The 288,358-nt window shown below is 40.7% G+C and overlaps 2 protein-coding genes across 3 annotated transcripts; one reads left to right on the top strand and one right to left on the bottom strand.

The window, feature by feature from the left end:
• Positions 1–16,596: 16,596 nt before the first annotated feature.
• l(1)G0004 (lethal (1) G0004) lies at positions 16,597–68,822 on the bottom strand. 2 transcript variants are annotated; one of them, XM_053774017.1, is made up of 7 exons: positions 68,690–68,822; positions 61,078–61,227; positions 33,220–33,311; positions 32,166–32,271; positions 23,219–23,363; positions 17,843–18,034; positions 16,597–17,729 (listed from the first exon to the last, which is right to left on the bottom strand). In XM_053774017.1, exons 2-7 carry the CDS (start codon positions 61,201–61,203, stop codon positions 17,662–17,664), a joined length of 729 nt encoding a protein of 242 aa, XP_053629992.1. In that variant the 5' UTR covers positions 61,204–61,227; positions 68,690–68,822; the 3' UTR covers positions 16,597–17,661. The 2 variants fall into 2 exon arrangements, with proteins under 2 accessions (XP_053629992.1, XP_053630003.1); XM_053774028.2 differs by having other exon boundaries at positions 61,078–61,223; positions 68,690–68,787.
• Positions 68,823–79,587: 10,765 nt separating this feature from the next.
• On the top strand, positions 79,588–203,102 carry mEFG1 (mitochondrial translation elongation factor G 1). The gene is made up of 15 exons (XM_070098816.1): positions 79,588–79,690; positions 88,984–89,136; positions 93,664–93,796; positions 98,066–98,270; positions 98,871–98,987; positions 105,203–105,321; positions 111,846–112,038; positions 121,376–121,544; positions 127,076–127,222; positions 139,613–139,807; positions 151,976–152,128; positions 156,959–157,076; positions 169,252–169,371; positions 191,823–191,983; positions 202,640–203,102. Exons 1-15 carry the CDS (start codon positions 79,598–79,600, stop codon positions 202,820–202,822), a joined length of 2,259 nt encoding a protein of 752 aa, XP_069954917.1. The 5' UTR covers positions 79,588–79,597; the 3' UTR covers positions 202,823–203,102.
• The last annotated feature ends 85,256 nt before the right edge of the window (positions 203,103–288,358 follow it).

Here is a 288,358-nt window from a genome sequence, read left to right on the forward strand (position 1 = left end):
AGTTTTATACCAAAGCGTTTCCTCTTGCTCGGTATATACTTCTTGAATGACAGTCTACCTTTGAACAAAATCAAAGACTCGTCAATTACAAGATTCTTGAATGGATAAAAGTATATCCTGAACTTTTGTTTGAGATACATGAAAACATTTCTAATCTTGTATAACCTGTCACTTCTGTCAGGCCTGGTTTTGTCAGAGAAGTGCAACATACGTAAGAGTAAGATAAACCTGTTCACTGGTATGATTTCACTGAAGACCGGGGTAGAAATTAGCCGATCTGTGGACCAGTATGCTTTTATATTATGCTTATAGACGTGAGGCATAAGCATTATTGTTGCAAAAAGCAAATACATTTCTGCAACAGTCGTCTCTTTCCACCTGTGTAGTCTTGACTGTGGTGATAAGATCGTATTTGCCATGGTGTACTCAAAATACTTATTACTTTCCCTGACAATAATTTCTATCAATGGCTGGTCAAAGAATAATTCAAAGAATTCCAGTTCATTGGCCGTGGTTCCAAGGGGACAAGTAGGTAGAATTCCACTTCGAGAATCATCAAAGTGGTGAGGCTTGGGAACAAAATTGGGATTTTGCTGCCAATCCCACATACGGTTTGCTGGTGGATACTGGACATCATAGGCTGGTTGTGCGGGTGGTTGTGGTTGTGGTGGGCTGGTGGCTGGCGCTCCGCTTTGTCCTTGAACTGACGAGTCAGCATGGGTCCCAGCGTGGCCTGGTGAGTCACGCATGGCGGTGCCACTACCATCACCACTAACACCATCCACTGATGCCTGTGGTCTATCCATGCCAAGTGTAGCCACATCATCCTCACTATCACTACCTAAAACTGGTGTTGGGCCACGGGATGTACTCCATCCCCTGGGCACAGCATAGGGTACACTACCCGAGCGCATGCGGCGGCGAACATACCGACGCGTCACTGGTGAATATGATTCCTCACTATCACTACTCGATTGATCGTCGAGCGCAATAAAATCACAGTCCACGTCACTATCATCATCATTACTGAAGTCAGAGGCCTGGCCACGCGAAAATATTAGTTTTCTCTTGCGATGAGGAAGAACCGACCGTGAGTCACGAGTGCCCACACCAGAGGTAGAAGGTTGAGGATCGTCAGGGTTTTCTGCACTATTATCGATATCCTGGTCATTCTTTTCGGTCACTAACTGATCAAAGCCGTAGAATTCGTCTTCATTTCCACTTCCATCAGTGTCAGAACTATCAGATAGGAAGAGGAGAGTCCCAATTTTCCGGGGAGTGAGAGCTGACTTGCGACGAGGCATGGTGAACAAGGGTAACTGAGCCGGCGTTCCCACAATGCTATGCGGGCGCCTAGATTTTTTGTTTATGGCACACACCCACCACGCAGACCCATTCTCTCACATGTAGGCCTATGAGCGTTTTCGCGCTAAATTTGACGGCGCTAGAATTTTGGCGTAGATCTACGGTTTGGACACTCAACGTAAAGCCGTTGATCTACGGGACGGACCCTGAAAGGATTAAGAATGTGTCCGGCTTCCCAGAATACGGTGCAGCGGCTTTTGGATCGCCCACCTCTCTCAGGTCGGGCTGCCCGCGGTACTACTACTAAACATTCCAGACCACATACTGACAACGGTTCTTTGATGTCTACCCAGAAATGACCTACGCAACACCCACTTCCTTTGCGCACCGTGTTTAAAAGTACACAGTGGACTAAATTCTTTTCTCTACAACCAACATCTCCAACTGATTATCTTTCTGACAACAGCATTGGTAAAGCTCTCTTCTGATATGTTGGCCAAAATATATCCTTTTGTGCTCTTCGAAGCAGTTCGCAAATTACAGTTCAGATTTCAAAACGAGCTCATGATCCTTCCCATATTACTCCATAGATAACATTCCAGTCACAGTTCATAAGCACGCTACTCTCAGTTCTTGCAGTGGTACAGTGGTTTTACCGTGTACCATTATACAAAACGATTTTCTGTCTTGCAGAGATGATATTTTAGAGCAATTAGCATTTCAGGACCTTCCTATTCTCAAGGTGGATATATACATCCTGCCCACTCACGGGCGAAGTAGCTTTCCCAGTAACATCACCCACTTAATTTTCGACTGCCGTGAGCTCCCATCCTCCATTTATATTGTGAGCCATTGCCTAGAGGTCCGTAAAGTAGTCCCTATTCCCCATCAGTGTCGAAATTGCTGGCACTTCGGACACCCCACTAAATACTGCAGATCTGCGGCGGAGTTCCTGGTCTGCGGTGCCACAGATCATGCTGATACATCTTGCAGTCTTTCCCCCCCTCTTGTCTCAACTGCAGTGAATTTCATCCTTCTTTTTCCCGCCGTTGTCAAATCTATTGAACGAGAAATCCGTCGTCTTAAGGAAAGTGAAGGCCTTAAACTATGGCTCTCTCTCAGCTCCGCCTTCTGGGGAATCTTCCTCGTATCCCTTATTCGCAGGTAGCTAGGAGGCCTCCAACCTTGGAGGTCCCCCCACCTACCAGCTACTCCAGTGTAGTGTCTTCCAGAGTCGCCCTCATCTCTAATTCATTTACGGTTTTACTTTCTGAAACCCCCACCTCCTTTTCTATTCCCACCTCTACTTCTCGCTCACTAGTTTTTCAGTCTTCACGCCTATCCTCTGCGAAGTTAAACCTGTCTCATAAGCCCAGGTCTCTTCACAGTCCTCTGGTGCTTAAAATTCCCCAACAGTTTTCCTTTTCGGCCTCAGTGCCTGGTCCTCACCCCCTTTCTAACTCTCACGTGAAGGTGGAGGTTCATCCCCCCCCTTGTGTAGTCCCCTCTTCTGTTACCCCCCCCTTTTGTAGTCCCCTCTTCTGTTACCCCCCCCCCAGTCTTCTTCCTCAGTTACCTCCCAACCTTCTTATCTCCTGTTCCACTGCAGAACTCTTCTACCCCTGCAAGCACATCTCTCCAGGTTCATGCTCCCCTTCCCTCTCAGACCTCCCAATCTCTACTTGCTCTACCTCACCTGCCTCTGAAATCATGGTATCGGCATCTTCCTTATCCGCTGAGACACTTGACACTATCTCCAACTACATTGCAGAGACTAAACCCTTGATGTACACTGATACGCCTCCTCCTACCCCTTCTTTCTCATGGCCCTCGCAACAATCTTTTTCCTTCACAGCATTCTGATTCCTCCTTGCTTATATGCTTACTGTTGCCCCCACACGTTGACTTCACTGGCCCTAATAGCCCATAGATTTTATTGCTTCTTCTTGTTGGCATACCTGTCTTCGTAAATAATGTCTTATTTACAGTGGAATATTCATGGCCTCAGGGGTAATCAGGGAGAGCTCCAAGTGTTGCTCTCCCAGTTTTCCCCAATGTATGTTGGGTTACAAGAGCCCAAAATTCGTTCAGCTGTTGTTCGTCCCGTTTCGGGCTGTGCACTGTTATTCTTCTGATCCCTTTCCTGATGAATCATTTAATGAGAGTGCATTTTCTGTGCTAGTTGGTATAGTATCAAAAAGTTTTTGTTCATTCTCTGCTGCATTATACTGCAGCTCGTATTTATTTGCACAGATGGTATACAGTTTGCTCTCTCTATCTTTCCCCCTCCCGTGCATTCTGTATCTCGGATATTGCGTTTTTGATCTCTTCTCTACCGCCGCCCATCTTGTTAGGTGATTTTAATGCTCACCATCATCATCGTGGTGATCAGTTGGAGAGATTTCTTGCTTCTCATCCTCTTAATGTTTTAAATACAGGTGCTCCTACCCATTTTGACTCTCGCACTCAGTCTCTCTCTTGCATTGATCTTTCTATGTTCCTCGTCAATTGCACTTGATAACACTTGGTCTGTTCTTCCGGATTTACACGACAGTGATCGCTCTCCTGTTCTTCTTTCTTCTACTATGTATTCCCAGCTGCCTCGTAGCCCTCGTTGGCAATTTGCACAAGCAGAATGGTACGTATACTCTCATCTTACCACATTTAGTGAGGACCCCCTTTCATCCTCTATTGATGACTGGTACACCAGTTTTTGACCTTAGTTTTGACTGTGGCATCACGTTCTATTCCTCAAACCTCAGGCAGGCATTCTCAGACACGTGTGCCTTGGTGGTCTCCTGCGTGCCCATGCAGTGCGTTTGAAACATGCTGCGTGGGGCAGTTATCGATATAATCAGACCTCAGAGCGTCTTTTCGATTTTAACCCTTTGAGGGTTTCGGACGTACTAGTACGGCTTACGACCCAGGGTTTTTGACATACTAGTATGCCTAAATTCTAGCGCCCTCAAATCTAGTGGGAGAAAGCTGGTAGGCCTCCATATGAAAGAATGGGTCTATGTGGTCAGTGTGCACGGTATAAAAAAAAAATCCTGCAGCACACAGTGCATAATGAGAAAAAAAACTTTGACCGTTTTTTTGGAATAAAACAGCAACTTTGCGCTGTATTTTCGTATGGTATTTATTGTTGTATTCTAGTTTTCTTGGTCTCATTTTATAGAATGGAAGGCATATCATAGAAATTGAGATGATTTTGACTGGTTTTACAATGAAAAGTACCTTGAAATTGAGCTCAAAGTAGCAGAAATGTTCGATTTTTACCAAAGTTCAAAAGTAAACAAATCATGCCAAGCGTCCAATACACGTCAACTGGTGAGTCTAATATTCTTTTGCAAGTGCGCCAATATGATTCATACCATTTTTTACACTAATGCAGTAGTCTGCATAACAGTAAATCTTCTATTTTTTGTGAGAATAAAAATTCAAAGTGGAAAGCAAAAGAATGTAAGAGGGGCCTTGAGACGTGACTAATGAACAGAGGAAATGTCATTTTAGTGCCAGGAATGTATTTCTTGTTTGTTCTGGACCCTATTCGGAAATTGGCATCTTTTGAAATATGTGTGAAATTGGCAAAATTGCTAAATTCTGACCACTGAACTGGATAGTTGAAATTGGTAAATGGGTGGTTTCGTGCACTCATTCAATAGAAAAAATGGAGTTTTAGCGAAATATTAATATTTTTTGTCGACTAGTACAGTGGAACTGGCAGAAAATGGGGATCAAAGTGGGCAAAATCGCCGATCCGTAAACATCGCCGAGACTGCTAACTTCGCGAGAGCATAATTCCGTAAGTTTTCCATCAAATTTTATATTTTTGGTGTCATTATGATCGGGAAAAGATTCTCTATCTTTTCACAAGAAAAAATTATTTTTTTTTTTTAAATTTGGCTGACCCTGAGAACGAGTCTTGGAGAGGGCCTGTTGACCCTCAAAGGGTTAAGCAGGCAAGGGCAGTTGCTCGCCAAGTCATACACAAAGCTAAATGCACTTGTTGGCAAGACTACATGTCTACCATTACCTCGTCTTTCCCTGTGTGTGTGGTTTGGAAGAAGGTACAGAAGTTGTGTGGCAAGTACACTCCGGACCCAGCTCCCATTTTATGGGCTGCTGGTGTCAGTACTGCAGAACCTCTTGAAGTTGCCACAGAAATCAGGAACTATCTGGTCCATGTCTCCCAAGGACTTCACCTTTGTCCCTCATTTCTTGCAACTAAGTCTACTGAGGAGCAATTGCCCTTGGATTTCTCCTCTAATGGAATGGAACTGTGTAATGTACCTTTCACTCTCCTAGAGCTAGAGTCCACGATTTCCGTTTGCCAGCCGTCAGCAGTTGGACCTGATGATATTCATATCAGTATGCTATAACACCTGCATTCTACGGCCCTTCCAATCCTTTATTTGGGCACAAGTGGTTCTTCCTCAACAATGGAAATCTGCCATCGTACTACCATTTCGCAAACCAGGCACCTTGGGGCTTGATACCTCTCGCTATCGTCCTATCGCCCTGACCAGTGTAGTCTGCAAGGTGATGGAACGATTGGCAAATAAGATGTCTGATATGGTTCTTGGAGACTCGCAATATTCTTTCCCCTTGCCAATATGGCTTTCGCAAGGGTTGCTCTACTCTGGACCCCTGCTCCACTTAGATATGTATGTACAAAATGCCTTTGCTAACAAACACACTATCCTAGCAGTCTTTTTTGATCTTGAGAAGGTATATGACACACTTGGAGGTATAACATTTTTGCCCAAGCCCACTCCTTAGGCCTCCGCAGTAATCTACCAACCTTCCTTGCTGTTTTCCTATCTGATAGACATTTTTGGGTCCGTGTTGGCACCTCGCTTTCCTCAGACTTTGTACAAGCCGAGGGAGTCCCACAAGGTTGTGTCCTTAACACTACTTTTTTTCTCTTAGCTATAAATGACCTACCTTCCGTCCTTCCATCGCATATTTGGTCATCACTTTATGTGGATGACTTCGCTATGGCTTTCTCAGGTGCTGACTGTCACCTGATAGCAGCCTCCCTTCAGGATATGACTGAGTGAGTTTCCCATTGGACCGCTTCTCATGGCTTTAAATTTTCTAGTATGAAAACCCGTTTCATTACCTTCACTAGATGTCCTCTTATCCCAGATACAGTGGACCCCCGCATAACGATGGCATCGCATAGCGATTTTTCCGCATAACGATTACTTTTATCGCAAAATTTTTGCCCCGCATACCGATTAAAAACCCGCATACCGATTTTCGTCCGAGACGCGTCCAATGTGCCCTCACATGTGCCGGCCGTCCCATTGTTTACCAGCCAGCCTCCGCGGTAACATCCAAGCATACACTCGGAATATTTCGTATTATTACAGTGTTTTCGGTGGTGTTTCTGGAAAATAAGTGACCATGGGCCCCAAGAAAGCTTCTAGTGCCAACCCTGTGGTAAAAAGGGTGAGAATTAGTATGGAAATTAAGAAAGATTTTGAAGGGTTTGGGGCTAACCCTGAGAAGCCTATGCCAGTTGTGGAATCCATTGTGCCTACTTCAAAGATTAAGGAAATGTGTGCAGAGTGGTTTGAACTGCAAACCTTTATAGATGAAAATCACCCTGACACAGCTGTTGCAAGCCGTGCTTGTGACTATTTCAATGACAATGTTATGGCCCATTTTAGGAAAGTCTTGAAGAAACGGGAGGTACAGAGCTCTATGGACAGATTTGTTGTGCGACAGAGGTCCAGTGACTCTCAAGCTGGTCCTAGTGGCATTAAAAGAAGAAGGGAAGTAACCCCAGAAAAGGACTTGCTACCTGAAGTCCTAATGGAAGGGGATTCCCCTTCTAAACAGTAAGAAGATAATGCTCTCCCCTCCTCCCATCCCATCAATCATCACCAGATCTTCAATAAAAGTAAGTGTCATGTAATTGTGCATGCCTTTTTCAGTTTGTGTGTATTAAAATTAACATTTCATGTGGTAAAAAAAATTTTTTTTCATACTTTTGGGCGTCTTGCACGGATTAATTTTATTTCCATTATTTCTTATGGGGAAAATTAATTCGCATAACGATTATTTCGCATAACGATGAGCCCTCTTGCACGGATTAAAATCGTTAACCGGGGGTCCACTGTATTCCGTTGTATTTACACAACTCGCATATTCCAGGACATGATATGGTCAAATTTCTTGGCTTTCTCTTCGATCACCAGTTGACATGGAAAATTCACATTTCTTCTTTGAAGGCAACTTGCCATGGTCGGCTGAATCTCCTGAAAATTCTCGTGCATTGTTCATGGGAAGCAGATCACCAAACTCTCCTCTGTTTGCATTCCACTCTAGTCTTGTCCAAACTGGATTATGGAGACCAAGTCTATTCTGCAGCTTCTTCTACCACTCTCTCCTTCTGCAGCTTCTCCTACCACTCTAAGTTAGATCCCCTTCATCATCAAGGCCTACGTTTATGCCTTGGTGCCTTTCATTTGTCCCCAGTTGAAAGCCTCTATGCTGAGGTGAATGTTCCTTCCTTAGCTGATCGTCATGATGCTCATTGCCTTCGTTACTTTGTCCGCTCTCGTGATCTTCATGTTCCGTTTATGTATACAGTGGACCCTCGACCAACGGCTTTAATCCGTTCCAGAGAGCTAGCCTTTAGCTGAATTAGCTGTTAGTCAAATTAATTTTCCCCATAAGAAATAATGGAAATCCAATTAATCCATTCCAGTCAAAAGTATTAAAAAAAAAAAAAATTCTACATGAAATATACATTTCCCTAGAAAACAATAAGACATGCCCAATACATGTACATACATAAATACTAAAATGACTCTTGCCTTTATTTAAGAGTATTGAGTGATGAGACACTGTTTTTGTTGAACACACTGGGATTTTCATAGTGATATATAAGTAAAGGCTTCACTTTGCAATCCCCACTAGCATTACAACAAAACATGAGAATTAGCCTGTCTTTCATAGGCTTGTGTTCTGGGAGTGCATTTTCCTCCTGAGTAATGTAGGTCCTGTTTGGCATTTTCTTCCAGAACAGACCTGTTTCGTCACAAACACTGGTTGGGGTTGGAATTTTTCAGCTTCGTCATGCCTTATCACACTGTGTATGCCACTGCGATTCTTAAATCTCTCAAACCAGCCTTTGCTGGCCTTAAATTCACCAATATGAACACTAGTTTCCAGGCATTTTTCCCTGTTCACCTGGGTGTTAGTCGATTGGTGTGGGTTGCATCCTGGGGGACAAGATTAAGGACCCCAATGGAAATAAGTTACAGTCCACGATGATGCACTGACTTTCTTGGGTTATCCTGGGTGGCTAACCCTCTAGGGCAGTGGTTCCCAAACTGGGGGTAAATTACCCCCTGGGGGTAATTTAACCATTTTTGGGGGGTAATGGAGGGGTGACAGAAAAAAAGTTATGAATTCTGAAAATCAAGAAAACAATGCGGTACCCAGTATGAGCATTATTGTTAACTTTGTCTTAGTATATAAAGTTGTAAAGTAAACCTATTATAAGTAAGTAATAAAGTTAAACCAAATAACAATAAACATCGAAAACTAATATACAGTATTAGAAAAGAAGAAATATATAGCTAAGTGTGTGGAAACCCAAAAGTATTTTGACAAGTATGCTTCAGGACAAAAGTCACTCCGTAGCCCAGATCGACCTGTCCAGTACGCGTCACTCACTTCCTGAGGCTGACTCTATTTCACACTGTCAGTTTATCTGTGAGTATCAGCCGAGGTAGACATAAGCTGGTATGTATGTTAGTATTTACCCACTGTTACTGTGAATTTGTAGCTATTATTAATTTTATATATAATGTATGTGTGGTTCTTACGTTTTCAATGGTTTTGCTAGGATTAGCAGAGTATGCGAGGCTGTATACGTTCACGTTTAGCCATATATATCAATAATAACAACATTTTGTGAAAGGGGTAACATGCTTTATGTGGCATGTTAAATTGGGTAACAAGCTGAAAAAGTTTGGGAACCACTGCTCTAGGGTTAATTGTTTCTTGGTATTCTCGATCAGCCACACCAACAATAGTCTCTCCACATCTTCAAGTAGTACTGCTGACGGTGGTGCAGCAACAGCTGACCGTGGTATGATAGTAGTATTTCTCACCCTTTTTACCACAGGGTTAGTACTAAAATCTTTCTTGGGGCCCATGGTGGCTTGTTTAGCAGTTACAAGCACTAAAAACACTGGAATAATACAAAATATAGCACAGGTACACATGGAATCGACCGCAATGGCTTGTAAACATTGGCATGCTGAGTCTTGAAGTGGCTGGGCCCGCTCAGGCCATGCTCCAGCCGCAGGGACACATTCGGGACGAAAGCCATTAGATGAGTTTTTGCTGTTGGTAGAGCCATTTTTTTTTTACGCCAAAGAGCGCTGTTAGACGAAATTGCCATTAGTTGATGCTGCCTTTGGTCGGGGGTCCACTGTAGGTTGGTCTCAGACATTAGTAAAAGCACATTATTTGTTCGACACCCCTGCTTACCCCGACCGTTTTCTCTTCGTCTTCACTCCACTTACCTCCCTTGTATGTTCATTTAGCGTCTTCCTTCTCCCTTCCCTCTTGGGAGATTCTGACAGTTCATGTCTGTTCTTCCCTACTGCCCTGTGCCAAAGCTCTCCTACCTACAACTGCTTCTCGCTCTCTGTTTCTTGATCACTTCCGATCACATGCTCACGCCATTGCTGTTTATACGGATGGTTCCAAATCTTCTGATGGTGTTGGGTTTGCAGCAGTGTTCCCTAACGATGTTGTCCAAGGACATTTGTTAGACTCTGCTAGTATTTATACTGCTGAGTTGTATGCCATCCTCATTGCACTTCTCGGTATTGCATATATGTCACCTTCGATGTTTGTGATCATTTCAGATTCCCTTAGTGCCTTACAAGCTATTAAACAATTGGTTTCCCCTCATCCATTAGTCCTTCATATTCAACTATGGTTGCGCCGTGTGGCTAGCAGCAAGAAAGACGTAGTTTTCTGTTGTGTCCCTGGACACGATGTACAGGGCAATGAACAAGCGGATGCCACTGCACGGTCAACGGTATACGAGCTTCTGGTTTCCTATAGAGGTACAGTGGTCCCTCGCTTTTCGTAATTAATCCGTTCCTGGAGGAGCTACTATAAACAAAATTTACGATTTGCAAATCCATTTTCCCATAAGAAATAATGTAAATACAATTAATCCGTTCCTGGCACCCAGGAGTATTAAAACAAAAAACTTTTTACATGAAATATACATGTAGTACATAAGCAATACAATGGGAAATGATGAATGAAACATTAACAGCATAACACTTACCTTCATTGGAGATTCTTCTTAGTGTATGGGAGACTGGAGGAGGAGAGAGATTGGATTGTTTACAGTTTGGAAGGGGAATCCCCTTCCAGCAACACCTCAGGTACCAATTGCTTCTCTGGGGTTGCTTCTCTTCTCTGTTTCTTAATGCCACTAGGACCACCTTGAGAGTCACTCTAGTCCTGTCTCGCAAAGTAACTGTGGAGAGAGCTCTGTTTCTGGCGTCTCTTTAACACTTCCCTAAAATGGCCCAAGACTTTGTCACTGTACATATTTCTCACCTTCTTTGTCACAGGCTTGGCACTAGGAGCTTTCTTTGGAGCCATGGTAGCTTATTTAGTACTTGCAAGCACGAAAATGAGTGGAATATTATGAAATATTTCGTAGGAGCACTTGAGGGGACCTTCACTCACTGGTAAACAATGCCAGACTGGCTGGGTAGGGAGGCCGCCCCGGCTCGCACCGTGCGTACGCGTCCCGGACGAACTACTATTCGCGAGTCAACCTATTAAAAGCGAGTCCATGTTTATGCGAAAATACCCCTATGATTGGCGAAATTTACGATTGCCGAGAACTACGAAAAGCGAGGGACTACTGTATTCTGTTCAGGGATTATTTTTCAGTTATGTCTGCCCGTCTTCGCGACTGTTGGCAACAACGGTGGTCAGGCATGCACCATAAGAAATTGTATTCTATTAAACTGCTTTTAGGTTTGTGGCCATCTTCTTACCGCCGTTGCCGTACTTGGGAGACTGCATTCTCCCAGCTTTGCATTGGCCATACTCGCCTTACCCATGGGTACCTCATGGAACAGCACCCTCTTCCTCTCTGTGAAGTTTGTCGAGTCCCTATTTTGGTTCTTCACTTTCTTGTCAATTCCCCGGTTTACCAGCAAGCTCACAGGATTTACCTCCAACGACACCGCCGCCCTACCATTTTTACTTTATCTTCCCTTCTTGCAGACGGCCCTGCCTTTGACTTACAATCAATTTTTTACTTTTTGTCATCAACTGCCTTACTGTACCAACTTTGACACATAGCCCTTAGCGTCTCTCTCAGCCTTTTTCTCCCCTCACCTCCGATCCCCTCTCCACCTAGCTGTTTATAGCCTCAACACAATTTTCTGCCCTGCAGCGCTGTATGACCCTTGTCGGTTTAGTGCTTTCTTTGATTATTATAATCTAAAAGCCCTTGTGGCTTAGCGCTTCTTTTTGATTATAATAATAATAATAATAATTATAATCTAAATCAGATGAGCACATGTTACAGGTACTAGTCAGTACTGGAACAAGTCACCTCTTCCAACCTATACTGTACACAATTTTCTAGGGCCACTTGACTAACAGATCCATGTAGCTCACTGGTTAGTGTTTCTAAATTTCAAGGCCCTGGGTTCAATTCCCTGACATATTTGGACAAGTTTATTTACATACCTGCCCACCAAACCACAAAAACAGATACTTATGTGTTAACAGATTTGTTACTTATCTAAACTGCCTCAAGAAACAAGAAAGATCTCATTTCGCCTGCATGACGAGACATCGATAAACAACCTAAAACTAGCTCTAGGTGCCATTGATTGGCAGAGAGCTAAATGACAGTAATAATATCGATAAAGATATCAACATTTTTTTACATAAAACCCTAAACCTCTACAACAAATATTGCCCAGTCAAAACGAAACAGATCACAGAAGAGGCTAAACAGCCCATGGGTAACTAGAGGTATCCTCAAATCTATTAATAAAAAACACCAAATTGAAAAGCAGTTCAGATTAGGCTTAATTACTAAAAGATACACATCAATACTAACAAAACTAATACGTAAATCAAAGCAAATGTATTATGAAAATAGCTTTAGTGAAATGAAAGGTGACATGAAAAGTACCTGGCAAACCCTCTCCAAAATTTTGGGCTCAACAAAACTGACTGGAAATAGAGAGATACACTTAACTAAACCAGATGAACCTTGCATGCAACCTACACACACAGCCAACAAATTTAATGTCTTCTTCTCTACTGTAGGATCAAAGCTAGCGAGCCAAATTCCTAGCTCAAATAGCCATCCGAGCAAGTAACTCGCTGGCAACTACCCAAACACACTATTCCTAGCTCCAACTAATCCCACTGAAGTCTCACTCATCATTAAATCATTAAAAAACAAATCAGATGATCTAGATAACTTGCCACCATTCACAAATAAAAAAAGCTGCACCAGAACTGTCGCCCATCATTGCAACAATGTTTAACAAATCTATAGCTTCCTCAACCTTCCCATCCATACTCAAGACAGCAAGGGTCACCCCAATCCACAAAGGTGGAGATCCAACTGATTTGAACAATTACAGACCCATATCAAACTTGCCCTTACTATCCAAGCTATTTGAAAAAATAATACACAAGCGACTTTACTCCTACCTTACATTCAACAACATAATTAACCCATGCCAGTTTCAATTTAGACCAAAAAAAAAACACGAATGATGCTATTATACAAATGCTTGACCTAATATACACAGCTCTCGATAAGAATGAGTATGTTGTGCAAGAATGGTATATAATACCGACAAGATGAAATTAAGACACATGTGCAACATCTGGGTACCGTTATTGTAGACGTTTCGCCATCCAGTGGCTTTATCAATACAAATTCTAAGACATAGCTTGAAGACAGTAGGACTATATACAGAAGATGAGGTAATCAGTCCCTCAACCTAAGAGTAGGTGCGAAGAACACCTACTTTGTATTGATAAAGCCACTGGATGGTGAAACGTCTACAATAAAGATACCCAGATGTTGCACATGTGTCTTAATTTCAAGAATGAATATCCCCTGGGGCTCTTTGTCGACCTAAGAAAAGCGTTTGACACAGTTGACCACAATCTCTTGCACCTCAAACTGAATCATTATGGCATAAGAGGACATTCTCTTGACTACCTAAAATCCTATCTTAATGACAGACATCAGTATGTACATGCAAATGGAGTCAACTCCGCTATCTAACCTGTAGATGTAGTGTCCTACGCCCACTCCTCTTTCTCATCTACATCAATGATCTCCCCAATGCATCCTAACTCCTTACACCAGTTCTATTTGCAGATGACACTACATATGTCTACTCCCATTCAGACCCAGTTGTGCTTGAAAACACTGTAAACAATGAACTGCTAAAGATATATGCTTGGATGATGACCAACAAACTCACACTTAACATAGAAAAAACTTACTTCATGCTGTTTGGCAACAGAGCCTCAAATATTCAACTCAACATACTGTTAAATGGTTCCCCTATATCAAGACACATGGAGGGCAAATTTCTAGGTCTTCTCCTTGACTGTAATCTTAAATTTCAGTCCCATACCCATCACATAGTCAAGAAAATTTCCAAATCAGTAGGAATCCTTTCCAAGATATGCTATTATGTACCACAAACGACTCTCCTTACCTTGTACCACTCTCTAATATATCCTTGCCTCACCTATGGTATCTGTGCCTGGGGCTCTATCACAGCCAACCACCTTAGACCCTTAATAATCCAACAAAAAGCTGCTGTGCAGGTGATAACCAGCTCCTGTGCTAGACAGCACACCCCAGCACTTTTCAAAAGACTCAACTTGCTAAATATACAAGACATACGCTCTTATTATTGTGCCTACTACATATACAGAACTTTAAACTCCACTGTAAAGCCCCCTCTAAAACTACTCCTCGACAGTTACAACAGAATGCAAAGTCACAATACAAGGCATAAGGCCCTTTTCAACATCCCTCGAGTAAAGCTCTCACTATGCAAGAACGCTATGCACATAAAAGGCCCAAAGATCTGGAACTCGCTACCGGAACAAGTCAAGGATCCCCAGACAACTTATAAATTTAGGACTCGGCTAAAAAATCATCTTATCGCACAATATTAACCAAATCAACCAAACATCTACTGGCTAGTTTTATCATGTGACCTCCTGCCTTTTAATTCTGCCATTCCATAAAATATTACCACCTGCACCATTCCTTGTAAATTAGATTTTGTACTAAGTATACATAAGATTAAGTCCAAACAAGATTGTGAAACAGCTAACCACTATTCTATGTTTAGTTTTAAGTAATAATTACTATGTACTATTATCTTATCTAGTTTTAATTAGTTACTATGAATTAGGATTAGTTTGCCCGAAATGCCTCGGCATGATAGTGGCTATCTTTGTACTTAGCAAATCAAAATTGTAATTACACATTGTAACCTTGACAAAGAAATAAACTTATTATTATTATTTATTATTATTATTACATACAGGAAAAAATGTGTTGAACCATAGAACTGAGTGGAAAAAGGTGGGTGATGCACTGAGGCATCTGTGGAGACAAAGAATGTTATTCATGGATGCAAAAAGGGGAATGTATGAAAGTAGTGGTACAACACTTGTATGAGTGTGAAGGATAGGTTGTGAATGTTGCAAAAAGGAGACTGGAAGCAGTGAGATGTCATTCATATCTGAGGCCAATGTGTGGTGTAAATATTATGCAGAGAATTCGTATCTTGACAATTAGGAGGTGCAGGGTTACTAAAAGTATTATCCAGAGGGCTGTGGAGGGATGACTTGGAGGGTGTATAACTCTGTATGGAGGGAAGGCAGAGTAGAGGTTGCTCTAGGAAAGGTTGGAGGGACGGGGTAAAGGCTTTTCATGCGAGGGGCTTAGACTTCCAGCAAGCGTACATGAGCATGTTAGATAGGAACGAGTGGAGGTAAATGGTTTTTTGGGACCTGACGAGCTTTTGGAGTGTGAGCAAGGTAACATTTTCTGAAGGAATTAAGGAAAACCAGTTATCTGAATTCAAGTCCTGGAGATGGGAAGTACAATGCCTACACTCTGAAGGGTGGGGATATTTGCAGTTTGGATGGGCATCTGAACTGTACTGTCTGTGCTCTGGCAAGACAGTGATGGAATGAACGAGGTGAAAGTGTTTATTGGGTTACCCGACATCAGTGGGAGATGGCCAGTGTGTTCGACAGGAGTGAATAGAGACGAACAGTTTTTGGGACTGAGCTGTTATAGTGAGAGCAGGGAATATTTTGTGAAGGGATTCAGGGAAACTGGTTAGCCAGACTCGAGTCCTGGAAGTGGGAAGTACAATGCCTGCACTTTAAAGGAGGGGTTTGGGATATTGGCTGTTTGGAGTGACATCTTAAACTGTTGTATCGGAGCACCTCTGCAAAGACAAGTGATTATATATGAATGATGGTGAAAGTTTTTTCTTTTCTTTTTGGGTCACCTTGCCTCAAAGGGAAATGGCCAACATGTTAAATAAAAAAAAAAAATTATCTATGATGCCTTGATTCCTTTATGAATTCAAAACACCTGTAAAAATTTCAATAAATTCAACATTCAATTTTGGTTATAAAGGTATCTCAGATTTCATTCAAAGTTGCAGCAAATACACTAAAAAGAGGGTGTATAAATCTGGGGTGGTAGGTAGTAGCAGAGATCATCCTAGGAACAGCTGGATGGAAGAGATGAAAGAGGCCTCGTGTTTCACTGGCTTAACCATCAAGTAGGCTTTTGTGAGCATATTAGGCAAGTGCTGTATGGCCCTTGTGAGTTTAGCACTTAGTTATGATTTTAATGTTAGATAAGTGTGGCTGGAGTGCACATGAGGTAACTTTTATGAAAAGATTTAGGGAAAACCAGTTAGCTGGATTTTAAGTCTTGGGGGTGGAAAGGGTAATGCTTGCACTCTGAAGGAAGGATGGGGATGCTGGAGGTGAAGGGTATCTGAATTGTGATAGTGGCACACTTCTGGAAAGGGCAACTGAATGAACAATGGTGACTTGAGTTTTCTTCTTTGAGACATCTTCCCATGGTGGAAAACAGCTGGTGAGATTAAAAAATATAGCTACATAGTAACTGCCAGATGATTTGAGTAATCAATGAACATGAAAGTTGGAGGGCACATAAAGAATGGATAAGAATTAACAAATTTGTATATTATATACATAAAGACGTACCAAAAAATAGTTACAAGTGTCAGAAAACCAAAAGTTCATAAATGCCAAAATATATATTTGTCAGACTTTTCATTAATTTAGTGCATCAATGCTCATGATCCAAGGAATTGGAGTTATCCTCCCTCCTTCAATCAAATGTAATTCATGCATTCCAGAGGCACTATGTGTTCTTTATGGGTCGAGTTCTTATTCCATGAATAAAATACAGTATTAATAAAATATGTTAAACAATAAAAAAAATGTTACAGGTTTCCCTTGCTTAATGCAGTATCACTTTATGTGAATTTGCTTTCGTGAGGTGATCCCATTTCTACCAGCAATTTGCTGCATGGAATATAAATTTGCTCGTGTTCTCATCCACACCTAGCACTATTTGATTTTTAACTATATCATTATTTCTCAACTGGCTTATACTGACAAAAGAAAGCATCATAAAGGCTTACTGGCCAGCAATATTCAAGTCCTACTCTTCCCATCCATTCCCACTAATTGCACAACTCTTGATAAACTATTTGCTTCCTAAATAAGAAAAAAAAGGAGCATTGCATTAAGCTTACTATTTGGAAACAAAATGCTTTCCATAAGAATAAAGAACCACGGTGGTAGACCAGCAGGTCCTACTCTCAGTTAATCATACACAACTCGATTATTAAACACAAACAAAGGAGCACTATAATCAGCTCATATTACATAGCGTACAAAGGCTTATGTAGGTCCTACTTTCGCCCAACCATTTCCTCCCCACATTCCTTTTCTTTTATTTTTCTACCCAAATATATAACTGGATAAATACAGAATTTGAATGTCTCAGAACACATTTGTGTTTTACATGTCGAACTGGGTTTGCTTTATGTGATTTCAGTTTATGCGCCAGGAGCCTGGAACTAGTCTATCACAAAGTGAGGGACACCTGTATATACAATTAAACCCTGAAGTGTACATCTTTATGAATTAATTTTCTATAGATGATCTATAAAATAGTCATTCTGAAGATTACAGAACACTTAACATCAAAAAACAAAATTAAAATCTATCTCTAACTTTTTCTGCAAATGCCTTGAGGTTGCCATAGACTTTTGACGGAGGACTCCCTGGAAATACAAAGTTTCATTAAATTGTTTACAAGTGATGTAGATATAGTAATTAGAGACATATGTCACATTGTTTTTGGTTTGCAAAACAGAAAATATTACAAAATCCTTACCAAGAATCAAATTACAAATTGCCCTTCTAGCAATCTGAATATTCTGGTATGAACCCAATATATGAACACGAGAATCGGCCAATACAATACGAGTCCGCGTAGCATTTTCTATGGTGAAGCGAGTCTTGCCACCTTTACCAGCCACTCTACCAATTGCTCTTGAGAGGTGGTCACCTTGGAGAGTTTGCTTCACTGTAGATTTACAATACAAAAAATCAATGTCAATAATATATTTCAGCAATTTTAACTGCCTACTTGTTTGGGCCTGAACTGTAAATCGCAAAGTGGAGCCAACATTATGATTAAGGAAACATCTGACACTGTATTCTGATATAATTGCCACATTTCTTATACAGGTCCGCCATCACAAATCCGGCAATTGGTTATTCGGTTCCTTCAGTTATTCGGCACTAATTTTGGCTAGCATAATTTCAAATTTCCAGGGTCACCACACCAACCTGCTGGTACTGTTTGGTGGCACTACTTGCTGCATAAGTCATTCCAATTTCTTTTTCTCCATTTATTGTTTTAACATGCTTACTGTTAGCCCTAGCCATGGTTCCAATGAATAAAAGAAATGCTTCTCATTATGTAAAGCACCTACACAGTACATTACCCAATAAAGATAAGGTGGCTTTGAAGCCACTGTCGGATGCCATGAGCTCAGTCTCATGAAGCAGGAGAATATGCTTTATTATTACGCTAATATTAACACTACAGCTTATTTGCCTATCACAATTGATCTAATATGACATAATAAAGAATATAAATAACATAAAACATGTTAAATACTGCAGAATAAATAATATTTGGCATAACACCGAGCAGTTCGACGGAGGTATGAAGAGGATATGGTATACAAGTACCATTCTCCTATCCCTGTCTTGGGGTCTTATATTAGAGAAAACGGAGTATAGCACAGGGCTAACTGTGATATACACTCGTACTGCACCATAAACCTAAAACAAAAAAAGTTATTTTCTCTATATAGATTATCACACATAGCAGCATATGTGTAGAGAACCTAGGATAACCCAAAAATGTCAACATGGCTTATTTTTAGTACCTGGCTTGGGTTAGCCATATATGATTTTTGGTAAATATTTGATTCCCAGCCAGGGTAGAAACATTAGGCATGTTTCTTTACACCTGTTGTCTATGTTTACCCATCAGTAAATGGGTACCTGGGTGTTAGCCGACTAGTGTGGGTGTTATCCTGGGACACTGATCCAATTTTCTTGAAATACTCTGCATAACAAGCGGCTTTCTATAAACACCTACCATCCGACTTACGACCTGCTCAACTTACGACCACTCAACTTACGACCGTGTTTTTTATGCCAAATTTCCAGGAAATAAACAACTATTTGTTTTGTCGACAGTGTTTATCCTAAACCTTACAGTATAAAATACAGTACTAACAACATAAAAAGTAAAGTAAAACATGAAATACCAAAATAAAACAATAAAATAAAGTCGTTACAAAAATGTTTTGTTGATATTCAGTAGTAAAGTTCGACTTACGACCATTTCGACTTACAACCGGTTTCTCAGAACCGAACTCGGTCATAAGTCGGATGGTAGGTAGTAGTATGTCACTGATGTTAGGCCTGTATACCTTGTACATGTACGTGTAGTAAATAAAGATATTATTATTATTATTATATTATTTTCTCAGTTGTTTGTTGGGTTACCTTATTCAAACTTGGGCAATGTATGATGGAAAGATACTTCTTAATGTACACCAAAAATGAAAGAAATCAGACCATAAATAGCGGAGTTCACTTCTCAACCATTAGCGGCCGCTTAGCGGTATACAGTGGACCCTCGACTAACGCTATTAATCCGTTCCTGAGAGCTCATCGTTAGTCAAGTTAATTTTCCCCATAAGAAATAATGGAAATCAAATTAATCCGTGTAGGACACCCCAAAATATGAAAAAAAAATTGTTTTTACCACGTGAAATATTAATTTTAATACACACAAACTAAAGAAGACATGCACAGTTACATGACACTTACCTTTATTGAAGATCTGGTGATGATTGATGGGATGGGAGGAGGGGAGAGTGTTGATGGTCTTAGTGTTTAGAAGGGGAATCCCCTTCCATTAGGACTTGAGGTGGCAAGTCCTTTTCTGGGGTTATTTCCCTTCCCTTTAAATCTCTCAAACCAACCTTTGCTGGCCTTAAATTCACTCACATCACCACTAGTTGCTGGCATTTTTTTAATTAAATCGTCATGCAACTATCTAGCCTTTTCACATATGATCGCTTGAGAGATGCTATCTCCTGATATCTGTTTTTCGTTTATCCACACCAATAACAGTCTCTCAACATCTTCGAGTACTTGCGATCTCAGTTTCGAAAACATAGTTGCACCTTTGGCAAGAACAGCTTCCTTGATTGCCATTTTCTTGGCCACAATAGTAGCGATGGTTGATTGGGGTTTTGTGTACAACCTGGCCAGCTCGGAGACACGCACTCCACTTTCATACTTAGCAATGATCTCTTTCTTCATATCCATAGTAATTCTCACCCTTTTTGCTGTAGGGTTGGCACTAGAAGCTTTCTTGGGGCCCATGGTGACTTATTTTGCAGGTTTTTTTTTTTTTCAATAAGTCGGCCGTCTCCCACCGAGACAGGGTGACCCAAAAAAGAAAGAAAATCCCCAAAAAGAAAATACTTTCATCATCATTCAACACTTTCACCACACTCACACATTATCACTGTTTTTGCAGAGGTGCTCAGAATACAACAGTTTAGAAGCATACACATATAAAGATACACAACATATCCCTCCAAACTGCCAATATCCCAAACCCCTCCTTTACAGTGCAGGCATTGTACTTCCCATTTCCAGGACTCAAGTCCGACTATATGAAAATAACCGGTTTCCCTGAATCCCTTCACTAAATATTACCCTGCTCACACTCCAACAGATCGTCAGGTCCCAAGTACCATTCGTCTCCATTCACTCCTATCTAACATGCACATGCACGCTTGCTGGAAGTCACTAAAAAAGGCTGTGATAATATGAAATGTTCCGATTGTATGCTTGGAAGCGACCGCGGTGGCTGGCTGGCTTGTAAACACTGGCCAGAAGTGGACGCGTCTCAGACGGAACGAATAGTGTTGGTCGAGTTTTTTAGCGCTAGTCGAGGCAAAAATTTTGCGTTAAAATGTATCTCTAGTCGGATTTATCGTTAATCGATGCCATCGTTGGTAGAGGGTCCACTGTATTTTTGTATGTTTTTTATAGTTATATTCTCATTTATTCGGTCTCATTTGACAGAATGAAAGATATATTACAGAAATAGATATGATTTTGATTGCTTTCATGACGAAAAGTACCTTGAAATTGCGCTCACAGTAGCAAAAATGTTCTATTCTTTAGCGAAGCTCAAGAGTAAACAAATGACGTCACCGTCCAATACCTGTCTGCCTGACAGTCCAAATTCCAATACGGAGTCGAGAATGGGTTGATATTATTTATACAATTATTAAAATAATGCAGCAGTCTGCATAACAGTAAATCTTCTATTTTTTTGTGAATAAAAATTCCAATTGGTAAGAAAGAGTAATATAAGAGGGGCCTGTAGTCGTGGCTAATGAACAGAGAAAATGTTATTTTAGTGCCAGGAATGTCTGCATTGTTTATTCTGGATCCTATTTTGAAATTGGCATCTGTTGAAATTTGTGTGAAATCGGCCAAATTGCCAATTTCTGACCACTTTATTGGGTAGTTGAAATAAGTGAATGGGCGGTTTCTTGTACTCAGTTGACAGACTAGAAGTAAATAAGTTTATTCAGGTATACACAAATACAGTTACATAGATTATCATACACAGCAGCGCATGTATAGAGAACCTGGGATAACCCAGAAAAGCCAGACAAAGTGACTTATTTCCAGTACCTGGCTTGGGCTTGCCATATATGATTTTTGGTAAATATTTTTTTTTTCCCGGTTGTTTGTTGGGCTATCTCATTGAAACTTGGGCAATGTATGATGGAAAGGTGCTTCTTAACGTACAACAAAAATAAAAAAGATGGACGATGAATAAGGGAGTTCATTTCTCAGCCATTAGCCGCCTCTTTGCAGTATATTTTCGTATGGTTTTTATGGTTGTATTCTCATTTTTTTTTTTCTAGGTAGTAGGTTGGTAGACAGCAACCACTCAGGGAGGTACTACTGTCCTGCCAAGTGAGTGTAAAATGAAAGCCTGTAATTGTTTTACATGATGGTAGGATTCCTGGTGTCCTTTTTTGTCTCATAAACATGCAAGATTTCAGGTACATCTTGCTACTTGTACTTACACTTAGGTTGCACTACACATACATGTACAAGCATATATATACACACCCCTCTGGGTTTTCTTCTATTTTCTTTCTAGTTCTTGTTCTTGTTTATTTCCTCTTATCTCCATGGAGGAAGTGAAACAGAATTCTTCCTCCATAAGCCATGTGTGTTGTAAGAGGCGACTAAAATGCCGGGAGCAAGGGGCTAGTAACCCCTTCTCCCATATAAATTACTGAATTTAAAAAGAGAAACTTTCGTTTTTCTTTTTGGGCCACCCTGCCTTGGTGGGATACGGCTGGTTTGTTGAAAAAAAAAAAACACAAAAAAAATTCTCATTTTTTTGGACTCATTTGATAGAATGGAAGATATATTACAGAAATAGACATGATTTTGATTGCTTTCATGATGAAAAGTGCCTTGAAATTGAGCTCAAAGTAGCGGAAATGTTCGATTTTTGCCGATGTTCAATGAACTTTGTGTAAGTCAAGCTGGTTAATTTTATTAAGTGTATTTTAACCTAACCCCTCTGTAATCCGGCAAACTCAGTAATCCGGCACACTACAGGTTCCAATGATGCCGGATTTGTGATGGAGGACCTGTATTGTATTTCAACATAAGGAACATTTTAAACACAAAAACTAAATATAACACAACAACAATTTTGAGAACATTCTCAATTTTCAGAGGGCATGTAAAAATAAAATACCAAAGACATACAGCCTCTCCTCAATGATGGAATTCCGTTCCGAAGACCATGTTGGTAAACGAATTTGTCGCTAAGCAAGGAGCATACTATAATGGTAGTGAGTTTGTGTCAACCATCTTTGATATTTTTTAATGTCACCTCTGCACCATTTAAAATATTTTTATTATATTTTTACAAGTTTATACAGTAGTGTACTGTATATTGTAATAAACAGAATAGAGGAAATCAGCTCTAGTATACACTATTTAGGTATGCATACTGATCAGAGAGCCCGTCATAAGTCCAAGTCGTCAGTAAATGAGTACGTCGCTGAGTGAGGAGAGGCTGTATTTTGCTGCAACCATTTAACAGTATGTATCTACTTGTACTTACCATCTTTAATATCAAAAGTCTCAAGATAGAGATCGTCAAGTCGTATGAGAGCTAGAGCATCGTCAACATCAAAGCCATAAACAAATGCCTGAATAAAGTCAGCTGCCTTCTGGATGCTGTTTGGATCATCAGTCTCATTACCAGTCTGTTGGCATTAGAATAAGTTTTTATTAGAAGGAAGATTATTTACAATTTTTTTTTTTTAACAAGTCAGCTGTCTCCCACCGAAGCAGGGTGACCCAAAAAGAAAGAAAATTCCCAAAAAGAAAATACTTTCACCATCATTCAACACTTTCACCTCACTCACACATAATCACTGTTTTTGCAAAGGTGCTCAGAATACAACAGTGTAGAAGCATACACGTATAAAGATACACAACATATTCCTCCAAACTGCCAATATCCCAAACCCCTCCCTTGAAGTGCAGGCACTGTACTTCCCATTTCCAGGACTCAAGTCTGCCTATACAAAAAATTTTATTCAGTACTATTTATTCTTAGGTAGTTATTGCAAGTACATGTTTCAAGTGAACTCTGGTGATCTAATTAGTGAATGGCACATCAATACAACAATGACTGTGGCTTACAGTATTTTGATGAAAATTCAAACTACAAAGTACAGTGGACCCCTGGTTTTCGGCCGTAATCCATTCCAGAAGGTCGGCCGATAACCAAAATGGCCGATAACTGAATTAATATTTCCCATTAGAATTAATGGAAATACAGTGGTCCCTCGTTTTTCATAGTTTATCTGTTCCTGGAGTTGCTACTATTATCGAAATAACAAGATATAATGTAACTACAATTAATCCGCTCCTGACACCCAGAAGTATTAAAACAAAAAATTTTTTTTACATGAAATATAGATGTAGTACATAAACAATACAATGGGAAATGATGAATGAAACATTAACAGCATAACACTTACCTTTATTGGAGATTCTTCTTAGTGTATGGGAGACTGGAGGAGGAGAGAGATTGGATTGTTTACAGTTTGGAAGGGGAATCCCCTTCCAGCAACACCTCAGGTACCAATTGCTTTTCTGGGGTTGCTTCTCTTCTCTGTTTCTTAACGCCACTAGGACCACCTTGAGAGTCACTAGAGTCCTGTCTCGCAAAATAACTGTGGAGAGAGCTCTGTTTCTGGCGTCTCTTTAACACTTCCCTAAAATGGCCCAAGACTTTGTCACTGTACATGTTGCCAACATGGCTTGCAACAACCTTGCCAGGGTGATGTTTCTCCATAAAACTTTCCATCTTACCCCACATAGCAAAAATCTCTTTAATTTCTGAAGAAGGCACCTTCTTCCATCTCTCTTCCTCCTCCTCTGCAGCAAGATTCTGAGCTGTGATCTGTTGCTGTTCCTGCTGAAGCTCTTGCAGCTCCTCAGTGGTCAGCTCTTCGTTGTGGTCTTCCACCAACTCTTCCACATCCTCCAAACTCACATCCAACCCCATGGAACTCCCCAGTGCCACAATTGATTTAACAACAGATATAGGCTCATCAGGGTCAATCCCAAACCCTTCAAAATCCCTCTTGTCGACACAATCTGGCCACAATTTTCTCAAAGCAGAGTTTAAAGTCCTGGTAGTCACTCCCTCCCAAGCCATACCTATAAGGGATGCTGAAGTGTTTTCTCCAAAATTCCCTTAGGGTCAAGTGAGTGTCTGTGGTCACAGTCAAGCACCTGTGAAACATTGCTTCAATGATGTTTTTCTTAAATTCAATCGTATTTCTCACCTTCTTTACCACAGGCTTGGCACTAGGAGCTTTCTTTGGAGCCATGGTAGCTTATTTAGTACTTGCAAGCACTAAAATGAGTGGAATATTATGAAATATTTCGTAGGAGCACGTGAGGGGACCTTCGCTCACTGGTAAACAATGCCAGACTGGCTGGGTAGGAAGGCCGCCCCGGCTCACACCGTGCGTACGCGTCCCGGACGAACTACTATTTGCGAGTCAACCTATGATTAGTGAGCCCATGTTTATACGAAAATATCCCTATGATTTCCAAAATCTATGATTCCCGAGAACTACGAAAAGCAAGGGACCACTGTACAATTAATCCGTTCCAAACAAAAAAATTCACACAAAAAAAATTATTTTTTTTTAACAATTATGTAAGTATTACATACCTTTATTGAAGGCTAATGCTGGCTTCTGGAAGACAGGGAGGAGTTAGTGCTTGGAAGGAGAATCCCTCTCCATAAATATTTTAGATAGCAAAGCCTTCTCTGGGATTACAGTGGACCCCCGCTTAACGATCACCTCCCAATGCGACCAATTATGTAAGTGTATTTATGTAAGTGCGTTTGTACGTGTATGTTTGGGGGTCTGAAATGGACTAATCTACTTCACAATATTCCTTATGGGAACAAATTCGGTCAGTACTGGCACCTGAACATACTTCTGGAATGAAAAAATATCGTTAACCGGGGGTCCACTGTACTTCCCTTCTGTCCTTTACTGCCACTAGGACCAGCTTGAGAGTCACTAGACCCCTGTCTCACAAAATAACTGTACAGAGTGCTCTGTTTCTGGCATCTCTTTAAGATTTCCCTGAAGTGGGACAGGGTTTTGTCATTAAACATGTTGCAGATATGGCTTGTTTCAGCTTCGTCAGGGTGGTGTGTTTCTCTACAAAAGCTTGCACCCTAGTCCACATTGCACACCTCTGAAGAAGGCACCTCCTTCACTCCCTCTTCCCCCTCCTCTGAAGCAAGTTCCTCAGCTGCAGTCTGTTGCTGCTTGAGATGAAGCTCTTGCAGCTCTTCAGTGGTTAGCTCTTCCCTGTGGTCCTCCACCAACTCTTCCACATCCTCGCCACTCACCTCCAACCCCAAGGACTTCCCCAGTGCCACAATAGAGTCCACAGGGTCAGCAGGGTCAGGGTCAGCCTCAAACCCTTCAAAATCTCTCAGTTTTCTCCTAGCAGAGTTCAAATTCCTGGAAGTCATTCCCTCCCAAGCCTTACCTATAAGGCTTATGCAATGGAGGATAGTGAAGTGATTCCTCCAGAACTGTCTTAGGGTCAAGTGAGTGTCTGAGGTCACTTCAAAGCACTTTTGAAACACTGCTTTTGTGTAGTTTTTTGAAGTTAGAAATGGCCTGCTGGTCCATGGGCTGGAGGAGAGGAATGATGTTAGGAGGCAAGAACTTCACTGTGATGAAACTGAAGTCCCTAAACACTTGGTCTTGCAACTCTGGAGGATGTGCAGGAGCATTGTCCAGTACCAGGAGGCACTTGAGTGGCAATTTCTTTTCCAGGAGGTATTTTTTCACACTTGAGCCAAACACATCATTAAACCACTCTTTGAAAATTTGCCTTGTGACCCATGCCTTATGATTAGCTTTCCACATCACACACAATATATTCTTCATGACATTGTTTTTCTTGAACACTCTGGGATTTTCAGAGTGATACACAAGTAAAGGCTTTACTTTGAAATCTCCACTAGCATTACCATACAACAAAAGAGTAAGCCTGTCTTTCATAGACTTGTGTCCTGGCAGTGCCTTTTCCTCCTGGGTAATGTAGGTCCTGCTTGGCATTTTCTTCCAAAACAGGCCTGTTTCATCACAACTGAACACTTGTTGGGGTTTGAATCCTTCAGCCTTTACATAGTCCTGGAATTCATGAACATACTTTCCAGCTGCACATTTGTCAGAACTTGCAGCCTCACCATACCTTACAACACTGTGTATGCCACTACGCTTCTTAAATCTATCAAGTCATCCTTTGTTGGCCCTAAATTCACAAACTGCAGCACTTGTTCCAGTCATTTTCTTTGCAAGATCCTCATGCAACTGCTTTGCCTTCTCACAAATAATCAACTCCACAACACTGTCTCCCACTAATTCTTTTTCCTTAATCCACAATAATAATAACTTTTCCATCTCTTCCATTATTGGTGGCCTTTGTTTAGTTAGAAAAGTTACTCCTTTTGCAATATTAGCATCTTTGATTTGTTCTTTCTTTGCCAGGATGGATGTAATTGTTGATTTATTCTTGCTGTACATCCTGGCAAGTTCCATTGCCTTTATACCACTCTCAAACTTTTCTATCACTTCATACTTAAATTCCATGGTGTTTCTCACTTTCTTTACCACAGGAACTTTACTAGGAGCTTTCTTTGGAGCCATCTTTCCTTATTTCACAGTTGCACTGCAAGAAAAACCACTAAAAAAATGGTAAACAAGTGAAATGTTTGGATGTATGAGCAGAAGCTTCCTCAGCCACCGAGAGACAAAGCCAAACTGAAGCGCAAGCTGCCCCAGCCGGCGGATGGCTGCGTCCAAAACGGCCGATAACTGGGTGCTGAAAAACCCGCCGATAACCAAACCGGCCGATAACTGGGAGTCCATTGTATAGTAAAAAGTTAGGGAAAATCTATTCAACAGTAATGGCAAGGCAACTGGATTTTTTTTAAACACATGCATCACAATTCATTTAATTATTTTTCCAGAAGTCTGCTGACATCAGTCAGATTACAGTGGTCTGCAAATTTTGAACAATTTTGTGCTTCGGAGAGAAAAAGTATAAATATTTCACCCAGGTTTTTGGGGGGCTGAAAACAGATATGATCATAGTAACAATTGATTGGTTGAAGTTTCCAAGGAAATTTATTTACACATTTTGCAGACTGGTATAGAGTGGAACCTTGGTTTTCGTGATTAATCCGTTTGAAAAAGTCGGATGAAAACTGAGTCATACAAAAACTGAAACAATATTTCCCATGAGAAATAATGCAAATCCAATTAATCCGTTCCAGACACTCGAAAATTTTATTTAATTTTTTTTTTTTTTTTTTTTATTATCACACTGGCCGATTCCCACCAAGGCAGGGTGGCCCGAAAAAGAAAAACTTTCACCATCATTCACTCCATCACTGTCTTGCCAGAAGGGTGCTTTACACTACAGTTTTTAAACTGCAACATTAACACCCCTCCTTCAGAGTGCAGGCACTGTACTTCCCATCTCCAGGACTCAAGTCCGGCCTGCCGGTTTCCCTGAATCCCTTCATAAATGTTACTTTGCTCACACTCCAACAGCACGTCAAGTATTAAAAACCATTTGTCTCCATTCACTCCTATCAAACACGCTCATGCATGCCTGCTGGAAGTCCAAGCCCCTCGCACACAAAACCTCCTTTACCCCCTCCCTCCAACCTTTCCTAGGCCGACCCCTACCCCGCCTTCCTTCCACTACAGACTGATACACTCTTGAAGTCATTCTGTTTCGCTCCATTCTCTCTACATGTCCGAACCACCTCAACAACCCTTCCTCAGCCCTCTGGACAACAGTTTTGGTAAACCCGCACCTCCTCCTAACTTCCAAACTACGAATTCTCTGCATTATATTCACACCACACATTGCCCTCAGACATGACATCTCCACTGCCTCCAGCCTTCTCCTCGCTGCAACATTCATCACCCACGCTTCACACCCATATAAGAGCGTTGGTAAAACTATACTCTCATATATTCCCCTCTTTGCCTCCAAGGACAAAGTTCTTTGTCTCCACAGACTCCTAAGTGCACCACTCACTCTTTTTCCCTCATCAATTCTATGATTCACCTCATCTTTCATAGACCCATCCGCTGACACGTCCACTCCCAAATATCTGAATACGTTCACCTCCTCCATACTCTCTCCCTCCAATCTGATATCCAATCTTTCATCACCTAATCTTTTTGTTATCCTCATAACCTTACTCTTTCCTGTATTCACCTTTAATTTTCTTCTTTTGCACACCCTACCAAATTCATCCACCAATCTCTGCAACTTCTCTTCAGAATCTCCCAAGAGCACAGTGTCATCAGCAAAGAGCAGCTGTGACAACTCCCACTTTGTGTGTGATTCTTTATCTTTTAACTCCACGCCTCTTGCCAAGACCCTCGCATTTACTTCTCTTACAACCCCATCTATAAATATATTAAACAACCACGGTGACATCACACATCCTTGTCTAAGGCCTACTTTTACTGGGAAAAAATTTCCCTCTTTCCTACATACTCTAACTTGAGCCTCACTATCCTCGTAAAAACTCTTCACTGCTTTCAGTAACCTACCTCCTACACCATACACTTGCAACATCTGCCACATTGCCCCCCTATCCACCCTGTCATACGCCTTTTCCAAATCCATAAATGCCACAAAGACCTCTTTAGCCTTATTTAAATACTGTTCACTTATATGTTTCACTGTAAACACCTGGTCCACACACCCCCTACCTTTCCTAAAGCCTCCTTGTTCATCTGCTATCCTATTCTCCGTCTTACTCTTAATTCTTTCAATTATAACTCTACCATACACTTTACCAGGTATACTCAACAGACTTATCCCCCTATAATTTTTGCACTCTCTTTTATCCCCTTTGCCTTTATACAAAGGAACTATGCGTGCTCTCTGCCAATCCCTAGATACCTTACCCTCTTCCATACATTTATTAAATAATTGCACCAACCACTCCAAAACTATATCCCCACCTGCTTTTAACATTTCTATCTTTATCCCATCAATCCCGGCTGCCTTACCCCCTTTCATTTTACCTACTGCCTCACGAACTCCCCCCACACTCACAACTGGCTCTTCCTCACTCCTACAAGATGTTATTCCTCCTTGCCCTATACACGAAATCACAGCTTCCCTATCTTCATCAACATTTAACAATTCCTCAAAATATTCCCTCCATCTTCCCAATACCTCTAACTCTCCATTTAATAACTCTCCTCTCCTATTTTTAACTGACAAATCCATTTGTTCTCTAGGCTTTCTTAACTTGTTAATCTCACTCCAAAACTTTTTCTTATTTTCAACAAAATTTGTTGATAACATCTCACCCACTCTCTCATTTGCTCTCTTTTTACATTGCTTCACCACTCTCTTAACCTCTCTCTTTTTCTCCATATACTCTTCCCTCCTTGCATCACTTCTACTTTGTAAAAACTTCTCATATGCTAACTTTTTCTCCCTTACTACTCTCTTTACATCATCATTCCACCAATCGCTCCTCTTCCCTCCTGCACCCACTTTCCTGTAACCACAAACTTCTGCTGAACGCTCTAACACTACATTTTTAAACCTACCCCATACCTCTTCGACCCCATTGCCTATGCTCTCATTAGCCCATCTATCCTCCAATAGCTGTTTATATCTTACCCTAACTGCCTCCTCTTTTAGTTTATAAACCTTCACCTCTCTCTTCCCTGATGCTTCTATTCTCCTTGTATCCCATCTACCTTTTACTCTCAGTGTAGCTACAACTAGAAAGTGATCTGATATATCTGTGGCCCCTCTATAAACATGTACATCCTGAAGTCTACTCAACAGTCTTTTATCTACCAATACATAATCCAACAAACTAGTGTCATTTCGCCCTACATCATATCTTGTAACAATATTAACAAAATATTAACAAAAAATACATTTTGTAGAGAATAACTATAGTTTTACATACAGAAAACAATGAGAAATAAATATAAATGACTAATGAAATGGACAAATGAGCATTTAACATCACTTTTACCTTTATTGAAGACTCTCATTGGCGCATGCAAGACGGCGAGGAAGGAAGAGGGAGGAGAAGTTATTGCTTGGAAGCGGAATCCCCCTCCATAAGGACTTCAGGTATCAAAGCCCTATCCGGGGTTACTTCCCTTCTTTGTCTTTTACTGGCACTAGGACCAGCTTGAGAGTCACTGGACCCCTGTCGCACAAAAAGTCTGTCCAGAGAGGCCTGTTTCTGGCGTCTCTTAGATTTGCCTAAAATGGGCATGTTGCTGACACAGCTTGCAACAGCTTTGTTAGGGTGATATTTCTCCACAAAACTTTGTACCTCACTCCACTTTGCACAAATGTCTTTAATTGCAGAAGGCGGCACATTCTCCCCTTTTTCTTCCTCCTCCTCTGAAGCAATTTCCTCAGGCAAGGTCTGTTGCTATTCCAGATGAAGGTCTTGCAGCTCTTAAGTGGTTAGCTCTTCCTTGTGGTCATCCACCAACTCTTCCATATCCTGGCCACTCACCTCCAACCCCATGGACTTTCCCAAAGACACAACAGATTCCACAATAGGCAGAGGGTCATCAGGGTCAGTCTCAAACCCTCCAAAATCCTTCTGGAGGACACATTTTGTTACGCTAAATGAGCAACAAAAGCAGACCGAGTCACGAAAGTATGAGCGGCCACCGCCAGGCAGATGCATCTGGTACAGACGGTTTCAGAGTGGATGTATGAAAACGGGGAAAATTATGCCGAAAAAGTGGTCGAAAACTGAACCGTATGATAACCGGACCGGCGGAAAACCAGGGTTCCACTGTATCATTGTCTTTACAAAGGTGCCCAGATATGACAGTTTAGATGTCACTCCAAACAGCCAATATCCCAAACCCCTACTTTAGAGTGCAGGCATTGTACTTCCCACCTCCAGGACTCAAGTCCAGTTAACCAGTTTTCCTGAATCCCTTCACAAAATATTACCCTGCTCACACTCGAACAGCTCATCAGGTCCTAAAAGCCATTCGTCTCCATTCACTCCTAACACGCTCACACATCTGATGCATGTCCTGGCCCAGTATACACAAAACCTCTTTTACCCCCCTCCCTCCACCCTTTCCTAAGACGACCCCTAACCATGGAGTTCAGTGAACCCTGAAGCAATAAAAAAATCAGAGGGCATTTGAGGTTTTTAACACTGGCTAACTCCCACGTAGGTAGAGTGATAATGAAAAAAAAATAGAGGAATCACATTCCCATGTTACTATGGCTGATCTGTACAATTAAATATTCAACATATTATTTACTTGCTACTCTACTTTTATAACACATTAGTTGTCACATCTTCAATAAAAAATGCATTTAGTGGATTGATCAATATGCTGGAATGATGCTGTAAGACTTCTCATACAGTGAAAATTAGCTAGTACAACCAAGACATATTCACTTACCCTAATTTCTACATTTCTGGTCTTCAGGTTAAACCTGACTTGAAGCTTTAAGTGTTCAACAATGGGAGAATATATCTTTTCCCAGTTTGCTTTTAAAGGGGTGTACCTGTAAAAAAAATATTAATTATTCTACCATTAAATACATTTTCCTTGCTTGGTAAAGCATACCCATCCTCCCTGGCAAGAACAGCAATACTTCTTAGTTAAAAATTTAGGTTTCAGAAAATGCCTCTGTCCTGAAATGTTAAAATGTGCAATAATCACATTTTAGCACTTTTTTTTCCTATATATTGTAATATTTTACATATTTAAAAAAAAAAATGAGAAATGGTACAGTATTAGATTTCAATAGGTATATACATAGCCTCTCCTCACTTAACGACGAGGTTCCGTTCCTGAGACGTCATTAAACAAATTCGTCGCTAAGTGAGGAACATATTATAATGGTAGTGAGTTTGTCAGCCATCTTTGATATTGTTTTAATGTCACCTTTGCACCCTTTATAACATTTCTAGTATATTTTTAAATGTTTATACAGTCGTGTACTGTACACCTACCATCCGACTTACGACCGAGCTTGGTTCCGACCAACCGGTTGTAAGTCAAAATGGACATCAGTAGAACTTTACTACTGAATATCAACATCACATTTTTGTAATAACTTTTATTGTTTTATTTTGGTATTTCATTTTTTACTTTACTTTTTATGCTGTTAGTACTGTATTTTATACTGTAAAGTTTAGGATAATACTGTGTACAACACAAACAGTTGTTTATTTCCCAGAAATTTGGCATAAAAAACACGGTCGTAAGTCGAGTGGTCGTATGTCAAGCAGGTCGTAAGTCGGATGGTAGGTGTATATTGAAATAAACAGTATAAAAGGAAATCAGCTCTAGTATACATTATTTAGGTACGAATACTGGTCAGAGAGCCTGTCGTAAGTCTGAGGCATCGGTAAACGAGTACGTCGCTAAGTGAGGAGAGGCTGTATTATAATGAATTACACTATTTCAGAATAAAAGATTTTGTGATTATGTATGCAATATAACATACCTATTGTTTGGAACAGGTATCTTTCTCATCTCTACTCGAGTCACTTTCTCCTTTTTGGCTGGAGGGAAAACTGGCCGAGCCACTGCATCATCCTGAGTGTTTTTTAATTACAAATATACACAGTATAAAAAAAGATAAATATTAAATGCTCAATTTACATTCAAAATGATCAGGTATAAATAATATATCAATTATCTGGCAATCACTCATTCAGTGAGTCACATCGAAGATCTTTCTCATACACAGCACTAAAACAGATATGTACTGCAAAAAATTTGCACTCAAAAAGTACTGTACCATAAAAATAGTAATACTCTAGCCTTTTTTTTTTTACATCCAGTACAACCTCCCCTTAATTGTACTGGATAACTGATGGTCTACTGTGTTTAACTTATAAGATATAAATACTCTTCTGCATTTTTTTTTTTTTAACTTTTTTGCCATACCTCACCATAGCAAAATGACCCAAAATAAAAATACATTTGCCAATATTCACTTTGAGTGCTTCTCTAAATCGGCACAGACACTTAGTTCAATGTTGATCCATTGAGCCTCAATATCCCCTGCCTCTCAACCCTTCTTTCACACCCATTTTTCCTTGGATGCTTCCTACACCTCCAGGTATCCAACTCAGATTTATGAACCCTCTTTATGAACTTATCTTGCTACAGTCTTTATGAATGTTCAAACCATTTCATCATTCTTTCTTCAAGTCTTTTGATTTTCTCTTTCATAAAAATGTCCTTTCATGTTCTCTAAAAAATGTTCACTCCATACATTAATCTCTGATGATACAATTTCATTTTAAGAGTATGTTTCACATTCATACCAGTGTCAGCACATACACAGTACATACTCTGATGCATTCCCATTTTTGCATCCAGTGACAAATTTTCTTCTTTCCACAGAGAAATAAGCCTTATTATTATTATTATTATTATTATATTATTATTATATTATTATTATTATTATAGTTATTATTATATGCATTCATGGAGAAGTGCTACAACCATAAGGGTCATATAGTGCTCAAGGACTGGGAGGTAATCATGAGTACTCCAAAGAGAAGGGTAGGTCCGATTCCTTAGATAAAGAGTCCCTCGGGATGATGTTACAAGTCCTACTCTCAAGAATGGCTGGTACAGAATGTAGCCCTTTAGCATCTTCATCAATGATATCTTTGCAGATTTTGAAAGTTTCTTCACTTATTCAAAAAGACTGACATAAGCAAATTAATGAATCATGCTAAGGACCTACATGAAATATTGTATTCATATGATGCACTAAACTCATAGGGGTTATACCGAGTCTTGAAAATGGAGGGGTAGGGGATTAATCAAATAAGATCCAAGGTAGGGGAGAGTAGCTCCAATTCAATGGATGAAGAGCAGCATCAAGGCACCCCCCTTGAGGAGATGTGGTTATGGGTTGATTGTGGAATTAATATTCTTGTCCATCAAACTCTCAAATAGGACAAAAAGTCAGAATACTGTAGCTGGAACAATACACAAATAACCTGCACTTAGGAGAGGGAAAGTAATGACAATGTTTTGGTCCAACTTGGACCACTAATACGTCCTTTCTTGCTTCAATGTGATTCGTCAAAGGTCCAAGTTGGACTGAAACATCATTACTTACCCTTTGCTAAGTGTGGGTTATTTGTGTATTATCAAACTCTCACAAGCCTAGATATTATACGTGTAGTGTTGAACTTAAGGTGATAAGTGATGAGGAATCCATAGATGAAAATGGAAATACTGCATTGCACTCCAAAACATTTCTTCAATGCTTAAACCTTACCTTATTCTAGAGCTCACATTCACATTATCTAAAAACAAAACAAAAGCAAAACAAAATTGTAATTACACTGTAACCTTTACAAAGAAATAAACCTTTATCTTATCTTATCTAACATGATTAATAAATACAGTGGACCCCCAGTTTTCATAATTAAACAATTCCAGAGAGAGTGACTAAACCCGAATCTGACTAATTCCAAATTAATTTTCCCCATAAGAAATAATGGAAATCCAATTAATCTGTTTCAGACACCCAAAAGTATTAAAAAATGTTTTCTACATGAAATACACATTTACTTACACAGAAAACAATGATACATGAAGAATAAAACAACAATAACATCACACTTACTTTTATTGAAGACGTGGTGATGTACGGAAGATGGGAGGAGGGGAGAGGATGGAGGAGTTTACAATTGTTTGGAAGGGGAATCCCCTTCTATAAAGACTTCAGGTACCAAGTCCTTATCCTGGGTTACTTCCCTTCTTTGTTTTTTAATGCCACTAGGACCAGCTTGAGAGTCACTGGACCCCTGTCGCTCAAAAAAGTGTTCCAGAGAGGTCTGTTTCTGGCATATGTTAGGAATTGTGTTGGGAGACAGGACAAGATAGTCCTTCAATGTGAAACTAATATCAGCTCTACGGTTTATTATCTAGCACAGTTCATCTAAAATGACATAATAAACAATATTAATAACATAGAAACACGATATATACTCTAGAATGAATAAAATATGGCATTAAGAATGTCACGAGTAGTGGTGTGTTGTTTGTTGTTGGGTGTATAAAAGTGGTGGTGAAGGCAGCAGCAAGAGGCAGCAGAGGTGGCAGTGTTGGTCAGCAGCCCTATATACCTCCAACAACAATAGAGGAGTCAGTTTTGTGCTGTCCTTTTTCTATCGATTAATTGCTTAACTTACTTGCTACACTGTTAATGCTACACTTTATCGCTGCCTGGCGCTATAGCCTTTATCAACTGCTGCTTTAGTATCGCACATATTGCAGAATCACTGAAAAAGGCACATTCTCCCCCCTCTCTCAGCCCTTTACCAAAGGGTTGACTGGCACTAGGAACTTTCTTTGGACCCATGGTGGCTTATTTAGCAGTTGCAAGCACTAAAAGGAATGGAATAATAAAAAATATATCGTATGAACACATGGGATCGTCTTCACTGGTTGATAAACAATGGCACACTGGCTGTGCATGGAGTGTCAGGGCCGCTAAGGCCGTGCGAACACATTCCAGACGAATGACTTATACCGAGTTCAGTGACGATCACCAAGCCAATATTTTGACAAAAAACGTTACTTATTCCGAATATTATGTATTCTGATGATGACGTAATCCAGGGGTCCACTGTACTAAACTTGGTTACGAAAGTCCAACTTTGTCTTTTGCACTGTTTTGGTCATATATATACGTCTTATGAGCTAGTGTTTTTGACGTATTTATACTCCAAAATTCTAGCGGCTTCAAAACAAGGAGAAAGCTGGTAGGCCCACATGTGAGAGAATGAGTCTGTGTGGTCAGTGTGCATAGTATATAAAAAAAAAATCCTGCAGCACACAGTGCATAATGAGAAAAAAACTCTGACTGTGTTTTCTTGGATTAAAATGCCGAATTTAAGGTGCATTTTTGTATAGTATTTATAGTTGTATTCTCATTTTTTTTATCTCATTTGATAGAATGTAAGACATATTATAGAAATAGAGATGATTTTGATTGGTTTCATGATGAAAAGGACCTTGAAATTGAGCTCAAAATAGCGGAAATGTTCAATTTTTGCCGATGTTCAAGAGTAAACAAATGATGTCATTATCCAGTAAGTACCCAATTAGCCATTCTAATATGCAGTCACGAATGGGTTGACATTATTTATACAATTATTACAATAATGCAGTAGTCTGCATAACAGTAAATCTTCTATTTTTTGTGTGAAAAAAAATTCAAGACAGAAAGCAAGAGTAATATAAAAGTGGCCTAGAGACATGACTGATGAACAGAGAAAATGTTATTTTAGTGCCAGGTATGTCTGCATTGTTCATTCTGGATCCTAATTTGAAATTGGCATCTTTTTAATTTGTGTGCAACTGGCCAAATTGCCAATTTTTGACCACTTTATTGGGTAGCTGAAATCGGTAAATGGAGTTCTAAAGAAATAGCTATGAGTTTCGTCGACTGGAACAATGGAACTGGCCGAAAACAGGGCTCAAAGTGGGCAAAATTGCCGATGCGTAAATATCGCTGAGATCGCTAACTTTGCGAGAGCATAATTCCGTAAGTTTTCCATTAAATTTTGTACTTTTGGTGTCATTACCATCAGGAAAAGATTCTCTATCATTTCATAAGAAAAATAAATTTTTTATTTAAATAGTACTTCAACACTGAGAGCAAGTTTGTGAGCAGGGGCCTCGACAGTCAAATTCAAATTCATAGTTTATTCTCTATAAAGATTACAATGTTGAATTTACAGAATTTGGTTGTTGTGTGGTTTACATGAAGTTAAATAATGATTACAGAGTGTACCACTAGAACGCCTAGCATGGCTAGGCATTTCGGGCAGACTTAGTTTAATTCTTTATTTTAAAATATTACAGAATACAAGGTAAGTTGGTATTACGGCTAAGTGACTAAATACTAGTTTGTGAGTTTAGCAATGTGAATGCTTTTGTTTTGGCACAGTACATAGTTTCAGTATTGGAGTATCATAGGATTCATTATTTTAAGATTGAGATTAATATTTCTGTTTATGGTCAAATGGGTGAGTGAGTGTAAGTGTGAACCACCAGGTGGTATTCGTGTAGTTAGTTGATGGGGTTTATCAGGGAGATAAGATGTTTTCTAATGGTAGTTTTGAAGGTGATGAATGTGTCTGCAGTTCTAGAGTTCTCAGGTAGGGTGTTCCAGATTTTAGGGCCTTTGACATACATTGAATTTTTGTAAAGGTTTAGTCGGACATGGGGAATGTCGTAGAGATGTTTGTGTCTGGTGTTATGCCTGTGGGTTCTGTCACAACTATCAAGAAAGCGTTTTAGGTCAAGGTTGATATTGGAGTTGAAGGTCCTGTAGATGTTGATTGCACAGTAGTAAGTGTGGATGTACTGAACAGGGAGTAAGTTTAGATCTATGAAGAGTGGGGGGGGGTGTTGCCAGGGATGGGATTTAGTGATTATTCTTACTGCAGCTTTTTGTTGGGTTATTATTGGCTTTAGGTGTGTTGCTGCAGTTGATCCCCAAGCACAAATAGCATAGGTGAGGTATGAATAAATAAGTGAGTGGTATAGTGTGAGAAGGGCATTTTGCGGCACGTAGTATCGTATCTTGGAGAGGATCCCAACTGTTTTGGATACTTTTTTGGTTATGTGTTGGATATGGGTGCTGAAATTCAGGTTGTTGTCAAGGTATAGGCCTAGGAATTTGCCCTCATTATGTCTGGTAATTAGAGTGTTGTCAATCTTAATGTTAATTTGTGCATCTCCTGCTCTGCAACCAAACATAATATAGTAGGTTTTGTCAGTGTTAAGCGTAAGTTTATTGGCTGTCATCCAAGTCGATATTTTGATCAGCTCCTCGTTAACAATGGTGTTGAGGGTGGCAAGATTAGGGTGAGAGATGACATAAGTCGTGTCGTTAGCAAAGAGAATGGGTTTCAGGTGTTGGGATACATTTGGAAGATCATTGATGCATATGAGGAAGAGCAGGGGACCAAGGACACTTCCCTGTGGAACTCCAGTATCAAGTGGCCGAGTTGTTGATGCTGTGTCTTTAATGGTAACATACTGATACCTATTAGTAAGGTAAGATTTGAAATAAGCAAGCGCATGGCCTCTTATACCGTAATGGTCAAGTTTGTGGAGTAGGATGTCGTGGTCTACTGTGTCAAAAGCTTCTCTTAGGTCAATAAAAATTCCTAGTGGATATTCCTTATTTTCCAATGCTGTGTAAAGCAGATCTAGCATTTTTATAATTGCATCATTAGTGCTTTTATTTTTCCTAAATCCAAATTGGCAGGGGTTGAGTATGTTTTGTGCTGTTATAAATGAATATAGTCTCCTGTGCACGAGTTTCTCAAAGATTTTGGATAGCAATGGTAAGTTTGATATTGGCCTATAGTTGTTTAAATCTGTAGGGTCACCACCTTTATGTATTGGTGTAACCCTTGCCATCTTGAGTAGTTTCGGGAAGGTGCTAGTTTCTAGTGACTTGTTAAAAAGTAATGAAATAGCATGCGAAAGGATATGGGCCGCTCGCTTGTACAGTAATGGTGGGACATTAGACAGATTCCTCGGTGACTTCCGAGGGCTCAGTTGGTGCAAGATAGAAGGAATTTGGGAAATTCCCATCTAGGTAGTCCCCGGCATGGGCATTAGTATGTGGGATTTTATTGGCGAGATTAGAACCTATGGTTGAGAAGAAGTCGTTTATCTTGTTAGCTGTGTCAGTGGGATGTAGTGGTGTTTCATTAGGTTTAGTTAGGACAATATTCTTGGTTTTTTTCAGTTTGTGGGTCCCTAGAATCTGAGAGAGTGTTTTCCAGGTCTTTTTTATATCTCCTCTAGTGTCTGTGAATCTACTGGAGTAGTATAGTTGTTTGGCTTTCTTTATTACTTTGGTGAGAACTGATGAATAGTGTTTAAGAATATCTTTGTGTATTAAGCCCTGTCTATATAGCTTTTCATATTGGTGTTTCTTGTCAATGGATTTCAGAATGGTGCTGGTTAGCCATGGGCAACCAAGCCGTTTGTTTGTGATCTGTTTCGTTTTTATAGGACAATGTTTGTTGTATAGTCTAAGTAATTTGTTAAGAAAAATGTCTGTCCAGTCATCAATACCATTGGCCTTGGAGAATTCTGTAGGCCAGTCAACAATCTCTAGGTCAGTTGTGAACTTCCTTATTGAGGCCTCGTCATGGAGTCTAAATGAGACTTTGTTGTATTCAAGTGGTGGTTTATTAATGTTTGTCAGGAGGAAGGTAGGGTAGTGGTCTGTAGTGCTACCTGTGATTATCCCTGATTTAAGGGGGGCTAGTATATTGGTCCATATGTGGTCTATTATGGTTGCACTTGTCTCAGTGAGCCTGGTTGGTTTAGTTATTGTTGGTATGAGAAGTGTGTTGTTCATATTGTTGATGAAATCAGTTACAGACTGATCATCTAGTAAGCCAAGGTTGATGCTGAAGTCTCCAGCTAAGAGAAGGTGGTGCTTATTCATTTGTCTGTTTGTTATTAGTGACTTTAATTTCTCACTGAAATTTGGGATGTTTGTGTGAGGTATCCAGTAAATGGCACCGATTGTTATAGGTGTCTAAAGGTTTTTTACAGTAAAATTAGCAAAAATGTATTCCCCATATTCATCACTAAAGCAAGTGGTGCTAATACAAGATAACTGGTTAGAGTAATAGATTGCAATACCACCCCCAACTTGGTTTGGTCTGCAGTTGTGAATTGCTGTGTATCCTGGTAGAGGGTAGATATCTATTGTGTCCTGCTTAAGCCAGGTCTCAGTAAGAATAATGCAGGAGAATGGTGTCTTTAGTGATTCAAGGAGTGCCAGGAGGTCATCATAGTGTTTGCTTAAGGACCGGATGTTGTAGTTAAGTACTGATAGGCTTTTAGCATTGTTTAGGATAGTGCTGGCTTGTGATGCTGTGTAATAAAGGCAGTTACTTTCCAATAGGTTTTGATTGGGTGTTAGATTATGGAGGTTTAGATCAGGGTCATCGTGATCAATCATCTTCTAGGTTTAAATTATGGTTATTTATATCCTGAGTTATGTGTTGAGTTCTAGTACTGATATCTGTAGTGGTGGGAAGCTTGGATAAGTATACAGCTAGAGTATTTAGGTCATATAGAGTATAGTCACTACTACACATAATGAAGTTGATGTTGTCTATGTGTTGTGCTGGAATGAACTAAAGTACAACTAGGTATAAACTAGTAATATAAAAATACAAATTTAAAATAGAACAAGACTCTCACTTGTAATTGCACTAAGGTCTAATATAATGACTTTTGTGGAGTCTATGTTTTGAGCTAGAATGAGCTATTGTACAACTAGATTTAATCTAATAATATAAAAATACAAATTAAAAATAGCACCAGTCTCTCACTAGTAATTGCAGTATGGTCTAATATAATGAATTTGGTATTGACTATAGTACAACTGAGTTTAATCTATTTATTATTATTATTTTATTATCACACTGGCCGATTCCCACCAAGGCAGGGTGGCCTGAAAAAGAAAAACTTTCACCATCATTCACTCCATCACTGTCTTGCCAGAAGGATGCTTTACACTACAGTTTTTAAACTGCAACATTAACACCCCTCCTTCAGAGTGCAGTCACTGTACTTCCCATCTCCAGGACTCAAGTCCGGCGTGCCGGTTTCCCTGAACCCCTTCATAAATGTTACTTTGCTCACACTCCAACAGCACATCAAGTATTAAAAACCATTCGTCTCCATTCACTCCTATCAAACACGCTCACGCACGCCTGCTGGAAGTCCAAGCCCCTCGCACACAAAACCTCCTTTACCCCCTCCCTCCAACCTTTCCTAGGCCGACCCCTACCCCGCCTTCCTTCCACTACAGACTGATACACTCTTGAAGTCATTCTGTTTCGCTCCATTCTCTCTACATGTCCGAACCACCTCAACAACCCTTCCTCAGCCCTCTGGACAACAGTTTTGGTAATCCCGCACCTCCTCCTAACTTCCAAACTACGAATTCTCTGCATTATATTCACACCACACATTGCCCTCAGACATGACATCTCCACTGCCTCCAGCCTTCTGCTCGCTGCAACATTCATCACCCATGCTTCACACCCATATAAGAGCGTTGGTAAAACTATACTCTCATACATTCCCCTCTTTGCCTCCAAGGACAAAGTTCTTTGTCTCCACAGACTCCTGAGTGCACCACTCACCCTTTTCCCCTCATCAATTCTATGATTCACCTCATCCTTCATAGACCCATCCGCTGACACGTCCACTCCCAAATATCTGAATACATTCACCTCCTCCATACTCTCTCCCTCCAATCTGATATCCAATCTTTCATCACCTAATATTTTTGTTATCCTCATAACCTTACTCTTTCCTGTATTCACTTTTAATTTTCTTCTCTTGCACACCCTACCAAATTCATCCACCAATCTCTGCAACTTCTCTTCAGAATCTCCCAAGAGCACAGTGTCATCAGCAAAGAGCAACTGTGACAACTCCCACTTTATGTGTGATTGTTTATCTTTTAACTCCACGCCTCTTGTCAAGACCCTCGCATTTACTTCTCTTACAACCCCATCTATAAATATATTAAACAACCATGGTGACATCACACATCCTTGTCTAAGGCCTACTTTTACTGGGAAATAATTTCCCTCTTTCCAATGTACTCTAACTTGAGCCTCACTATCCTCGTAAAAACTCTTCACTGCTTTCAGTAACCTACCTCCTACACCATACACCTGCAACATCTGCCACATTGCCCCCCTATCCACCCTGTCATACGCCTTTTCCAAATCCATAAATGCCACAAAGACCTCTTTAGCCTTATCTAAATACTGTTCACTGTAAACACCTGGTCCACACACCCCCTACCTTTCCTAAAGCCTCCTTGTTCATCTGCTATCCTATTCTCCGTCTTACTTTTAATTCTTTCAATAATAACTCTACCATACACTTTACCAGGTATGCTCAACAGACTTATCCCCCTATAATTTTTGCACTCTCTTTTGTCCCATTTGCCTTTATACAAAGGAACTATGCATGCTCTCTGCCAATCCCTAGGTACCTTACCCTCTTCCATACATTTATTAAATAATTGCACCAACCACTCCAAAACTATATCCCCACCTGCTTTTAACATTTCTATCTTTATCCCATCAATCCCGGCTGACTTACCCCCTTTCATTTTACCTACTGCCTCACGAACTTCCCCCACACTCACAACTGGCTCTTCCTCACTCCTACAAGATGTTATTCCTCCTTGCCCTATACACGAAATCACAGCTTCGCTATCTTCATCAACATTTAACAATTCCTCAAAATATTCCCTCCATCTTCCTAATACCTCTAACTCTCCATTTAATAACTCTCCTCTCCTATTTTTAACTGACAAATCCATTTGTTCTCTAGGCTTCCTTAACTTGTTAATCTCACTCCAAAAGTTTTTCTTATTTTCAACAAAATTTGTTGATAACATCTCACCCACTCTCTCATTTGCTCTCTTTTTACATTGCTTCACCACTCTCTTAACCTCTCTCTTTTTCTCCATATACTCTTCCCTCTGTGCATCACCTCTACTTTGTAAAAACTTCTCATATGCTAACTTTTTCTCCCTTACTACTCTCTTTACATCATCATTCCACCAATCGCTCCTCTTCCCTCCCGCACCCACTTTCCTGTAACCACAAACTTCTGCTGAACACTCTAACACTACATTTTTAAACCTACCCCATACCTCTTCGACCCCATTGCCTATGCTCTCATTAGCCCATCTATCCTCCAATAGCTGTTTATATCTTTCCCTAACTGCCTCCTCTTTTAGTTTATAAACCTTCACCTCTCTCTTCCCTGATGCTTCTATTCTCCTTGTATCCCATCTACCTTTTACTCTCAGTGTAGCTACAACTAGAAAGTTATCTGATATATCTGTGGCCCCTCTATAAACATGTACATCCTGAAGTCTACTCAACAGTCTTTTATCTACGAATACATAATCCAACAAACTACTGTCATTTCGCCCTACATCATATCTTGTATACTTATTTATCCTCTTTTTCTTAAAATATGTATTACCTATAACTAAACCCCTTTCTATACAAAGTTCAATCAAAGGGCTCCCATTATCATTTACACCTGGCACCCCAAACTTACCTACCACACCCTCTCTAAAAGTTTCTCCTACTTTAGCATTCAGGTCCCCTACCACAATTACTCTCTCACTTGATTCAAAGGCTCCTATACATTCACTTAACATCTCCCAAAATCTCTCTCTCTCCTCTGCATTCCTCTCTTCTCCAGGTGCATACACACTTATTATGACCCACTTCTCGCATCCAACCTTTACTTTAATCCACATAATTCTTGCATTTACACATTCATATTCTCTTTTCTCCTTCCATAACTGATCATTCAACATTACTGCTACCCCTTCCTTTGCTCTAACTCTCTCAGATACTCCAGATTTAATCCCATTTATTTCCCCCCACCGAAACTCCCCTACCCCCTTCAGCTTTGTTTCGCTTAGGGCCAGGACATCCAACTTCTTTTCATTCATAACATCAGCAATCATCTGTTTCTTGTCATCTGCGCTACATCCACGCACATTTAAGCATCCCAGTTTTATAAAGTTTTTCTTCTTCTCCTTTTTAGTAAATGTCTACAGGAGAAGGGGTTAGTAGCCCATTGCTCCCGGCATTTTAGTCACCTCATACGACACGCATGGCTTACGGAGGAAAGATTCTTTTCCACTTCCCCATGGACAATAGAAGAAATAAAGAAGAACAAGAGCTATGTAGAAAAAGGAGAAAAACCTAGATGTATGTATATATATATGCATGTCCATATCTGTGAAGTGTGACCAAAGTGTAAGTTGGAGTAGCAAGATATCCCTGTTATCTAGCGTGTTTATGAGACAGAAAAAGACACCAGCAATCCTACCATCATGCAAAACAGTTACAGGTTTCTGTTTCACAGTCATCTGGCAGGACGGTAGTACTTCCCTGGGTGGTTGCTGTCTACCAACCTACTACCTTTGAGTTTAATCTAATAATATAAAAAAGGCACAAGACTCTCAATTGTAATTGCACTAAGGTGTTATATAAGTTGTTTACAAGAATTAGAGTATAACTAGATTTAAATTGACAAGATAAAATATAAAAGTTAAGGTAGCAAAAGAATAAAAAAAAAAGTAGAAAAAAAAAAAGATATATGAGGTAGTTGGTAATAGTTAGCAAAAGATAGTTAAGGGCCTTGAACAATAATATAATTGAAATATACACTAATTGCACACACAATATAGTCACTAAGATATGAAAACAATCTTAGAGTAGGAATTAAAATATAAACTTATAATATAAAAATACAAATTGAAATGGTACTTGCAATTGCACTAGAGTCTGGTATAGGTTGTTGACAAGATCAAGAGTATAACTAGATTTAAATTGACAAAATAAAATTCACAATTAAAGTACCAAAAGAATAATAGTAAAAAATAACAATGGTAATGTCTTGGTTATAATATGATAGTAAGATGGTAGACAGGTACACAGGTACACAGGTACAAAGGATAATATAAAGGTTGGAGTTGAATATACAAACTTGAAAATTTGGCAACAAAATGTTATGGGAAGTATAAAATAAAGTTTAATGTACAAAAGTAAAATTGACTGGTAGTAAATATGGTGTTTAATAAAATTTTAGTAAGTAATAATGATTACAAAAAAAGTGAAAAAGTAATGTTTATTTCATTCAATATTGCACTGGTAGTTATACTAGAGGTTATATGGCAGTACAAGGTAATTACGAGTACTCTAAGATAGTAAATGTGGTATTAAAACAGGTAAAGGTAATTAGACAAGTAATGGTTATTAAATGTCAAAAATGTTAAGAGTAAATTGAAATTATAGTAAAAATGATAATTATTAATTTTAGTAAGTAATATCAATTGATAGTATTTAAAAAAAATATGAGGTAGTAATATGGACAGAGAAAGTATCAATTCAGCTAATGTTTAAGCAAACAATAGTAAATAAGAAAATTACATAAGGTGACTTATGCTTACTAGTAAAATCACAAAATGAGGTAGTTGATTATTTAATTACTAAGAGATTGTACTATGAAATTTGAACAATAATGGAGCAAAACATACACTACACTACGTAGGCTTTTAAGTTGGACATTAAGAACATAATTATGTAGGAACACTGCAGAAGGCCTACTGGCCCATACGAGGCAGGTCCTTATCAAAACGACATCTACCTAAATCTACTCAAGAAATAACTCCCGTACCCCTTGACACCAATCAAACCCAGCCCCTCCCACTCATATATTTGTCCAGTCTCTTCTTAAAGCTACCCAAGGTCCTAACCTCTATCACCCCACTGGGAAGACTGTTCCACGCATCAACAACTCTGTTAGAAAACCAGTACTTACCTATGTCCTTTCTAAATCTAAATTTATCCAACTTAAATCCATTATTCCTGGTTCTTACCTGGTTCGACACCCTCAGTACTTTATTAATATCTCCCTTGTTTATGCCCGTCATCCACTTATACACTTCAATGATATCTCCCCTCATTCTACGCCTCTCCAGAGAGTGGAGATTTAAGGCTTTAAGTCTATCTTCATACGGGAGGTTCCTTACACAGTAAATCATTTTAGTCATTCTTCTCTGTATGTTCTCTAATGAGTCTATGTCCATCCTGTAGTAAGGGGACCAAAACTGGGCAGCATAATCTAAATGAGGCCTCACTAGTGATGTATAGAGCTGTAAAATAACTTTTGGACTTCTGTTACTTATACTTCTTGAGATAAATCCAAGTAATCTGTTGGCCTTGTTGCGCACACTGAGGCACTGCTGTCTTGGCTTTAGATTTCTGCTTACCATGACTCCCAAGTCTTTTTCACATTCTGTATGACCAAGCTCTACTTCACCTAGATTATAGCTTCGAGGGTTATTTTCATTACCAAGGGCAAGTACCTTACACTTATCCACATTAAACTTCATCTGCCATTTCTCAGACCAAGACATTAATTTGTTCAAATCGTCCTGGAGTTCATTGATATCCTCCTCAGAGTGAATTATACGGCCTATCTTTGTATCATCAGCAAACTTACTCATGTCACTAGTAATCCCTTCATCAAGGTCATTAATGTAAATTATGAACAAGAGAGGGCCTAAAACTGATCCTTGTGGAACGCCACTAGTGACTAATCCCCATTCAGATTTCACTCCATTGATGGTAACTCTCTGCTTTCTATTGGTAAGCCATGCCTCAATCCATGCTAGAACTTCACCTCCTATACCATGAGCTGCCACTTTTCTTAAAGAGTCTCCATCTTGCATTCCTTAAGTACCCTTGAAAACAACTCATCGGGTCCCGGGGACTTATTTTGTTTCAGTTTGTCTATCTGTTTAATAACCATGTCCCTCGTGACAGTAATATTAGTTAACTTAAATTCATCAGGAACTAAATAATTGTTAATTACTGGAATCTCATTTACATCTTCCTGTGTAAAAACTGACAAAAAATAGTCATTAAATAAGGAACACATTTCCAGTTCATTATCCGTCAGCTGTCCATTCCCAGATTTCAGAGGTCCTACTTTTTCCTTTACCTTCGTCCTATACACTTGAAAGAACCCCTTTGGATTAGTCTTTGATTCATTAGCAACTCTAATTTCATAGTCACGTTTAGCCTTTCTAATCGCCCTTTTTACTTCTCTTTTAAGCTGAACATATTGGTCAGTAAGGTTAACCTCTCCTCTTCTGATGCGCCTATAAATTCCCCTTTTCTCCCCTAATAGATGCTTTAGCCTCCTGTTAACCCATTTGGGATCGTTATTATTAGACCTAAATTCTCTCTGGGGAATGTATATACTCTGGGCACTGTGTACATTATTAAGAAAACAATCATAAAAGCAGATCCCTTCATATTCATAAGTATGATTATTGTCAATAAAATCATTGTTTAGTTATTCTCTGTAAGATTAGTATCCCTGAGAAATCGTGATAAATCATTCTCGTTCGTGATTGTGTACAGTTGACCTACATTTGTTTTCCTAACAAGAATTTTCCCATCCCGTGTGAAGCATTGGTGTATTGTGTCGTTATTCTCCCGCTTAAGTTTTCTGACTCTATACAGGAGGTTCTGACGTTTTTTGGTAAGACACTCATTTATGTATACCTCTTTCTTTACTTTAATAGATGCAATAATTAAGTCTTTTTTCCTGTCATGTGAGTGGAATCTAAGCCTAACACTTTTTCTACCATGGGATCCTAGTAACCTGGCTTCTTTTATTTCAGACTCTGGTACAATAACACTTGTTTGGTCCTTTATGATCCACAGAGTAATTTCTTTACTGTTTGTTTGGTTCATATCACTGGGAAAAAGTGGACTGTTAACTATTACTGCGTCCGATAGTTTATCTTGTTCAGTTTTATCTTCTTGGAGAGCAAAGTAGTCACTGAACTGGTTATCTAAGTTGTTCTTCCATTCTTTTACTGCTTCTATGACTGTTTGTAGCCTTTCAAAAATATAAATGCTACGTTCTAGTAATTAAAACTCTGACCATGCATTTGGTTTACAACAGCAATTTTCATGTGCTTTCTAGGATAATTATGGTTTTATTGACTGTTTCTTGCTATCATTTGATAGAATGGACAACATATTACTGAAATAGAGATGATTTTAGTTGATTCCAGGACCACTTCAAATCATCTTCAAAGTAGCAGAAATATTTGATTTTTGTGTGTTTTGATCTTGGTGTGTTTTATGGGTTTTTACTGGGTCTGATTTAACCCTTTGACTGTCACAACCCCCAATCCTGAGGTGTCTCCTGGTGTCACAAAATTTAAAAAAAAAAAATTATTTTTTCTTATGAAATGATAGAGTCTTATGAAATGATAGAGAATCTTTTCCCGATTGTAATGACACCAAAAAAATGAAATTTGATGGAAAACTGACGGAATTATGCTCTCGCAAAGTTAGCGACCTCGGCACTGTTTACAAATCGGCGATTTCGCCCACTTTGAGCCCTATTTTCGGCTAATTCCATTGATCCAGTCGCCCAAACTCATAGCTATTTCTTTAGAACTCCATTTTTTCTATCGATTGAGTCCACGAAACTGCCCATTTACCGATTTCAACTACCTAATAATGTGGTCATAAATTTGCAATTTGGCCAATTTCACAAAAACTAAAAAATATTACAATTTCAAAATAAGGTCCAGAATGAACAATGCAGACATTCCTGGCTCTAAAATAACATTTTCTTTGCTCATCAGTCATGTCTCCAGGCCCCTCTGATATTACTCTTGCTTTCTATTTTGAATTTTTACTCAAACAAAAAATAGAAGACTTACTATTATGCAGACTACTGCAATACTGTAATAATTGTATAAATAACATCAACCCATTCATGACTGCATATTAGAATGGCTAGTTGGACATTTATTGGACAATGGCATCATTTGTTTACTGTTGAACATTGGCAAAAATCAAACATTTCCCCTACTTTGAGCTCCATTTCTAGGTTCTTTTTATAGTAAAATCAATCAAAATCACCTCTATTTCTATAATATGTTTTCCATTCTATCAAATGAGATCAAGAAAACGAGAATACAACCATAAATACTATACGAAAATAGACCACAAATTCGGCATTTTAATTAAAAAAACGGTCGGAGTTTTTTTTTTCTCATTATGCACTGCGTGCTCCAGGATTTTTTTTTATATGGTGCACATTGACCACACAGACCCATTCTCTCACATGTGGGCCTACCAGCTTTCTCCTGCTTGATTTGAAGCCGCTAGAATTTATGAGTATATATACGTCAAACGCCGACTTTGTGGTCTATTTTCGTATAGTATTTATGATTGTATTCTCGTTTTCTTGGTCTCATTTGATAGAATGGAAAACATATTATAGAAATAGAGGTGATTTTGATTGATTTTACTATAAAAAGAACCTAGAAATGGAGCTCAAAGTAGGGGAAATGTTTGATTTTTGCCAATGTTCAAAAATAAACAAATGATGCCATTGTCCAATAAATGTCCAACTAGCCATTCTAATATGCAGTCATGAACGGGTTGATGTTATTTATACAATTATTACAGTATTGCAGTAGTCTGCATAATAGTAAGTCTTCTATTTTTTGTTTGAATAAAAATTCAAAATAGAAAGCAAGAGTAATATCAGAGGGGCCTGGAGACATGACTGATGAGCAAAGAAAATGTTATTTTAGAGCCAGGAATGTCTGCATTGTTCATTCTGGACCTTATTTTGAAATTGTCATATTTTTTACTTTTCATGAAATTGGCCAAATTGCAAATTTCTGACCACATTATTAGGTAGTTGAAATCAGTAAATGGGCAGTTTCTTGTACTCAATCGATAGAAAAATGGAGTTCTAAATAAATAGCTATGAGTTTGGGCGACTGGAACAATGGAATTAGCCGAAAATAGGGCTCAAAGTGGGCGAAATCGCCGATTTGTAAACAGCGCCGAGGTCGCTAACTTAGCAAGAACATAATTCCATCAGTTTTCCATCAAATTTCGTTTTTTTTGGTGTCATTACAATTGGGAAAAGATTCTCTATCATTTCATAAGAAAAAATAATTTTTTTTTTTTTTAAATTTTGCGACACCAGGAGACACCTCAGGATTGGGGGTTGCGACAGTCAAAGGGTTAATGCCTGGAATGTCTACAGTGTTTGCCTTGGAATCTGTTTTTAAAATGGAATTTTTTTAATTTTGCAGAAAACTGGCCAAATTAATGACTTCTATGCACTTTATAGGGTAGTTTTAATAGTTGAATTAGCAGTTTATTATGCTCGATCAACAGAATGGAAGGGATACTAGTGAAATAGCTAAAAATTTGGTTGAATTGAATAGAATTGGAAGAACAACTTAGATAACCAGTTCAGTGACTACTTTGCTCTCCAAGAAGATAAAACTGAGCAAGATAAACTATCGGACGCAGTAATAGTTAACAGTCCACTTTTTCCCAGTGATATGAACCAAACAAACAGTAAAGAAATTACTCTCCAGATCATGAAGGACCAAACAAAAGTTACAGTACCAGAGTCAGAAATAAAGGAAGCCATGTTACTAGGATCCCATGGTAGAAAAAGTGTTAGGCTTAGATTCCACTCACATGACAGGAAAAAAGACTTAATAATTGCATCTATTAAAGTAAAGAAAGAGGTATACATAAACGAGTGTCTTACCAAAAAACGTCAGAACCTCCTGTATAGAGTCAGAAAACTTAAGCGGGAGAATAACGACACAATACACCAATGCTTCACACGGGATGGGAAAATTCTAGTTAGGAAAACAAATGTAGGTCAACTGTACACAATCACGAACGAGAATGATCTATCACGATTTCTCAGGGATACTAATCTTACAGAGAATAACTAAACAATGTCCAACCTAAAAGCCTATGTAGTGTAGTGTATGTTTTTAGTAAGCATAAGTCACCTTATGTAATTTTCTTATTTACTATTGTTTGCTTAAACATTAGCTGAATTGATACTTTCTCTGTCCATATTACTACCTCATTTTTTTTTAAAATACTATTAATTGATATTACTTACTAAAATTTATAATTAATTACCATTTTTACTATCAGTACAATTTACTCTTAACATTTTTGACATCATTATCTTACTTGTCTGACCTGTTTTAATACCACATTTACTATCTTAGAGTACTCTTAATTACCTTGTACTGCCAAATAACCTCTAGTATAACTACCAGTGCAATACTGAATCCAAATAACTGTTCTTAAAATTTAATACTTGAAATAAACATTACTTTTTCACTTTTTTTTTTTTTGCTAATTAATCTTTTTTTGTAATCATTATTACTTACTAAAATTTTATTAAACACCATATTTACTACCAGTCAATTTTACTTTTGTAAATTAATCATTATTTTATACTTTTCATAACATTTTGTTGCCAAATTTTCAAGTTTGTATATTCAACTCCAACCTTTATATTATCCTTTGTACCTGTGTACCTGTCTACCATCTTACTATCATATTATAACCAAGTCATTGCCATTGTTATTTTTTACTTATTATTCTTTTGGTACTTTAATTTGTGAATTTTATTTTGTCAATTTAAATCTAGTTATACTCTTGATCTTGTTAACAACCTATATCAGACCCTAGTGCAATTGCAAGTACCATTTTAATTTGTATTTTTATATTATAAGTTTATACCTAGTTGTACTTTAGCTCATTCTAGCTCAATACATAGACAACATCTAAACTAACTATACAGTGGACCCCCGCATAACGATCACCTCCGAATGCGACCAATTATGTAAGTGTATTTATGTAAGTGCGTTTGTACGTGTATGTTTGGGGGTCTGAAATGGACTAATCTACTTCACAATATTCCTTATGGGAACAAATTCGGTCAGTACTGGCACCTGAACATACTTCTGGAGTGAAAAAATATCGTTAACCGGGGGTCCACTGTACCTAGTTGTACTTTAGCTCATTCTAGCTCAATACGTAGACAACACTAAATTCATTATATTAGACCTTAGTGCAATTACAAGAGTGAGTCTGGTGCCACTTGTAATTTCTTTGTTTTTTTATAGTATTAGTTTATACCTAGTTGTACTTTAGCTCATTCTAGCACAACACATTGACAATATCAATTTCATTATGTTTACTAGTGACTATACTCTATATGACCAAAGTGCTTTAGCGGTATACTTATCCAAACCTCCCACCACTACAGAAATCAGTATTAGAACTTACCACATAATACAGGATATAAACAACCACTATTTAAACCTAAAAGATGAATGATCACGTTGACCCTGATCTAAACCTCCATAATCTAACACACAATCAAAACTTATTGGAAAGTAACTGCCTTTATTACACAGCATCACAAGCCAGCACTATCCTGAACACTGCTCAAAGTCTATCAGTTCTTAACTACAACATCAGGTCCTTAAGCAAACACTATGATGACCTCCTGGCACTCCTTGAGTCACTAAAGACACCCTTCTGCATTATTCTTACTGAGACCTGGCTTAAGAAGGACACAATTGATATCTACCCACTACCAGGATACACAGCAATCCACAACTGCAGACCATATCAAGTTGGGGGTGGTACTGCAATCTATTACTCTAACCAACTATCTTGTATTACCACTAATTGCTTTAGTGATGAATATGAGGAATACATTTTTGCTAATTTTACTGTAAAAAACCTCAAGACGCCTATAACAATTGGTGCCATATACCGGATACCCCACACAAACATCCCAAACTTCAGTAAGAATCTAAAATCACTAATAACAAACACACAAATGAACAAGCACCACCTTCTCTTAGCTGGAGACTTCAATATCAACCTTGGCCTACCAGATGATCAGACTGTTACTGATTTCATCAACAATATGAACAACACACTCCTCATACCAACAATAACTAAACCAACCAGGCTGACTGAGACAAGTGCAACCATAATAGACCACATATGGACCAATATACAGTGGACCCCCGCATAACGATCAGCTCCTAACTCGACCAATTATGTAAGTGTATTTTTGTAAGTGCTTTTGTAGGTGTATTTTTGGGGGTCTGAAACGGACTAATCTAGTTCACAATATCTCTCATGGGAACAAATTCGGTCTATAACGGCACCCAAACAGACATCTGGATTGAAATAATATCGTTATGCGGGGGTCCACTGTACTAGCCCCCCTTAAATCAGGGACAATCACAGACAGCACTACTGACCACTACCCAACCTTCCTCTTAACAAACATTAGTAAGCCACCACTCGAATACAACAAAGTTTCATTTAGACTCCATGACGAGGCCTCAATAAGGAATTTCACAGCAGACCTAGAGACTGTTGACTGGCCTACAGAATTCTCCAATGCCAATGGTATTAACGATTGGACAGACATTTTTCTTAACAAAATACTTAGACTATACAACAAACATTGCCCTATAAAAACGAAACAGATCATGAATAAACGGCTTGGTTGCCCATGGCTAACCAGCAGCATTCTGAAATCCATTGATAAGAAACACCAATATGAAAAGCAATATAGACAGGGCTTAATACACAAAGATATTCTTAAACAATATTCAACAGTTCTCACCAAATTAATAAAGAAAGCCAAACAACTGTACTACTCCAGCAGATTCACTGACACAAGAGGAGATATAAAAAAGACCTGGAAAACACTTTCCCAGATTCTGGGGACCCACAAACTGAAAAAAAACAAGAATATTGTTCTAACTAAACCTCATGAAACACCACTGCATCCCACTGATACAGCTAACAAGATAAACGACTTCTTCTCAAACATAGGATCTAATCTTGTCGGTAAAATCCCATGTACCAATGCCCGTGCTGGGGACTACCTAGATGGGAATTTCCCAAATTCCTTCTATCTTGTACCAACTGAGCCCACGGAAGTCACCGCGATCATAAAGTCACTTAAAAATAACTCGGGGAATCTGTCTCACGTCCCACCATTATTGTATAAGCGAGCGGCTCATGTCCTTTCGCATGCTATTACATTACTTTTTAACAAGTCACTAGAAACTAGCACTTTCCCGACACTACTCAAAACAGCAAGGGTTACCCTACAGACATAAACAACTATAGGCCAATAACAAACTTACCATTGCTATCCAAAATCTTCGAGAAACTCGTGCACAGGAGACTATATTCATTTATAACGTCACAAAACATACTCAACCCCTGCCAATTTGGATTCACGAAAAATAAAAGCACTAATGATGCAATTATAAAAATGCTAGACCTGCTTTACACAGCATTGGAAAATAAGGAATATCCGCTAGGAATTTTTATTGACCTAAGAAAAGCGTTTGACACAGTAGACCACGGCATCCTACTCCACAAACTTGACCACTATGGTATAAGAGGCCATGCGCTTGCATATTTTAAATCCTACCTTTCTAATAGGTATCAGTATGTCACCATTAAAGACACAGCCTCATCAATACGGCCACTTGATACTAGAGTTCCGCAGGGAAGTGTCCTTGGACCCCTGCTCTTCCTTATTTACATCAATTATCTTCCAAACATATCCCAACACCTGAAACCCATTCTCTTTGCTGACGACACGACTTATGTCATCTCCCACCCTAATCTTGCCACCCTCAACACCATTGTTAACGAGGAGCTGCTCAAAATATCGACTTGGATGACAGCCAATAAACTTACACTTAACACTGGCAAAACCTACTATATTATGTTTGGTAGCAGAGCATGTGTTGCACAACTTAACATTAAGATCGACAACACTCTAATTGCCAGACATGAGGGCAAATTCCTTGGCGTATACCTTGACAACAACCTAAATTTCAGCACCCATATCCAACACATAACCAAAAAAGTATTAAAAATGGTGGGGATCCTCTCCAAGATACGATACTACGTGCCGCAAACTGCACTTCTCACACTATACCATTCACTTATATATCCATACCTCACCTATGCTATCTGTGCTTGGGGTTCAACTGCAACAACACACCTAAAGCCAATAATAACCCAACAAAAAGCCGCAGTAAGAATAATCACTAAATCCCATCCCTGGCAACACACACCCCCACTCTTCATAGATCTAAACTTACTTCCTGTTCAGAACATCCACACTTACTACTGTGCAATCTATATCTACAGGACCTTAAATTCCAATATTAACCTTGACGTAAAATGCTTTCTTGATAGTTGTGACAGGATCCACAGGTATAACACCAGACACAAACATCTCTATGACATTCCCCGTGTTTGACTAAACCTTCACAAAAATTCAATGTACAGTGGACCCCCGGTTAACGATATTTTTTTCACTCCATAAGTATGTTCAGGTGCCAGTACTGACCGAATTTATTCCCATAAGGAATATTGTGAAGTAGATTAGTCCATTTCAGACCCCCAAACATACACGTACAAACGCACTTACATAAATACACTTACATAATTGATCGCATTCGGAGGTAATCATTATGCGGGGGTCCACTGTATTTCAAAGGACCTAAAATCTGGAACACCCTACCTGAAAACTCTAGAACTGCAGACACATTCATCACTTTCAAAACTACAGTTAGAAAACATCTTATCTCCCTGATCCACCCAGACAACTAACAACATGATAACCACCTGGTGGTTCACAATTACACTCACACACCCACTGACTATAAACCCAGAAATACTAATCTTAATCTTAAAATAATAAATCCTAACTAGTCATACGTTTGCCTATGATACTCCAATACAGACATTTTGTATTGTGCCAAAACAAAAGCATTCACATTGCTAAACTCACAAATTATGATGTAGTCACTTAGCCTTAATTCTGTAAGAATTTAATGTTAAGAATTAATCTAAGTCTGCTCGAAATGCCTAGCCATGCTAGGTGTCCTAGTGGCCCCCTCTGTAATTAGTATTTTATAACATGTAAACCACACAATACCCAAAACCTGTAAACCCCACATTGTAACCCTTATAGAGAATAAACTTGAATTGAATTGAATTAAAGTATAAATTGTATCCAGACCACTAACTTCGTACCTGCATAATTCCTTAGGTTTTTACATCAAATTTCATGTTTGGTGTCACTGATTCAGAAAAAATTCTCTACCATTTCAGAAAAAAAAAAGATTTAAATGTGAACACTGTGAGCATTTAATTTCAGGGATTTGGACAATGAAAGTGTTGAATTTAAATCCTTAACCCTTTCACTGTCGAGACCCCTGATCACAAACTTGCTCACAGTGTTGAAAAAATTAAAAAAAAAAAAAAATTTCTTATCAAAATCTTAAGAAATTTTTTTCTGATTTTTTTTTTTCGATCAGTAGTTACCGAGATATAGAGGCGTGAAGTTGACAGAAAGCGAATTGCTTACCACAACACCAGCGACTGCCACTCACTCAGTAATAATATTTTTACTTTTATTCTATTTTTTCTTTTCTTTTCTAACATTTTATTTTTTCAAGTAACTTTCACGGCCTGTGAGACCAATATAATGCATACTGTATATATATCTACTCATTGTATGCAACACAATAACCACACAAATACAGTGGACCCCCGGTTTACGATCAGCTCCCAATGCGACCCATTATGTAATTGTATTTATGTAAGTGCGTTTGTATGTGCATGTTTGGGGGTCTGAAATGGACTAATCTAATTCACAATATTCCTTATGGGAACAAATTCAGTCAGTACTGGCACCTGAACATACTTCTGGAATGAAATACAGTGGACCCCCGGTTAACAATATTTTTTCATTCCAGAAGTATGCTCAGGTGCCAGTACTGACCAAATTTGTTCCCATAAGTTATATTGTGAAGTAGATTAGTCCATTTCAGACCCCCAAACATACACGTACAAACGCACTTACATAAATACACTTACATAATTGGTCGCATTGGGAGGTGATTGTTAAGCGGGGGTCCACTGTAATATCGTAAACCGGGGGTCCACTGTATTATCATTATATTGTTTACAAAACTTGTTTATACAAACCAAAAAGTTGTTTAATAATATACAGTGGACCCCAGAGTTTTGTGATTAATCCGTTCCAGAGAGCCTGCCGAAAGTCAAAATTCACGAAACTCGAAACCATTTTCCCCATAACAAATAATGGAAATAAAATTAATCCATTTCAGACACCCAAAAATATTAAAATAATTTTTTTTTTCAAATTAAATAAAGATTTTTATACTGAAATCAATGAGAAATCAAGTACATACATATAAAAAATAATAGCATTACACTTACCTTTACTGAAGACTTCTGGGTGGATGGAAGACGGGAGGAGGGGATAGGAGGAAGCTGTACACTATTGTTTGGAAGGAGAATCTCCTTCCATTAGGACTTAACCCTTTGACTGTTTCAGGCCCCTCTCTGAAACTGTCATTCTATGTCGCCAAATATTCAAAAAAAAAAAATTATTTTTTCTTATGAAAATGTTAAGATTATTTTTCTGAGTGTTTTAGTCCAAAAAAAAAATTTTTGCCATCGGTACTTACCGAGATATAGAGCCGTGAAGTTTGCAGAAAATGAGCCGCGTATGGCAACAGCGGCGACTGCCGCTCACCCGGTAAACTTTAGTTTACTTGTAATTGAAGGTTTTTTGTTTTTTTCACTATTTTATTTTTTCACATAACTTATGTGGCCTACGAGACCAAAGTAAGGTGCAATGTATATATATACACTCGTTGTATACAACACAATAAGCACACAAACATAATTATCAATATATTGTTTACAAAACTTGTTTACAAAAACAAACAATCATCCTCCTCCTCCTCCTTCTCCTCCTTCTCCTCCTCCTCCTCCTTCTCCTTCTCCTCCTCCTTCTCCTTCTCCTCCTCCTCCTCCTTCTCCTCCTTCTTCTCCTCCTCCTCCTCCTTCTCCTCCTCCTCCTCCTTCTCCTCCTCCTTCTCCTCCTCCTCCTTCTCCTCCTCCTTCTCCTCCTCCTTCTCCTCCTCCTTGTCTTGTGTGCGAGTGTGTGGCTTATAATTGTTTTGAGTCAGAAGTCGGCAGCTGTCAAAGTGACATATTGTCTCATTACTTACTCCCCCTCCTGCCTGTCAAAACAATGGGGTCGGATGCTGCTTCCCCTCCTCCATTCTATCTAATTATCTTTCTCCCTCATTCTATATCTTTCAATCTGTCTCTCTTTCTATCTGTCTGCCTATCTCTGTCTCACAGGTACACATAAATACAAGTATACATAGTGTAAATTACCTAGGATAACCCAAGAAATCCAGACAAAGTGCTATACTCTGCTTGAAGATGTGAGTAAACGTGATGACACAGTCTTGTGGCTCTCTCTGAGACAGAGAGCTAGATGGACAGACAGGGAGCTTGACAGACAGACAGAAATGTTTGTGTACCAGCAAAAACAAAGGGAGGGCGATGGTCATGTAATATTACCCTCCTTTACACTCATCAAAGTCAGCTCTTATCTTGTCACTGTCATGGGGTGGACTTTTTTTTTTCTTGCTTCAAGGGAACAATATTATTACATCTTCTTCTTCCTCCTCCTCCTCCTCCTCTTCTCCTCCTCCTCCTCCTCCTCCTCCTCCTCCTCTTCCTCCTCCTCCTCTTCCTCTTCCTTCCCTCCTCCTCCTCCTCCTCCTCTTCCTCCCCTCCTCCCCCTCCTCCTCCTCCATTGCTTTTGGTCTCAAACTCCTCCAAATCATGAAATTGATCTTCACTGACACTTCCATCTGTGTTAGAGCATCACTTGGGAAGAGAAGAGTCCCAGATTTGCTGGGGAATCACATATTTCTTACCGCTAGACATGCTGAAAAAGGACAACTGAAATGGCATTCCCACAATGCACCACTGGCTCCCCGATTTTTTTTATATGGTGCACACTGACCATGGAGACCCATTCTCTCACATGTGGGCCTACCAGCTTTCTCCTGCTTGATTTGAAGCTGCTAGAATTTATGCGTATAAATACGTCAGAAACATTGGCTCGTAAGACGTATTTATAAGTCGGAAACAGTCAAAGGGTTAAGGTAGCAAGTCCTTATCTGGGGTTACTTCCCTTCTTCTTTTAATGCCACTGGGAACAACTTGAGAGTCACTGGACCCCTGTTGCACAAAATATCTGTCCAGAGAGGTCTTTTTCTGGCATTTCTTTAAGATTTCCCTGAAGTGGGACACAACACTGTCATTGTACATGTTGCAGATATGGTTTGTTTCAGCTTGGTCAGGGTGATACTTTTCAACAAAACTTTGCAACTCATTCCACATTCCACACATGTCCTTAATCACTGAAGAAGGAACCTCCTTCACTCTCTTTTCCTCCTCCTCTGAAGCAAGTTCCTCAGCTGTGGTCTGATGCTTTTCTAGTTGAAGCTCTTGCAGTTCGTCAGTGGTTAGCTCTTCCCTGTGGTCTTCCACCAACTCTTCCACATCCCCGTCACTCACCTCCAACCCCATGGACTTGCCCAATGCCACAACACCTTCCACAACAGGCAGAGGGTCAGCAGGGACAGGGTCTGCCTCAAACCCTTCAAAATCCCTCTGGATCGTGTTCCTCACTTTATTTACCAAAGGGCTTGCACTAGCTTTCCTTGGGTCCATGATGACTTATTTAGCAGTTGCAAGCATAAAAAACAATGGATTATTATGAAATGTATTGTATGAACCCGCGGGGTGATGGTCACGTGTTGATAAACAATGGCACACTGAGCATGAATAGCGTGGGAGACTGGCTTGGTGTGCGCGGTGACAGGCGGACAGGTACCGGACAGTCGCCGAAACATGAGTCTAATCACGAAACTCGAGGCCAAATTTTGCCAAAAAAACTTGCCGAAGGTCGAATTTCACGAAACTCAATGCTGCTGAAGCTCGAGGGTCCACTGTACCTGAATAAACTTACTTATTCTTTGAGATATGGGAAAATTTGAGTTTCCTCTTTTGCTGTGGTACAACTGAACATGAAGGAGATGGTGCAGCACCAGAGGTGGAAGGTTAATGGTTGTCTGGGTTTTCAGCACTATTTCTGGTATCCTGGGTATTGCTTTCAGTCACAAACTCCTCAAACCCACAAAATTCATCGTCACTGACATTTCCATCTGTATTACAGCTATCACTTGAGAAGAGTCCCAATTCACCCAGGAGTGAGGTATTCCTTACTACTAGGTATGGTGAACAAGGAGTACTGAATTGGCACTCCCACAATGCACTGCAGCTTCCCCGATTTTTTTTTTATGCTGCGCACACTGACCACACACACCCATTCTCTCACACGTAGGTCTACCAGCTTTCTCCCGCTAGATTTGAAGCCACTAGAATTTTGGCATAATACTACGGCACCAACACTGGCTTGCAAGCCATAATATTATGGCACCAACAGTGAAAGGGTTAATTGAACTTATCCTTATGATTTAACCCTTAAACGGTCCAAACAGATCGACATTCAAATTCGTAGTGCTACAAAAGTAGATCTACTTTTTTTACATATTTTCAAATATAACAAAAAAACTGTAGATAAAAGTTTGTTTTTACACGTTTTCACATGTAAAACAACAAAAAAAAAGATCTACTTTTTTTACATACTTTCAAATGTTGAAAAAACGTATATATACGTTTGGACCGTTTAAGGGTTAAATATTTGGTTTCAATTTATTCTCCACATGGCTTGCAAAAACAGTTTTATTTCAACTACCTTCACTTTAGCCATCCTTAGATTATAAACAAAAAATGTGTAATGGATCACAGTTAACTCTAAACTTATTAAGAAAACAAGTAGAGTACATGAAACAATGGTATTAATATACAAGTACCTGTTCCGTTTCCATTATTGTGTCTTCTTCAGCTTTTCTCTTCTGTGGGGGGCTTTTCTGCTGAGCTTCTGCCATTACATCTGTATCTGTACTCTTTACAACAGTCTTGGGTTTCACTGATGCCATTTTCAAAAAGGGGGGCAAAACTTTCTGAAAAAAATTGAAATAATTGTATACTGATATTATGTAAACACTCCAATAGCACATCAATACATAAAACCCACTTGGCTCCCCCCACTCCAATCTAACATGCTCATACCAGCCTGTTGATTGGTCAGGCCCCTAGAATTCAATTGGCTCAATTGGTAGCAGCCTAGATTCACACACTGAGGGACAGGGATTTGATTTCTGGATCGAAAATATTGAGCATATTTCTTTATGTCAGGTACTGTATACAAAGGGGTGTAGTTAGGTGCGAATTGCACCTGCCTAGCATGGGCCAATAAACCTAATGCAGGGTTCCACTCTTATGTTCTACTGCCCCTGTTAACCTTGCAGTAAGCAGATAGTACCTTGGTGTAAGCAGATAGTACCTTGGTGTAAGCAGATAGTACCTTGGTGTTAGCCAACTGGTGTGGGACAATTAAAGGCCCCCAACAGAAATAAGCTTGACAGTATGATGACACATAAAAGGACCCCACTGGAAATAAGCTTGACAGTATGATGACACATTTTTATTGGGTTATCCTGAGGTACTAACCCTCTAGGTTAAAAATACAAATAAAATCATAATCTTTCCCCGCCCCCTCCCTCTAACCCATTCTGGGATGACCCCCAACCTCTTCTTCCTTCCATATCAGATTTATACACCCTCTTGATTACTTTAGTCTGCTTCAAATGTAATTTATTCACATTATGAGACATCGACTAAAGTAAGATCTTTGATAGAGTCCCACACAGAAGACTGATGAGGAAAGTTGCAGCACATGGTACAGAAGATATTATCTCCTGGGTCAAAGCATGACAGACAGGGAACAGAATGTGTGCACAAATGGAGAAAAAATCAAAATGGAGACCCTAGCTGTTTATAATCTACATAAATGACATATATGTGGGAATATACAGCGACATACATAAGTTTCTAAAAGTATTATCCAAAGAGGTTGTTGAAGTGGTTCTGACATTTAGAGAGGATGCAACAATACAGAATGACTTGGAGGATGCATAAATCTGTAGTGGAGGGAAAGTGGGGTAGAGGCTATCTTAGGAAAGGTTGGAGAGAAGGAGTAACAGAGTTTTTATGTGAGGAGTTTAGACATCCAGCAAGTGAGTGTAAGTGGAGGCAAGTGGTTTTTATGACTTGACATGCTGTTGGAGTGTGAGCAAGATTTTTTTTTTTTTTCAACAAGTTGGCCGTCTCCCACCGAGGCAGGGTGACCCAAAAAAGAAAGAAAATCCCCAAAAAGAAAATGCTTTCATCATCATTCAACACTTTCACCACACTCACACATAATCACTGCTTTTGCAGAGGTGCTCAGAATATAACAGTTTAGAAGCATATACGTATAAAGATACACAACATATCCCTCCAAACTGCCAATATCCCAAACCCCTCCTTTAAAGTGCAGGCATTGTACTTCCCATTTCCAGGATTCAAGTCCGACTATATGAAAATAACCGGTTTCCCTGAATCCCTTCACTAAATATTACCCTGCTCACACTCCAACAGATCGTCAGGTCCCAAGTACCATTCGTCTCCATTCACTCCTATCTAACACGCTCACGCATGCTTGCTGGAAGTCCAAGCCCCTTGCCCACAAAACCGGTTAGCTGGATTTGGGTCCTGGAGATGGGATGGGTGGGAATATTGTGGCTTTGAACTGTAATATCAGCACACCTCTGTCAAGACAGTGATGGAATGAGTGATGATTAAAGTGTTTATTCTTTTTTGGGTCTCCTTACAGTATAGTGAGAATATCAGTATGAAAGCTGTTATAATTTGGATCAACAGGGTTGCTATTGGTAAACTGGGCTTTAACATAATTAATCTCAGAAGGGTTTAGGAAAGATTTACAGTGGAACCTCGTTTTTCAGCTGCTGCATTTATCGGCCGATTCGTATTTAGGCTGGTTTTTCAGCAGAAATTTTGCTCTATATTTTGGCCGTATTAGACGCATTAGCCCGCCTCTCCCGCTGGGACACCGTGCTTTGGTGAGTCAGTCTCCCTTTGTCTATCGGCGAGTGAGCATATATTCCGCGCATCCATCCAAACATTTCCTTAAAATCCACTGTTTTTGGTGGTTTTTTATTAATGCGACTGTAAATTGAGTCACCATGGGCCCCAAGAAAGTTCCTAGTCAAGTTCCTTTGGCAAAGAGAATGAGAAACACAATGGAATTTAAGAAGGAAGTAATAGAAAAATATGAGAGTGGTGTTCGGGTGCTGGAACTTGCCAGGATGTATGGCAAAAACAAATCAACAATCACTTCTACCCTGGCAAAGAAAGAACAAATCAAGGAAGCTGATGTGGCAAAAAGGGTAAACATGTTAATGAAAAAGAGATCACAAACAAATGAAGATGTGGAAAAGTTGTTGTTGTTGTGGATCAGGGAAAAACAGTTAGCAGAAGATAGTGTTTCAGAGACAATCATTTGTGAAAAGGCAAGGCAGTTGTATGTGGATCTCAAAGAAAATGCCTGGTACTAGTGAGGATGTCAGTGAATTTAAGGCCAGCAGAGGCTGGTTTGAGAGATTTAAGAAGTGTAGTGGCATACACAGTGTTGTAAGGCATGGTGAGGCTGCAAGTTCTGACAAATGTGCAGCTGAAAAATTTGTGCAGGAATTCAAAGGGTACGTACAGACTGAAAAATTCCACCCCTAACAAGTGCTCAATTGTGACGAAACAGGCCTCTTTTGGAAGAAAATGCCAAAGAGGACCTACATCACGGAAAGGAAAAGGCACTGCCAGAACACAAGCCTTTGAAAGATAGGCTAACTCTTTTGTTCTGTGCTAACGCTAGTGGGAATTTCAAAGTGAAGCCTTTACTGGTGTATCACTCTGAAAATCCCAGAGTGTTCAAGAAAAACAATGTCGTCAAGAGTAAATTGTGTGTGATGTAGAAAGCTAATCATAAGGCATGGGTTACGAGGCAACCTTTCATTGACTGGGTCCATGAAGTGTTTGGCCTGAGTGTGAAAAAATACCTCCTGGAAAATAAATTGCCAATCAAGTGCCTCCTGCTTCTGCTCATCCTCCAAACTTGGTAGACCTATTGTCTAGGGATTTCCATTTTATAACAGTGTTCTTGCCTCCTAACACCTCTCCTCTCATCCAGCCCATGGACCAGCAGGTCATTTCTAACTTCAAAAAACTCTACACAAAAGCAGTGCTTCAAATGTGCTTTGAAGTGACCTCGGACACTGAACTGACCCTAAGAGTGTTCTGGAGAAATCACTTCATTATCCTCCACTGCATAAGCTATATAAGTAAGGCTTGGCAGGGAGTGATTTCCAGGACTTTGAACTCTTCTTGGAGACAATTGTGGCCAGTGCGTGTCCTCGAGAAGGATTTTGTAGGGTTTGGGGCTGACCCTGACCCTGTTGACCCTCTGCCTGTTGTGAAATCTATTGTGGCATTGAGGAAGTCCATGGGGTTGTATGTGAGTAGTGAGGATGTGGAAGAGTTGGTGGAGGACCACAGGGAAGAGCCAATCACTGAAGAGCTGCAACATCTTCAACTGGAACAGCAACAGACCACAGTTGAGGAACTTGCTTCAGAGGAGGAAGGAGGAGGAGGAAGAGAGAGGGAAGGATATGCCTTCTTTAGTGATTAAGGACATTTGTACAAAGTGGAATGAGGTGTAAACTTTTGTGGAGAAATATCACCCTAACCAAGCTGAAACAAGCCATATCTGCAACATGTTCACTGACAAAACCTTGTCCCATTTTAGGGAAATCTTGAAGACATGCCAGAAACAGAGTACTCTGGACAGCTATTTTGTGTGACAGGGGTCCTGTGACTCTCAAGCCAGTCCTAGTGGCATTAAAAGACAAAGAAGGGAAGTAACTCCAGAGAGAGAGACTTGTTACCTAAAGTCCTTATCTGTCCTCCCTCCCTCCCTCCTCCCTGTCTTCCATAAGCCAACAAGAGTCATCAATAAAGGTATGTAATAGTGATTTAAATGTTCTTTATTTATTTTATTTAGTTCTCATTGTTTTGTGTATGTAAAACTATAATTAATCTTTAGAAAATGTATTTTTTGTGAACATTTTTGGGTGTCTGGAATGGATTAATTTTATTTACATTAATTCTTATGGGAAATATTACTTCGAATTTAGGGCAACCTTCTGGAACAGATTACAGCTGAAAAATGAAATTCCACTGTAGTTGTTTGTACCTAAATATTTGAAGCTCCAAATTTTACAACCTTTTACTGCTTTACTGTATTTGCATGGAGTTCCTATATAGGTTGAGTTGTACATATGGTATATCTAAGGTATTTATTTCTTGTGTCTATGTGTACTGTTGCAGCTCTCCAGGAAGTCAGTCCTGGGGTGAAGTTCATTCTAAGTGTTCTGTATAAATATAAAATGCACAGTAATGAGTGGGGATTTGTTGTATGTCAGGTAAATTATGACTTGAATAGTGGGTACGTGTTGTCTGGAACAGGATTAAGTGATAATACTAACAGCTGATTTCTGTTGGGTAACAGTAAGTTTTAAGTGATATGCTATAGTAGATCCCCAAGCACAAATACCAATAGTGAGATAGAGATAGATAACAGTACTGAGTAGTGTTGTTTGTAAAACATGGTAGCGTAATTATGATAGAAAGCTCAACTTTGGAAATGCTGATCACAAACCAGGCCATGGGGGCATGGACCCCCAAAAAGCTCTCCAGGTATACTCATTTTAAATTGTGCTAAATTGTAATACTTCAGTCTGTAAATTGTGTTTGATGACTCCTCAACTATTTAATTATTACCTCAAACATAAAATTCTTTCAACTTCATTGTTTTAAATTGTGCTAAACTGTAATACTGTATTTTTTATAAACTATATCAAAACTGTAATTATTCTCTACTCAACTTACTAAAGCCATTTAGTGTGAACTAGTTGAATATTCAGTTTTCTTCTATTCATTGTAACTCACCTAATGACCATATGTAAAATTACTGCGCTGTTATTGCCTTATTAATCTTAAGTTTGCCCGAAATGCTCTGCATATAAAGGGGTGACTCACGAAATCGTAATGACATGATTGCAAACAAACCATACCACAGGCGGGGATAGAACCCGCGATCAGAGAGTCTCAAAAACTTGCATTTGTGGTCACAGTGGCGCCTATAAATGAAATAGAAAGAAACCCAACGTCCAGTATTGGGCCCCTACTTAAACAAGATGGGTCCTACACAGATGACAGCAAGGAAATGAGTGAGCTACTCAAGTCCCAGTATGACTCAGTTTTTAGCAAGCCGCTAACCAGATTGAGAGTCAAAGATCAAAATAAATTTTTTATGAGAGAGCCACAGAATTTGGTTAACACAAGCCTATCTGATGTTATCCTGACGCCAAATGACTTCGAAAAGGTGATAAATGACATGCCCATGCACTCTGCCCCAGGGCCAGACTCATGGAACTCCATGTTCATCAAGAACTGCAAGAAGCCCCTATTACGAGCTTTTACCATCCTATGGAGAGGGAGCATAGACACGGGGGTCGTCCCGCAGTTACTAAAAACAACAGACATAGCCCCACTCCACAAAGGGAGCAGTAAAGCAATAGCAAAGAACTACAGACCGATAGCACTAACATCCCATATCATAAAAATCTTTGAAAGGGTCCTAAGAAGCAAGATCGCCACCCTTCTAGTTACCCATCAATTACACAACCCAGGGCAACATGGGTTTAGAACAGGTCGCCCCTGTCTGTCTCAACTATTGGATCACTACGACAAGGTCCTAGATGCACTAGAAGACAAAAAGAATGCAGATGTAATATATACAGACTTCGCAAAAGCCTTCAACAAGTGTGACCATGGCATAATAGCGCACAAAATGCGTGCTAAAGGAATAACAGGAAAAGTTGGTAGATGGATCTATAATTTCCTCACAAACAGAACACAAAGAGTAGTAGTCAACAGAGTAAAGTCCGAGGCAGCTACGGTGAAAAGCTCTGTTCCACAAGGCACAGTACTCGCTCCCATCTTGTTCCTCATCCTCATATCTGACATAGACAAAGATGTCAGCCACAGCACCGTGTCTTCCTTTGCAGATGACACCCGAATCTGCATGACAGTGTCGTCCATTGCAGACACTGCAAGGTTCCAGGCAGACATCAACCAAATCTTTCCGTGGGCTGCAGAAAACAATATGAAGTTCAACAATGAGAAATTTCAATTACTCAGATATGGTAAACACGAGGAAATTAAATCTTCATCAGAGTACAAAATAAATTCTGGCCACAAAGAACGAAACACCAACGTCAAAGACCTGGGAGTGATCATGTCGGAGGATCTCAACTTCAAGGACCATAACATTGTATCAATCGCAGCTGCTAGAAAAATGACAGGATGGATAATGAGAACCTTCAAAACTAGGGAGGCCAAGCCCATGATGACACTCTTCAGGTCACTTGTTCTATCTAGGCTGGAATATTGCTGCACACTAACAGCACCTTTCAAGGCAGGTGAAATTGCTGACCTAGAAAATGTATAGAGAACCTTCATGGCACGCATAACGGAGATAAAACACCTCAATTACTGGGAGCGCTTGAGGTTCCTGAACTTGTATTCCCTGGAATGCAGGCGGGAGAGATACACGATTATATACACCTGGAAAATCCTAGAGGGACTAGTACCGAACTTGCACACGAAAATCACTCACTACGAAAGCAAAAGGCTTGGCAGACGATGCAACATCCCCCCAATGAAAAGCAGGGGTGTCACTAGCATGTTAAGAGACCATACAATAAGTGTCAGGGGCCCCGAGACTGTTCAACTGCCTCCCAGCATACATAAGGGGGATTACCAATAGACCCCTGGCAGTCTTCAAGCTGGCACTGGACAAGCACCTAAAGTCGGTACCTGACCAGCCGGGCTGTGGCTCGTATGTTGGTTTGCGTGCAGCCAGCAGTAACAGCCTGGTTGATCAGGCTCTGATCCACCAGGCGGCCTGATCACAGACCGGGCCGCGGGGGCGTTGACCCCCGGAACTCTCTCCAGGTAAACTCCAGGTATGCTAACCTTCCTATGTAGAAATATACTTAGTTGGACGAATCTTATTGTGGGTAGCTGGTCCAGTGGCTAACGCGACGGTTTGGAGTTTTGAGACTCTCTGACCGCGGGTTCTATCCCCACCCGTGGTATGGTTCATATAAAGGGGCTTTTGGCATGTACACCAAATTGTTACACTCCTTTCAACAAGCATGTATCACGCTAAAATAAACTTGTCATTGTCAGGTATACACAGGAATGTATCCTCACATAAATCTACATAGCAATGTATCCTGGTTTAAATCCATATAGCAATGTATCGTCAGAAGCAAATGGTGGATCACCCAACATGTGGCAAGCAGCAGATAATTTAAACTTCTTCCCTTAGCAAATAACATATTAGATCACATCTCCCACTCTTCTGTAAAGTTCATCTCTACAAATATAAAGAGCCCTTACAAATATAAACAGCCTTTAATTGGTATTCTAGATTCGACTTGCCACCACTACCACCAACAGCACACTCTCCTTGTTATTGTTGGGGGTTCTTAAGGGCCAATAAAACTTTATCTTATTGAACCCTACTTCCCTGTAGTCCAAGAAAATATGTTGGCCACATATGGGCGGGAATTATTTATTTATTTATTTATTTTATGTCATTGCAAACAGTACATTGAGATTTTGTATTTACAATAGTGGGTTGCAATGCAAAGAGAGGTTGGTAGATAAGACACATAGGCAACATTTAGGCAACTTTATTCCGAAACGTGAGTACAGAAAGTAGGCAGGAGCAGTAGAGATGTGAAGACGGTGTAATCAGTTCATCACCCTTGAAGTCATAGATTTGAGGTTGTCAGTCCCTCAGCCTGGAGAAGTTCTGTTCCAAAGTCTGGAACTAACTGAAGATCAAGCGACAGTGTTGAGACTTAAATACTATCCGAAGGAGAGGTTCAGGGTAGTAGCAGTAGTGAGAATGTAGCCACTGAGAGGTCATGTCCATCTCAGATCAAACAATTCTCACTTGAAAAAGTTGTCCAAGGTGTTTTCTCTTCTGTACCAAGATGCCATTGTGTTGCAGTGTCTGACAGAGTGAATATCAAATGGTATACAATACCGACAGGTTGGTAGATAAGACACATAGGCAACATTTAGGCAACTTTATTCCGAAACGTTTCGGAATAAAGTTGCCTAAATGTTGCCTATGTGTCTTATCTACCAACCTGTCGGTATTGTATACCATTTGATATTCACAATGCAAAGAGAGCCTCTATTATGCCTAGGTTTTATGGGCCAACTTAACATTATTGGCTTACAGTCTACTTAACACTAAGGATTATATCATAGTTGTACAGTAGGACAGTAATTATTTCATAGTTGTACAGTAGGACAGTAATTATTTCATAGTTGTACAGTAGACTATTAATTATAAATGAATCAAAATTTATATAAGACCAAAGATTAGAGATTTTGCCACCGAAGTGGCTAGTTTATTGTGCACCCCATATCCATCCTGTGGACGGTAGCGCGAGAGCATATGGATACACAAAAGGCCTAGGAACTAGGCCCCAAAGGGTTAACAGGAATACATATGGATTTATATCTACATATCTATAGTTCACTTATCTGTTACAAGCAAATTTAGGAAATTTGCTTAGTATATCTGGTATCTTATTTTCATTAATAAGATATCTTGACATGTCACATAGGTTATTATACTATCTCTTTATTCCTCAATAAGTGGACAATTAAGCACATAGTGTTCAAGAGAGTGACCATATGCAAATAAGTGGCTTTGGCATGCTGCTCTTACCTGTATTTTTTGTACCTCTGTTTGTATGCTTAAATTACTAAATAAATAAATAAATAAATAAATAAATAAATAAATAAATAAATAAATCATCTGTGTGTCTCCCAAACTGCCAGAAGTACTTGTAACCAAGCCTAAGCCTGGCCACTACAACATCAGTCAGTCTGAAAGTTAAGACACATGTGCAACATCTGGATATCTTTATTGTAGTAGACGTTTCGCCATCCAGTGGCTTTATCAATACAGATTCTAGGACATAATAGGAAGACAGTAGAACTATATACAAAAGATGAGGTAATCAGTCCCTCGGCCTTGGAGTTAGTGTTCACAGCTTCATGGTGGAGGAGAATCTGGAGCAAAGACAAGAAGACTGGCGGTTTATATAGGCGTCAGTGGATAGGGACGGGCAGCAGACGAGGGCAAAGTCACTGGTAGGCGGGATTCCCCAGTGGAAGTAGGTCCTTCCCAAAGAGATGGGTTAGTTGCAGCAGCCGTGAAGAAGGTCTTGTAGATGTCCTCTGAACCAAGATTCCATGATGTTGCAGTGTCTGACAAGTTGTGCAAGAAAGGTATAAAATACCGACAATATGAAAGTTAAGACACATGTGCAACATCTGGATATCTTTATTGTAGTAGACGTTTCGCCATCCAGTGGCTTTATCAATACAGATTCTAGGACATAATAGGAAGACAGTAGAACTATATACAAAAGATGAGGTAATCAGTCCCTCGGCCTTGGAGTTAGTGTTCACAGCTTCATGGTGGAGGAGAATCTGGAGCAAAGACAAGAAGACTGGCGGTTTATATAGGCGTCAGTGGATAGGGACGGGCAGCAGACGAGGGCAAAGTCACTGGTAGGCGGGATTCCCCAGTGGAAGTAGGTCCTTCCCAAAGAGATGGGTTAGTTGCAGCAGCCGTGAAGAAGGTCTTGTAGATGTCCTCTGAACCAAGATTCCATGATGTTGCAGTGTCTGACAAGTTGTGCAAGAAAGGTATAAAATACCGACAATATGAAAGTTAAGACACATGTGCAACATCTGGATATCTTTATTGTAGTAGACGTTTCACCATCCAGTGGCTTTATCAATACAGATTCTAGGACATAATAGGAAGACAGTAGAGCTATATACAAAAGATGAGGTAATCAGTCCCTCGGCCTTGGAGTTAGTGTTCACAGCTTCATGGTGGAGGAGAATCTGGAGCAAAGACAAGAAGACTGGCGGTTTATATAGGCGTCAGTGGATAGGGACGGGCAGCAGACGAGGGCAAAGTCACTGGTAGGTGGGATTCCCCAGTGGAAGTAGGTCCTTCCCAAAGAGATGGGTTAGTTGCAGCAGCCGTGAAGAAGGTCTTGTAGATGTCCTCTGAACCAAGATTCCATGATGTTGCAGTGTCTGACAAGTTGTACAAGAAAGGTATAAAATACCGACAATATGAAAGTTAAGACACATGTGCAACATCTGGATATCTTTATTGTAGTAGACGTTTCGCCATCCAGTGGCTTTATCAATACAGATTCTAGGACATAATAGGAAGACAGTAGAACTATATACAAAAGATGAGGACCTACTTCCACTGGGGAATCCCGCCTACCAGTGACTTTGCCCTCGTCTGCTGCCCGTCCCTATCCACTGACGCCTATATAAACCGCCAGTCTTCTTGTCTTTGCTCCAGATTCTCCTCCACCATGAAGCTGTGAACACTAACTCCAAGGCCGAGGGACTGATTACCTCATCTTTTGTATATAGTTCTACTGTCTTCCTATTATGTCCTAGAATCTGTATTGATAAAGCCACTGGATGGCGAAACGTCTACTACAATAAAGATATCCAGATGTTGCACATGTGTCTTAACTTTCATATTGTCGGTATTTTATACCTTTCTTGCACAATCAGTCAGTCTGTTCACATTGCAAGTTGCTCCATAAACATACTTATCTACGTTCATGTTATCATAGTGGGTTATAGATCTACTCAGGCTTCTAATTGCATTCCTATAACAATAATTTTAATTATTTACTTCTCTCCTAATATTATTCCTAATGCTAGACACAGTTATACCAAAGTTATATTCTACATTCTCCTTCTGGGTACTCTTAAGATAAGGTAAGATAAGATTTCGTTCGGATTTTTAACCCCGGAGGGTTAGCCACCCAGGATAACCCAAGAAAGTCAGTGCGTCATCGAGGACTGTCTAACTTATTTCCATTGGGGTCCTTAATCTTGTCCTCCAGGATGCGACCCACACCAGTCGACTAACACCCAGGTACCTATTTGCTGCTAGGTGAACAGGACAAGAGGTGTAAGGAAATGTGTCGAAATGCTTCCACCCGCCGGGAATCGAACCCGGGCCCTCCGTGTGTGAAGCGGGAGCTTTAGCCACCAGGCTACCGGGCCACCAAAACTTTATCATGCAGTAGTAATCCAATGTGTGATTGGATCCATAGCAACTGTACATTAATTCCTTTGTCTCTGATTTTTGAGTATCTATACCTGGCTTCTCCAGTGAGCATGTTGTTGGAGTCATTGTACGAGTCAAGATTATTCTTATAATCAAAAAAGAAGCGCTAAGCCACAAGGGCTATACAGCATACGAGTCAAGAACCTTCAGTGATGACATAGAATCAATAATGATAATAGAGTCAAGCTCAGTGTCATAAGTTAGCTTTAGCGCCATTAGGATTGCAAACAATTCAGTTTGCAGTGTAGACGCCCAGTTGTTAATTCTTATGCCTAACTCAACAAATTTATTATCGTTCTTAACTAGGGAGGTGGCAACAAGAGCAGATGCAACCCTGCCGGAAGACTCCTGTTTAGATCCACTAGATGCACTAGAAGACAAAAAGAATGCAGATGTAATATATACAGACTTTGCAAAAGCCTTCGACAAGTGTGACCATGGCGTAATAGCGCACAAAATGCGTGGTTAAGGAATAACAAGGAAAGTTGGTCAATGGATCTATAATTTCCTGACAAATAGAACACAAAGAGTAGTAGTCAACAGAGTAAAGTCTGAGGCGGCTACGGTGAAAAAGTTCTGTTCCGCAAGGCACAGTACTCGCTCCCATCTTGTTCTTCATCCTCGTATCAGACATAGACAGGGATATAAGCCACAGTGCCGTGTCTTCCTTTGCAGATGACACCCGAATCTGCATGACAGTGTCTTCTATTGAAGACACTGCAAGGCTCCAGGCGGAAATTAAATCTTCATCAGAGTACAAAACAAATTCTGGCCACAAAATAGAGTGAAACACCAACGTCAAAGACCTGGGAGTGATCATGTCGGAGGATCTCACCTTCAAGGACCATAACATTGTATTAATCGCATCTGCTAGAAAAATGACAGGATGGATAATGAGAACCTTCAAAACTAGGGAGGCCAAGCCCATGATGACACTCTTCAGGTCACTTGTTCTATCTAGGCTGGAATATTGCTGCACACTAACAGCACCTTTCAAGGCAGGTGAAATTGCCGACCTAGAAAATGTACAGAGAACTTTCACGGCGCGCATAACGGAGATAAAACACCTCAATTATTGGGAGTGCTTGAGGTTCCTAAACCTGTATTCCCTGGAACGCAGGAGGGAGAGATACATGATTATATACACCTGGAAAATCCTAGAGGGACTAGTACCGAACTTGCACACGAAAATCACTCACTACGAAAGCAAAAGACTTGGCAGACAATGCACCATCCCCCCAATGAAAAGCAGGGGTGTCACTAGCACGTTAAGAGACCATACAATAAGTGTCAGGGGCCCGAGACTGTTCAACTGCCTCCCAGCACACATAAGGGGGATTACCAACAGACCCCTGGCAGTCTTCAAGCTGGCACTGGACAAGCACCTAAAGTCAGTTCCGGATCAGCCGGGCTGTGGCTCGTACGTTGGTTTGCGTGCAGCCAGCAGCAACAGCCTGGTTGATCAGGCTCTGATCCACCAGGAGGCCTGGTCACAGACCGGGCCGCGGGGGCGTTGACCCCCGGAACTCTCTCCAGGTAAACTCCAGGACATCAACCAAATCTTTCAATGGGCTGCAGAAAACAATATGAAGTTCAACGATGAGAAATTTCAATTATGTACTCCGATATGGTAAACGTGAGGAAGTTAAAACTTCATCAGAGTATAAAACAAATTCCAACCACACAATAGAGCGAAAAACTAACGTCAAAGACCTGGGAGTGATCATGTCGGAGGATCTCACCTTCAAGGACCATAACATTGTATCAATCGCATCTGCTAGAAAAATGACAGGATGGATAATGAGAACCTTCAAAACTAGGAATGCCAAGCCCATGATGACACTCTTCAGGTCGCTTGTTCTATCTAGGCTGGAATATTGCTGCACACTAAGAGCACCTTTCCAGGCAAGTGAAATTGCTGACCTAGAAAATGTACAGAGAGCCTTCACGGCACGCATAACTGAGATAAAACACCTCAATTACTGGGAGCGCTTGAAGTTCCTGAACCTATACTCCCTGGAACGCAGGCGGAAGAGATACATGATTGTATACACCTGGAAAATCCTAGAGGGACTAGTACCAAACTTGCACACGAAAATCACTCCCTACGAAAGCAAAAGACTCGGCAGACGATGCAACATCCCCTCCAATGAAAAGCAGGGGTGTCACTAGCACGTTAAGAGACAACACAATAAGTGTCAGGGGCCCAAGACTGTTCAACTGCCTCCCAGCATACATAAGAGGGATTATCAATACACCCCTGGCTGTCTTCAGACAGGCACTGGACAGCCACCTAAAGTCAGTACCTGACCAGCCGGGCTGTGGTTCGTGCGTTGGATTGCATGCAGCCAGCAGTAGCAGCCTGGTTGATCAGGCTCTGATCCACCATCAGGCCTGGTCACAGACCGGGCCGCGGGAGCATTGACCCCCGGAACTCTCTCCGAGTAAACTCTAGATAACCCAAGAAAATCAGTGCGTCATCGAGGACTGTCTGACTATTTCTATTGGGATCCTCAATCTTGCCCTCCAGGATGCGACCCAGACCAGTCGACTAACACACAGGTACCTATTTGCTGCTAGGTGAACATGACGATAGGTGTAAGGAAACACGTAGAAATGTTTCCACCCCGCCGGGAATCAAATCCAGGCCCTCCGTGTGTGAAGCGAGAGCTTAAGCCACCAGGCCACCGGGATACCCATATCCTGGGACAAGGACCTAATTTACCTGAAATGCTCTTCATAACAAGGGGCTTTCTATATAGTAGTATGTCAATTATGTCACCTAGGCCTGTATACTTTGCACATGTACCTGTAGTAAATAAAGATATTATAATTATTACTCATTACTTACACACTGACAATAGATATCTACCCTCTACCAGGATACACAGCAATTCAAAACTGCAGACCAAACCAAGTTGGGGATGGTATTGCAATCTATTACTCTAACCAATTATCTTGTATTAACACCACTTGCTTTAGTGATGAGTATGGGGAATACATTTTTGCTAATTTTACTGTAAAAAACCTTAAGACACCTATAACAATCGGAGCCATTTACCGGATACCTCACACAAACATCCCAAATTTCAGTGAGAAATTAAAGTCACTAATAACAAACAGACAAATGAATAAGCACCACCTTCTCTTAGCTGGAGACTTCAACATCAACCTCGGCACACTAGATGATCAGCCTGTAACTGATTTCATCAGCAATATGAACAACACACTTCTCATACCAACAATAACTAAACCAACCAGGCTCACTGAGACAAGTGCAACCATAATAGACCACATATGGACCAATATACTAGCCCCCCTTAAATCAGGGATAATCACAGATAGCACTACAGACCACTACCCTACCTTCCTCCTGACAAACATTAGTAAACCACCACTTGAATACAACAAAGTTTCATTTAGACTCCATGATGAGGCCTCAATAAGGAAGTTCACAGCTGACCTAGAGACTGTTGACTGGCCTACAGAATTCTCCAAGGCCAATGGTATTGATGACTGGACAGACATTTTTCTTAACAAATTACTTAGACTATACAACAAACATTGTCCTATAAAAACGAAACAGATCACAAACAAACGGCTTGGTTGCCCATGGCTAACTAGCACCATTCTGAAATCCATTGACAAGAAACACCAATATGAAAAGCAATATAGACAGGGCTTAATACACAAAGATATTCTTAAACACTATTCATCAGTTCTCACCAAAGTAATAAAGAAAGCCAAACAACTAAACTACTCCAGTAGATTCACAGACACTAGAGGAGATATAAAAAAGACCTGGAAAACACTCTCTCAGATTCTAGGGACCCACAAACTGAAAAAAAACAAGAATATTGTCCTAACTAAACCTAATGAAACACCACTACATCCCACTGACACAGCTAACAAGATAAACGACTTCTTCTCAACCATAGGATCTAATCTCGCCAATAAAATCCCACATACCAGTGCCCATGCCGGGGACTACCTAGATGGGAATTTCCCAAATTCCTTCTATCTTGCACCAACTGAGCCCACGGAAGTCACCGAGATTATAAAGTCACTTAAAAATAACTCAGGGAATCTGTCTCATGTCCCACCATTACTGTACAAGCGAGCGGCCCATGTCCTTTCGCATGCTATTTCATTACTTTTTAACAAGTCACTAGAAACTAGCACCTTCCCGAAACTACTCAAGATGGCAAGGGTTACACCAATACATAAAGGTGGTGACCCTACAGATTTAAATAACTATAGGCCAATATCAAACTTGTCATTGCTATCCAAAATCTTTGAGAAACTCGTGCACAGGAGACTATATTCATTTATAACAGCACAAAACATACTCAGCGCCTGCCAATTTGGATTCAGGAAAAATAAAAGCACTAATGATGCAATCATAAAAATGCTAGATCTGCTTTACACAACATTGGAAAATAAGGAATATCCACTAGGAATTTTTATTGACCTAAGAAAAGCTTTTGACACAGTAGACCACGACATCCTACTCCACAAACTTGACCATTACGGTATAAGAGGCCATGCGCTTGCTTATTTCAAATCTTACCTTACTAATAGGTATCAGTATGTCACCATTAAAGACACAGCATCAACAACACGGCCACTTGATACTGGAGTTCCGCAGGGAAGTGTCCTTGGTCCTCTGCTCTTCCTCATATACATCAATGATCTTCCAAACGTATCCCAACACCTGAAACCCATTCTCTTTGCTGACGACACGACTCATGTCATCTCTCACCCTAATCTTGCCACCCTCAACACCATTGTTAACGAGAAGCTGATCAAAATATCGACTTGGATGACAGCCAATAAACTTACTCTTAACACTGACAAAACCTACTATATTATGTTTGGTAGCAGAGCAGGAGATGCACAAATTAACATTAAGATCGACAACATTCTAATTACCAGACATAATGAGGGCAAATTCCTAGGCCTATACCTTGACAACAACCTGAATTTCAGCACCCATATCCAACACATAACCAAAAAAGTATCCTAAACGGTTGGGATCCTCTCCAAGATACGATACTACGTGCCGCAAAATGCCCTTCTCACACTATACCACTCATTTATCCATACCTCACCTATGCTATTTGTGCTTGGGGATCAACTGCAGCAACACACCTAAAGCCAATAATAACCCAACATAAAGCCGCAGTAAGAATAATCACTAAATCCCATCCCTGACAACACCCCCCCCCCTACTCTTCATAGATCTAAACTTACTCCCTGTTCAGTACATCCACACTTACTACTGTGCAATCTACATCTACAGGACCTTAGACTCCAATATCAACCTTGATCTAAAACGCTTTCTTGATAGTTGTGACAGAACCCACAGGCATAACACCAGACACAAACATCCCTACGACATTCCCCGTGTCCGACTAAACATTTACAAAAATTCAATGTTTGTCAAAGGCCCTAAAATCTGGAACACCCTACCTGAGAACTCTAGAACTGCAGACACATTCATCACCCATTTGACCATAAACAGAAATATTAATCTCAATCTTAAAATAATGAACCCTCTGATACTCCAATACTGAAACTATATATTGTGCCAAAACAAAAGCATTCACATTGCTAAACTCACAAACTAGTATTTAGTCACTTAGCCATAATACCAACTTACCTCATAATTTGTAATATTTTAAAATAAAGAATTAAACTAAGTCCGCCCGAAATGCCTAGCCATGCTAGGTGTTCTAGTGGTACACTCTGTAATTATTATTTTACTACATGTAAACCTCACAATAACCAAAATCTGTAAACTCAGCATTGTAATCCTTATAGAGAATAAACTTTGAATATATATATATATATATATATATATATATATATATATATATATATATATATATATATATATATATATATATATATATATATATATATATATATATATATATATATATATATATATACATATATATATATATATATATATATATATATATATATATATATATATATATATATATATATATATATATATATATATATATATATATATATACAGAAGATTTAAGAGATACATTATTGATATAAAGGTGGCATATACGGTACATGTTGTTACGTGTGTATCACCGATTATAAGGTGAAAATCTCATCCAGCTCCTCAGAGCTGGGGCGTGTGCCCAAAATACAGCAGGCATTACCCCTTTGAACAGCCGCACTGAGCCGCTGGAACAGAAAACTAGCTGCCCTGGGATCCCTAGTTACCCTGATGAGTCTTTTTCCCAGCTCCTTAAGGAATTTAGATGCACTCTTTCCCCATGAGCCAAGGGTCTCTGAGCCTATGGGAACAAACATATAATGATGGGCAAGTTCTCCAAATTTTCTAGACTTTTGGGACTCCCTGAAGCTGGCAGCTGCCCCTCCTTCCTCCCTGGTGTATTGGAGATAGGTATCAGCCAAGGTAGATGCACATGTATAGTCCCACACCACCTGCTTCCCATCTGTCCAGGCTTGAAGGGTGATACCATCTGGAGAGAGAGAGAGGGAGAGAGAGAGAGAGAGAGAGAGAGAGAGAGAGAGAGAGAGAGAGAGAGAGAGAGAGAGAGAGAGAGAGAGAGAGAGAGAGAGAGAGAGAGAGAGAGAGAGAGAGAGAGAGAGAGAGAGAGAGAGAGAGATATTTAACTAGAATAACCCGATAAAGCCACACCATTTGACTTATTTCCCTTAGGCCTTGCAAAAGTATATTATTTTACTCTTATTTATCTTTAAAATAAATATTAGTCGAATTTCTGTTTTATAAGAATTTTTATAAAACCGTAACAAGGTAACAGTAATGTATATAAGTGTTTAAGTAGATAATTTGTGCTATTCTTGTTAGTTTATTTATTTTATTATATGTCAAACCTAATTTTTCATAAGTTATCATTACTATTGTGTAAAGACATGCTAGAAATTTTACAGATCGATTTGTATGAAATTTATATATAAACTGAATTTAAGTAAAACTACCATTGTATAATGCATTGTAGCATTTATTGATAATTTTTATATATAAAATAAACAAATATTAGTATTAATCATAAAATAAGGAAAAAATGTTTTTCAGAGGTAACATGGTCTGCCGAGGCCAAGTTGTGATGGGTGCCGCCAGGACTTATATACTCTTTAATAAACTACTACGTCCATCATGGCACTTATATTCCAAGGTAGATGTTATAAAGTGAATCATTGACCTGTTTGTCACACTCAGTGGTTTATATTAGTCTTACACTGGCTGGAGTGATGTCATCCAGGTAGATTTTGTTGATTTTACCGGTACATAAAATATAATTGTCTGTATCAAGCTTAATTTTAATAAAATAAATTATAATAATATTTCAATCATGAATTGAATAAGTTAGGTTTTGAAAAATTACATACACACTGCTGTTTCTCTTGTTTTTTCATGAATTACTAATTAACTGGATAAGCTTGGAGAGGCTCACAACTATGTAATGTTTTTTAGAATTTTAAGTACAAAATACTATGAATATTATGAGCTCTTCAAAGTACTAGATGGTTTTATTCAGATTATTAACCCAGAGGATTCATAACCCAGTAAAGCAACTTTGGCTTATTTCTCAATATTGTGTTTTTTAATCTTGTCCCCCAGGATGCGACCCACAAGTCAGCTGACACCCAGGTACCTACTTACTGCTAGGTGGACAGGTGCAGCAGATGTAAGGAGGAATGTCCAGTGTTTCCACTTGTGGTGGGATTGAACCCAGATCCTTCAGATGTGACGTGAATAATAATAATAAAACTAATATAATAATCTTTATTTCTACAAGTACATGTACAAGGTATACAGTCCTAGCAGTCATTAATGACATATTACTGGATAGAAAGCTGCTTGTTATACAGAGCATTTCGTGCAAATTAGGTCAGTTTTGTCCAGGATATGACCGGGGATGGTGAGGCTGGAGGTGCTGTCCTGGTAGTCAGTAATGGTGAGGCTGGAGGTGCTGTCCAGGTAGACAGTAATGGTGAGGCTGGAGGTGCTGTCGTGGTAGTCAGTAATGGTGAGGCTGGAGGTGCTGTCCTGGTAGTCAGTAATGGTGAGGCTGGAGGTGCTGTCCTGGTAGTCAGTAATGGTGAGGCTGGAGGTGCTGTCCTGGTAGTCAGTAATGGTGAGGCTGTAGGTGCCGTCCAGGTAGACAGTAATGGTGAGGCTGGAGGTGCTGCCCTGGTAGACAGTAACGGTGAGGCTGGAGGAGCTGTCCTGGGAGACAGTAATGGTGAGGCTGGAGGTGCTGTCCTGGTAGACAGTAATGGTGAGGCTGGAGGTGCTGTCCTGGGAGACAGTAATGGTGAGGCTGGAGGTGCTGTCCTGGTAGTCAGTAATGGTGAGGCTGGAGGTGCAGTCCTGGTAGACAGTAATGGTGAGGCTGGAGGTGCTGTCCTGGTAGTCAGTAATGGTGAGGCTGGAGGTGCTGTCCAGGTAGTCAGTAATGGTGAGGCTGGAGGTGCTGTCCTGGTAGTCAGTAATGGTGAGGCTGGAGGTGCTGTCCTGGTAGTCAGTAATGGTGAGGCTGGAGGTGCTGTCCTGGTAGTTAGTAATGGTGAGGCTGGAGGTGCTGTCCAGGTAGTCAGTAATGGTGAGGCTGGAGGTGCTGTCCTGGTAGTCAGTAATGGTGAGGCTGGAGGTGCTGTCCAGGTAGACAGTAATGGTGAGGCTGGAGGTGCCATCCAGGTAGACAGTAATGGTGAGGCTGGAGGTGCTGTCCTGGTAGTCAGTAATGGTGAGGCTGGAGGTGCTGTCCAGGTAGACAGTAATGGTGAGGCTGGAGGTGCTGTCGTGGTAGTCAGTAATGGTGAGGCTGGAGGTGCTGTCCTGGTAGTCAGTAATGGTGAGGCTGGAGGTGCTGTCCTGGTAGTCAGTAATGGTGAGGCTGGAGGTGCTGTCAGTAACTGGTAGTCAGTAATGGTGAGCTGCTGTAGGTGCCGTCAGTAATGGTGAGGCTGGAGGTAGACAGTAATGGTGAGGCTGGAGGTGCTGTCTGGGAGACTGGTAGTCAGTAATGGTGAGGCTGGAGGTGCTGCCCAGGTAGTCAGTAATGGTGAGGCTGGAGGTGCTGTCCTGGTAGTCAGTAATGGTGAGGCTGGAGGTGCTGTCCTGGTAGTCAGTAATGGTGAGGCTGGAGGTGCTGTCCAGGTAGTCAGTAATGGTGAGGCTGGAGGTGCTGTCCTGGTAGTCAGTAATGGTGAGGCTGGAGGTGCTGTCCTGGTAGTCAGTAATGGTGAGGCTGGAGGTGCTGTCCAGGTAGTCAGTAATGGTGAGGCTGGAGGTGCTGTCCTGGTAGTCAGTAATGGTGAGGCTGGAGGTGCTGTCCTGGTAGTCAGTAATGGTGAGGCTGGAGGTGCTGTCCTGGTAGTTAGTAATGGTGAGGCTGGAGGTGCTGTCCAGGTAGTCAGTAATGGTGAGGCTGGAGGTGCTGTCCTGGTAGTCAGTAATGGTGAGGCTGGAGGTGCTGTCCAGGTAGACAGTAATGGTGAGGCTGGAGGTGCCATCCAGGTAGACAGTAATGGTGAGGCTGGAGGTGCTGTCCTGGTAGTCAGTAATGGTGAGGCTGGAGGTGCTGTCCAGGTAGTCAGTAATGGTGAGGCTGGAGGTGCTGTCCTGGTAGTCAGTAATGGTGAGGCTGGAGGTGCTGTCCAGGTAGACAGTAATGGTGAGGCTGGAGGTGCCATCCAGGTAGACAGTAATGGTGAGGCTGGAGGTGCTGTCCAGGTAGTCAGTAATGGTGAGGCTGGAGGTGCTGTCCTGGTAGTCAGTAATGGTGAGGCTGGAGGTGCTGTCCTGGTAGTCAGTAATGGTGAGGCTGGAGGTGCTGTCCTGGTAGTCAGTAATGGTGAGGCTGGAGGTGCTGTCCTGGTAGTAATGGTGAGGCTGGAGGTGCTGTCCTGGTAGTCAGTAATGGTGAGGCTGGAGGTGCTCTCCTGGTAGTCAGTAATGGTGAGGCTGGAGGTGCTGTCCAGGTAGTCAGTAATGGTGAGGCTGGAGGTGCTGTCCAGGTAGTCAGTAATGGTGAGGCTGGAGGTGCTGTCCTGGTAGTCAGTAATGGTGAGGCTGGAGGTGCTGTCCAGGTAGACAGTAATGGTGAGGCTGGAGGTGCTGTCCAGGTAGTCAGTAATGGTGAGGCTGGAGGTGCTGTCCAGGTAGTCAGTAATGGTGAGGCTGGAGGTGCTGTCCAGGTAGACAGTAATGGTGAGGCTGGAGGTGCTGTCCTGGTAGTCAGTAATGGTGAGGCTGGAGGTGCTGTCCTGGTAGTCAGTAATGGTGAGGCTGGAGGTGCTGTCCTGGTAGTCAGTAATGGTGAGGCTGTAGGTGCCGTCCAGGTAGACAGTAATGGTGAGGCTGGAGGTGCTGTCCTGGTAGTCAGTAATGGTGAGGCTGGAGGTGCTGCCCAGGTAGTCAGTAATGGTGAGGCTGGAGGTGCTGTCCTGGTAGTCAGTAATGGTGAGGCTGGAGGTGCTGTCCTGGTAGTCAGTAATGGTGAGGCTGGAGGTGCTGTCCAGGTAGTCAGTAATGGTGAGGCTGGAGGTGCTGTCCTGGTAGTAATGGTGAGGCTGGAGGTGCTGTCCTGGTAGTCAGTAATGGTGAGGCTGGAGGTGCTGTCCAGGTAGTCACTAATGGTGAGGCTGGAGGTGCTGTCCTGGTAGTCAGTAATGGTGAGGCTGGAGGTGCTGTCCTGGTAGTCAGTAATGGTGAGGCTGGAGGTGCTGTCCTGGTAGTTAGTAATGGTGAGGCTGGAGGTGCTGTCCAGGTAGTCAGTAATGGTGAGGCTGGAGGTGCTGTCCTGGTAGTCAGTAATGGTGAGGCTGGAGGTGCTGTCCAGGTAGACAGTAATGGTGAGGCTGGAGGTGCCGTCCAGGTAGACAGTAATGGTGAGGCTGGAGGTGCTGTCCTTGTAGTCAGTAATGGTGAGGCTGGAGGTGCTGTCCAGGTAGTCAGTAATGGTGAGGCTGGAGGTGCTGTCCTGGTAGTCAGTAATGGTGAGGCTGGAGGTGCTGTCCAGGTAGACAGTAATGGTGACGCTGGAGGTGCTGTCCAGGTATTCAGTAATGGTGAGGCTGGAGGTGCTGTCCAGGTAGTCAGTAATGGTGAGGCTGGAGGTGCTGTCCTGGTAGTCAGTAATGGTGAGGCTGGAGGTGCTGTCCAGGTAGACAGTAATGGTGAGGCTGGAGGTGCTGTCCTGGTAGTCGGTAATGGTGAGGCTGGAGGTGCTGTCCAGGTAGACAGTAATGGTGAGGCTGGAGGTGCTGTCCTGGTAGACAGTAATGGTGAGGCTGGAGGTGCTGTCCTGGTAGTCAGTAATGGTGAGGCTGGAGGTGCTGTCCAGGTAGACAGTAATGGTGAGGCTGGAGGTGCTGTCCAGGTAGACAGTAATGGTGAGGCAGGAGGTGCTGTCCAGGTAGTCAGTAATGGTGAGGCTGGAGGTGCTGTCCAGGTAGTCAGTAATGGTGAGGCTGGAGGTGCCGTCCAGGTAGACAGTAATGGTGAGGCTGGAGGTGCTGTCCAGGTAGACAGTAATGGTGAGGCTGGAGGTGCTGTCCTGGTAGTCAGTAATGGTGAGGCTTGAGGTGCTGTCCTGGTAGTCACTAATGGTGAGGCTGGAGGTGCTGTTCAGGTAGACAGTAATGGTGAGGCTGGAGGTGCTGTCCAGGTAGACAGTAATGGTGAGGCTGGAGGTGCTGTCCTGGTAGTCACTAATGGTGAGGCTGGAGGTGCTGTCCTGGTAGTCAGTAATGGTGAGGCTGGAGGTGCTGTCCTGGTAGACAGTAAATGTACCATGAGGGAATGCACATAAATGGCCTCGAGGGAGACAGGAGATGTATTGGGGAAACAAGTGTAGTCAAGGACAAGATAAAACCAATATTACAAACTAGTAATACCACAGGAGATAGCAAACAAGGGGACTCCACTAGCAGTAGTGAGGATATATTACCAGAAACAACAGGTGAGAGCTCCATTGTTAGTACTAGTGAGGATAGGAATGAGACAGGAAAATATGCACCAACAGGAATACAGTCACAAAAATCCAAGGCAAATGGAAACCAAGCCTGTGCACATACTATGCACTTGGTATCTGCAGGCATGGGAAATCTGGAAAAACAGATGGGTTGTGCAACTTTGACCACCCTGAAATGTGTCCTTCTTCAGTACAGGAAAGACTGTGCTATAACTTAAATTACCATGCACACCATCTAAAGGGGACAAAAAGATACAAAACATCCAGGCCATGGGAAAACCTGGGTAGCCACAGCCACTCAAGAGGGAGAGGTTTTTTAGTGCCAGGAAGAAAAAAAAACTGGCAGGAAATGGCAGAAATCGTACACCAAATCCAGTCATTCCTGGAGTGGAACCACAGTCGATGGCCTCCACTCCAAACCAACAGATACAGATATTAGCGCAGGAAAAAAAAAGAGACCCCCCCCCCCCAGTACCACCGATACCACCAGTCCGATGACATTCTTCTTTGCAGATATACAGGGTCTAAAGCCAGCAATGAACAACAAAATACTTTTCATCCGTGGATTGCTTGCAGAGGCAAATGCAACTTTTGCGGCTTTCACAGAGACCCACATAAAGGATCACTTGGACAGTGAAATATGGATCCTAGGTTACAGCCTATGCAGATGCGACAGAATGAACAGGCAAAAGGAGGGAGGGTGGCCTGTATATCGCAGAGTCACTTATTTGCACAGAACTGCTTAATGCCTCAAATGATGTAGTGGAAGTTTTAGCAGTAAAAATCAAGAACTAAAACCTAGTCATTGTGGTAGTCTACAAGCCTCCGGTTGCAACGTCCCAGCAATTCCAGGAACAGCTGTTGAAAATTAACCACTGTCTGGAAAATCTTCCAGCTCCTGCCCCCAACATCTTGCTCCTGGGGGATTTCAACTTGAGGCGCTTAAAATGGAGGAATATAACAAATAATGTTGCAGTGATAACACCAGGAGGCAGCTCTGACGAGAACTCTCACACACGAGCTTTTAAATCTCTGCACAAAATTCAACTTAAACCAGCAAATAATAGAACCTACTAGACTGGAGAATACACTGGACCTCATCTTCACTAATAATGATGATCTTCTACGATATGTCACCATATCAAAAACAACATAATCAGATCGCAACATAATTGAGGTTCAAACATGTATGCGGGGAGCCCCAGACCGACAAAATGTGATGGGTCACAAGGGAGCCTTCACCAAATTCAACTTCAATAACAAGAACATAAAATGGGACCAAGTAAACCAAGTCCTAAATGATATAAGCTGGGAAGATAGGCTAAGCAACACAGACCCCAACTTATGCCTAGAACAGATTAACTCTGTGGCACTCGATGTATGCTGAAGGCTTATTCCTTTAAGAAAAAGGAGGAGTAGATGTAAAATAGAAAGAGAGAGGTGCTCCCTTGACAGGCAATGGAAAAGAATAACAGAGCGGCTAAAAGAGGCCTATATATCTGAAATGCATAGGGAGACACTGGTCAGAGAAATAGCAAACATCGAACTAAAGCTAAAGGAATCTTATAGGAGTCAGGAATCGTGGGAAGAACTAAAAGCCATAAATGAAATCGAAAGAAACCCAAAGTATTTCTTTTCTATGCCAAATCAAAGTCGAGAACAACATCCAGTATTGGGCCTATACTTAAACAAGATGGGTCCTACACAGATGACAGCAAGGAAATGAGTGAGCTGCTCAAGTCCCAATATGACTCAGTTTTTAGCAAGCCGCTAACAAGACTGAGAGTCGAAGATCTAAATTATTTTTTATGAGAGACAAACAGAATTTGGTAAACACAAGCTTATCTGATGTTATCCTGACACCAAATGACTTCGAACAGGCGATAAATGACATGCCCATGCACTCTACCCCAGGGCCAGACTCATGAAACTCCGTGTTCATCAAGAACTGCAAGAAGCCCCTATCACGTGCTTTTACCATCCTATGGAGAGGGAGCATGGACACGGGGGGTCGTCCCACAGTTACTAAAAACAACAGACGTAGCCCCACTCCACAAAGGGGGCAGTAAAGCAATAGCAAAAAACTACAGACCGATAGCACTAACATCCCATATAGTAAGATGGCCACCCATCTAGATACTTATCAGTTACACAACCCAGGGCAACATGGGTTTAGAGCAGGTCGCTCTTGTCTGTACCAACTACTTTATCACTACGACAAGATCCTAGATGCACTGGAAGACAAAAAGAATGCAGATGTATTATATACAGACTTTGCAAAAGCCTTCGACAAGTGTGACCATGGCGTAATAGCACACAAAATGCGTGCTAAAGGAATAACAAGAAATGTTGGTAAATGGATCTGTAATTTCCTCACAAACAGAACACAAAGAGTAGTAGTCAACAGAGTAAAGTCTGAGGTGAATACTGTGAGAAAGCTCTGTTCCGCAAGGCACAGTACTTGCTCCCATCTTGTTTCTCATCCTCATATCTGACATGGACAAGGATGTCAGCCACAGCACCGTGTCTTCCTTTGCAGATGACACCCGAATATGCATGACAGTGTCTTTCATTGAAGACCCTGCAAGACTCCAGGCGAATATCAACCAAATCTTTCAGTGGGCTGCAGAAAAGAATACAAAGTTCAACGATGAGAAATTTCAATTATGTACTCTGATATGGTAAACATGAGGAAATTAAAACTTCATCAGAGTACAAAACAAATTCCGGCCACAAAATAGAGCGAAAAATCAACGTCAAAGACCTGGGAGTGATCATGTCGGAGGATCTCGCCTTCAAGGACCATAACACTGTATCGATCGCATCTGCTAGAAAAATGACAGGATGGATAATGAGAAGCTTCAAAACTAGGGATGCCAAGCCCATGATGACACTCTTCAGGTCACTTGTTCTATCTAGGCTGGAATATTGCTGCACACTAAGAGCACCTTTCAAGGCAGGTGAAATTGCTGACCTAGAAGATGTACAGTGAACCTTCATGGTGCGCATAACAGAGATAAAACACCTCAATTACTGGGAGCACTTGAAGTTCCTGAGCCTGTACTCCCTGAAGCGCAGGTGGGAGAGATACATGATTATATACACCTGGAAAATCCTAGAGGGACTAGTACCGAACTTGCACATTAAAATCACTCACAACGAAAGCAAAAGACTCAGCAGACGATGCAACATCCCCCCAATGAAAAGCAGGGGTCACTAGCACGTTAAGAGACAATACAATAAGTGTCAGGGGCCCGAGTCTGTTCGACTGCCTCCCAGCATACATAAGGGGGATTAACAATAGACCCCTGGCTGTCTTCAAGCAGGCACTGGACAAGCACCTAAAGTCAGTACCTGACCAGCCGGGCTGTGGTTCGTACGTTAGATTGCGTGCAGCCAGCACTAACAGCCTGGTTGATGAGGCGCTGATCCACCATGAGGCCTGGTCACAGACCGGGCCGCAGGGGCGTTGATCCCCGGTACACTCTCTCCTGGTCTCCAGGTAGACACAAGTCGACTAACACCCAGGAACCTATTTTACTGATAGGTAAACAGGGACAGCAGGTCTCTTAAGGGAACATGTCCTAATGTTTCCACCAGTGATGGGATCGAACCACAGACCTCAGTGTGTGAGTTAAGTGTGCTAGCAATCGAGCTTTGGGACACTACTTAAACTACAAGCCACACAGTGCTGTGCCATGAATTACTACTATTACTACTATTTCTACTACTGCTACTACTATTACTACTGCTACTACTATTACTACTACTATTATTACTACTACTACTATTATTACTACTACTATTATTACTACTACTATTATTACTACTACTACTATTATTACTACTACTACTATTATTACTACTACTACTATTATTACTACTACTACTATTATTACTACTACTACTATTACTACTACTATTATTACTACTACTATTATTACTACTACTATTATTACTACTATTATTACTACTACTATTACTACTACTATTATTACTACTATTATTACTACTACTATTACTACTATTATTACTACTACTATTATTACTACTACTATTATTACTACTACTATTATTACTACTACTATTATTACTACTATTATTACTACTACTATTATTACTACTACTATTATTACTACTATTACAGTGGACCCCCGGTTAACGAACTTTTTTCATTCCAGTAGTATGTTCAGGTGCCAGTACTGACCGAATTTTTTCCCATAAGGAATATTGTGAAGTAGATTAGTCCATTTCAGACCCCCAAACATACACGTACAAACGCACTTACATAAATACACTTACATAATTGGTCGCATTTGGAGGTGATCGTTAAGCGGGGGTCCACTGTACTACTATTATTACTTCTATTATTATTACTACGTACTACTATTATTACTACTACTATTTCTATTAGTACTACTAATATTACTACTACTACTGCATATGAATTTATTTGTTTTATAGTATTTGTTCTCTTGTTTTTTCAGTTGCCAGTCTGTTTCTCAACATCGGCAAGTACAGTACCTGTACCTTTAGAAAAAATTCGGAATATTGGAATATCAGCACACATTGACTCTGGAAAGACAACCTTGACTGAACGGATTCTGTACTACACTGGCAGGATTGACGAGATGCATGAGGTTGGTTATTTGTTATGTTATGTAGTTGTTTTGAGGATAATCTTCCCAGTAGCCCAGTCTCGGACCAGGCCTCCTAGGTTGGAAAGGAAATATTGAGAAGAATTAAGAAACTCATTGGAAAATAAATGTGTACATATACTGAATGTAAATAGAAGTTTGAGGTTTTCCAGTCATTTCACATGTTCATGAGAGAGAAAGAAAAGATCAGTAGTCATGCTTGAATGTAAAAAATGTGCTCACTGGAATCCTAAGACAATAATAAAAGAACACTGTATTAGGCCTACTGGCCTGTGCTAGGCAGCACCTATTCACCCACTATTTCTAACTCATTGAGAATTCTTCTGTATTGCTAATCCATTATTTTCTTATACCCTTTATTAATCTGAATTTATTCAACTTGATTACATATTTGAGAGTTGGCTTGTTTGTTTATTTTTTCATCATACAGTGGACCCCTCTCATTAATGGACTAATCGGAGGAAGGGGGTGTACTATAGTGCTGAGTGTTTGAAACTTCTGAATTGTGAAATTAATTTTTCATGATCGTCCGGTTGTCTTCTAAACTAAATCCACTGATTTAGTCCGCTCTTGCAGAAGACAACCAGACACAAGAATGTGGGTATTGTAACCTGTAGTACTGCAGTACAGTACTGTACTTTGTAGTAATTTTATAGTGCTGTACATAATTTACTTAACTTTTTGTGATGGAGAAATTTGGTGTAAGCTGCCTTGATTGACAGTGATGACTCAGAATAAGTTTCATTCTGAGTCAGAGGAACTGTAAGGTTCTTCTAGATGGCTGAGAAGATGTGCCACTGATATGCCATTCAGTTTTCTTTATTAGCTCAAGTTTCTGCTTAACACTGAGAACTACATGATTCCTCTTGGCACCACCACTTGCTATAGGAGACATTGTTACTTGCACTTTTCTTAATATGTTGAAACTTCAGAAGACAACTGGATGCTATCACACTATCACTGCAGACAAAATAATTTTGTCCAATGATTCTAATGGTTTTCCGACCAATTTCTTGTCCAAAATTGCCGAAATCTATTAATGAGAGGTTTAGTATAAGGATTCTGAATCCCCTTTGTTTTTGTGTCCACTTTGAGTCCTCTGTTGAGATAATTCAGTGCTCTAAATCTATCTTTATTAAGATAGATTACTGATAATACAGAAAGCTTTTGTATTCCTCTGTACAGCCTCTCCTCACTTAATGACAGAGTTCTACTCCTAAGACCATGTCATTAAACGAATTCATTCCTAAGCGAGGAGCGTACTATAAAGGTAGTGAGTTTGTGTTGGCCATCTTTGATATTGTTTTAATGTCACCTTTGCACCATTTACAGCATTTCTGGTATACACCTACCATCCGACTTACGACCGAACTTGGTTCTGACCAACTGGTTGTAAGTCAAAATGGGCATAAATCGAACCTTACTACTGAATATCAACATCACATTTTTGTAATGATTTTATTTTATTGTTTTATTTTGGTATTTAATTTTTTACTTTACTTTTTATGCTGTTAGTACTGTATTTTATACTGTAAGGTTTAGGATAAACACTGTGTATAAAACAAACAGTTTATTTCCCAGAAATTTGGCATACAAAACATGGTTGTAAGTCGAGTGGTCGTATGTCGAGCAGGTCATAAGTCGGATGGTAGGTGTATTTTTAAACGTTTATACAATAGTGTACTGTATATTGAAATAAAACAGAATAGAGGAAAACGGCTCTGATATACATTATTTAGGTATGAATACTGGTCAGAGAGCCTGTCGTAAGTCCAAGGCGTCAGTAAACGAGTATGTCGCTAAGCGAGGAGAGGCTGAATATCTTTCTGTACATTTTGTTCTGTACAACTATGAGACCTTACCACCATGAATTTTTGTATTTACTTTATAAATAGCATATACATACTGTAATAAAAAAAAGTTTAAATGTGTAAATATGATCAGGTTATGGTATAGGTCAAAAGTGTGTGTAAACTGAGAAATGTATATACGTACTGTACTTACATTAACCCTTTCAGGGTCCGTCCCGTAGATCTACGGCTTTACGTTCAGGGTCCAAACCATAGATCTACGTCGTGAGCTCAGCTCACTCTGATAAACTGCGAGTGGTACACTTGGGCCTAGATATGAGAGAATACATCTATGTGGTATGTGTGCACCACATAAAACAGATCCTGCAGCACACTGTGTATAATGAGAGAAAAAAAAAACTGAAACCAAGATTTTGGATTAAAACAGCAACTTTGCAGTGTTTTTTCGTATGTTTTTTATAGTTGTATTTGCAATTTCTTGGTCTCATTTGATAGAATGAAAGACATATTACAGAAATAGAGATGATTTTGATTTGTTTTAGCACTGGAAATGGCTTGAAACTGAGCTCAAATTAGCAGAAATGTTAAATTTTTGCCGATGTTCAAGAGTAAACAAACGACCTCACATGTCTAATACACGCCAGCTGGTGGGTCTAATATACATTCACAAATGTGGTGATGATATTTATACAATTATTACGATATTGCATAACAGTAAATCTTCTATTTTTTGGTGTGAATAAAAATTCCTTATGTGAATAAAAATCAATATGGAATTCATCAGTAAAGCCTCAAAACATAACTAATGAACAGAGGAAATGTTAGTTTAGTGCCAGGAATGCCTACATTGTTTATTCTGGATGCTATTTTGAAATTGGAATATTTTGAACTTTGTGTTAAATTGGCCAAATTACCAATTTCTGATCACTTTATTTTGTAGTTGAAACAGTTGACTTGGCGATTTCTTGTGCTCAGTCGATAGAATAGAAGTAATACTAGTGAAATAGCTAAGAATTTGGTCGACTGGAATGATGTAATTGGCCTAAAATGGGAGTCAAAGTCGGCAAAATCGCCGATTCGTAAATATCGCTGACACATCAAAATTCGCGAGAGCGTAATTTCGTCAATTTTCCATCAAATTTCGTACTTTTTGTTTTATTACCTTCACAAAAAGATTCTCTACCATTTCATAAGAAAAAATAAAAAATTTTTTTTGGGAAAATTCTTGGACACTGGGGCACCACTTCAGATTTTGGCCTTGGACCCTGAAGGGGTTAAGATTGTACTATTACACGTATAACTATTTTGGATATTAACCCTTTCAGGGTTTCGGCCATACTAGTACAGCTTACGCACCAGGGTCCATGACGTACTAGTACTCATAAATTCTAGCGCCTTCAAATCTAGTGAGAGAAAGCTGGTAGACCTACATATGAAAGAATGGGTCTATGTGGTCAGTGTGCGCAGTATAAAAAAAATCCTGCAGTACACGGTGCATTATGAGAGAAAAAAAAACTTTGACCGTGTTTTTGGATGAAAACAGCGACTTTGCACTATATTTTTGTATGGTATTTATTTTTGTATTCTAGTTTTCCTGGTCACATTGTATAGAATGGAAGACATATTACAGATATTGAGATGATTTTGACTGGTTTTACAATGAAAAGTACCTTGAAATTGAGCTCAAAGTAGCAGAAATGTTCGATTTTTACCAAAGTTTAAAAGTAAACAAATCATGCCAAGCGTCCAATACACATCAACTGGTGAGTCTAATATTCTTTCACAAGTTCGCCGATATTATTTATACCATTTCTACACTAATGCAGTAGTCTGCATAACAGTAAATCTTCTATTTTTTGTGAGAATAAAAATTCAAAGTGGAAAGCAAAAGAAATGTAAGAGGGGCCTGGGGATGTGCCTGATGAACAGAGAAAATGTTATTTTAGTGCCAGGAATGTCTTTCTTGTTTATTCTGGACCCTATTTGGAAATTGGCATCTTTTGAAATTTGTGTGAAATTGGCAAAATTGCTAAATTCTGACCACTGTATTGGATAGTTGAAATCGGTAAATTGGTGGTTTCTTGTACTCATTCGATAGAAAAAAATGGACTTCTAGTGAAATAGTTATGATTTTTGTCGATTAGTACATTGGAATTGGCCGAAAATAGGGCTCAGAGTGGGCAAAATCGCTGATGCGTAAGCATCGTCGAGACCGCTAACTTCGCGAGAGCATAATTCCGTAGGTTTTCCATCAAATTTCATACTTTTGGTGTCATTATGATCGGGAAAAGATTCTCTATCTTTTCATAAGAAAAAAATTTTTTTTTTTTTTTTTTTGAAATTTGGCCGACCCTGAGAACAAGTCTCTGAGAGGGCCTGTGGACCCTGAAAGGGTTAAAATATTGATATTCTTGTCTAAATTGATTGTCCTTAACAACTCTTGTGTAATCAGAAATTGACAGTGAGAGTCTTGTTATCCAACTTTTTGTCATATAACCTTGATGGATAAACCTTGGAAGTATGAGTCTTTTTCAGGTACTTCTTGGGTCTATATTTGGCAGTGATGGTTTAAATCCCTCTTGTTGACTGGTTTTATTAAACTTTGCAGTTGATTTTTATGTACAAAAATAAAAAAGTTCTTAACTGTGGCAATTGTTAAAATTCAATTGTTAAAACTTTATTTTTGCATTTACTTCAGGTACGTGGGAAAGATGGCATTGGAGCTGTAATGGACAGTATGGAGCTGGAGAGACAACGTGGCATCACAATTCAAAGTGCCGCTACTTATACCATATGGAAAGATCATAACATCAACATTATTGATACACCAGGTATTTGATCAGTGAAGATCAGTCAAGTCTCAAATTTCAGAAATATTTAGTAGCACTAAGTGTAGATTAGTATGTAATGAAAAAAAGGTAGAGTATTTGCTTGATAGACAAGATGATGCTGTATCCTATATCATACTTGACAAAATCTTATTGTCAACACTAGGTTTTAATTTTATGTTGCAGATGCATTGTGTGTTGTATTCTTCAAAACTGAATCCCTATTTCTTTATAACATTAAGTGTTTTGTTTTCCTAATCTTATTATCTTAACATTGGAATATTTTGGCATGCAGTTAACACACAGCTGGTATTCAACTTGTATTGCCTAATCTATTTTGTGTAGACTAGTAATATCAGGGCTAATATGTAAACAAGTTTTTTTTTATATATTTTGGTACAGCTGTGTATATACTGTATAGTAACTGTATGAATGTTAATGCTCCCCATAATTAATCTTTATTTAGATAAAGTAAAATAATTTTATTTTACATAATCTTACAAGCATATACAGTGGAACCTCTGGTTACGAACGCCCCACCATGCAAATTTTTCAGGATATGAACCGTCGTTCGGTCGATTTTGTGCTTCAGGATACGAAAGAAATTTCAGGATGCAAATTTCCCCCTCAAGGGAGGTTCCTTAAATAAATAAATATTTAGAACATAAGAAAGAAGGAACACTACAACAGGCCTACTGACCCATGCGAAGCAGGGCCATGTGTCCCCCCCCACCCCGATTAGCCCAATGACCCCTGGATAAGCCCAATGACCCACCCAGTCTGGTCACCTCCACTCAAGGATGGAGCACGGCACCAGACCTAGCAGCACAAGCTAGTCAGGTCCAACTCATATAATATGATTGGAGCAAAGAAAGCCACTATCATGCTGAGGCATTTCGAGCAGAAATGCCTACTTAAGACTACTTAAGTCTAGACAGGTGAAAAGTGTACTACGTAGTAGTGGTTACCAACGTTTTGCTGATGGTGGTGCCAACTACTGGCATCCTTTTGAAGTTTCTCCCCACTTTTTTTTTTTTTTTTTTTTTTTTTTTTTTTTTTTTTTTTTTTTTTTTTTTTTTTTAAACAAACTGGCCATATCCCACCAAGGCAGGGTGGCCCAAAAAGAAAAATGAAAGTTTCTCTTTTTAAATTTAGTAATTTACGCAGGAGAAGGGGTTACTAGCCCCTTGCTCCCGGCATTTTAGTCGCTTCTTACAACACGCATGGCTTACGGAGGAAGAATTCTGTTCCACTTCCCCATGGAGATAAGAGGAAATAAACAAGAACAAGAACTAGAAAGAAAATAGAAGAAAACCCAGAGGGGTATGTATATATATTTCTTTCAACACACCGGTCGTATCCCACCGAGGCAGGGTGGCCCAAAAGAAAAAACGAAAGTTTCTCCTTTTACATTTAGTAATATATACAAGAGAAGGGGTTACTAGCACCTTGATCCTGGCATTTTAGTCGCCTCTTACAACACGCATGGCTTACGGAGGAAGAATTCTGATCCACTTCCTCATGGAGATAAGAGGAAAATAGACAAGAACAAGAACTAGAAAGAAAATAGAAGAAAACCCAGAGGGGTATGTATATATATATACTTGTACATGTATGTGTAGTGTGACCTAAGTAGAAGTAGCAAGATGTACCTGAAATCTTGCATGTTTAAGAGACAGATAAAAGACACCAGCAATCCTACCATCATGGAAAACAATTACAGGATTCCATTTTACACTTGCTTGGCAGGACGGTAGTACCTCCCTGGGCGGTTGCTGTCTACCAACCTACTATCTACTGTTATTATTATTACTATTATATTGTATTATCATTATTGTTATAATAATAATGATTATTATTATTATTCTTAGTGGTAGTAGTAGTACGTACGTATGTGGTGAGGGGGCTCTTGATCAAGGGAATTGGATCTGTGCTCCAGGTCCCTAAATTAATAATAATAATAATAATTATTATTATTATAATACATACTAATAATAATGATAATACATAATTATGTATAATATAATAATATAATACGTACTATATAATAAAATCTTTCATCTTTCAACACACTGGCCATATCCCACTGAGGTGGGGTGGCCCAAATGGAAAAACGAAAGCTTCTTTTACATTTAGTAATATATACAGGAGAAGGGGTTATTAGCCCCTTGCTCCTGGCATTTTAATTGCCTCCTACAACACGCATGGTTTATGGAGGTAGAATTCTGTTCCACTTCCCCATGGAGATAAGAGGAAATAAACAAGAACTAGAAAGAAAATAGAAGAAAACCCAGAGGGGTGTGTGTATATACGTAATATGCTTGTACATGTATGTGTAGTGTGACCTAAGTGTAAGTAGAAGTAGCAAGATGTACCTGAAATCTTGCATGTTTATGAGACAGAAAAGAGTCACCAGCAATCCTACCATCATGTAAAACAATTACAGGCTTTCGTTTTACACTCACTTGGCAGGACGGTAGTACCTCCCTGGGTTGTTGCTGTCTACCAACCTACTACCTACAATAATAATAAAATATAATAAAAATAATAATATATTTAATAATAATATAATAATATAATACATAATATAATAATACATAATAGTACAATAATAATTATAATAAAAGTACATGTATGTACCTACTGCATATAATTTAGTTTGACAACTCCACCACCAGATGGCAGTGTCAGTCCAAACAATGCTCACCAGTGCACATGTGCTTATGGAGCTACCCTCGCGGTGCAACGAATTCTTGTGGTTTCCTTACGGTTAATGCAGTTAATTCACCAAATTTCTTTCTTCTTACCATGGGTCCTAAGAAAGCAAGTGCAATGGACAGTGCCGAGAAGAACAAGAGGATGATTTGCAGGGAATTAAAGCAAGAAACCATTGATAAACACAGACTTGGTATGAGGGTTGAGGACTTGGCAAGTGAGTACAAGCGTAGCCCCTCTACTGTATGTACAAAACTAAAGCAGAAGGAGGCTGTAAAGGCTATAGCACCAGGAAAGGGCATTACAGTAATTTCTAAGCAGTGGACCTGTCAGTGAAAAGATGGGGAAGCTGCTGTTGACATGGTTGATGGAGAAACAGCTCACGGGAGATACGTAGTGTAGAGAGAGAAACATAAAAATTGTACATAGCAGTTCTTAAGAAAAGTGTGAACTCCTGACAGGATATGCTGCTCTGCATTTCTTCTCCAAGGTATGTAAATGTCGTATGTACACCAGATCTAATTCAGTTAATCTCACAAACTCCGTTTTCTCTTATAATAACACCTCTGAAGTTTTCATAGCGAGAATGAGTGACCACTCCCAACCAAAATCCTCCTCCCTCGGCCGTCCACATAATGACATATTTTATTCATTCTAAAGTGTATACGTATTAGGTTTCTATGTTATTTATATTGTTTCTTATGTCATATTAGATGAATTGTAACATAAATAAGCCGTAGAGTTGATATTAGGGTTACTTTGTCATGCCTCCTGAGAGCAGGAATTCAGCTGGAACGAATTAATTGCATTTCAATTAATTTAAATGAGGAAAATTGACCCAGCGTACGAACAGATGAGGATAGGAACAAGTCCACGGAACGGATTAAATTCGTAACCCGAGGTTCCACTGTATTATGAAAGCATATAGGTGAATGACCACTTAAGATCTTTTTTCCCAGTTATGTCGGGTAACCCTAGGTGTCTTTCTAGACACCTAGGGTTACCCTACTTCACAGTTCAAATGATTCATTAAGCCATAACATTTCCTCCTATCCTTCAAAGTGCAGGCACTGTATTTCCCATCTGCAGAATTTAAAACAATTCACTGGGTAATGCTTTGCTTTTAAAAACATAGTGCTGAGCCACGCTTTGGATTTTTATATTAACAAATAACATTACTTAAGATATTTTTTGATGTAAGCAAATAACCCAATAGGGATATACTGTATATATGTTACTACAGTTCTTCCACATATAACAATATATACTGTATAGTAGAAATATCAGTTTCATGACCCTTGATTTAGTGGACTTCAGATTTAACGGACAAAACCTGTGGCTAAACAACTTCCGGAAACAATAGACAGAGTCTGTTAAATCCAGAATTGTCTGTCTCTGATCGTGGAAAAAGCAATCATCATTCGGATTTAATGGACAATTGACTTCAGTGGACACCCATTCCCCTATTAATTTGTTAAATAGAAGGTTCACTGTATAATAAATAATGCATTAAAATGTATTAATTAAAAAATTTACTTATTTCTGATTTTGTTACAGGTCATGTTGATTTCACAGTGGAAGTGGAACGAGCATTGCGTGTGTTAGATGGAGCAGTGTTAGTACTTTGTTCAGTGGGTGGTGTTCAGTCACAAACCTTAACAGTTAACAGGCAGATGAAGAGGTATAACGTACCTTGTGTGGCATTCATCAATAAAATAGATCGAATGGGAGCCAATCCTTATCGTGTATTGAGTCAGATGAGGTGAGAAAATGATTACTGTATTTATTATAGTTTGTTCATGACATGTGGGATAATTTTTTAACAAATTAATAAGATCCTATTTTGCATATATCAATAAACAAAATACAGTAATACAGTACTGTATATGATATTTGAAGGTACTCATTCTTATTGAGAATTGCTTTCTCTATCCATTGTCAAATTTACTTCTGTGGATTTCTTTCTGTCAGTTGTACCATGACAGTATTATAACTTTTTTTTTTTTCAATTGAATTTACAGGCTAAAAGTTAGCTTACCTCAGTTTATTTCAAAGCCCAGCCCTATCTAAGGTGCACTAACACCCTTTGGAATGTGACCTACAACAGTTGACTAACACCTTGGTAACTACTTACTGCTTGGTAAACAGGGGCAACAGGTGTAAGAAAACATGACTAATGTGTTCACACATGCTGGGATCGAATCGTGGACCTTCAGTGTGTAATCTGAGGGCGCGGCCAGTTGCAAATAAATATGTAATTGTTAATATTGCTTATACATATTTGCAAAATTTACAAGCAGTGGAATTCACAAAGGTTAAAATAAATTGTCTTCACATTTGTATTTTCTCCATTTTTTGATAGGTCTAAACTTCTTCACAATGCAGCATTTGTCCAGTTACCAATTGGCTTGGAAAATAGCACTAAAGGAATCATTGATTTGGTGGGCCAAAAAGCTCTCTACTTTGAAGGTGATTTTGGGTAAGTTAATTATTGAAGTGTTTTATTATGGATTTTTTAAACTGGTACTAGATTATTAAAATTAGTTCTTCCTTGATTTTTCTTTGTTGATACATAAATACATAGCAAATGCTCTTAGAAAATGTCATTGCAGATATTTTGATCTATTGTTTTACTGGTCTATCTTTTTTTTACTCTTTAAACAATTTTTGGATCTTTTCTACCCATAATTTTTTTTAATTATGATTGAAAATTTGCTTTTAATAGAAAATTGTATAACATGTATATACTGAAGCAAAATAGGCTGACTTGGAGGGCATATAAATCTGTAGTGGAGGGGAGGAGGGGTAGGGGTCATCCTAGGAAAGGATGGAGGGATGGAGTAAAGGAGGTTTTGTGTGCAAGGGGCTTGGACATACACCAGGCATATGTGAGCATGTTAGATAGGAGTGAATGGAGATGAATGATTTTTGGGACTTGATGAGCTGTTGGAGTGTGAGCAGGGTAATATTTTGTGAAGAGATTGAGGGAAACCAGTTAACCGGATTTGAGTCCTGGACGTGGGGAGTACAATGCCTGCTGTTTGGAGCGACATCTAAATGTCATACCTGCATGTCTCTGCAAAGACAGTGATTATATGTGACTTAGGGTGAAAGTGTTTCTTTTTATGGGTCATCTTACCTCCGTGGGAGACAGCCAGCATGTTGAAAAAAAAAATATACGTGATGTTCTGCTAAGAGGATTTACACTACTGTTGTCAACAGTTGATAAGTTTTTGCTAGCTTCAACATTAGAAAATTTAAGCTTTCTCTATTTCGGTTTTCATGGTTCTATTTAGGAAGAAATACTCTTAACCCGTAAACGGTCCAAACGTATATATATGTTTTTTCTACATTTGAAAATGTGTAAAAAAAGCTTTTATCTACTTTTGTAGCATTACACATGTGAACGTAGATCTGCTTGGACCCTTTACGGGTTAAAAGATTTTTTTTTTTTATACTTCAAACCTACATACAGGAAATTTTATTTCTAGGTATGCCATGAAAGTTCAAGGGTTAATTTTTGTCAGCCAGTAAGAGAATGTTTAGTGTGTTCAGCCTTTATTTGTAACTCGTGTTTTATTGCATTGGGAATGTGAATTTTTTCTATACTGTCCACTTGATTTTTAAGAGTAAACAACCACTCAACAGCTGCATATTGTAATTTTGACCTAACTTACATTGCAATAAACTTTTTAAACGTATCATAATCCATATATATAACAGTCTTTATTCTTTAAGTGGTTTATTACTTACTCCCTCTTCAAGGGAGGTGCCTTGATGTGGGTTAAGGGCTCTTTATCCAGAGAATTGGAATTATTCCTCCTATTTCCCTGGCACTGTTTATAACCCCTATGGGTTTAATGCTTACCCCATTTATATTAAATGGCACTTGGGTATCTACTAAATTCCATTTCTAATGGAATACTATTCTGCTCTCTCTCTTTGTCTTGTTATTTTTGGCATTTTTTCTTTCTCAAGAACAAATCATGTTAAATACTTTTTTGTTCCTCTAGCAAATAATTTATATAAATTTGAAACATAATTTAAATTGAAACATTATCAGGACTAACACTGGTTGTGGAACCCTGCTAGTGACATTTTCCTGTGAAAGCACTGTTCCATCATATTACTGTAATCTTGTTCATTGGTAGTACTTTACCTTTTATTACTCCAATGCTTTGTAATTTAATTATGATAGTCTTCATAGGTTATTCTGTTCAAACTTTTCAGATACAGTGGAACCTCAAAAATCGAACTTAATCTGTTCCAGGAGCTAGTTCTAAATTCGAAAAGTCTGAAATTTGAAGCAGTATTTCCTATAAGAAATAATGGAAATACAATTAATCCGTTCCAGAAACCCAAAAATATTCACACAAAAAATACATTTTATAGAGATTAATTACAGTTTTACATACAACAAATACTATAGTTTTTAATTATGTATAGTAATACATATAACATAACATTTTTACTTACCTTTATTGAAGATTGGTGATGGCATCTGGAAGATGTATGCCACTATGCTTCTTAAATCTGTCAAACCAGCCTCTGCTGGCCTTAAATTCACTATCAGCACTGGTTCCAGGAGTTTTCTGTACCAGATCGGCATGCAACTTCCTTGCCTTTTCGCAAATAATCGTCTCTGAAACACTATCACCTGCAATCTCTTTATCCCTGATCCACACCAGCAACAACTTCTCAACCTCTTCAACTATTTGTGGTCTTTTTTTGATTAGCATATTAACACCTGAAGGGGGTAGGGGAGTTTCAGTGGGGGGAAATAAATGGGATTAAATCTGGAGTATCTGAGAGAGTTAGAGCAAAGGAAGGGGTAGCAGTAATGTTGAATGATCAGTTATGGAAGGAGAAAAGAGAATATGAATGTGTAAATTCAAGAATTATGTGGATTAAAGTAAAGGTTGGATGCGAGAAGTGGGTCATAATAAGCGTGTATGCACCTGGAGAAGAGAGGAATGCAGAGGAGAGAGAGAGAGATTTTGGGAGATGTTAAGTGAATGTATAGGAGCCTTTGAACCAAGTGAGAGAGTAATTGTGGTAGGGGACCTGAATGCTAAAGTAGGAGAAACTTTTAGAGGGTGTGGTAGGTAAGTTTGGGGTGCCAGGTGTAAATGATAATGGGAGCCCTTTGATTGAACTTTGTATAGAAAGGGGTTTAGTTATAGGTAATACATATTTTAAGAAAAAGAGGATAAATAAGTATACAAGATATGATGTAGGGCGAAATGACAGTAGTTTGTTGGATTATGTATTGGTAGATAAAAGACTGTTGAGTAGACTTCAGGATGTACATGTTTATAGAGGGGCCACAGATATATCAGATCACTTTCTAGTTGTAGCTACACTGAGAGTAAAAGGTAGATGGGATACAAGGAGAATAGAAGTATCAGGGAAGAGAGAGGTGAAGGTTTATAAACTAAAAGAGGAGGCAGTTAGGGTAAGATATAAACAGCTATTGGAGGATAGATGGGCTAATGAGAGCATAGGCAATGGGGTCGAAGAGGTATGGGGTAGGTTTAAAAATGTAGTGTTAGAGTGTTCAGCAGAAGTTTGTGGTTACAAGAAAGTGGGTGCGGGAGGGAAGAGGAGCGATTGGTGGAATGATGATGTAAAGAGAGTAGTAAGGGAGAAAAAGTTAGCATATGAGAAGTTTTTACAAAGTAGAAGTGATGCAAGGAGGGAAGAGTATATGGAGAAAAAGAGAGAGGTTAAGAGAGTGGTGAAGCAATGTAAAAAGAGAGCAAATGAGAGAGTGGGTGAGATGTTATCAACAAATTTTGCTGAAAATAAGAAAAAGTTTTGGAGTGAGATTAACAAGTTAAGAAAGCCTAGAGAACAAATGGATTTGTCAGTTAAAAATAGGAGAGGAGAGTTATTAAATGGAGAGTTAGAGGTATTGGGAAGATGGAGGGAATATTTTGAGGAATTGTTAAATGTTGATGAAGATAGGGAAGCTGTGATTTCGTGTATAGGACAAGGAGGAATAACATCTTGTAGGAGTGAGGAAGAGCCAGTTGTGAGTGTGGGGGAAGTTCGTGAGGCAGTAGGTAAAATGAAAGGGGGTAAGGCAGCCGGGATTGATGGGATAAAGATAGAAATGTTAAAAGCAGGTGGGGATATAGTTTTGGAGTGGTTGGTGCAATTATTTAATAAATGTATGGAAGAGGGTAAGGTACCTAGGGATTGGCAGAGAGCATGCATAGTTCCTTTGTATAAAGGCAAAGGGGATAAAAGAGAGTGCAAAAATTATAGGGGGATAAGTCTGCTGAGTATACCTGGTAAAGTGTATGGTAGAGTTATTATTGAAAGAATTAAGAGTAAGACGGAGAATAGGATAGCAGATGAACAAGGAGGCTTTAGGAAAGGTAGGGGATGTGTGGACCAGGTGTTTACAGTGAAACATATAAGTGAACAGTATTTAGATAAGGCTAAAGAGGTCTTTGTGGCATTTATGGATTTGGAAAAGGCGTATGACAGGGTGGATAGGGGGGCAATGTGGCAGATGTTGCAAGTGTATGGTGTAGGAGGTAGGTTACTGAAAGCAGTGAAGCGTTTTTACGAGGATAGTGAGGCTCAAGTTAGAGTATGTAGGAAAGAGGGAAATTTTTTCCCAGTAAAAGTAGGCCTTAGACAAGGATGTGTGATGTCACCGTGGTTGTTTAATATATTTATAGATGGGGTTGTAAGAGAAGTAAATGCGAGGGTCTTGGCAAGAGGCGTGTAGTTAAAAGATAAAGAATCATACACAAAGAGGGAGTTGTCACAGCTGCTCTTTGCTGATGACACTGTGCTCTTGGGAGATTCTGAAGAGAAGTTGCAGAGATTGGTGGATGAATTTGGTAGGGTGTGCAAAAGAAGAAAATTAAAGGTGAATACAGGAAAGAGTAAGGTTATGAGGATAACAAAAAGATTAGGTGAGGAAAGATTGAATCTCAGATTGGAGGGAGAGAGTATGGAGGAGGTGAATGTATTCAGATATTTGGGAGTGGACGTGTCAGCAGATGGGTCCATGAAAGATGAGGTGAATCATAGAATTGATGAGGGGAAAAGAGTGAGTGGTGCACTTAGGAGTCTGTGGAGACAAAGAACTTTGTCCTTGGAGGCAAAGAGGGGAATGTATAAGAGTATAGTTTTACCAACGCTCTTATATGGGTGTGAAGCATGGGTGATGAATGTTGCAGCGAGGAGAAGGCTGGAGGCAGTGGAGATGTCATGTCTGAGGGCAATGTGTGATGTGAATATAATGCAGAGAATTCGTAGTTTGGAAGTTAGGAGGAGGTGCGGGATTACCAAAACTGTTGTCCAGAGGGCTGAGGAAGGGTTGTTGAGGTGGTTTGGACATGTAGAGAGAATGGAGCGAAACAGAATGACTTCAAGAGTGTATCAGTCTGTAGTGGAAGGAAGGCGGGGTAGGGGTCGGCCTAGGAAAGGTTGGAGAGAGGGGGTAAAGGAGGTTTTGTGTGCGAGGGGCTTGGACTTCCAGCAGGCATGCGTGAGCGTGTTTGATAGGAGTGAATGGAGACAAATGGTTTTTAATACTTGACGTGCTGTTGGAGTGTGAACAAAGTAACATTTATGAAGGGGTTCAGGGAAACCGGCAGGCCGGACTTGAGTCCTGGAGATGGGAAGTACAGTGCCTGCACTCTGAAGGAGGGGTGTTAATGTTGCAGTTTAAAAACTGTAGTGTAAAGTACCCTTCTGGCAAGACAGTGATGGAGTGAATGATGGTGAAAGTTTTTCTTTTTCGGGCCACCCTGCCTTGGTGGGAATCGGCCAGTGTGATAATAAAAAATAAATAAAAAAAAATTAACACCTTTTGCAATATCAGCTTCCTTGATTTGTTCTTTCTTTGACAGGAAAGAACCGATGGTCGACTTGTTTTTCCCATACATCCTGGCAAGCTCAACAAGTCTCACACCACTCTCATACTTCTGTATTATTTCCTTCTTCACATCTATGGTGTTTCTCACTTTCTTTACCACAGGGGTACCACTAGCAAGTTTTTTTTGGGCCCATGGCAGCTTATTTCACAGTCCCACAAGCACTAAACACAACGAAATAATCGTAAAATGCGTGAATGAGAGCGCAGGTTAGTGTTCACTCAAGCATAAACAAAGCTAGACTGCTCACGGCGCCTGCGTGGGGACGCGGACAGAGCGGGCCGGCAGACAGGTCCCGTACCTGGCGGTTCGAAAATAGGGGCGTGTTCGATAATAGGGACACAGTTTGTCCGAAAAAATGGTCCTATTTTCGAAACGTTTGATATGTGATACTTTCGATTTTTGAGGTTCCACTGTAATCATAAATAAATGCAATCTGGCTGTCCACTTCTTGAATATTAAGGGACTATTTTAGTAACTTAATAGATATAATTTGTGTGCTTTTATTGTTTCAAAAATCAATTTCTTTGATGGTAGGTTCTTGCTCTCCAAGTGTTTTATCCATGTACTCTAATGACTTTCTCCTTTATTTTTCCATCTTTTGTCAGTAAGTCAGATCTGTATATTAAAGAGCCTTTGTCTTTTTTTGCCATTTTCTATTTATCCTCCTGTTTGCCTTTTTTGTAATGAAATGACCCCCAAATTTCATTGTAGCTAGCTTGATTCACCTGAAAATTTTAGTAGTCTTATGCTGTCTATTTTCTGTTTTGCTCTATTTTTTTTTTTTTTTTGTCAGAAATATTATTCGTGAGGATGAAATACCGGTTAATATGAGAGCAGAGACTGATGAACGCCGAATTGAACTTGTTGAATATCTCTCCAACGCTGATGAAGTTATTGGCGAATTGTTCCTGGGTAAGAAGAAATGTTGTCATCTGTTATATACAGTAAAGTCCATGTTTGTGGTCTTATCACTAGTATTCTAATGTTTATAATTTATTATTTTGTAGAAAAATTTTTATATTAACTGTCTTAATAGACAAAGGCAAGTACTGTACATGTGGTATTATTTTTATGGTACAGTACTTAACAACATGGGACAGATTTTACTAATGTGATTTATTAGGAAATATCTACCTAACAGTGTTTTTCATATACATATTAACCCTTAAACGGTCCAAACTTGTATATACATCCTTACGCGTAGCATCCCAAACGTATTTTTTTATATTATTTTTATCATCACACTGGCTGATTCCCACCAAGGCAGGGTGGCCCGAAAAAGAAAAACTTTCACCATCATTCACTCCATCACTGTCTTCCCAGAAGGGTGCTTTACACTACAGTTTTTAAACTGCAACATTAACACCCCTCCTTTCGAGTGCAGGCACTGTACTTCCCATCTCCAGGACTCGAGTCCAGCCTGCCGGTTTCCCTGAACCCCTTCATAAATGTTACTTTGCTCACACTCCAACAGCACGTCAAGTATTAAAAACTATTTGTCTCCATTCACTCCTATCAAATAGGCTCACGCATGCCTGCTGGAAGTCCAAGCCCCTCGCACACAAAACCTCCTTTACCCCCTCCCTCCAACCTTTCCTAGGCCGACCCCTACCCCGCCTTCCTTCCACTACAGACTGATACACTTTTGAAGTCATTCTATTTCGCTCCATTCTCTCTACATGTCCGAACCACCTCAACAACCCTTCCTCAGCCCTCTGGACAACAGTTTTGGTAATCCCGCACCTCCTCCTAACTTCCAAACTACGAATTCTCTGCATTATATTCACACCACACATTGCCCTCAGACATGACATCTCCACTGCCTCCAGCCTTCTCCTCGCTGCAACATTCATTACCCATGCTTCACACCCATATAAGAGCGTTGGTAAAACTAGACTCTCATACATTCCCCTCTTTGCCTCCAAGGACAAAGTTCTTTGTCTCCACAGACTCCTAAGTGCACCACTCACCCTTTTCTGAATACATTCACCTCCTCCATACTCTCTCCCTCCAATCTGATATCCAATCTTTCATCACCTAATCTTTTTGTTATCCTCATAGCCTTACTCTTTCCTGTATTCACTTTCAATTTTCTTCTTTTGCACACCCTACCAAATTCATCCACCAATCTCTGCAACTTCTCTTCAGAATCTCCCAAGAGCACAGTGTCATCAGCAAAGAGCAACTGTGACAACTCCCACTTTGTGTGATTCTTTATCTTTTAACTCCACGCCTCTTGCCAAGACCCTCGCATTTACTTCTCTTACAACCCCATCTATAAATATATTAAACAACCACGGTGACATCACACATCCTTGTCTAAGGCCTACTTTTACTGGGAAATAATTTCCCTCTTTCCTACATACTCTAACTTGAGCCTCACTATCCTCGTAAAAACTCTTCACTGCTTTCATTGCTTTCACATTGCCCCCCTATCCACCCTGTCATACGCCTTTTCCAAATCCATAAATACCACAAAGACCTCTTTAGCCTTATCTAAATACTGTTCACTGTAAACACCTGGTCCACACACCCCCTACCTATCCTAAAGCCTCCTTGTTCATCTGCTATCCTATTCTCTGTCTTACTCCTAATTCTTTCAATAATAACTCTACCATACACTTTACCAGGTACACTCAACAAACTTAACCCCCTATAATTTTTGCACTCTTTTGTCCCCTTTGCCTTTATACAAAGGAACTATGCATGCTGTCTACCAATCCCTAGGTACCTTACCCTCTTCCATACATTTATTAAATAATTGCACCAACCACTCCAAAACTATATCCCCACCAGCTTTTAACATTTCTATCTTTATCCCATCAATCCCAGCTGCCTTACCCCCTTTCATTTTACCTACTGCCTCACGAACTTCCCCCACACTCACAACTGGTTCTTCCTCACTCCTACAAGATGTTATTCCTCCTTACCCTATACACGAAATCACAGCTTCCCTATCTTCATCAACATTTAACAATTCCTCAAAATATTCCCTCCATCTTCCCAATACCTCTAACTCTCCATTTAATAACTCTCCTCTCCTATTTTTAACTGACAAATCCATTTGTTCTCTAGGCTTCCTTAACTTGTTAATCTCACTCCAAAAGTTTTTCTTATTTTCAACAAAATTTGTTGATAACATCTCACCCACTCTCTCATTTCCTCTCTTTTTACATTGCTTCACCACTCTCTTAACCTCTCTTTTTCTCCATGTACTCTTCCGTCCTTGCATCACTTCTACTTTGTAAAAACTTCTCATATGCTAACTTTTTCTCCCTTACTACTCTCTTTACATCATCATTCCACCAATCGCTCCTCTTCCCTCCTGCACCCACCTTCCTGTAACCGCAAACTTCTGCTGAACACTCTAACACTACATTTTTAAACCTACCCCATACCTCTTTGACCCCATTGCCTATGCTCTCATTAGCCCATCTATCCTCCAATAGCTGTTTATATCTTACCCTAACTGCCTCCTCTTTTAGTTTATAAACCTTCACCTCTCTCTTCCCTGATGCTTCTATTCTCCTTGTATCCCATCTACCTTTTACTCTCAGTGTAGCTACAACTAAAAAGTGATCTGATATATCTGTGGCCCCTCTATAAACATGTACATCCTGAAATCTACTCAACAGTCTTTTATCTACCAATACATAATCCAACAAACTACTGTCATTTTGCCCTACATCATATCTTGTATACTTATTTATGCTCTTTTTCTTAAAATATGTATTACCTATAACTAAACCCCTTTCTATACAAAGTTCAATCAAAGGGCTCCCATTATCATTTACACCTGGCACCCCAAACTTACCTACCACACCCTCTCTAAAAGTTTCTCCTACTTTAGCATTCAGGTCCCCTACCACAATTACTCTCTCACTTGGTTTAAAGGCTCCTATACATTCACTTAAGATTTGGCACGATTGGCCTGAGATGCCTTGTCAGCATAGAATGGGCCCTAACACTCAGTGTGTGCGGTATTAAAAAAATCTGGGACCACTTAGTACCTTGTGGGAGCGCCAGTTAAATTAGCGCCAGCTAGAGCAAACAGTGCGGTAAGCACCAAGGATTCACTGATGTAATGTCATATTAACACTCTCTTTTAAGAGGAAAGTGATGTTAACCCCAAGTTTAAGGTCTCTCTCTCTTTCTGTCTACCTCTGTCTCTCTGTGTCTGTCTGTCTCTATTTTTGTCTATCTGTGTCTGTATCTCTTTCAATCTCTCTCTTTCTATCTGTCTGTCTATCTGTCTCACAGGTACACACAAATACAAGTATACATAGTGTAAATTACCTAGGATAACCAAAAAATCCAGACAAAGTGCTATACTCTGCTTGAAGATGTGAATAAACATGATGACAATGCAGTCTTGTTGCTCTCTGAGACAGAGAGCTAGACGGATAGACAGATAGATAGGGAGCTTGACAGACAGACAAATAGACAGACGGACAAGTTTGTGTACCGGTGAAAACAAAGTGAGGGCGATGCTCATCAAATATCACCTCTAATCTTTTCTTATCAGCTGCATGTTGCAACCCCTGAATGGGTCACAAAGTTTTTTTTTTTTTTTTTTTTTTTTTTAAACAAGTAGGCCGTCTCCCACCGAGGCAGGGTGACCCAAAAAAGAAAGAAAATCCCCAAAAAGAAAATACTTTCATCATCATTCAACACTTTCACCACACTCACACATTATCACTGTTTTTGCAGAGGTGCTCAGAACACAACAGTTTAGAAGCATACGCATATAAAGATACACAACATATCCCTGAATCCCTTCACTAAATATTACCCTGCTCACACTCCAACAGATCGTCAGGTCCCAAATACCATTCGTCTCCTTTCACTCCTATCGAACACGCTCATGCACGCCTGCTGGAAGTATTTAATGTATAGTATTACCTTTTCCTATAATTTTATATTGCTTATATTTGCGATAATAGCTAAATCGTAAATATATTGCTTTATATTATTATTTGACTTAGTTACTTTTATTAGGTAGGATGTAACATGTATATATTATTCGGTGCTCATAGTTCAAGGCTTTATTGTCTAACTACTGTAATTATCCCTCGTTGCTCATTTCCCTGCCGGCTTTTCGGTGTTGCTAGGCAGCAGCTGTCCACGGAGCAATCACGTGATCGAAGGGGGGTGTTCACACCTCGCCTGGAGTAGCGAGTCTGGGCTGGACTCTCTTGGTGGTTAGACGTATTCCTGACAAGACGTGCCTAACTCTCCCTTGTTGGCCCTTGTTGGAAGATCGTCTCTGTTGTTTTCTTGTTGTTGGTTCTGTAGAACTCTGTTCACAGAACATTGTCTAGACTTAGTGATTTTCGACGTTGTACTGAGGTTGTGTGTCGCATGCACTCTGAGCAACCCAGGTCCTGAGCTGTAGCTTCTGACCTAATTTGTACTGGTATCTGTGTACTGTCACAGTCGGGGATTTTCTTAGGCTGAACTTAGATTCAGTAGTATGGGAGTTTTGTGACTTTTGTGGAGGACCTGCAGATGGTCCCTACTTAGTGTCATTATATTATCTCCTTGTTCCTGATTGTGTCGCTATTGCTTGTTATATTGCTATTGGGCTTAGCAGTCGTTTTATTGTTCAAGCAAGCTGTTCTGATTGCCAGGTGGTCAAGAAGTTAGTTAATGCGAGGACTTAGTCACTAGTTAAGTCTAGTTGAGTTTTGAGACATAGCGAACTACTTAGAGCACTTACACACATACTCACAAACTTATTTGTATATATATGTATTATTAAATGTTAATGTGCTAGACGGTACTTAAGACATAAATGTGATATGTGCTATCAGCACAATAATGCTGTACACGAGAGAAGTGATTATTATTATTTAGATTACTTTGCTTAATTTAATTTAATTTGATAATACAATGTATACTCCTAGACATCTTTATTAATAAACTTAATAAATTTTAATTTCTCTAGTTAGTAGCCTACTAGTTGTAATCCTGAAGCACTAATAATTCTTATTGAATTCTAATGGATAATTGGACCAGGATACTGACTACTTGTTACAAAAACCCAGTAACAGGCTGGATGCTAGAAGGGCAGTCCTTTCTAGTATTCACTGGAGATCTCTATGCTTATTAGAAATCGCATTTTTTGTAACACTGCACCCTCCCCCACCCTTGTGTATGCTCATCAAACGTCAGCTCTTATCAGTTATCTCATCATGTCACTGTCAGTGGTGGACTTTGTTTTTCATGCTTCAAGGCAACTTATTATTACCTATTATTATTATTACGTATGATTATTCTCCTCTTTCTTCTCCTCCTCTTTCTTCTCCTCCTCTTTCTTCTCCTCCTCTTTCTTCTCCTCCTCTTTCTTCTCCTCCTCTTTCTTCTCCTCCTCTTTCTTCTCCTCCTCTTTCTTCTCCTCCTCTTTCTTCTCCTCCTCTTTCTTCTCCTCCTCTTTCTTCTCCTCCTCTTTCTTCTCCTCCTCTTTCTTCTCCTCCTCTTTCTTCTCCTCCTCTTTCTTCTCCTCCTCTTTCTTCTCCTCCTCTTTCTTCTCCTCCTCTTTCTTCTCCTCCTCTTTCTTCTCCTCCTCTTTCTTCTCCTCCTCTTTCTTCTCCCCCTTCTTCTTCTCCCCCTTCTTCTTCTCCCCCTTCTTCTCCCCCTTCTTCTTCTCCCCCTTCTTCTTCTTCTCCCCCTTCTTCTTCTCCCCCTTCTTCTTCTCCCCCTTCTTCTTCTCCCCCTTCTTCTCCCCCTTCTTCTTCTCCCCCTTCTTCTTCTCCCCCTTCTTCTTCTCCCCCTTCTTCTTCTCCCCCTTCTTCTTCTCCCCCTTCTTCTTCTCCCCCTTCTTCTTCTCCCCCTTCTTCTTCTCCCCCTTCTTCTTTTCCCCCTTCTTCTTCTCCCCCTCCTCTTCCTCCCTCCTCCCTCCTCCCTCCTCCTCCTCCTCATTGTTATTATATCCTTCCACATATCCAAAACATTGCTGGGACATACAAATACTTTGTATATATTCCAAGACAATAGTAAATGGCTAAGGCAGGTGTAACTGTCCACCTGTCAGTGTGTTTGTGACAATTTCAGTACCTAATACTAGTGTCAGAACAAAGATTGGTTATAAAATGACAAGAACTACTACAAATTGTAATTATCAGAACATAAAAATTACATAAAATAATATGAAAAATAGAAAAAAGGTATATCGGCAACACTTCTGCAAGCGGCAGGACTCCATGTTGCTGTCACATGAGCATCCATTGCCAACTTCTCAGCCTCATATCTCGGTAAGTACTGACCCTAAAAAAAAAATTTTATTCTAAAATACTTAAAAAAAATGTGCTCTTTTTTTCTATATAATTTTTTTTTTTTTTTCGAAATATTCGGGGCACTGCGTGAGTGAATGTATATATACGTTTGGACCGTTTAATGGTTAAATAATATGCTTGATTATTATTTGTATAATGTAGAGGAGAAGACGCCAACAGAGGAAGAGCTTCATGCTGGTATTCGGCGGACATGTCTGCAGCGAACCTTTACACCAGTTTTTGTTGGAACAGCACTGAAAAATAAAGGAGTTCAGCCACTCCTGGATGGAGTTCTTAAATACTTGCCAAATCCTGGGGAAGTAAATAATTTTGCCTTGCAGCAAAATAGTAAAGGGTAAGCTTATTCACCATTTGTTTTAGTAATCATAGTAGAAAGTGTTATATTTTTGTAGTCCCTCATTTATATTGTCAAATGTTCTTTTATCTACGTGTTTAGAGTTTGATTTCTGTAGCTTGTAGTTTAACTAGTTCTGTGCCTCCACTTCCTTGGATCAAATCAGATTGCCTCCCATTCCCCAGGTGCTGTATGACCCCTACAGGTTTGGCACTTCCCCTGAATGTAACTATTTCTGTAATGCTAATTCTTTTTCTTTTCGTAACGTATTCTCTACACTGAGTAATTTTCCTTGAATGCTACTTACTTCAAATACATTTTTCAAGTTGATTTATTACTCATTTTCAGGATTCTGTTATAATGTCCCTAAGTAGTATGTCTTTTAGAGGTTACTACCACCTATATTTGTTTAAAATATTTGTAAATTTTTTTTTTTTTCAATTGAAAGTATTTTTAATTTGTTTTATTTGTCCTGTTCGTTACCCTGATAAACCATGTGATGGGTGGGTTTGATCCTACTACTCAAGAAAAAATGCTTCATTTTTTAATTATTGCTTTAATCATTTAGCATTTTTCTTTCTGTATAATTATTTTGAGGCCTTGTTTAGTGATATGTCCTTGCAGCTTTCAATTTTCTTTGCCATTGGCTCTCTAGAATTTCTCCCTAATGCTTGACCTTTTGTATTAATATCATATTGTCTGTCCCATAAAGGTATTTTCCAATTTGTCTATCACTTGGTTCACTTGGTTGTTGAAGTTCTCTAAGCATTTTAGGATCTTACTGATTTCTTATGTCAGCTCATGAATTACTTTTCCTGTCTCATGACTTAACAATATTTTATCTACACCTACCATCTGACTTATGACCTGTTCGACATACGTCCACTCGACTTACGACCGTGCAGCTGGGCTGGGCCGGCTGATGCATACTGCTGTACAATATTTGACCATACTCACGGCGGCAACACGCCATGCAGGCAGCATCAGTTTGAGTTACCCTGCCCTATCAGCAGCATTATACTGTATTAACTGTGCTAACTGGACAGTAAATTTCACCATGGCCCCTAAGAGGAAGTCTGAATCTTGCACTGGAGATTGTGGCAAGAAAGGCTCTTACTCTCTAACTCTCCCTATTTGTTTTCACTGTTGCACATAAACCTGTCTGTATCTGTCTGCCTGTATATCTGTCTGTCTATCTGTCTAGATCTGTCTGCTTATCTGTCTTTGTCTTCCTGTGTGTGTGTCTGTCTTTCTGTTTACCTGTGTCTGTCTTTCTGTCTGCTTGTCTCTGTCTCAGAGAGCCACTCATGAAACAACAGGTATTACACATGAAGCAAAGGCGTCACATCTTCAATGTAACGCTAATATCGCTCTGCGGCTTATTTATCTATCACAATTCATCTAATGTGACATAATAAACAATATAAATAACATGAAAACCTGATGTACGCTCTAGAATGAATAAAATATGAACTTAACTGCTTTAAACTCCACATCTTGCTCCTGTGCTGGCGTGCAGGTACAGTGGAACCTCAAATTTCGAATGTATCACTTATTGAGCGTTTCAAAAATAGAACCCTTTTTTCGAACCAACTTTGTCCCTATTATCGAACGCACCCATATTTTTGGACCGCTGGGTACCGGACCTGTCCGTCAGCCTGCTCTGTCCACGTCTCCGCGCAGACACCGTGAGCCAGTCTGGCTTTGTTGATGCTTGAGTGAACACTAACCTGCACTCTCATTCAAACATTTTATGATTATTTCTTTGTGTTTAGTGCTTGTGGGACTGCGAAATAAGCTACCATGGGCCCAAAGAAACTTCCTAGTGGTATCCCTGTGGTAAAGAAAGTGAGAAACACCATAGATGTGAAGAAGGAAATAATACAGAAGTATGAGAGTGGTGTGAGACTTGCTGAGGTTGCCAGGATGTATGGGAAAAACAAGTCGACTATCAGTTCTATCCTGGCAAAGAAAGAACAAATCAAGGAAGCTGATGTTGCGAAAAGTGTTAATCTTTCTTTCTTTCTTTCAACACACCGGCCATATCCCACCGTGGCGGGGTGGCCCAAAAGGAAAAACAAAAGTTTCTCCTTTTAAGTTTAGTAATATATACAGAAGAAGAGGTTACTAGCCCCTTGCTCTCGGCATTTTAGTCACCTCTTACGACACGCATGGCTTACGGAGGAAGAATTCTCTTTCACTTCCCCATGGAAATAAGAGGAAATAGGCAAGAACAAGAACTACAAAGAAAATAGAAGAAAACCCAGAGGGGCATGTATATAAATGCTTGTACATGTGTGTGGTGTGACCTAAGTGTAAGTAGAAGTAGCAAGACGTATCTGAAATCTTGCATGTTTATGAGACAGAAAAAAAGACACCAGCAATCCTACCATCATGTAAAACAATTACAGGCTTTCGTTTTACGCTCGGCAGAACGGTAGTACCTCCCTGGGCGGTTGCTGTCTACCAACCTACTACCTGTAGAAAAGTGTTAATATACTAACCAAAAAAAGACCACAAATAGTTGAAGAGGTTGAGAAGTTGTTGCTGGTGTGGATCAAGGATAAAGAGATGGCAGGTGATAGTGTTCCAAAGACGATTATTTGTGAATAGGCAAGGAAGTTGCATGCCGATCTTGTACAGAAAACTCCTGGAACCAGTGCTGATAGTGAATTTAAGGCCAGCAGAGGCTGGTTTGACAGATTTAAGAAGAGTAGTGGCATACACAATGTTGTAAGACATGGTGAGGCAGCCAGTTCAGACAAACAGACGGCTGAGAAGTTTGTACAGGAGTTTAAGGGGTACATAGACACTGAAAAATTCAAACCCCAACAAGCGTTCAATTGTGACGAAACAGGCCTGTTTTGGAAGAAAATGCCGAAGAGGACCTACATCACACAGGAGGAAAAGGCACTGCCAGGATACAAGCCTATGAAAGACAGGCTTACTCTTTTGTTCTGTGCTTACGCTAGTGGTAATTTTAAAGTGAAGCCTTTACTTGTGTATCATTCAGAAAATTCCAGAGTTTTTAAGAAAAACAGTGTCTTGAAGAACAAGTTATGTGTCTTGTGGAAAGCTAATCATAAGGCATGGGTCACAAGACAAATTTTTAAAGAGTGGGTCTATGAAGTGTTTGGCCCCAGTGTGAAAAAATACCTCCTGGAAAAGAAATTGCCACTCAAGTGCCTCCTGTTAATGGACAATGCTCCTGCTCATCCTCCAAACGTATTAGACCTCGTCTAGGGACTTCAGTTTTATAAAAGTGAAGTTCTTGCCTCCTAACACCACCACTCTCCTCCAGCCTATGGACCAGCAGGTCATTTCTAACTTCAAAAAATTCTACACAAAAGCAGTGTTTGAAAAGTGGTTTGAAGTGACCACAGACACTAAGTTGACCCTAAGAGAGTTCTGGAGGAATCACTTCAATATCTACAGCTCCATAAGCCTTATAGGTAAGGCTTGGGAGGGAGTGACTTCCAGGACTTTGAACTCTGCTTGGAGATAATTGTGGCCAGATTGTGTCCAAAAGAGGGATTTTGAAGGGTTTGAGGCTGACCCTGACCCTGTCCCTGACCTAGCTGACCCTCTGCCTGTTGTGGACTCTACTGTGGCATTGGGGAACACCCTGGGGCTGGAGGCGAGTGGTGAGGATGTGGAAGAGTTGCTGGAGGACCATAGGGAAGAGCTAACCATTGAAGAGCTGTAAGAGCTCCATCTGGAGCAGTACCAGACCACAGCTGAGGACCTTGCTTCAGAGGAGGAGGAAGAGGGAGTAGATGAGGTGCCGCCTTCAAAGATTAACCCTTTCAAGGTCGACAGGCCTCAGGGTTGGCCAAATTTCAAAAAAAAAAAAAAAAAAAAAAAATTCTTATGGAAAGATAGAGAATCTTTTCCCGATCATAATGACACCAAAAGTATGAAATTTGATGGAAAACTTACGGAATTACGCTCTCGCCAAGTTAGCGGTCTCAACGATGTTTACGCATTGGTGATTTTGCCCACTTTGAGCCCTATTTTCGGCCAATTCCAGTGTACTTGTCGACAAAAATCATAACTATTTCACTAGAACTCCATTTTTTCTATCAAATGAGTTCAAGAAACCACCCATTTTCTGATTTCAACTATCCAATACAGTGGTCAGAATTTAGCAATTTTGCCAATTTCACACAAATTTGAAAAGATGCCAATTTCCGAATAGGGTCCAGAATAAGCGAGAAAGACATTCCTGGCACTAAAATAACATTTCCTCTGTTCATTAGTCACATCCCCAGGCCCCTCTTACATTCTTTTGCTTTCCACTTTGAATTTTTATTCTCACAAGAAAATAGAAGATTTACTCTTATGCAAACTACTGCATTGGTGTAGAAAAGGTATAAATAATATCAGCGCACTTGTGAAAGAATATTAGATGCACCAGTTGACATGTATTGGACGCATAGCGTGATTTTAGTTTTGAACTTTGGTAAAAATCGAACATTTCTGCTACTTTGAGCGCAATTTCAAGGTAGTTTTCTTTGTAAAACCAGCCAAATCATCTCAATTTCTGTAAAATGTCTTCCATTCTATAAAATGAAACCAGGAAAACTAGAATACAACAATAAATACCATACGAAAATACAGTGCAAAGTCGCTGTTTTAATCCAAAAACACAGTCAGTTTTTTTTTTCTCATTATGCACTGTGTGCTGCAGGATTTTTTTTTATACCACGCACACTGACCATATAGACCCATTCTTTCATATGTAGGCCTACCAGCTTTCTCACTAGATTTGAGGGCGCTAGAATTTAGGCATACTAGTACGTCAGAAACCCTGGTGCGTAAGCTGTACTAGTACGGCCGAAACCCTGAAAGGGTCAAGGGGATTTGTGCCAAGTGGAAGGATGTCGAAATGTTTGTGGAGAAGTATCACCCTGAGCAAGCTGAAACAAGCCATCTTTGCAACAAGTTCAGAGACAGAACCATGTCCCATTTTAGGCAAATGTTAAAGAGGCACCAGAAACACAGGACTGTGGACAGTTATTTTGTGAGACAGGGGTCCAGTGACTCAAGCTGGTCCTAGTGGCATTAACCATTTCAGGGTCGAGAGGCCCTCTCCTAAACTTGTTCTCAGGGTTGAAAATTTTTTGGAAAAAAAAAAAAAAATTATGAAATGATAGAGAATCTTTTCCCAATCATAATGACACCAAAAGTATGAAATTTGATGGAAAACTTACGGAATTATGCTTTCGTGAATTTAGCAGTCTCGATGATGTTTATGCATGGGCGATTTTGCCCACTCTTAGAAGAAAACTCAGAGGGGTGTGTATATATATGCTTGTACATGTATGTGTAGTATGACCTAAGTGTAAGTAAAAGTAGCAAGACGTACCTGAAATCTTGCATGTGTATGGGACAGAAAAAAAAAAGACACCAATCCTACCATGGTGTAAAACAATTACAGGCTTCCGTTTTACACTCACTTGGCAGGATGGTAGCACCTCCTTGGGCGGTTGCTGTCTACCAACCTACTACATAAAATAATAATTATAATAGTACATGTATGTACGTACTGCGTATAATTTAGTTTGACAACACCACCACCAGACAGCAGTGTCAGTCAAAACAATGGTCACCAGTGCACATGTGCTTATGGAGTTACCCTCGTGGTGCAAGGAATTCTCGTGATTTCCTTGCATTTTGTGCAGTTAGTTCACCAGATTTCTTTCTTCTGACCAAGGGTCCTAAGAAAGCAAGTGCAATGGACAGTGCCAAGAAGAAAAAGAGGATGATTCGCCTGGAATTAAAGCAAGAAATGATTAATAAGCACAGACTAGGTACGAGGGTTGAGGACTTAGCTAGTTGAGTACAAGCATAGCCCCTGTACTATATGTACAGTACTAAAGCAGGAGGAGCCTATAGAGGCTATAGCACCAGCAAAGGACATTACAGTAATTTCTAAGCAGTTGACCTCTGTCAGTGAAAAGATGGAAAAGCTGCTGTTGACATGGTTGATGGAGAAACAGCTCACAGGAGATACGTAGTGTAGTGAGATAAACATAAAAATTGTACATAACAGTTATTATTGTTGTTGTTATTATTATTATTATTATTATTATTATTATAATCAAGGGGAAGCGCTAAACCCGTAGGATTCTACAGCACCTTGGTGGGAAAGGTATTCAGGTTTAATATGGAGAACTGGAGCACATATCCAATTCCCTAATTCAAGAGCCCCTCACCATCATCAAGGAGCCTTCCTTGAGGGGCAGTTCTTAAGAAAAGTGTGAACTCCTGACAGGATATGCTGCTTTTCATTTCTTCTCCAAGGTATGTAAATGCCGTATGTGCACCAGATCTTATTCAGTTAGCCTCACAAACTCCGTTTTCTCTTATAACACCTCTGACGTTTTCATAGCGAGAATGCGCAGAAGACTGTGCACACTACCATAACATACTGGAGTGAGAGATATAGGAGGAAATGTAAAATAAACCCAGTGAGGAGCAGGGGTGCAGTGGGGACAGTAAGGGAACACTGTATCAACATCAGGGGTCCCAGACTATTCAACATCTTACCTGAAGATATCAGAAACACGGCTGGACCAAGTGTAGAAGCCTTCAAGGAGAAACTGGACAAGTATCTTTACCAGGTGCCAGATCAACCAGGCTGTGATGGATATGTAGGGCAGCAGGCCTCCAGCAGCAGCAGCCTGGTTGACCAGGCAAGCACCAGAGGAGCTTGGCCCACAGCCAGGCTCCAAGAGTAGTGAAACTCTCGAAACTCTTCAGAGGTATATCGAAGGTACATGCACTGCTAAGCTCCAAAGTTTAATTGTCAAAAAAAAAAATCTAATTGTGTATATACCCAGAGTTTTGAACACCCGGTATGCAGTCTCTCCTCACTTAGCGATGTACTTGTTTACCAATGACTCAGACTTAGACTGGGCTCTCTGACCATTATGCATACTAAACGTATATGAGAGCTGATTTCCTCTATTCTGTTTATTACAATATACAGTGCACTACTGTATAAACATTTAAAAATATACCAGAAATGTTATAAATGGTGCAAAGGTAACATTAATTTAATATCAGAGATGGTTGACATAAACCCACTGCCATTATAATATGCTCCTCACTTAGCGACGAATTCGTTTACCAACATGGTCTTATGAATGAAACTCTGCCTTCAGTGAGGAAAGGATGTATAAACATTTAAAAATACACCCCAAGGACTTCCCCAATGCCACAGTGGATTCCACAACTGGCATACACTTCTCAGGGTTAGCCCCAACCCCTTCAAAATCCCTTTCTTCTACACATTGTGGCCACAGTTTCTTCCAAGCAGAGTTCAAGGTCCTCTTAGTCACTCTCTCCCTAGCCTTACCTATAAGGTTTACACAACTGAGGATACTAAAGTGATCTTTCCAAAACTCTCTTAGAGTCAGTCGAGTGTCTGAGGTCACTTCAAAGCACTTTTGAAACATAGCTTTTGTGTAGAGTTTGTTGAAGTTTGAAATGACCTGCTGGTCCATGGACTGCAGGAGAGGAGTGGTATTAGGAGGCAAAAAACTTGACCTTAATGAAGCTCATGTCCCCAGAAAGTCACTCTGCCAAGTCTGAAGGATGACCAGGAGCACTGTCTAATACCAGGAGGCACTTAAGGTCCAATTTCTTATCCATTAGGTAATTTTTCACAGTGGGGGCAAATGCATGGTGTAACCAGTCATAGAAAAAGTCCCTAGTGACCCATGCCTTACTGTTTGCCCTCCACAGCACACACAAATTAGCCTTGAGGACATTGTTTTGCTTGAATGCTCTGGGAGTTTGAGTGATACACCAATAAAGGCTTCACTTTGCAGTCACCACTAGCATTAGCACACATCAAAAGAGTAAGCCTGTCTTTCATAGGCTTATGTCCTGGGAGTGCCTTTTCCTCCTGAGTAATGTAGGTCCTGCTTGGCATTTTCTTCCAAAACAGGCCTGTTTCATCGCAATTAAAACTTGTTCAGGTTTCAATTCTTCACTGTCTATGTACTCCTTGAATTCCTTCACATATTTTTCAGCCGCTTTTTGGTCCGAACTGGCAGCCTCACCATGCTTTATCACACTATGTATGCCACTACGATTCTTAAATCTCTCAAACCAACCTTTGCTGGCCTTAAATTCACTCACATCACCACTAGTTGCAGGCATTTTTCTAATTAAATCGTCATGTAACTTCCTAGCCTTTTCACACATGATTGCTTGAGAGATGCTATCTCCCGCTATCTGTTTTTCGTTTATCAACACCAATAACAGTCTCTCAACATCATCTATCACTTGCGATCTCTGTTTCGAAAACAAACCTGCACCTTTTGCAAGAACAGCTTCCTTGATTGCCGTTTTGTTGACCAAGATAGTAGTGATGGTTGATTGGGGTTTGGTATACAACCTGCCAGCTCCAAGACACGCACTCCACTTTCGTACTTAGCAATTACCTCTTTCTTCATTTCCATAGTAATTTTCACCCTTTTAACCACAGGGTTGGCACTAGAAGCTTTCTTGGGGCCCATGGTGACTTACTTTGCAGTTACTAGCACTAAAAACAGTGATAATATGTAATGTACCGAATGTATGCTTAGATGCGACCGCACTGGCTGGCTTGTAAACACTGGTACCCACGGGGCAGCTGAGGCCACACGTGGGATGCGTCCCGGACGAATCACGTAAGGCGAGTTTTTTATCGTGAGGCGAGGCAAAATTTTTGCATTCAAATGCTTCGTATGGTGGATTTAACGTAACGCGATGTGTTCGTAAGGCGGGGGTCCACTAGCTGCATGCCAGCACAGTGTGTAAGTATATTTAGGTACAGGTACGCATAAGTATAATTATCAGAGTACATATAAAATATCGTGAGGGAAGTACAGTGCCTGCACTCTGAAGGAGGGGTGTTAATGTTGCAGTTTAAAAACTGTAGTGTAAAGCACCCTTCTGGCAAGACAGTGATGGAGTGAATGATGGTGAAAGTTTTTCTTTTTTGGGCCACCCTGCCTTGGTGGGAATCGGCCAGTGTGATAATAAATAATAATAAATATAAAATATGCAATAACTTTAAAACACTTGAAATTTTGCAGTTTCCAGACATAATAGAGAGATGTGCTCACAGAAAATGTAAACAAACCAGGTGGGGCGTACCGTATTAGAAAGATGGGGAGCCATATAGTAAGTTTTGGTCATAATTTGAAATTGCTGTATTAGCGGAATGCTGTAAGGCAAAACACTGTAAAGCAGGGCCCTACTGTATAGCAATGGCCTATAATTTTGTTTTTAATATATGCAAATTTTAATGTAAATAAGAAATAATTTTTTTTTTTTTTAGCGAGGAAGAGAAGATTCTTATGAAGTCTGCACGAGACAGCAATCATCCTTTTGTTGGCTTAGCCTTCAAGTTAGAAGCAGGGAGGTTTGGGCAGCTGACGTATGTAAGAGTCTATCAAGGATGTCTTAAAAAGGGAAACACGATATACAACTCGCGTACTGGTAAGAAGGTGAGTTGATCGGAGTTAAGTGTTATTTGTACCCAGTGTGACAGCTGACTTTTACTAGTGAAGAAAAGATTCACAATAGCATGACTGGAACAACTCTCAAATAACTCACACTTGGTCTATCTTAAGTTTCCTCTCTTAAATATTTTTTTTTTTTTTAATTTATTACCGGTTATTGCTTTCATGAAGTGCTTATTGTATATCAGCTCTAACATTGGTCATCAACAAAATATCTCCTACTTTGTCCATAAGCTTTCAGAGCAAGATGGAATAGTTTTTTTTTTTTTTTTTTCAAAGTATCTGGTAAGGGCTTGAGTCCTGCAGGTGGGAAGTGCAGTACCTGCACTCTGGAGGGGTGGGAATATTTAAAATTTTGAAGTGTAGTATCTGCATGCCTCTGGCAAAACAGTGTTTCTACTTTTTTGGGTTATCCTTCCTTTGGTGGCAGACAGCCATTGTGTTAAAAAAAAAAATGCATACGGTGTTCTTTTTAATACTGACTGTAAATTAAAAGTCTTTGATTATCTTCATTAATTAATTACTCAGGGTGAAATGTACTGCCATTGTTACCCAAAATCTTTGAAAAATTAATCCATAAGAGATTATAATCTTTTTCTGCCATCACTCAACATACTCAACTTCTGCCATTTCAGTTTCAGACCAAATAAAAGCATAAATAATTCATTTATAAAAATGCTCGTCTTCATTTATGTAGCTGTTGAGAATAATGAATATCCATTAGGATTTTTATAGACCTTAGGAAAGCATTCGATACAGTAGGCCACAACAACCTGCACCTTAAACTGTAACTCTTAAACTGTCCAAATGTAGATCTACGTTGTTACCGCTAGCTCTCCAAACGTAGATCAATGTTTTATTTTTTTTTGTCTCCAAATTTGACACGATTGGCCTGAGATGCCTAGTCAGTACAGAATAGCACTAGTCCTAGGACTGACTCCAGTGGAACCCCGCTCATCACAGGTGCCCACTCTGACACCTCGTCACGTACCATGACTCGTAGTTGCCTCCCTGTCAGGTATTCTCTGATCCATTGCAGTGCCCTTCCTGTTATGCATGCCTAATCCTCTAGATTTTGCACTAATCTCTTGTGTGGAACTGTGTCAAAGGCCTTCCTGCAGTCCAAGAAAATGCAGTCTACCCACCAGTCTCTCTCGTATCTTACTGCAGTTACCTTGTCATAAAACTCAGTAGGTTTGTGACAGGATTTTACTTCCCTGAATCCATGCTTTTTCTTTTTTTTGTGAGAGATAGAGAGAGAGAGATAGAGAGAGAGAGATAGAGATATTGAGAGAGAGGTATTGAGAGAGAGGTATTGAGAGAGAGGTATTGAGAGAGAGGTATTGAGAGAGAGGTATTGAGAGAGAGGTATTGAGAGAGAGGTATTGAGAGAGAGGTATTGAGAGAGAGGTATTGAGAGAGAGGTATTGAGAGAGAGGTATTGAGAGAGAGGTATTGAGAGAGAGGTATTGAGAGAGAGGTATTGAGAGAGGTATTGAGCTAGAGGTATTGAGCTAGAGGTATTGAGCTAGAGGTATTGAGCTAGAGGTATTGAGCGAGAGATATTGAGCGAGAGGTGTTGAGCGAGAGGTGTTGAGCGAGAGGTGTTGAGCTAGAGGTGTTGAGCGAGAGGTGTTGAGCTAGAGGTGTTGAGCTAGAGGTGTTGAGCTAGAGGTGTTGAGCGAGAGGTGTTGAGCGAGAGGTGTTGAGCGAGAGGTGTTGAGCTAGAGGTGTTGAGCGAGAGGTGTTGAGCTAGAGGTGTTGAGCTAGAGGTGTTGAGCTAGAGGTGTTGAGCGAGAGGTGTTGAGCGAGAGGTGTTGAGCGAGAGATGTTGAGCGAGAGATGTTGAGCGAGAGATGTTGAGCGAGAGATGTTGAGCGAGAGATGTTGAGCGAGAGATGTTGAGCGAGAGATGTTGAGATAGAGATGTTGAGATCAATCCTGCTCTGAAACACTTTTGATAGCTGCAGCAGAACTCATGGGCATAAAACCAGAAAATAAAATCTCCGAAATTCCACATATCTGACTCAAACTTTGTAAAAACTCAATGTGCATAAATGGACCTAAATCCTGGAACTTTTTGCTTGAAGATTCCAGAGGTTCCCTATCTGCCAACTACTTCAAGGCTACTTTTAAAAAACACTTTACCTTAATGTGATCCTAACAATTTATTTTGGCAGACAAATCCTGAAACTGTCTTTCATCCAGTATTGTCCTTATTCTTGTTCCATCCTTCCTTCAAATCTCATATATTACTAGAAAAACACTTTTATCCTTGTATCATTTCAAGTACCTAGCTTCATCCTTAACCCTTTGACTGTTTCAGGCCCCTCTCTGAAACTGTCATTCTATGTCGCCAAATATTCAAAAAAAAAAAAAATTATTTTTTCTTATGAAAATGTTAAGATTATTTTTCTGAGTGTTTTAGTCCAAAAAAAAAATTTTTGCCATCGGTACTTACCGAGATATAGAGCCGTGAAGTTTGCAGAAAATGAGCCGCGTATGGCAACAGCGGCGACTGCCGCTCACCCGGTAAACTTTAGTTTACTTGTAATTGAAGGTTTTTTGTTTTTTTTCACTATTTTATTTTTTCACATAACTTATGTGGCCTATGAGACCAAAGTAAGGTGCAATGTATATATATACACTCGTTGTATACAACACAATAAGCACACAAACATAATTATCAATATATTGTTTACAAACAAACAAACAAACAAACAATTCTTCATTCTTCTTCTTCATTCTTTCTTCTTCTAATTCTTTCTTCTTCTTCTTCTTCTTTCTTCTTCTTCTTCTTCTTCTTCTTCTTCTTCTTCTTCTTCTTCTTCTTCTTCTTCTTCTTCTTCTTCTTTCTTCTTCTTCTTCTTCTTCTTCTTCTTCTTTCTTCTTCTTCTTCTTCTTCTTCTTCTTCTTCTTCTTCTTCTTCTTCTTCTTCTTCTTCTTCTTCTTCTTCTTCTTCTTCTTCTTCTTCTTCTTCTTTCTTCTTCTTCTTCTTCTTCTTCTTCTTCTTCTTCTTCTTCTTCTTCTTCTTCTTCTTCTTCTTCTTCTTCTTCTTCTTCTTCTTCTTCTTCTTCTTCTTCTTCTTCTTCTTCTTTTCTTCTTCTTCTTCTTCTTCTTCTTCTTCTTCTTCTTCTTCTTCTTCTTCTTCTTCTTCTTCTTCTTCTTCTTCTTCTTCTTCTTCTTCTTCTTCTTCTTCTTCTTCTTCTTCTTCTTCTTCTTTCTTCTTCTTCTTTCTTCTTCTTCTTTTCTTCTTCTTCTCTCTTCTTCTTCTTCTTCTTCTTCTTCTCCTCCTCCTTCTTCTTCTTCTTCTCCTACTCCTTCTTCTCTCCTCCCTTCTTCTTCTCCTCCTCCTTCTTCTTCTCCTCCTCCTTCTTCTTCTCCTCCTCCTCCTTCTTCTCCTCCTTCTCCTCCTTCTTCTTCTTCTTCTCCTTCTTCTTCTTCTTCTCCTTCTTCTTCTTCTCCTCCTTCTTCTTCTTCTTCTCCTCCTTCTTCTTCTTCTTCTTCTCCTCCTTCTTCTTCTTCTTCTTCTTCTTCTTCCTTCTCTCCTTCTCTTCTTCTCCTTCTCTTCTCCTTCTCCTTCTTCTTCTCCTTCTTCTTCTCCTTCTTCTTCTCCTTCTTCTTCTCCTTCTTCTTCTCCTTCTTCTCCTTCTTCTTCTTCTTCTTCTTCTTCTTCTTCTTCTTCTTCTCCTCCTCCTCCTCCTCCTCCTCCTCCTCCTCCTCCTCTTCTTCTTCTTCTTGTGTGCGAGTGTGTGGCTTATAATTGTTTTGAGTCAGAAGTCAGCAGCTGTCAAAGTGACATATTGTCTCATTAGTCACTACCCCTACCGCCTGTCAAAACAATGGGGTCGGATGCTGCTTCCCCTCCTCCATTCTATCTAATTATCTTTCTCCCTCATTCTATATCTTTCATTCTGTCTCTCTTTCTATCTGTCTGCCTATCTCTGTCTCACAGGTACACATAAATACAAGTATACATAGTGTAAATTACCTAGGATAACCCAAGAAATCCAGACAAAGTGCTATACTCTGCTTGAAGATGTGAGTAAACGTGATGACACAGTCTTGTGGCTCTCTCTGAGACAGAGAGCTAGATGGACAGACAGGGAGCTTGACAGACAGACAAATAGACAGACAGAAATGTTTGTGTACCAGCAAAAACAAAGGGAGGGCGATGGTCATGTAATATTACCCTCCTTTACGCTCATCAAAGTCAGCTCTTATCAGATGTTATCTCCCCTTATCTTGTCACTGTCATGGGGTGGACTTTTTTTTTTCTTGCTTCAAGGGAACAATATTATTACATCTTCTTCTTCCTCCTCCTCCTCTTCTCCTCCTCCTCCTCCTCCTCCTCCTCCTCTTCCTTCCCTCCTCCTCCTCCTCCTCCTCCTCCTCCTCCTCTTCCTCCCCTCCTCCCCCTCCTCCTCCTCCATTGCTTTTGGTCTCAAACTCCTCCAAATCATGAAATTGATCTTCACTGACACTTTCATCTGTGTTAGAGCATCACTTGGGAAGAGAAGAGTCCCAGATTTGCTGGGGAATCACATATTTCTTACCGCTAGACATGCTGAAAAATGACAACTGAAATGGCATTCCCACAATGCACCACTGGCTCCCCGATTTTTTTTATATGGTGCACACTGACCATGGAGACCCATTCTCTCACATGTGGGCCTACCAGCTTTCTCCTGCTTGATTTGAAGCTGCTAGAATTTATGCGTATAAATACGTCAGAAACATTGGCTCGTAAGACGTATTTATACGTCGGAAACAGTCAAAGGGTTAATGTATCTTTAATTAGAATTTTATTAAAAAATTCTAATTTTGGAATACTTGCAGTATAGTATATACATACTAAGCATTCTCATGTACTGTGTGTCTCACTGTCTAGTAATAATAGTTTTAAGGCTGCTCAAAATACTATGTATAGCAAGGGCCTTTCTATAGTTTTTATATGTCAGTTACCCTAATTGTATACTGTACAGTATGCCACTTCAATAAAGTTATGTTTTGTTTTGTTTTGTTAAAATACTTCATGAATGTATGCTTGATTGGGACACACTTGTGAATTGAAGAAAACTTGAAAGTCATTAATGAATAAATATAAAGCCATAATAAGAATTGCTCTCTGATTTTGTGCCTCCTTTATATCATTTTTTTTTTTTTTTTTTTTTTTTTTTTAAATATTGTATGATAGTTTATATTAACCAGACTCGAGTCAGGTTAGCCATACTAGAGTCCTGGAGGTGGGAAGTGCATGCTTGCACTCTGAAGGAGGGGGTGAGGATATTGCAGTTTAGACAGGCATCTGAGCTGTAATGTCAGTGCACCTCTGGCAAGACAGTGATAGAATGAGTGATGGTGAAAGTGTTTCTTCTTTCTCAGGTCGCCCTACCATGGTGGGAGACAGCCAGTGTATTAAAAATAAATTATTGGCTAACTTTGGACATTTTTGTTTAAAATATAACTTACTGCCTTAATTGAGATAAAATAAAATGAGTGGTTAATTTCTACAGGTAAAAATATCCAGACTCGTGCAGATGCATAGTAGTAACATGGAAGATGTTAATGAAGTCTTCGCTGGTGATATTTGTGCATTGTTTGGCATTGACTGTGCTTCAGGTGACACCTTTACAACTGATCATAAATTAAACATCTCAATGGTTAGTAACATGCTCATTACAAGTACAGGCTTCACGTTATTTCTGGTTTCAAGTTTATTCATGTGTTTAGAATCTCCTTAATTTCAGGTTTCATAGATTTGGGGTAATTTGGTAGCAACATACTTGTAGACAAGAAAATGAGAACAAGGCAGTATGACATGCAAAGGAAGTGGCAGCAACTTTTTAGAGGGTGAATAATTCACAATTTTTTCAACACATCATGGAATACATTACAATGAATATATTATGTTGAATCTATAGATGCTTTACTATATTGAAATTAGTGTCAACAAGGATAATGAAAGCATGGATTGTCAGTTTATTGGAATGTTAGCAATTATTATTTTTTTTTTTTTCAAATTTTGCAAGAGAAATTAAGCAAGAGAGTGCAATAACATATGCCTTACTGTGTGCTAGTCAGTTGTATTAGTTTTGTGGTTGGATGGCCATATGAGTACAATCATTAAAAGTGGGTTTTGTGGGGGGGGGGGTTATGGTATTAGATGGACAGGTAAAGCAAAGAAACATTAAAGAGAGAGAGGTTAGGTTCCAGGCTACTGCCAGAAAGCGGACATCTCCAGAAATCAGAACGCCATTTTTTCCACTTATAAATGCATATAAATGCTGGATAACAAGTTTACATTAACATATATTAAGTTAGCAATAGAACTAGGCATTAAAAACAATAAAAAGTAAAATACACACAGTACACTCGTTACTTACCATGAAATATTTGTAGTCTTAATGTAAGGTGAGAGGTGAGTAGTTTTGTAAGAAGTCAGGTGTGGGAGGTAGGGTAGCCAGCCAGGCCATCCCACCCACACATAATATACTGCGACATTTAAAGTGCCCCAGAGTGATAAAATGCATATACAATGGAACCTCGACTTAGAGTTTAATCCATTCCGTGATCTAGCTCGTAACTCGATTTGCTCGTATATCAAATCAATTTTTCTCATTTAAATTAGTTGAAATGCCATTAATCCCTTCCAGTGGAATTACTACTCTCGGGAGGCAGGACAAAATACTTCAGTATGACACTATTTACATATCACAATTCATCTAATATGACATAAACCATATAGTTAACACAGAAACATAATATATACACCTACCATCCGACTTAAGACCGAGTTCGGTTCCGAGAAACCGGTCGTAAGTTGAAATGGTCGTAAGTCGAACTTTACTACTGAATATCAACAAACATTTTTGTAATGACTTTATTTTATTGTTTTATTTTGGTATTTCATGTTTTACTTTACTTTTTATGTTGTTAGTGCTGTATTTTATACTGTAAGGTTTAGGATAAACACTGTGTACAATACAAATAGTTGTTTATTTCCCAGAAATTTGGCATAAAAAACACGGTCGTAAGTCGAGTGGTCATAAGTCGAGCAGGTCGTAAGTCGGATGGTAGGTGTACTCTAGAATGAATAAAATAGGCCATAATATGGCAAGTGGTAGTGGCGGCTGCCATTCTCTCTCCCGCTCTGACTATAGTATCTTCCCATGCTCTTGTTATAAGAGAAAATGGAATGTTTGTGATGCTAACTGCACTAGATCACTAGTTTCATTAGGAAAACGCTGAAACAATGTATTTATAAATAAGAAATATTGTATAAAAACATAAAACATAAGAGAGAATGTAAAGAAATAAACTGTTTATATAAAGTGTACTTACTTGGAGCAGAGGTTCTGGCGGAGGTTGAGGGTGGGAGATACGCAGAGTGGCGTATGATGTCAGTGGCCCTATAAACCTCCAACAACAACATTGGATGAGTTAGTTTCGTTTCATCCTTTTTCTATCGCTTAACTTGCTACACTCTTAATGCTACACTTTATCGTTGAGCTTAACTGCTACAATTTGCTTTGTTTTATCGCAGAACTTCTGCTGCTTCAGTATCATACATATCGTAGATGTACTATGCTGGTATTGCCTGGCTAAGTTCACAACCCTCACACCTTGCTTATGTTTATCTGTGATTTCATACTTTGATTCCATGGACATCATCCTCTTCTTTTTTCCTCAGTACTGTCCTTTGCACTTACTTTCTTAGGACCCATGGTTAGAAAAAAGAAATATGGCCAAATGACTGTAAAAAATGGAAGCAAAGCACGAAAGAAATGCTTCCACAGCAAGGTAAACGTGCACTGCATACTGGATGTTTTGGCATTCACTGCACCAACTGGTGCCAGCATTCTGAAGTTCTTCCTTATTATTATTATTATTATTAATTACATGTTATATATTATATTATTATATATTATATAGTCGGACTTGAGTCCTGGAAATGGGAAGAACAATGCCTGCACTTTAAAGGAGGGGTTTGGGATATTGGCAGTTTGGAGGGATATGTTGTGTATCTTTATACGTATATGCTTCTAAACTGTTATATTCTGAGCACCTCTGCAAAAACAGTGATAATGTGTGAGTGTGGTGAAAGTGTTGAATGATGATGAAAGTATTTTCTTTTTGGGGATTTTCTTTCTTTTTTTGGGTCACCCTGCCTCGGTGGGAGACGACCAACTTGTTGAAAAAAAAAATAAACATTATTATTATTAGTTACATATTATTATTATTATTATTATTATTAATTTAGGGAACTGAAGCTCACTTATTATTATTATTTTTATTATAATTATTATTTTTATTACAGTATTATTTTTTTATTACAGTATTATTATTATTACAGTATTATTATTATTATTACAGTATTATTATTATTATTACAGTATTATTATTATTACAGTATTATTATTATTATTATTATTATTCTTTCTTCTTTCAACACACCGGCCGTATCCCACTGAGGTGGGGTGGCCCAAAAGGAAAAACAAAAGTTTCTCCTTTTACATTTAGTAATATATACAGGAGAAGAGGTTACTAGCCCCTTGCTCCCGGCATTTTAGTCGCCTCTTACAACACGCATGGCTTACGGAGGAAGAATTCTGTTCCACTTCCCCATGGAGATAAGAGGAAATAAACAAGAATAAGAACTAGAAAGAAAATAGAAGAAAACCCAGAGGGGTGTGTATATATGTGCTTGTACATGTATGTGTAGTGTGACCTAAGTGTAAGTAGAAGTAGCAAGACGTACCTGAAATCTTGCATGTTCATGAGACAGAAAAAAGGACACCAGCAATCCTACCATCATGTAAAACAATTACAGGCTTTCGTTTTACACTCACTTGGCAGGACGGTAGTACCTCCCTGGGCGGTTGCTGTCTACCAACCTACTACCTATAATTATTATTATTATTATTATTAATTTAAGGAACTGGAGCACAGATCCAATTCCGTAGATGAAGAACCCCTCACCAACGTCAAGGAACCTTGACGCTAGTGAGGGGCTCTTGATGTAGGGAATTGGATCTGTGCTCCAGTTCCCTAAATTAATAATAATAATAATCATAATAATAATAATGAGGAGCTTCAGAACACTACCTCTAGTTAGCACAGCACACTTTTTACATCGCTGTGGAATCATTTCTCTCATGCTTAAATTTTTTAGTCATTTGGCCAAATTTCTTTTTTCTAAGCGTGTGCCCTAAGAAAGTATGTGCAAAGGACAGTGCTGAGAAGAAAAGAGGATGATTTCCATGGAATTAAAGCATGAAATCATAGATAAACAAGCGAGGTGTGCAGGTTGTGGGTTGCGGGGGAACCTCGCTCCTAACTCAGATGTTGGCTTGTAACTCAGAGCAAAAAATCGACCGAGTGACGGCTCATATCTCAAAAAAACTCATATGTTGGGACACTCGTAGGTCAAGGTTCCACTGTACAGTACACTCATTATTTACCTTAAAATATTTGTAATCTTAATGTAGGGTGAGAGGTGAGTAGTATTTATTTGTAGGAAGTCAGGTGTAGGAGGTATGGTAGCCAGCCAGGACACCCCACCCACACGTAATATATTACGACATTTAAGGTGCCCTAGAATGATCAAATGCATATACAGTACACTGAGTAAATGAGGCGAAATGAATAAACGAGAGGGAGAACGAGTAAATGAGAGAGGAGAGAGATGCGGAGTTACGTAAACAAGTAGACGAACACGTCTGGTTTTGGTTCATACATGTAATATCTCCTATTTATGTTTATTCTACTGTGGAGTGTATATATCATGTTTATATGTTACATAGCATGTTTATGTGATTTTTGAAAAAATATAGATGGATTAATGAAAATGTTTATGTTAATGTAATATACGACATTTAATGCACGTCAGAGTGATTATTTTTATTGAGTATTATTATTATTATCATCATTATTAATATGGTGTCCTTATGAATAATAAGACACTCTTAGTGATTTTAATATGTACACGTCCGCCATCACAAATCCGGCAATCAGTTATTCGGCACTAATTTTGGCTAGCATAATTTCAAATTTCCAGGGAAGCCACACCAACCTCCTGGTACTGTTTGGTGGCGCTACTTGCTGCATAAGTCATTCCAATTTCTTTTTCTCCATTTATTGTTTTACCCTGCTTACTTTTAGCCCTAGCCATGGTTCCAATGAATAAAAGAAATGCTTCTCATTATGTAAAGCACCTACACAGTACATTATCCATTAAAGATAAGGTGGCTTTGAAGCTGCTGTCAGTTGCTATGAGCTCAGTCTCATGATGCAGGAGAATATGCTTTATTATTATGCTAATAATATTATTAATATTAATATTATTATGCTAATAATAGAAAGCCTAGAGAACAAATGGATTTGTCAGTTAAAAATAGGAGAGGAGAGTTATTAAATGGAGAGTTAGAGGTATTGGGAAGATGGAGGGAATATTTTGAGGAATTGTTAAATGTTGATGAAGATAGGGAAGCTGTGATTTCGTGTATAGGGCAAGGAGGAACAACATCTTGTAGGAGTGAGGAAGAGCCAGTTGGGAGTGTGGGGGATGTTCGTGAGGCAGTAGGTAAAATGAAAGGGGGTAAGGCAGCCTGGATTGATGGGATAAAGATAGAAATGTTAAAAGCAGGTGGGGATATAGTTTTGGAGTGGTTGGTGCAATTATTTAATAAATGTATGGAAGAGGGTAAGGTACCTAGGGATTGGCAGAGAGCATGCATAGTTCCTTTGTATAAAGGCAAAGGGGATAAAAGAGAGTGCAAAAATTATAGGGGGATAAGTCTGTTGAGTATACCTGGCAAAGTGTATGGTAGAGTTATTATTGAAAGAATTAAGAGTAAGACGGAGAATAGGATAGTAGATGAACAAGGAGGCTTTAGGAAAGGTAGGGGGTGTGTGGACCAGATGTTTACAGTGAAACATATAAGTGAACAGTATTTAGATAAGGCTAAAGAGGTCTTTGTGGCATTTATGGATTTGGAAAAGGCGTATGACAGGGTGGATAGGGGGGCAATGTGAAAGCAATGAAAGCAGTGAAGAGTTTTTACGAGGATAGTGAGGCTCAAGTTAGAGTATGTAGGAAAGAGGGAAATTATTTCCCAGTAAAAGTAGGCCTTAGACAAGGATGTGTGATGTCACCGTGGTTGTTTAATATATTTATAGATGGGGTTGTAAGAGAAGTAAATGCGAGGGTCTTGGCAAGAGGCGTGGAGTTAAAAGATAAAGAATCACACAAAGTGGGAGTTGTCACAGTTGCTCTTTGCTGATGACACTGTGCTCTTGGGAGATTCTGAAGAGAAGTTGCAGAGATTGGTGGATGAATTTGGTAGGGTGTGCAAAAGAAGAAAATTGAAAGTGAATACAGGAAAGAGTAAGGCTATGAGGATAACAAAAAGATTAGGTGATGAAAGATTGGATATCAGATTGGAGGGAGAGAGTATGGAGGAGGTGAATGTATTCAGATATTTGGGAGTGGACGTGTCAGCGGATGGGTCTATGAAAGATGAGGTGAATCATAGAATTGATGAGGGGAAAAGGGTGAGTGGTGCACTTAGGAGTATGTGGAGACAAAGAACTTTGTCCTTGGAGGCAAAGAGGGGAATGTATGAGAGTATAGTTTTACCAACGCTCTTATATGGGTGTGAAGCATGGGTGATGAATGTTGCAGCGAGGAGAGGGCTGGAGGCAGTGGAGATGTCATGTCTGAGAGCAATGTGTGGTGTGAATATAATGCAGAGAATTCGTAGTTTGGAAGTTAGGAGGAGGTGCGGGATTACGAAAACTGTTGTCCAGAGGGCTGAGGAAGGGTTGTTGAGGTGGTTCGGACATGTGGAGAGAATGGAGCGAAACAGAATAACTTCAAGAGTGTATCAGTCTGTAGTGGAAGGAAGGCGGGGTAGGGGTCGGCCTAGGAAAGGTTGGAGGGAGGGGGTAAAGGAGGTTTTGTGTGCGAGGGGCTTGGACTTCCAGCAGGCATGCGTGAGCGTGTTTGATAGGAGTGAATGGAGACAAATGGTTTTTAATACTTGACGTGCTGTTGGAGTGTGAGCAAAGTAACATTTATGAAGGGGTTCAGGGAAACCGGCAGGCCGGACTTGAGTCCTGGAGATGGGAAGTACAGTGCCTGCACTCTGAAGGAGGGGTGTTTATGTTGCAGTTTAAAAACTGTAGTGTAAAGCACCCTTCTGGCAAGACAGTGATGTAGTGAATGATGGTGAAAGTTTTTCTTTTTCGGGCCACCCTGCCTTGGTGGGAATCGGCCAGTGTGATAATAAAAAAAAAAATAACAAAATTTTTGATAATATCTCACCCACTCTCTCATTTGCTCTCTTTTTACATTGCTTCACCACTCTCTTAACCTCTCTCTTTTTCTCCATATACTCTTCCCTCCTTGCATCACTTCTACCTTGTAAAAACTTCTCATATGCTAACTTTTTGTCCCTTACTACTCTCTTTACATCATCATTCCACCAATCGCTCCTCTTCCCTCCTGCACCCACTTTCCTGTAACCACAAACTTCTGCTGAACACTCTAACACTACATTTTTAAACCTACCCCATACCTCTTCGACCCCATTGCCTATGCTCTCATTAGCCCATCTATCCTCCAATAGCTGTTTATATCTTACCCTAACTGCCTCCTCTTTTAGTTTATAAACCTTCACCTCTCTCTTCCCTGATGCTTCTATTCTCCTTGTATCCCATCTACCTTTTACTCTCAGTGTAGCTACAACTAGAAAGTGATCTGATATATCTGTGGCCCCTCTATAAACATGTACATCCTGAAGTCTACTCAACAGTCTTTTATCTACCAATACATAATCCAACAAACTACTGTCATTTCGCCCTACATCATATCGTGTATACTTATTTATCCTCTTTTTCTTAAAATATGTATTACCTATAACTAAACCCCTTTCTATACAAAGTTCAATCAAAGTGCTCCTATTATCATTTACACCTGGCACCCCAAACTTACCTACCACACCCTCTCTAAAAGTTTCTCCTACTTTAGCATTCAGGTCCCCTACCACAATTACTCTCTCACTTGGTTCAAAGGCTCCTATACATTCACTTAACATCTCCCAAAATCTCTCTCTCTCTTCTGCATTCCTCTCTTCTCCAGGTGCATACACGCTTATTATGACCCACTTCTCGCATCCAACCTCTACTTTAATCCACATAATTCTTGAATTTACACATTCATATTCTCTTTTCTCCTTCCATAACTGATCATGTAACATTACTGCTACCCCTTCCTTTGCTCTAACTCTCTCAGATACTCCAGATTTAATCCCATTTATTTCCCCCCACTGAAACTCTCCTACCCCCTTCAGCTTTGTTTCGCTTAGGGCCAGGACATCCAACTTCTTTTCATTCATAACATCAGCAATCATCTGTTTCTTGTCATCCGCACTACATCCACGCACATTTAAGCATCCCAGGTATGCAAATGGTATGCAAATACCATTCTCCTATCCCTGTCTTGGAGGCTTATATTAGAGAAAACGGAGTGTAGCACAGGGCTAACTGTGATATACACTCGTACTGCACCATAAACCTGAAACAAAAAAGTTATTTTCTCTATATAGATTATCACACATAGCAGCATATGTGTAGAGAACCTAGGATAACCCAAAAAGGTCAATGTGGCTTATTTTTAGTACCTGGCTTCGGTTAGCCATATATGATTTTTGGTAAATATTCGATTCCCAGCCAGAGTAGAAACATTAGGCGTGTTTCTTTACACCTGTTGTCTATGTTTACCCATAAGTAAATGGGTACCTGGGTGTTAGCTGACTAGTGTGGGTGTTATCCTGGGACACTGACCTAATTTTCTTGAAATACTCTGCATAACAAGTGGCTTTCTGTATAGTAGTATGTCACTGATGTCAGCTAGGCCTGTATACCTTGTACATGTACGTGTAGTAAATATATTATTATTATTATTATTATTATTATTATTATTATTATTTTCTCAATTGTTTGTTGGGTTATCTTATTGAAACTTGGGCAATGTATGATGGAAAGATACTTCTTAACGTACACCAAAAATAAATGAAATCAGACCATAAATAGCGGAGTTCACTTTTCAGTCATTAGTGGCCACTTAGTGGTATATTTTTGTATGGTTTTCATTGTTTATATTCTCATTTTTTCGGTCTCATTTGATAGAATGAAAGATATGATTTTGATTGCTTTCATGACGAAAAGTACCTTGAAATTGTGCTCACAGTAGTGAAAATGTTCTATTCTTTAGCGAAGCTCAAGAGTAAACAAATGACGTCACCGTCCAATACCTGTCTGCCTGCCAGTCCAAATTCCAGTATGGAGTCAAGAATGGGTTGACATTATTTATACAATTATTACAATAATGCAGTAGTCTGCATAACAGTAAATCTTCTATTTTTTGTGAATATAAATTCCAAATGGTAAGCAAGAGTAATATAAGAGGGGCCTGTAGCCGTGACTAATGAACAGAGAAAATGTTATTTTAGTGCCAGGAATGTCTGCATTGTTTATTCTGGGCCCTATTTTGAAATTGGCATCTGTTGAAATTTGTGTGAAATCGGCCAAATTGCCAATTTCTGACCACTTTATTGGGTAGTTGAAATAAGTGAATGGGCGGTTTCTTGTACTCAGTTAACAGACTAGAAGTAAAAAAGTTTATTAGAGGTATACACAAATACAGTTACATAGATTATCATACATAACAGTGTATGTCCTAGGTAGTAGGTTTGTAGACAACAACCGCCCAGGGAGGTACTACCGTCCTGCCAAGTGAGTGTAAAACTGAAGCCTGTAATTGTTTTACACGATGGTAGGATTGCTGGTGTCTTTTTTTTTCTGTCTCATACACATGCAAGATTTCAGGTATGTCTTGCTACTTCTACTTACACTTAGGTCACACTACACAAACATGTACAAGCATATACGTATATACACACCCCTTTGGGTTTTCTTCTATTTTCTTTCTAGTTCTTTTGTATTTCCTCTTACCTCCATGGGGAAGTGGAACAGAATTCTTCCTCCTTAAGCCATGCGTGTTGTAAGAGGCGACTAAAATGCCAGGAGCAAGGGCCTAGTAACCCCTTCTCCTGTATGTATTACTAAATGTGAAAGGAGAAACTTATGTTTTTCCTTTTTGGCCACCCTGCCTCGGTGGGATACGGCCGGTGTGTTGAAAGAAAGAAAGAGAAGGAGAAACTTTCGTTTTTCCTTTTGGGCCACCCCGCCTCGGTGGGATACGGCCGGTGTGTTGAAAGAAAGAACAGTGTATGTATAGAGAACCTAGGATAACCCAAAAAACAGTCAGACAAAGTGACTTATTTCCAGTACCTGGCTTGGGCTTGCCATATATGATTTTTGGTAAATAATTTTTTTCTCGGTTGTTTGTTGGGCTATCTCACTGAAACTTGGACAATGTATGATGGAAAGATGCTTCTTAACGTACAACAAAAATAAAGAAGACTGACGATAAATAAGGGAGTTCACTTCTCAGCCATTAGCCGCCTCTTTGCAGTATATTTTCGTATGGCTTTTATGATTGTATTCTCATTTTTTGGACTCATTTGATAGAATAGAAGATATATTACAGAAATAGACATGATTTTGATTGCTTTCATGACGAAAAGTACCTTGAAATTGAGCTCAAAGTAGCGGAAACGTTCGATTTTTGCCGATGTTCAATGAACTTTGTGTAAGTCAAGTTGGTTAATTTTATTAAGTGTATTCTAACCTAACCACTCTGTAATCCAGCAAACTCAGTAATCTGGCACACTACAGGTCCCAATGATGCTGGATTTGTGATGGAGGACCTGTACCTGCAGGCCAGTGCAGTGTGTAAGTTCATTTAGGCTACAGGTACACATAAGTATAATTATCAGAGTATATATAAAACATGAAACAACTCTAAAACACTTGAAATTTTGGAAAGTTTCCAGACATAATGGAGAGACAAGGTGCTTAAGGTGAATGTAAACAAACCAGGTGGGGTGTGGTGACCATATTACAAAGTCAGATTGGGGGAGCTGTATAACGAGTTTTGGTCATAATTTTAAATGTCCATATTAACAGAAAGCCATAAGGCAAAATGCTGTAAAGTGGGTCCTTACTGTACATACAGATGGAGGGATTATTTGAATAAAAAAAAAAGCTGAATGAGGCTGACGAGAAATGAAACATACAGTTAATACAGTAGGTCCCCACTTATATGACAGGTTAGGTTCCAGGCTACTGCCGTAAAGTGGATCCCCTTTTTTCCACTTATAAATGCATATAAATACTAGCTAACAAATTTACACTAACGTATATTAAGTTAGCAATAGAACTAGGCATTAAAAAACAATAAAAAGTAAAATACACGTATAGTACACTCATTACTTACCTTAAAATATTTGTAGTCTTAATCTATGGTGAGACAAGTGGTATTTATTGTAAGAATTCAGGTGTGGTATGTATGCTAGCCAGCCAGGCCAACCCACCCACACATACTATTCTATGATATTTAAGCATCCCAGAGCGATAAAATGTATATACAGTTCACTCATTACTTACCTTAAAATATTTGTAGTCTTAATGTGGGGTCAGAGGTGAGTAAACGAGATAAAACGAATAAATGAGAGAGAGAGAGAGAATGAGTACATGAGGGAGGACAGGCGCAGAGTTATGTAAACAAACCAGGCGAACACAAGTTTTGTAAACAAAGAAAGTGTACACGTCTGGTTTGTGTACAAGTTACATTGTGTACATGTTGTCTCTTCATTGATATGGTAGAATAAATAAAAAACAACACTCCCATTCTCATGTAACACCATTTTTAGAAGAAATGATGCTCTGAGTGAAGGCAAAGGAAATAAGTCACTCTGACTTTTTTGGGTTAGCCTAGGTTCTCTACACATATGCTGTTATGTATGATAATCTATGTAACTGTATTTGTGTATACCTGAATAAACTTACTTACAGACGAAAGGAATAATTTTCTACAGTTACCCCCAGTAACACATTTTCTCTGATGTTGGACTAGAGAAAATGTTATTCTTGCCATCACTTGTAGAAGTCTGGCTCCCACATCTCGTATTTATGTTTATTTATTCTACTGTGGGGTGTATTTATCATCTTTATATGTTATGTACTGTGTTTATTATATAATTTTGAAAAAAACATTGTAGATGGATTAATGAAAATGTGTATCTTAACGTAATATACGACATTTAATGAGATTCGGTGATTATTATTATTAATACTAATATGGCATCACTCATTCAAAGCGTGTGGCTCCCACATCTCATATTTGTTTATTTATTCTACTGTGGGGTGTATTTATCATCTTTATATGTTATGTATCATGTTTATTATATAATTTTGAAAAAATATCATAGATGGATTAATGAAAGTATGTATATTAGTGTAATATACGACATTTAATGTAATTACACATTGTAACCTTTACAAAGAAATAAAATAATTATTATTATTATTATTATCATCATTATTACTAATATGGTGTCTCGAGACATAAGACACTCTTACTGATTTTAATATGTACCTGCATGCCAGCACAGTGTGCAAGTTTATTTAGGTACAGGTATACATAAGTGTAATTATCAGGGTACAGTGTATATATAAAATATGAAATAACTTTTAAAAACACTTGAAATTTTGGAGTTTCCAGATATAATGGAGAGACTTAGTGCTTACAGATCTCACAGAGAATGTAAACAAACCAGGTGGGGCATGGTGACTGTATTAGAAAGTCTGGTGTGGGGAGCCATGTAAAGAGTTTTGGTCATAATTTGAAATGATCGTATTAGCGGAACGCCGTAAAGCGGGGCCCTACTGTGTATTGTTGAAGATAGTGTAGATAAACCTAAATAAGTGCAATTAAAGTTGTCAGAGGTAGAGTACTGGGACATATATAAAGATATGGAATATGTGAATTGACATACTCTGATTGTAAGCTTTCCTTATAATGTGAAAACTTGTATAGATCTTGTGACCATTATTTACAAGAACACACTTTTTACCACCTACAGGAATCTATGTTTGTACCTGATCCTGTTATATCCATGGCAATCAAACCCAAGAATAATAAGGATCTTGATGCATTCAGCAAAGCAGTCAATCGCTTCACAAAAGAGGACCCCACATACAGGGTGTATTGGGACAATGACAATAAAGAAACAATTGCTTCTGGCATGGGAGAGCTTCATTTGGAAATCTATTCACAGGTAAAGCACTCACCACTAACTTAGGCATTGTCAGAGATAGTATTAAAGTGGTCCCTTGAGTTACGACAATTTTGAGTTTCGATTTACCCTCGTAAAGGAATTTAATTTTGAGTTGTCATGAAAAATTTGAGAAACATTATGCATACAATGGACGGTGCACATGGGTGGGCCTCAGCCAACCAGTAATGCAGAAGCTTGCCTCTTGGGCAAAATCTGAGCCAACCAGCAAAGCAGTGTCTTGCTTCTTGGATAGTGTCTGAGTGAAGAGAAGTGTGGGTGGTGGCTTAGCAGCCAGTCAGTAATGGGACTGAATGTGTGTATTGTAGCATCTCGGCCAATAAAGTTTGTACTACAACTTATTGTTTCCTCTTCAGTTTCAAGCTGCCACATGTTGCATGCATCAACTCTGGATTATTTACCCTTTATAACTGCATCTGTGATATAATTATGCCATCTTTTGTGTTACCAAGTCATCATGGCCCCTAAAGTGAGGAGTAAACAAGCAGTTTCTCTGAGGATCAAGCAAGAAATTGTGAAAAACCATGATAGAATTAATGCATTGGTGCATGAGTATGGTTATCCACAATCAACCATCTCGACTATTGTAATAATGTTGGTAGAATTACCGACAATATGTAAAGTAAAAGGACACAAGTGCAACTAATGTGACATTTTTATTGTGGCAACGTTTCGCCCTCCAGGTAACGGCTTGACAAAGCTCCTGGAGAGCGAAACGTTGCCACAATAAAAATGTCACATTAGTTGCACTTGTCCTTTTCCTTTACTTCTTTCAACACACCGGCCGTATCCCACCGAGGTGGGGTGACCCAAAAGGAAAAACGAAAGTTTCTCCTTTCAAATTTAGTAATATATACAGGAGAAGGGTTACTAGCCCCTTGCTCCCGGCATTTTAGTCGCTTCTTACAACACGCATGGCTTACGGAGGAAGAATTCTGTTCCACTTCCCCATGGAGATAAGAGAAAATAAACAAGAACAATAACTAGAAAGAAAATAGAAGAAAACCCAGAGGGGTATGTATATATACGCTTGTAATTGTATGTGTAGTGTGACCTAAGTGTAAGAAGTAGCAAGACGTACCTGAAATCTTGCATGTTCATGAGACAGAAAAAAGGACACCAGCAATCCTACCATCATGTAAAACAATTACAGGCTTTCGTTTTACACTCGGCAGGACGGTAGTACCTCCCTGGGCGGTTACTGTCTACCAACCTACTACCTAGGTTTTACTTTACATCTCAACTATTATCAAGCAAAAAGAAATCGTTAAGAATATTCAAGTGGCTGACGAATCTAAGCTAGTGAAAAAAGGCAGAGAAATTATCATAGAGATGGAAGACTGTTTTTATTGTGGATAAGAGAGAAGAAGGTAGTAGGTTGGTAGACAGCAACCACCCAGGGAAGTACGACCGTTCTGCCAGATGACTGTGAAACAGAAACCTGTAACTGTTTTGCATGATGGTAGGATTGCTGGTGTCTTTTTCTGTCTCATAAACACGCTAGATAACAGGGATATCTTGCTACTCTTGCTTACACTTTGGTCACACTTCGCAGACGTGCACCTGCATATATATATATATATATATATATATATATATATATATATATATATTTTTTTTTTTTTTTTCAACAAGTCGGCCGTCTCCCACCGAGGCAGGGTGACCCAAAAAAAAGAAAGAAAATCCCCAAAAAGAAAATACTTTCATCATCATTCAACACTTTCACCACACTCGCACATTATCACTGTTTTTGCAGAGGTGCTCAGAATACAACAGTCTAGAAGCATACACATATAAAGATACACAACATATTCCTCCAAACTGCCAATATCCCAAACCCCTCCTTTAAAGTGCAGGCATTGTACTTCCCATTTCCAGGACTCAAGTCCGACTATATGAAAATAACCGGTTTCCCTGAATCCCTTCACTAAATATTACCCTGCTCACACTCCAACAGATCGTCAGGTCCCAAGTACCATTCGTCTCCATTCACTCCTATCTAACACGCTCACGCACGCTTGCTGGAAGTCCAAGCCCCTTACCCACAAAACCTCCTTTACCCCCTCTCTCCAACCCTTTCGAGGACGACCCCTACCCCTCCTTCCTTCCCCTATAGATTTATATGCTTTCCATGTCATTCTACTTTGATCCATTCTCTCTAAATGACCAAACCACCTCAACAACCCCTCTTCTGCCCTCTGACTAATACTTTTATTAACTCCACACCTTCTCCTAATTTCCACACTCCGAATTTTCTGCATAATATTTACACCACACATTGCCCTTAAACAGGACATCTCCACTGCCTCCAACCGTCTCCTCGCTGCTGCATTTACCACCCAAGCTTCACACCCATATAAGAGTGTTGGTACTACTATACTTTCATACATTCCCTTCTTTGCCTCCATAGATAACGTTTTTTGACTCCACATATACCTCAACGCACCACTCACCTTTTTTCCCTCATCAATTCTATGATTAACCTCATCCTTCATAAATCCATCCGCCGACACGTCAACTCCCAAGTATCTGAAAACATTCACTTCTTCCATACTCCTCCTCCCCAATTTGATATCCAATTTTTCTTTATCTAAATCATTTGACACCCTCATCACCTTACTCTTTTCTATGTTCACTTTCAACTTTCTACCTTTACACACATTCCCAAACTCATCCACTAACCTTTGCAATTTTTCTTTAGAATCTCCCATAAGCACAGTATCATCAGCAAAAAGTAACTGTGTCAATTCCCATTTTGAATTTGATTCCCCATAATTTAATCCCACCCCTCTCCCAAACACCCTAGCATTTACTTCCTTAACAACCCCATCTATAAATATATTAAACAACCATGGTGACATTACACATCCCTGTCTAAGACCTACTTTTACCGGGAAGTAGTCTCCCTCTCTTCTACACACCCTAACCTGAGCCTCACTATCCTCATAAAAACTCTTTACAGCATTTAATAACTTACCACCTATTCCATATACTTGCAACATCTGCCACATTGCTCCTCTATCCACTCTATCATATGCCTTTTCTAAATCCATAAATGCAATAAAAACTTCCCTATCTTTATCTAAATACTGTTCACATATATGCTTCAATGTAAACACCTGATCTACACATCCCCTACCCACTCTAAAACCTCCTTGCTCATCCGCAATCCTACATTCTGTCTTACCTCTAATTCTTTCAATTATAACCCTACCGTACACTTTTCCTGGTATACTCAGTAAGCTTATTCCTCTATAATTTTTACAGTCTCTTTTGTCCCCTTTCCCTTTATATAAAGGGATTATACATGCTCTCTGCCAATCCCTAGGTACCTTCCCCTCTTTCATACATTTATTAAACAAAAGTACCAACCACTCCAACACTATATCCCCCCCTGCTTTTAACATTTCTGTCATGATCCCATCAGTTCCAGCTGCTTTACCCCCTTTCATTTTACGTAATGCCTCACGTACCTCCCCCACACTTACATTCTGCTCTTCTTCACTCCTAAAAGATGGTATACCTCCCTGACCAGTGCATGAAATTACTGCCTCTGTTTCTTCCTTAACATTTAAAAGTTCCTCAAAATATTCTCGCCATCTACCCAATACCTCCATCTCCCCATCTACTAACTCCCCTACTCTGTTTTTAACTGACAAATCCATATTTTCCCTAGGCTTTCTTAACTTGTTTAACTCACTCCAAAATTTTTTCTTATTTTCATTAAAATTTCTTGACAGTGCCTCTCCCACTCTATCATCTGCTCTCCTTTTGCACTCTCTCACCACTCTCTTTACCTTTCTTTTACTCTCCATATACTCTGCTCTTCTTATAACACTTCTGCTTTGTAAAAACCTCTCATAAGCTACCTTTTTCTCTTTTATCACACCCTTTACTTCATCATTCCACCAATCACTCCTCTTTCCTCCTGCCCCCACCCTCCTATAACCACAAACTTCTGCCCCACATTCTAATACTGCATTTTTAAAACTATTCCAACCCTCTTCAACCCCCCCACTACTCATCTTTGCACTAGCCCACCTTTCTGCCAATAGTCGCTTATATCTCACCCGAACTTCCTCCTCCCTTAGTTTATACACTTTCACCTCCCTCTTACTTGTTGTTGCCACCTTCCTCTTTTCCCATCTACCTCTTACTCTAACTGTAGCTACAACTAAATAATGATCCGATATATCAGTTGCCCCTCTATAAACATGTACATCCTGGAGCCTACCCATCAACCTTTTATCCACCAATACATAATCTAATAAACTACTTTCATTACGTGCTACATCATACCTTGTATATTTATTTATCCTCTTTTTCATAAAATATGTATTACTTATTACCAAATTTCTTTCTACACATAGCTCAATTAAAGGCTCCCCATTTACATTTACCCCTGGCACCCCAAATTTACCTACTACTCCTTCCATAACATTTTTACCCACTTTAGCATTGAAATCCCCAACCACCATTACTCTCACACTTGATTCAAAACTCCCCACGCATTCACTCAACATTTCCCAAAATCTCTCTCTCTCCTCTACACTTCTCTCTTCTCCAGGTGCATACACGCTTATTATAACCCACTTTTCACATCCAATCTTTATTTTACTCCACATAATCCTTGAATTAATACATTTATAGTCTCTCTTTTCCTGCCATAGCTTATCCTTCAACATTATTGCTACTCCTTCTTTAGCTCTAACTCTATTTGAAACCCCTGACCTAATCCCATTTATTCCTCTCCACTGAAACTCTCCCACCCCCTTCAGCTTTGTTTCACTTAAAGCCAGGACATCCAGCTTCTTCTCATTCATAACATCCACAATCATCTCTTTCTTATCATCTGCACAACATCCACGCACATTCAGACTTCCCACTTTGACAATTTTCTTCTTCTTATTCTTTTTAGTAATCTTTACAGGAAAAGGGGTTACTAGCCCATTGTTCCCGGCATTTTAGTTGACTTTTACAACACGCATGGCTTACGGAGGAAAGATTCTTATTCCACTTCCCCATGGATATAAAAGGAAAATTAATAAGACCAAGAACTATTAAGATAAAATCAAAGAAAACTCAGATCAGTGTGTATAAATAAATGTGTACATGTATGTGTAGTGTGACCTAAGTGTAAGTAGAAGTAGCAAGACATGCCTGTAATCTTGCATATTTATGAGACAGACAAAAGACATCAGCAATCCTACCATCATGTAAAACAATCACAGGGTTCGTTTTACACTCACTTGGCAGGACGGTAGTACCTCCCTGGGTGGTTGCTGTCTACCAACCTACTACCTACAATATATATATATATATATATATATATATATATATATATATATATATATATATATATATATATATATATATATATACATATATACATATATACATATATACATATATACATATATACATACATACATACATACATACATACATACATATATATATACATACATACATACATACATACATCTAGGTTTTTCTCCTTTTTCTAAATAGCTCTTGTTCTTCTTTATTTCTTCTATTGTCCATGGGGAAGTGGAAAAGAATTTTTCCTCCGTAAGCCATGCGTGTCGTATGAGGCGACTAAAATGCCGGGAGCGATGGGCTAGTAACCCCTTCTCCTGTAGACATTCACTAAAAAAAGAGAAGAAGAAAGCTTTATAAAACTGGGATGCTTGAATGTGCGTGTATGTAGTGCGGATTACAAGAAACAGATGATTGCTGATGTTATGAATGAAAAGAAGTTGGATGTCCTGGCCCTAAGCAAAACAAAGCTGAAGGGGGTAGGGGAGTTTCAGTGGGGGGAAATAAATGGGATTAAATCTGGAGTATCTGAGAGAGTTAGAGCTAAGGAAGGGGTAGCAGTAATGTTGAAGGATCAGTTATGGAAGGAGAAAAGAGAATAGGAATGTGTAAATTCAAGGATTATGTGGATTAAAGTAAAGGTTGGATGCAAAAAGTGGGTCATAATAAGCATGTATGCTCCTGGAGAAGAGAGGAATGTAAAGGAGAGAGAGAGATTTTGGGAGATGTTAAATGAATGTATAGGACCCTTGGAACCAAGTGAGAGAGTAGTTGTGGTAGGGGACCTGAATGCTTAAGTAGGAGAAACATTTAGAGAGGGTGTGGTAGGTAAGTTTGGGGTGCCAGGTGTAAATGATAATGGGAGCCCTTTGATTGAACTTTGTATAGAAAGGGGTTTAGTTATAGGTAATACATATTTTAAGAAAAAGAGGATAAATAAGTATACAAGATATGATGTAGGGCGAAATGACAGTAGTTTGTTGGATTATGTATTGGTAGATAAAAGACTGTTGAGTAGACTTCAGGATGTACATGTTTATAGAGGGGCCACAGATATATCAGATTACTTTTTAGTTGTAGCTACACTGAGAGTAAAAGGTAGATGGGATATAAGGAGAATAGAAGCATCAGGGAAGAGAGAGGTGAAGGTTTATAAACTAAAAGATGAGGCAGTTAGGGTAAGATATAAACAGGTATTGGAGGATAGATAGGCTAATGAGAGCATAGGCAATGGGGTCGAAGAGGTATGGGGTAGGTTTAAAAATGTAGTGTTGGAGTGTTCAGCAGAAGTTTGTGGTTACAGGAAAGTGGGTGCGGGAGGGAAGAGGAGCAATTGGTGGAATGATGATGTAAAGAGAGTAGTAAGGGAGAAAAAGTTAGCATATGAGAAGTTTTTACAAAGTAGAAGTGATGCAAGGAGGGAAGAGTATATGGAGAAAAAGAGAGGGGTTTAGAGAGTGGTGAAGCAATGTAAAAAGAGAGCAAATGAGAGAGTGGGTGAGAAAACAACAAATTTTGTTGAAAATAAGAAAGCTTTGGAGTGAGATTAACAAGTTAAGGAAGCCTAGAGAACAAATGGATTTGTCAGTTAAAAATAGGAGAGGAGAGTTATTAAATGGAGAGTTAGAGGTATTGGGAAGATGGAAGGAATATTTTGAGGAATTGTTAAATGTTGATGAAGATAGGGAATCTGTGATTTCGTGTATAGGGCAAGGAGGAATAACATCTTGTAGGAGTGAGGAAGAGCCAGTTGTGAGTGTGGGGGAAGTACGTGAGGCAGTAGGTAAAACGAAAGGGAGTAAGGCAGCTGGGATTGATGGGATAAAGATAGAAATGTTAAAAGCAGGTGGGGATATAGTTTTGGAGTGGTTGGTGCAATTATTTAATAAATGTATGGAAGAGGGTAAGGTACCTAGGGATTGGCAGAGAGCATGCATAGTTCCTTTGTATAAAGGCAAAGGGGACAAAAGAGAGTACAAAAATTATAGGGGGATAAGTCTGTTGAGTATACCTGGTAAAGTGTATGGTAGAGTTATTATTGAAAGAATTAAGAGTAAGATGGAGAATAGGATAGCAGATGAACAAGGAGGCTTTAGGAAAGGTAGGGGGTGTGTGGACCAGGTGTTTACCGTGAAACATATAAGTGAACAGTAAACCATACCCCGGCCGGGATTGAACCCCCGGCTAACGCGACGGTCTGGAGTTTTGAGACTCTCTGACCACGGGTTCAATCCCGGCCGGGGTATGGTTTGTTTGCAATCGTGTCATTACGATTTCGTGAGTCAAGTGAACAGTATTTAGATAAGGCTAAAGAGGTTTTTGTGGCATTTATGGATTTGGAAAAGGAGTATGACAGGGTGGATAGGGGGGGCAATGTGGCAGATGTTGCAGGTGTATGGTGTAGGAGGTAGGTTACTGAAAGCAGTGAAGAGTTTTTACGAGGATAGTGAGGCTCAAGTTAGAGTATGTAGGAAAGAGGGAGATTATTTCCCAGTAAAAGTAGGCCTTAGACAGGGATGTGTGATGTCACCATGGTTGTTTAATATATTTATAGACGGGGTTGTAAGAGAAGTAAATGCGAGGGTCTTGGCAAGAGGCGTGGACTTAAAAGATAAAGAATCACACATAAAGTGGGAGTTGTCACAGTTGCTCTTTGCTGATGACACTGTGCTCTTGGGAGATTCTGAAGAGAAGTTGCAGAGGTTGGTGGATGAATTTGGTAGGGTGTGCAAAAGAGGAAAATTAAAAGTGAATACAGGAAAGAGTAAGGTTATGAGGATAAAAAGATTAGGTGATTGAAGATTGGATATCAGATTGGAGGGAGAGAGTATGGAGGAGGTGAATGTATTCAGATATTTGGGAGTGGACGTGTCAGCGGATGGGTCTGTGAAAGATGAGGTGAATCATATAATTGATGAGAGGAAAAGGGTGAGCGGTGCATTTAGGAGTCTGTGGAGACAAAGAACTTTGTCCTTTGAGGCTAAGAGGGAAATGTATGAGAGTATAGTTTTACCAACACTCTTATATGGGTGTGAAGCATGGGTGATGAATGTTGCAGCGATGAGAAGTTTGGAGGCAGTGGAGATGTCATGTCTGAGGGCAATGTGTGGTGTGAATATAATGCAGAGAATTCGTAGTTTGGAAGTTAGGAGGAGGTGCGGGATTACCAAAACTGTTGTCCAGAGGGCTGAGGAAGGGTTGTTGAGGTGGTTCGGACATGTAGAGAGAATGGAGCAGAACAGAATGACTTCAAGAGTGTATCAGTCTGTAGTGGAAGGAAGGCGGGGTAGGGGTCGGCCTAGGAAAGGTTGGAGGGAGGGGGTAAAGGAGGTTTTGTGTGCGAGGGGCTAGGACTTCCAGCGGGCATGTGTGAGCGTGTTTGATAGGAGTGAATGGAGACGAATGGTTTTTAATACTTGACGTGCTGTTGGAGCATGAGCAAAGTAATATTTATGAAGGGATTCAGGGAAACCGGCAGGCCGGACTTGAGTCATGGAGATGGGAAGTACAGTGCCTGCACTCTGAAGGAGGGGTGTTAATGTTGCAGTTTTATAACTGTAGTGTAAAGCGCCCTTCTGGCAAGACAATGATGGTGAAAGTTTTTCTTTTTCGGGCCACCCTGCCTTGGTGGGAATTGGCCAGTGTGTTAATAAAAAAAAAGAGAGTAGCAGATGATGCTACTCCATGTGATGATTTTAAAGCTAGCAAAAGGTGGTTCAGGGGTTTCAAGAAAAGGCTGATATGAAAAGTGTTGTAAGACATGGTGAGGCTTCCAGTGCTGATGAAGAAGCTGCATATATGCTGTTAGGTGCCAGTGCCTCTGGAGATTTGAAGCTGAAGCCTATGCTTGTTTACCACTCGGAAAACCCTGGTGTCTAAACAACAAAAAGTATCCAAGGGGGGGGGGGTGAGTGTGTGCTGGCATTGCAACAAGAAAGCCTGGGTGACAAGATAATTCTTAAGTGAATGGGACCAAGAAGTGTTTTGTCCATAGTCAAGAGCTACCTGCAGATCAACAAACTCAGTTGCTCCAGTGGTGCATGGAGAGCCTGAGATGGGGATCAGTGAAATGGTGGGGAAAGTGGAGGTGGATCAAGCTGTCAAAATAAAGAGGTGTGAGATGGCGGGCTCATGTACCCAGCAACATATGGCAGCATAGTATTCTGGCATGCACTTTTACTTTTGGATAATGCACCAGCATAATTTCCTAACAGGTGGAACACAGCTAGTCGTAGTCAACAGAGTAAAGTCTGAGGCGGCTACAGTGAAAAGCTCTGGGCCACAAGGCACAGTACTCGCTCCCATCTTGTTCCTCATCCTCATATCTGACACAGACAGGGATATAAGCCACAGTGCCATGTCTTCCTTTACAGATGACACCCGAATTTGCGTGACAGTGTCCTCCATTGAGGACACTGCAAGACTCCAGGTGGAAATCAACCAAATCTTCAACTGGGCCGCGGAAAACATTATGAAGTCGTGAGGAAATTAAAACTACATCGGACTATAAAGCGAATTTCAACCACACAGTAGAGTGAAAAACTAATGCCAGAGACCTGGGAGTGATTATGTCAGCTGCGATAAAACACCTCAGTTGCTGGGAACTCTTGAAGTTCCTCAACCTGTATTCCCTAGAATACAGGCAGTAGAGATACATGATTATATACACTTAGAAAATCCTAGAGGGATTAGTACCAAACTTGCACATGAAAATCATTCCCTGTGAAAGCAAAAGACTCTGCAGTCGATGCAACATCCCCTCGACGAAAAACGGGTGCCACTAGCACAAGAGTCAACACAATAAGTGTCAGGGGCTTAAGACTGTTCAACTGCCTCCCAGCATACATAACGGGGATTACCAATAGACCCCTGGCTACTTTCAAGCAGGCACTGGACAGGCACCTTAAGTTAGTACCTGACCAGCCGGGCTGGTCAGGTACTAACTTAAGTGCCGCTAACAGTAACAGCCTGGTTGATCAGGCCCTGTTCCACTGGGCCGTGGGGGCATTGACACCTGGAACCCTCTCCAGGTATACTTCAGGTATGATCTATAATTTGCCCAATCTTTGGAGGCAGAATTTAGCTTTGTTGTAGTTTATTATTATAATCAAAACCAAGTGCTAAACCCACAAGGGTCATAGAGTGCTGTGTTAGTTAAATTCTTCCCTTCAACACTACCTCTGCTTCAGCCTATGGAATAGCAAGTAATTGTAAATTTAAAGATTTACACCAAGATGTTGGCCAAGTACTTTGCAGAGACTTCAGGAGATGGAGCCATCAGCCTCAAGGAATTCTGAAACACTTAAGTCTAACATCTTAGATTGTGTGAGGGGTTAGGGTAAGTTCGTGAAATGAAGTTTCCACTCAGTGCCTAAATGCAGCATGGAAGAACATGTGGCCTTCAGTAACCTTTGACTTTGAATGATTTGAGGCAGAGGAGGACGTAAACCAGAAAATTTTTGCTCTTGGTGAAGCAGCGAGGCTGAAGGTTGATGAAGAGGATGTGAAGGAGTTAATTCAGGACCACAGGCAAGGAGTTAACACAGGAGCTTCAGCAGTTAGGTGAAATGGATGAGAAGGACAGTGGGGAGGAAAAAATTGAGGACAATGACTATAGGATAACTGCTTCAGAAATTTAGTTGTTGTTTACTCATTAAAAAGAACCATAAAAAATCACCCAGACATTGAAAACACTGAATTCTCCTCCTTTGTTTTTGAAGATAATGTTGATCTTATTTAAGAGCCTCTGAAACAAGCAACAGAAACATTTAACTCTGGAGGTTACTAGTTGGAAGCAGCTTTTCCTCCCAAATAGTAACCTCCTCTCCAGCCTCCCCACCACACCACCAACTCCTCAAGTCCAAAGTACCATAAATCCATGTATTATGGGGTTTGAATTGTAATTTTGAGATATGTTAATCCATTCCAGATGTATCCTAACTCGAGGGACTACTGTATGGGGAACCACAACCCATTAGGGGTCATAAAGCCCCTAAAGAATGAGGTAGTCATTTTTGATCCAAAGAAAAGGTTAGTTTGTTTAAATTCCTTGGATCAAGAGCTCTTCAGTAGCTATGAAACCCACCCCCTTGGAAGGTAGAGATAGCTGTCATGTTGGACAGCCTCAGAGCTAGGATACTATACTTCATTGATCTATATACAGTGGACCCCTGTGAATTTGCGGCTTCAGTAATTCGCGGATTTTTCCTTAGAACCTAACTAATAATTGTTTGCAGAAATCCCCGCAAATTCGCCGATTTTTTTTTTTTTTTTTTTTTTCTTTTTTCATGGCAATATGCAATTTTTTGTGTGTTTTAATGCTAAATATTAAGAAAAATATAATTTAAATTATTACCATATGTATACCAAAGAAAATGGGGTTGCATGAATTACAGTATACCAAAGAAAACAGGCTTGCATGAATTACAGTACATCTGGGGGTAACATTGGTATTTTGCATTCTAGCACTGCAGGAGACATGTCAGTACAGTACTGTATACAGGTTTATCTTTACATTTTTTTTTTCTTTTAAGGGTTATGTATGAAGCTGAGTCTGAAATTAAATTAAAGTGTTTTGGGGACATATTTAGGGCTTAAACTATAAAAATAGGCATTTATAGGCATTTTTTTTTAACTGCATCCAGAATTTGCAGTTTTTCCAAATTCATGGCTAGTCTTGGACTAAATGTAACCCTCGTGAATTTGGGGGGAATTACTGTACTGCATTGTCCACAGTACTTTAATACATTTTATAATGAAATATATGTGCATCATACTATATCAGATTGTGGCCATGCTTTTTTTTTTAGTTAAAATAGTTTTATAATTTAGCGAATGGAGCGAGAATATGGCTGTCCAGTGGTGATGGGAAAACCAAAGGTGGCCTTCAGAGAGTCACTAGCAAGTCCAGTTGAGTTTGATTATCTTCACAAAAAGCAATCTGGAGGAGCTGGTCAGTTTGGTCGTGTCATTGGAGTTCTTGAAGTAAGTTTGAAATATTGTACAATGAAAAAAATTTATAGTTTTCTTTTGATGATGAGTGTTAGTGTATAATACATAATTTAATTTTTTGGTTTTAATACATTAGGTGTTTCCCACGAGGCCTTGGTGATGTGGCCTTATGTTGATGTTTAACATTCCTTTATTATTCAAGTGTTCTTAACTTTCCCACTAGTGGGTTGCCAGCAGGTGTCTTGACACACTCATTTATATTTCTTTTACTTGTATCTTGAATTTGTGAAGTCTTTTTATTTTTTTCTACGTTTTAACTGGCTGGTTTTAACAGTACTGCTTTAAACAACTCTAAGGCCTTTTCCCTAATTAAAGCACCCTAGAGCAATAAAATGCATATACAGCACATTCATTACTTACCATAAAATATTTGTAGTCGTGTAGAGTGAGAGGTGAATAAATGAGATAAAACGAATAAATGAGAGAGAGAGAGAGAGAGACAGACAGAGAGACAGACAGAGACAGACAGAGAGAGACAGACAGACAGAGACAGACAGACAGACAGGGAGAGAGAGACAGAGAGATAGACAGACAGACAAAGGAAGGAATGAATGAATGAATGAGAGTAAGATTACAGAACTGCAGAGTACTTATGTAAACAAATTGTCTGGTTATTGTTGATACGTATTCATACAAACACCTTACATTGTGCACAGGTTGTCTCCACGTTGATACAGTAGAATAAATAAAGACCAACACTTCCATTCTCATGTAATTTTTAAAAGGAATGATGCTCTGACAAATTATGGTTATTATTATTATTATTATTATTATTATTACAAATTATAATTATTACAAATTATTATTATAATAATCATAAAAAAGAAGCGCTGAACTGACAAGGGTCTTGAATAGCTATAGATATTGAAGGCATACGAGAGGAATAAATTTCTCCAGTTAATTAACTGGTGTTTGACTAGAGAAAATGTAATTTTTCTGACACTCATACAAACCGCTTGACAAATCTCATATTTATGTCAGTTTTTACACTGTGGGTGTATGTATCATGTTTATATGTTACATAGCATGTTTATTATATAATTTAAAAAAAAAATATCATAGATGGATTAATGGAAGTGTCCATATTAACGTAATATACAACATTTAATGCACCCAAGAGATTATGTGGCGTCAAGAGTAGAGAGAGACTGTGATTTTAATGTGTACCTGCACTCCAGAACAGTGTGTAAGAATTTTTAGGTACAGGTACACATAAGTATAATTATCACAGTACACATAAAATACACAATAACTTTAAAACACTTGGAATTTCAGGTGTATGGTGTAGGAGGTAGGTTACTGAAAGCAGTGAAGAGTTTTTACGAGGATAGTGAGGCTTAAGTTAGAGTATGTAGGAAAGAGGGAGATTATTTTCCAGTAAAAGTAGGCCTTAGACAAGGATGTGTGATGTCACCGTGGTTGTTTAGTATATTTATAGATGGGGTTGTAAGAGAAGTAAATGCGAGGGTCTTGGCAAGAGGCGTGGAGTTAAAAGATAAAGAATCACACATAAAGTGGGAGTTGTCACAGTTGCTCTTTGCTGATGACACTGTTCTTGGGAGATTCTGAAGAGAAGTTGCAGAGGTTGGTGGATGAATTTGGTAGGGTATGTAAAAGAAGAAAATTAAAAGTGAAGAGTAAGGTTATGAGGATAAAAAGATTAGGTGATGAAAGATTGGATATCAGATTGGAGGGAGAGAGTATGGAGGAGGTGAATGTATTCAGATATTTGGGAGTGGATGTGTCAGTGGATGGAGCTATGAAAGATGAGGTGAATCATAGAACTGATGAGGGGAAAAGGGTGAGTGGTACACATAGGAGTCTGTGGAGACAAAGAACTTTGTCCTTGGAGGCAAAGAGGGGAATGTATGAGAGTATAGTTTTACCAACGCTCTTATATGGGTGTGAAGCATGGGTGATGAATGTTGCAGTGAGGAGATGTCATGTCTGAGGGCAATGTGTGGTGTGAATATAATGCAGAGAATTCGTAGTCTGGAAGTTAGGAGGAGGTGCGGGATTACCAAAACTGTTGTCCAGAGGGCTGAGGAAGGGTTGTTGAGGTGGTTCGGACATGTAGAGAGAATGGAGCGAAACAGAATGACTTGAAGAGTGTATCAGTCTGTAGTGGAAGGAAGGCGGGGTAGGGGTCGGCCTAGGAAAGGTTGGAGGGAGGGGGTAAAGGAGGTTTTGTGTGCGAGGGGCTTGAACTTCCAGTGGGCATGAGTGAGCGTGTTTGATAGGAGTGAATGGAGACAAATGGTTTTTAATACTTGACGTGCTGTTGGAGTGTGAGCAAAGTAACATTTATGAAGGGGTTCAGGGAAACCGGCAGGCCGGACTTGAGTCCTGGAGATGGGAAGTACAGTGCCTGCACTCTGAAGGAGGGGTGTTAATGTTGCAGTTTAAAAACTGTAGTGTAAAACACCCTTCTGGCAAGACAGTGATGGAGTGAATGATGGTGGAAGTTTTTCTTTTTCGGGCCACCCTGCCTAGGTGGGAATCGGCCAGTGTGTTAATAAAAAAAAATAATAGAGATGTGCTCACGGAGAATGTCAACAAACCGAATAGGGGCGCTGTATTTGAAAGACCGCTTGCCATATAGCAAGTTTTGGTCTACTGTACATAGAAAATATGCAACAACTTTAAAAGCCTTGAAATTTTGGAAAGTTTCCAGACATAATGGAGACGTGCTTACAGAGAATGTAAACAAACCAGGTGGGGCACGGTGACCATATTAAAAAGACAGGGGGAGCCACATAGCGAGTTATGGTCATAATTTGAAATGTCCGTATTAGCGGAATGTCGTAAAGTGGGGCCCTGCTGTATTCTCTTGGTACTTGGTTCAAAACTTCCCATGCACTCACTCATTTCCCAAAATTTCTCTCTCTCCTCTACAATTCTCACTTCTCCAGGTACATAAAAACTTATTATAACCCACTTTTCACATCCAACCCTTATTTTACTCCACATTATCCTTGAATTTATACATTTATATTCCTTCTTTTCCTGCTATAACTTATCCTTCAACATTATTTCTACTCCATCCTTAGCTCTAACTCTATTCGAAACCCCTGACCTAATACCATTCATTTCTCCCCACTGAAATTCTCCTACCCGTTTCAGCTTTGTTTCACTTAGAGCCAGGACATCCAACTTCTTTTCATTCATGACATCCACAATCATCTCTTTCTTATCATTCACACTATAACCACGCACATTCAAACATCCCACTTTGATGGTCGTCTTCTTTTTCTTTTTTGTAGTCTATATGGGAAAAGGGGGTTACTAGCCCATTGCTCCCGGCATTTTAGTCGACTTTTACAACATGCATGGCTTACGGAAGAAAGAGTTGTTTCATTACCCCATGAATGTGAAAGGAAAAGTATTAAGAACAAGAACTATTAAGATAAAATCAAAGAAAACTCAGATGAGTGTGTATACATAAACGTGTATCTGCATGTGTAGTGTGACCTGAGTGTAAGTAGAAGTAACAAGATATACCTGATATATTGCATGTTTATAAGACAAAAAAAAAGACACCAGCAATCCTGCCATCATGTAAAACAAATACAGGCTTCTGTTTTAAACTCACTTGGCAGTACGGTAGTACCTCCATGGACGGTTGCTGTCTACCAACCTAGTACCTTATTTTTTCTACGTCCTGGTCAATTTACCACATTAAAGCAGGGCCTGGGAGTAGTATCTTGGCCCTAGGTTCCACCTATAACTACTTTGGATATCCATCAATGTCTACAGCCTACTCTGTAGGTATATTTCATTATCTTGTCTTTCCTCAGTTTCCCATAATCCTAGTACTACATTTAAAACTTTTTTTTTTTTTTTAACAAGTCGGCTGTCTTCCACCAAGGCAGGGTGACCCAATAAGAAAGAAAATCCCCAAAAAGAAAATGCTTTCATCATCATTCAACACTTTCACCTCACTCACACATAATCAGTGTTTTTGCAGAGGTGCTCAGAACACAACAGCTTAGAAGCATATACATATAAAGATACACAACATATCCCTCCAAACTGCTAATATCCCAAACCCCTTCTTTAGAGTGCAGGCATTGTACTTCCCATTTCCAGGACTCAAGTCCGGCTATATAAAAATAACCGGTTTCCCTGAATCCCTTCACTAAATATTACCCTGCTAACACTCCAACAGATCGTCAGGTCCCAAATACCATTCGTCTCCATTCACTCCTATCGAACACACTCATGCACGCCTGCTGGAAGTCCAAGCCCCTCATCCACAAAACCTCCCTTACCCCTTCCTTCCAACCATTTCGAGGATGACCCCTACCCTGCCTTCCTTCCCCTACAGATTTATACGCTCTCCATGTCATTCTACTTTGATCCATTCTCTCTAAATGACCAAACCACCTCAACAACCCCTCTGTGCTTAAATGATAGGCTCCAAGTGCTGTGTCAGCCAAGAATACACCCTGTTATATTTCAGTTTGAAATATTTATAATTTTTGCCCTCCATATGTATACTATTCACACACTTCTTAATACCAAGTTTTTCTATTAATTTTCACTTCTAGCTGTACAACTAAAATGCTTGCCTATCAACCCCTGCCTCCCCAGTCCATAAGGTGAAACTAGTGTACCAAGGTGAGAACACTGCATCACCTTATCACTCTTAAAGTGATGTTGGGGTGTATATGAAATTTGTTTTATAACGATCAACTCTAAACTTAATTTTATATGTTAATCAGTTCTGAACTAAAAGTTAAATTAATTTATTTTTCCTGCAAATATTATTTTTTTATGCTTTAAGTAATTGTTATTTTACAGCCACTACTACCTGAAGAAAATACAAAGATTATCTTCATGGATGAGACAGTGGGTACCAACATTCCCAAAACATTCATTCCAGCAATTGAGAAAGGATTCAGGGCAAGCTGTGAAAAAGGCAAGTGAAATTGTTAATGCCTGCACTCTGAATGAGTGATGCAGTTTGGATGGTCATCTGAAATGTAATAGCAGTGTACTTCTGGCAAGAGAGAGATTGAATAAATGACAGTGAATGCACTTTCTTCTTTGTTGCGTCACTGTACTTTGGTGGGAGACAGTTGGTGCTAAAAAAATAAGGAAAAAAATTGTTGAATGATGCCCATGGGTTCAGCACTTTTAATAAATCCTAGAATAACTGTGACTGTATAGTAAGCTTTCAGTTTAACAAACTAATACAGGGTGTCCATTATATTGGAATAACATTAAAAAATAGCAATAAAATCTACTAAATTACTCTGCTGTATACCTAATATGGTACCTAGTACACAATTTACAGATATACTGCCATAAACTTTGAAAATAATAAGTCAAAAGTACAATTTACATGGTGGATTTTGCCAATATTTTAAGTCCATTATATTGGCGTCCATTATATTGAGGGGCTACTGTATTTTCTTTAAGTTACTCTGTTTTCTTTAAATTGAGGTTGAATAGTTAAATGAAGATTTACCTGTATATAGTACTCAAATATACAGTGGTACCTTGACTTATGAGTTCCCCAATATACGAGTTTTTTGAGTTACGAGCCATCTCTCGGTCAGTTTTTAGCTTTGCATTGGAAGCCAAAATCCGAGCTACAAACGAGCTTAAGATACGCCACCACAAGTATCTGAAGTCAGATCCAACTCTGTACCCAGAGAAATGTCAGGTACTTCGTCCCATCCCACATGCTCTTCCAAGACATAATTGGAAGGATAATACTCCCACACTAATCCCAGATTGTAGTGAGGCACCTCATCTCTTGTTTGGTTCTTATATAAATCCGGGGAAGAGGTAACCTTCATTTCAGCACTCAGAGTTTTTCCAGAAACATTAAAGAAGGTATCTGTGATGTTTACCTGCTTCACAGAGGTTCCTTCAATGGGTGCAGTACTGATAGTGGTGGGTGGAGTACTGATGGTGGTGGGTGCAGTACTGATAGTTGTGGGTGGAGTAGTGATATTGGTGGGTGCAGTAGTGATAATGGTGGGTGGAGTAGTGATGGTGGTGGATGCAGTAGTGATAATGGTGGGTGGAGTACTGATAGTGGTGGGTGGAGTACTGATGGTGGTGGGTGGAGTAGTCATAGTGGTGGGTGGAGTAGTGATAATGGTGGGTGGAGTAGCAATATTGGTGGGTGGAGTAGTGATGGTTGTGAGTGGAGTAGTGATAGTGGTGGGTGCAGTAGTGATATTGGTGGGTGCAGTAGTGATAATGGTGGGTGGAGTAGTGATGGTGGTGGGTGGAGTAGTGATGGTGGTGGATGCAGTAATGATAATGGGTGGAGTAGCAACATCGGTGGGTGGAGTGGTGAGGGTGGTGGATGGAGTAGTGATGGTGGTGGGTGTAGTGAGAGTGGTGGGTGGGGTAGTAATGGTGGTATGTGGAGTAGTGATATTGTTGGGTGGAGTAGTGATATTGGTGGGTGGAGTAGTGATGGAGGTGGGTGGAGTAGTGATAATGGTGGGTGGAGTAGCAATATTGTTGGGTGGAGTAGTGATGGTGGTGGGTGGAGTAGTGAGGGTTGTGGGCAGAGTAGTGATAATGGTGGGTGGAGTAGCAATATTGTTGAGTGGAGTAGTGGTGGTGGGTGTATTAGTGAAAGTGGTGGGTGGAGCAGTGATAGTGGTGGGTGGAGTAGCAATATTGGTGAGTGGAGTAGTGATGGTGGTGGGTGGAGTAGTGATAGTGGTGGGTGGAGTAATGATAGTGGTGGGTAGTGATGGTGGTGGGTGCAGTAGTGAAGGTGTTGGGTGAAGTAGCAATATTGGTGGGTGGAGTAGCGATATTGGTGGGTGGAGTGGCGATAATGGCAGGTGGAGTAGTGATGGTGGTGGGTGGAGTAGCAATAGTGGTGGGTGGAGCAGCAATATTGGTGGGTAGAGTAGCAATGGTGGTGGGTGTAGTAGCGATGGTGATGGGTGGAGTCATGATGGTGGTGGGTGGAGTAGTAATGGTCATGCTTGGAGTAGCAATATTGGTGGGTGGAGTAGCGATAATGGTGGGTGGAGTAGCGATGGCAGTGGGTGGAGTAGCGATGGTGGTGGGTGGATTAGTGATGGTGGTGGGTGGAGTAGTGATGGTGGTGGGTGGAGTAGTGATGGTGGTGGGTGGAGTAGTGATGGTGGGTGGAGTAGTGATGGTGGTGGGTGGAGTAGTGATGTTGGTGGGTGGAGTAGTGATGGTGGTGGGTGAAGTAGTGATGGTGGTGAGTGGAGTAGTGATGGTGGTAGGTGGAATAATGATAGTGGTGGGTGGAGAAGAAATGTTGGTGGTTGGAGTAGTAATGTTGGTGGGTGGAGTAGTGATAGTGGTGGGTGGAGTAGTGATGGTGGTGGGTGGAGTAGTGATGGTGGTGGGTGGATTAGTGGTGGTGGTGGATGGAGTAGTGATAGTGGTGGGTGGACTAACAATATTGGTGGATGGAGTAGTGATGGTGGTAGGTGGAGTAGTGATTGTGATGGGTGGGGTAGTGATGGTGGTGGGTGGAGTAGTGATTGTGATGGGTGGGGTAGTGATGGTGGTGGGTGGAGTAGTGATGGTGGTGGGTGGAGTAGTGAAGGTGGTGGGTGGAGTAGTGAAGGTGGTGGGTGGAGTAGTGAAGGTGGTGGGTGGAATAATGATAGTGGTGGGTAGTGATGATGGTGGGTGGAATAGTAATGGTGGTGAGTGGAGTTGCAGTATTGGTGGGTGGAGTAGTGATGGTGGTGGGTGGAGTAGTGATGGTGAGTGGAGTAGTGATGGTGGTAGGTGGAGTAATGATAGTGGTGGATGGAGTAGTAATTTTGGTGAGTGAAATAGTGATGGTGGTGGGTGGAGTAGTGATGGTGGTGGGTGGAGTAGTGATGGTGGTGGGTGGAGTAGTGATGGTGGTGGGTGGAGTAGTGATAGTGGTGGGTGGAGTAGTGATAGTGGTGGGTGTAGTGATGGGTGGAGTAGTGATGGGTGGAGTGGTGATGGTGGTGGGTGGAATAGTGATAGTGGTGGGTGGAGTAGTGATAGTGGTGGGTGGAGTAGTGATAATGGTGGGTGGAGTAGTGATAATGGTGGGTGGAGTAGTGATAATGGTGGGTGGAGTAGTGATAATGGTGGGTGGAGTAGTGATAATGGTGGGTGGAGTAGTGATAATGGTGGGTGGAGTAGTGATAATGGTGGGTGGAGTAGTGATAATGGTGGGTGGAGTAGTGATAATGGTGGGTGGAGTAGTGATAGTGGTGGGTGGAGTAGTGATAATGGTGGGTGGAGTAGTGGTGTAGCAAGTAAGTTTAGCAATTAAGCGATAGTTTATGACGACCAAAATACACTTTATAATACCAGTTTATTTCTTTACATTCTCTCTTAAAATGTTTTATGTTTTTATACAATATTTCTTATTTATAAATGCATTTTTCCTATTTTAAAACCCGTAGCAAAAGAAATTGTTTTTTTTTTTACAGGCTGGAATGGATTAGTGGCATTTCATTTAATTTCAATGAGGAAAATTGATTTGATATACGAGCAAATTGAGTTACGAGCTGGGTCATGGAACAAATTAAACTCGTAAGTCAAGGTACCACTGTATCTGCGTGTTCATTGGTAAGGAGTCAGGTCCATGATATTGTGGCTCTGGCAAGTGCTGAGGACCTTGAAGATATCCATGTAGATGATACAAGTGAATTGTTAGCACAGGATGACAAAGAATCAATTGCAGAAGAATTGCTGAAGGAGCTCAATTTCCAGTTAACAGTAGGCCCCCACTTGTGTGGCAGGTTAGGTTTCAGGCTACTGTCAGAAAGCGGACATGCCATTTTTTTTTCCACTTATAAATGCATATAAATACCAGATAACAAGTTTACACAAACATGTGTTAAGTTAACAGTAGAACTAGGCATTAAAAAATCAATAAGTAAAATACACACACAATACATACATTACTTATTTTAAAATATTTGTAGTCTTAATGTAGGGTGAAAGGTGAGTATTTATTGTAAAAAAGTCAGGTATGATAGCTCGCCTGGCTACCATACCTAAATGTAATACAGTGGACCCTTGAGTTTTGGTGGCATCGACTTTTGTGAAATCCGACTCGGCAAGTTTTTTCGGCAAAATTTGGCCTCGCGGTTTGTGATTAGACTCATGATTCGGCGACCGTCTGGTACCCGTCCGCCCGTCACCGCGCACACAAAGCCAGTCACCCATGCCATTCACGCTCAGTGTGCCATTGTTTACCAATACGTGACCATCACCCTGCGGGTTCATACGTAATAATCCATTGTTTTTTGTTATTGCAGCTGCTAAATAAGTCACCATGGGCCAAGGAAAGTTAGTGCAAGCCCTTTGGTAAAGAAAGTGAGGAACAGGATCGAATTCAAGAAGGAAATCATTGAAAAATATGAGAGTGGAGTGTGTGTTACAGAGCTTGCCAGGATGTATGGCAAACCCCATTCAACCATCACTTCGATCATGGCAAAAGGAAAGGAAATAAAGTGTGCTGTTATTGCCAAAGGGATAGATATGCTGACAAAAGGAGATCACAAATCCTCGAAGAGGTGGAGAGGTTATTGTTGGTGTTGATTACCGAAAAACAGATTAAGGACATTTGTGCAAAGTGGACTGAAGTGCAAACATATATGGATGAACTTCACCCTAACAAAGCTGTTGCAGGCCGTATTGGCAACATGTACAATGACAGTGTTGTGTCCCACTTCAGACAAATCTTAAAAGAAATGCCAGAAACAGAGCTCTCTGGACAGATATTTTGTGCGACAGGGTTCCAGTGACTCTCAAGTTCCCAGTGGCAGTGTCTTTAAAAAACAAAGAAAGGAAATAACCCCAGATAAGAACTTCATACCTGAAGTCCTAATGGAAGGAGATTCTCCTTCCAAACAATAGTGTACACCTTCCTCCTATCCCCTCCTCCCGTCTTCCATCCACCCAGAAGTCTTTAGTAAAGGTAAGCATAATGTTATTATTTTTTATATGCATGTACTTGATTTCTCATTACTTTCAGTATGTAAATCTTTATTTAATTTGAAAAAAAAAATATTTTATTTTAATATTTTTGGGTGTCTGGAACGGATTAATTTTATTTCCATTATTTCTTATGGGGAAAATGGTTTCGCCATTCGGCAGTTTCGACTTTCGGCAGGCTCTCTGGAACGGATTAATCACGAAACTCGGGGGTCCACTGTATATGCCATTTAAAGCACCTGAGTGATAAAGTGCATATATAGTACATTCATTACCTTAAAGTATTTGTAATCTTAATGTAGGGTGAGAGATGAGTATTGTATAAAAAGTCAGGTGTGGTAGCTCCCACACCATACCTTTACAAAATATACAACACCAAGACTGTAAACAGACAAGATAAATGTGTAAGGGGAGTGACTCGGTCAGACACACATTAATACCTGTTCACTTTTCATTCATAAAAGTACATTTGCATGAGTTGTTTGCAATTGTGTCATTACGATTTCTTGAGTCAGTTTATGAAGAATTTGCTCAACAACACAATCACCAGCATTGTGTATATGATGTCTTCATGTTAGTGCATATGAGAGGAATAATTTTCTACAGTTACCTCCAGTAATACCATTGTATACACATTTTATCTGGTGTTGAATAGAGAAACTTAATTCTTTCCTTCACTCCAGCAAGCTGCCTGAGACCATACAGTGGACCCCCAGTTTTCGGCTGGTACAGAAATCGTACAGTTTGGAAATTAAGCACTTTTTTTTGGCGAAATTTCCCCCCGGATTCGTGCATCCGCTCGGAAATCGTTTGTACGAGACGCGTCCACCTGCTGGCGATACTGCTTCTCACACGTATCACACTCAGTCTGTGCGTCTTTCGTTGAGTTAGGAATACTCTGCGCGTTCATTCATTGCTTTTGGTGCTTGTTTATTGATTGCAACTGTGAAATAAGCCACCATGAGGCCAAAGAGGTTCAGAGTGCCACCTCCTTGGTAAAGAAGGTGAGAAACACGATAGAATTCAGGAAAGAAGTTATAGCAAAATATAAAAGTGGCGTACGTGTGGCCGAGCTTGCCAGGATGTATGGCAAGTCAACATCAACAATCGGTTCCATCCTGGTGAATAAAGCAGAAATCAAGGAAACTGATGTTGCAAAAGGGGGTAAATATAACAAAACAGAGATTGCAAACAATTGAGGATGTGGAGAAGTTGTTGGTTTGGATAATGAAAAACAGTTGGCGGGAGATAGTGTTTTGGAGGAGATAATTTGCGAGAAGGCAAGGCGGTTACATGTGGATCTCGTAAAGAAAATGCCGGGAACGAGTGCTGCTCTTAGTGAATTTAAGGCCAGCAAAGGCTGGTTCGACAGATTCAAGAAGCGAAGTGGCATACACAGTGTGCTAAGTCATGGTGAGGCAGCAAGTTCTGACAAACATGTGGCTGAAGCATTCGTTGATGAATTCAAGGAGTACTTAGAGGCTGAAGGATTCCTCCCCCAACAAGTGTTCAGTTGTGACAAAACAGGCCTCTTTTGGAAGAAAATGCCGAAGAGGACCTACATCACACACTGCCAGGACAGAAGCCTATGAAGGATAGGCTCTTGTTTGTTCTGTGGTAACGCTAGTGAGGATTTCAAAGTGAAGCCTTTACTTGTGTATCACTCTGAAAATCCCAGTGTTCAAGAAAAACAATGTCATGAAGAGTTAATTGTGTGATGTGGAAGGCTAACAATAACGCATGGGTCACAAGGCTAATTTTCATTGTGTGGGTCAATGAAGTTTTTGGCCTAGGTGTGAAGAAATTCCTCCTGGAAAATAATTTGCCACTTAAGTGCCTCTTGGTAATGGACAGTGCTCCTGCTCATCTTCTAGACTTGGAAGACCTATTGTTTAAAGAGTGTAATTTCATCACACTGAAGTTCTTTTCCCCCTAATACCACTCCTCTCATCCAGCCCATGGACCAGCAGGTCATTTCAAACTTCAAAAAACTGTACACCAGAGCAGTGTTTCAAAGGTGATTTGAAGTGACCTCGGACACTGAATTGGCCCTAAGAGAGTTCTGGAGGAATCACTTCAGTATCCTCAGTTGCATAAGCCTTATAGATAAGGCTTGGCAAGGAGTGACTTCCTGGACTTTGAGCTCTTCTTGGAGAAAATTGTGGCCACAATGTGTCCTTGAGAAAGATTTTGAAGGGTTTGAGGCTGACCCTGATGACCTACACCTATTGTGGAATCTATTGTGTCTTTGGGCAAGTCCATGGGGGTTGGATGTGAGTCGTGAGGATGTGGAAGAGTTGGTGGATGGCCACAGGGAAGAGCTGCAACACCAACTGGAACAGCAACAGACTGCAGCTGTGGATATTGCTTCAGAGGAGAAAGAGAGGAGGGAGAATGTGCCTTCTTAAGCGATTGAGGACATCTGTGAAAAGTGGAATGAGATGCAAAGTTTTGCGGAGAATTATCACCCTAACAAAACTGTTGCAAGCCGTGTCTGCAACATGTTCAATGACAATGTCTTGTCTCATTTTAGGCAGATCTTACAGAGATGCCAGAAACAGGGCTCTCTTGACAGATTTTTGGTGTGACAGGGGTACAGTGACTCTCAGGCTGGTCCTAGAGGCAGTAAAAGACGAAGAAGGGAAGTAACCCCAGAGAGGGCTTTGATACCTGAAGTCCTTATGGAGGGGTATTCCCCTTCCGAACAATAAACTCTCCTCCCTCTCCCCTCGTCTCCTTCTTCCATATGCCAACAAGTCTCCCATAAAGGTATGTAATGTTAATTTATCATTAAAATTAGTGCTTTATATTTCTTTCTCATTGTTTTCTATATGTAAAACTATAGTTATTCTTTAAAAAATGTATTTGTTGTTAATATTTTTGGGTGTTTGGAATGAATTAATTGGATTTACATTATTTTTTTATGGGAAATATTACTTCAGTTTTCTGCCATTTTGGATTTCGGCCAACCTTCTGGAACGGATTAATTACGAAAACCGGGGATCAACTGTATCTCATATTTATTCTACTGTGGGTCTACGTATCATGTTTATATTTACGTAGGATGTTTCTTATATAATTTTGAAAAGAATATCATAGCTGGATTAATGAAAATGTCTATATTAATGTAATATACAACATTTAATGTGTCCCAGAGCGATTATTATTATGTATCAGTATTATCATCATTATTAATATGGTGTCTTCAAGACTAGTGAGACACTGTTAGTGATTTTAATTTGTGCATTCACATCAGCACAGTGTGTAAGTTTATATAGGTACAGGTACACATAAGTATAATTATCAGAGTATATATAAAATACATCTAGGTAGTAGGTTGGTAGACAGCAACCGCCCAGGGAGGTACTACCGTCCTGCCAAATGAGTGTAAAACGAAAGCTTGTAATTGTTTTACATGATGGTAGGATTGCTGGTGTCCTTTTTTCTGTTTCATAAACATGCAAGATTTCAGGTACGTCTTGCTACTTCTACTTACACTTAGGTCACAGTACACATACATGTACAAGCATATATATACCCCTCTGGGTTTTCTTCTATTTTCGTTCTAGTTCTTGTTCTTGTTTATTTCCTCTTATCTCCATGTAACAGAGTTCTTCCTCCATAAGCCATGCGTGTTGTAAGAGGCAACTAAAATGCCGGGAGCAAGGGGCTAGTGACCCCTTCTCCCGTATAAGTTATTAAATTTAAAAAGAGAAACTTTCGTTTTTCTTTTTGGGCCACCCTGCCTTGGTGGGATACGGCCGGTTTGTTGAAAAAAAAAAATATATAAAATACATTTTAGGTAGTAGGTTGGTAGACAGCAACCACCCAGGGAAGTACTACCGTCCTGCCAAGTGAGTGTAAAACGAAAGCCTGTAATTGTTGTACATGATGGTAGGATTGCTGGTGTTCTTTTTTCTGTTTCATAAACGTGCAAGATTTCAGGTATGTCTTGCTACTTCTACTTACACTTAGGTCACACTACACATACACGTATGTACAAGCATATATATACATACCCCTCTGGGTTTTCTTCTGTTTTCTTTCTAGTTCTTGTTGTCTATTTCCTCTTATCTCCATGGGGAAGTGGAACAGAATTCTTCCTCCGTAAGCCATGCATGTTGTAAGAGGCGACTAAAATGCCGGGAGCAAGGGGCTAGTAACCCCTTCTCCTGTATATACTGTATTACTAAATTTAAAAGGCGAAACTTACGTTTTTCCTTTTGGGTCACCCACCTCAGTGGGATACGGCTGGTACATTGAAAGAAGAAGAAAGATATAAAATGCACAGTAACTTTAAAGCACTTGAAATTTTGGGAAGTTTCCAGACATAGTGGAGAGATGCGGAGCTCACAGAGAATGTAAACAGAGTGGTGCAAGGAGACCGTATTAGCGAGTCAGGTGGTGGAGGGGCATATAACAAGGTTTGGTCATAATTTGAAATGTCCATATTAGCAAAACGCTGTAAGACGAAACACTGTAAAGTGGGGCCCCACTGTATAAAGAAAAAGAACCTGCAGGTAAAGTTAACACTGCAGGAATAATTCCATGTTATTTGTAAAGTTGCCAAATCTTTCACTGAAAAAGTTGACAAATTTAGAAGCATTGACTGAATCCAGTGATGATTTTTCAGCTGTACAAAGGACTGCAGGATATAAGGCCAATTTTAGTCTAGGTTTTCCTGTATATAGCAAAAGTAGACTTTATTTTATACATTTCATCAAAAGGCTTTATCAAGAATAGTATACATGTACTTGATAAAGCCTTTTGTAGGTGAAACATTGTACAGTAATTAAGAAAAGGTCTGCTTTTATTATACATTTTTTTTTTCCTACCAGTTGCAGGTACAGTAGGGCCCCACTTATACGGCGGGTTAGGTTCCAGGCTGTCGCAGGAAAGCAGACATCGCCAGAAGGCAGAACGCCATTTTTTTTCCATTTATAAATGCATATAAATGCCAGACAACAAGTTTACACTAAATTATATTAGGTTAGTAATAGAACCAGGCATTAAAAACACACAAAGTAAAATACATTCACAGTAAATTCATTACTTATCTTAAAGTATTTGTAATCTTAATGTAGGGAGAGAGGTGAGTAGTACCTATTTGTAGGAAGTCAGGTGCAGGTAGCCCAGGTGTAGGTAGCCCTGGCTCCCCGTCTCATACTTAATATACAATATTTAAAACATCCCAGAGAGGTAAAATACACATACAGTACACTCATTATTTACCTTAAAATATGTGTAGTCTTAATATAGGAAGAGAGGTGAGTAGTATTTATTTGTAGGAAGTCAGTGTAGGTAGCCGGTAGGTGTAGCCCGCCTGGGCTACACCTACCGGCTACCTACACTGTGGCCCAGAGCCATATTATTAACATCGACATACCGTGTTCACTGAATTAATCGTTTCTAACAACTACCTTTAGAAGCCATCATAAATGAAGGTAGAATTAATGAATAATTCATGCCGAAAATTGTAAACAAAAGCGGAGTGAGGGAGTGGCTGGGCCAAATGCAGATTCATACACGCTTTCTCTTTGGCTGAGCAGAGAAAACGTAGTGTTGTCCCTCCACCCGGCTACCACACAGCTCCACAATTATTTTTAACAGAGCACATAAAATATGCAATAAATGCCAGACAACAAGTTTACACTAACTTATATTAGGTTAGCAATAGAAATAGACATTAAAAACACAATAAAAGGTAAGATACACACAGAGTACACTTATTACTTACCTTAAAATATTAATATTAATGTGTGAGAGGTGAGTGGCAGGGTGTTTATTGAATAAAATCAGAATGGCACACCATCATCCTCTAAGTTGGCACTTAAAGCAAGAGGCTTACGACTTCTCTTTTTATTACAGCTAACCTCAGATGCCATCATCAATGAGAGCCAACTAGTTAACGAAAGAGTAAACGAGAGAGAGAACGAGATACAGAGTTGAGACAATGTAAGAACACAAACTGAACAGGTAGTGGATGATCATTTGGTCAGGTGAAATAAATGCGTATTAATATGTGTTTACTTTTAGTTCATTCACGTCCATTTGTAAGAGTTTGTAAAACATTTACCTCAATATTTTTTTATTATAATAATAATTACCTCACAATACAAATACTCTTACATTGTGTACAAGTTGTACAAGTTAGTTCAGAATAAACAAACAGCAACACACCATTTTTAGAGTGAATGAAGATAATAATATTAACAATAATAATATTATTATTAATAATAATAATAATATTATTATTATAATAAAAAGCACTAAACCCACAAGGGTTGTGAATTGCTATATATAGAATAAAGGCATACGAAAAGAATATTTTTCTACAGTTATCCCCCAGTTTGACTAGAGAAAACGTAATTCTTCCGACACTATCTACACACCTGCTTTGTAAACATCAATTTACATCAATTTTTATTCTGTGAGTGTATGTATCAGGTTTATATGCTATGTAATGGGTTTCATATATAATTTTGAGGAAAATATCATAGATGGATTAATGAAAATGCCTATATTGATGTAAAATAAGACATTTAGTGTGCCCAAGAGTGATTATTATTACGTAGTATAGGCGTCGTGAGTAGAGAGAGACTTAGCGATTTTAATGTGTACCTGCACACCAGCACAGTGTGCAAGTATATTTAGGTAAAGGTACACATAAGTATAATTATCAGAGTACATATAAAATATGCAGTAACTTTAAAACACTTGAAATTTTGGAAAGTTTCCTGACTTAATAGATGTGGTCACAGAAAATGTAAACAAACCAGGTGGGGGGTGCCGTATTTGAAAGACCGCTTGCCGTATAGCAAAATTTGGTCATAATTTGACATCGCTGTATTAGCAGAACGCCGTAAGGCGAAACGCCGTAAAGCGGGGCCTTACTGTACTTGAAACTAACAAAGCTTTGTTACCTAGCCCCAAAGAGCTTTGTAGGCTTTAATATCCTTTCTTGTGTAAGAAGAGATGCTGTTCAACATGTAATATTATGAGTTTACCACATAGTTTATTGATAAAAGTTCACACACACTCATCCATTATGACTACCAAGTGTAAATCAGCTAACTTAAGTCACACAGCTGCAATGCCTCATTGTACATGAATTATTTAAAGAATATTTTAATTAAATGTTTCAGGTTTGCTATCAGGACACAAGGTAACAGGTGTAAGGTTTCGAGTCCAGGATGGGGCTAGCCACATGGTCGACTCCAATGAAATCTCATTCATTCTTGCTGCACAGGGAGCTATGAAACAAGGTAAGAGCAGTAAAATTTGAAGCCTTTAATGTTTCTTCAAACTGTTTATAATTTTATAGTGCACCAGTAATAGTTAGCTATTAGTGAGCATCATTTAGTAGCAAGAATCATTTATACACTTTCATAACTTAGGTATTTTTCATTCCCAGATTATATATTTATACAGGAGGGCCCCAATTATACGGCTGGTTAGGTTCCAGGCTACCGCCGTAAAGCGGAAACCGCCGTAAAGTGGAACACCCTTTTTTTCCACTTACAAATGCATACAAACACTAGATAACAAGTTTACACTAACATATATTAAGTTAGCAATAGAACCAGGCATCAAAAAACAATAAAAAAAGTACAATACACACATAGTGCACTCATTACTTACCTTAAAATATTTATGGTCTTAATCTAGGGTGAGACAAGTAGTATTTATTGTAAGAAATCAAGTGTGGTATGTATGGTAGTCAGCCAGGCTACCATACCAGGCCACCCCACCCACACATACAATTCTATGATATTTAAGCATCCCAGAGCGATAAAATGTATATACAGTTCACTCATTACTTACCTTAACCCTTTCAGGGTCCAAGGCCCAAATCTGGAGTCACGCACCAGTGTCCAAGAATTTTCAAAAAAAAAATTTGTTATTTTTTCTTATGAAATCGTAGAGAATCTTTTTGTGAAGGTAATAAAACAAAAAGTACGAAATTTGGTGGAAAATTGACGAAATTATGCTCTCGCGAATTTTGATGTGTCAGCGATATTTACGAATCGGCGATTTTGCCGACTTTGACTCCCATTTTAGGCCAATTACATTATTCCAGTCAACCAAATTCTTAGCTATTTCACTAGTATTACTTCTATTCTATCGATTGAGCACAAGAAATCACCAAGTCAACTGTTTCAACTACAAAATAAAGTGATCGGAAATTGTTAATTTGGCCAATTTAACACAAAGTTCAAAATATTCCAATTTCAAAATAGGGTCCAGAATGAACAATGTAGGCATTCCTGGCACTAAACTAACATTTCCTCTGTTCATTAGTTATGTTTTGAGGCTTTACAAATAAATTCCATTTTGATTTTTTATTCACATAATGAATTTTTATTCACACCAAAAAATAGAAGATTTACTGTTATGCAATACTGTAATAATTGTATAAATATCATCACCATATTTGTGAATGTATATTAGACCCACCAGCTGATGTGTATTAGATGTGTGAGGTCGTTTGTTTACTCTTGAATATCGGCAAAAATTTAACATTTCTGCTACTTTGAGCTCAGTTTCAAGCCATTTCCAGTGCTAAAACCAATCAAAATCATCTCTATTTCTGTAATATGTCTTCCATTCTATCAAATGAGACCAAGAAATCGCAAATACAACTATAAAAAACATACGAAAAAACACTGCAAAGTTGCTGTTTTAATCGAAAAATCATGATTTCATTTTTCTTCTCTCATTATACACAGTGTGCTGCAGGATCTGTTTTATGTGGTGCACACATACCACATAGATGTATTCTCTCATATCTAGGCCCAAATGTACCACTCACAGTTTATCAGAGTGAGCTGAGCTCATGGCGTAGATCTACGGTTTGGACCCTGAACATAAAGCCGTAGATCTACGGGACGGACCCTGAAAGGGTTAAAATATAGGGTGAGATGAGTAGTATTTATTGTAAAAAATCAAGTGTGGTATGTATGGTAGTCAGCCGGGATACCATACCAGGCCAACCCACCTACACATAATATTCTATTACATTTAAGCATCCCAGAGCAATAAAATGTATATACAGTTCACTCATTACTTACCTTAAAATATTTGTAGTCTTAATGTAGGGTCAGGAGTAAGTAAATGAGATAAAACGAATAAATGAGAGAGAGAAAGAATGAGTGCATGAGAGAGTACAGGCGCAGAGTTATGTAAACAAACCAGGCGAAGGTAAGTTTTGTAAACAAAGTGTACACGTCTGGTTTGTGTACAAGTTACATTGTGTACAGGTTGTCTCTACATTGATACGGTAGAATAAATAAAGAAGAACACTCCCATTCTCATGTAACATCATTTTGAGAAGAAATGATGCTCTGAGTGAAGGCAATGGAAATAAGTCACTCTGACTTTTTTGGGTTATCCTAGGTTCTCTACACATATGTTGTTATGTATGATAATCTATGTAACTGTATTTGTGTATACCTGAATAAACTTACATACATACGAAAGGAATAATTTTCTACAGTTACCCCCAGTAACACATTTTCTCTTATGTTAGATTAGAGAAAATGTTATTCTCGGCATCACTTGTACAAGTTATCTGGCTACCACATCTCATATTTATGTTTATTTATTTTATTGTAGGGTGTATTTATCATCTTTTTATGTTATGTATCGTGTTTATTATATAATTTTGAAAAAAATATAATGGATGGATTAATGAAAATGTGTATATTAACGTAATATACAACATTTAATGAGACTCGGTGATTATTATTATTATTATTATCATTTCTAATATGGCATCACTTGTGCAAGTCGTCTGCTACCACATCTCATATTTATGTTTATTTATTCTATTGTGGGGTGTATTTATCATCTTTTTATGTTATGTATCGTGTTTATTATATAATTTTGAAAAAATATCATAGATGGATTAATCAAAATGTGTATTTAACGTAATATACGACATTTAAATGAGACTCGATGATTATTATTATCATTACTAATATGACATCTGGAGACATAAGACACTCTTACTGATTTTAATGTGTACCTGCATGCCAGCACAGTATGTAAGTTTATTTAAGTACAGGTATACATAAGTATAATTATCAGAGTATATATAAAATATGAAATAACTTTTAAAAACATTTGAAATTTTGGAGTTTCCAGACAAAATGGAGAGACTTAGTGCTTACTGAGCTCACGAAGAATGTAAACAAACAAGGTGGGGCGCGGTGACCGTATTAGAAAGTCATGTGGGGGGAGCCGTATAGCGAGTTTTGGTCATAATTTGAAATGACTGTATTAGCGGAACGCCGTAAAGTGAAACGCCGTAAAGCAGGGCCCTCCTGTATATATATATTTTTTTTTATTTTTTTTAACAAGTCGGCCGTCATCTGCCACATTGCTTCCCTATCCACTCTCATATGCCTTTTCTAAATCCATAAATGCAATGAAAACTTCTCTACCTTTATCTAAACACTGTTCACATATATGCTTCACTGTAAACACTTGATTTACACATCCCTTACCCACTCTAAAACCTCCTTGCTCATCCGCATTCCTACATTCTGTCTTACCTCTAATTCTTTCAATAATAACCCTGCCGTACACTTTTCCTGGTATACTCAGTAAACTAATTCCTCTGTAATTTTTACAATCTCTTTTGTCCCCCTTCCCTTTATATAAAGGAACTATACATGCTCTCTGCCAACCCCTAGGTACCTTCCCTCTTTCATATATTTATTAAACAAAATACCAACCACTCTAACACTATATTTCCCCCTGCTTTTAACATTTCTGTCATGATCCCGTCAGTTCCAGCTGCTTTACCCCCTTTCATTCTGCGTAATGCCTCACGCACCTCCCCCACACTCACATCCTGCTCTTCTTCACTCCTAAAAGATGGTATACCTCCCTGGCCAATGCATGAAATTACTGCCTCCCTTTCTTCGTCAACATTTAAAAGTTCCTCAAAATATTCCCGACATCTACCCAATACCTCCATCTCCCCATCTACTAACTCCCCTACTCTGTTTTTAACTGACAAATCCATTCATTCCCTAGGCTTTCTTATCTTGTTTAACTCCAAAAATTTTTTCTTATTTTCATTAAAATTTCTTGACAGTGCCTCTCCCACTATCATCTGCTCTTCTTTTGCACTCTTTCACCACTCTCTTCACCTCTCTTTTACTCTCCATATACTCTGCTCTTCTTATAACACTTCTGCTTTGTAAAAACCTCTCATAAGCTACCTTTTTCTCTTTTATCACACACTTTACTTCATCATTCCACCAATCGCTCCTCTCTCCTTTTGCACCCACCCTCCTATAACCACAAACTTCTGCCCCACATTCTAATACTGCATTTTTAAAACTATTCCAACCCTCTTCAATCCCCCCACTACTCATACTTGCATTAGCCCCCCTTTCTGCCAATAGTTGCTTATATCTCACCCTAACTTCCTCCTTCCTTAGTTTATACACTTTGACCTCTCTCTTACTTGTTGTTGCCATTTTCCTCTTGTCCCATCTACCTCTTACTCTAACTGTAGCTACAACTAAATAATTATCTGATATATCAGTTGCCCCTCTATAAACATGTACATCCTGGAGCCTACTCATCAACCTTTTATCCACCAATACATAGTATAACAAACTACTTTCATTACATGCTATATCATACCTTGTATATTTATTTATCCTCTTTTTTCATAAAATATGTGTTACTTATTACCAAACCTCTTTCTTCACATAGCTCAATTAAAGGCTCCATATTTTTATTTACCTCTGGCACCCCAAACTTACCTACTGCTCCCTCCACAACATTTGTACCCACTTTAGCATTGAAATCCCCAATCACAAGTACTTTCACACTTGGTTCAAAACTCCCCATGCATTCACTCAACATTTCCCAAAATCTCTCTCTCTCCTCTACACTTCTCTCTTTTCCTGGTGCATCTATGCTTACTATAACCCACTTTTCACATCCAACCTTGAATTAATCCTTAAATTAATACATTTATACTCCCTCTTTTCCTGTCATAACTTATCCTTCAACATTATTGCTACTACTCCTTTAGCTTGAACTCCATTTGAAACCCCTGGCCTAATCCCATTTTTTCTCTCCACTGAAGCTCTCCTACCCCCTTCAGCTTTGTTTCACTTAAAGCTAGGACATCCAAATTCTTCTAATTCATAACATCTACAATCATCTCTTTCATGTCATTCACACAACATCCACTCACATTCAAACATCCCAGTTTGACGATTTTCTCCTTTTTCTTTTTAGTAGGATATACAGGAAAAGGGGGTTACTAGCGCATTGTTCCTAGCATTTTACTTTTCTTTTACAACACGCATGGCTTACGGAGGAAAAATTCTTATTCCACTTCCAATGGATATGAAAGAAAGAGCAATAAGAACAGAGAGAACAGAGCAAAACGTCTCATCTCTCGCCTGGACCCATCCTGGATAGATCTGTCATTTCAGAAGAGCCTTCAACACAGGAGGGATGTGGGTGGCCTTTCTGTTATGTACAAGGCCAATATTGTCAAAGTACCACACTTGCATCCACTTCGAGGACAGTGTGAAACAAGCTTTTATGCCACAAGACGGGCAGAAAACAGCAACTTCACTCTGGCTGTACCCTTCTCCAGAACATCACTCCATCTGAGATCATTTATACCCAGGATGAATCGAGTATGGAACACATTCGTACAGCATAATGATGTCAAAGAGATAGTCAGTTGATCAAATGAAAATGCTGGCCCACAGATGGCTCCAACTTTATCGTGTTCCCTACTTGTATGTCTCATAACACTAAAAATGCTTTCAAATGAGCTGATGTAGGTAACAGCTCTTAGCTTGACAATGAAGTTAGGAATCCTTAACCTGTAAATAGCTTGTCAATAAAGCTAGGGATCCTTAACCTAACCTTGTCAAACCCTGTGTAAAATAAAAAAAAACCTATTAAGATAAAATCAAAGAAAACTCAGATGACTGTGTATACATGAATGTGTACCTGTATGTGTAGTGTGACCTAAGTGTAAGTAGAAGCTGCAAGACATACCTGAAATCTTGAATGTTTATGATACAGAAAGACACCAGCAATCCTACCATCATGTAAAACAAATACAGGCTTCCTTCTTACACCTCTTCAAGGGGGGCTCCTTGGCGTGGTGAAGAGGCTCTTGGTCTGAGGAATTAGACCTGTCGGTTTCCTTCCTCAGACTGAACCTAATTAACCCCCAATCCCCCCTTTCCTATCCCACCCTCCCAATCCTCCCCTTTTCCCTTTCCTCCTCCCCCTCCCCACCCCTCCCTTTTGCCCTTCCTCTTCTTGGCCTTTGGGATTTTTCCCACAGGCACACTAGTTCCTAGGTAGGGGAAAGGGTACCAGGGTCCATCCCATTCTGTTGAGGTTCTTGGCAGTGGCGTAGTTTGCCGTGGAATCTGGATCGCCTGGGGATGTCCCGATCCCTCTCCGGTATCCCAGAGAGTGGCTTTGGGTGTCTTTCGGGCGACGGGTGTATCTCTGGAAGCCACCTTTCAGATTCCGGGGGTGGTGGCTGAAGGAGGTATGCTTTGTGGCGGATATCCGGCTGCCCTCTCTTTTGTTCACCGAGGTAGCTCGGCAGATGTGAGGTTGCTATCCCGGATTGCTAGTTTACTGGCATGATGGGTAGGGTATGGCACGGGTTCCATGCTGCATCTACGCTACTTGCGGTGCTGAGGTCCTCTTGGGCGCGGAGGGAGATTTCTGGCCCTTTCATTCCTCCTAGAAACTATCCCTCCCCAGTCCCCCCTTTTTTTTTATTCTTTTTTTTTATTTTTATTTTCTTGTTTCTTTCTTTTTGTTTTTAAGAAAAAAAAAAAAGAAGTAACCTAACCATGGCAGCCCTAGTCCATGAACCTGATTCCCCTGGCCCCTTCTTGATACCGCACCCCGTTCTGACCCCGCCTCGTCTTTGGACCACTCTTCGGACACTCCTCTTGCTTCTGTACCTCTTGCCGGTGCTGTTTCCTCACCCGCTTCAGGTACTGAGGTCTCGACTGACTCCTTTGATTTATCTGACCTTCGCTCTCCTTTGACTATGCTTCTGGCCTCTCCCTCTACGGTGCGGCAATTTTCGAATCGCCGGCCCATTCCGCATCGGACCAATTCTGGTCCTACACCTAAACGCCAACGAAAGTTACCTGCTGATGACACTTCTCCACCTTCTCATTCTTCTCAGAAAAGATCAACACGTCCTGCACTCCCTTTCCACGCTCAGTTTCAGACTGCACAATGGACTAAATTCTTCACTTTACGACCGACTTCCTCTACTGCCTATCTTTCCGACCACAGTATTGGCAAGGCACTCCTACACCATATTGGTAAAGATATTTCTTTTCATGCTCTTAAGAGCGGTACGCGCATCATCACTGTACAGAATGCTACCCAAGCTCATGATCTTTCTCTTCTTTCCCATATAGATACTGTTCCTGTCACTATTGAAAAACATCATTCCCTCAATTCTTGTAGTGGTACCGTCATTCTGCCCCATACCATAGTTCAACAAAATTTCCAGACATGTGGCAATGACATTCTTGAACAGCTGGAACTCCAAGGTCTCCCAATCCTCAAGGTAGACACTTATGTTCTTCCTGCCCGCGGGCGGAGACGATACCCTAGCAATGTGGCTCGTTTAACTTTTGACAGCCGTGAACTCCCATCCTCAGTTTATGTGGCAGGACATCGGTTACAAGTTCAAAAGGTGATCCCTACACCTCAGCAGTGTAGAAATTGCTGGTGATTTGGCCATCCAGCTAAATATTGCAGATCCATAGCCGAATGCCCAGTCTGTGGTGCCGATGACCATTCTAATACGTCTTGCAATCGACCTCCCTCTTGCCTTAATTGCCATGAGGCTCACCCTTCGTACTCTCGCCGTTGCCAAGTCTACTTAAATGAGCGGGAAATCCGTTACCGCAAAGAGGCAGGTCTCCCTTATGCCATGGCAGTTTCTCATCTCCGCCTCCGAGGGAGACTACCTCGTGTTTCTTATTCCCATGTTTCAAAACGTCCCCCCACTTCTGGGGTCCCATCTTCTGCAGCCTCCTCTGTGGTTACCTCTCCCATAGTCACTCCTGTATCTAATTCTTTTGCTGTCCTAGGCTCAGACGTACGTCCCTACCTCAACGCCTCAGTCTGTTCATGCTTCTTCGTGTTCTCCCTCACAAGCCTCAGTATCGACGAGACCTCGTACGACACCTCCTCCCAATCGTCCCTCTACTTCTCAGAAGTCAAAAAAAGGTCCTTTAACCCCTCCTTCCCTACTTCCACCTCCTCATTTTACCTTCCCAGTCTCTGTACCGGGTTCTTCCCCTCTCACTGGCTCTGTTACAAGTGTAGAGGTTCACCCTCCTCCTCGTACTATACCTACCTCCCCTGTTCCCTCCCAGGTTTCTTCCTCTTCTGCCACCTCCCAGGTTTCTGCCTCTTCTGCCCCCTTCCACGCTTCTTCTCCAGTTCCCTCCACCCTTTCGCCCCCCCCACCTTGGTACAGTCCATTACCGTTCCAATCTTTACTCATCCTCCCCCTACCATCTCCAATATTGTCTCCATACGACGTCTCTTAATTCCGAAACACTTGAAGCAATCTCTGAATATATCGCAGAGACCAAACCATCAATGGACACTGATCTACCCTCTGTTCCTTCTCTCTCCTCTCCTCCATCTACGCAACTCCTTTCTTCACAGCGCACCGTTCCTTCGCTGCTTGAACGTTTTCTGCTGCCTCCGCATGTGGACTTTTCTAACCCCTCTAGTCCGTAGGAACCCTTGCCTGCGGATTTCAAGTATCTTTATCATTGCCAATCATGGCCTATTTACAGTGGAATATACGTGGCCTCAGGGGTAATCGGGGTGAGCTTCAGATGTTACTCTCCCAGTTTTCACCTGTTGGTGTTTGCTTACAGGAACCAAAATTACACTCTGCTGTTATCTCTCCCATCTCAGGCTATAATTTATTGTATTCGTCAGATCCTTTTCCTGATGGGACCTTTAATGAAAGTGCCCTTCTACGCAATGATATTCCGTACCATCAGCTATTTGTTCGTACTTCGCTGCATTACACAGCAGCCTGTATCCACTTGTATAGGTGGTATACGCTCTGTTCTTTATATCTCTCTCCTTCTCGGGCATTATCTATTCTGGATATTGCCTTTCTTGTTTCGTCATTACCGCCACCGATTCTGTTACTTGGCGATTTTAATGCCCATCATTTCCTCTGGGGGGGTCTCACTGTGATTCCCGTGGCATTCAGTTAGAGGCTTTTCTTGCCACCCACCCCCTCCATGTTTTAAATACAGGTACTCGCACCCATTTTGATCCTCGGACTCTCACACACTCTTGCATCGATCTCTGTCTGCTCTTCCTCCGCCGCATTAGACTTCACTTGGTCTGTTCTCCCGGACTTACATGACAGCGATCATTTCCCAATCATTCTTACTTCCCCTTCATATTCACCACCTCTTCGCATCCCACGCTGGCAATTTGATCAGGCAAATTGGAACCTTTACTCACACCTAACTGTTTTTAGAGAGGTTCCTTTTTCGTCCTCCATTGATGAGCTTTTACACCTCTTCTCGTCCTCCGTTTTAACCGCCGCTTCTAATTGTATACCCCAAACTTCGGGCAGGCATTCTCAGAAATGCGTGCCTTGGTGGTCTCTTGCTTGTGCTCGTGCAGTACGTTTGAAATGCGCTGCATGGGGCAGGTACCGGTACAATAGAACCACGGAGAGACTTGATTTTAAGCAGAAGCATGCGATCGCTCGCCGTGTCATCCGTGATGCTAAACGCACTTGCTGGCGAGATTATGTCTCCACCATCACCTCTGCTTCCTCTATGAGTGCAGTCTGGAAAAAGTACGAAAACTGAGTAGTAAATATTCTCCTGACCCGGCTCCTGTGCTGCGGGTTGCCAGTGTTGATATAGCAAACCCACTAGATGTTGCCAATGAAATTGGCAATCATCTGGTCCGTATTTCTCAGGGACTCCATCTATGCCCCTTGTTTCTTTCCTCAAAGTCTGCCAGAGAGTTAGCACCCTTGGACTTTTCTTCTCTCAGAGAAGAACAGTATAATGTGCCTTTTACACTTCAAGAACTGGAGGCAACACACAAGAACTGGAGGCAACACACTCAGCTTGCCGATCATCGGCAGCTGGGCCCGACGACATTCACGTTCGTATGCTACAACATGTACATCAGTCAGCCCTTGCAGTCCTATTATGCCTTTACAATCTTATTTAGTCACAAGGAGTTCTTCCACAGCTGTGGAAATCTGCCATTGTTCTCCCTTTCCGCAAACCAGGCACTACGGGACATGAAGCCTCCCACTATCATCCCATTGCTCTTACCGGTGCAGTTTGCAAAGTGATGGAACGCCTGGTAAATAGATGTTTAGTGTGGTATTTAGAGACACACAACAGTCTCTCCACTCGTCAATATGGCTTTCGTAAGGGACGTTCTACCATAGACCCCTTACTACGCTTGGATACGTATGTTTGTAATGCCTTTGCGAGTAACCACTCAGTTATTGCCATATTTTTTGACCTTGAGAAGGCATATGACACACCTTGGAGGTATAATATTTTAGCCCAAGCCCACTCCTTAGGCCTTCGAGGCAATCTACCATCCTTCCTTAAGAACTTTTTAACTGACAGGCATTTCCGGGTTCGGGTTAATAATGTGCTCTCCCTGGACTTTATCCAAGCTGAAGGTGTCCTCCAGGGATGTGTTCTGAGCACAAAACTTTTTCTCCTTGCTATTAATGATTTGGCCTCTAGTCTTCCATCACATATTTGGTCATCACTATGTTGATGACTTCGCTATTGCCTGTGCAGGCATTGACTGTCACCTCATTACAGTTTCTCTCCAGCATGTGGTCGACTGTGTTTCCAATTGGGCCACCGCACATGGGTTTAAATTTTCCAACACTAAAACCCACCAAATTACTTTCACTAGACGCTCTGTCATCTCCGATCATCTTTTGTACCTCTATGGCTCCCGTATCCCTGAACGTGATACAGTCAAGTTTCTGGGCCTCCTCTTTGACTGTAGGTTATCCTGGAAACCTCACATTACCTCTCTGAAGGCAACTTGTCACAGCCGGCTGAACCTTCTTAAAACCCTTGCTCATCTTTCATGGGGAGCTGATCGTCGAACCCTCCTTCGCCTACATTCCACCCTCCTTCCATTTATAGAATGGTCACTGATATTAGTAGACATTCTTTATTTGTTCGCCGCCCCTGTTTACTCCGTCCCTTCTCTCTTCGCCTTCATTCGCTCGTCTTCTCTTCAATTACCACCTTTCTATGTTCATGTAGCATCTCACTTTTCCCTACCCCCCTGGGAAGTTCCAGCTGTTCGAGTCTGTTCTTTCTCTCTCCCTTGCTCGAAAGCCCAACTGTCTACGGTCGCTTCCCGCTCTCTTTTTCTTAACCACTTCCACTCTCATTCTCATGCCATTGCTGTGTACACAGATGGCTCTAAGTCTTCTGACGGTGTAGGATTCGCAGCAGTGTTTCCAGACAGCGTCATACGAGGGCATTTACTATCTTCGGCTAGTATTTTTACTGCTGAATTGTATGCCATTCTTGCAGCACTTATCCGTTTTGCATCTATGCCTGTGTCATCATTTGTGGTTGTCTCCGACTCCCTTAGTGCTTTACAGGCTATACAGAAATTTGATACACCTCGCCCCTTAGTCCTCCGTATCCAACTTTGGCTACGCCGCATCTTTACCAAGCATAAACATATTGTTTTTTGTTGGGTCCCTGGTCATGTTGACGTACAGAGCAATGAACAGGCAGACACTGCTGCGCGGTCAGCAGTACATGACCTACCAGTTTCATATAGAGGTATTCCATTTACGGACTATTTTGCTGCAATATCTTCCCACCTTCACACCCGTTGGCAACAACGCTGGTCTACTATGCGTGGCAACAAACTTCAATCTATTAAACCGAGTATAGGCTACTGGCCGTCTTATCACCAGTGTTGAGGTTGGGAGACTACTCTCTCCCGTCTTGGCCATGCTCGTCTTACTCATGGATATCTCATGGAGAGGTGCCCTGCTCCTCTCTGTGAGAATTGCCAAGCTCCATTATCAGTCAGCCACATTCTGTTGGACTGCCCACTTAATCAACGAGCACGCAGAATTTACCTCTGTCGTCATCGTCTTCGCTCCGCTGCTCTCTCTTTACCTTCCCTTCTTGCTGATGGACCCACCTTTCATCCGGACTCTCTCATTGACTTTTTGACAACAGCTGACTGACTTCACAAATTCTGATACCTTCAGCCCTTTCTACTTCAATCTCTTGCTACCCTCTACCCCCGCACTATCCCCTGCACCGCTGTTTTGTGTAACCTGATCATCCCTCCTCCCTTCTGCCACCCAATACCCTCGCTTCCTTCCCTACCCTGCAGCTCTGTATAGCCCTTGTGGCTTAGTGCTTCTTTTTGGTTATAATAATAATAATTCCTTCTTACATTCACTTGGTAGGATGGTAGTACCTGTCTGAATGGTTATCTACCAACTTACTACACCTACCATCCGACTTACGACCGAGTTTGGTTCCGAGAAACCGGTCGTAAGTCGAAATGGTCGTAAGTCGAACTTTATTACTGAATATCAACAAAACATTTTTGTAATGACTTTATTTTATTGTTTTATTTTGGTATTTTATGTTTTACTTTACTTTTTATGTTGTTAGTGCTGTATTTTATACTGTAAGGTTTAGGATAAACACTGTGTACAACACACACAGTTGTTTATTTCCCAGAAATTTGGCATAAAAAACACGGTCGTAAGTAGAGTGGTCGTAAGTCGAGCAGGCCGTAAGTCGGATGGTAGGTGTATATTTTTTTTTATCATCACACTGGCCGATTCCCACCAAGGCAGGGTGGCCCGAAAAAGAAAAACTTTCACCATCATTCACTCCATCACTGTCTTGCCAGTAGGGTGCTTTACACTACAGTTTTTAAACTGCAACATTAACACCCCTCCTTCAGAGTGCAGGCACTGTACTTCCCATCTCCAGGACTCAAGTCCGGCCTGCCGGTTTCCCTGAACCCCTTCATAAATGTTACAAAGTGCCTGCACTTTGAATGAGGGGTTTGAGATATTGGCAGTTTGGAGGGATATGTTGTGTATCTTTATATGTATATGCTTCTAAACTGTTGTATTCTGAGCACCTCGGCAAAAACAGTAATAATGTGCGATTGTGGTGAAAGTGTTGAATGATGAAAGTATTTTCTTTTTGGGAATTTTCTTTCTTTTTTGGGTCACCCTGCCTCGGTGGGAGACAGCCGACTTGTTGAAAAAAAAAATATATATATATATATACAGTGGACCCCCACATAGCGATTTTAATCCGTGCAAGAGGGCTTATTGTTATGCGAAATGATCGGTATGTGAATGAATTTTCCCCATAAGAAATAATGGAAATCAAATTAATCCGTGCAAGACACCCAAAAGTATGAAAAAAAAAAAAAAATTTACCACATGAAATGTTAATTTTAATACACACAAACTGAAAAAGGCATGCACAATTACATGACACTTACTTTTATTGAAGATCTGGTGATGAATGATGGGATGGGAGGAGGGGAGAGAGAGTGTTAGTGTTTAGAAGGGGAATCCCCTTCCATTAAGACTTGAGGTGTCGAGTTCTTTTCTGGGGTTACTTCCCTTCTTCTTTTAATGCCACTAGGACCAGCTTCAGAGTCACTGGACTTCTTTCGCACAACATATCTGTCCATAGTGGCCTGTACCTCTCGTTCGTTTATGACTTCCCTAAAGTGTTTCACAACATTGTCAGTGTAATAATCACCAGCACGGCTTGCAATAGCTGTGTGAGGGTGATTCTCATCCATAAAGGTTTGCACTTTCAGCCACATTGCACAGATTTCCTTAATCTTTGTAGTAGGCAACTTCTTCAATTTCTCTCTCCCCTCCTCCGAACCAGTTTCCTCAGGTCTGGCCTCTTGCTGTTGAAGTTGATCTAGCAGCTCATCAGTGGTTAGTTCTTCATTGTCCTCCTCCACCAACTCTTCCACATCGTCCCCACTAACCTCCAACCCCAAGGACTTTCCCAATGCCACAATGGATTCCTCAACTGGCATACTTCTCTCAGGGTTAGCCTGGAACCCTTCAAAATCCCTTTGGTCTACGCATTCTGGCCACAGTTTCTTCCAAGCAGAGTTCAAGGTCTTCTTAGTCACTCCCTCCCAAGCCTTACCTATAAGGTTTATACAATTGAGGATATTAAAGTGATCTCTCTAAAACTCTCTTAGAGTCAGTTGAGTTTCTGAGGTCACTACAAAGCACCTTTCAAACAGAGCTTTCGTGTACAATTTTTTGAAGTTTGCAATAACCTGCTGGTCCATGGGCTGCAGGAGAGGAGTGGTATTAGGAGGCAAAAACTTCACCTTAATGAAGCTCATGTCCCCATAAAGTTGCTCTGCCACATCTGTAGGATGACCAGGGGCATTGTCTAACACCAGGAGGCACGTAAGGTCTAATTTCTTTTCAGTTAGGTAATCTTTCACATTGGGGGCAAATGCATGGTGTAACCAGTCATAGAAAAAGTCCCTAGTGACCCATGCCTTACTGTTTGCCCTCCACAGCACACACAAATTAGCCTTGAGGATATTCTTTTGCCTGAACGCTCTGGGAGTTTCTGAGTGATACACTAATAAAGGCTTCACTTTGCAATCACCACTAGCATTGGAACACATCAACAGAGTAAGCCTGTCTTTCATAGGCTTATGTCCTGGGAGTGCCTTTTCCTCCTGAGTAATGTAGGTCCTGCTTGGCATTTTCTTCCAAAACAGGCCTGTTTCATCACAATTAAACACTTGTTCAGGTTTCAGTCCTTCACTGTCTATGTACTCCTTGAATTCCTGCACATATTTTTCAGCTGCTTTGTGGTCCGAACTGGCAGCCTCACCATGCCTTTTCACACTATGTATGCCACTATGCTTCTTAAATCTCTCAAACCAACCTTTGCTGGCCTTAAATTCACTCACATCATCACTAGTTGCAGGCATTTTTTTAATTAAATCCTGATGCAACTTCCTAGCCTTTTCACTTATGATCACTTGAGAGATGCTATCTCCTGCTATCTGTTTTTCATTTATCCACACCAATAAGAGTCTCTCAACATCTTCCATCACTTGCGATCTCTGTTTCGAAAACACAGTTGAACCTTTGGCAAGAACAGCTTCCTTGATTGCCGTTTTGTTGCCCACAATAGAAGCGATGGTTGATTGGGGTTTATTATATAACCTGGCCAGCTCGGAGACAAGCACTCCACTTTCATACTTATCAATGATCTCTTTCTTCATCTCTATAGTAATTCTCACCCTTATTGCTGTAGGGTTGGCACTAGAAGCTTTCTTGGGGCCCATGGTCACTTATTTTGCAGATAAAATCACCAAAAACACTGTAATAATACAAAATGTTCCAATTGTATGCTTGGATGTTACCGCGGAGGCTGGCTGGTAAACAATGCCACCGGCGGCACATGTGAGGCTGGCTAAGGGCGCACATTGGACGCGTCTCGGACGAACAGCGGTGAGCGGGTTTTTGAGCGCTATGCAAGGCAAAATTTTTGCGATAAAAGCGAGCAGTATGCAGATTAAACGTTATGTGATGCCAACGGTATGCGGGGGTCCACTGTATATATACATGTATATATATGTAAATATATATGTATGTATGTATATGTATGTATGTATATGTATGTATGTATATGTATGTATATGTATGTATGTATATGTATGTATGTATATGTATGTATATGTATGTATATATATGTTTTTTTTATTTTATTATCACACTGGCCGATTCCCACCAAGGCAGGGTGGCCCGAAAAAGAAAAACTGTCACCATCATTCACTCCATCACTGTCTTGCCAGAAGGGTGCTTTACACTACAGTTTTTAAACTGCAACATTAACACCCCTCCTTCAGAGTGCAGGCACTGTACTTCCCATCTCCAGGACTCAAGTCCGGCCTGCCGGTTTCCCTGAATCCCTTCATAAATGTTACTTTGCTCACACTCCAACAGCACGTCAAGTATTAAAAACCATTTGTCTCCATTCACTCCTATCAAACACGCTCACGCATGCCTGCTGGAAGTCCAAGCCCCTCGCACACAAAACCTCCTTTACCCCCTCCCTCCAACCCTTCCTAGGCCGACCCCTACCCCGCCTTCCTTCCACTACAGACTGATACACTCTTGAAGTTATTCTGTTTCGCTCCATTCTCTCTACATGTCCGAACCACCTCAACAACCCTTCCTCAGCCCTCTGGACAACAGTTTTGGTAATCCCGCACCTCCTCCTAACTTCCAAACTACGAATTCTCTGCATTATATTCACACCACACATTGCCCTCAGACATGACATCTCCACTGCCTCCAGCCTTCTCCTCGCTGCAACATTCATCACCCATGCTTCACACCCATATAAGAGCGTTGGTAAAACTATACTCTCATACATTCCCCTCTTTGCCTCCAAGGACAAAGTTCTCTGTCTCCACAGACTCCTAAGTGCACCACTCACTCTTTTTCCCTCATCAATTCTATGATTCACCTCATCTTTCATAGACCCATCCGCTGACACGTCCACTCCCAAATATCTGAATACGTTCACCTCCTCCATACTCTCTCCCTCCAATCTGATATTCAATCTTTCATCACCTAATCTTTTTGTTATCCTCATAACCTTACTCTTTCCTGTATTCACCTTTAATTTTCTTCTTTTGCACTCCCTACCAAATTCATCCACCAATCTCTGCAGCTTCTCTTCAGAATCTCCCAAGAGCACAGTGTCATCAGCAAAGAGCAGCTGTGACAACTCCCACCCTGTGTGTGATTCTTTATCTTTTAACTCCACGCCTCTTGCCAAGACCCTCGCATTTACTTCTCTTACAACCCCATCTATAAATATGTTAAACAACCACAGTGACATCACACATCCTTGTCTAAGGCCTACTTTTACTGGGAAAAAATTTCCCTCTTTTCTACATACTCTAACTTGAGTCTCACTATCCTCGTAAAAACTCTTCACTGCTTTCAGTAACCTACCTCCTACACCATACACTTGCAACATCTGCCACATTGCCCCCCTATCCACCCTGTCATACGCCTTTTCCAAATCCATAAATGCCACAAAGACCTCTTTAGCCTTATCTAAATACTGTTCACTTATATGTTTCACTGTAAACACCTGGTCCACACACCCCCTACCTTTCCTAAAGCCTCCTTGTTCATCTGCTATCCTATTCTCCGTCTTACTCTTAATTCTTTCAATTATAACTCTACCATACACTTTACCAGGTACACTCAACAGACTTATCCCCCTATAATTTTTGCACTCTCTTTTATCCCCTTTGCCTTTATACAAAGGAACTATGCATGCTCTCTGCCAATCCCTAGGTACCTTACCCTCTTCCATACATTTATTAAATAATTGCACCAACCACTCCAAAACTATATCCCCACCTGCTTTTAACATTTCTATCTTTATCCCATCAATCCCGGCTGCCTTACCCCCTTTCATTTTACCTACTGCCTCACGAACTTCCCCCACACTCACAACTGGCTCTTCCTCACTCCTACAAGATGTTATTCCTCCTTGCCCTATACACAAAATCACAGCTTCCCTATCGTCATCAACATTTAACAATTCCTCAAAATATTCCCTCCATCTTCCCAATACCTCTAACTCTCCATTTAGGGTAAGATATAAACAGCTATTGGAGGATAGATGGGCTAATGAGAGCATAGGCAATGGGGTCGAAGAGGTATGGGGTAGTTTTAAAAATGTAGTGTTAGAGTGTTCAGCAGAAGTTTGTGGTTACAGGAAAGTGGGTGCAGGAGGGAAGAGGAGCGATTGGTGGAATGATGATGTAAAGAGAGTAGTAAGGGAGAAAAAGTTAGCATATGAGAAGTTTTTACAAAGTAGAAGTGATGCAAGGAGGGAAGAGTATATGGAGAAAAAGAGAGAAGTTAAGAGAGTGGTGAAGCAATGTAAAAAGAGAGCAAATGAGAGAGTGGGTGAGATGTTATCAACAAATTTTGTTGAAAATAAGAAAAAGTTTTGGAGTGAGATTAACAAGTTAAGAAAGCCTAGAGAACAAATGGATTTGTCAGTTAAAAATAGGAGAGGAGAGTTATTAAATGGAGAGTTAGAGGTATTGGGAAGATGGAAGGAATATTTTGAGGAATTGTTAAATGTTGATGAAGATAGGGAAGCTGTGATTTCGTGTATAGGGCAAGGAGGAATAACATCTTGTAGGAGTGAGGAAGAGCCAGTTGTGAGTGTGGGGGAAGTTCGTGAGGCAGTAGGTAAAATGAAAGGGGGTAAGGCAGCCGGGATTGATGGGATAAAGATAGAAATGTTAAAAGCAGGTGGGGATATAGTTTTGGAGTGGTTGGTGCAATTGTTTAATAAATGTATGGAAGAGGGTAAGGTACCTAGGGATTGGCAGAGAGCATGCATAGTTCCTTTGTATAAAGGCAAAGGGGATAAAAGAGAGTGCAAAAATTATAGGGGGATAAGTCTGTTGAGTGTACCTGGTAAAGTGTATGGTAGAGTTATAATTGAAAGAATTAAGAGTAAGACGGAGAATAGGATAGCAGATGAACAAGGAGGCTTTAGGAAAGGTAGGGGGTGTGTGGACCAGGTGTTTACAGTGAAACATATAAGTGAACAGTATTTAGATAAGGCTAAAGAGGTCTTTGTGGCATTTATGGATTTGGAAAAGGCGTATGACAGGGTGGATAGGGGGGCAATGTGGCAGATGTTGCAAGTGTATGGTGTAGGAGGTAGGTTACTGAAAGCAGTGAAGAGTTTTTACGAGGATAGTGAGGCTCAAGTTAGAGTATGTAGGAAAGAGGGAAATTTTTTCCCAGTAAAAGTAGGCCTTAGACAAGGATGTGTGATGTCACCGTGGTTGTTTAATATATTTATAGATGGGGTTGTAAGAGAAGTAAATGCGAGGGTCTTGGCAAGAGGCGTGGAGTTAAAAGATAAAGAATCACACACAAAGTGGGAGTTGTCACAGCTGCTCTTTGCTGATGACACTGTGCTCTTGGGAGATTCTGAAGAGAAGTTGCAGAGATTGGTGGATGAATTTGGTAGGGTGTGCAAAAGAAGAAAATTAAAGGTGAATACAGGAAAGAGTAAGGTTATGAGGATAACAAAAAGATTAGGTGATGAAAGATTGAATATCAGATTGGAGGGAGAGAGTATGGAGGAGGTGAACGTATTCAGATATTTGGGAGTGGACATGTCAGCGGATGGGTCTATGAAAGATGAGGTGAATCATAGAATTGATGAGGGAAAAAGAGTGAGTGGTGCACTTAGGAGTCTGTGGAGACAAAGAACTTTGTCCTTGGAGGCAAAGAGGGGAATGTATGAGAGTATAGTTTTACCAACGCTCTTATATGGGTGTGAAGCGTGGGTGATGAATGTTGCAGCGAGGAGAAGGCTGGAGGCAGTGGAGATGTCATGTCTGAGGGCAATGTGTGGTGTGAATATAATGCAGAGAATTCGTAGTTTGGAAGTTAGGAGGAGGTGCGGGATTACCAAAACTGTTGTCCAGAGGGCTGAGGAAGGGTTGTTGAGGTGGTTCGGACATGTAGAGAGAATGGAGCGAAACAGAATGACTTCAAGAGTGTATCAGTCTGTAGTGGAAGGAAGGCGGGGTAGGGGTCGGCCTAGGAAGGGTTGGAGGGAGGGGGTAAAGGAGGTTTTGTGTGCGAGGGGCTTGGACTTCCAGCAGGCATGCATGAGCGTGTTTGATAGGAGTGAATGGAGACAAATGGTTTTTAATACTTGACGTGCTGTTGGAGTGTGAGCAAAGTAACATTTATGAAGGGATTCAGGGAAACCGGCAGGCCGGGCTTGAGTCCTGGAGATGGGAAGTACAGTGCCTGCACTCTGAAGGAGGGGTGTTAATGTTGCAGTTTAAAAACTGTAGTGTAAAGCACCCTTCTGGCAAGACAGTGATGGAGTGAATGATGGTGAAAGTTTTTCTTTTTCGGGCCACCCTGCCTTGGTGGGAATCGGCCGGTGTGATAAAAAAAAAAAAAAAAAAAAATCCTATTTTTAACTGACAAATCCATTTGTTCTCTAGGCTTCCTTAACTTGTTAATCTCACTCCAAAACTTTTTCTTATTTTCAACAAAATTTGTTGATAACAGCTCACCCACTCTCTCATTTGCTCTCTTTTTACATTGCTTCACCACTCTCTTAACCTCTCTCTTTTTCTCCATATATATATGTATATGTATGTATGTATGTGTATGTATATGTATGTATATGTATGTATGTATGCATGCATATGTATGTATATGTATGTATATATATGTATGTATGGGCAGTTTGGAGGGATATGTTGTGTATCTTTATATGTGTATGCTTCTAGACTGTTGTATTCTGAGCACCTCTGCAAAAACAGTGATAATGTGCGAGTGTGGTGAAAGTGTTGAATGATGATGAAAGTATTTTCTTTTTGGGGATTTTCTTTCTTTTTTGGGTCACCCTGCCTCGGTGGGAGACGGCCGACTTGTTGAAAAAAAAAAAAAAAAAAATGTATATGTATAGTGGACATAGGAACAGTTATTTGTAGGTTTTCTGTAAATTTTAAATTTGAATTCATTATTTACAAAAAACCTACAAATAACTGTTCCTATGTCCACTATTATTCTTCGCATCATGATAGAGTCAAACTGTCTGTTTTCTCATCAATGTTTTTGAGAGCTTTATGAATTTGTAGTCCTGAGTTCATAGATGAGGAAATATCCAAAATTTATGAAATAGGTAATGATTTAAAATACCCAAGAAATGTAATTGATAAATCTTTTAAAGTTGCTAGAAATACTTTTTACAATCCAAAAAGGGACAACCAGCCTTATTCAACTAAAAATATGTTGGTTCTCCCTTACCATGAAAACTTGGTTGATATGCCTTCTCTTCTTAAGACTTTTAATATTAAAGTTGTATTCAAAAATCTTGATACAGTAAAAAAAACTTTTGATAAAGAATTCCCCCCAAAATGCTGATGGATGTGTCTATAAGATTCCTTGTAAAATTTGCGATAAAGTTTATTACGGTCAAACTGGTAAAAATCTTGAACTAAGATTAAAACAATATAAATATAGCATTAGAACTGGACAAGATTCCAATGTTTTATTTATTCATGTAAGAGATTTTAACCATCCAATTGACTTTCAAAGAGTTGAGAAAGTAGTATCAAGCAAGTCCATGGTCGACAGGAATATAATTGAATCTTGTTTCATAAAAAGCAGTTTTGACAATAATATGAATATTTCCTTTGGTTTATATAAATTAGATCCATTTATAATTAATAGAATATGGGAAGAATTTAATAATACACTGGACAAATAATAATTTTTAAAATTTTCTTGGGTAGAATAGTTTGTTGGTGGGTTGTGCAAAGGACCTGTCCAGTTGGGCCGGCGCGCGTCAGGTGTTTAACCGTTGTGGGATCTGATAGTGAGGTGTTGGCCAGACCCAGGTGTTGGCCAGACCCCTTATATACCTTCCTTGGATGCTTTACTTTCATAGTTCCTTGATAATGTGAGTAGTCACGAAAGCGCTTGGAATTTCTCTATTCTTTCATATAGGTTTTTCTCCTTTTTCTAAATAGCTCTTGTTCTTTATTTCTTCTATTGTCCATGGGGAAGTGGAAAAGAATCTTTCCTCCGTAAGCCATGCGTGTCGTATGAGGCGACTAAAATGCTGGGAGCAATGGGCTAGTAACCCCTTCTCCTGTAGACATTTACTAAAAAAGAGAAGAAGAAAAACTTTATAAAACTGGGATGCTTGAATGTGCGTGGATGTAGTACGGATGACAAGAAACAGATGATTGCTGATGTTATGAATGAAAAGAAGTTGGATGTCCTGGCCCTAAGCGAAACAAAGCTGAAGGGGGTAGGGGAGTTTCAGTGGGGGGATTGATGGACTGAACACATCGACTCAAGGTTGAGGGACTGATTACCTCATTCTCCTCCTGTTCTTCAAGTTTCTCCTATGTATGGACTGACGAAGCCACTGTGTGGCGAAACGTTTCCTCAATAAAGATACCCAAGAGTTGCACATGTGTCTAATTTATCAACATGTCGGTTCTCTGAACCATTCATCTACTTCAAGAGTGTATCAGTCTGTAGTGGAAGGAAGGCGGGGTAGGGGTCGGCCTAGGAAAGGTTGGAGGGAGGGATTAAAGGAGGTTTTGTGTGCGAGGGGCTTGGACTTCCAGCAGGCATGCATGAGCATGTTTGATAGTAGTGAATGGAGACAAATGGTTTTTAATACTTGACGTGCTGTTGGAGTGTGAGCAAAGTAACATTTATGAAGGGGTTCAGGGAAACCGGCAGGCTGGACTTGAGTCCTGGAGATGGGAAGTACAGTGCCTGCACTCTGAAGGAGGGGTGTTAATGTTACAGTTTAAAAACTGTAGTGTAAAGCACCCTTCTGGCAAGACAGTGATGGAGTGAATGATGGTGAAAGTTTTTCTTTTTCGGGCCACCCTGCCTTGGTGGGAATCGGCCAGTGTGGTAATAAATAAAATATAATGTCTATGTCTATGTCTTGTGAGTGAGTCTTTTGATTTAGTAGAAAAATGACCCTTCTTAAAAATAATTATGCTTTTTCAGCATTTGAAAAAGGATTATGGATTATCCTTGAGCCTATAATGTCAGTAGAAGTTACAGGACCAGAAGAATACCAGGGAACTGTCACAGCTCACATGAACAAGCGTCATGGTATTATCACTGGAACAGATTCAAATGAAGGGTGGTTTTCTTTATATTGTGAGGTGAGTTAATATGTTCAGAAGTTTTGTGCACGAATTGTCACGTAAAGGTTGAAAACAAGTAAAAATTTGTTAGATTTTTTTATTAAGATTAAGATCTAAAAGCCATTATTTTTTGGTAATGTTGTGTCCTTGGTCATCCAAATGAGGACTATCATGGCCTTGGTTATCCATAGTAGCATTACGAAAGAGTTAGGTAACCCTTTAACTGTGTCTGACTTACTAGAATGTAGATGCTGGTACTGTGTCCTGTGTACTAGTACATAGATGCTGGTACTGTCTCGACATACTAGAATGCAGATGCTGGTACTGTCTTGATGTACTAATATGCAGATACTGGTATTGTGTCCAACATACTTCACACACCATTTTTTATACCCACAAATCTGTCACCTGCCAGTATTTTTTACCTCAGGACAACTCCTTGGGTCTTCCATTTATTCATACATTTGAAAAAAATAAAAGTCCAGCAGGATCCAAACAGCATATCATAGTTAACTACTCAGGTTATGACTGTATGTAAAACATATTAGTATGCCTAACTAACAGAAGTAAACAAAGGAACCAGGAGCTGTTGTTCCACCCCACCAGCTTGACAGGGTGTGCAGGCGGCTTGATGATGGCTTATTCATTCCAAATTTGTTTAAGTTTCACGATACTAACAATGGAATTCAGCCAGGATAACCCATTAAGTTCACACTGTGTGAATAATTTCTATGTTCTAATGAGTATTACACTCATAAACATTTGTAATATTATAAGTATTCCTTATATGCCTTAGAAGACCAAAATAGTAGAAAAAATAAAATAAAAATCAGTTATACCAAATAGTATATACCATATACATTCTGATCATTCCAAGTGAAGCAGTGTTTGCTAAAACATGTCTAATATTATAAGAAACTAGTATATATAGTATTAAACATTAAAAACAATTAAAAACAGAAAAATGCATATCTTAGCATCAATAATTGTAAAATGTAAACATCACTGGCGGTTTTATGCCACCATTTCCAGTTAGTGATCATTTATTTTCACCAGTTTCAACACGCCATGCAATCGTAAGTTTGTCATAATTCGCTCATTTTAGTCTTATTCATTTCAGAAAAAGCTCTGTTTATCTGTAAGATTTTTTTTTTCAAAATCATTCCACAGGAATTTTTTTTTCAGGCTATCCCACAGTTTAAGGGTTAAAGGTGTTACTACTATTAACCATTGATAGCTATTTTCTTAGGCTAAATTTGTTGTATTTCCATCAGGTAATCTCTGCTCCATTTATTCATCTTCAGATTGTGTTTATAAATAAATAAATAGCCTTTCTGTGCTTTGTTTTTTCATCTTGTACCATTCTATAATTGTTAGTCAAGATAATTGTTTGTTTTTACATATTGTTTCCCAGAGTAAGCAAAGGGCAACTGCCTCACCTTCACCATAGCTAAACCATCATGAAGAAGTAGCTTAACAATTATATATGATGTGGTAGATAAGAGTTTTTTAGTTAGAGGCAGGCTGTTATGCTCCTGACTGATGACATACGTGGAATGTTTCACAGACGTGGATTACAGATTGTGGAAAAAGGATTTCGAGTAGTTTTACTTTAGTAACAAGTTGGTATTGATACAAACATTATCAAATTTATGCTAACAGAATATGCTTAATATTCTGAAAAACCATTAGGTTCTAGTGCTTAGTAGCAATGGGGAAAATTTATTATCTCACTGGAGGTACGAAGACACAGTTAATTGGTGACTTGGCAATTAGGTATTCTCAAATATACCGTTAAGTAATTGACAGTGTTTTTCCTTCCTACATTTTCCTTTACCAATAGAGAATCCATTGTCCCAAATGACTATCAAATTTTCAACACTGATGTACTGCAACTAGGGAAAACTTAATGCAACTATGGGTTTCTTCAAGTGCCCTCTGGTCAGTTTTATATAGACCATTGTTGATTTTGGGTTGTGTGTGTTAACTTGAGAAAGCCTTTTTCTGATCAGCTTCAAACAGTCAACACTAGTATATTCTTCTTAAGAGGGCTGGGATTGATAAATAGACCCATGTGCAACACTTGTGTATCTTTAATGAGGAAACATTTTGCCCCACAATGGCTTTATCACTCCATACAAAGGAAAATGATGAAGAACAGGAGGAGTTTGAGGTAATCAGTCCCTCAGCCTTGAGTCGATGTAATCAGTCCATCAATCTTGAAAAGAATACAGCATATGTGTGAAGAAGTGGCTTATATGCTGTAGTCAGGCAAGGTGCAGCAGTCATAGGTGGTATCACATTTGACAAATCCAGGTGTGGAAGTAGGTCATGCCTAAAGGTTAGGCAAGTGAAGAATTCACTGTGTTAAGATCCCAGGATGTTGCTGTGTCTGACAGGAGTATAGATGAATGGTTCAGAAATGTGATACCACCTACGACTGCTGCACCTCTCCTGCCTACAGTATATAAACCACTTCTTCACACATGTGCTGAATTCTTTTCAAGATTGATGGACTGATTACATCAACTCAAGGCTGAGGGACTGATTACCATCCTATGGAGAAGGAGCATGGACACGGGGGTCGTCCCACGGTTACTGAAAACAACAGACATAGCCCCACTCCACAAAGGGGGCAGTAAAGCAGTAGCAAAGAACTACATTATTATTATATTATAATCAAAAAGAAGCGCTAAGCCACAAGGGCTATACAGCGCTGCAGGGTAGGGAAGGAAGCGAGGGTATTGGGCGGCAGAAGAGGGGAGGGATGATCAGTAGGTTACAGAAAACAGCGGGGCAGGGGATAGTGCAGGGGTAGAGGGCAGCAAGAGATTGAGGTAGAAAGGGCTGAAGGTATCATCAGAGTTTGTGAAGTCACTTGTTGTCAAAAAGTCAATGAGAGAGTCCGGATGAAAGGTGGGTCCATCAGCGAGAAAGGAAGGTAAAGAGAGAGCAGCGGAGCGAAGACGACGACGGAGGTAAATTCTGCGTGCTCGTTGATAAAGTGGGCAGTCTAACAGAATGTGGCTGACTGATAATGGAACCTGACAATTCTCAGAGAGGAGCAGGGCGCCTCTCCATGAGATATCCATGAGTAAGACGAGTATGGCCAATGTGAAGACTGGAGAGAGTAGTCTCCCAACCTCGACACTGGTGACAAGAAGACGGCCAGTAACCTATACTCGGTTTAATAGATTGAAGTTTGTTACCGAGCATAGTAGACCAACGTTGTTGCCAACGGGTGTGACGGTGGGTAGCTATTGCAGCGAAATAGTCCGTAAATGGAATACCTCTATATGAAACTGGTAGGTCATGTACTGCTGACCGCGCAGCAGCGTCTGCCTGTTCATTGCCCTGCACGTCAACATGACCAAGGACCCAACAAAAAACAATATCTTTATGCTTGGTAAAGATGCGGCGTAGCCAAAGTTGGATACGGAGGACTAAGGGGTGAGGTGTATCAAATTTCTGTATAGCCTGTAAAGCACTAAGGGAGTCTGAGACAACCACAAATGATGACACAGGCATAGATGCAATACGGATAAGTGCTGCAAGAATGGCATACAATTCAGCAGTAAAAATACTAGCCGAAGATAATAAATGCCCTCGTACGACGCTGTCCGGAAACACTACTGCGAATCCTACGCCGTCAGAAGACTTAGAGCCACCTGTGTACACTGCAATGGCATGAGAATGAGAGTGGAAGTGGTCAAGAAAAAGAGAGCGGGCGGGAAGCGACCGTAGACAGTTGGGCTTTCGAGCAAGGGAGAGAGAAAGAACAGACTCGAACAGCTGGAACTTCCCAGGGGGGTAGGGAAAAGTGAGATGCTACATGAACATAGAAAGGTGGTAATTGAAGAGAAGACAAGCGAATGTAGGCGAAGAGAGAAGGGACGGAGTAAACAGGGGCGGTGAACAAATAAAGAATGTCTACTAATATCAGTGACCATTCTATAAATGGAAGGATTGTGGAGATCATGAGAGCATACATAGTAGCGAAGGCAATGGGCATCACGGTGATCGGATAAGGATGGTACGTTCGCTTCTGCATAGAGGCTCTCAACAGGGGAAGAGCGAAAAGCACCAAGGCATAAATGTAATCCTTGGTGATGAATGGGGTTAAGGCTAGAGAGAGTAGCAGGAGAGGCCACTGAATAGATCTGGTCACCAAAATCAAGTTTCGATAAAATGAGGGTGGAATGTAGGCGAAGGAGAGTTCGACGATCAGCTCCCCATGAAAGATGAGCAAGGGTTTTAAGAAGGCTCAGCCGGCTGTGACAAGTTGCCTTCAGAGAGGTACAAAGAACTACAGACCGATAGCACTAACATCCCATATCATAAAAATCTTTGAAAGGATCCTAAGAAGCAAGATCGCCACCCATCTGGATACCCATCAATTACACAACCCAGGGTAACATGGGTTTAGAGCTTGTCGCTCCTGTCTGTCCCAACTACTGGATCACTATGACAAGGTCCTAGATGCACTAGAAGACAAAAAGAATGCAGATGTAATATACAGTGGACCCCCGGTTTACGATATTATTTCATTCCAGAAGTATGTTCAGGTGCCAGTACTGAACGAATTTGTTCCCATAAGGAATATTGTGAAGTAGATTAGTCCATTTCAGACCCCCAAACATACTCGTACAAACGCACTAACATAAATACACTTAACATAATTGGTCGCATTGGGAGCTGATCGTAAAGCAGGCGTCCACTGTATACAGACTTTGCAAAAGCCTTTCGACAAGTGTGACCATGGCATAATAGCGCACAAAATGCGTGCTAAAGGAATAACAGGAAAAGTTGGTAGATGGATTTATAATTTCCTCACAAACAGAACACAGAGTAGTAGTCAACAGAGTAAAGTCTGAGGCGGTTACGGTGAAAAGCTCTGTTCTGCAAGGCACAGTACTCGCTCCCATCTTGTTTCTCATCCGGTGCTGTGGCTGACATCTTTGTCAGCCACAGCACCGTGTCTTCCTTTGCAGATGACACCCGAATCTGCATGACAGTGTCTTCCATTGCAGACACTGCAAGGCTCCAGGTGGACATCAGCCAAATCTTTCAGTGGGCTGCAGAAAACAGTATGAAGTTCAATGATGAGAAATTTTTGTTACTCCGATATGGTAAACATGAGGAAATTAAAACTTCATCAGAGTACAAAACCAATTCCAGCCACAAAATTGAGCGAAAAACCTATGTCAAAGGATCTCACCTTCAAGCACCATAACATTATATCAATTGCATTTGCTAGAAAAATGACGGGATGGATAATGAGAACCTTCAATACTAGGGATGCCAAGCCCATGATGACACTCTTCAGGTCGCTTGTTCTATCTAGGCTGGAATATTGCTGCACACTAACAGCACCTTTCAAGGCAGGTGAAATTGCTGACCTAGAAAATGTACAGAGAACCTACACGGCGCGCATAACGGAGATAAAACACCTCAGTTACTGAGAGCGCTTGAAGTTCCTGAACCTGTACTCCCTGGAACGCAGGCAGGAGAGAGAAATGATCATATACACATGGAAAATCCTAGAGGGACTAGTACCGAACTTGCACACGAAAATCACTCACTACAAAAGCAAAAGACTCGGCAGATGATGCAACATCCCCCCAATGAAAAGCAGGGGTGTCACTAGCATGTTAAGAGACAACACAATAAGTGTCAGGGCCCCAAGACTGTTCAGCTGCCTCCCAGCATACATAAGGAGGATTACCAATAGACCCCTGGCTGTCTTCAAGCAGGCACTGGACAAGCACCTAAAGTCGGTACCTGACCAGCTGGGCTGTGGCTCGTACATTGGATTGCGTGCTGCCAGCAGTAACAGCCTGGTTGATAAGGCTCTGTTCCACCATGAGGCCTGCTCACAGACCTGGCTGCGGGGGCGTTGACCCCCGGAACTTTCTCCAGGTAAACCTCAAACTACTCCTGTTCTTGACTATTCTCCTTTGTATGGACTGATGAAGCCACTGTCTGGCAAAATGTTTCCTCCTTAAAGATACATAAGTGTTGCACATGTGTTTTAAATTATCAACTTGTCGGTTCTCTGAACCATTCACCTACAGGGCTGGGATTGTTATTGGAGTGTACAGGTTACAATTTTCCAATTTTATTGTTAAAGTAGTGTGGTATATTTTCTCTGAAATAACATCATTAATAGTTAATACATGTTATGGATAGGATAGGACCTTGTAAGTTTAGCTGGTTTAGATACAAATATCTTACTTTACTAGTGATAGTACGAAAACAAAACCTGCCAACACAGATACTCAATTTTAGGCCAGTAGCATACCCATACCTACCGATACTGCTACTTTGGCAAACCCTGATACTAGCATGGTTAACAAATTTGGTGTTGTTGGATTCCAAACAATAATTGGAGTATGGTTTTTGAGCTGCGTAAAACAGACAGAAGGGGAGAGCTGTGTAAATTTTAGTTAATTTTATTAACCCTTTCAGAGTTTCCGATGTACTAGTACGCCTTGCGCACCAGGGTTATTGACGTACTAGTACGCCTAAATTCTAGTGCCTTCAAATCTAGTGAGAGAAAGCTGGTAGGCCTACATATGAAAGAATGGGTTTATGGGGTCAGTGTGCACAGTATAAAAAAATCCTGCAGCACACAGTGCATAATGAGAAAAAAAAATAACTTTGACCGTGTTTTTGGTTTAAAACAGCGACTTTGCAATGTATTTTCGTATGGTATTTATGGTTGTATTATAGTTTTTCTGGTCTCATTTTATAGAATGGAAGCCATATTACAGAAATTGAGATGATTTTGATTGGTTTCACAATGAAAAGTACCTTGAAATTGAGCTCAAAGTAGCAGAAATGTTCGATTTCTGCCAAATTTCAAAAGTAAACAAATCATGTCATACATACAATACACATCAACTGGTGAGTCTAATATTCTTTTACAAGTGCGCTGATATTATTTATACCATTTCTACACTAATGCAGTAGTCTGCATAACAGTAAATCTTCTATTTTTTTTGTGAGAATAAATTCAAATTCAAATTCAAAGTTTATTCTCTATAAAGATTACAATGTTGAATTTACAGAATTTGGTTGTTGTGTGGTTTACATGTAGTTAAATAATGATTACAGAGTGTACCACTAGAACGCCTAGCATGGCTAGGCATTTCGGGCAGACTTAGTTTAATTCTTTATTTTAAAATATTACAAATTATGAGGTAAGTTGGTATTATGGCTAAGTGACTAAATACTAGTTTGTGAGTTTAGCAATGTGAATGCTTTTGTTTTGGCACAGTACATAGTTTCAGTATTGGAGTATCATAGGATTCATTATTTTAAGATTGAGATTAATATTTCTGTTTATGGTCAAATGGGTGAGTGAGTGTAAGTGTGAACCACCAGGTGGTATTCGTGTAGTTAGTTGATGGGGTTTATCAGGGAGATAAGATGTTTTCTAATGGTAGTTTTGAAGGTGATGAATGTGTCTGTAGTTCTGGAGTTCTCAGGTAGGGTGTTCCAGATTTTAGGGCCTTTGACATACATTGAATTTTTGTAAAGGTTTAGTCGGACATGGGGAATGTCGTAGAGATGTTTGTGTCTGGTGTTATGCCTGTGGGTTCTGTCACAACTATCAAGAAAAATTCAAAGTGGAAAGCAAAAGAAATATAAGAGGGGCATGGGGACGTGACTAATGAACAAAGGAAATGTTATTTTAGTGCCAGGAATGTCTGTCTTGTTTATTCTGGACCCTATTTGGAAATTGGCACCTTTTGAAATTTGTTTGAAATTGGCAAAATTGCCAATTTCTGACCACTTTACTGGATAGCTGAAATCGGTAAATGGGTGGTTCCTTGTACTCATTCGATAGAAAAAATTAAGTTCTAGCAAAATAGTTATGATTTTTGTCAACTAGTACACTGGAATTGGCCGAAAATAAGGCTCAAAATGGGCGAAATCGCTGATGCGTAAACATCGTCGAGAGCGCTAACTTTGCGAGAGCATAATTCCATAAGTTTTCCACCAAATTTCACATTTTTGGTGTCATTATGATCGGGAAAAGATTCTCTATTGTTTCCTAAGAAACAAATAATTTTTTTTTTTCCGAAAAATTTTCGACCCTGAGAACAAGTTTAGGAGAAGGCTTCTCGACCCTGAAAGGGTTAAACTGGACAGCTTCAAACCCTAATTGTTGGTGTCAATTAGAAATTTTTTTTAAAAGATCTTGGGCGGTGCAGGCACTACTTTGTTACCTTTATTGAAGAAATTGAATACAATAAATCCTCAGTTTAATGGACCTTGATTTAACGGATTTGGGAAATATAGGAAAAATTCCACTGGGTCAGTTGATTTAGAAATGGTGAGCAGAGTTCATTGGTTACAGAAATGTCCATAGTTATTAGTCACGGCAAAGCAATCTTGTCTATATCCACAGTCACCATTACTGGCTACCTGCTCTTCCCTGTTCATTAACCCTTAAACTGTCCAAATGTAGATCTACGTTCATGTGCGTAGTGCTCCGAACGTAGATCTACGTTTTTTTACATGCTTTCAAATAGAGAAAATAAAGGTCAGAGCGCTATGCATGTGAACATAGATCTACGTTTGGACAGTTTAGGGGTTAAACTGTCCAAACGTACATCTGCGTTCACGTGTGTAGCACTCTTAACTTTCTATTTTACATGGTTTCTTATGTAAAAAAAAAAGTACATCTACGTTCAGAGCGCTATGCACGTGAACGTAGATCTACATTTGGACAGTTTAAGGGTAAATCAAGGGTTTACTGTATTGGTTTCATGGGATATCTGGAAAATGCCTCATCTGATTGGCTTTGTACCTTCTATACTGATGTATCTTACATCAGTATAGAAGGTGGCAATTTACAAAATTTACTTCAGCACCTCAGTTTAAAAGTTTAGACAACATTAACCCTTTAACTGTGATCCATTAAATGTGTATGTAATTTTCATGCCTTCAAATTTGCTTCCTGCTGATATTTTATGCCTCATTTTAATTGTTTAGGTGACCTATTATCTTGTCACTTAAAAAACATAGTAGTAGTACCAGGCAGGACCACTCGGTTTATCATGAGTAATGGTACTTCTTTACCCCATGTAAACAAAGAAATATACCGCTCTACATCTATATGACTTATTTCCATGTTTTGAAATGCTTATAATACTGTATCATAAGATTTTGTTATACATAATGTTATAAGATTAAAGCAGTGAAATCAGAAAAACAATTATTTTTACCAATTTATATTGTATATTCCATATGTTAGCTATGGTAAGCTTTGCATCACCTTACATTTAAAGTACTGAAACATGTCTAATACAAATTTTAACTAGTGTACATAGTGTTACTCTGGATTTTTTTTTTTTTTAGCACAACAGCCATCTCCCACTGAAATGTTTTTCTTTTTATATTTAGTAATTTATACAGGAGAAGGGGTTACTAGCCCCTTGCTCCTGGCATTTTAGTTGCCTCGTGTGAGCGTATTTGATAGGAGTGAATGGAGGCAAATGGTTTTTAATACTTGACATGCTGTTGGAGTGTGAACAAAGTAACATTTATGAAGGGATTCAGGGAAACCGGTAGGCCGGACTTGAGTCCTGGAGATGGGAAGTATAGTGTCTGCACTCTGAAGGAGGTGTGTTAATGTTGCAGTTTTATAACTGTAGTGTAAAGCACCCCTCTGGGAAGACAGTGATTGAGTGAATGATGATGAAAGTTTTTCTTTTTCGGGCCACCCTGCCTTCGTGGGAATCGGCCAATGTGTTAATAAATAATAATAAATGTGACACACATGGTATATGGAGGATGATTTCATCTCCACTTGCCCATGGAGACTGAAAAATATCTTTGGCATAAATAAGTGGGAAAATACAAATACCACTATGTACATATGTGCAGGTGTTGCCCTAAAATAACAAGTTTTCATCTGATTTAATTTTTCTTTTCCAGTTTATTTAGAAACATAAGATATTTCAAACTCAGAAAACCCTAGCAAGAAGAGAAAACTTTAAGAAAAAAAGAGAAAAATATTCATTTATAATTGCTTCTTACAGTGGATTTTTTTTTTCACATGCTGGCCATCTCCTACCGAGGCAGGGTAACCAAAATAAGAAACACTTTCACCATCATTCACACCATAACTGCCTTGCCAGAGGCATACAGATACAGCAGTTTAGATGACCCTCCAAACAGCATATATCCCAAACCCCTCCTTGAGAATGCAGGCACTGTAGTCCCCACCTCCAGGACTCAAGTCAGACATGTATTTTTATGGACATCTGGAGAATCACACACTGTATGGGAGGGAAGGCATCAATTAATGAATCTTCAGAACTAGTCTGCACACAAGCATCTTGTATCATCATCAAGTGCTATGCAGCATTTTACTTTGCTGGAAAAGATTGAAGGTGACTACACAAATGCTCAGTTTGACTGAAACAGAATTGTTTACTAAGCTAAAATACCACTCATAAATGCTAAAGGTAGGACACGAGCAAAGCTAGGCATAATATAGCAAGCAGGTAATCACTACAGAAATGAGGCAACATTATACCGATTGATTCATAAAAAAATACAAAAATTTTAATAGAAAATACATGATTGTAGAGGCAAATACAGTAATGCAGGATTATAACCATAATGTGATGCTAACTCATTTAAACTTGCTCTCAACAGGTCCCACTGAACAAAATGTTTGGATATGCAACAGAACTACGCTCCTCAACACAGGGAAAAGGAGAATTTGCAATGGAATATTCCTGTTATGCACCAGCAAGAGATGAAGTAATGGAGGAACTTGTTAATGAATTCAGAGGTCCCGCAGAAGCAGAGGCTACAAAGTCAAGAGGCAGAAGATAGACTTTAATTAATATTATTTAAGTATTTTAAAGTTGCAGCCTAAATTAACTGTAAAATACATTAGTAACTTTTTAATTAAAATATTTGTCAGAATGTTGGATAGGAGGAAACTTTAGATAAAAACAGATCTCAAACTTTACATTAATTGTTATCAGGCAATAAATAATTAGTCATGATAATTAGCATTAGTATTGATTAAAATTGTGTAATTAAAATGTATAATACAATGCCTGCACTTTAAAGGAGGGGTTTAGGATATTGGCAGTTTGGAGGGATATGTTTAGAAGCATATATATCTTTATAAATGCTTCTAAACTGTTGTATCTGGGCATCTCTGCAAAGACACTGATTATGTATGAGTGAGGTAAAAGTGTTGAATAATGATCAAAGTATTTTCTTTTTTGGGATTTTCTTTCTTTTTGGGTCACCCTGCCTCAGTGGGAGACGGCTGACTTGTTGAAAAAAAAAACAGTACTGTATATGACAACTCTGGGTACAGATGGGGTTTAAATGTATGGCAAGCCAGTCTTAAAACTGGTAGGCCAGTGTGTTAACATCTGTACACTGATGACCTAATATTTGTCCAACTTGGTTAATTTCTATACCCTAGGAAGGATAGCATAGGCCTCCACTGTGACTACAATGCAGTTTTAAAACTGGCTTATGATGGGTTCAAATCCCATCCATTCCAAAAGTTACCAGTTATGTTACTAAGATTTCTCAAGTAATTTAATAACAGCTTTGAAAGGCTCAAGCTGGAGCTTGCTACAGCCATGTTGGTGTGAGATTCATTTGCATTGTGGTCACAGTGGCATCCACAATAACCTTCCTAGGGTAGAGAAATTTACCCAGTTTGGCAAATATATTAGGACAGCATGGTACAGTGGTTAGCATACTGGCTTACCATAGATTTGCACCCCTTTGTTTTGGGAGTTGTTTACCGCCATTTTGAGTTGTATCAATTTCACGAGTTATTCTGTATATTGTTTTTATTGTATGTGTAAGCAGTATGTCAACCAGGCTATGGCAGATACGTGAGCTAGCAAGCCGCCACCAGCAGCAGCCTGGTTGATCAGGTAAGCATGACAAACCTGACCCAGGGCAGGGCTCTGGGAGAAGGAAAACTCTTGAAACACATCAAAGGTAGAGAAAGGTAGTTTTTTTTTTTTTAACACCGACTGTCTCCCACTGAGGTGGGGTAACCTGAAAAAGAAGAAATGCTTTCGTAAAGTTTTAATTTTAACATTTAATACTTTATACAGGAGAAGGGGTGCGTGCTTGGAAATCGCTGACATAGAACTTTGTTCATCTCTTATCAGTGATTTTACATGAATTGCTGATTCCAAAATTACATTACCCCCTTTAACCCTTTGACTGTCGCGGCCGTATATATACGTCTTACGAGGTACCGTGTTTGACGTATATATACAGTGGACCCACGCTTAACGATCACCTCCCAATGCGACCAATTATGTAAGTGTATTTATGTAAGTGCGTTTGTACGTGTATGTTTGGGGGTCTGAAATGGACTAATCTACTTCACAATATTCCTTATGGGAACAAATTCAGTCAGTACTGGCACCTGAACATACTTCTGGAATGAAAAAATATCGTTAACCGGGGGTCCACTGTACTCTTAAATTCTAGCGGCTTCAAATCAAGAAGGAGAAAGCTGGTAGGCCCACATGTGAGAGAATGGGTCTGTGTGGTCAGTGTGCACCATATAAAAAAAATCCTGGAGCACGCAGTACATAATGAGAAAAGAAAAACTGACCGTTTTTTTTTTAATTAAAATGCCGACTTTGTGGTCTATTTTCGTGTAGTATTTATGGTTGTATTCTCGTTTTCTTGGTCTCATTTGATAGAATGGAAAACATACTATAGGAATAGAGGTGATTTTGATTGATTTTTCCATAAAAAGAACCTGGAAATGGAGCTCAAATTAGGGGAAATGTTTGATTTTTGCCGATGTTCAAAAGTAAACAAATGATGTCATTGTCCAATAAATGGCCAACTAGCCATTCTAATATGCAGTCATGAATGGTTTGATGTTATTTATACAATTATTACAGTATTGCAGTAGTCTGCATAATAATAAATCTTCTATTTTTTGAGTAAAAATTCAAAATAGAAAGCAAGAGTAATATCAGAGGGGCCTGGAGACATGACTGATGAACAAAGAAAATGTTATTTTAGAGCCAGAAATGTCTGCATTGTTCATTCTGGACCTTATTTTGAAATTGTCATATTTTTTAATTTTTGTGAAATTGGCCAAATTGCAAATTTCTGACCACGTTATTGGGTAGTTGAAATTGGTAAATGGGCAGTCTCTTGTACTCAATCGATAGAAAAAACGGAGTTCTAAAGAAATAGCTATGATTTTTGTCGACTGGAACAATGGAATTAGCCAAAAATAGGGCTCAAATTGGGCGAAATCTCCAATTTGTAAATATCGCCGAGGTCGCTAACTTCGCGAGAGCGTAATTCCGTCAGTTTTCCATCAAATTTCGTTTTTTTTGGTGTCATTACAATCGGGAAAAGATTATCTATCATTTCATAAGAAAAAAGAATTTTTTTTAAATTTTGCAACACCAGGAGACACCTCAGGATTGGGGGTTGCGACAGTCAAGGGGTTAATGTATATTTCAAACACCATCTGATCACGTCAAATACAGTACATGTATATACCCATTTAATCAAGGTCTTTTTTTTTTTTTTTTTTTTTTTTTTTTTTTTTTTTTTTTTTTTATCCAAAAACCATTACCAGTTGTCATACTTCATAGCATTTTATCAGTTATAATGAATACTGAAAAGAGTTAAGGGAGACAAGTTGGAGGCAGAATGCCAGGTTAGTATATTAAAATGATAATTTAACTTAGATTACCTTCACGATGTCTGTTGTTCAAGATATAGTACATATTCATTATTGTATTAATTACAAGCTTCCTTTGATACTAGTGAAGCACTTTTAATCCAAGGTACACTTTTCTAGTTACCTCTCATTCCCCAGGTGCTCTGTGACCTGTATAAGTTTAACACTTTCCTCTGCACAGAATAAAAATTCATATGACACACACCAATACTTTAAATTAAAATGCTAATATACCATACAGTATTTTAATTTAAATGTTTAATCAGACACTGTAATGGTGAATATAAACTTGTTGGTTACATGAAAAACTGGTAATATACACACTGCATACTGTAGTGTGTATGTTACCTAATACTTCTGTATAAATTGCAAAAATTTGTAATTGTACAAATGTAAAATAAAGGCACATTTTTTTTTTTAGTATTTCATTCTACGAACCCCTTTGGGGGCCTTTGATCCAAGGCATTGGGTTATCATGTGGGAAAGTTCGAACACGTGGATTGGGTAAAGTAATACTCACGTAGGCTGGTAGTACGTATAATTACAGATAATGTGGAGAGAGCCCTTACAGCCGTTACCTTATCTCCTTGCTCCTCTCGTAACACTGACTGCCTGGCCGCCCACAGTACCCATATGTGAGGGGGTCTTTGAATACTGCCAGGTCAGCACATGAGTTCAGACAGTGACTCAGGCAGAGACGGTTGGTCGTGAGTCAACTGGCACAGTGGTTAGTGGTAACTGGTTACTACTACTGAGAGCTCGGCGACGCTAACGTATGTCGTCCCGACATACAACTAATACAAACTAGAGATGGCAGGTATACGGCTTGGGCTGATTCTATACAATGTCAAAGTACACAACAATTAAACATTATAACATACATAAGTAGAACATTGGAATGGAAGCTTACGTAACTGAAACTGTAATGCAATACAAGGTATAATATAGCACAACTTAAAACTCAACAAATGAACATCGAACTCAACGTTGAGATTACAAGTGATAAAAAAAAAATTTTGATCGATCAATCTGTATTCATGTGATCTACGGATTCTGAGGGAGGAATATATACAAAGAAAGAGTGTTTAACAGAAAGGCAGATTCGGTGCACTCAAATCTAGACTGTTAACTCTCAGAATGCGGAGAGAACATGAACATAAAAAAAAAAATTCTTGAATACTGATAAGTTGATACTGTAATTATTCATCTATACAGGTTATTTACATTTAACCCCAACTCTGCTAGGGTAAGATTGACATATGCAGAATGGGTGTCATCTCTGGGAGGATCAAACTCTGTAGCATTGGCTAACTCATGCTGTATTTGAGGCAAATCTGAATTGGAAGTTACAAATGATACTTGAGGATTTCTCAATACCTGTCGTGTACGTAGGGAATAACGACATTCAGGTTGATCGTCTGACTGAGTATCAGAGGAAGAGAGTACAGGATCAGGAGGATTGTCAGAGTCTGTCACATTAGTCTGGGTTGGAACATCATTATCATCACATACTAACTTCATATGATCTAAATGCGATTCTTTATACTGACCAGTACTAATCTCTCTAACCTTATACTTATTACCAGTGATATGTTCAACTACTCGATAAGGACCAACAAACTTTTGATCAAGCTTTGGCATTGCAGACGTTTTGTTAAAGTTAATCAGCATAACTCTCGAACCTACTTTGATTTTGGATGGCTTTGCTCGAGTGTTTGCAACTCTTGTAAATTCTGCTGTTGATTTATGAAGTGTTTCACGGATTCTTCTAAAAACACTTTGAGCTAAGCTGGTACGAGTTGCTATGAAATCATCAGGGTTGTAATTTGGTTTCGGATTAGAATATAACAACTCATAAGGCAAACGTTTATCTACACCATACAATGCATAATGTGGAGTGTCACCTATAGAAACATTGTAAGCAGAATTTATAGCACACTGCACATCAGGTATAACTTCATCCCAAGTTTCACTGTTGGGATTGATAGTGGCTCTCAAGACATCAAGTACTTTCTTATTGGTTCGTTCCGCTAACCCATTGCTGGCAGGATGATGAGGAACAATGGTGGATTTAGAGATCTTGTACAAGGTGCACAAATTTTCCAGAATTTCATTACAGAATTCACCTCCATTATCTGTTACTAGGGACTTAGGGGTGGTATGTCTGCAGATAATGCGTTCTTTAAACGCTTTAGCTACTGTCTCGGCAGTCTTATCTGCAATAGGAACTAACTCACAATATCTGGTGAAATGGTCTACCATAACACACAGATGTTTGTTACCTTGGAGGGAACATTGGAAATTAGTTAACAAATCTAGCGCAACTCTTTCCCACGGTTCGCTAGTAGTTGGATATACTTGGATTGGATTAGGACCATTAGCATTACCTTTATGTTGCATGCAGACACTACATTTCTTAACATACTCAGAAATATCAGTTGCCATACGAGGCCAAAAGTATTTCAATCTGGCTTGTTTTACTGACCGATCCATACCAGGGTGTGCAACACCTGGTACATCGTGAACTAGCTGTAAGGCTACATTCACTAGTGACTGTGGAATTACTAACTGGTATACTCTTCTGCTAGGAGTACCCAACTCGGCTGTTCGATACAGTAATTCTTGGTTCATGACAAAGTCACTGATGGGTGCTGGTGGCTTCACAGTCAGAATAAGATCTTCCTGGAGCAGGAATCGAATCACACCAGACCACATGGGATCTGTTCGTTGAGCATTCTTTACATCTTCAGCACTAAATGGAGGATCTGCAGTTACTATACTAACATGTCGCGATAAGGCATCTGCGACTACATTTGACTTGCCAGGTAAATGCTCAAAGGTGGGATTGAACTCTTGGATAGTCAAGGTCCATCTGGCTAACCTTCCAGTAGGTTGTTTGTTCTGGAATAAGGGTATCAGTGGAGCATGGTCTGTCAAGACATGAACAGAGTACTGATAAATAATGTCTCGGAAGTGCTTTAAAGACCATACTATTGCTAAAGCTTCTTGCTCAGTTACTGTATAATTACGTTCAGCCTTCGTAAGGACTCGGCTAGCAAATGCAACTGCGTTGTACTTGCCATCGGTCTTCTGAGCTAGTACGGCACCTATGCCAATTGAACTAGCATCAGTTGTCAGATAGAAGGGCTTAGAAAAATCTGGAAATTTCAAAATTGGAGCAGATGTTAGCTTTTCTTTTAGAGTTTGGAATGCTCTTTCTTGACGGAAGGTCCAAACAAAAGGAGCATCTTTCTTAAGCAACTCAGTTAGAGGAGCAGCTATGGAAGAAAAATTGGCAATGAAAGATCTATAAAAACCTGCTAAGCCCACAAAGGATCTTACGGCATCAGCAGTTTTGGGAGTTGGAAAATTTAGTACTGCAGTTACTTTACTTTGGTCAGTCGTAACCCCTCTAGGAGTGACTACGTGACCAAGAAACTTAATTTCTGATCTGAAAAATTGACATTTAGACAGTTTGATCTTTAAATTGGCTTCTTCAAGCTTACCAAGTACCACATCAAGTCTTTTCAAGTGTGTATCCACGTCTTTAGACATGACGATTATGTCATCTAAGTACACCATAAGTGCATTACCTATGAGACCTCTAAAGATATTAGTCATGAGCCTTGAGAACGTGATAGGGGAAGATCGTAATCCAAACGCCATACGGAGGAAGTGATAATGACCTGTAGGAGTGGAGAATGCAGTTAGCTCTTGGCTGTCCTCGTGAAGAGGGACTTGCCAAAACCCTTGTAACAAATCTAGGGTTGAAAAGACTTTGTTATCTCCGATATTACGTAAAAGATCACCCAGTACAGGAAGTGGGAAGCGATCTGGAATGGTTTTCGCTTTTAACTTCCTAAAGTCAATCACTGGGCGCCAAGTACCATCCTTCTTAGGTACTAGTATCAAGGGTGCATTCCAAGGGGAATTGCTAGGTGCAATAACTCCATCTTCAAGCATTTGATTGATCAATTCTTCTGCGACAGCAACTTGTGAATGAGGCATTCTGTACGCAGGTATGTAGATAGGTCTAGTACCAGGTTCAAGTGGAATACGATGGGACAATAAGTTCGTTATACCCATCTTCTCACCTGGTAAAGCAATGGCTTTACGACGTTTGTTCAACAGAGTCAACAAACGCTTGACTTCATCTGGGAAGTCAGTGGGAGCTAAGTCTTTCTCCTCAACTGGTGGAACAGATTGATCCAGTGAAGTGGATGAGGTCTCCCCGGCAGAAATAGCACCGACCCACTGGTCAGGTGACAACTCATCCTCTACCTGAACAGGGTAAGGATAGTGAACAAGGTCAACAAGATTGGTATTTGCTCTGAGGCGAACACTGTGACCAGAAGTGTTGGCCAGGAAGAAATGGATCTTGCTATCTCTTACAACATGTAAGGATGGTTCAACAAATAGACCTTTTACTTTGCAGGAATCACTGTCAACTAGGACGTTATCACCATCTGGAACACTAGGAACAACTACAGACACTCTAGTGAGAGCACTAGCCGCAACAGAGACGTCTTTCTGCAGACGGCATGTGACATCAACAAGAGATGGCATTACTAGTTTCAAGTAATCGTTTTCTGACAAGGCATCCCCTGTGGAGAAACTACTACTCGAACTAGCAGTCATTGCAGGGATAGGTTGTGCACTCAAGGCAATCTGAGTGTCCTCGGACACTTGAGGCATCGGACTATCCTGCAAGTCTGAAGGTATAGGTGGAACACTGATGGGAGTGACAGAATTACCAGTGCCTGACCGCTTGGGTACGCTACTGGAGAATGCATTAGCTTGTAAGGACTTAATCCGTACATCATACTCTGCAGCAGTATAATAGATTTCTTATCCAAGCTGGTAACCCCAGAATGGAACGATCAAGTCGTCAATTTGGGCATGCCATCGATAAGGGTCGAGCACAATGCGTAAGTCTCGCATGGAAGCAAAGCCCAGTAGAAGGTCACCAGGGAAAGTAATCTGGTCGACAACAAGGAAGGAAGCAGTGAAGTCTCTACCTTGGATAGAAAAGGTTAGGGAAGTCCGACCTCGGACACGCAGGTGAGAACCAGCTACTCCACTAAGGGAGGACACATGAGTCGGTTCTACGAGAAGGACATGTCGTAACTGCTTATCCTTAAACAAACTAGACCTAATAATATTGACTTGCGCACCAGAGTCCATGAACAAATGAATGGGCGCATTATAAACAGATGCTTGCACTATAGGGCCTATGGTTGCATTGGAAGTTATGTGCAAACAAAAAGGTGGATTGTCATCAGAAAAGACTTGTTCTACTTCATCCCCAAATTCATCTATGTCAGAGACATGTGAAGCAACATCATCAGCAGGATTGTCATTCTCGAGACTGCTTAAGGCTTCAAAGGAATTGTGAACGGGGATGGTGTACTCATTATCACCTACTGTCACCATGGGACGGTTTGACTGGGGCGCTCGAATTCCCCCGAATTGGAAGAACGAGCCTGGTTCTGGTTAGTTTGAGAATTGGAAGAATGAGCCTGGTTCTGGTTATTTTGAGAACCACGATATCTGTTTCCTCTACGGGTTCTGCGGTTGGAACGGCCACGGAAAGACCTAGAGTACTGAAGGTTATAGAGAGCATTGCGCTCAGATGTGTCATGTCCATGTATTCTATGATAAGTACAGTAGGGAAGAGGGTACTCATCATCAGTACGACGTCTCTTAGGGTAACTATCAGGACAATTAATTGCAATATGGCCACGGAAACCACAGTTATAACAAGTCCGCCGACTATGGTTACTGAATGTACTACGAATACTACGAGGTGTATAACGACTCTGTACACTGGTTCTTGGTGATCTCTGAGATGGTTGACGACCACGATTTGTCTCTGTGGCGCAAACAAGAGGTGGTGCAGACTGAGGCATATGTGTGACATTACTTTTGATACATGGGAAAGTACCCTGGGGGCACAAGGAACGTACATGATTTAAGGCTGTAAGTGGTTCCATCGTCACAGTTGGAGGATGAGCCTCATAAGCACACACGGAAGCAGGCGGCATTAGTTCTTTAATTGCTCCAAAAGCTGCTATTTTAGCAAACGGTTCTGTGAATGGTTTAGCCTCTTCAGGGAGAAAAGCTGATGACTGGACAGCATTGATAAATGATGATAAAAGTTTGTCTAATCTAACAGCAAATGCACTCAACGATTCATTACTCATGGGTGTAGCATTCACTAGTTCCCTAAGAACGACATATGGATCAGCTGTTTTTTCTGGGACAAGGAAAGAACGAATCAGTTCCTCATATTGTGACCACTTAGTAAGATTCCTGAAGTCTCTCATATCAAGGAGATCAACAACGTGAACAGCAGCAGGGGATCGATAAAGAGCTTCTTTAGCAAGTCTGATAAGACTTTCCTCTGAAGGAGGACCTTCAACGAGAGCACTAGCACGAGAACGAATGGCCGCAAACCATGCTTCAAGACTATGTACATGGCCATTGAATAAAGGTAACGCATCAAGGGAATCACGAGTATAACTATAGTATCTCGGTGTCTGGGTCGGTCTGTCAGTCGGTAAGGAACTGTGAGGACTGATGACAGGGGCAACAGTAGCCTGAGAGGTCTGAGTATCGACATTCACTAAAGTATCACTTGACGGTATGTGAGACATAATGGCAAAGTAGCACGAGAACAAATAAGGCAAAAATAATAAAATGATATAAAATTCTAGAATTGAAATAAAGGAGATGTAACTAATTCTGCAGAAGTAATAAAAAAAAATGTCTAAGATACACTGCAAGAGGAAGGACAACTCAATTTAAAGGACTATTGGTCAAGAAAAAATTTACATTGAAATATACAAGTAAAAATATTACTGGAGACTGAATTAAATGCAAAATGAGCTGTCTTTACTCTTGCTAATAAAGAAATTCATTAATAAAATTTTAAATCAATTTAAAAAGTAGAAAATAAAATTACTAAATTGTTAACTGGGAAATTTAAGTATTTTCTAAGAATGCATAGACAAAATTAAAATATAATTCATAAAAATATCAATAAAAGAAAATAATTCACTGCAGAACAAGTGCAACAAAATAATTCACTGCAGAACAAGTGCAACAAAATAATTCACTGCAGAACAAGTGCAACAAAATAATTCACTGCAGAACAAGTGCAACAAAATAAGGTGTAGAAATAATCACTGCAGTAATAAAGTGTCACTGGGAAAACTCAGGTTAAATGATAAAAATATGAAGAAAAAACTGATTGAACACTTTAACTCTTAATTGTAAATTAGACAAAACAATTTACTCAAACAGAGTAAAGAAAACACTTTACGTTAAAAGTAATTGAAATTACATCAAGAGTGAATTTGTTCAAAGAAATATAAAAATATGAATAAAATAAAACAAAGGAACAAAACGGGTAGTTTAACACTTACAGTGGCAGGGCACACAACATTATTAGTATATTCTTACAACAAAATCTTGCTGTGACTGATACGACAAAAATTTGCTGGCAAAAATAATGGTACACAGTCTGCGAAAAAATTAGAGGAATGAGACACTGCTGGCATACGAAAAAAAAAAGACACACACAGAAATAAATGGATAATTTGGTATACTGGGGTGAATATCACTGCGTGAAATACAATGACAATTACTGGAGAATACAACGCTGAAAGAATACAATAAAAAAAATGAATCACTTCACACAGTGACTGATTGGTACACTACACAATAATACTTACTACAGACAGGAGTAGCATAAAAAAAAACACAGATAAAAAAAAATATAAGATGAGTGAAAACACTGAAAAATATTGTAAACGAGTCAAAGAAATACTGAGTCTACACTGAAAACACAAGGTTTAGAGTACACAAGAAATTTACTATAAATGTCTCACACACGCAAATGTCTTTAAATGCAAGAAAAATGTCTCTAAACTATCACTGAAGTCTGTAGTAGTCGGGTGATTACTGGTGATGAGAGTAGGTTGTAGGTTGTCCTGCGCGGTGATGACTGACGCCTCCTACACTCACTGTTGTCGGAAGAAATGCGCTTTCTCGGTGGACCCCCATAATTGGCTTTATCGTTGGCGCTCACCTACAATCTCTTGACCAATTATGTGAGCCAAAACAGTATTAGGACCCGGTACAAGGGTGCAAACAACCACAGGTAGATGGGGTGGGTGGCTGGTGGTGGGTGGATAGTGGTGGGTGGTGGAGGTAGAGTGTGGGCAAGATGACTCTCGCTGACGCACCGCACTCCACTACCCACGAAGGTGGCTTGATAAGCCACTCTATGCCACAGGAATGGTGAAAACCACTCTTAGCATCCAACAGGGAGCACAAAGCGATATAGACAATACTTCAGAGGAACTTGGCTTACTTCTTACTGCGTGGCTTACTTCTCTCTCTCAGCTGGGTTAGAAGCTGGGTTGGCTGACTGGCTTACCCCACGAGAATGGCTGACTGGAAGACGTGTAACGATGCACAAAGCACGGAGGAGCAGGTGGATGACAGGAGACAGGCTGGATGATAGGCTGACTGGCGTTCACTTCCACAGTCTGGCTTACTGACTGGCTTAATTGCAAAATCCGGGTCAACCCCTCGGAGATTGAAGCAATTAGCACACGAACTAAGCCAGGAAGCTTGAAACGGCTGCAACAGGCTTGCAGGCTGAAGGTTGTGAGGGGAGTAGCTGGTGGGTGACGGTTCACCTTTGACCCTGCCGGCTACTCACAAACAGTCTTCTAACGTCTTGAATTACCCGTAAAAACTAACTCCACGCATCCCACCGCTGTCACCATTTATCATGTGGGAAAGTTCGAACACGTGGATTGGGTAAAGTAATACTCACGTAGGCTGGTAGTACGTATAATTACAGATAATGTGGAGAGAGCCCTTACAGCCGTTACCTTATCTCCTTGCTCCTCTCGTAACACTGACTGCCTGGCCGCCCACAGTACCCATATGTGAGGGGGTCTTTGAATACTGCCAGGTCAGCACATGAGTTCAGACAGTGACTCAGGCAGAGACGGTTGGTCGTGAGTCAACTGGCACAGTGGTTAGTGGTAACTGGTTACTACTACTGAGAGGGTCTCTTGTCTCTATCCTTGGATCATATCTAAATACCCCCACCCCCTTCCCTCCTCCTCCTCCTCCTCCTCTTCATTCAGACTTTGGGGCTATTTTCCCTGTAAATTCCAGCTCCTAAGTTTAAGGGAAAAAGGGATAGTTGTCCCATTATGTTGTGGACCTTGGTGATGGCAGTGTTTGACATTGGATTGTGATTATCTGGATGAGTGTTAGGCTTCTTGACCTCTTGTATTCTTGGGTGATGGGAGTATTGCAGGAAGCTGCCTGTTGGTTCTGGGACGTGCCAGCCGAAGAAGTATGGACTTAGCCAGGTGTCTGGTTGACCAACTCTCCTGTCAGTTGAGATGGCCCGGTTGATGCAGAAAGTGCAAGCCTGGCATGAAGGGTAGGGTGAATGTGATGGTGGATGAGTGAATGGGATAGTGAATGTGATGGTGGACAAGTGAATGTGATGGTGGATGGGTGAATGTGATAGTATGCTAGTGAATGTAATCTGGGATTGGTGAAAGTGATGGTATACTGGTGAAAGTGGACTGGCAAATGTGATGGTATAATGGTGAATATGAAGGTGGACTGGCAAATGTGATGGTATGATGGTGAATATGAAGGTGGACTGGTGAATGTGAAGGTGGGCTGATGAATATGATGGTGGACTGGTGAAAATGATGGTGGACCAGTGAATATGGACTGGTGAATGTGATGGTGAACCAGTGAATATGATGATGGACTGGTGAATCAGTGAATATGGTGATGGACTGGTGAACATGGTGGTGATCGGCGAGTACGGTTGACATGATAAGATAGGATTTCGTTTGGATTTTTAACTCCGGAGGGTTAGCCACCCAGGATAACCAAAGAAAGGCAGTGCATCGTCAGGGGACTTTCTGCCTTATTTCCAGTGGGGTCATCAATCTTGTTTCCCAGGATGCGACCCACCCCAGGTGACCAACACCCAGGTATATACTTGCTAGGTGAGCGGGACAGCAGGTGTAGGGAAACATGCCCAATGTTTCCACCCTTGCCAGGGATCGAACTACAGACACTGCGTGAAGGAAGAGGGTTGCCTACCAGGCCATGGGACACCATGGTGATGGGTGAGTGTGGTTGATGAAGGTGATGTGGAAATTTTTTACATAATTTCCTAAATATAGAACATATAAATGAATAATATAATTGTGTATTAAAATGTGATGCTATTTAGACCCTTCAAGAAATTTTGGGTAAGGAGAGAGGCAGAACAGCTGGGGCAGTGACACTGCAAAGGGGACACCATTTGTAATTTGTGAACACTGGTTGTTGTGGGAAATTTTGCTAATCTGGCATCTTCTGAGCCAAATTGGGGGGATTTTGGCCTGAATTTATAATAGGAACCTGTGTGTTAATGTCCCCTGCTGAAGAACTGGGATAGGAAATTTGTGGGACCTCAAGAATTACGCGTGTATGGAGGAAGATAAGGAATATGTACATCACTCACAGGGAGGTATGCCATTAGTCCTTGCATTTAGATCTCTAGCTGGCCAGTGTAGGGTCTAGGTGTTAGGCAGGTGTTGTGGTGTGATCCATCTACAGTAATTAAGTGGTAATATGAATTTCTTTTGTGTACCCAGCAAGCCTGATCATATACAAACCACATTATAATTTACCATTATTGGTATTAATGTTTAATATGGTAATTTTTAATTTTATGTCAGGTCTAGCTTTTTGTGTAAGTAGTGATGAAGTGGGCATCAAGGGAGTTAAAATCCTGTGACCTACTGTGACTTAAATCCCACTTGTCTCGCCCAAATTACTTGCACGTAATAATTCAGGTAACACCCTGTAAACCTCATGCAGGTAATATACTCACATAATAATTCACAAAAGGTGATGGGTGAGTGTTGCACACACAATCAAGAATTTATCTCAGTAACTTCATGATGGATTGGACGAGAAGATGCCCTGGGTTGTGATTTAACGAATTTCTTGTTCAAACCAATATGTTCACAATTATTCCTTGTAAGATGAATTTGCCTGAGTGTTTACCCTTGTGGGTCTAGCGCTTAGTTGTGATTATAATAATAATTGAGTGAAGTGTTATGAGAGTAGAGCAGAAGGCAGGTGTGGCCTGGCTTGCCTGAGTGATCTTGCCAGCTAGTTTTTATGTTCACAATTACTTACATAGAAGCAGTAACAAACAACTTGTGAGAAATTATGTTGGGTGAATTTTTACAAGTACAATCTTGAATTAACCTTTCACCTACATACTGGGGAGAACTCTGGCACATCTAAAACAAATTATACTGACTGGTATTGATGTACATCGAAGGCATGTGGGACCTCAGTGACAATGGGTCGCAACACTGTCCTCTAATACTCACCATCTCAGATCCCCAACTCACTCTTCGGGAGCTTAGATTAGGAACACGTGGTTTCTGAATATTATGAAATTTTAAGCCAGTAACACTTGCAATTTAGGTTGTGGATTGTATAATAATTAAAAAAAAATTGTCACTTAAGTAATTTCTTGTGCATTAACAATTATACATTAATTAGTGGTTCAATTACATTATTTTTTTTTTTAACAAATTGGCCCTCTTCCATCAAGGCAGGGTGACCCAAAAAGAAAGAAAATCCCTAAAAAGAAAGTACTTTCATCATCATCATTCAAGACTTTCACCTCACTCATACATAATCACTGTTTTCACAGAGGTGCTCAGAACACAACAGTTTAGAAGCATATACCTATAAAGATACACAACATATCCCTCCAAACTGCCAATATCCCAAACCCCTCCTTTAAAGTGTAGGCATTGCACTTCCTATTTCCAGTACTCAAGTATGGCTATATAAAAATAACTGGTTTCCCTGAATCCCTTCACTAAATATTACCCTGCTCACACTCCAACAGATCGTCAGGTCCCAAATACCATTCGTCTCCATTCACTCCTATCTTAACATGCTCACGCATGCTTGCTGGAAGTCCAAGCCCCTCGTCCACAAAACCTCCTTTACCCCCTCCCTCCAACCTTTTCGAGGATGACCCCTACCCCGCCTTCCTTCCCCTACAGATTTATATGCTCTCCATGTCATTCTACTTTGATCTATTCTCTCTTAATGACCAAACCATCTAAACAACCCCTCTTCAGCCCTTTGACTAATACTTTTATTAACTCCACACCTTCTCCTAATTTCCACACTCCAAATTCTCTGCATAATATTTACACCATACATTGCCCTTAGACAGGACATCTCAACTGCCTCCTCACTGCAGGATTTACAACCCAAGCTTCACACCCATATAAGAATGTTGGTACTACTATACTTTCATACATTCCCTTCTTTGCCTCCATAGATAATGTTTTTTGTCTCCACATATACCTCAACGCACCACTTGCCTTTTTTCCTTCATCAATTCTACGATTAACCTCATCCTTCATAAATCCATCCGCTGACACATCAACTCCCAAATACAGTGGACCCCCGCATAACGATCACCTCCAAATGCGACCAATTATGTAAGTGTGTTTGTACGTGTATGTTTGGGGGTCTGAAATGGACTAATCTACTTCACAATATTCCTTATGGGAACAAATTCGGTCAGTACTGGTACCTGAACATACTTCTGGAGTGAAAAAATATTGTTAACCGGGGGTCCACTGTATCTGAAAACATTCACTTCTTCCATACTCCTCCCCAATTTGATATCCAATTTTTCTTTATCTAAGTCATTTGGTACCCTCATCACCTTATTCTTTTCTATGTTCACTTTCAACTTTCTACCTTTACACACACTCCCAAACTTGTCCACTAACCTTTGCAATTTTTCTTCAGAATCTCCCATAAGCACAGTATCATCAGCAAAAAGTAACTGTGTCAATTCCCCATAATTTAATCCCACCCCTCTCCCGAACACCCTAGCATTTACTTTTTACAACCCCATCTATAAATATATTAAACAACCATCCCTGTCTAAGACCTACTTTTACCGGGAAGTAGTATCCCTCTCTTCTACACACCCTAACCTGAGCCTCACTATCCTCATAAAAACTCTTTATAGCATTTAGTAACTTACCACCTATTCCATATACTTGCAACATCTGCCACATTGCTCCCATATCCACACTATCATATGCCTTTTCTAAATCCATAAATGCAATAAAAACTTCCCAACCTTTATCTAAATACTGTTCACATATATGCTTCAATGTAAACACTTGATCTACACATCCCCTGCCCACTCTGAAACCTCCTTGCTCATCAGCAATCCTACATTCTGTCTTACCTCTCATTCTTTCAATAATAACCCTACCGTACACTTTTCCTGGTATACTCAGTAAACTTTTTCCTCTATAATTTTTACAATCTCTTTTGTCCCCCTTCCCTTTATATAAAGGGACTATACATGCTCTCTGCCAATCCCTAGGTACCTTCCCCTCTTTCATACATTTATTAAACAAAAGTACCACCCACTCCAACACTATATCCCCTCCTGCTTTTAACATTTCTGTCATGATCCCATCAGTTCCAGCTGCTTTACCCCCTTTCATTCTACGTAATGCCTTACGTACCTCCCCCACACTTACATTCTGCTCTTCTTCACTCCTAAAAGATGGTATACCTCCCTGGCCAGTGCATGAAATTACCGCCTCCCTTTCTTCCTCAACATTTAAAAGTTCCTCAAAATATTCTTGCCATCTACCTAATACCTCCCTCTCCCCATCTACTAACTCCCCTTCTCTGTTTTGAACTGACAAATCCAAATGTTCCCTAGGCTTTCTTAACCCTTTCAGGGTCCGTCCCGTAGATCTACGGCTTTACGTTCAGGGTCCAAACCGTAGATCTACGGCTTTACGTTCAGGGTCCAAACCGTAGATCTACGTCATGAGCTCGGCTCACTCTGATAAACTGAGTGGTACATTTGGGCCTAGATATGAGAGAATACATCTATGTGGTATGTGTGCACCACATAAAACAAATCCTGCAGCACACTGTATAATGAGAGAAAAAAACTGAGACCATGATTTTCGATTAAAACAGCGACTTTGCAGTGTTTTTTCGTATGGTTTTTATAGTTGTATTTGCGATTTCTTGGTCTCATTTGATAGAATGGAAGACATATTACAGAAATAGAGATGATTTTGATTGGTTTTAGCACTGGAAATGGCTTGAAACTGATCTCAAAATAGCGGAAATGTTAAATTTTTGCTGATGTTCAAGAGTAAACAAACGACCTCACACGTCTAATACACGCCAGCTGGTGGGTCTAATATACATTTACAAATGTGGTGATGATATTTATACAATTATTACAATATTGCATAACAGTAAATCTATTTTTTGGTGTGAATAAAAATTCATTATGTGAATAAAAAATCAAAATGGAATCTATTTGTAAAGCCTCAAAACGTAACTAATGAACAGAGGAAATGTTAGTTTAGTGCCAGGAATACCTACATTGTTTATTCTGGACCCTATTTTGAAATTGGAATATTTTGAACTTTGTGTTAAATTGGCCAAATTACCAACTTCCGATCGCTTATTTTGTAGTTGAAACAGTTGACTTGGCGATTTCTTGTGCTCAATCGATAGAATAGAAGTAATACTAGTGAAATAGCTAAGAATTTGGTCGACTGGAATAATGTAATTGGCCTAAAATGGGAGTCAAAGTCGGCAAAATCGCCGATTCGTAAATATCGCTGACACATCAAAATTTGCGAGAGCATAATTTCGTCAATTTTCCATCAAATTTCGTACTTTTTGTTTTATTACCTTCACAAAAAGATTCTCAGGTATTTCATAAGAAAAAATAACTAATTTTTTTTTTTTAAATTCTTGGACACTGGGGCACCACTTCAGATTTTGGCCTTGGACCCTGAAGGGGTTAACTTGTTTAACTCACTCCAAAATTTTTTCTTATTTTCATTAAAATTTTTTAACAGTGCCTCTCCCACTCTATCATCTGCTCTCCTTTTGCACTCTCTCACCACTCTCTTCACCTTTCTTTTACTCTCCATATACTCTGCTCTTCTTATAACACTTCTGCTTTGTAAAAATCTCTCATAAGCTAACTTTTTCTCTTTTATCACACCCTTTACTTCATCATTCCACCAATCACTCCTCTTTCCTCCTGCCCCCACCCTCCTATAACCACAAACTTCTGCCCTGCATTCTAATACTGCATTTTTAAAACTCATCCAACCCTCTTCAACCCCCCCCCCCCCCCCCACTACTCATCTTTGCACTAGCCCACCTTTCTGCCAAGAGTCGATTATATCTCACCCGAACTTCCTCCTCCCTTAGTTTATACACTTTCACTTCCTTCCTACTTGTTGTTGCCACCTTCCTCTTGTCCCATCTACCTCTTACTCTAACTGTAGCTACAACTAAATAATGATCTGATTTATCAGTTGCCCCTCTACTTTCATTACATGCTACATCATACCTTGTATATTTATTTATCCTCTTTTTCATAAAATAAGTATTACTTATTATCAAATCTCTTTCTACACATAGCTCAATTAAAGGCTCCCCATTTACATTTACCCCTGGCACCCCAAATTTACCTACTACTCCCTCCACAACATTTTTACCCACTTTAGCATTGAAATCCCCAACCACAAGTACTCTCACACTTGGTTCAAAACTCCCCACGCATTCACTCAACATTTCCCAAAATCTCTCCCTCTCCTCTACACTTCTCTCTACTCCAGATGCATATACACTTACTATAACCCACTTTTCACATCCAACCTTTATTTTACTCCACATAATCCTTGAATTAATACATTTATAGTCCCTCTTTTCCTGCCATATCTTATCCTTCAACATTATTGCTACTCCTTCTTTAGCTCTAACTATTTGAAACCCCTGACCTAATCCCATTTATTCCTCTCCACTGAAACTCTCCCACCCCCTTCAGCTTTGTTTCACTTAAAGCCAGGACATCCAGCTTCTTCTCATTCATAACATCCACATTCATCTCTTTCTTATCATTTGCACAACATCCACGCACATTCAGACTTCCCACTTTGACAATTTTCTTCTTCTTATTCTTTTTAGTAATCTTTACAGGAAAAGGGGTTACTAGCCCATTGTTCCCGGCATTTTAGTTGACTTTTACAACACGCATGGCTTACGGAGGAAAGATTCTTATTCCACTTCCCCATAGATATAAAAGGAAAAGTAATAAGACCAAGAACTATTAAGATAAAATCAAAGAAAACTCAGATGAGTGTGTATAAATAAATGTGTACATGTATGTGTAGTGTGACCTAAGTGTAGGTAGAAGTATCAAGACATACCTGTAATCTTGCATATTTATGAGACAGACAAAAGACACCAGCAATCCCACCATGTAAAACAATTACAGGCTTTCGTTTTACACTCACTTGGCAGGACGGTACTACCTCCCTGGGTGGTTGCTGTCTACCAACCTACTACCTAACTAATTACAGTGGACCCCCGCATAACGATCACCTCCGAATGCGACCAATTATGTAAGTGTATTCATGTAAGTGCGTTTGTACGTGTATGTTTGGGGGTCTGAAATGGACTAATCTACTTCACAATATTCCTTATGGGAAGAAATTCGGTCAGTACTGGCACCTGAACATACTTCTGGAGTGAAAAAATATCGTTAACCGGGGGTCCACTGTATATACATATATTTAATTATAGTTAGTGACATTTCCAGATGTGTAGTACATTTTTGTTATCAGAATATTAATTTCCTCTAAATTACACTGATTACATTTTACTTAATTAACAGATTACAATAAATAAGGAAAGTGTAAGGAATATAGGTTCTCATATGACTTAATACCAGTTAAAAGTTGCATTGAAGATACACACCTACATTACATAAAAAAAATTTTCCTATCAATTACAACTGGTCAACAATTTTTGAAAAGTTGTATGCTTCTTAAATGAGATTAGTTAATTCTTATATAGTTTCATGTCCTGAATTCAAATATCACATTGAAAAATGCTTATTGGCTATAGGTTTAAAGATAAGAGACATGTAATATTTGATTATTTTATTATGTACAGTAATACCCCGGTTTTCGTCCTTAATCCGTTCCAGAAGGTCAGCCGAAATCCAAAATGGATGAAAACCGAAGTAATATTTCCCATAAGAAATGACGTAAATGCAGTTAATTCATTCCAGACACTCAAAAATATTAACAAAAAGTACATTTTATAGAGAATATAGTTTTTACATACAGAAAACAATGAAAAATAAATATAAAGCACTAATTTTAATGGATGAATGAACATTTAAATCAGTTTTACCTTTATTGAAGACCTTTGTTGGCATATTCTTTGAGATCCTCATGCAACTGCCTTGTCTTTTCGCAGTTTATCATCTCCACAACACTAATTCCCACTGTTTTTCGTTGATCCACACCAACAACAACTGCCCTCTATCACCATCACCCATATCCAACACATAACCAAAAAAGTATCCAAAACGGTTGGGATCCTCTCCAAGATACAATACTACGTGCCGCAAAATGCCCTTCTCGCACTATACCACTCACTTATTTATCCATGCCTCACCTATGCTATTTGTGCTTGGGGATCAACTGCAGCAACACACCTAAAGCCAATAATAACCCAACAAAAAGCTGCAAACTCGACTAATGATATTCGTTCTCGGGTACCAATTAATATCGTTAGTCGATGGTCCACTGTACTTTGCTGCAATTTCTTTCTTAAATTCCATTGTTTCACACTTTCTTTACCAAAGGAACTTTACTGGGAACTTTCTCTGGGGCCATGGTAACTTATTTTGCAGTTGCACTTAAAACAATGGATTATAGCAAAATGTTTGGATGAATGAGCAGAAGCTTCCTCACTCGCCCAGAGACAGCTAGACTGATGCGCGAGCGGCTGGCGGCGGTAATGTCAGCATAGTTGCTGATCCCTGTATTCCCTGTATTATATAGCATAGCATATTAGTATCATCCATGTGCTTTAGATACGAGATCCCTTGTAGGCCTGTGGCTTTGTGTGACGTCACGGGATGCACATGTGTAGGCTCGTACCTCTGCCTCCCTCTCACTAGGCGGCAGACCATCCAGCAGACAAGTAAGGCAGGCTGGGCTCCATCCCTCACCATCTCAGACTGACAATATATAGTTACCATCCAACAAGTGTGTCTACCTTCAACCTACGATATCTCCATTTAAGAACCCTTTACGATAAATGGTGGCAGTGGAGGGCCTGTAATTCTGACGATTACAGCGATTTCTGGAGATAAATTTTCGACCAGCAAGACGGCCATTTCGTGTCACCAGTAGGCCTATCGTGGTTAACGCCAGCCAGCTACCTCAAGTCAGCTTCTCGCCCAAGCTCCTACCAGCTTCTACATTATTCACTGGTCAGTCTCCTTGTATTAGTGTTTATCTGCTTATTTGCATCACTCCCGAGGGGTTGACCCCGAGTTTGCAAAATAAACCAGCTTCCAGTCTGTGGTGGGGGAGTCAGAACAATGGAGCCCAGTCGAGCCTAGCCTACCCCATCCAGTTATTTTGCCTGCCAAGCCAGCTTCCACCCCTGCTGTGCTCATCGTGTGAAGTTATCAAGCCATTCTGTGTGAAGGGTTAAGATAAGCCAGCTAGCAACTAACCCAGGTGTCTTACCCCAGTACTCGAGCAAGCCACGTGAGTAGTCTTCATCGCTTGTGATTCAAGCTCCAAGCATTTTGAGTGCTCTTTTTCATCCTTGTGGTGTTGTAGTATTTCGTGGGTTTATTTTAAGCCAGCCGGCTTAGAATTATCTTCGCGGCAGTGTGGGTGTTCTCAGTGAGGCTTACGACGTTCAACCCATAAGCCCAACCACTCACGATCACGTGTGTCGCACCATAGCCGGTCTCAGACCTGTTAACCCACAAACCCAACTACAGTCAGCCATTATCCACTCACCAAACTTCTTCAGTGTTTTGGTGCACTGCTAAGGGTTGTAGCACCATATTTTAAGGACCACATAGGGGGTCAAGAGCTAGAGTGTGTTCGCGCCACCTTTATAAAGCCTCCTGTGTGTTTGTCTTCGTCGATTTAAGCGCAATTCTACGATCATCTGTGCAGAGGACAGCAGCAAGACCATATAAACAATCCATCAATCTCATTCTTCAAGTCATTACAGCAATAATATTTTTTTTTTTTTTCGTAGAGACATTTGCGAGTGTTGAGACATTTCTTTTGTGTTCCCAGTGATTTTTCTCTTAGTGACATTCAGTGACTCTTGATCAGACTCAGTGTTTATCATGTACTGATTGCATTAATTTCTTTTAATCTCCTTAATTCAGTGTTAATTTTCGTGCATTATTTTATGTCTGTTGTGTTGTGTGTCTTTTTATACACTTGAAATAAGTACTTAGTGTTTTTCCTTGTTGTGTGTGCAACATATGAGCAGTATAGAACTTGTGTTTACACTTCAGAATCACCTTGTGTTCTCAGTATTCCAGTGAAGTATTTCAGTAAATTTTTCACCTCATATTCTGCATCACAACTCAGTGTTGTCTGTTATTTTTTTTTCTTCCCAGTATTTGTGTATTTTTTTTTTTGTTCCCTGTGTGTTGAACATTTTTGTGTTCATATTCTTTCCATTTAGCCAGTGTCTAATTTGTCTTATTTCCACAGACAATAGTGGCAAGAAATCATTTTTTTTACAAAATTTTTCACACATCAAGTTTCTTTGCAAGAAATCCCAGTATTGTGTTATATTGATGTGTTGTGTTCTGCATCACTGTGTTAAAACTTGTTTTGTTATGTGTTTTTAGCACCTATTAATTTTCATGTTTTATTGAACAAATTCACTCTTAGTGCAATTTTTAAGTTCTCCTTTTAAAGTAAATTGTTCTTTTGCTTGTTAAGTGTTGTTTAAGTGCAGTTAAGAGTTAAAGTGTTCATTCCTTGATATATTTCTTTTCTTGTGTAATAATTTTTTTTATTGCACATTGACTCATTTTGCAATAATTCTTGTGCAAATATTGTGTTGCTATTAAAGTTTTTTCTTGCAGAAAATTTTATGCAGTGTTGTGCAATACTTTTTTTGATTAGCAATTATTTGCAATATTGCTACAGTTTATTTCAGTGCAGTTTCATATGCTCTGTTCTGTGCCATTTTATTTTTATTTCAGTGAATTGTGTGTCTGTTTTAATTTTTCACAAGTTTATTGAGTCCATTTTATCATTTTATTGTGTATTTCCTTGTTGCATTGAAAGTAAAGACAACTCACTGTGCCATCCTTTCAATTTAAAGTAAAAGTTGAGCAAATTAGATTTGAGCAAAGTACAAGTTCTCTTGATTTTCAGTGTTTGTTAAGTTGCATATTCTTCTTGTGTAAGTTCTTTGCTTACTGCGTGACCTGTCAATTTTTAATTACTTATGCAGAATAGTTAAGCATTTTCTTCCATTTAAGCTTACTGTGTCATTCTCTCTATTTTTTTTTGACTTATGCCCTTCAGTATTTTCACTGAGAAGATGTCCCAGTCACTTTTGAACGTTCACTTAGTGTATCATTCCAGTCAAAGTCAATATGAATCAGTCCACAGTACCAACATTCCCTTACTGACTGAAAGACAATACCTAGCCCTTGAGCAATGTGTTTGTTCTCACAGCTTGTATCTGAGATTTGTTAAAGTGCTGCGAAATGTGAAGTTCAGATTAAGTTCCTATAGATTCGTGAATTACTTATTAACGTAGCCGAGCGGTCAGGCACTAGTAACTCTGTCACTCCCATCTGTGTTCCACCTACATCTTCAGACTTGCAGGATAGTGTTCCATTGCCTCAAGTGTCCGGGGACACTCAGACTGCCTTGAGTGCACAGCCTATCCCTGCAATGACTGATAGTTCGAGTAGTAGTTTCTCCAAAGGGGATGCCTTGTCAGAAAACGATTACTTGCAACTAGTAATGCCATCTCTTGTTGATGTGACATGCTATCTGCAGAAAGACGTCTCTGTTACAGCTAGTGTTCTCACTAGAGTGTCTGTTGTTGTTCCTAATGTTCCAGATGGTGATCCCATCCTAGTTGACAGTAATCAGTGCATTGTAAGAAGTTATTTCTCGAGTAACTTTCACATGTTAACGTTTGTAAGTGTAGTTTCTTTATAGCTGATACCTCGTGTCACTGTGTGCGACTCAGATTGAATATCAGCATTGTTCACCGTGTTCATTTCTTTTCTCCTGTGTTTGCAGTTTGAGATAGTAGATTCGTTCTCCCTTGCTCATATTGCGTGTTAAAGCGTTAATTTTTTCAACCGGGGGGAGTCATCCACTCCACCGAGTTTGTTCTTTCCTCCAGTAAGAAAGAACTGTTACCTTTATTCCAGAACAAACAGCCTACTGGAAGGTTAGCCAGATGGACCTTGACTATCCAAGAGTTCAATCCCACTTTTGAAAATTTACCTGGCAAGTCGAATGTAGTCGCAGATGCTTTATTGCGACACGTTAGTGTAGTTACTGCAGATCCTCCATTTACTGTCGAGGATGTCAAAAATGCCCAAAGAACTGATCCCATGTGTTCTGGTGTGATTCGATTCCTGCTCCAGGAAGATCTTATTCTTACTGTGAAGCCACCAGCACCCATTAGTGACTTTGTAATGAGCCAAGAATTACTGTATCGAATAGTCGAGTTGAGTACTCCTAGCAGACGAATTAGTAATTCCACAGTCACTAGTGATTGTAGCTGTATCTTTTGTAGATACTCCTTCAGATCTCTCTCAGTCAAGGCATGTGTTAGCCATTGCAGAGGAATTCGATCCTCCCAGAGATGATAACCATTCTGCATATGTAAACCTTACCCTCGCAGAATTGGGTTTAAATGTACATAGTCTGTATAATTAGATGTCCGAGATGAATGAAATTATCAACTGTGTGTTTTGTCATTAGCTGATCAGTTTGTCAGAAATTTTCGTGTTCACGTTCCCTCCGTATTCTGAGAATTTGACAGTAATAGTCTGAGTGCACCGGATGCTTTTGCTGTTAATTTCACCTTGTATATATATATATTTATTCTTCCTCAGAATCCGTAGAGTGCATGAATACAGATCGATCGATCAATTCCATCCATATTGTACAAAGATTTGTTCTTATAGTTTGTAATGAATACGTTAACACCCATTACGTAAAATCCATTATGATACCATCCATTAGTTCTAAGTTATATATGAATTTGTTATTTATAGAATCAGCCCAGATCCGCCTGCCTGTTCAGCCTATAGATAGTAGTGTATGTCGGGACGACATACGTAACATGACCGAGCTGTCAGCATAGTTGCTGATCCCTGTATTCCCTGTATTATATAGCATAGCATATTAGTATCATCCATGTGCTTTAGATATGAGATCCCTTGTAGGCCTGTGGCTTTGTGTGATGTCACGGGATGCACATGTGTAGGCTCATACCTCTGCCTCCCTCTCACTAGGCGGCAGACCATCCAGCAGACAAGTAAGGCAGGCTGGGCTCCATCCCTCACCATCTCAGACTGACAATATATAGTTACCATCCAACAAGTGTGTCTACCTTCAACCTACGATATCTCCACCTCTTCAAGGGGGGCTCCTTGGCGTGGTGAAGAGGCTCTTGGTCTGAGGAATTAGACCTATCGGTCTTCTTCCTCAGACCGAACCTAATTACCCCCCAATCTCCCCTCCCCTATCCCATCCTCCCCTTTTTCCTTTATTCCTCCCCCTCCCCACCCCTCCCTTTTGCCCTTCCTCTTTTTGTCCTTTGGGATTTCTCCCACAGGCGCGCTAGTTCCTAGGTAGAGGAAAGGATACCGGGGTCCATCCCATTCCGTTGAGGTTCTTAGCGGTGGCGTAGTTTGCCGTGGAATCTGGATCGCCTGGGGATGTCCCGATCCCTCTCCGGTATCCCGGAGTAGCTTTGGGTGTCTTTCGGGCGACGAGTGTATCTCTGGAAGCCACCTTTCGGATTCCGGGGGTGGTGGCCGAAGGAGGTATGCTTTGTGGCGGATATCCGGCCGCCCTCTTTTTTGTCCACCGAGGTAGCTCGGCAGATGTGAGGTTGCTATCCCGGATTGTTAGTTTACTAGCATGATGGGTAGGGTATGGCACAGGTTCCATGCTGCATCTGCGATACTTGTGGTGCTGAGGTCCTCTTGGGTGCGGAGGGAGATTTCTGGCCCTTTCATTCCTCCTAGGACCTATCCCTCCCCGGTCCCCCCTTTTTTTTTCTTTTTTTTATTTTTATTTTCTTTTCTTCTTTCTTTTTTTTTCTTAAAAACAAAAAGAAAGAAGTAACCTAACCATGGCAGCCCTAGTCCATGAACCTGGTACCCCCGGGCCCCTTCTTGATACCGCACCCCGTTCTGACCCCGCCTCGTCTTTGGACCACTCTTCAGACATTCCTCATGCCTCTGTACCTATTGCCGGTGCTGTTTCCTCACCCGCTTCAGGTACTGAGGCCTCGACTGACTCCTTCGATTTATCGGACCTTCGCTCTCCTCTGACTATGCTTCCGGCCTCTCCCTCTACGGTGCGGCAATTTTCAAATCGCCGACCCGTTCCACGTCGGACCAACTCTGGTCCCACGCCTAAACGCCAACGACAATTACCTGCTGATGATACTTCTCCACCTTCTCGTTCTTCTCAGAAACGATCGACATGTCCTTCACTACCTTTCCACGCTCAGTTTCAGACTGAACAGTGGACTAAATTCTTCACTTTACGACCAACTTCCTCTACTGCCTATCTTTCTGACCATAGTATTGGCAAGGCACTCCTACGCCATGTTGGTAAAGATATTTCTTTTCATGCTCTTAAGAGCGGTACGCGCATCATTACCGTACAGAATGCTACCCAGGCTCATGAGCTCTCTCGTCTTTCCCATATCGATACTGTTCCTGTCACTCTTGAAAAACATCATTCCCTCAATTCTTGTAGTGGTACCGTCATTCTGCCCCATACCATAGTTCAACAAAATTTCCAGACATGTGGCACTGACATTCTAGAACAGCTGGAACTCCAAGATCTCCCAATCCTCAAGGTAGACACTTACGTTCTTCCTGCCCGTGGGCGGAGACGATACCCTAGCAATGTGGCTCGTTTAACTTTTGACAGCCGAGAACTCCCATCCTCAGTTTATATAGCAGGACATCGGTTACAAGTTCGAAAGGTGATCCCTACACCACAACAGTGTAGAAATTGCTGGCGATTTGGCCATCCAGCGAAATATTGCAGATCTATCGCCGAATGCCCAGTCTGTGGTGCCGATGACCATTCTAATACGTCTTGCAATCGATCTCCCTCTTGCCTTAACTGTCATGAGGCTCACCCTTCGTAGTCTCGCCGTTGTCAGGTCTATTTAAACGAGCGGGAAATCCGTTACCTCAAAGAGACAGAAGGTCTCCCTTATGCCAGTTATGGCAGTTTCTCATCTCCGCCTCCAAGGGAGACTCCCACGTGTTTCTTATTCCCGTGTTTCAAAACGTCCCCCCACTTCTGGTATCCCATCTTCTACACCCACCTCTGTGGTTACCTCTCCCATAATCACTCCTGTATCTAATCCTTTTGCTGTCCTCGGCTCAGACGTCCCTACTTCAATGCCTCAGTCTAATCTCGCTTCTTCGAGTTCTCTCTCACAAGCCTCAGTATCGACGAGACCTCGTACGACACCTCCTCCCAATCGTCCCTCTACTTCTCAAAAGTCAAAAAAAGGTCCGGTAACACCTCCTACCCATCTTCCACCTCCTCATTTTACCCTCCCTGTCTCTGTCCCTAGTTCTTCCCCTCTCACTGGCTCAGTTACAAGTGCAGAGGTTCACCCTCCTCCTCATAATGTACCTTCCTCCCCTGTTCCCTCCCAAGTTTCTTCCTCTTCTGCCACCTCCCAGGTTCCTGCCTCTTCTGTCCCCTGCCACGCTTCTCCAGTTCCCTCCACCCTTTCGCCCCCCCCTACCTTGGTACAGTCCAATACAGTTCCAATCTTTACTCATCCTCCCCCTACCATTCCCAATATTGTCTCCCATACGACATCTCTGAATTCCGAAACACTTGAAGCAATCTCTGAATATATTGCAGAGACCAAACCATCAATGGACACTGATCCACCTTCCGCTCTTTCTCTCTCCTCTGCTCCATCTGCGCAACTCCTTTCTTCACAGCGCACCGTTCCTTCGCTGCTTGAACATTTTCCACTGCCTCCGCATGTGGACTTTTCTAACCCTTCTAGTCCGTAGGAACCCTTACCTGCGGATTTCAAGTATCTTTATCATTGCCAATCATGGCCTATTTACAGTGGAATATACGCGGCCTCAGGGGTAATCGGGGTGAGCTTCAGATGTTACTCTCCCAGTTTGCCCCTGTTGGTGTTTGCTTACAGGAACCAAAATTACACTCTGCTGTTATTTCTCACATCTCAGGCTATAATTTATTGTATTCTTCAGATCCTTTTCCTGATGGGACCTTTAATGAAAGTGCCCTTCTTCTCCGCACTGATATTCCGTACCATCAGCTATTTGTTCATACTTCGCTGCATTACACAGCAGCCCGTATCCACTTACATAGGTGGTATACGCTCTGTTCTTTATATCTCTCTCCTTCTCGGGCATTATCTATTCCGGATTTTGCCTTCCTTGTTTCGTCATTACCGCCACCGATTCTGTTACTTGGTGATTTTAATGCCCACCATTTCCTCTGGGGGGGGGTCTCACTGTGATTCCCGTGGAATTCAGTTAGAGGCTTTTCTTGCCACCCACCCCCTCCATGTTTTAAATACAGGTACTCACACCCATTTTGATCCTCGGACTCATACTCTCTCTTGCATCGATCTCTCAGTCTGCTCTTCCTCCGCCGCATTAGACTTCACTTGGTCTGTTCTCCCGGACTTACATGACAGTGATCATTTCCCAATCATTCTTACTTCCCCTTCATATTCGCCACCTCTTCGCACCCCACGCTGGCAATTTAATCGGGCAAATTGGAACCTTTACTCACACCTAACTGTTTTTAAAGAGGTTCCTTCTTCGTCCTCCATCAATGAGCTTTTACACCTCTTCTCGTCCTCCGTTTTCACCGCAGCTTCTCATTCTATACCCCAAACTTCGGGCAGGCATTCTCAGAAATGCGTGCCTTGGTGGTCTCCTGCTTGTGCTCGTGCAGTACGTTTGAAACGCGCTGCATGGGGCAGGTACCGGTACAATAGAACCACAGAGCGACTCCTTGATTTTAAACAGAAGCGTGCGATCGCTCGCCGTGTCATCCGTGATGCTAAACGCACTTGCTGGCGAGATTATGTCTCCACCATCACCTCTGCTTCCTCTATGAGTGCAGTCTGGAAAAAAGTACGAAAACTGAGTGGTAAATATTCTCCTGACCCGGCTCCTGTTCTGCGGGTTGCCGGTGTTGATATAGCAAACCCACTAGATGTTGCCAATGAAATTGGCAATCATCTGGTCCGTATTTCTCAGGGACTCCATCTATGCCCCTCATTTCTTTCCTCAAAGTCTGCCAGAGAGTTAGCACCCTTGGACTTTTCTTCTCTCAGAGAAGAACAGTATAATGTGCCTTTTACACTTCAAGAACTGGAGGCAACACTCTCAGCTTGTCGATCATCGGCAGCTGGGCCCGACGACATTCATATTCGTATGCTACAACATTTACATCAGTCAGCCCTTGCAGTCCTATTACGCCTTTACAATCTTATTTGGTCACAAGGAGTTCTTCCACAGCTGTGGAAATCCGCCATTGTTCTCCCTTTCCGCAAACCAGGCACTACGGGACATGAAACCTCCCACTATCGTCCCATTGCTCTTACCAGTGCAGTTTGCAAAGTAATGGAACGCCTAGTAAATAGACGTTTAGTGTGGTATTTAGAGACACACAACAGTCTCTCCACTCGTCAATATGGCTTTCGTAAGGGACGTTCTACCATAGACCCCTTACTACGCTTGGATACGTATGTTCGTAATGCCTTTGCGAATAACCACTCAGTTATTGCCATATTTTTTGACCTTGAGAAGGCATATGACACAACTTGGAGGTATAATATTTTAGCCCAAGCCCACTCCTTAGGCCTTCGAGGCAATCTACCATCCTTCCTTAAGAACTTTTTAACTGACAGGCATTTCCGTGTTCGGGTTAATAATGTGCTCTCCCCGGACTTTATCCAAGCTGAAGGTGTCCCCCAGGGATGTGTTCTGAGCACAACACTTTTTCTCCTTGCTATTAATGATTTGGCCTCTAGTCTTCCATCAAATATTTGGTCATCACTCTATGTTGATGACTTCGCTATTGCCTGTGCAGGCGCTGACTGTCACCTCATTACAGTTTCTCTCCAACATGCAGTCGACCGTGTTTCCAATTGGGCCACCACACGTGGGTTTAAATTTTCCAGCACTAAAACCCACCAAATCACTTTCACTAGACGCTCTGTCATCTCCGATCATCCTTTGTACCTCTATGGCTCCCGTATCCCTGAACGTGATACAGTCAAGTTTCTGGGCCTCCTCTTTGATCGTAGGTTATCCTGGAAACCTCACATTACCTCTCTGAAGGCAACTTGTCACAGCCGGCTGAACCTTCTTAAAACCCTTGCTCATCTTTCATGGGGAGCTGATCGTCGAACCCTCCTTCGCCTACATTCCACCCTTATTTTATCGAAACTTGATTATGGTGACCAGATCTATTCAGCGGCATCTCCTGCTACTCTCTCTAGCCTTAACCCCATTCATCACCAAGGATTACGTTTATGCCTTGGTGCTTTTCGCTCTTCCCCTGTCGAAAGCCTCTATGCAGAAGCGAACGTTCCATCCTTATCCGATCGCCGTGATGCCCATTGCCTGCGCTACTATGTACGCTCTCATGATCTCCGCAATCCTTCCATTTATAGAATGGTCACTGATATTAGTAGACATTCTTTATTTGTTCGCTGCCCCTGTTTACTCCGTCCCTTCTCTCTTCGCCTTCATTCGCTCTTGTCTTCTCTTCAACTACCACCTTTCTATGTACATGTAGCATCTCACTTTTCCCTACCCCCCTGGGAAGTTCCAGCTGTTCGAGTCTGTTCTTTCTCCCTCCCTTGCTCGAAAGCCCAACTGTCTACGGTCGCTTCCCGCTCTCTTTTTCTTGACCACTTTCACTCTCATTCTCATGCCATTGCTGTGTACACAGATGGCTCTAAGTCTTCTGACGGCGTAGGATTCGCAGCAGTGTTTCCGGACAGCGTCGTACAAGGGCATTTACTATCTTCGGCTAGTATTTTTACTGCTGAATTATATGCCATCCTTACAGCACTTATCCGTATTGCATCTATGCCTGTGTCATCATTTGTGGTTGTCTCAGACTCCCTTAGTGCTTTACAGGCTATACAAAAATTTGATACACCTCACCCCTTAGTCCTCCGTATCCAACTTTGGCTACGCCGCATCTTTACCAAGCATAAAGATATTGTTTTTTGTTGGGTCCCTGGTCATGTTGACGTACAGGGCAATGAACAGGCAGACACTGCTGCGCGGTCAGCAGTACATGACCTACCAGTTTCTTATAGAGGTATTCCATTTACGGACTATTTTACTGCAATATCTTCCCACCTTCACACCCGTTGGCAACAACGTTGGTCTACTATGCTCGGCAACAAACTTCAATCTATTAAACCGAGTATAGGTTACTGGCCGTCTTCTTATCACCAGTGTCGAGGTTGGGAGACTACTCTCTCCCGTCTTCGCATTGGCCATACTCGTCTTACTCATGGATATCTCATGGAGAGGCGTCTTGCTCCTCTCTGTGAGAATTGCCAAGCTCCATTATCAGTCAGCCACATTCTGTTGGACTGCCCACTTTATCAACGAGCACGCAGAATTTACCTCTGTCGTCGTCTTCGCTCCGCTGCTCTCTCTTTACCTTCCCTTCTCGCTGATGGACCCACCTTTCATCCGGACTCTCTCATTGACTTTTTGACAACAACTGACTTACTTCACAAATTCTGATACCTTCAGCCCTTTCTACTTCAATCTCTTGCTACCCTCTACCCCCGTACTATCCCCTGCCCCGCTGTTTTCTGTAACCTGCTGATCATCCCCCCTCCCTTCTGCCATCCAATTCCCTTGCTTCCTTCCTTACCCTGCAGCGCTGTATAGCCCTTGTGGTTTAGCGCTTCTTTTTGATTATAATAATAATAATTTGGTTGTTGACTAGTGTTATCAAAAGCAAATCACAGGATAATTATCAAAATTTTCCTCAACTTTTTTCATGGTGGAAGGAACGGTGCTTTTGATCTAAGGATCCCTCGAAAAGTGTCTTGATGCAGAAGGGCTCTTGATGTGACAACTGGACTGATTACCGTCCATTCCTCAGGCATGGTATAACCCTTACGAGTTTAGAGTTTCCCTAGAGCCATAATAATATGAATGTAACATAAGAGTTGGTTATACAACCCCCCTATATATTTTTTTATTATTAACACACTGGCTCATTCCCACCAAGGCAGGGTGGCCCGAAAAAGAAAAACTTTCACCATCATTCACTCCATCACTGTCTTGTCAGAAGGGTGCTTTACACTACAGTTTTTAAACTGCAACATTAACACCCCTCCTTCAGAGTGCAGGCACTGTACTTCCCATCTCCAGGATTCAAGTCCGGCCTGCTGGTTTCCCTGAATCCCTTCATAAATGTTACTTTGCTCATGCTCCAACAGCACATCAAGTATTAAAAACCATTTGTCTCCATCCACTCCTACCAAACATGCTCACGCATGCCTGCTGGAAGTCCAAGCCCCTCGCACACTAAACCTCCTTTACCCCCTCTCACCAACCTTTCCTAGGCCGACCCCTACCCCGCCTTCCTTCCACAGACTGATACACTCTTGAAGTCATTCTGTTTCGCTCCATTCTCTCTACATGTCCGAACCACCTCAACAACCCTTCCTCAGCCCTCTGGACAACAGTTTTGGTAATCCCGCACCTCCTCCTAACTTCCAAACTATGAATTGTCTGCATTATGTTCACACCACACATTGCCCTCAGACATGACTTCTCCACTGCCTCCAGCCTTCTCCTCTCTGCAACATTCATCACCCATGCTTCACACCCATATAAGAGCATTGGTAAAGGTATACTCTCATACATTTCCCTCTTTGCCTCCAAGGACAAAGTTCTTTGTCTCCACAAACTCCTAAGTGCACCGCTCACCCTTTTCCCCTCATCAATTCTATGATTCACCTCATCTTTCATAGACCCATCTGCTGACACGTCCACTCCCAAATATCTGAATACATTCACCTCCTCCATACTCTCTCCCTCCAATCTGATATCCAATCTTTCATCACCTAATCTTTTTATGGAAAATTTTGTAAGGTGTTACCTGTATGTACCTCAACATTACATGCATACAAGTAATCTCATTGGGAGACAACCATATTGTTTACCGTAGTCACCCCGTGTAGACATGTGAGAAAACTTAACCACCCCTGGTCACGGCAGGTGGTTTCTTCGACCTCACAATCGTATCCATATCTATCCAGGACCAGTATAAATTGGATAGCACCCACAAGTACGGCGCTACTAATTAATTGTGAACTGTATAGATTATATTAGTTTAACTGATTGAAGGGGGGGGGGGTAGGTTGCACTTGGATATATCCATCAAGGAAAAACACTTGTGCATAATCCCACCACTTACCAGATATTCTCTGGTGGTCACTTGATGTAGCTGGATCACCTATAACCTATCCAATTACAACATACCTAACTGGCCAGTATCAGTTTGCTATAACTAGAAGGGTTACTTAACTGTGGGCAATTGATACTCCTATTTCCTTCATTCACCATCTCATTTCGATGTCCTGCTACACCGACACAGTTCTTATTCCAACAGGACGAGGTATTCGTTGGTTTATCCCGGTTTAGAAGTTGTAACTCCATAAAACCTTCACTATCCTCGAGACAAGGAACACGAGATAAACCGATGCTCACTCTGAGAATGGCGACTCATTTCACTTCACATATTTTCTTAACTTAGTGTTATTATCACTGATTACATTACAATCCACAAGACGATTTAATGTCTCATAATTATTATACACATTAGAGGTCACTCCATTAAGATCTGAGACCGATGAGTGAGGAGTAACTCACGGGTATTTCCCCTGGACACACACCATGGCCACGCACCAGTCACCCCCGGTCAAACCATTATTCACTAATTTTACCTTTTTACGGTGGTCCCATAAATCACGTTCCCTCACTCTTCACCAGGAATAGTTACGACACTTCCTATTATGAAGTGAGGCCTATATTAATCCTTAGGCCGCCGCGAATGCCAATTTCCTGGTCCCATGTTTTCACAGCCTCCTCACTACATTCAAAACACTCCCGCCTCCCCTATGCCCCGAGTTGACCTCCACCCCCGCACATCCGCGAAGGGAACTCTTGGTTCTATCCTATTGTCAAATACATTTTTGACTCATAGCGACACATTAAAGACCTATTAGGCGCTATAGCTTCGGAAAATCAAAAAATTTTCCACACTGCGGCTGGGCGGAGGTCGTTGCTAGACGACTTACATAATGTGGAGTACAATTTTCCCATCTTCACTGGCCACCTGGCTTGGGAACTCCAACATTGGTATTTACATAATCACCCATTAATTCTTTCCACCTGTTAACTCCTCAGGTAGGGCTCCATCCAAAGCACACTCAAGCCTCCATGCTTCTGGTATTAACAATTTCCCTCTTATTGTAAGGTGTGACACTAAGTCTATGCTCTCGGGGTTAATTTGTTGGGCATACTGGAATTATGAGACTTTAACAATAACAAGTCTCTCTCAGGATCCCAAGTCAGCCCCAGCACATTACTGCATATAGGCACTTCAACTCCATGGCCATCCATATTTATTGATCCCTCAAAATGGACTAATTACTGTTCCATTCTCTCAGGGGCATAAGCCTATGCTCCCTGGATTAATTTATTGGGCATACTGGAATTATGAGACTTTAACAATAACAAGTCTCTCTCAGTATCCCAAGTCAGCCCCAGCACATTACTGCATTATTTCATTAACCCCTTCACATATCCTCATTAGTTCCTCTTCAGTTGACGTCACACCCGGAAATTGTCCACATAAGATTATTTACCCAATTACTTCGCTCAGTGGACCACCTGTGCACTTTACTCTTGTATAAATCCTAGCCACACATGTGCTAGCAATTAATTAGGCTAATTATCATCCACCACACGATCGATTAAATTTGTGTACTCTATACCCACTTTCTTCAATCAGTCACCTAATTATTAAGTAATTAATTCAATTAATTTTTTCACTGATTGCATCTGGTTCAGGAAGGACCAGCGGGCAGATGTGGAAAATTTTGTAGGGTGTTACCTGTATGTACCTCAACATTACATGCATACAAGTAATCTCATTGGGAGACAACCATATTGTTTACCGTAGTCACCCCGTGTAGACATGTGAGAAAATTTAACCACCCCTGGTCACGGCAGGTGGTTCCTTCGACCTCACAATCTTATCCATATCTATCCAGGACCAGTATAAATTGGATAGCACCCACAAGTACGGCGCTACTAATTAATTGTGAACTGTATAGATTATATTAGTTTAACTGATTGAAGGGGGAGGGGGTAGGTTGCACTTGGATATATCCATCAAGGAAAAACACTTGTGCATAATCCCACCACTTACCAGATATTCTCTGGTGGTCACTTGATGTAGCTGGATCACCTATAACCTATCCAATTACAACATACCTAACTGGCCAGTATCAGTCTGCTATAACTAGAAGGGTTACTTAACTGTGGGCGATTGATACTCCTATTTCCTCCATTCACCATCTCATTTCGATGTCCTGCTACACCAACACAGTTCTTATTCCAACAGGACGAGGTATTCCTTGGTTTATCCCAGTTTAGAAGTCGTAACTCCATAAAACCTTCACTATCCTCGAGACAAGGAACACGAGATAAACCAATGCTCACTCTGAGAACGGCGACTCATTTCACTTCACATATTCTCTTAACTTAGTGTTATTATCACTGATTACATTACAATCCACAAGACGATTTAATGTCTCATAATTATTATACACATTAGAGGTCACTCCATTAAGATCTGAGACCGATGAGTGAGGAGTATCTCACGGGTATTTCCCCTGGACACACACCATGGCCACGCACCAGTCACCCCCGGTCAAACCATTATTCACTAATTTTACCTTTTTACGGTGGTCCCATAAATCACGTTCCCTCACTCTTCACCAGGAATAGTTACGACACTTCCTATTATGAAGTGAGGCCTATATTAATCCTTAGGCCGCCGCGAACGCCAATTTCCTGGTCCCATGTTTTCACAGCCTCCTCACTACATTCAAAACACTCCCTCCTCCCCCATGCCCCGAGTCGACCTCCACCCCCGCACATCCGCGCATGCGCAAAGGGAACTCTTGGTTCTATCCTATTGTCAAATACATTTTTGACTCATATCGACACATTAAACACCTATTAGGCGCTATAGCTTCGGAAAATCAAAAAAATTTCCACACTTTTTGTTATCCTCATAACCTTACTCTTTCCTGTATTCACTTTTAATTTTCTTCTTTTGCATACCCTACCAAATTCATCCACCAACCTCTGCAACTTTTCTTCAGAATCTCCCAAGAGCACAGTGTCATCAGCAAAGAGCAACTGTGACAACTCCCACTTTTGTTTCAGCTGGGTATAGCAAGGAATCAATGCCTCTCTTTGGAGAGCATGAAATCACATCATCGGAGGGTGTCCAACAAGGAGATCCTCTTGCACCATTTCTCTTCTGTATAGCAGTTAGGGAAATCACAGTCAGACTGACCAGCGAGCTAAACATCTGGTTCCTAGATGATGGCACACTAGCAGGTACAAAGGAGTCCCTCCTAAATGACCTTACACAGGTAATGACACGGGGACAGGAAATGGGTCTCATCCTGAATCCATCCAAATGTGAAATCATCTCAGTCAGTCAACAAGTGATAAATGCAGTGAGATCAAAACTACGAGGAGCAGCAGTCATTGCCCCCACAAATAGTGTCTTGCTAGGAGCACCTCTGGGAAGCAATGCCATTGACACAATTCTCAGGAAGAAATTGGAAGAGTTAAGGAGAATGGAACAACGAATAGGCAATCTGGACACCCACGATGCCTTGTACCTTCTCACAAAGTGCTTGAGTCTGCCCAGGTTGACATATTTCCTAAGATGTGCACCTTCATATGATAACCTTATACTACACGAATATGACAGTATTCTGAGGCAGATTTTTATGAAAGTACTTAACCTTACTCTAGAAGACGGGCAGTGGAACCAAGGTACACTTCCAGTCAGACTAGGAGGCATTGGTGTCCGCAAGTCATCACAGATTGCGTTACCTGCTTTTCTGTCCTCGTGTATTGCATTCAGAGAGCTTGTAGCAGCGATTCTCCCTGAACATCTTAGGGACAAGATTGGAGTCCAGGACCAAAAATTCATTGATGGAGCAATGATCTGGGATAATCAAACGGGCTTTGAAACCAGACCTGCTCCCCCCAACAACTATAAACAATCACACTGGGATGGTCCAATAGTGGAAAATATTGCTTCAACAATGCTTCAGAGTGTGTCAGGGAAGGATAGAGCCCGCCTCCTGGCAGTGAGAGCCCCTCATGCTGGGGACTTTCTGTTGGCTGTTCCCAACTCCAGCCTTGGCACACGCCTCGACCCACAGACCATCCGCATCGGTGTTGCCCTTCGACTTGCCACCCCTATTCTCGCCGAACACAGGTGTATTTGTGGCAGTGAAGCAGCAGACCGATTCGGGTACCATGGTCTTGTGTGCCGTAAATCCGAGGGAAAGATTGCAAGACATGAGGAGGTTAATAACATTATCAAGAGGAGCCTCACAACAGCTGGATGCCCAGCAGTAAGGGAGCCACCCCAACTATGCAGATCTGATGGCAGCCAGAAGCATCCAGATGGTATCACCCTTCAAGCCTGGACAGATGGGAAGCAGGTGGTGTGGGACTATACATGTGCATCTACCTTGGCTGATACCTATCTCCAATACACCAGGGAGGAAGGAGGGGCAGCTGCCAGCTTCAGGGAGTCCCAAAAGCCTAGAAAATGTGGAGAACTTGCCCATCATTACATGTTTGTTCCCATAGGCTCAGAGACCCTTGGCTCATGGGGAAAGAGTGCATCTAATTTCCTTAAGGAGCTGGGAAAAAGACTCATCAGGGTAACTAGGGATCCCAGGGCAGCTAGTTTTCTGTTCCAGCGGCTCAGTGCGGCTGTTCAAAGGGGTAATGCCTGCTGCATTTTGGGCACACGCCCCAGCTCTGAGGAGCTGGATGAGATTTTCGCCTTATAATCGGTGATACACACGTAACAACATGTACTGTATATGCCACCTTTATATTAACAGTGTATCTCTTAAATCTTCTGTGCCATATTATGTAATAAAATATTCCTATTGGTAAAAAAAAAAGTAGTTTAAAAGATGGGGTGGTAGGCGAAGTGGAATATTCAAACGGCTTCAGGAAGAAACCCAAATATTCTTCCTTGAAGCCTTTTTATCCACTTCTCCGAGGCTATGGGTCCCACAATTTACACCAGAGGTGGACCCCATCCTATATAAATATATATATATATATATATATATATATATATATATATATATATATATATATATATATATATATATATATATATATATATATATATATATATATATATATATATATATATATATATATATATATGGAAGAAGTGAATGTTTTCAGATACTTGGGAGTTGACGTGTCGGCGGATGGATTTATGAAGGATGAGGTTAATCATAGAATTGATGAGGGAAAAAAGGTGAGTGGTGCGTTGAGGTATATGTGGAGTCAAAAAACGTTATCTATGGAGGCAAAGAAGGGAATGTATGAAAGTATAGTAGTACCAACACTCTTATATGGTTGTGAAGCTTGGGTGGTAAATGCAGCAGCGAGGAGACGGTTGGAGGCAGTGGAGATGTCCTGTTTAAGGGCAATGTGTGGTGTAAATATTATGCAGAAAATTCGGAGTGTGGAAATTAGGAGAAGGTGTGGAGTTAATAAAAGTATTAGTCAGAGGGCAGAAGAGGGGTTGTTGAGGTGGTTTGGTCATTTAGAGAGAATGGATCAAAGTAGAATGACATGGAAAGCATATAAATCTGTAGGGGAAGGAAGGCGGGGTAGGGGTCGTCCTCGAAAGGGTTGGAGAGAGGGGGTAAAGGAGGTTTTGTGGGCAAGGGGCTTGGATTTCCAGCAAGCGTGCGTGAGCGTGTTAGATAGGAGTGAATGGAGACGAATGGTACTTGGGACCTGACGATCTGTTGGAGTGTGAGCAGTGTAATATTTAGTGAAGGGATTCAGGGAAACCGGTTATTTTCATATAGTCGGACTTGAGTCCTGGAAATGGGAAGTACAATGCCTGCACTTTAAAGGAGGGGTTTGGGATATTGGCAGTTTGGAGGGATATGTTGTGTATCTTTATACGTATATGCTTCTAGACTGTTGTATTCTGAGCACCTCTGCAAAAACAGTGATAATGCGCGAGTGTGGTGAAAGTGTTGAATGATGATGAAAGTATTTTCTTTTTGGGGATTTTCTTTCTTTTTTGGGTCACCCAGCCTCGGTGGGAGACGGCCGACTTGTTGAAAAAAAAAAAAAAATATATATATATATATATATATATATATATATATATATATATATATATATATATATATATATATATATATATATATACACATACACACACACCTACCTTCCGACTTACGACCTGCTCGACATACGACCACTCGACTTACGACCGTGTTTTGTATGCCAGATTTCTAGGAAATAACTGTTTGTGATGTACATAGTGTTTATCATAAGCCTTACAGTATAAAACACAGTACTAACAGCATAAAAAGTAATGTAAAAAATGAAATACTAGAATAAAACAATAAAACAAAGTCTTTACAAAAATGTGATGCTGATATTCAGTAGTAAGGTTCGACTTACGTCCATTTTGACTTACGACCAGATGATCGGAACCAAGCTCAGTCATAAGTCGGATGGTAGGTGTGTATATATATATGTATATACACACACAGTGGAACCTCAAAATTCGAACGTATCACATATCGAACGTTTCAAAAATAGAACCCTTTTTTCAAACCAACTTTGTCCCTATTATCGAACACGCCCCTATTTTCGGACTGCTGGATATTGGACCTGTCCACCAGCCCACTGTCTGCGTCCCCGCGCAGGAGCTGTGAGCCAGTCTGTCTTTGTTTATGCTTGAGTGAACACTAACCTGCGCACTCATTCAAACATTTTACGATTATTTCATTGTGTTTAGTGCTTGTGGGACTGTGAAATAAGCTACCATGGGCCCAAAGAAACTTGTTAGTGGTATCCCTGTGGTAAAGAAAGTGAGAAGGAAATAATACAGAAGTATAAGAGTGGCATTAGACTTGTTGAGCTTGCCAGGATGTACCCCTCAAGGAAGGTTCCTTGATGTTGGTGAGGGGCTCTTGATTTAGGGAATTGGATCTGTGCTCCAGTTCCCCGAATTAAGCCTGAATGCCTTCCACATCCCCCCCCCCAGGCGCTGCATAATCCTCCGGGTTTAGCGCTTCCCCCTTGATTATAATAATAATAATTGCCAGGATGTACAGAGGACTGTGGACAGTTATTTTGTGAGACAGGGGTCCAGTGACTCTCAAGCTGGTCCTAGTGGCATTAAAAGACAGAGAAGCGAAGTAACCCCAGAGAGGGCTGTACCTGAAGTCCTCATGGAGGGGGATTCTCCTTCCAAACATTGTCTCCAACTCCCTCTCGCCTCCTCCCTATCTTCCAAATGCCATCACCAGTCTTCAATAAAGGTAAGTAAAAATGTTATTTTATATTTATATACATAATTGAGCACTATAGTATTTGTTGTGTGTATGTAAAACTGTAATTAATCTCTATAAAATGTATTTTTTATGAATATTTTTGGGCTTCTGGAACGGATTAATTGTAATTCCACTATTTCTTATGGGAAATATTGCTTCGATTTTCATGTTTCGACTTTAGAACTAGCTCCTGGAATGGATTAAGTTCGAAATTTGAGGTTCTACTGTATAATATATATATATATATATATATATATATATATATATATATATATATATATATATATATATATATACAGTGGACCCCCGCATAGCGATTTTAATCCGTGCAAGAGGGCTCATTGTTATGCGAAACGATCGGTATGCGAATGAATTTTCCCCATAAGAAATAATGGAAATCAAATTAATCCGTGCAAGACACCCAAAAGTATGAAAAAAAAAAAATTTACCACATGAAATGTTAATTTTAATACACACAAACGGAAAAAGGCATGCACAATTACATGACACTTACTTTTATTGAAGATCTGGTGATGATTGATGGGATGGGAGGAGGGGAGAGAGAGTGTTAGTGTTTAGAAGGGGAATCCCCTTCCATTAATACTTGAGGTGTCGAGTCCTTTTCTGGGGTTACTTCCCTTCTTCTTTTAATGCCACTAGGACCAGCTTCAGAGTCACTGGACTTCTTTCGCACAACATATCTGTCCATAGTGGCCTGTACCTTTCGTTCCTTTATGACTTCCCTAAAGTGTTTCACAACATTGTCAGTGTAATAATCACCAGCACGGCTTGCAATAGCTGTGTGAGGGTGATTCTCATCCAAAAAGGTTTGCACTTTCAGCCACATTGCACAGATTTCCTTAATCTTTGTAGTAGGCAACTTCTTCAATTTCTCTCTCCCCTCCTCTGAACCAGTTTCCTCAGGTATGGCCTCTTGCTGTTGAAGTTGATCTATCAGCTCATCAGTGGTTAGTTCTTCATTGTCCTCCTCCACCAACTCTTCCACATCCTCCCCACTAACCTCCAACCCCAAGGACTTTTCCAATGCCACAATGGATTCCTCAACTGGCATAATCCTCTCAGGGTTAGCCTCAAACCCTTCAAAATCCCTTTTGTCTACACATTCTGGCCACAGTTTCTTCCAAGCAGAGTTCAAGGTCTTCTTAGTCACTCCCTCCCAAGCCTTACCTATAAGGTTTACACAATTGAGGATATTAAAGTGCTCTCTCCAAAACTCTCTTAGAGTCAGTTGAGTTTCTGAGGTCACTACAAAGCACCTTTCAGAGCTTTTGTGTACAGTTTTTTGAAGTTTGCATTAACCTGCTGGTCCATGGGCTGCAGGAGAGGAGTGGTATTAGGAGGCAAAAACTTCACCTTAATGAATTTCATGTCCCCATAAAGTCGCTCTGCCACGTCTGTAGGATGACCAGGGGCATTGTCTAACACCAGGAGGCACTTAAGTTCTAATTTCTTTTCAGTTAGGTAATCTTTCACATTGGGGGCAAATGCATGGTGTAACCAGTCATAGAAAAAGTCCCTAGTGACCCATGCCTTACTGTTTGCCCTCCACAGCACACACAAATTCTCCTTGAGGACATTCTTTTGCCTGAACGGTCTGGGAGTTTCAGAGTGATACACTAATAAAGGCTTCACTTTGCAATCACCAGTAGCATTGGAACACATCAACAAAGTAAGCCTGTCTTTCATAGGCTTATGTCCTGGGAGTGCCTTTTCCTCCTGAGTAATGTAGGTCCTGCTTGGCATTTTCTTCCAAAACAGGCCTGTTTCATCACAATTAAACACTTGTTCAGGTTTCAGTCCTTCACTCTCTATGTACTCCTTGAATTCCTGCACATATTTTTCAGCTGCTTTGTGGTCCGAACTGGCAGCCTCACCATGCCTTATCACACTATGTATGCCACTACGCTTCTTAAATCTCTCAAACCAACCTTTGCTGGCCTTAAATTCACTCACATCATCACTAGTTGCAGGCATTTTTTTAATTAAATCCTCATGCAACTTCCTAGCCTTTTCGCTTATGATCGCTTGAGAGACGCTATCTCCTGCTAGCTCTTTTTCATTTATCCACACAAATAAGAGTCTCTCAACATCTTCCATCACTTGCGATCTCTGTTTCGAAAACACAGTTAAACCTTTGGCAAGAACAGCTTCCTTGATTGCCTTTCTGTTGCCCACAATAGTAGCGATGGTTGATTTGGGTTTCTTGTACAACCTGGCCAAGTCGGCGACACGCACTCCACTTTCATACTTATCAATGATCTCTTTCTTCATCTCTATAGTAATTCTCACCCTTATTGCTGTAGGGTTGGCACTAGAAGCTTTCTTGGGGCCCATGGTCACTTATTTTGCAGATAAAATCACCAAAAACACTGTAATAATACGAAATGTTCCGATTGTATGCTTGGATGTTACCGTGGAGGCTGGCTGGTAAACAATGCCACTGGCGGCACATGTGAGGCTGGCTAAGGGCGCACATTGGACGCGTCTCGGACTAACAGCAGTGAGCGGGTTTTTGAGCGGTATGCGAGGCAAAATTTTTGCGATAAAAGCGAGCGGTATGCGGATTAAACGTTATGTGATGCCAACGGTATGCCGGGGTCCACTGTATATATATATTATATATATTATATATATTATATATATATTATATATATATATATATTATATATATATTATATATAATATATATATTATATATATTATATATATATTATATACAGTGGACCCCCGGTTAACGATTTTAATCCGTGCAAGAGGGGTAATTGTTATGCGAAATAATCGTTATGTGAATGAATTTTCCCCATAAGAAATAATGGAAATAAAATTAATCCGTGCAAGACACCCAAAAGTATGAAAAAAAAAATTTTTTACCACATGAAATGTTAATTTTAATACACACAAACTGAAAAAGGCATGCACACTTACATGACACTTACTTTTATTGAAGATCTGGTGATGATTGATGGGATGGGAGGAGGGGAGAGCATTATCTTCTTACTGTTTAGAAGGGGAATCCCCTTCCATTAGGACTTGAGGTAGCAAGTCCTTTTCCGGGGTTACTTCCCTTCTTCTTTTAATGCCACTAGGACCAGCTTGAGAGTCACTGGACCTCTGTCGCACAACAAATCTGTCCATAGAGCTCTGTACCTCCCGTTCCTTTACGATTTGTCTAAAATGGGCCACAACATTGTCATTGAAATAGTCACCAGCACGGCTTGCAACAGCTGTGTCAGGGTGATTTTCATCCATAAAGGTTTGCAGTTCAACCCACTGTGCACACATTTCCTTAATTTTTGAAGTAGGCACAATGGATTCCACAACTGGCATAGGCTTCTCAGGGTTAGCCCCAAACCCTTCAAAATCTTTCTTAATTTCCATACTAATTCTCACCCTTTTTACCACAGGGTTGGCACTAGAAGCTTTCTTGGGGCCCATGGTCACTTATTTTCCAGAAACAGCACCGAAAACACTGTAATAATACGAAATATTCCGATTGTATGCTTGGATGTTACCGCGGAGGCTGGCTGGTAAACAATGCCACCGGCGGAACATGTGAGCACGTCTCGGAAGAAAATCGGTAAGCGGGTTTTTAAGCGGTATGTGAGGCAAAATTTTTGCAATTAAAGTAAGCGGTATGCGAAATAATCGCTATGTGATGCCATCGTTATGCGGGGGTCCACTGTATATATATGTATATATATATATATATATATATATATATATATATATATATATATATATATATATATATATATATATAAACACTGATCTCTGGCTGAAGGAGACTCGAACCTACGAACCTTAGGACAAGGTACGCAGTGCTTTACCAATCTACCCACACTGGACCAATACCTTGGCATGTAGCATGAGCTACACATTTGATCCAAGGCAGCCAGCTTTCAGGGAGAAGGCTTACAGCTTTTCATCTCATCCCCTGCATGCATCAGCCTTACTAGAGATTTGAACAATGCAAGGAATTCGCGAGAGCATGCGAAATATACACAAACACTGATCTCTGGCTGAAGGAGACTCGAACCTACGAACCTTAGGACAAGGTACGCAGAGCTTTACCAATCTACCCACACTGGACCAATACCTTGGCATGTAGCATGAGCTACACGTTTGATCCAAGGCAGCCAGCTTTCAGGGAGAAGGCTTACAGCTTTTCAGCTCATCCCCTGCATGCATATTATATATACAGTGGACCCCCGCATAACGATCACCTCCGAATGCGACCAATTATGTAAGTGTATTTATGTAAGTGCATTTGTACGTGTATGTTTGGGGGTCTGAAATGGACTAATCTACTTCACAATATTCCTTATGGGAACAAATTCGGTCAGTACTGGCACCTGAACATACTTCTGGAGTGAAAAAATAACGTTAACCGGGGGTCCACTGTATATATATATATATATATATATATATATATATATATATATATATATATATATATATATATATATAAGCCTATCCAATGTTATCCTGACGCCAAATGACTTCGAACAAGCGATAAATGACATGCCCATGCACTCTACCCAAGGGCCAGACTCATGGAACTCCGTGTTCATCAAGAACTGCAAGAAGCCCCTATCACGAGCCTTTTCCATCCTATGGAGAGGGAGCATGGACACGGGGGTCGTCCCACAGTTACTAAAAACAACAGACATAGCCCCACTCCACAAAGGGGGCAGTAAAGCAACAGCAAAGAACTACAGACCGATAGCACAAACATCCCATATCATAAAAATCTTTGAAAGGGTCCTAAGAAGCAAGATCACCACCCATCTAGAAACCCATCAGTTACACAACCTAGGGCAACATGGGTTTATAACAGGTCGCTGCTGTCTGTCTCAACTACTGGATCACTACGACAAGGTCCTAAATGCACTAGAAGATAAAAAGAATGCAGATGTAATATATACACACTTTGCAAAAGCCTTCGACAAGTGTGACCATGGCATAATAGCGCACAAAATGCGTGCTAAAGGAATAACAGGAAAAGTCGGTCGATGGATCTATAATTTCCTCACTAACAGAACACAGAGAGTAGTCGTGAACAGAGTAAAGTCCGAGGCAGCTACGGTGAAAAGCTCTGTTCCACAAGGCACAGTACTCGCTCCCATCTTGTTCCTCATCCTCATATCCGACATAGACAAGGATGTCAGCCACAGCACCGTGTCTTCCTTTGAAGATGACACCCAAATCTGCATGACAGTGTCTTCCATTGCAGACACTGCAAGGCTCCAGGCGGACATCATCCGAATCTTTCAGTGGGCTGCAGAAAACAATATGAAGTTCAACGATGAGAAATATCAATTACTCAGATATGGTAAACACGAGGAAATTAAATCTTCATCAGAGTACAAAACAAATTCTGGCCACAAAATAGAGCGAAACACCAACGTCAAAGACCTGGGAGTGATCATGTCGGAGGATCTCACCTTCAAAGACCATAACATTGTATCAATCGCATCTGCTAGAAAAATGACAGGATGGATAATGAGAACCTTCAAAACTAGGGAGGCCAAGCCCATGATGACACTCTTCAGGTCACTTGTTCTATCTAGGCTGGAATATTGCTGCACACTAACAGCACCTTTCAAGGCAGGTGAAATTGCTGACCTAGAAAATGTACAGAGAACCTTCACAGCACGCATAACGGAGATAAAACACCTCAATTACTGGGAGCGCTTGAGGTTCCTGAACCTGTATTCCCTGGAATGCAGGCGGGAGAGATACATGATTATATACACCTGGAAAATCCTAGAGGGACTAGTACCGAACTTGCACACGAAAATCACTCACTACGAAAGCAAAAGACTTGGCAGACGATGCAACATCCCCCCAATGAAAAGCAGGGGTGTCACTAGCACGTTAAGAGACCATACAATAAGTGTCAGGGGCCCGAGACTGTTCAACTGCCTCCCAGCATACATAAGGGGGATTACAAACAGACCCCTGGCAGTCTTCAAGCTGGCACTGGACAAGCACCTAAAGTCGGTTCCTGACCAGCCGGGCTGTGGCTCGTACGTTCGTTTGCGTGCAGCCAGCAGCAACAGCCTGGTTGATCAGGCTCTGATCCACCAGGAGGCCTGGTCACAGACCGGGCCACGGGGGCGTTGACCCCCGGAACTCTCTCCAAGTAAACTCCAGGTATACAGTGGACCCCCGGTTAATGATATTTTTTCACTCCATAAGTATGTTCAGGTGCCAGTACTGACCGAATTTATTCCCATAAGGAATATTGTGAAGTAGATTAGTCCATTTCAGACCCCCAAACATACACGTACAAACGCACTTACATAAATACCTGGAGTTTACCTGGAGAGAGTTCCGGGGGTCAACGCTCCCGCGGCCCGGTCTGTGACCAGGCCTCCTGGTGGATCAGAGCCTGATCAACCAGGCTGTTGCTGCTGGCTGCACGGAAACCAACGTACGAGCCACAGCCCGGCTGATCCGGAACTGACTTTAGGTGCTTGTCCAGTGCCAGCTTGAAGACTGCCAGGGGTCTGTTGGTAATCCCCCTTATGTGTGCTGGGAGGCAGTTGAACAGTCTTGGGCCCCTGACACTTATTGTATGGTCTCTTAACGTGCTAGTGACACCCCTGCTTTTCATTGGGGGGATGGTGCATCGTCTGCCAAGTCTTTTGCTTTCGTAGTGAGTGATTTTCGTGTGCAAGTTCGGTACTAGTCCCTCTAGGATTTTCCAGGTGTATATAATTATGTATCTCTCCCTCCTGCATTCCAGGGAATACAGGTTTAGGAACCTCAAGCGCTCCCAATAATTGAGGTGTTTTATCTCCGTTATGCGCGCCGTGAAAGTTCTCTGTACATTTTCTAGGTCGGCAATTTCACCTGCCTTGAAAGGTGCTGTTAGTGTGCAGCAATATTCCAGCCTAGATAGAACAAGTGACCTGAAGAGTGTCATCATGGGCTTGGCCTCCCTAGTTTTGAAGGTTCTCATTATCCATCCTGTCATTTTTCTAGCAGATGCGATTGATACAATGTTATGGTCCTTGAAGGTGAGATCCTCCGACATGATCACTCCCAGGTCTTTGACGTTGGTGTTTCGCTCTATTTTGTGGCCAGAATTTGTTTTGTACTCTGATGAAGATTTAATTTCCTCATGTTTACCATATCTGAGTAATTGAAATTTCTCATCGTTGAACTTCATATTGGTTTCTGCAGCCCACTGAAAGATTTGGTTGATGTCAGCCTGGAGCTTTGCAGTGTCTGCAATGGAAGACACTGTCATGCAGATTCGGGTGTCATCTGCAAAGGAAGACACGGTGCTGTGGCTGACATCCTTGTCTATGTCGGATATGAGGATGAGGAACAAGATGGGAGCGAGTACTGTACCTTGTTGGGAACAGAGCTTTTCACCGTAGCTGCCTCGGACTTTACCCTATTGACGACTACTCTCTGTGTTCTGTTAGTGAGGAAATTATAGATCCATCGACCGACTTTTCCTGTTATTCCTTTAGCACGCATTTTGTGCGCTATTACGCCATGGTCACACTTGTCGAAGGCTTTTGCAAAGTCTGTATATATTACATCTGCATTCTTTTTGTCTTCTAGTGCATTTAGGACCTTGTCGTAGTGATCCAATAGTTGAGACAGACAGGAGCGACCTGTTCTAAACCCATGTTGCCCTGGGTTGTGTAACTGATGGGTTTCTAGATGGGTGGTGATCTTGCTTCTTAGGTCCCTTTCAAAGATTTTTATGATATGGGATGTTAGTGCTATTGGTCTGTAGTTCTTTGCTGTTGCTTTACTGCCCCCTTTGTGGAGTGGGGCTATGTCTGTTGTTTTTAGTAACTGTGGGACGACCCCCGTGTCCATGCTCCCTCTCCATAGGATGGAAAAGGCTCGTGATAGGGGCTTCTTGCAGTTCTTGATGAACACAGAGTTCCATGAGTCTGGCCCTGGGGTGGCATTCGGAGGTAATCGTTATGGGGGGGTCCACTGTATATATATATTATATATATATATATATATATATATATATTATATATATATATATTATATTATATATATATACATTATATATATATATATATATTATTATATTTATATATATTTATATATATATACAGTGGTCCCTCATTGTTCGTAATTAATCCGTTCCTGGAGCCGTTGCTATAAACGAAATTTACGATTTACGAATCAATTTTCCCCATAAGAAATAATGTAAATTCAATTAATCCGTTCCTGACACCCAGAAGTATTAAAAAAAAAAATTTTAACATGAAATATACATGTAGTACATAAACAATACAATGGGAAATGATGAATGAAACATTAACAGCATAACACTTACCTTTATTGGAGATTCTTCTTAGTGTATGGGAGACTGGAGGAGGAGAGAGAGTGGATTGTTTATAGTTTGGAAGGGGAATCCCCTTCCATCAACACCTCAGGTACCATTTGCTTTTCTGGGGTTGCTTCTCTTCTCTGTTTCTTAATGCCACTAGGACCACCTTGAGAGTCACTGGAGTCCTGTCTCACAAAATAACTGTTGAGAGAGCTCTGTTTCTGGCATCTCTTTAACACTTCCCTAAAATGGCCCAAGACTTTGTCACTGTACATGTTGCCAACCTGGCTTGCAACAACCTTGTTAGTGTGATGTTTCTCCATAAAGCTTTCCATCTTACCCCACATAGTAAAAATCTCTTTAATTTCTGAAGAAGGCACCTTCTTCCATCTCTCTTCCTCCTCCTCTGCAGCAAGATTCTGAGCTGCGATGTGTTGCTCTTCCTGCTGAAGCTCTTGCAGCTCCTCAGTGGTGAGCTCTTCATTGTGGTCTTCCATCAATTATTCCACATCCTCCAAACTCACATCCAACCCCATGGAACTCCCCAGTGCCATAATTGATTTTACAACAGACATAGGCTCATTAGGGTCAGTCCCAAATTCTTCAAAATCCCTCTTGTCGACACAATCTGGCCACAATTTTCTCCAGGCAGAGTTCAAAGTCCTGGTAGTCACTCCCTCCCAAGCCATACCTATAAGGGTTATGCAGTGGAGGATGCTGAAGTGTTCTCTCCAAAATTCCCTTAGGGTCAAGTGAGTGTCTGTGGTCACAGTCAAGCACCTGTGAAACATTGCTTTTGTGTAGAGTTTTTTAAAGTTTGCAATAACCTGCTGGTCCATGGATTGGAGGAGAGGGGTGGTATTCGGGGGCAAGAACTTTACTGTGATGAACCCAAACTCCTCGAAAATTAGGTCATCCAAGTTTGGAGGATGAGCAGGTGCATTGTCCATTACTAGCAGGCACTTGAGATCCAATTTCTTTTCCAGGAGATACTCCTTCACACTAGGGCCAAACACTTCATTGAACCACTCGACGAAAATTTCCCTCGTGACCCATACCTTACTATTAGATTTCCAAAACACACACAATTTACTCTTCATAACATTGTTTTTCCTGAACACTCTGGGATTTTCAGAATGGTACACTAGTTATGGCTTCACTTTGAAATCCCCACTAGTATTAGCACAGAACATTAGCGTCAGCCTGTCTTTCACAGGCTTGTGTCCTGGCATTGCCTTTTCCTCTTGTGTAATGAAGGTCCTCTTTGGCATTTTCTTCCAAAAGAGGCCTGTTTCGTCACAATTGAACACTTGTTCAGGTTTCAGTCCTTCAGCCTCTATGTACTCCTGGAATTCATGCACATATTTTTCAGCCGCCTTGTGGTCCGAACTGGCAGCCTCACCATGCCTTACCACACTGTGTATGCCAGTATGGTTCTTAAATCTCTCAAACCAGCCTTTGCTGGCCTTAAATTCACTCACTTCACCACTATTTGCAGGCAATTTCTTTACCAAATCTTCATGCAACTGCCTAGCCTTTTCACAAATAAACTAAGTCATAAGAGTATCTCCTGCTAATTGTTTCTCATTTATCCACACCAATAATAACTTCTCAACCTCTTCCAGTACTGGTGATCTCATTTTTGTCAGCATAGTTACTCCCTTTGCAACAACAGCATCCTTTATTTCATTTTTCTTGGCCACTATGGAACATAAGGTTGTGTAGGGTTTCTTATACATCCTGGACAGTTCGGCCACACTTGTACCACTTTCATATTGTTCAATGATGGTTTTCTTAAATTCAATCGTATTTCTCACCTTCTTTACCACAGGCTTGGCACTAGGAGCTTTCTTTGGAGCCATGGTAGCTTATTTAGTACTTGCAAGCACTAAAATAAATGGAATATTATGAAATATTTCGCTGGAGCACGTGAGGGGACCTTCGCTCACTGGTAAACAATGCCAGACTGGCTGCCCCTTGGGTACGCGTCCCAGACGAACTACGACTCGCGAATCAACCTATGAAAAGCGAGTCCATGTTTATACGAAAATACCCCTATGATTGGCGAATTTTACGATTGCTGGGAACTACGAAAAGCGGGGGACCACTGTATATATATATATTTACATATATATATATATATATATATATATATATATATATATATATATATATATATATATATATATATATATATATATATATATATATATATATATATATATATACAGTGGACCCCCGCATAACGATCACCTCCGAATGCGACCAATTATGTAAGTGTATTTATGTAAGTGCGTTTGTACGTGTATGTTTGGGGGTCTGAAATGGACTAATCTACTTCACAATATTCCTTATGGGAACAAATTCGGTCAGTACTGGCACCTGAACATACTACTGGAATGAGAAAATATCGTTAACCGGGGGTCCACTGTATATATATATATATATATATATATATATATATATATATATATATATATATATATATATATATATATATATATATATATATATATATATGTATTACTTAGTTCCTTGACAATGTAAGTAGTCACGAAAGCACTTGGAATTTCACTACTCTTTCACAGTGGTTGCTTTGCATATTTTAAAATCACCTGTTTACTGTGATTTTATTGCATATATATATGTGTCGTGCCGAATAGGCAGAACTTGCGATCTTGGCTTAAATAGTAATGCTCATCTTGTCATATAGGACAAGTGAAAATTTGTGTATGCAATAATTTTGCCAAAATCATTCTGAACCTAACGAAAAAAATATATTTCACTGTGTTTGTTTGGTATTAAATTATTGTAAACAAATCTAAAATATATTTAGTTGGGTTGGGCTAAAATAAATTGCGCTTGTTATAATAAGGTTAGGTAAGTTTTCTAAGTTCTTTTTGGTGCAAAATTATAAATTTTTACACCAACATTAATGAAAAAAATATATCTTTAAACGTATAAGAGAAAATTTTAGAAAGGACTTAGTTTTAAATGAGTTCTTGCTGATTGACCAGTTTTACATATTCGGAACGACATATATATATATATATATATATATATATATATATATATATATATATATATATATATATATATATATATATATATATATATATATAATTTTTTTTTTATTTTTTAACAAACCGGCCATATCCCACCAAGGCAGGGTGGTCCCAAAAAGAAAAACAAAAGTTTTTCTTTTTAAATTTAGTAATTTGAACAGGAAAAGGGGTTACTAGCCCCTTGCTTCCGGCATTTTAGTCGCCTCTTACAACACGCATGGCTTACAGAAGAATAATTCTGTTCCACTTCCCCATGGAGAATTATATATATATATATATATATATATATATATATATATATATATATATATATATATATATATATATATATATATATATATATATATATTAGTCATCTCATACCGATGGCATAGGTGGTAGTAATAACACAAAATGTGTGCTAAAGGGATAACTGGATCCTCAGCTTCGTAACCAAGAGAACAAAGAGTAATTGTAAACAGTTAATAGGAGGCTGCCACAGTGAAAAGCTCTGCTCCACAAGGTAATGAACTCCAGGTAAGTCTGGTCACAATCATGACAAGTTACAAAGGTATTTACAGATTACAGAGGTACGTAATGGGTCCAGGGACTGGGCCCCCAAAGTTTTGATAGCTGAACTAGGTACAAAGGTAATGAGCTCAGAAGTTACAAAGGTAATGATTCTGTAGAATGGTTACTTACGTTTATACTTTGGCTACAATCATGAACAAATTATAGAGTAATGAGCAATTCACACTTCCACACCCGGTCACAACTGTAATGAGTTATTGGTGTAAATATTGATTGTTGAGTCACACACACACTACACACACACACACACACACACACACACACACACACACACACACACACACACACACACACACACACACACACACACACACACACACACACACACACACACACTTTAGTTTAATATCTTTATGCATTACCTTTGTAAATTGTGAGTTCATTACCTTTGTAAATTGTGAGTTCATTACCTTTGTAAATTGTGAGTTCATTACCTCTGTAACTTGCTCAGCTATCAAAACTTTGGAGTCCAGTCCCTGGACCAATTATGTACCTCTGTAATCTTTTGACTACCGCCCACAGGATGGGTATGGGGTGCATAATAAACATATTAAACTAAAAAAAACTCCACAAGGTACAATGGTTTAGCATTTAGTTTCAATTATAATAATCCACAAGACACAGTACTCGCCCCCTCTTGTTCCTCATCCTCTTATTAGACAGAGATGTAAACTATAGCACTGTATTATCCTCTGAAGATAATACTAGAATCTGCATGAGACCATCATGCATTCAGGACACAGTAAATCTCCAAGCAGACATAAACAAAGTTTTTTAATGGGCAACGGAAAACAATGTGATGCTCAATTTTATTTACTCCGTCATGGAAAACAGGAGGAAATAATAGCTAGAACTGACTATACTACAAACTAATCATACAACAGAGCGGAAAAATAGTGTGAAGGACTTGGGAGAGGATCTAACTTTCAAGGATCACAACAGTGTTACCACATCCGCGAGATAAATGACAGGATGGATAATGAGAACCTTCAAAACAAGGCCCCTCAAGGGGAGATTCACTGATGCTGGTGATGGGCTCTTTATCTAGGGAACTGGATCAGTGCTCCAATTCCCCAAATTAACCCTGAATGCTCCCCAGGATATTTTCAAAACAAGGGATGTAGACAGTAAGCCTATGATGTATGCCCAGCCGAGTTCATATATTGCACCATATTAGTGCTGCCATCTATAGGCCTACCTATCTCAGCATGAAACCATACTGCCCCAGTCTCACTCCAAGACCGGCGGCCTACGAGACAACAGCTCCCTTCCAGGACTGGTTCGGGACACCTGACATTGCCCGCTGTGAACCCCATTACTCCAGATAAAGTCAATCTAGTCAATGGCTGTATATCTCGCCTACCTCTGCGCTACCCTGCAAATTTTAGTTCAACCCAAGCCTGTTAAAACAACTTAAAATTGGGATTCCATACAAGTGATGATCCCTTTTAAATCACTTGTTCTCTCTAGGCTGGAATACTGCTGTACACCAACATCTCCATTCAAGGCAGGTGAAATTGCAGATCTAGAGAATGTACAAAGAACCTTTACTGCATATACAAGTTCCCTCAAACACCTTAATTATTAGGAATGCTTGCAGATACTTGTACTCACTGGAGCACAGGCGAGAGAGGTACATCACAATCTACACCTGGAAAATTGTAGAGGGACTGATACCAGATCTGCACACAGAAATCACTCCCTACGAAAATAAAAGACTGGGGCGGACAGTACAACATACTCCTAATGACAAGCAGGGCGCCATTAGTACACTAATGGCGCCTCCCGTCATACAAAAGAGGAATTACCAATAGACCCATGACTGCATTCAAGAGGGAGCTGGATAAATACCTAAAATCAGAACCCAATCAGCTGGGCTGTGGTTCAAATGTTGGGCTACATGTGGCCAGTAGTAACAGCCTGGTTGATCAGGCCCTGGTCCACTGGGAGACTTTGTGTGGCATCCAGAGTACGTTGCAATTTATTCGGCATATGTACACACTCCCATATAGGCTGCCTCCCAACCAGCGAACTGGGTGCTAAGAGTTGAACAATTATTAGGGTACCCATCGTTAAATTGGTACCTTGGTTCATTGTCTGATCACAGGCGAGCCAGCCAAATGCTGAGGCAATGTGGTTCACTTGTGGTTAGACTTGTCTACCTGCTGGTTGAGTACGGTGCTCTCTCTCTGGCTTTTGCTTTTGCCATTCTGTCACCGTCGTGTGGTACGCTTACTATTCAATTTTTTTTTTTTTTTTTTTATTCCCCGGTATTCTCCCGGCCCTGGTCTTTTCCAAGTAGTGGTGACCCGGCCTTGGCTCCCTATCTGGGGAGTGTCTCGAGACCTAAGTCTCCCATGGGAGGAGATACAAGTACCCCCTCATCTTTAATATTCAATCTCTGTAGATAGTGTACATAAGTATATATATATATATATATATATATATATATATATATATATATATATATATATATATATATATATATATATATATATATATATATATATATATATATATATCTGGCAAATTGTATCTGGTAAAGGTAATATACAAGTCACAGTCTGCTGAGTTTGTTTTGCTTCAGAACCCATTACGACCAGGTTACATGCCATTCATTACTTGTGTTCGTAATACTTTGTCAAGGACTGGACTGCGGGGGCACTGAACCCCCGGAACACCCTCCTGCAAAGTTTAATAGTAATTATTTCTACAAGTACATGTACAAGGTATACAGGCCTTGCCGCCTAGCTGACATCAATGGCACACTACTATATAGGAAGCAACACTTTGGGCAAATTAGGTCAATTTTGTCTCCAAGACATCGGTTTACATGCAGCCAGCAGTAACAGCCTGGTTGGTCAGACCCTGATCCACCACGAGGCCTGGTCTCAGACCAGGCTTCGGGGGCGTTGACCCCCCGAAACCCTCTCCAGATATACTCCAGGATGCGACCCACATCAGTCGACTAACACGCAGGTACCTATTTTACTGATAGGTGCACATGGACAGCAGGTGTCTTAATTAAGGAAACACATACTGGCCATGTAGTCACAAACTGTAAGGCTGGAGGTGATGTCCTGGTAGTCAGTAAATGTGGGGCTGATAGTGCTGTCCTGGGAGACAGTAATGGTGAAGCTGGAGGTGCTGTCCCGGGAGACAGTAATGGTGAAGCTGGAGGTGCTGTCCTGGGAGACAGTAATGGTGAAGCTGGAGATTTTGTCCAGGTAGTCGGGAATTATACGCAGGAAGGAATACATATAAGTGACCTCATAGGGGACAGGAGCCATAGTAGGGAAACAAGTGTAGTCAAAGATAAGATAAAACCAATATTGCAAACTAGAAATACCGCAGGAAATAGCAAACAAGAGGACTCCAATAGCAATAGTGAGGATATATTACCAAAAACAAGTGGTGGGAGCTCCATTGTTGGTGCTAGGGAGGATAGAAGTAAGACAGGGAAACATGCACCAACAGGGAATACAGTCACAGAAACCCAAGGCAAGCGGAAACCAAGCCTGTGCACATACTATGCACTTGGTATCTGCTGGCATGGGAAATCTGGAAAAACAGATGGGACGTGCAACTATGACCACCCTAGAAAATGCCATGCACATATGACAACAGGAAAATGCAAACTCCCTTCCTGTAAGCTTTTTCACCCTGAACTGTGTACCTCTTCAGTACAGGAAAGACTGTGCTATAACTTAAATTGCCAGGCATACCATCTAAAGGGGACAAAAAGATACAAAACATCCAGGCCATGGGAAAACCTGGGTAGCCACAGCCACTCAAGAGGGAGAGGTTTTTTAGTGCCAGGAAGGAAAAAAACTGGCAGGAAATGGCAGAAATCGTACACCAAATCCAGTCATTCCTGGAGTGGAACCACAGTCGATGGCCTCCACTCCAAACCAACAGATACAGATACTAATGCCGGAAAAAAAATCCCCCCCCAGTACCAACAATACCACCAGTCCGATAACATTCTTCTTTGCAAATATACAGGGTCTAAAGCCAGCAACAAACAACAAAATACCTTTCATCCGTGGACTGCTTGCAGAGGCAAAGGCAATGTTCGCGGCTTTCACTGAGACCCACATAAAGGATCACTTGGACAACGAAATATGGATCCCAGGTTACAACCTATACAGATGTGACAGAGTGAACAGGCAAAAGGGGGGGGGGGGGTTGGCCTGTACATTGCAGAGTCACTTGTTTGCACAGAACTGCTTAATGCCTCAAATGATGTAGTGGAAGTTCTAGCAGTAAAGGTCGAGAACCAAAACCTAGTCATTGTGGTAGTCTACAAGCCTCCGGATGCAACATCCCAGCAATTCCAGGAACAGCTGTTAAAAATTGACCACTGTCTGGAAAATCTTCCAGCTCCTGCACCCAACATCTTGCTCCTGGGGGATTTCAACTTAAGGCACCTAAAATGGAGGAATATAGCAAACAATATTGTTGCAGTAATAACACCAGGAGGCAGCTCTGATGAAAACTCACACTCACACGAGCTTTTAAATCTCTGCACAAAATTCAATTTAAACCAGCAAATAATAGAGCCTACTAGACTGGAGAATACACTAGACCTCATCTTCACTAACAATGATGATCTGATAAGAAATGTCACCATATCAAAAACAATATACTCAGATCACAACATAATTGAGGTTCAGACATGTATGCGTGGAGCCCCAGACCGACAAAATGAGACTAGTCACGAGGGAGCATTCACCAAATTCAACTTCAATAACAAAAACATAAAGTGGGACCAAGTAAACCAAGTCCTAACCGATATAAGCTGGGAAGATATACTAAGCAACACAGACCCCAACTTATGCCTAGAACAGATTAACGCGGTGGCACTCGATGTATGCACAAGGCTTATCCCTCTAAGAAAAAGGAGGAGTAGATGTAAAATAGAAAGAGACAGGCGCTCCCTTTACAGGCGACGGAAAAGAATAACAGAGCGGCTAAAAGAGGTCAATATATCTGAAATGCGTAGGGAGACACTGGTCAGAGAAATAGCAAGCATCGAACTTAAGCTAAAAGAATCCTTTAGGAGTCAGGAATCGCGGGAAGAACTAAAAGCCATAAATGAAATCGAAAGAAACCCAAAGTATTTCTTCTCCTATGCCAAATCAAAATCGAGAACAACGTCCAGTATTGGGCCCCTACTTAAACAAGATGGGTCCTACACAGATGACAGCAAGGAAATGAGTGAGCTACTCAAGTCCCAATATGACTCAGTTTTTAGCAAGCCGCTAACCAGACTGAGAGTCGAAGATCAAAATGAATTTTTTATGAGAGAGCCACAAAATTTGATTAACACAAGCCTATCCGATGTTATCCTGACGCCAAATGACTTCGAACAGGCGATAAGTGACATGCCCATGCACTCTGCCCCAGGGCCAGACTCATGGAACTCTGTGTTCATCAAGAACTGCAAGAAGCCCCTATCACGAGCCTTTTCCATCCTATGGAGAGGGAGCATGGACACGGGGGTCGTCCCACAGTTACTAAAAACAACAGACATAGCCCCACTCCACAAAGGGGGCAGTAAAGCAACAGCAAATAACTACAGACCAATAGCACTAACATCCCATATCATAAAAATCTTTGAAAGGGTCCTAAGAAGCAAGATCACCACCCATCTAGAAACCCATCAGTTACACAACCCAGGGCAACATGGGTTTAGAACAGGTCGCTCCTGTCTGTCTCAACTATTGGATCACTACGACAAGGTCCTAGATGCACTAGAAGACAAAAAGAATGCAGATGTAATATATACAGACTTTGCAAAAGCCTTTGACAAGTGTGACCATGGCGTAATAGCGCACAAAATGCGTGCTAAAGGAATAACAGGAAAAGTCGGTCGATGGATCTATAATTTCCTCACTAACAGAACACAGAGAGTAGTCGTGAACAGAGTAAAGTCCGAGGCAGCTACGGTGAAAAGCTCTGTTCCACAAGGCACAGTACTCGCTCCCATCTTGTTCCTCATCCTCATATCCGACATAGACAAGGATGTCAGCCACAGCACCGTGTCTTCCTTTGAAGATGACACCCGAATCTGCATGACAGTGTCTTCCATCGCAGACACTGCAAGGCTCCAGGCGGACATCAACCAAATCTTTCAGTGGGCTGCAGAAAACAATATGAAGTTCAACGATGAGAAATTTCAATTACTCAGATATGGTAAACATGAGGAAATTAAATCTTCATCAGAGTACAAAACAAATTCTGGCCACAAAATAGAGCGAAACACCAACGTCAAAGACCTGGGAGTGATTATGTCGGAGGATCTCACCTTCAAGGACCATAACATTGTATCAATCGCATCTGCTAGAAAAATGACAGGATGGATAATGAGAACCTTCAAAACTAGGGAGGCCAAGCCCATGATGACACTTTTCAGGTCACTTGTTCTATTTAGGCTGGAATATTGCTGCACACTAACAGCACCTTTCAAGGCAGGTGAAATTGCCGACCTAGAAAATGTACAGAGAACTTTCACGGCACGCATAACGGAGATAAAACACCTCAATTACTGGGAGCGCTTGAGGTTCCTAAACCTGTATTCCCTGGAACGCAGGAGGGAGAGATACATGATTATATACACCTGGAAAATCCTAGAGGGACTAGTACCGAACTTGCACACGAAAATCACTCACTACGAAAGCAAAAGACTTTGCAGACGATGCACCATCCCCCAATGAAAAGCAGGGGTGTCACTAGCACGTTAAGAGACCATACAATAAGTGTCAGGGGCCCGAGACTGTTCAACTGCCTCCCAGCACACATAAGGGGGATTACCAACAGACCCCTGGCAGTCTTCAAGCTGGCACTGGACAAGCACCTAAAGTCAGTTCCTGATCAGCCGGGCTGTGGCTCGTACGTTGGTTTGCGTGCAGCCAGCAGCAATAGCCTGGTTGATCAGGCGCTGATCCACCAGGAGGCCTGGTCACAGACCGGGCCGCGGGGGCGTTGACCCCCGGAACTCTCTCCAGGTAAACTCCAGGTAAACATCTTAATGTTTTCACCCATACCGGGGATCGACCCCCTGACCTCAGTGTGTGAGCTGAATGCGCTAATGATTAAGCTACGTGACACCTAAACAAGTTACAGTGGTAATGAACTATTTACATGTTTACATTCTATCACAGTCGTAACGAGTTATTTATTCAGACATGAATTCAGTTACAAAAATATTAGTGTAGCTTATATGTGTGTTTGGGAATTATTTATATTACCTTATATTTTAACAAGATATGGTTCAATTTAAACAAATTTAAGTGGTTATGAGTTATTTACAATATACGGTCATAATATTTTTTTCAAAGTGGTTGGTAATATGCCGCTGTGGATAAAATACTTGATATTTCTTGAACATTTGTGAGTGAATTGTCTCTGAATTCACTATTTTTTTTGTCATATTCTAGCACATAATGACGCAAGGTGTGGCAATGGTCCATCTGGCAAAGTTTACATTTGATTATGTCTACATCATTTGGTGGTGATTTTAACCTCCCAGAAATACTTTTAGCCCGGCCGGAGCTGGGCAGTAGTGACATCAAGAGTCTACTAATTTTTGTTGAATGTACCATAGACATGTGGCTCCTCCTGCATGATAGTGGTGATAGATGGACTGACTGTGTCAGTCTTCCTCAGTCTCGAGTCATTGAAGTTCTTTTGGTATTATTGTTCTCTTACTACTATATGACAGTACACCAAGAAACGTGCTTGGTTCTCCTGGGCTGAGAAAGGATTGCGTACTGACATGGGTGAAGATTAAAAGTTGGATTCAGGTAAGAAAGGGACACCTCAAGTAGTCAAGATTTTGTTTTATGCCCCGCCATAGTTTCCGTGGAATAACTGACAGTACGGTGCCCCGTGGCCTGGTGGTAAAAACTCACTTCACACGGTGATGGGTCTGGGTTCGATTCCCGGCGAAGGGGTGAAAACATCGGACGTGTTTCCTTACACCGGTTGTCTGTGTTCACCCATCAGTAAAATCGGTACCTGGGCGTTAGTAGACTGGTGTGGGTCGCATCCTGGGACAAAATGACCTAATTTGCCCAAAATGCTCTGCTTTAAATAAGGGGTTTTCTGTATAGTAGTATGTCACTGATGTCAGCTAGGCCTGTATACCTTGTACATGTACTTGTAGTAAATGAAGGTATTATTATTATTATTATTATTATTATTATTATTATTATTATTATTATTATTATTATTATTATTATTATTCTGATCCGCTTCGAACTTCAATCTAGTTTACCGCTCGGTAGTATGAGGATGCACTAAATCCGTGCCAGGGGGAAAAGGGAATTAGACTTGATCCAAGAAATAAGCATAGGGTGTGCCTGGGTAGGTGAGAGGTTGCTGGTGCAGCCTGGACAACTTTCACTATGTTGACCTTTACCTGCCTCCCCCCCCCCCACACACACAAACAACTAGAAGCGCTTCGGTCGCTGTGCTATCCGAGAAAGTTACCCCCTGTATTCCACAAGCCCAGTTTCCCTCTGCCTCAGTGATCAGAGAAAGTTAGCCTTGTATTCCATATAACCAGCCCTTCCCCCTCTACCTTAATGTACGCAAAATAAATAGATCAGGGCGGCCATATCTCACCACTCAGGGTAGTTTTCTGCCATACTCCATCAAATAGAATTTTCCTGTCATACTCCATCATGGCGGGGCCAGGAGCTATGAATCGACCCCTGCAACCACAATTAAGTGAGTACACAATTCTTCTGCCATACTTCCTCACACAGGACGGTTTGCTTGTACTCCATCGCATGGGATGGTTTTTCACGTCATATTCCATTACAGGATATTTTCCTCTCACTCTACCACATAAGATAGTTTCCTTCTCATACTCTGCCACATAGGATAGTTTTCTTCTCATACTCTGCCACATAGGATGGTTTTCTTTTCATACTCTGCCACATAGGATGGTTTTCTTCTCATACTCTGCCACATAGGATGGTTTTCTTCTCATACTCTGCCACATAGGATAGTTTTCTTCTCATACTCTGCCACATAAGATGGTTTCCTTCTCATACTCTGCCACATAGGATAGTTTTCTTCTCATACTCTGCCACATAGGATAGTTTTCTTCTCATACTCTGCCACATAAGATGGTTTCCTTCTCATACTCTGCCACATAGGATAGTTTTCTTCTCATACTCTGCCACATAGGATGGTTTTCTTCTCATACTCTGCCACATAGGATGGTTTTCTTCTCATACTTTGCCACATAGGATGGTTCCCCTCATAATTCACCACATAATATGGTTTTCTTCTCATACTCCACCACATAGGATGGATTTCTTCTCATACTTTGCCACATAGGATGGTTTTCTTCTCATACTCTGCCACATAGGATGGTTCCCCTCATACTCCACCACATAGGATGGTTCTCTTCTCATACTCCACCACATAGGATGGTTCTCTTCTCATACTCTTCCACATAGGATGGTTCCTCTCATACTCCACCACATAGAATGGTTTTCTTCTCATACTTTGCCACCTATACAGATGTGACAGAGTGAACAGGCAAAAGGGGGGGGGGGGTTGGCCTGTACATTGCAGAGTCACTTGTTTGCACAGAACTGCTTAATGCCTCAAATGATGTAGTGGAAGTTTTAGCAGTAAAGGTCGAGAACCAAAACCTAGTTATTGTGGTAGTCTACAAGCCTCCGGATGCAACATCCCAGCAATTCCAGGAACAGCTGTTAAAAATTGACCACTGTCTGGAAAATCTTCCAGCTCCTGCACCCAACATCTGGCTCCTGGGGGATTTCAACTTAAGGCACCTAAAATGGAGGAATATAACAAATAATATTGTTGCAGTAATAACACCAGGAGGCAGCTCTGATGAAAACTCACACTCACACGAGCTTTTAAATCTCTGCACAAAATTCAATTTAAACCAGCAAATAATAGAGCCTACTAGACTGGAGAATACACTAGACCTCATCTTCACTAACAATGATGATCTGATAAGAAATGTTACCATATCAAAAAATATACTCAGATCACAACATAATTGAGGTTCAGACATGTATGCGTGGAGCCCCAGACCGACATAATGAGATTAGCCACGAGGGAGCATTCACCAAATTCAACTTCAATAACAAAAACATAGTGGGACCAAGTAAACCAAGTCCTAACCGATATAAGCTGGGAAGATATACTAAGCAACACAGACCCCAGCTTATGCCTAGAACAGATTAACTTGGTGGCACTCGATGTATGCACAAGGCTTATCCCTCTAAGAAAAAGGAGTAGATGTAAAATAGAAAGAGACAGGCGCTCCCTTTACAGGCGACGGAAAAGAATAACAGAGCGGCTAAAAGAGGTCAATATATCTGAAATGCGTAGGGAGACACTGGTCAGAGAAATAGCAAGCATCGAACTTAAGCTAAAGGAATCTTATAGGAGTCAGGAATCGCGGGAAGAACTAAAAGCCATAAATGAAATCGAAAGAAACCCAAAGTATTTCTTCTCCTATGCCAAATCAAAGTCGAGAACAACGTCCAGTATTGGGCCCCTACTTAAACAAGATGGGTCCTACACAGATGGCAGCAAGGAAATGAGTGAGCTACTCAAGTCCCAATATGACTCAGTTTTTAGCAAGCCGCTAACCAGACTGAGAGTCGAAGATCAAAATGAATTTTTTATGAGAGAGCCACAAAATTTGGTTAACACAAGCCTATCCGATGTTATCCTGACGCCAAATGACTTCGAACAGGCGATAAATGACATGCCCATGCACTCTGCCCCAGGGCCAGACTCATGGAACTCCGTGTTCATCAAGAACTGCAAGAAGCCCCTATCACGAGCCTTTTCCATCCTATGGAGAGGGAGCATGGACATGGGGGTCGTCCCACAGTTACTAAAAACAACAAACATAGCCCCACTCCACAAAGGGGGCAGTAAAGCAACAGCAAAGAACTACAGACCGATAGCACTAACATCCCATATCATAAAAATCTTTGAAAGGGTCCTAAGAAGCAAGATCACCACCCATCTAGAAACCCATCAGTTACACAACCCAGGGCGACATGGGTTTAGAACAGGTCGCTCCTGTCTGTCTCAACTATTGGATCACTACGACTAGGTCCTAGATGCACTAGAAGACAAAAAGAATGCAGATGTAATATATACAGACTTTGCAAAAGCCTTCGACAAGTGTGACCATGGCGTAATAGCGCACAAAATGCATGCTAAAGGAATAACAGGAAAAGTCGGTCGATGGATCTATAATTTCCTCACTAACAGAACACAGAGAGTAGTCGTCAACAGAGTAAAGTCCGAGGCAGCTACGGTGAAAAGCTCTGTTCCACAAGGCACCTTCAAAACTAGGGAGGCCAAGCCCATGATGACACTCTTCAGGTCACTTGTTCTTTCTAGGCTGGAGTATTGCTGCACACTAACAGCACCTTTCAAGGCAGGTGAAATTGCCGACCCAGAAAATGTACAGAGGACTTTCACGGCGCGCATAACGGAGATAAAACACCTCAATTACTGGGAGCGCTTGAGGTTCCTAAACCTGTATTCCCTGGAACGCAGGAGGGAGAGATACATGATTATATACACCTGGAAAATCCTAGAGGGACTAGTACCGAACTTGCACACGAAAATCACTCACTACGAAAGCAAAAGACTTGGCAGACGATGCACCATCCCCCCAATGAAAAGCAGGGGTGTCACTAGCACGTTAAGAGACCATACAATAAGTGTCAGGGGTCCGAGACTGTTCAGCTGCCTCCCAGCACACATAAGAGGGATTACCAACAGGCCCCTGGAAGTCTTCAAGCTGGCACTGGACAAGCACCTAAAGTCAGTTCCTGATCAGCCGGGCTGTGGCTCGTACGTTGGTTTGCGTGCAGCCAGCAGCAACAGCCTGGTTGATCAGGCTCTGATCCACCAGGAGGCCTGGTCACAGACCGGGCCGCGGGGGCGTTGACCCCCGGAACTCTCTCCAGGTAAACTCCAGGTACTCGCTCCCATCTTGTTCCTCATCCTCATATCCGACATAGACAAGGATGTCAGCCACAGCACCGTGTCTTCCTTTGCAGATGACACCCAAATCTGCATGAGTGTCTTCCATTGCAGACACTGCAAGGCTCCAGGCGGACATCAACCAAATCTTTCAGTGGGCTGCGGAAAACAGTATGAAGTTCAACGATGAGAAATTTCAATTACTCAGATATGGTAAACACGAGGAAATTAAATCTTCATCAGAGTACAAAACAAATTCTGGCCACAAAATAGAGAGAAACACCAACGTCAAAGACCTGGGAGTGATCATGTCGGAGGATCTCACCTTCAAGGACCATAACATTGTATCAATCGCATCTGCTAGAAAAATGACAGTATGGATAATAAGAACCTTCAAAACTAGGGAGGCCAAGCCCATGATGACACTTTTCAGGTCACTTGTTCTATCTAGGCTGGAATATTGCTGCACACTAACAGCACCTTTCAAGGCAGGTGAAATTGCTGACCTAGAAAATGTACAGAGAACTTTCACGGCGAGCATAACGGAGATAAAAGACCTCAATTACTGGGAGCGCTTGAGGTTCCTAAACCTGTATTCCCTGGAACGCAGGAGGGAGAGATACATGATTATATACACCTGGAAAATCCTAGAGGGACTAGTACCGAACTTGCACACGAAAATCACTCGCTACGAAAGCAAAAGACTTGGCAGACGATGCAACATCCCCGCAATGAAAAGCAGGGGTGTCACTAGCACGTTAAGAGACCATACAATAAGTGTCAGGGGCCCGAGACTGTTCAACTGCCTCCCAGCATACATAAGGGGGATTACCAACAGACCCCTGGCAGTCTTCAAGCTGGCACTGGACAAGCACCTAAAGTCGGTTCCTGATCAGCCGGGCTGTCGCTCGTACGTTGGTTTGCGTGCAGCCAGCAGCAACAGCCTGGTTGATCAAGCTCTGATCCACCAGGAGGCCTGGTCACAGACCGGGCCGCGGGGGCGTTGACCCCCGGAACTCTCTCCAGGTAAACTCCAGGTAATAGGGTGGTTTTCTTCTCATACTTTGCCACATAGGATGGTTCCCCTCATACTCCACCACATAGGATGGTTTTCTTCTCATACTCCACCACATAGGATGGTTCCCCTCATACTCCACCACATAGGATGGTTTTCTTCTCATACTCCACCACATAGGATGGTTCCCCTCATACTCCACCACATAGGATGGTTTTCTTCTCATACTCCACCACATAGGATGGTTCCCCTCATACTCCACCACATAGGATGGTTTTCTTCTCATACTCCACCACATAGGATGGTTCCCCTCATACTCCACCACATAGGATGGTTTTCTTCTCATACTCCACCACATAGGATGGTTCCCCTCATACTCCACCACATAGGATGGTTTTCTTCTCATACTCCACCACATAGGATGGTTCCCCTCATACTCCACCACATAGGATGGTTTTCTTCTCATACTCCACTACATAGGATGGTTCCCCTCATACTCCACCACATAGGATGGTTCCCCTCATACTCCACCACATAGGATGGTTCCCCTCATACTCCACCACATAGGATGGTTTTCTTCTCATACTCCACTACATAGGATGGTTCCCCTCATACTCCACCACATAGGATGGTTCCCCTCATACTCCACCACATAGGATGGTTCCCCTCATACTCCACCATAGGATGGTTCCCCTCATACTCCACCACATAGGATGGTTCCCCTCATACTCCACCACATAGGATGGTTCCCCTCATACTCCACCACATAGGATGGTTCCCCTCATACTCCACCACATAGGATGGTTCCCCTCATACTCCACCACATAGGATGGTTCCCCTCATACTCCACCACATAGGATGGTTCCCCTCATACTCCACCACATAGGATGGTTCCCCTCATACTCCACCACATAGGATGGTTCCCCTCATACTCCACCACATAGGATGGTTCCCCTCATACTCCACCACATAGGATGGTTCCCCTCATACTCCACCACATAGGATGGTTCCCCTCATACTCCACCACATAGGATGGTTCCCCTCATACTCCACCACATAGGATGGTTTTCCTGTCACATTCCATCACACACAATAATTTTCAAATATATGCGACTGCCCATACAATGGGTTTGGGGTTCATATCGCTATTACATTCAACCATTAACCGGAAATCACCATAATTTGTTCCGTTGTTTACCTATATTGTGCTGTATGACCCTTGTGGGTTTAGCATTTCTGACTAATAACTACCGATATTTTGCGTTTAAATTCTGTGTGTGTAAAACATTTATGAGTAACATTATTCGTACTCAAATTAACCATGAAATCGTAAAAAAATACATCTTATATATGCTTCGTATGGGCCTTCGGATTAATGTATATTTTTTATATACAAGAATTTTGAATAAAGAATTGAACTGAACTTACCTGAATAAAGGCCGTCTACCGCCATAGAAGGGAGACTAACAAATACGAAATATTATCGTTTAATTAATACTTGTCTTGCCAGGAGACAACACACTTCACAGTGGAAGTGAAAATACTTTTTTTTTTTTGAGGGGCTCTTGATTTAGGGAATTGGATCTGTGCTCCAGTTCCCCGAATTAAGCCTGAATGCCTTCCACATCCCCCCCCCCCAGGCGCTGTATAATCCTCCGGGTTTAGCGCTTCCCCCTTGATTATAATAATAATAATAATGGTTCAGGCAGGTCTAGCGCTTCCCTATGAATAATAATAATAATAATACGGTGCATCCCCAGAAACAGACGTAAATACGTAAATGCGTAAATACGTTATAAAAGGAACTGCGTAATTCGAAGACTGGATAACCCAGGATAACCTCGAAGGGTTAATCACAAGAGATAACCCAGTGGATTAGTAACCTAGGATAACACAGATGGTGTCCCGGGAGAATTAGTAATCCAGGATAATCCAAGAAAGTCGATGACTGCCCGGTAGCCTGGTGGTAAAAGCTCTCGCTTCACACGGTGAGTTTAGCGCTTCTTTTTTATTATAATTCACACGGTGAGGGGTCCGGGTTCGATTCCCGGCGATGGGGTAGGAACATCGGACGTGTTTCCTTACACCGGTTGTCTATGTTCACCCATCAGTAAAATGGGTACCTGGATGTTAGTGTGTGGGTCGCATCCTGGGACAAAACTGACCTAATTTGCCCGAAATGCTCTGCATAACAAGGGGCTTTCTATATAGTAGTATGTCACTGATGTCAGCTAGGACTGTATACCTTGTACTTGTAGTAAATAAAGATATTATTATTTCCATTGGGATTGTTGTTAGGTCCTAGAGTTTACCTGGAGAGAGTTCCGGGGGTCAACGCCCCCGCGGCCTGTGACCAGGCCTCATGGTGGATCAGAGCCTGAACGACCAGGCTGTTACTGCTGGCTGCACGCAATCCAACGTACGAGCCACAGCCCGGCTGGTCAGGTACCGACTTTAGGTGCTTGTCCAGTGCCAGCTTGAAGACTGCCAGGGGTCTGTTGGTAATCCCCCTTATGTATGCTGGGAGGCAGTTGAACAGTCTCGGGCCCCTGACACTTATTGTATTGTCTCTTAACGTGCTAGTGACACCCCTGCTTTTCATTGGGGAAATGTTGTATCGTCTGCCAAGTCTTGCTTTCGTTGTGAGTGATTTTCGTGTGCAAGTTCGGTACTAGTCCTTCTAGGATTTTCTAGGTGTATATAATCATGTATCTCTCCTGCCTGCGTTCCAGGAAGTACAGGCTCAGGAACTTCAAGCGCTTCCAGTAATTGAGGTATTTTATCTCCGTTATGCGCGCCATGAAGGTTCTCTCTACATTTTCTAGGTCAGCAATTTCACCTGCCTTGAAAGGTGCTGTTAGTGTGCAGCAATATTCCAGCCTAGATAGAACAAGCGACCTGAAGAGTGTCATCGTGGGCTTGGCATCAGTAGTTTTGAAGGTTCTCATTATCCATCCTGTCATTTTTCTAGCAGATGCCATTCATACAATGTTATGCTCCTTGAAGGTGAGATCCTCCGACATGATCACTCCCAGGTCTTTGACGTTGGTTTTCCGCTCTATTTTGTGGCCGGAATTTGTTTTGTACTCTGATGAAGTTTTAATTTCCTCATGTTTACCATATCGGAGTAATTTAAATTTCTCATCGTTGAACTTCATATTGTTTTCTGCAGCCCTCTGAAAGATTTGGTTGATGTCCGCCTGGAGCCTTGCAGTGTCTGCAGTGGAAGACACTGTCATGCAGATTCGGGTGTCATCTGCAAAGGAAGACACGGTGCTGTGGCTGACATCCTTGTCTATGTCAGAAATGAGGATGAGAAACAAGATGGGAGCGAATACTGTGCCTCGTGGAACAGCTTTTCACCGTAGCCGCCTCAGACTTGACTCTGTTGACTACTACTCTTTGTGTTCTGTTTGTGAGGAAATTATAAATCCATCTACCAACTTTTCCTGTTTATTCCTTTAGCATACATTTTGTGCGCTATTATGCCATGGTCACACTTGTCGAAAGGCTTTTGCAAAGTCTGTATATATTACATCTGCATTCTTTTTGTCTTTTAGTGCATCTAGTGATCCAGTAGTTGAGACAGACAGGAGCGACCTGCTTTAAACCCATGTTGCCCTGGGTTGTGTAATTGATGGGTATCTAGAAGGGTGGCGATCTTGCTTCTTAGGACCCTTTCAAAGATTTTTATGACATGGGACGCTGTATAGCCCTTGTGGTTTAGCACTTCTTTTTTATTATAATAATAATAATAATAATATGATATGGGATGTTAGTGCTATCGGTCTGTAGTTCTTTGCTATTGCTTTACTGCCCCCTTTGTGGAGTGGGGCTATGTCTGTTGTTTTTAGTAACTGTGGGACGACCCCCGTGTCCATGCTCCCTCTCCATAGGATGGTAAATGCTCGTGATAGGGGCTTCTTGCAGTTCTTCAAATTCAAATTCAAATTCAAAGTTTATTCTCTATAAGGATTACAATGCTGAGTTTACAGAATTTGGTTATTGTATTGTTTACATGTAGTAAAATAATAATTACAGTGTACCACTAGAACACCTAGCATGGCTAGGCATTTCGGGCAGACTTAAATTAAATCTTAAGTTTAAAATATTACAAAATTATGAGGTAAGTTGGTATTATGGCTAAGTGACTAAATACTAGTTTGTGAGTTTAGCAATGTGAATGCTTTTGTTTTGGCACTATACATAGTTTCAGTATTGGAGTATCACAGGCCAACTTATGACTAGTTAAGGTTCATTATTTTGAGATTGAGATTGATATTTCTGTTTATGGTCAAATGGGTGAGTGAGTGTAAGTGTTAACCACCAGGTGGTATTCGTATTATTAGTTGACAGGGTGTATCAGGGAGATAAGATGTTTTCTGATGGTAGTTTTGAAGGTGATGAATGTGTCTGCAGTTTTAGAATTTTCAGGTAGGGTGTTCCAGATTTTAGGGCCTTTGACATACATTGAATTTCTGTAAAGGTTTAGTCGGACACGGGGAATGTCATAGAGATGTTTGTGTCTGGTATTGTGCCTGTGGGTTCTGTCGCAACTATCAAGAAAGCGTTTTAGGTCAAGGTTAATATTGGAATTTAAGGTCCTGTAGATGTAGATTGCACAGTAGTAAGTGTGGATGTACTGAACATTGAGTAAGTTTAGATCTATGAAGAGTGGGGGGGTGTGTTGCCAGGGATGGGATTTAGTGATTATTCTTACTGCGGCTTTTTGTTGGGTTATTATTGGCTTTAGGTGTGTTGCTGCAGTTGAACCCCAAGCACATATAGCATAGGTGAGGTAAGGATATATAAGTGAATGGTATAGTGTGAGAAGGGCAGTTTGCGGCACGTAGTATCGTATCTTGGAGAGGATCCCAACCGTTTTGGATACTTTTTTGGTTATGTGTTGGATATGGGTGCTGAAGTTCAGGTTGTTGTCGAGGTATAGGCCTAGGAATTTGCCCTCATTATGCCTGGCAATTAGAGTGTTGTCGATCATTATGTTAATTTGCGCATCTCCTGCTCTGCTACCAAACATAATGTAGTAGGTTTTGTCAGTGTTAAGCGTAAGTTTATTGGCTGTCATCCAAGTCGATATTTTGATCAGCTCCTCATTAACAATGGTGTTGAGGGTGGCAAGATTAGGGTGAGAGATGACATAAGTCGTGTCGTCAGCAAAGAGAATGGGGTTCAGGTGTTGAGATACGTTTGGAAGATCATTGATGTATATGAGGAAGAGCAGGGAACCAAGGACACTTCCCTGCGGAACTCCAGTATCAAGTGGCTGTGTTGTTGATGCTGTGTCTTTAATGGTGACATACTGATACCTATTAGTAAGGTAAGATTTGAAATATGCAAGAGCATGGCCTTCTTGATGAACACGGAGTTCCGTGAGTCTAGCCCTTGGGCAGACTGCATGGGCATGTCATTTATCGCCTGTTCGAAGTCATTTGGCGTCAGGGTAACATCAGATAGGCTTGTGTTAACCAAATTCTGTGGCTCTCTCATAAGAAATTCATTTTGATCTTCGACTCTTAGTCTGGTTAGCGGCTTGCTAAAAACTGAGTCATATTGGGACTTGAGTAACTCACTCATTTCCTTGCTGTCATCTGTGTAGGACCCATCTTGTTTAAGTAGGGGCTCAATACTGGATGTTGTTCTCGACTTTGATTTGACATAAGAAAAGAAATACTTTGGGTTTCTTTTGATTTCATTTATGGCTTTTAGTTCTTCCCGCGATTCCTGACTCCTCTTAGACATGATATAAGATTAGAAACATCGAACACAGAATCTGTTTGGCTACAGTTTCTCGAGGGACGTGACAAATTAATTTTGGGTGTGATTTATAGGCACCCAAACCTTGATAGGGAGGACAGTAAGCTGTTATGGGACGAAATTCATAAGCCATCTAGATATGAAAATGTGATAATGGGAGATTTTAACTTTAGACAAATTGATTGGAACAATATGACAGGAAATCTTGTGTCTAGTGACTTTCTTGATACGGTTCAGGATTGCTTTTTAGAACAGGTTGTGACAGAACCAACTAGAGGAAACAATCCGCTTGACTTGGTTCTTGCCAACAAAGATTCACTAATTAATAATCTTGAGGTTAATGGTGAGCTTGGGGAAAGTGATCACAAATCACTTAGTTTCAATATATCATGGAATTACCCAGATAACTGCAATCAAATCTCTGTCCCAGATTTTTGCTTGGCCGACTTCATGGGACTGAAAAATTCCCTGGGTAGGCTAAATTGGGATGTCCTGACTATACCTGGAGTTTACCTGGAGAGAGTTTCGGGGGTCAACGCCCCCGCGGCCCGGTCTGTGACCAGGCCTCCTGGTGGATCAGCGCCTGATCAACCAGGCTGTTGCTGCTGGCTGCACGCAAACCAACGTACGAGCCACAGCCCGGCTGATCAGGAACTGACTTTAGGTGCTTGTCCAGTGCCAGCTTGAAGACTGCCAGGGGTCTGTTGGTAATCCCCCTTATGTGTGCTGGGAGGCAGTTGAACAGTCTCGGGCCCCTGACACTTATTGTATGGTCTCTTAACGTGCTAGTGACACCCCTGCTTTTCATTGGGGGGATGGTGCATCGTCTGCAAAGTCTTTTGCTTTCGTAGTGAGTGATTTTCGTGTGCAAGTTCGGTACTAGTCCCTCTAGGATTTTCCAGGTGTATATAATCATGTATCTCTCCCTCCTGCGTTCCAGGGAATACAGGTTTAGAAACCTCAAGCGCTCCCAGTAATTGAGGTGTTTTATCTCCGTTATGCGCGCCGTGAAAGTTCTCTGTACATTTTCTAGGTCGGCAATTTCACCTGCCTTGAAAGGTGCTGTTAGAGTGCAGCAATATTCCAGCCTAGATAGAACAAGTGACCTGAAGAGTGTCATCATGGGCTTGGCCTCCCTAGTTTTGAAGGTTCTCATTATCCATCCTGTCATTTTTCTAGCAGATGCGATTGATACAATGTTATGGTCCTTGAAGGTGAGATCCTCCGACATAATCACTCCCAGGTCTTTGACGTTGGTGTTTCGCTCTATTTTGTGGCCAGAATTTGTTTTGTACTCTGATGAAGATTTAATTTCCTCATGTTTACCATATCTGAGTAATTGAAATTTCTCATCGTTGAACTTCATATTGTTTTCTGCAGCCCACTGAAAGATTTGGTTGATGTCCGCCTGGAGCCTTGCAGTGTCTGCAATGGAAGACACTGTCATGCAGATTCGGGTGTCATCTGCAAAGGAAGACACGGTGCTGTGGCTGACATCCTTGTCTATGTCGGATATGAGGATGAGGAACAAGATGGGAGCTAGTACTGTGCCTTGTGGAACAGAGCTTTTCACCGTAGCTGCCTCGGACTTTACTCTGTTGACGACTACTCTCTGTGTTCTGTTAGTGAGGAAATTATAGATCCATCGACCGACTTTTCCTGTTATTCCTTTAGCGCGCATTTTGTGCGCTATTACGCCATGGTCATACTTGTCGAAGGCTTTTGCAAAGTCTGTATATATTACATCTGCATTCTTTTTGTCTTCTAGTGCATTTAGGACCTTGTCGTAGTGATCCAGTAGTTGAGACAGACAGGAGCGACCTGTTCTAAACCCATGTTGCCCTGGGTTGTGTAACTGATGGGTTTCTAGATGGGTGGTGATCTTGCTTCTTAGGACCCTTTCAAAGATTTTTATGATATGGGATGTTAGTGCTATTGGTCTGTAGTTCTTTGCTGTTGCTTTACTGCCCCCTTTGTGGAGTGGGGCTATGTCTGTTGTTTTTAGTAACTGAGGGACGACCCCCGTGTCCATGCTCCCTCTCCATAGGATGGAAAAGGCTCGTGATAGGGGCTTCTTGCAGTTCTTGATGAACACAGAGTTCCATGAGTCTGGCCCTGGGGCAGAGTGCATGGGCATGTCATTTATCGCCTGTTCGAAGTCATTTGGCGTCAGGATAACATCGGATAGGCTTGTGTTAATCAAATTTTGTGGCTCATAAAAAATTCATTTTGATCTTCGACTCTCAGTCTGGTTAGCGGCTTGCTAAAAACTGAGTCATATTGGGACTTGAGTAGCTCACTCATTTCCTTGCTGTCATCTGTGTAGGACCCATCTTGTTTAAGTAGGGGCCCAATACTGGACGTTGTTCTCGATTTTGATTTGGCATAGGAGAAGAAATACTTTGGGTTTCTTTCGATTTCATTTATGGCTTTTAGTTCTTCCCGCGATTCCTGACTCCTAAAGGATTCTTTTAGCTTAAGTTCGATGCTTGCTATTTCTCTGACCAGTGTCTCCCTGCGCATTTCAGATATATTGACCTCTTTTAGCCGCTCTGTTATTCTTTTCCGTCGCCTGTAAAGGGAGCGCCTGTCTCTTTCTATTTTACATCTACTCCTCCTTTTTCTTAGAGGAATAAGCCTTGTGCATACATCGAGTGCCACCGAGTTAATCTGTTCTAGGCATAAGTTTGGGTCTGTGTTGCTTAGTATATCTTCCCAACTTATATCGGTTAGGACTTGGTTTACTTGGTCCCACTTTATGTTTTTGTTATTGAAGTTGAATTTGATGAATGTTCCCTCGTGACTAGTCTCATTTTGTCGGTCTGGGGCTCCACGCATACATGTCTGAACCTCAATTATGTTGTGATCTGAGTATATTGTTTTTGATATGGTGACATTTCTTATCAGATCATCATTGTTAGTGAAGATGAGGTCTAGTGTATTCTCCAGTCTAGTAGGCTCTATTATTTGCTAGTTTAAATTGAATTTTGTGCAGAGATTTAAAAGCTCGTGTGAGTGTGAGTTTTCATCAGAGCTGCCTCCTGGTGTTATTACTGCAACAATATTATTTGCTATATTCCTCCATTTTAGGTGCCTTAAGTTGAAATCCCCCAGGAGCAAGATGGGTCAGGTATGTGATCTTGGTTGCCAATATGACTTTTTCAGAGCATAGTTCTAGCTGAACATCAAAATGGTATACAATACCGACAGGTTGTTAGGTAAGACACATATGCAACAGTTAGACAACTTTATTCCGAAACGTTTCGCCTACACAGTAGGCTTCTTCAGTCGAATACAGAAAGTAGGCAGGAACAGTAGAGATGTGAAGACGATGTAATCAGTCCATCACCCTTAAAGTCGTAGAATTTGAGGTTGTCAGTCCCTCGGCCTGGAGAAGTTCAGTTCCATAGTCAGGAACTATCTGAAGATCAGTTCCTGATAGTTCCAGATAGTTCCTGACTATGGAACTGAACTTCTCCAGGCCGAGGGACTGACAACCTCAAATTCTACGACTTTAAGGGTGATGGACTGATTACATCGTCTTCACATCCTGCCTACTTTCTGTATTCGACTGAAGAAGCCTACTGTGTAGGCGAAACGTTTCGGAATAAAGTTGTCTAACTGTTGCATATGTGTCTTACATAGTTCTAGCTGCCCAGACAACTTTTGTTCCGAGTAGGGAAATTAGCTCTAACACAAATGATCCCAAATGAATGAACAATAGATTAAAACATCTCATTGGCCAAAAGAGAGGCATATATAGGAGTATCAAAAGAGGGGATGGGCAGTTAAGAAATCAATATATTCAATTAAAGAGAGAAATAAAAAAGGAATAAGAAAAGCAAAAAGGGATTATGAGGCTAAGGTTGCAAGGGATTCAAAGACTAACCCAAAAGGGTTCTTTCAGGTATACAGAAGTAAGATTAGGGACAAGATTGGCCCACTTAAGAGTAACTCTGGTTAGATCACTGACAGTGATAAGGATGTGTGTGAAATTCTCAATACTTACTTCCTCTCAGTTTTCACCCAGGAAAATACTAGCGATATTCCTGAAATAATAGATTATGTAGAACAGGATGATGATAAACTATGTACAATTGCGGTAACTAGTGACATGGTCCTCAGACAAATAGAGAAACTGAAACCTAACAAATCCCCAGGTCCTGATGAACTGTTTGCAAAGGTGTTAAAGGAATGTAAAGAGGAACTTAGCATACCCTTGGCTAATCTTTTTAACATATCACTACAAACTGGCATAGTGCCTGATAATTGGAAAATGGCAAATACCTATTTACAAGGCAGGTGACAGGTCCTTGGCTTCGAACTATAGACCAATAAACCTTACCTCCATAGTGGGAAAATTTATGGAATCAATAATTGCCGAAGCAATTCGTAGCCATCTTGACAGGCACAGATTGATTCATGAATCTCAACACGGTTTTACAAACGGACGTTCCTGTCTTACGAATTTACTAACTTTTTTCACTAAGGTGTTTGAGGAGGTAGATCATGGTAATGAATATGATATTGTGTATATGGACTTCAGTAAGTCTTTCGATAGAGTTCCGCACCAGAGGTTATTGAGGAAACTTAAGGCACACGGAATAGGAGGAGAAATTTTTTCATGGGTAGAGGCATGGCTGACAAATAGACAGCAGAGAGTTTGCATAAATGGAGAGGAATCAGAATGGGGGCACGTCACAAGCGGTGTTCCTCAGGGTTCAGTGTTGGGCCCGTTGTTGTTCACAATTTACATAAACGACATAGATGAGGGAATAAATAGCGACATAAGCAAATTTGCTGATGACACCAAAATAGGCCGTCCAATTCATTCTAATGAGAACACTAGAGCACTCCAAGATGATTTGAATAGACTGATGCAATGGTCGGAGAAGTGGCAGATGCAGTTTAATATTGACAAATGCAAAGTTCTAAATGTTGGACAGTTAAATAACCATGCCACATATAAACTAAATAATGTAGATCTTAATACTACTGATTGTGAAAAGGATTTAGGAGTTCTGGTTAGCAGTAATCTAAAACCAAGACAACAGTGCATTAGTGTTCGCAATAAAGCTAACAGAATTCTTCGCTTCATATCTAGAAGTATAAATAATAGAAGTCCTCATGTTGTTCTTCAACTCTATATATCATTGGTTAGGCCTCATTTAGACTATGCTGCTCAGTTCTGGTCACCGTATTACAGAATGGATATAAATGCTCTGGAAAAAGTACAGAGGAGGATGACAAAGATGATCCCATGTATCAGAAATCTTCCCTATGAGGATAGACTGAGGGCCCTGAATCTGCACTCTCTCGAAAGGCGTAGAATTAGGGGGGATATGATCGGGGTGTATAAATGGAAAACAGGAATAAATAAAGGGGATGTAAATAGCGTGCTGAAAATTTCCAGCCAAGACAGGACTCGCAGCAATGGTTTCAAGTTGGAAAAATTCAGATTCAGGAAGGATATAGGAAAGCACTGGTTTGGTAATAGAGTTGTGGATGAGTGGAACAAACTCCCGAGTACAGTTATTCAGGCTAAAACGTTGTGTAGTTTTAAAAATAGGTTAGATAAATACATGGGTGGGTGTGAATTGGACCTGACTAGCTTGTGCTGCTGGGTCCGGTGCAGTGCTCCATCCTTGAGTGGAGGTGACCAGACTGGGTGGGTCATTGGGCTAATCCGGGGGGAGGGTCATTGGTCTAATTCGGGGGGGGGGCATGGACCTGCTCCGCATGGGTCAGTAGGCCTGTTGCAGTGTTCCTTCTTTCTTATGTTCTATAAGATTCCTTTAGCTGGTTGCGACACAACGGTCGACTAACTCCCGTGTAACAGGGCAACAGGTGTTAGATTTACCCATACGTCCAGCCTCGCCCTGGGGATGACCCCGGGTACTTTCGATTGTGAACCACCGAGGGTGTAGAACGTGTTCACCCACCAGCAGTGACACCACACCCACCGCCCTTCCCTGTCCCCGTCAACCAAGACAAGGTCACCTTACGCCATCGTCACATCAAAACAACAATATCTGAGTTCAGTCTCTCAAATGCTATGATAACTACCGATTGTAAAGATCATAGAAGTTCAGCGATAACTATTTTTTTTACATGGCTTATCTGTACCAGTTAAGAACCGTTATCCTGTCTCAGCAAGACGTCATCTGTCATGTTGGAGCAGGTGCCAAGGATACATCAACCTACCCTCCTTATAGCCGTCACTTTTTCACATATGCTTTACAGCACATTTCTAAGGTTAAGTTACAACGAAAAAACTATAAACATAGATAAAATTCGATAAAATCTGTTGCACGAGCAGAACATGGACACACCGCGCGCAGTTCATGCAAGAATCGTATTTCAAATGTTCAAGACTCCATCAACAGCCACCCATTTGACTGTTTTTACATGCTATAATGGTTGGTAGGTAAGACACATAGGCAACAGTTAGGCAACTTTATTCCGAAACGTTTCGCCTCCACAGTAGGCTTCTTCAATCGAATACAGAAAGTAGGCAGGAACAGTAGAGATGTGAAGACGATGTAATTAGTCCATCACCCTTGAAGTCGTAGAATTTTGAGGTTGTCAGTCCCTCAGCCTGGAGAAGTTCAGTTCCATAGTCTGATTACATCGTCTTCACATCTCTACTGTCCCCGCCTACTTTCTGTATTCGACTGAAGAAACCTACTGTGTAGGCGAAACGTTTCGGAATAAAGTTGCCTAACTGTTGCCTATGTGTCTTACCTACCAACCTGTCGGTATTGTATACCATTTTGATGTTCACATGCTATAATGTCTGTAATTAAGATGACGGGCTGGGATACTTATACGTAAGCATATGTGGAGAGTACAAGGAGGACCATGATTACGGCGAACAGAATTTTAAGAGGCATTGATAAGGTAGATAGGGACAGACTATCTGAATTAAGAGAACCAGATTGAAAAGGACACAAGTGGAAGCGGATAACACGAATGGAAGGAAACATTACTTTAGTCTCAGGGTAGTTGAAAGAGAAAATAGTGGAGGTAACTTAATATACATCTTCAAAAGTAGATATGATAAGGCCCCAGAAGCCAAAAATCAGCGATGCCGATCAAAGTAGCTTAGGAGGCGGGGAAGGAGCTGAGCTCCGACCCATTCAGACATATATCGGTGAGCACGCACGCACACACACACGCACACACACACACACACACACACACACACACACACACACACACACACACACACACACACACACACACACACACACACACACACACACACACACACATGCATGCAGCGCAAAGCTCCTGATCATGGGTGACTTTAACCACAAGGAGATCGATTGGGAGAACTTGGAGCCACATGGGGGCCAAGATACATGGAGGGCTAAGATGATGGAGGTGGTACTGGAAAACTTCATGTACCAACACGTAAGGGACACTACAAGAGAGAGAGGAGAGGATAAACCAGCAAGACTGGACTTAGTATTCACCTTGAATAGTGCAGATATTGAGGACATCACATATGAAAGACCCCTTGGGGCCAGCGATCATGTGGTTTTAAGCTTCGAATACACAGTAGAGCTACAAGTGGAGGGGGAAGCAGGAAGGCCAGGACGAATGAAGCCAAACTTCAAAAAAGGGGACTACACGGGAATGAGGAACTTCCTGAACGGGGTTCAGTGGGTCAGAGAACTGGCAGGGAAGCCAGTTAATGAGATGATGGAATATGTAGCAACAATGTGCAAGGAGGCTGAGGAGAGGTTTGTACCCAAGGGTAACAGGAATAATGAAAAAGCCAGGATGAGCCCATGGTTCACCCAAAGGTGCAGGGAGGCAAACACCAAGTGTGCTAGGGAATGGAAGAAATATAGAAGGCAAAGGACCCAGGAGAATAAAGAGAGCAGTCATAGAGCCAGAAACGAATATGCACAGATAAGAAGGGAGGCCCAACGACAATATGAAAACGACATAGCAGCGAAAGCCAAATCTGACCCGAAACGGTTATACAGCCACATCAGGAGGAAAACAACAGCCAAGGACCAGGTAATCAGATAAGGAAGGAAGGATGAGAGACAACAAGAAATGACCGTGAAGTATGTGAGGAACTCAAGAGATTCAAAGAAGTGTTCACAGAAGAGACAGAAGTGGCTCCAGAAATACGGAGAGGTGGGGCACACAACCAAGTGCTGGACACAGTGCACACAACCGAGGAAGAAGTGAAGAGGCTTCTGAGTGAGCTAGATACCTCAAAGGCAATGGGGCCAGATAACATCTCCCCATGGGTCCTGAGAGAGGGAGCAGAGGCGCTATGTGTACCCCTAACAATAATATTCAATACATCTATCGAAACAGGGAGATTGCCTGAGGCATGGAAGACAGCAAATGTAGTCCCAGTCTTTAAAAAGGGAGACAGATATGAAGCACTAAACTACAGACCAGTGTCACTGACATGTGTAGTATGCAAAGTCATGGAGAAGATTATCAGGAGAAGAGTGGTGGAACACCTAGAAAGGAATGATCTCATCAACAGCAGCCAACATGGCTTCAGGGACAGGAAATCCTGTGTCACAAACCTACTGGAGTTCTATGACATGGTGACAGCAGTAAGACAAGAGAGAGAGGGGTGGGTGGATTGCATTTTCTTGGACTGCAAGAAGGCGTTTGACACAGTTCCACACAAGAGATTAGTGCAAAAACTGGAGGACCAAGCAGGGATAACAGGGAAGGCACTACAATGGATCAGGGAATACTTGTCAGGAAGACAGCAGCGAGTCATGGTACGTGGCGAGGTGTCAGAGTGGGCACCTGTGACCAGCGGGGTCCCACAGGGGTCAGTCCTAGGACCAGTGCTGTTTCTGGTATTTGTGAACGACATGACGGAAGGAATAGACTCCGAGGTGTCCCTGTTTGCAGATGACGTGAAGTTGATGGGAAGAATTCATTCGATCGAAGACCAGGCAGAACTACAAAGGGATCTGGACAGGCTGCAGACCTGGTCCAGCAATTGGCTCCTGGAGTTCATTCCCACCAAGTGCAAAGTCATGAAGATTGGAGAAGGGCAAAGAAGACCACAGATGGAGTACAGTCTAGGGGGCCAGAGACTACAAACCTCACTCAAGGAAAAAGATCTTGGGGTGAGTATAACACCAGGCACATCTCCTGAAGCCCACATCAACCAAATAACGGCTGCAGCATATGGGCGCCTAGCAAACCTCAGAACAGCATTCCGACATCTTAATAAGGAATCGTTCAGGACCCTGTACACCGTGTACGTTTGCCCATATTGGAGTATGCGGCACCAGTTTGGAGCCCACACCTAGCCAAACACGTAAAGAAACTAGAGAAAGTGCAAAGGTTTGCAACAAGACTAGTCCCAGAGCTAAGACGTATGTCCTACGAGGAGAGGTTAAGGGAAATCAACCTGACGACACTGGAGGACAGGAGAGATAGGGGGAACATGATAACGACATACAAAATACTGAGAGGAATTGACAAGGTGGACAAAGACAGGATGTTCCAGAGATGGGACACAGTAACAAGGGGACACAGTTGGAAGTTGAAGACACAGATGAATCACAGGGATGTTAGGAAGTATTTCTTCAGCCACAGAGTAGTCAGGAAGTGGAATAGTTTGGGAAGCGAAGTAGTGGAGGCAGGATCCATACATAGCTTTAAGCAGAGGTATGATAAAGCTCACGGTACAGGGAGAGTGACCTAGTAGCGACCAGTGAAGAGGCGGGGTCAGGAGCTTGGACTTGACCCCTGCAACCTCAACTAGGTGAGAACTAGGTGAGTACACACACACACACACACACACGCTCGACCAGTGAAGAGGCGGGGCCAGGAGCTGAGTCTCGACCCCTGCAACCACAATTAGGCGGGTACACACACACACACACACACACACCCACACACATACATACACACACACACAAGAGATTAGTGCAAAAGCTGGAGGACCAAGCAGGGATAACAGGGAAGGCACTACAATGGATCAGGGAATACTTGTCAGGAAGACAGCAGCGAGTCATGGTACGTGGCGAGGTGTCAGAGTGGGCTCCTGTAACGAGCGGGGTGTCACATGGATGAGTCTTAGGACCGGTGCTGTTTCTGGTATTTGTGAACATGACGGAAGGAATAGAATCCGAAGTGTGCCTGTTTGCGGATGATGTGAAGTTGATGAGAAGGCTTCAATCGGACGTGGACCAGGCAGAACTACAGAGAAATCTGGACAGGCTGTAGGCCTGGTCCAGCACCTGGCTCCTGGAGTTCAACCCCACCATATGCAAAGTCATGAAGATTGGGGAAGGGCAAAGAAGACCTAGTTAGTTCTAGTTCTAATGACCAGAGCTTTGGTAAGATGGGTAAGGAAGAAGGATGGGTAAGGATGGAAATATTGGAAAAGGGTGGGAGGGGAGGAGAGGTAGAATATAAAAGGTAAGTGGCCCAACCACTTTGGTGTAATTTAAAAAGTGTATGTGAATTGATAAGATATTCTTTAAGGGGTATAATACTAACCCATCAGAGTCACATAGATATAATAGGTATATAAGTACATGACTCTGAATTGGTAGTAATTATACAAGTTGCAATTGCTTTTTTTTTTTTTTGTTTTTTTTTTTTTTTTTTTTTTTTTTTTTTTTTTCGCGATTGCACAACGGATATTTATACGACAAGAAAGGCAATAATTTTCTGGCCAGTTTATAAGCTCGTGACAATAGCTTCTTAATGGTGGTGTCCAACAATAGTCAATAGCATAATTTTACATTAGAAAGTTATTTAAGATGTCTCCCTAATTGGGGGCGATGATTTTCTCAGTATACATAGAAGGGTTCTGGTGGTACCCAATCTTCTTCATCAGGGAGGTTGCTCAATATCATGGGTCGAGGGTAATCATCTTTATGAATAAAACGACGGGCCCTCTGTGGGAGAGTCATTCTTTGAGTCCTGTGAGGAGGAGTATTGATGGTATAATCTGTAGTATTTACCACTTGTATAGGATGTTCTCTATCTGGCATGTATAGTTCTTGCATTGTATAAAGTTGTTTCTTTTTTAGGGTGTCAAGGCGTACATTTATGGCAGTAATATCTTGTTGTGTGTGTAAATCTGCCATTTTAAGACCACAGACGCAGTACAGTCTAGGGGCCCAGAGCCTACAAACCTCACTCAAGGAAAAGGATCTTGGTGTGGGTATAACACTGGGAACATCTGAGATGCACATCAACCAAATAACTGCTGCAGCATACGGGCGCCTGACAAACCTAAGAACAGCATTCCGACATCTAAATAAGGAGTCATTTAAGACCCTGTACACTGTACGTTAGGCCCATATTGGAATATGCAACGCTAGTTTGGAAGCCTCACTCATCCTCATCCTCATATCTGACATAGACAAGGATGTCAGCCACAGCACCGTGTCTTCCTTTGGAGATGACACCCGAATCTGCATGACAGTGTCTTCCATTGCAGACACTGCAAGGCTCCAGGCGGACATCAACCAAATCTTTCAGTGGGCTGCAGAAAACAATATGAAGTTCAACGATGAGAAATTTCAATTACTCAGATATGGTAAACACGAGGAAATTAAATCTTCATCAGAGTACAAAACAAATTCTGGCCACAAAATAGAGCGAAACACCAACGTCAAAGACCTGGGAGTGATCATGTCGGAGGATCTCACCTTCAAGGACCATAACATTGTATCGATCGCATCTGCTAGAAAAATGACAGGATGGATAATGAGAACCTTCAAAACGAGGGAGGCCAAGCCCATGATGACACTCTTCAGGTCACTTGTTCTATCTAGGCTGGAATATTGCTGCACACTAACAGCACCTTTCAAGGCAGGTGAAATTGCTGACCTAGAAAATGTACAGAGAACCTTCACGGCGCGCATAACGGAGATAAAACACCTCAATTACTGGGAGCGCTTGAGGTTCCTGAACCTGTATTCCCTGGAACGCAGGAGGGAGAGATACATGATTATATACACCTGGAAAATCCTAGAGGGACTAGTACCGAACTTGCACACGAAAATCACTCACTACGAAAGCAAAAGACTTGGCAGACGATGCAACATCCCCCCAATAAAAAACAGGGGTGTCACTAGCACGTTTAGAGACCATACAATAAGTGTCAGGGGCCCGAGACTGTTCAACTGCCTCCCAGCATACATAAGGGGGATTACCAACAGACCCCTGGCAGTCTTCAAGCTGGCACTGGACAAGCACCTAAAGTCGGTTCCTGATCAGCCGGGCTGTGGCTCGTACGTTGGTTTGCGTGCAGCCAGTAGTAACAACCTGGTTGATCAGGCTCTGATCCACCAGGAGGCCTGGTCACAGACCGGGCCGCGGGGGCGTTGACCCCCGGAACTCTCTCCAGGCAAACTCCAGGTAAACTTAGCCAAGCATGTAAGGAAACTAGAGAAAGTGCAAAGGTTGGCAACAAGACTAGTCCCGGAGCTAAGAGGTATGTCCTACGAGGAGAGGTTAAGAGAAATCGACCTGACGACACTGGAAGACAGAAGAGTTAGGGGGAATATGATAACGACATATACTGAGAGGTATAGACAAGGTGGACAGAGACAGGATGTTCCAGAGATGAGACACGTCAACAAGGGGTCACAGTTGAAAGTTGAAGACTCAGATGAACCACAGGGATGTTAGGAAGTATTTCTTCAGTCACAGTGTTGTCGGGAAGTGGAATAGTCTGGAAAGTGATGTAGTGGAGGCAGGATCCATAGAAGAGTTGTGATAAAGTTCATGGAGCGGGAAGAGTGACCGAGTAGCGGTCAGTGAAGAGGCAGGGCCAGGAGCTGTGAATCGACCCCTGCAACCACAACTAGGTGAGTACGCAAGCACGCATGTACAACAGGCCTAGTGTCAGTATAACTCTCGAACCTACTTTAATTTCGGTTGGCGTTGCGCGAGTATTAGTGACTCTTGTAAATAGCTTTAAGAATAGGTATGATGAAGCTCATGAAGCAGGAAGAATGACCTGGTAGCGGCCAGTGAAGAGGCAGGGCCAGGAGCTGTGACTCGACCGCTGCAACCACAACTAGGTGAGTACAACTAGGTGAGTCACACACACACACACACACACACGCATATACAACAGGCCTAGCGTCTAATCGACATGTGCCTAGGACAAAATGGTAATTAACACACACAGACGGGATCTGGACAGGCTGCAAGCCTGGTCCGACAAATGGCTTCTGGAGCTTAACCTTAGCAAGTGCAAAGTTATGAATCTTGTGGAAGGACAAAGAAGACCGCAGACGGAGTACAGACTAAGAGGTCAAAGAATCCAAATTCACTCTAGGACAAGGATCTTGGGGTGAGCATCATACCGAGCACATCTGAGGCGTACCTCAACCAAGTAACTTCTGCAGCATATGGGGGTCTGACAAACCTGAGAATAACGTTACGATATCTAAGTAACGAGTCATTCACGGCACTTTACACCGTGTGCGTCAGACCCGTATTGAAGTATGCAACACCAGTATGGAACCCACACCTGGTCAAACACGTCAAGAAATTAGAGAAAGTTTGCAATAAGACTAGTCTTGGAACTGGGGGGTATGTCCTACGAGGAGAGGTTAAGGGAACTCAATCTGACAACACTGGAGGACAGGAGGGATAGGGAAGACATGATAACGACAAATAAAATATTGAGAGGAATTGACAAGGTGGAGAGGGACAAAGTTTCAGAGATAGGACACAGCAACAAAGGGGTCACACCTGGAAGATGAAAACTCAGATGAATCACAGGGATACTAGGAAGTACTTCTTCAGTCATAGATTTCTTAGGAAGTGGAACAGTCTGGAGAGTGATGTAGCGGAGGCAGGATCCATACATAGCTTTAAGAAGAGGTACGATAAAACTCATGGAGCAGAATGAGTGGACCTAGTAGCGACCAGCGAACAGGTGAGGCCAAGAGCTATAACTCGA

This window comes from Cherax quadricarinatus, chromosome 1 (genome assembly GCF_038502225.1).
Source record: "Cherax quadricarinatus isolate ZL_2023a chromosome 1, ASM3850222v1, whole genome shotgun sequence".
NCBI lineage: Eukaryota > Metazoa > Arthropoda > Malacostraca > Decapoda > Parastacidae > Cherax > Cherax quadricarinatus.

Coding starts and splice junctions, on each gene's coding strand:
- mEFG1 (XM_070098816.1), top strand. CDS start 79,598: ATGGTCTGCCGAGGCCAAGTTGTGATGGGTGCCGCCAGGACTTATATA. Junction 93,797..98,065: donor CAACATTATTGATACACCAG/GTATTTGATCAG, acceptor ATTTTGTTACAG/GTCATGTTGATTTCACAGTG. Junction 127,223..139,612: donor ATAAATTAAACATCTCAATG/GTTAGTAACATG, acceptor TACCACCTACAG/GAATCTATGTTTGTACCTGA.